The sequence below is a fragment of the Heptranchias perlo genome, chromosome 39, assembly GCF_035084215.1.
Source record: "Heptranchias perlo isolate sHepPer1 chromosome 39, sHepPer1.hap1, whole genome shotgun sequence".
NCBI classification, from domain to species: Eukaryota; Metazoa; Chordata; class Chondrichthyes; order Hexanchiformes; family Hexanchidae; genus Heptranchias; species Heptranchias perlo.
This window is the reverse complement of record NC_090363.1, coordinates 4442245-4707350: the sequence shown is the minus strand read 5'-3', so window position 1 is coordinate 4707350 and position 265106 is coordinate 4442245. Positions and strand designations below refer to the sequence as shown.

At 46.2% G+C, this 265106-nt stretch overlaps 8 protein-coding genes and 1 pseudogene across 11 annotated transcripts; 6 read left to right on the top strand and 3 right to left on the bottom strand.

The window, feature by feature from the left end:
* Window positions 1–18942: 18942 nt before the first annotated feature.
* Window positions 18943–24810, top strand: LOC137305124 (claudin-4-like). The gene has a single exon (XM_067973911.1). It carries the CDS (start codon window positions 20138–20140, stop codon window positions 20771–20773), a length of 636 nt encoding a protein of 211 aa, XP_067830012.1. The 5' UTR covers window positions 18943–20137; the 3' UTR covers window positions 20774–24810.
* A 22791-nt stretch (window positions 24811–47601) lies between these two features.
* On the bottom strand, window positions 47602–53074 carry LOC137304883 (zinc-binding protein A33-like). Its single transcript, XM_067973676.1, has 6 exons — window positions 52548–53074; window positions 52363–52458; window positions 52044–52277; window positions 50126–50148; window positions 49913–50028; window positions 47602–48658 (listed from the first exon to the last, which is right to left on the bottom strand). Exons 1-6 carry the CDS (start codon window positions 52956–52958, stop codon window positions 48111–48113), a joined length of 1428 nt encoding a protein of 475 aa, XP_067829777.1. The 5' UTR covers window positions 52959–53074; the 3' UTR covers window positions 47602–48110.
* A 6821-nt stretch (window positions 53075–59895) lies between these two features.
* LOC137305123 (zinc-binding protein A33-like) lies at window positions 59896–68179 on the bottom strand. The gene is made up of 6 exons (XM_067973910.1): window positions 67501–68179; window positions 67316–67411; window positions 66991–67224; window positions 64581–64603; window positions 64368–64483; window positions 59896–62048 (listed from the first exon to the last, which is right to left on the bottom strand). The coding sequence occupies exons 1-6, from the start codon at window positions 67909–67911 to the stop codon at window positions 61504–61506; spliced, it is 1425 nt and encodes a 474-aa protein (XP_067830011.1). The 5' UTR covers window positions 67912–68179; the 3' UTR covers window positions 59896–61503.
* A 17282-nt stretch (window positions 68180–85461) lies between these two features.
* LOC137305122 (zinc-binding protein A33-like) lies at window positions 85462–99515 on the bottom strand (annotated as a pseudogene).
* Window positions 99516–103461: 3946 nt separating this feature from the next.
* On the top strand, window positions 103462–120501 carry LOC137305121 (guanylate-binding protein 1-like). The gene is made up of 10 exons (XM_067973909.1): window positions 103462–103677; window positions 106906–107114; window positions 108145–108272; window positions 108937–109046; window positions 111981–112174; window positions 113015–113257; window positions 113509–113786; window positions 116149–116361; window positions 117480–117582; window positions 118391–120501. The coding sequence occupies exons 2-10, from the start codon at window positions 106922–106924 to the stop codon at window positions 118795–118797; spliced, it is 1869 nt and encodes a 622-aa protein (XP_067830010.1). The 5' UTR covers window positions 103462–103677; window positions 106906–106921; the 3' UTR covers window positions 118798–120501.
* A 546-nt stretch (window positions 120502–121047) lies between these two features.
* LOC137305119 (guanylate-binding protein 1-like) lies at window positions 121048–150909 on the top strand. Of its 4 annotated transcripts, none has more exons than XM_067973905.1 (11): window positions 121048–121145; window positions 126852–126986; window positions 128323–128531; window positions 131174–131301; window positions 131920–132029; window positions 136140–136333; window positions 137950–138192; window positions 140293–140570; window positions 142576–142788; window positions 142995–143097; window positions 146922–150909. In XM_067973905.1, exons 3-11 carry the CDS (start codon window positions 128339–128341, stop codon window positions 147317–147319), a joined length of 1860 nt encoding a protein of 619 aa, XP_067830006.1. In that variant the 5' UTR covers window positions 121048–121145; window positions 126852–126986; window positions 128323–128338; the 3' UTR covers window positions 147320–150909. The 4 variants fall into 4 exon arrangements, with proteins under 4 accessions (XP_067830006.1, XP_067830007.1, XP_067830009.1 ...); XM_067973906.1 differs by having other exon boundaries at window positions 126852–126990; XM_067973908.1 differs by lacking the exons at window positions 121048–121145; window positions 126852–126986 and adding an exon at window positions 127080–127166.
* A 3136-nt stretch (window positions 150910–154045) lies between these two features.
* LOC137304881 (zinc-binding protein A33-like) lies at window positions 154046–167401 on the top strand. The gene is made up of 6 exons (XM_067973675.1): window positions 154046–154481; window positions 159407–159502; window positions 160730–160963; window positions 161830–161858; window positions 161952–162085; window positions 164807–167401. The coding sequence occupies exons 1-6, from the start codon at window positions 154119–154121 to the stop codon at window positions 165403–165405; spliced, it is 1455 nt and encodes a 484-aa protein (XP_067829776.1). The 5' UTR covers window positions 154046–154118; the 3' UTR covers window positions 165406–167401.
* Window positions 167402–170972: 3571 nt separating this feature from the next.
* On the top strand, window positions 170973–179068 carry LOC137305118 (nuclear factor 7, brain-like). The gene is made up of 6 exons (XM_067973904.1): window positions 170973–171745; window positions 171835–171930; window positions 172022–172255; window positions 172627–172649; window positions 172747–172862; window positions 174573–179068. The coding sequence occupies exons 1-6, from the start codon at window positions 171239–171241 to the stop codon at window positions 175118–175120; spliced, it is 1524 nt and encodes a 507-aa protein (XP_067830005.1). The 5' UTR covers window positions 170973–171238; the 3' UTR covers window positions 175121–179068.
* A 6250-nt stretch (window positions 179069–185318) lies between these two features.
* LOC137304974 (uncharacterized) lies at window positions 185319–230726 on the top strand. The gene is made up of 14 exons (XM_067973749.1): window positions 185319–186095; window positions 186185–186280; window positions 188147–188380; window positions 190229–190251; window positions 190348–190463; window positions 192860–193401; window positions 201589–201727; window positions 204816–205307; window positions 211329–211783; window positions 214685–214780; window positions 215116–215349; window positions 218385–218407; window positions 218508–218623; window positions 227475–230726. The coding sequence occupies exons 1-14, from the start codon at window positions 185685–185687 to the stop codon at window positions 228050–228052; spliced, it is 3555 nt and encodes a 1184-aa protein (XP_067829850.1). The 5' UTR covers window positions 185319–185684; the 3' UTR covers window positions 228053–230726.
* Window positions 230727–265106: the final 34380 nt, after the last annotated feature.

The window sequence follows — 265106 nt, the reverse complement described above, 5'->3', positions numbered from 1 at the left end:
AGTGCAACGTAGATTTACTAGAATGATACCTGGACTCCAAGGGTTAAATTACGAGGAGCGATTACACAAACTCGGGTTGTATTCCCTGGAATTTAGAATATTAAGGGGTGATTTGATCCAAGTTTTCAAGATATTAAGGGGAACTGATAGGGTAGATAGAACAAAACTATTTCCGTTAGTTGGGGAGTCTAAAAATTAGAGCCAGGACTTTCAGGAGTGAAGTTAGGAAACACTTCTACACGCAAAGGGTGGTAGAAGTTTGGAACTCTCTTCCGCAAATGGCAGTCGATGCTAGTTCAATTGTTAATTTTAAATCTGAGATTGATAGATTTTTGATAACCAATGGTATTAAGGGATATGGGGCTAAGGCGTGTTTCTGGAGTTAGGTCACAGATCAGCCATGATCTTATTGAATGGCGGAACAGGCTCGATGGGCTAAATGTCCTACTCCTGTTCCTATGTTCCTTTGTTCCTATGAAAGAATAAGGAGGGGAAGACTGTGTAGGGTTGGTTAATGGTAACCATTTGTGGTTAGTTTTTCTGGCTTAGCTTTTCTGCTCAATGTTTGAAAGTTCCAGAATTGGCCAATATTCCGGGAAATAAGATTCCAGCTTCTGATTGCCACATAGTGGGCCCTCTGGGAAAGAATGCGTATGTGAATATTGGACGAGGACTGCATCAAGCACATTTGTGATGCCTCCCACGGTTGATAATTGCAGAGTCTCACAAATCTAGGCTTCCATGTTTAAGAATGACTGTTTAAGGGAGGTACCAGAGGACAGCTGGCACTCAGGAAACAATGGCCCCAGCGAGAATCGTTCTGTTCAGAAGAGAAGGTGTAGATTCAGTTAGTGGAGAATAGAACTGAAAACCACAGATCCAGATTCATAAATGTGCAGGTTTGTGTGACACAAAAGTCAGGTCTGGGCGGGTTGTCTGCTGTTCTGGAAAACCCCAGCTCTGTAGCCTTAAGAAAATAAAAAGCTTCAAACTACAACAACAACTTGCATTTCTATAGCACCATTAACTTAGTTAAATGTTCCAACCCAAAATTTGACACCGAGCACATAAGGAGATACTAGGACAGGTGACCAAAAGCTTGGTCAAAGAGGTAGGTTTTAAGGAGCGTCTTAAAGGAGGAGAGAGAGGTAGAGAGGTTTAGGGAGGGAATTCCAGAGCTTAGGGCCTAGGCAGCTGAAGGCACGGCCACCAATGATGGAGCGATGAAAATCGGGGATGCGCAAGAGGCAAGAGTTGGAGGAGCGCAGAGATCTCGGAGGGTTGTAGGGCTGAAGGAGGTTACAGAGATAACCGAGGCCACAGAGGGATTTGAACAGGAGGATGGAGAATTTTAAAATCGAGGTGTTGCCGGACCAGGAGCCAATGTAGGTCAGCGAGCACATTAACAATCATCCCTGTATAACGTCATTCAGATTTCCACTAACCATTAATTCTTGATTTGTCACACCTAGTATTCCATTCACCCTGTGGTGCGGGGGGTGGGGGGGGGAAGTGGATTACTAAACTGGCCTTAGGCCTTTGTCTGGGTTTTCTGAATGTGGAAATAGCACCAGTACTTATAAGGTTAAATAAGTGATATCCATCTACTTCTGTCCGTCAGGGAGTCAGAACATCCATCACATGATATCCTTGGAAACAGCCGCAACAGTACTTGAGGTGACCCAATCTCTGGGGTAAAAGCATTGGCTCATCAATCTCTGCTATCGCCAAAACGTCAAGGTGTGGTTCAGTGCCAGCTACTACCCTCTGTCGCTTAGCAATTGCAAACGAGCAGTAACTGTTTGTGTCCACCTGGTTGATTTGGTTCACATCCAGTTGCCGCTTCTGCTTAAAACGGATTTGTTTAATTGATATCATTAAAAAAGGAGGGAGCCAGGAAATCCGTGGTGGCCCTGACCCCGGCTCCTTGGCTACGATCGAGCCTGCAGTTTAATTCTGCCACTGTGGTGCCCACGCACCCCACTAAAGACCCCAGAAACTCTGGCAGAAGCTAGCCACAGGGGGAATGTTGGGAACCGCCCCTACCTACCCACCCACCCTTCCCCCGGAAGAACAAGCTGGTTGCCCCCCAGGCCTCCCCTTTCCAAGGGGTCCGCTTTGCAAAGATTTTTTTTAAAATTCCCATCCGTACCTTCAGGGGTCCAAGTTCCAAATTTCTGCTGCTTTTAGCACAGTTACATCTGACATTCTATCCCACCCAGTCCCAGAGGGGGAAAGGACAGTGTCTGATCCACTGTACCACCCAGTCCCAGAGGGGGAAAGGACAGTGTCCGATCCACTGTACCACCCAGTCCCAGAGGGGGAAAGGACAGTGTCCGATCCACTGTACCACCCAGTCCCAGAGGGGGAAAGGACAGTGTCCGATCCACTGTACCACCCAGTCCCAGAGGGGGAAAGGACAGTGTCTGACCCACTGTACCACCCAGTCCCAGAGGGGGAAAGGACAGTGTCTGACCCACTGTACTACCCAGTCCCAGAGGGGTAAAGGACAGTGTATAACCCATTGTACCACCCAGTCCCAGAGGGGGAAAGGACAGTGTCTGACCCATTGTACCACCCAGTCCCAGAGGGGGAAAGGACAGTGTCTGACCCACTGTACTACCCAGTCCCAGAGGGGTAAAGGTCAATGTCTGTTCCACAGCACAGCAAGATCCCCAAAACAGCAATAAGGTAGACAGTGAATCCTTTCTGAGGGCGCATGTTGGCCGGAACCTGGGGAGACTGCCCTGCTCTTTATCAATTAGTGCCATGCGATCTTTAGCATTCAACAGAAAAGGCAGATGGGCTTGGCTGCACCTCTCACCTGAAGGACGGCACTTCCAACAAAGCAGCACTCCCTTGGTGCTGCACTGAAGTGCCAGCCTAGACTGTGTACCCAAGTCCTGAAGTGGGACTTGAACCCACAACCTTCTGACTCAGACATGAAGGGACTGTCACTAACTGAACCAAGCTGCTGCATCTTCACTTGTTCACACCTTCCCACAATCTTAATGGGAAGGGAGGGTGGTGATAGCAAAACAAAAGAAAGGGACAGCTTCAACCACAGACTATTAACCCAGCTGAAAAGAAATGTTTCAGAATTCAAAATTCTGTGGGATTTTGATAATGTAAAGGAGGGGAGTAGTAGTGGTGGTGGTGGGAGTGGGGAGGTCTATTTTCCACTGTTTGGTGAGTTGGTAACTACAGGTATCAATTCAAGATCATCGCCAGAAAAACAAAGGGAGAGGTGGGGAGAATTCTTTTAAGTAGAGGGTTGTTAGGACGTGGAATAGTGGGGGACAGCAAAATCCATAACCACTTTTAAAAGGGAAGGGGATAAATATTTGACAAAGAAGCATTTTAAAGGTTACGGGTCAAGAGCAGGGGCATGGGATTAGGTGGAGAGCTCTTTCAAAGAGCTGGCATAGGCACAAGCCGAAGGGCAGAATGGCCTCCTTCTGTGCTGTATGATTCTCTGAAATTTGAGGAGGAAACACAGGCACCACAGCAAGAAGAGAAGGTAAAATGGAAACCCTGTGGGGAGGGGTGCTACTGGTATCAGATTGGGTGAAGGACACATTAATGTCTTTGGGTGTAAATCATAGAATGGAATCATAAAAAGTTATGGCACAGAAGGAGGCCATTCGGCCCATTGTGTCTGTGCCAGCCGATAAAGAGCTATCCAGCTTAATCCCACTTTCCAGCACTTGGTCTGTAGCTCTGTAGGGTGCTCATCCAAGTACGTTTTAAATGAGTTGAGGGTTTCTGCCTCTACCACCCTTTCAGGCAGTGAGTTCCAGACCCCCACCACCCTCTGGGTGAAAAAATTCATCTCAGCTCCCCTCTAATCCTTCTACCAATTACTATAAATCTATGCCCCCTGGTCACTGACCCCTCTGCTAAAGGAAATAGGTCCTCTCTATCTAGTCCCATCATAATTTTATATACCTCAATTAAATCTCCCCTCAGCCTCCTTTGTTCCAAAGAAAACAGCCCCAGCCTATCCAATCTTTCTTCATAGCTAAAATTCTCCAGCCCTGGCAACATCCTCGTAAATCTCCTCTGTACCATCTCTAGTGCAATCACATCTTTCCTGTAATGTGGTGACCAGAACTGTATGCAGTACTCAAGCTGTGGCCTAACCAATGTTTTATACAGTTCTAGCATAACCTCACTGCCCTTATAGTCTATGCCTCGGCTAATAAAGGAAAGTATCCCGTATGCTTTTTTAACCACCTTGTCTACCTGTCCTGCTACCTTCAGGGATCTTTGGACATGCACTCCAAGGTCCCTTTGTTCCTCTACACCTCTCAGTATCCTCCCATTTATTGTGTACTCCCTAGCCTTGTTTGCCGTCCACAAATGCATTACCTCAGACTTCTCCTTGATTGAATTCTATTTGCCACTTTTCTGCCCACCTGACCAGTCCATTGATATCTTCCTGCAGTCTACAGTTTTCCTCCTCACTATCAACCACACAACCAATTTTTGTATCATCTGAAAACTTCTTGATCAAGCTCCCCACATTCAAGTCCAAATCATTTATATATACCACAAAAAGCAAGGGACCTAGTACTGAGCCTTGCGGGACTCCACCAGAAACAGCCTTCCAGTCGCAAAAATACCCATCAAACCCTTTGCTTCCTGCCACTGAGCTAATTTTGGATCCAACTAGCCACTTTCCATTGGATCCCATGAGCTTTTACTTTTTTGACCAGTCTGCCATGTGGTTCCTTGTCAAAAGCCTTGCTAAAATCCATGTACACTATATCAAACGCGTTACCCTCATCGACCCTCCTTGTTACCTGCTTAAAAAATTCAATCAAGTTAGTCAGACACGACCTTCCTTTAACTCATCCATGCTGAATGTCCTTGATTAACCCGTGCCTTTCTAAATGACGATTTATGCTGTCCCTCAGAATCGATTCCAATAATTTGCCCACCACCAAGGTTAGACTGACTGGCCTATAATTATTCGGTCTATCCCTTTCTCCCTTTTTAAGCAACGGTACAATGTTAGCAGTCCTCCAATCCTCCAGCACCATACCTGTGCCAGGGAGGATTGGAAAATGATGGTCAGAGTCTCTGCTATTTCCTCCTTTGCTTCTCTTAACAGCCTGGGATACATTTCATCCGGGCCTAGCAATTTATCTACTTTCAAAGATGCTAATGCCTTTAATACTTCCTCTCTCGCTATATTTATCCCATCCAATATTTCACCCTCCTCCTCCTCCTTAACGACAATCTCTGCATCGTCCCCCTCTTTTGTGAAGACAGACGCAAAGTATTCATTAAGAACCATACCTGCATCTTCCGCCTCCACACATGGGTTACCTTTTTGGTCTATAATAGGCCCTACTCTTTCCTTAATTATCCTCTTGCTCTTTATGTATTTATAAAACATTTTTGGATTTTCCTTAATTTTACTTGCCAGTACCTTTTCATGCTCTCTCTTTGCTTTCCTAATTTCCTCTTTAATTTCACCCCTGCACTTTCTATACTCCTCTAGGCTTTCTGCAGTATTGAGCTCTTGGTGTCTGACATAAGCTTCCCTTTTTTGCCTTATCTTACCCTGTATGCTCCTTGTCATCCAGGGGGCTCTAGATTTGGCAGTCCCACCCTTTTTTATTGTAGGAACATGTTTACTCTGAACCCCTTGAATCTCCCCCTTGAATGCCTCCCACTGCTCTGACACTGATTTACCTTCAAGTAGCTGTTTCCACAATCAGGAAAAAAAAACACTTCGATGTTCCTGGGAAATATTTCATCAGCCCGTACCAGTCCCAATGGGAGATAAAGTAAAAACTGAGCACATAGGAGAAATACCCACACATTGTTACATCACAAGGCCCTGCAGCCTTCAATTGACCCAACAGCCAATGCCAGTTGGCACGAAAATCCAATTTCTTCCACAGCTTGCCTGAAGGTACTGACTCTTACTGCTGGTTAGTTCCACAGGCACTCGTCACTCCCCATATATTTTTTAATTCATTCTTGGGATGTGGGTGTCGCTGGCGAGGCCGGCATTCTTTGTAACGGTTTGATACTTCAGAGGGCACTTAAATGTCAACCACATTGGTGTGAAACTAGAGTCACATGTAGGCCAGAACAAATGAGGAAAGCAGGTTTCCTTTCCTAAAGGGCATTAATGAACTAGTTAAGGTTTTACAACAATCCAACAGCTTTAGTGGTCACTTTTGTTACCAGCTTTTTATTTCCTGATTTTTTTAAACTGAATTCAAACTGCTATGGTGGTGGGATTTGAACACACATTCTACTGGATTATTAATCCAGACCTCTAAGTTACTAATCCAGTAACATAACCACTACGCTACCATACAATTCATATTGCCTAACTCTCCACTCTTCATCTGAGGCCAGACAGTGAATGCTGGCAACCAATTCAAATTGAATCCTCACCCGCATCGCACTTTCTGGCAAGGATCACTGTTTAGCAATGAGCAGTCGGAACTTCATCCGATTTCCATCTCCCTCAAGGGGTGCTGAGGCCAACTGCAGTGTTTCTATTACTGAGATCAACAAACTCAATACAGACCAAGAATGAGGCTTGTGACTTTCCTGGTGTACATGGCTCTGCGTCAAAATAGGTATTGGTCAATGGGATTATATTAGACTTTGAATATGTATATTGTACAAAACTGTAGTCTGATGTACATACTTGGAGAGGGAGGGGAGGTAAAGGGCCTTTCTGATATCACATTTAGAACTAAATTCTTTACAACTAATTTAAAGGGGCGCCTTTAAATATCACTAAAACAGATTATCTGGTCATTATCACATTGCTGTTTGTGGGTTCTTGCTGTGCTGCCACGTTTCCTACAATACAACAGTGACTACACTTCAAAAGTGCTTCATTGGCTGTCAAGCACTTTGGGACATTTGGAGCTTGTGAAAGGGGCTATATAAATGCGAGTTCTTTCTTTCTTTCTTGCTCCAAAAGGTGATTAAAGTGCCCGTACACTATGGAGCTGGGTGAGACTGTTAATCACACAGGATGAAAAGGAGGGAATTAAGCGGATTAAATCTGAGACAGAAGAACTGATTGATGAGTGAAGAGGCAAACCCTCCTCCCACCTCCAAACCCAGCATTCATTTTAACAGCTGTTAGTTAAATTGTGAGGATACAGTTATTCTGTAGCTACTTACCTCTAGACATTAGCTACAGCATCCATTTGCAGCTGGCAATACCTTGCTTATATAGTCTGGCTGCGATTGATAAGGTCAGGTCCAGGATCGACTTAAAATTTAACTGGTGCACTGTGCATAGAGTTTAGGAATGTAGGGCGGGGGATTAGGCCATTCAGCCCCTCGTGCCTGTCCTGCCATTCAATTAATTCATGACTGACCTGTACCTCAACTCCATTTATCCGCCTTTGATCCATATCCCTTGATACCTTCACCTAACAAATATCTGTCGATCTGTCATGAAAATTTCAATTGACCCCCCAGCATCCACAACCTTTTGGAGGACAGAGCTCCAGATTTCCACTTCCCTTTGTGTGAAAAAATGCTTCCTGATTTCACTCCTGAATGTTTAGAGGATAAAATCTTACATCACAGAGGGAGGCCATTCCTCCTGTGCCAGCTCTTTGAAAGAGCTATCCAATTAGTACCACACCTCGCTCTTTCCCCGTAGCCCGACATTGTTTTCCTTTTAAGGTACTTATCCAATTCCCTTTTGAAAGTTATTATTGAATCTGCTTCCACCACCCATTCAGGCAATGCATTCCAAATCATAACAACTCGCTGCATAAAAATATTTCTCCTCATCCCCCCTCTGGTTCTTCTGCCAATTAATTCAGTACCTCAACCATTCCCTGTGCCTCCACAAGAAGATTTCCTTTTTGGTCCCTAATCAGCCCCACCCTGTAACGGGCTTAGCTCCCCCCCCCACCCACCCCATTAAATTTTGAATCGATTGAGAGGACAGGCAGAAGTGTCCACACTCACAAAATGTTTAAATAAATTTTGGCCGGCTTTAGAAAGTGTCCAGGAGGTCCAAAGAACTTTGTAGACCTGATCTGACACTACAGAGGGATTGTAACTTACTTGGGTGTCAAACACAGGTGGGATAAGACTTCTTTCTCGGGGGGTGGGAGGGGAGATGATGGGGGGAGGGGAGTATCAGACTGCTCCTCTCCGGAGCAATTTTAACTATCACTGCGACGAGGGAATGGATTTGACACTAAGGTTGCACCAACACTCCCAATGTTTGTAGATCTTTGCTCAACTGGTCCCATGGCAATGTACAGAGATCTATAAACGTTTCAAGTCTGAGTAAGAGAGCAGGAGGTCCATTCTATGCTGTGATGTTATAGGAATCAAAGTGGTAGAAGCTAACCCAGATGGCTTGGTGGGTGACTGATCCACCTCTTGAGGTGCTGCAATATGCAGAGCAGGAAGGTTCTCTGGTCTTTGTGAAGTTGGCTGATCTCCGCAGAATTGGAAAAGGGGGCGCTATGATTGGTGCCATCACTTCTGGGCGAGGGTGTGGACAAGCAACCGGGGGTCCCACTCCTGATTGCTGACCAGTGACGCCTGCTGGAAAGTTTAAATTGGTGAATATCAGGAGAGGGGGCAGGGTCAGGCTCAGCTGTGCTGCCCTCCATGGCTGAACTTCCTGCCACCATTCACTGTCTAGGCTCCCATAACGAGGATGGTCATTCAGGTGATGTCAAATTTTGTACCCTTTATTTCATCCTCCCCCACCCCCTCCCCACCCCATCTCTGTTGGTGTACTGACTCATGGTGGGTTACTGTTCCACAAGTGCCACCAAGACTCTACCCAAGTGGCTATTCCTTAGATGTGAGTCCAGACAGTCAGCGTCAGTGGGCTATTTGACTGTGGGGATGTCACAGCCAAGATTTCCTTTTATGTCCCTAATTGGCCCCCACTCCTGTTAAATTTTAAATAAATTGAGAGGACAAGCAGAAGTGTCCACACTCACAAAATGTTTAAATAAGTTTTGGCCAGTTATAATACTGTTCACCTGCCAGCAGGAGTTACTGGAATTATGAACAGTGGTAGGGAACTCCAGCTGTAGCACTCTTTACTGCCACCCTGGCTGAGATCAGCTAACTTAGCACAGAATGGGGATCAAACCTGGGCTTTACCAGTCCCATGGCACGGTATCACATTTGTATTTTCCCACTCAGTCATTCATTGGAGTTCTATAGAAGGAGAATGCATGGGAAGTGGGTTGGTCCTTTGTAATTTTATGTGAGAGTGAGAAGGCTTGAACCCCACCTTCTTATTGATTGGGGTAGAACTTGATGCCCAATTTTTTCATGTACCATTGTCAGCGTTACACATTGAGCAGTTTGCAGTATTGAACTGGGCTACAAAGGCAACTTAGTTCGAATGTCCAATCAAACTTTATAAAGTGAAGGATGAATAACCCTCACAAGACTTTTGTTCCTCTGGCACACCCTCAGCAATAAATATATTCCTTGTTTGATTCAATTGCCTAGGTTTTAATCGGCAAAGGAGCCATTTATTATCTTCAACACTCCTTTCAGAGAGGAAGTTATCGCTTAGGTAGGCTCACTGGCTGGAAAATATGACTCCAAACTCCCACCTGACTTTCATTTGTTAATGATTCATCAATAACTGTCAATGTTTACATGCATGCAGGACTTAGATTTTCTTGTATATTTTCTGCTTTCTCTCTTGTTTTATTTTCTTTCTCCATGTATTTCCCTTTCCTAAAACTAACTGTGCCCGTTTCTCACTGTCAAATTCTGCCACTGGCAATTAGTTTTCTCCTTCCGTATCTTTGTCCTTCAATGTCTACTTACCACTTCCCTTCCTTTTTGATCTCCGTCCTTTTAACATCTCCCTGTTTTTTTTTTATTTCTCCCAGTCTTTGGGCGCAATTTTAACGTAACCCGTCTGTCAGGAAACTGACGGGATTGGGTGCAACTCTGGTTTTACACCGCCCAATTTTACTCTTCCTTTGGACAATATGAATCAGCCGTGGCTTAATGTGTTCGTATGATATTCCTTTCCTATTTTATTGAAGGTGTCAAGCCATTTAAAATAAATGAGTTAAAGCCTGAATCAAAATAGCAGAGAAATATCATGTGAATGTATTAAACCTTTGTCCACTCATATCAAAGAGTATGGTACTGTAGTTTTTCTGGTACTGGACTAGGAACCCAGAGGTCAAGAATTTAAATCCCACCATGGTAGGTTGTGAAATTGGAATTCAACAAATCAACTCAATGCCCATGATAGCTGCCGGATTGTCATAAAAACCCAACTGGTTGACTAATGTTCTTAAAGGATGGGAACCTACCACTCCTACTCATTCTGGCCTACATATGACTCTTAGTCCCACACTACATGGTAGACTCTTAGCATGCGCTAAAGTGGTTAGAAAACCCCCAGTTGAATTCAAAAGTATTGAATTGTGTGAAGCATTTTGAAATGTTTTGATGTGATAAGGGTGCTATCAGAATGTGTAAGTATTTATATTATTTTTACTTATGTTATGCTTGCAGGTTATTTAACTGTGAGCACAGGACTAGAACATATAAGTATAAAATTAACCAGCCACTGATAGGGCTTAACAAAGTGATGGATATGTGAAATAAATTCCCAGCTCAAGCAGTTATCGTTCTTTAAAGAACAAGAGCCGGATGAACACCATAACATAGGAATGTACAGACCAGAAAAGACCAGTGATCGGGAACAGGCCCGAGGGTTATGAGGATTAATATAGTTAGAGATGAACAAATGCTGTGTGGAACAAGATGGTTCCTGACTGTATAGAAATGTCAAGGCAAAGAGGACGTCTGGACCTGGATGGAAGATTCAGAGGTGTTCTGGAGTTTTGCTTGATTTACCGTCGGGTCAAAGTAGGGAGAAACATTGTGGGACAATCCGGCAGCTATCATGGGCATTGAATTGATTTGTTGAATTCCAATTTCACAACCTACCATGGTGGGATTTAAACTCTTGACCTCTGGGTTCCTAGTCCAGTACCAGAAACACTGCACTACCATACTCTTTGATATGAGTGGACAGAGGCTTAACATATCCACATGATATTTCTGTCTGCTATTTTAATTCAGGCTTTAACTCATTTATTTTAAACGGCTTGACACCTTCACTAAAATAGGAAAGGACTATCATACGAGCACATCAAGCTACGGCTACAATGATTGTTATAAAGGCAAAAAGAGCAGTCAATCGGAATCAGTGACATTCTACAAGCAGAAATGAGATGAGCAATTAGTTCATTTGTTTTTTCTGGTGTTGGCTGATGGAAGAATGTTACCCAGGGCACTGGGAGAACTCCCATCTCTTCTTCCATTAGTGCCATGGGATCTTTAACATCTACCCGAATGGATAGTCAGGATCTTGATGTAATGAAGGACAGTACCTCTAACAATGCAGCACTCCCTCAGTACTGCACTGAAGTATCGGCTTAGATTATATACTCAGGACACGGTGTGGTGTTTGAACCCATGACCTTCTGACCTAGAGTTGTAAGTGCTACCAACCGAGCTGAACTGACACGTTAAATTAAATATCGATACACTTTGGAAATAAATGAAGCTAATTAGATAGAAGACATCAACCTTCTACTTCAATAATGATCTAACTGCTTTATCATGAGCTGCGAAATGAATGTTCAGAGGGTTGGTTCCTTTTTGCTTTTAGATAGTTAAATCGTATGTTCTGTGTCTGGCACCGATGGCAAAAAAAACCCAGCGATGAACCTTGCAAACCACCCACAGAGCGGAAAAAAAGATAAACGATGTCATCTAATGAATATCTTTTGTATGTCTTATGATTAAGTATGTTTTCAAAACTTGAGAAAAAAAGTGTATAGAAAGCTGCCTAGTAGGCTAGGACCCAAAGATATTCACTGAATTAACTCAATTGTTAATGGTCAGTGCTTCTAGGAATAGTATATGATTCGATATTTTATGCAGTATTGTTGTAAGTCGTTTTCTGTTTACTTGGTGATTGAAGCTTAATTCCTTGAGTTCTGTGCTGGGTGCAGGCCTCCTACAGCCTAGAAATGACTGTTGCTGAAATTAACGGATCAGTGTCTGGCATTTTAATGCAGGTCAGTGACTGCACGGAGGCCGAGGAGGGTGAGAAGGAATAATGCACCATGGTCACAGCCACAAAGGATATCACTTGTAAATTTGGTTAGGGGCAATCCAGTGGAAAAGGAAACATACTGGTTATCCAGAGAACGAGAGAAGTGAAAGGCATGAGTATGTTACAATATTGGTCATAGTGGAAAAGTGTATTACATCTGTGATATGGCAAGCAGACAGAATAAGAAATTAACTTTAATATTGACCATAACACCTTTAATCCTTAACGATCACTCCCATTTTCTCTCTGACAGCAGCTGCTGGCAATTTAGGATGAATCCCTCTGTCCTTGCAAACTACCGCCCCATTTCCAATCTCCCTTTCCTCTCCAAAGTCCTTGAACATGTTGTTACCTCCCAAATCCATGCCCATCTTTCCCACAACTCCATGTTTGAACCCCTCCAATCAGGTTTCCACCCCTGCCACAGTACTGATTCGGCCCTTATCAAAGTCAGAAATGACAGCCTATGTGATTGTGACCGTGGTAAACTATCCATCCTCATCCTTTTTGACCTATCTGCAGCCTTTGACACGGTTGATCACACCATCCTCCTCCAACGCCTCTCCTCCGTCGTCCAGCTGGGTGGGACTGCCCCTCGCCTGATTCCATGCCTATCTATCCATTCGTAGTCAGAGAATCACCTGCAATGGCTTCTCTTCCCACTCCTGCACCGATTTTCAGGATCTGCAGTAATTTGCATTTTTGTTCAGAATAAGAAACTGGCCGACTCAACTAACTCCTTCTACCTGTGCAGATTATTCGGTCATAGACTCTTCCTCCTGCTAATTTCTACATTGGTCAACAGTAGACAGCAAGAACCTGGTAGCAGTGAGATAGAATGGAGTGAAATGGAGAATCAAATTAGCCCTGCTTGGTTATATTGCCCCTGACTATCACTGAAGTGGGGGTGGAATCACCATCATAGTATTTCTGTAATTACTTCTTCACCTCTGAAATTTGCAGCTTTTGCTTTTTTTTGTGTGTGTGTTGATGAAATGAGGGATGTCAATGTTGGCACTTCTCTATTCTAGGCACTCGCGTCAGCATCAGCCGCCCCCACATCAGGTATACTCTCCACTGCAAACATCAGAATACCCTCTACTGTAGAAAAGAGCTAAGAGCCTGATCCCTACCATCATTGAAGGACAACTGGAGGAAATTGGCCTCATCGACCTTGAAAAGAGACAACTAAGAGGGCACCTCATTGAGGTCTGTAAGACATCATGTAGTGTGTATAAAATGTAAACCCATAGTACAAGGACACAGGGTTGAGTAACAAGGGGCAAATTTAGGACTCATGTCAGGACGTTCTTCTTCAAACAAAGAGTGATTAACACAAGGAATCAACTTCTGGATAGGGTAATGGAGGCGAAAACCCTGGAATCATTTAAGAAACAATTGGATGCCATGACAGGACTGTGGAGTGTTTCAGGAGGGATGAGCTGCATCAGGCTAAATGCCCTTCTTCATCAGTATCTACTTTGTGATCTTCTGGAACATGAACGTTTACATTTTCCAAACTAGCCATCCTTCCAACCTCTCTCGAGGAGGGGTTAATTTTCCTTATTAACTGCAGTGAAATCATAGATGCGGGTGTAAAGAACATGTTTACAATTTCACTACAAATAGTGAATACAGGAATCCTCTCTGATTCAGATAGCCAACTATATGCTAATTGATGATGAATTTTGGACAGTTGTTTTGCTGTGGAACTGAAAGGAGACTGCCCAGCCTCATTTTGTGCACAGCTCTTCCAGCCAACAGACAGAGAAAACATTCATCTCATCACTCTGGGCTGGATTTGAATCTAAATCCCACCAAGACTTATGTCTTCTTCACTCTTAATGGCTGATTGAATTCAATTTGTTCATCTGGGTACAGGTTGTCCAGTAACCAGCTATAAATTAGAAGAGGTGGATGAAAGATTAATTGTGTCTGTTAGGAACAGGCTGTTCAATGACTAACTACAAATTGGAACAGATAGGTGAATAGCTTAACACTCTTTGCTTGGGTTTGTTACCTTGGCAACAAGGGCCGTGTTAATTTTCACCTTTATTGCACTGCTTTCCTCTCTCCTTGGACCTTATAATCAACCATGGCCTCTGCAAGTTGTACACTACAGGCTCCCTGAACCAAGCCTTTGGAGACAACTTTTTGACAATTGTCACACCATGAAAAAAAGTAGTCAAGTAAATATATAACATCCCAGACTCTTCCATCACCATCCCTGGGTATGTCCTGTCCCACCGGCAGGACAGACCCACCAGAGGTGGCGGTACAGTGATATACAGTCAGGAGGGAGTGGCCCTGGGAGTCCTCAACATTGACTCTGGACCCCATGAAATCTCATGGCATCAGGTCAAACATGGGCAAGGAAACCTCCTGCTGATTACCACCTACCGTCCTCCCTCAGCTGATGAATCAGTCCTCCTCCATGTTGAGCACCACTTGGAGGAAGCACTGAGGGTAGCAAGGGCACAAAATGTACTCTGGGTGGGGGACTTCAATGTCCATCACCAAGAGTGGCTCGGTAGCACCACTACTGACCGAGCTGGCCGAGTCCTGAAGGACATAGCTGCCAGACTGGGCCTGCGGCAGGTGGTGAGCGAACCAACACGAGGGAAAAACTTACTTGACCTCGTCCTCACCAATCTACCTGTCGCAAATGCATCTGTCCATGACAGTATTGGTAGGAGTGACCACCGCACAGTCCTCGTGGAGATGAAGTCCCGTCTTCGCACTGAGGACACCATCCAACGTGTTGTGTGGCACTACCACCGTGCTAAATGGGATAGATTCAAAACAGATCCAGCAGCTCAAAACTGGGCATCCATGAGGCGCTGTGGGCCATCAGCAGCAGCAGAATTGTATTCCAGCACAATCTGTAACCTCATGGCCCGGCATATTCCTCACTCTACCATTACCAACAAGCCAGGGGATCAACCCTGGTTCAATGAGGAGTGTAGAAGAGCATGCCAGGAGCAGCACCAGGCGTACCTAAAAATGAGGTGCCAACCTGGTGAAGCTACAACTCAGGACTACATGCGTGCTAAACAGCGGAAGCAACATGCTATAGACAGAGCTAAGCGATTCCACAACCAATGGATCAGATCAAAGCTCTGCAGTCCTGCCACATCCAGTCGTGAATGGTGGTGGACAATTAAACAACTAACGGGAGGAGGAGGCTCTGCAAACATCCCCATCCTCAATGACGGCAGAGCCCAGCACGTGAGTGCAAAAGACAAGGTTGAAGCGTTTGCAACCATCTTCAGCCAGAAGTGCCGAGTGGATGATCCATCTCGGCCTCCTCCCGATATCCCCACCATCACGGAAGCCAGTCTTCGGCCAATTCAATTCACTCCACGTGATATCAAGAAACGGCTGAATGCACTGGATATAGCAAAGGCTATGGGCCCCGACAACATCCCAGCTGTAGTGCTGAAGACTTGTGCTCCAGAACTAGCTGCGCCTCTAGCCAAGCTATTCCAGTACAGCTACAACACTGGCATCTACCCGACAATGTGGAAAATTGCCCCGGTATGTCCTGTCCACAAAAAGCAGGACAAATCCAATCCGGCCAATTACCGCCCCATCAGTCTACTCTCAATCATCAGCAAACTGATGGAAGGTGTCGTCGACAGTGCTATCAAGCGGCACTTACTCACCAATAACCTGCTCGCCGATGCTCAGTTTGGGTTCCGCCAGGACCACTCGGCTCCAGACCTCATTACAGCCTTGGTCCAAACATGGACAAAAGAGCTGAATTCCAGAGATGAGGTGAGAGTGACTGCCCTCAACATCAAGGCAGCATTTGACCGAGTGTGGCACCAAGGAGCCCTAGTAAAATTGAAGTCAATGGGAATCAGGGGGAAAACTCTCCAGTGGCTGGAGTCATACCTAGCACAAAGGAAGATGGTAGTGGTTGTTGGAGGCCAATCATCTCAGCCCCAGGACATTGCTGCAGGAGTTCCTCAGGGCAGTGTCCTAGGCCCGACAATCTTCAGCTGCTTCATCAATGACCTTCCCTCCATCATAAGGTCAGAAATGGGGATGTTCGCTGATGACTGCACGTTGTTCAGTTCCATTTGCAACCCCTCAAATAATGAAGCAGTCCGAGCCCGCATGCAGCAAGACCTGCACAACATCCAGGCTTGGGCTCATAAGTGGCAAGTAACATTCGCGCCAGATAAGTGCCAGGCAATGACCATCTCCAACAAGAGACAGTCTAACCACCTCCCCTTGACATTCAACGGCATTACCATCGCCGAATCCCCCACCATCAACATCCTGGGGGTCACCATTGACCAGAAACTTAACTGGACCAGCTATATAAATACTGTGGCTACGAGAGCAGGTCAGAGGCTGGGTATTCTGCGGCGAGTGACTCACCTCCTGACTCCCCAAAGCCTTTCCACCATCTACAAGGCACAAGTCAGGAGTGTGATGGAATACTCTCCACTTGCTTGGATGAGTGCAGCTCCAACACTCAAGAAGCTCGACACCATCCAAGATAAAGCAGCCCGCTTGATTGGCACCCCATCCAGCACCCTAAACATTCACTCCCTTCACCACCGGCGCACTGTGGCTGCAGTGTGCACCATCCACAGGATGCACTGCAGCAACTCGCCAAGGCTTCTTCGACAGCACCTCCCAAACCCGCGACCTCTACCATCTAGAAGGACAAGAGCAGCAGGCACATGGGAACAACACCACCTGCACGTTCCCCTCCAAGTCACACACCATCCCGACTTGGAAATATATCGCCGTTCCTTCATTGTCGCTGGGTCAAAATCCTGGAACTCCCTTCCTAACAGCACTGTGGGAGAACCGTCACCACACGGACTGCAGCGGTTCAAGAAGGTGGCTCACCACCACCTTCTCGAGGGCAATTAGGGATGGGCAATAAATGCTGGCCTCGCCAGCGACGCCCACATCCCATGAACGAATAAAAAAATATATAAGGAAGCTGTTGGTTTTTGACACAAAAATAATGGATCTACAGAACACTTCAATAATTTAAAACTAAAATAAAGAAAGACTTGCATTTATATAATTTATCGCATCTCTCATATATATCACAGAGCATTTGATATATAATGAATTGGATTGAAATGCATTGACTCTATTTTATGTAGGCAAACATGACTGCTGCTTTGGCCACATCAAGATCCCACAAACAATGAGATAAATAACCAATTATTGGTTGAGGGAGCAAAATTGGCCAGGAAATTGGGAGAACCCCTATTTTTTTTCAAATAACCCTTAACCTCCACCTGAACAGACAGACAGGCCCTCAATTGATATTTCATCTGAAGGATGGCACTTTCAGCAAAGCAGTGGGGCTCGAGTCCATAACCCTCTGACTCAGAGCTATGATGCACAACCTCAGTAGCCTAATGGGTAAAAGCACTGTCAGGTATACAACCAAATCATAGATACCAAAAAATCCCTCATTTAATCCTTGGTCTATGCTGCATTAGTTGATTGCAGCTGGGCACTGTTGGTTTTTGCCAAAGTCAATAACAAACATGGTAAAGACTTGTGGGTTGCCAGTTTATAACCATGTCCATTGCTTCTCCCATCTTAGTTTTGCACAAGCTACCTTATTGTAGCTGCCTTGTCTAGCCTGTGCATTACTATATTTAAAAAAACCTCAAATCTGAAGTGCCCTAGTGCGGTAGTGAGTCACACTGGCATGGAAAGCCCCGTGTTTGATTACTGCTCTATTGCTGAGTTAGATAATCTCAGCCAAGATGGTGGTAGGGATTCTGTAATTGGCTTTGATGTCACTAAGCGAGGGAATATGAAATCAGCTTGGGTTCCCACTGCAGATCATTACGCTGTGTGGAAAGAGCATATGTGTGGATGCCCATTGAGGGCATGATTGCTAAGGTATGATGCTCTCATGATTGAAAGGCCTAGTGACATTTACTAGGCTCATGTTGATGAGTAACTTCTAAAGGGCAATGTAGCAGAAGATAGTTTACATCCATAAAACCTCTATTCACATGAGAGAGAACATTAAAAAAAACATTTTTAAGCTTAATCTTATTTTTCTAAAAAAATGGGTTAACTTCCTAACTCAATTGTTTATAGTGTGAGGTTATGCTTGTTACCATCCTCTGCTATGTTTGTACCTATTTCTTAAGTGTGGTGACTACACCGGGACACAATGCTCCACCTTTGATCTTATTATTGACAGTACAAGCATAGGAGTCATAGTCAGTGGTGTTTGAGGCAGGGGCATCTTAGGCTTATGATCATAGCTATGGTCAGATGCATGGTACCTCCATTGCTGCTTATTTGTCAATGGTTGCTGATTAACCTTTGTGTAACAAAGCTTTTCATCTGTTCACACTCTGTTGGCTTTGAACCACGTGACACTGTGCTTTATGGCAGATGTCCAGCCTGTGGGATCTTTGGCTAAACTTTCCAACATTCCATAGCCTTGGTTTCAGACACTGAAACCTTTCCTCTCACCCTTCACTGTCCTTCTTCAGGTGGCTATAGAAATGCGGATTTGGGAAGCAGACAACGTGCCTCATCCATCAGAACCATGCCCACATCAGCGTGGCATCGATGCTGGTCATATTGACACACTTCTGCGCTTCAGTGTTGGTCACTTGATCGTGGCACTTAAATTTCATGAGAGATGGTAGGTGCCAATGGTGGAATCTGATTATTGACAAAGGCTTGAGAACATGCACACTTGGATGGGTAGAAATGGGAGCTGTCGGACCTTGCCTAGCAATGGGCTCTCACTTAGTGAGAAGGAGAACAGAAACCAAGGCACAATGATTTGTGATGCACCAATCCCTTTTTTTTTAATTAAAGAGGTTATTCCTCCCACACGGGGTGGAAATGCGGTTTATTGAGATGTCACATTTTCTTTGAAGTACACAACTGACGTAAATGTGTGAGGGAGCGCTTACAGGAATCACTCACTATTTTGGCTTTTATAAAAGATTAGAGCTGGAGGAGTCTGGAAACACCGGGGTTGTGGACGTTGTTCATTAATTTCTTAACATTCTCTTATCCTCAAACAAAAAGCAAGGCAATGAGGCGAATCGCTCGGAAATGTCGCGGCACCAAGGTGCAATGAGTTATGCCAAAGTTTGAGAAAAAGGGACTTGCAAATCTGAGGATCGAAAAGATTTAGTGGAAAGGAGACAAATAAACTATAAGTGGGACCTCTCTAAAAATACCACACGGTCACGGGATTCAGAGGAACGCGTTGAAAATACACCAAAGTCCTTCCCAAGGCACCTGAAGACCATAGTGGATGGAAAACAAATTAGAATATCTGCAGGATCATAGATGAGGAATGAGAGATTAAAAAACAAATTTTGATCTAAAAACACGGCATGAAGACTTCATAATGAGAAGAAGATTCTGTTTCCCCCATCCCCCCAAGACATCAGGATACGGAAGATTCAGAGATTGTTGGATTAAAGTTGGGGAAACCGTGAGTAAAAAAAAATCACATTTCACTCGTTGTTGCTGAAATTTCTTCCCAATTAGATGAAACAATCGCCTAATGACCGAGGAGACAGTCAATGAATTGTTATCCTGAGTTACATGGACTACAGTGAAGACTGGACTTGGTGTGTAACATAGTATCGATGGAAGAAAGTGTCCCGGGCACTAACCCTTATTGACCGATCCTGGGTAAAAACATCGCCTGAAATTAAATTTCTTGATTTAAAAAAGACTGAATAAGAATGGGCTTTTTGGGGAAGTCTTGGACGAAATTATTACATCCCATCTCTGCGGGAATGCTAATTCGGAGCTAGCTGACACGTTTCTGGAGGGTTTGATCAACATGCATTTTGTTTTAAAGAATCAGTGAAGATTTACCCATTAAAAAAAGTGTTGAGAATCGGGATTTTGCTTTTCAGTAGCTGAGTTGGGTGGTAAGTGCATGCAAAAGGGCATTTTAAGGCGAGGTTGGTTTTTTATCGTTGCACACAAACATACACAGCCAAAGAGAAGGGGGAAATGGGATCTGCTATGCTGGAGATCACTGGCCTCTTCCTCTCTGTAAATGGGTTTATCTGTGTTATCCTGGCTTGCTCACTGCCCCTGTGGAAGGTGCCAGCTTTCCAAGGTGCCAACATCGTGACGGCTGTACAGACCTGGGAGGGTCTGTGGATGAACTGTGTATCGCAGAGCACCGGCGAGCTGGTCTGCAACACCTTCGACTCCGTGCTGATCTTGAGCGAGGACCTCCAAGTGGCCCGAGCTCTGACCACCACAGCAGGCGTGCTGGCGACCATCGGCATCTTGGTGACCATCGCCGGAGCCAGCTGGACCAAGCTGATCAACGACGTGTCCCGCAAGGCCCGGGTCATCTCGGCTGGGGGGTTCATCTTCATGGTAACGGGCATTCTGCAGCTCATCCCAGTGTCGTGGACGGCCAACAGGATCATCAAAGATTTCTACAACAAGTCAATTCCCGATAACATCAAGAGAGAATTGGGGCCGTCTTTATATATCGGCATGACAGCTGGCGTCCTCTTCATTGCTGGCAGTGGGCTTTTATGGAGCTCCTGTTGCACGTCGAAAGCACAGAGAACTCATCCAGCACATTACGTCCGTGGTCAAGCAAACTATAGTCAAAGTCATTATGTCTAGAGAAATGGCACACACTTGGGTTGCCCTCCACCTGAAGAGTATTGGAGATTAGAAGTGAAGAGTGTGGAAAGTTGAGGAAATCTCAATTGTAAAACGATTATAATTGTATGCTATTCTCTTATCCTTTCAGTCACCTACTGTTTAAAAAGACCAACCTTGTAATTTGGGGTAAGCTACATAATATCCCCACAAAATTAAACATTCCTATTAATGCCCCTCAGTGATTTGATACAAATCAACCAACGTGGTGAAAAAACATACTTCACTGAAAGTAAAGGCCAACGTTGCTCGTGTTTGCCCCTCTGCAGCAGGATCTCTCCGTCAAGCAATTGAGTTAGCAGGCTACGTCTATCTGAGTCTGAGTGGTAGAGTGGCAGTTCTGCCTGTGGGATCTAAATGTGAATGGGCGGGACAGCACAGGAGGTTCCCGGTGTTTCACTGAGGATGCTTCGGACCAAAGCTAAGCTCGCAGTGTAAATCCAGAGCCCGAGTCTGGGGCGAGACTCCCTAGAGAGGGCAGTCTTACACAGGTTGCGCTTGATAAGATACAGAGTGTGAATCCAGTGCTGTGTCAAGCCTGATTTACAAAGTGCTCAGGGAGGTCTGTTGGATACCCATAACATTTTTTTTAGATGTACCTGACATTAACTTAAATGTTTCGAGAACAGAAACTCTCCCCTTCAGTCTGTAAACATTTTCCTCTTCACTCCCTGGGCGTTAAGCAGCGCCTGGGCAGAGCACAGAAAGGAAAATCAAGAAGGAGGATCGCACATTGGTAAAAGAACCTGCCATCCTTCCATTTATTTCCGGCGGGTTCTGTTATCAGCCTGCGATCCTGCCCATCAGATTTTCCGTTCTGCACTCCGCCCACCTAGACAATACTCAACGCTCAGGTGGTAACGACAAAAACTTGCTCCTACATTTTTTAACTGTTGGGAGAGAACTTCATGCATGTGTGTATCCAGGCATGCGCAGAGCTCTCTAGTGGGCAGAACAAGTAGGCCAGGCTGGAACCAAGCAAAGAGAACACTGAAGTCGCAACAGGCCAATTGGCCCAACCAGTCCACGTCAGCATTTACCCTCCACACGAGCAAATAGTTAATAGTACCATAGTAGGTACAGCACAGGACGAGGCTATTTGGCCCATCGTGCCTGTGCCGGCTCTTTGAAAGCGCCATCCAATTAAACCCATTCCCCTGCTCTTTCCCCATAGCCCTGTAAATTTTCCCCTTCAAGTATTTATCCAATTTCCTTTTGAAAGTTATTATTGATATGCTTCCATCACCCTTTCAGGTAATGCATTCCAGATCATTACAGCTCCCTGCGTAAAAAATGTTTCCTCATCACATTTCCCCATGCTGTTCTATCCCTTTATCCCCTTTTCCTGCACCCACCTATTCAATCTAATCTGAATGTTGACATAGTTTCTGCCTCAACAACTAACCCTGGAAGTGAATTCTGCAGCCTCACAACTCTCTGTGTAAAGAAGTTTCTCCTGCCCTCTGTTCTAAATCTGTTACATTTAATCTTGTATCTATGGCCCCTTGTTCTATCTATGCTATTCCATCCTTCCATAATTTTAAACATCAAAGGCAGATTAACTGGCCATTTATCTCAGTGCTGTTTGTGGGATCTTGCTGTGTGCAAAATGACTGCTCTTTGTATATGAAGCACTTTGAAATGTTTCTGAGACATGATAAAGTGCCATACAAATGGCGGTTTGTCTGTAAAAATGAGCCAGTAAGGACATTGTGCTATATCAAGTCCTCCACTAATCTGTGTTGAAGCACTGTTTTTTAAGGATCTCATCCACTGCTACAGTTCGTCCTTTTACAATCGAGGGGAGGGAGGGGTAACAGCCAAGAAAGCTTCCTAGACTGCAGTGAACCAGTCAACGGTGCAAATTCACCCTCAGAGTGCATAGGAATCTGTACTTGTGCTGCATTCTCTGAAGCCATATTTAATTAATGAAAGAACTCATAGATACACACATTCACAGTTAGTTGTGGAAATACATATTTACAAAAAGAGTGACAATGCGAACAGTAACCCTCTGCAAACATGAACCAAGAAGCATCACTGGCATCTCATTTTTGTCCTCTTTTTGACCTGCAATGCGCAAGGAAGGTTTGAATTCCCTTAAAATTCATCACAAATCAAAGGAAATTGTAAACGCATTTGAAATTAACATTACTTGATGGAATTATATAACGTTACACAAGGAACAGTTTAGAAATACACTCGTAGAAGCATACAGTAAAACTTTCAAGCTGACCTAAATGAGAACCGGGAATTAAGTTTTCCCACTTTACAATGCCTACTTCTGGACCCAACATAGCGGAGCTCACAGGGATGTTTGCTCTGTCAATACTCTGAAAGCATTGGGAGTCCATGTTTGTTGACATCAATGGAAATAAAAATGGGGAGAGATCTAAAACGGGCTGAAGATTCGCTATAACCCGTTATACACTACTGCACAAAGTCAAAATTACCACCATTGTCTTACACTAATGTAAAGATCCTGTCGACTAGAAATGTCTGTTGGGATATGAAGAGACCAATGCTCTGCTATTTTTACCCAGGAGTTAATGTTAAATAGGTTAATGTCAGCACTAAAATAGCTGACAGAGGAATGTCATATGAAAACATTAATGCATCTCCACTAATATTATGATAGGGATTTCTAGGCATTTGTGTGATATTTTAACAAAGCATAAAAATAGCACACATAAGAATTTTATATAAACAAGTTAACCAGTTATTGGGGCACGTTTTCCTGTTCCTGCACCTGGGACTATTGGATCGCCTGGGCACTGTGAATACAGGAAAACCAGGCGCGGAGGTGTTCACATCCATAAGGGAGCCTGCCCTACAATCCATCCACTTAAATGAACTACCTGGAACAGTGGTCAGGGCAGGTTATTCTCAATAACCCTGAGACACATTACTACCAGAAATAACCCGAGAGTGGGCTATTCTCAATAAACCTGAGACATGTTATGACCTGGAACAGCCTCAGGGTGGGTTATTCTTGGCAAATACGTAGAATTATTAATCTAGAAATGATTGCTGGTGATATTAGTGGAGGAACACGTAACACATTTGTATGGATTCCTCTGTACCCTACTTACCTGGAGGGTGTTAACCCATCTAAAACAAATGGGTTCCAACAGTTGGCAGAGGAATGTCAAATGGATTCATCCACTAATACTGCCAACAATCATTCCCAGACTATTGCTGATTTGTTATTTGTTCCATTTCCCATTTAATGTTATAGTTTATTCAAAATAAAAAGAGGCACAAATGCTGGAAATCTGAAATACAACCGTACCTCCAACAACCACCTGGCGATGAAGTAAATCAGCAGGTAATGAAGTGCAGAGATTCCCCAACGGCTGTGATTGCTCACGGATGTCCAGTGATCACCAGTCAAAGCAACAACTGGAGCGTGCTTAATTAGCACTGACCTCGTAGTCCTTTCGCTGTTATATGGATCATCTATTAGTGATACAATGGTTCCTCTGGAAGGCAAGGTACGCGACTGACTGGGAGATGCTATTTGAATAACATCTCTTAGCCCTGTATCACTTCCAATGTTAACAGGCCTGCAGTCGGTAGTTATCCACTTTGCATTAGTCATCGGTTATATTACCATAGTTAGCTTGATCCAAGGGCTTGCAGTGATGCTGAGTTTCGAAAAGAGAGCTCTGTCAAAACGGACAGGTTTCATTTGTTGCTACCTGTAGCAGAAGGACTGCTAGGAAGTTTATTTTGAGAAGTGAAGACCGCCTGTTATACACCTCTGCTGATTTTCCTTTCCATTCACATTAGGACAGGTGACCAAAAGCTTGGTCAAAGAGGAAGGTTTTAAGGAGCATCTTAAAGGAGGAGAGAGGGGTGGGGAGGAAGAGATGTTTAGGGAAGGAATTCTAGAGCTGGTGAACTAATCCTATCGGTGATTACTGTATGTAAACCTTTCATGATGTGGAACTGAGTGGTTGTTTGGTTCTGATTTATAATAAAATATTCCAATTAAATTGCTGTACGTGTCATCATTAAAGTGCCTTTTAAAAAAAACACAGTATTTTCTCCAGTTGTCCCTCCTCCTCTCCAGAAGGTACTCACTCGTACAGGAGTACAGTTCCACAGGCACCACCAGCACCTCTAGCACAGATCAGGAAGGTTCCATCTCCTGGTCTGCATTGAGTTAATTGATCTCAGCTACAATTCGACTCAATGCCCCTTTTGAAGAATAATCGACCGGGGCTCCTGCAGCTGATTGTCATCCAGTGACCCCTGCTGGAAAATGGACCTCAAGTGAACTTGGCTTAGATTGGGCTTGGCTAGTTTTGTTTTTGGTTAGCTCGGTGTCCAACAGGCACAGACCGAGCTACTGAGAAATCTACACAGGTGGAGTACCTGTTTGCCTGGTACAGAGTGGACACTGCCTGTCCACTGAACCATGCCCCTTTAATCTAACTATAGAGAGCTTGGCCAGGAGTGGGGGTGGGGGTGTGTGTTGTGGGGTGGTAACCACCAAGGCTTAGGGTCCCCAGTGTGCGCAGGGGTACTGTTGGAATTTAATCAGCTAAAACCATGCAGTTTAGCAGCACATAACACTGGTAAGTTTCCTGCTGCTAGGTTCACCCTACTATTTAAAGCAATGCAAGTTCCTGCCAAATGGGAAGAATTCTGGTCATCTGAACAGGTCTATTCTTCCCTGTCCCATCAATGAGCCAGGCTGACTGGTCAATTGTCAATAATGCTCTGGAATACCAAGGACTGGTCTGGTTCAGGTAACAGATTACTGAATCATCCATGAAGGGTTGACGATTTCAATCTTCCATTGCTAGGTGTGTCACAAAGCCACACGACCCAAAAGAGATTTAGCTTATCTTACCCCCGCCCCCCAATAAGAAAGATAGTCACTAATCTGTCACGACTGACAAGTGTGGGTTTGAGACCTTGCTTAGCAGTCTCCAGATATCAGCAACATCTCAAGAGCAGCACGGTGAGCAATGGAGGAATTTAGGGTTGGAATTCCAGCATGTGGAATCTTGACAGCTGAAGGCATGGTCACCACTAGTGGGGTGAAGGGTGGGGGGGATGCACAAGAGAAAGACAACCCATCCCACTATGGCATCCTGACCTCACCACTGAGCTACAGCTAACAACTTGCCTGACCTTCTCGTCAACAATGCCGCACTAGCACATACAGCCAACCAACGCACTCTGTGCACACCGGGAAGATATCAACCTTCCATCTTATCCTCCTTGGGGGCTGAGGAAAGGAAGGGGTTGAGATGGCTACAAGATGGAATGTCATGCAATGGGAGATTGGAACCATGTCGATCCTCTGTGTTCAACTTGACAATCCAAAATCCAAAGGAGGCAGTCCGCAGACCCTTAGTCTGACTCGTTAAAATGGACCTGGAGTGGCTGATTTTATACTGGGGCTGGGATTCTTCCCACCCACTCAATCCTAGATAATCTTGCAATGGGTAAAGCGATCCTGGTTGGACAAACAATGACCAGCACAGCGGTGCTCTGTGCTGTTAAGTATGCTGGCAAGAAGTGCAGTTTTAGCTTTAATTCACGAGTGAACACAATGTACACTTATTAAACCGATGCGCAAATACCTGTTGAAACTCCAAAAAATAGACTCTTCCCTCAATAAAAGAAGTGACCCTTTATGGGATCCACCATAATACAAATTGAGGAGGTGTAGGACAGATAAAGAATTCTGTTTGCATGTTAAGTATTACCACTGTATTTAGAAATGGCACATTCCCTTAATCACCTTCCAAAGTTCTTTGTTTCACAAGGGATTTCTTTAATACTTACCATCAATTTTCACCCCTCCTCTCCTGAAGGCACGAATCTTGCTTGGATTAGGGTTGCCAACTCTGGTTGGAGTTATTCCTGGAGGTTTGGTCACGAGTGCTGAAACCAGAGGTGGGAGGAACTTTGATTCCACCAGTAACTAATATTAACTCACTGAAATTGCAGATAACTAATTGTAACACTGGTAACACTTAGATTCCCTTCATAACCAACAATAATACAATAGCTCACTAATAGCCTACATATAACTGGTAGTAATAGGTAATATGCCCGATATCTTACCTGTAACTAGTAGTAATCCGATAACCTGCTGATATTCATCCTGTACCTACAGCCAGAATCCCCCTGCACCGAACAAGGTTCGCTCAGGCTCTCCAGACGATGTCATTTTTAACAGAACCCATCTCTCTCTTCCTCTTTCTTTGGACTCCAGTTCTGTGTGAAGGGGACAACTCTGAACTGGGAGCCTCAGTCAGAGCCAATCTGCACTTGGACTGCACATGTCAAAACAGTCTGGCAGTCTGACCTAAACCAAACAGAGAGATCGCACAAAGGGCAGCGGGTTCGGTTTTTGGGACACTTCTCACAGGGCACATCACTCTAAACTCAGTTCAGCACCAACATTTCTAAACCACACTATAAAATTTTTTCATAGAAAGATAGAAATGATAGCACAGGAGGAGGCCATTAGGCACCCGGTGCCGGTTCTGGCGCTCTCTCCTGTGACTCCATTCTCGTGAAAGGGCACTGCTGCGGCAGGAAATTTAATACGCGAGGATCTCCCAGGCTGCTAGCTGTAGGGCCAGGGAGATCCATGCCCCATTCCGGAAGACTCTCAGGCAATCCAGAAGGTTTGGCAACCCAAGCTGGGATACAGTTCTACAGGTACAGATAGCCTCTCTGATGCTTCACCCAAGTGCCCACTCTTCACCGATGAGGGTCTGCAGTCTTATTCTACCAGGGAAGTCATCACAGCTGAACCCAATCCAGTTTTCACCTGACACTCCCACACACTTTCCAGCAGGCGTTGCTGGGTAGTGATCAAGGACAGGTCCCGTGGCTAGTTTCTTTTTACCCTCCCTACCCCAGGGGTGCAGACAGTCGTACTGCTGAGATTCAGCACAGGTGGGAGATTTTATTTAAAGGGAGAACCTGTAGCCAGGTCCCACTAGTCGCTATCTGATTCCACCGGGATATCTTCACCTACTACCTGCCTTTCGCCTTCACTGGCGCTGGTTTCGCCACCATGGCCATTCCCCATACTGAGGCACTCTGATTCCAATTTTAGTCTCAGTGTAGGTGGTCCTGGGATTTGGTCTCTTGGTATAAGTGGTCCCTGGATTTGGTCTCTTGATGTAAGTGGTCCCTGGATTTGGTCCCTCGATGTAAGTGGTCTCTGGATTTGATCTCTTGGTATCAGTGGTCCCTGGATTTAGTCTCTCGATATAACTGGTCTGTGGACTTGGTCCCTCGGTGTAAGTGGTCTTTGGATTTGATCTCCTGGTATAAGTGGTCCCCGGATTTGGTCCCTCGGTGTAAGTGGTCCCTGGATTTGGTCCCTCGGTGTAAGTGGTCTTTGGATTTGGTCTCTCAGTGTAAGCGGTCCCTGGATTTGGTCCCTCGGTGTACGTGCTCCATAGATTTGGTCTCAAAGAGGAAGCTCACTGTCACCACCTCCTCATCCCACTCCGCTTCACTCAACCAGTTTTTCATCTTTTCTCTCAACTCTTCCCTTTTTTCAGCCTTCGTGTTTTGCTCCTTTAACGTGGGGCGAAGCTGAACCTCTCCCCGTTGACCCCCCCCCCCCCGCCCTCCTCTCTCTGCTTTTCCATTTCCCTGCTCCACCTTTTCTGATCAAATATATCTAATTATAAACGGTATTTAACAGCAGAGCGGAGAAGCGCGACACCCCTCTGCAGAGAGAGTGTGAAGGCGGCTGATGGAGGGGCGCGAGCAGAGCTTCAAAATCCAACGGTCAAAGCGCGAGCGGCCGGGGAGAGGAAGCTGTGATTGGAGGATGAGCGAGCGGGGGAGGGCGGGGCCGAGCGCTCAAACCCCAACGGTCAAAGCGCGAGAGGCCGGAGAGGGCGGGAAAAAGGTGAGCCTGTGATTGGAGAATCGGCGAGCACGAGGTGTGTGGGGGGGGACTGAGCAGCGCGCGGCGGGAAACGCCTCCGAGCCCCGGGAAAGAGCGGCTTTAGAAAGTTCCAGGGCTCCGGATTCATCGGGCGAGTTTTCGGGGAAATTTCCCCCGAGTCAGTCCGCCTCTGAGGGGGAGTCGGTGGGCGGGCCGGATGGAACTGTTTTAGGGGCGGGGATCGGGCCCCATGGACAGTATATTGGGCACCCCCTCATATAAGGGTGGTTGAAGGTGGCGGCCCATTGGGGAAGCCTGGGGAATGGCCATGGTGGAGAAACCAGCTTCAGTGAGGGGGGAAAGGCGGGGAATGGGTGAAGATTCACGGTGGAATCAGATGGCCATGAAACTGGATCTTGGACACCCCCTGCTCTAAGAGCCGGTGAAGCCCGCGGTCCCCAACACCTGGGAGGAAGAAACTAAAAGTTGTTTTTGTTAAAGCGCCTGATGAGGCGAAGGATGAAACGGAAGGGAAGACCTGGACATCTCAAACAAGGCGATGGAGGGTCACCATCCACCTGAGGAGCAACATTACAGGCAGGAAGGTCACCAGGTCCCTGTCCTGCGCCTCATTCTACCGGGTAACTTCCTCTCTACAATTGACCATTTTTTTAACATAATTTTACATTGAATTTACAGAACAGAAACAGGCCATTCAGTCTAACGGGTCTATACCGGTGTTTATGCTCCACACGAGCCTCCTCCCACCCTACTTCATCTAACTCTATCCGCATATCCTGCTCTAGGTCTACTCTATCAAACGCCTTCATAATTTTAAAGACCTCTATCAGGTCCCTTGGTCTTCTATTTTCTAGAGAAAAGAGCCCCAGCCTGTTCAATCTTTCCTGTTAGGTATAACCCCTCAGTTCTGGTATCATCCTAGTAAATCTTTTTTTTCACCTTCTCCAATGCCTTTTGTAAAATGGAGACCAGAACTGTTCACAGTACTCCAAGTGTGGTCCAACCAAGGTTCGATAAAAGTTTAACATAACTTCCCTACTTTTCAATTGTATTCCTCTAGAAATGAACCCTAGTGTTTTGTTTGCATGTTTTATGGCCTTGTTAACTTGCGTTGCTACTTTTAATGATTTGTGAATCTGTACCCCTAGATTCCTTTGCTCCTCTACCCCATTTAGACTCTTACTTTTTGAGGAGTATGTGGCTTCTTTATTCCTCCTACCATTTGTTTTTTCTCTCCCCCTCCTTCGTTACCCCCAGCCCTACAGAGGCCCTTGCTGATCTTTCAGTTCCCAGTTCCGACGCAGGGTGTATTCCCAAAATGTTAGCCTGTCTTCTCTCTGCACAGTTGATGACCGACCTGTGTATTTCCAGCATTTGCCTATCAAATTTCCACCTGTGTTTTTATTTCTTTATCGCTCCAGTCATGGAAATGGTTATTAATTTCATGTTACTGGCCTCTAATTCACCAAAAATAACAATTTTATCCAAAAAGAACATGAAAGCATTTTTTAGTGAATCAAATAAAGTGAGGAAATTGACTTACCAAGAGGCTGCTTTTCACAGTTGGAACTGTCCTCAGAATTTATCCCAGATCACTTCTTACTCTGTTTTATTTTTATTTTCCTCTGTGTAGATGTTCCATGTACTTTTATGTTTGCTCAGGTACATACTTTACTGGAAATTCAGGATGTCACCAGAGGTATAAAGAGCCAGGGTGGAATTTTACGAGGCCATGTGTAACTGGCAGAGCCTCACATGGTCCGGGCAGCTTATCAGAAAATTGCACTTTCATTGCCTGCTGTTTCTCATCAAGTGATGAGTGGGAGGGAAATCGTAGGCAGTCCGCCCGCAATGCTGTGATCAACCGGGCGCTGCATGTGAAGCCCCGCTGGTGAGAGGGACCTCCGGAAATTTCACCTCAAGCTGATATCGCTCCCGGGAAACCAGACTGAACGGGGGTGATATTGGTCTTGGACAGCAGCGTACAACAGGCGATTGTGAATCAGCCGCCCGTTTTACACCCGCCCGATTTCCTTTTCCATTGAAGCCGATTTTACACTACAGCCCAAGACCAATTTCACCCCCAGAATTCCTTCATTGATTTTTTTTGTTCTTAATGAATTTGCATCCAATGAGGGTCCATGTGGTTTTAGAGCAGTCTCACCACATTTATTCTTTCCATTAATCTAACAATTCAAATGAAGCAAATGAAAGAAAAAACAGTCTTGTCAGACAAAAACTCCATAGCAGGAAGTCCAAGCGCTGGTTACTAGTCTATCAATAACTTCACTACTATTCACTGCAATATCACAGTGAACATTTAGAAGCACAAGCCCAACTAATAGGTTTCCTCTGGTCAAATTGCAGAACTGACTCGCATTGGATGCTTGTTTCTTGGTTCTATCAAGTGATCGAAGGCACGTTCTTTCCAAAGAAGGAGCGGTCCGATATACTTAAAAAAAAAATAGAAATTCCAGGTGTGTTTGAACAGCCTGAACCCTCCCTGCTTACGCCCCTGCAATGCACTGAACATTACAATATATAGGACGTTAAAGCATTACAATATAATGACTTTGCAGTGCACCAGACGTTACTTCACTGGTGGTGTTCAGGTAGCTTCAAAAAGCTAAACTGGTGGCCCTTGTGGAGAAATGTAGACATATTTTTGAATATTTTGGATTTAAAGTTTTATTTCCCAAGCTCTTACAAAGGGTAGACTAATGACAACATATAGTCATGGTCATTCATTTTAATAATATCACATAATTGGCATAATAAAATGGGAAAATAAATGTTTCAGTAAATTATTAAGTTACAGAAAACTTATGCAAAGAACATGTATTACCTCCTGTTCTGATGAGCTGCCTTTTGATCTAATAATCACAAACCTTCATTCACACTGAGAGTGTTCTTTCTTTAATAGATTGTCAGGCTAGTGGTAGCAAGATCAATCATATCAAAGTGATTGCAAAAGTATCACATCCTCGATATTCCATCTGGGACAATGACAGAAACTAAATCCATCTGGAAAGTTAAATTTCTGTGTAGTTATGGACATTGACATGAAATGAATCTCACTAACATTTGGAAGCACACACGGGAACCAAAACAAGATTCCAAGATAATTGCATATGAGGAGGGCCATTCTGCCCATCTTAATCCATCCGGAGAGATCGTAACATCCTCCCATTGTAGCATCGAATTGTTTCTTAAATTATTCCAGGGTTTTTGTCTCCATTACACTATCTGGAATGGCACTCCACATGTTGATGACACTTTAGGGTGAATTTTCAGACCTCCTGTTGGTGGAAACAAGGCGGCAGTGTCCCTAAAAATGGTGGGCAGTGACGTACCGCCTTGTTGCTGTGGCCATGGTAATATTCCCCGGACCGACCGTTGGGTGGACGGTGCAGCTCCGAGTCAGGTGGTAGGCCCATTTAAAATGCAAATCATAGAGAATCATAGAATCATACAATACAGGCCATTCAGCCCTTCGTGCCTGTGTCAGCTCTTAAAAAGAGCTATCCAATTAGTCCCATTCCCCTGTTTTTGCAAATTTTCCCCCTTCAAATATTTATCCAGTTCCCTTTCAGGCAGTGCATTCCAGATTATAACAACCAACTGCGTAAAAAAAAAATTCTCCTCATGTCAGCTCTGGATCTTTTGTGTAGGGGGTGGTGGTGTGTGTCAGCTTCACCTCTGACTACTGAGCGGTCCGAATCGCTCCCACTCCCTGGGTTCTAGACCTTGGACTTATTTGGGGGTTGTGACAAAAAGTGCAGCAGACAACTGGTTTTGGTGCAAGAAACTTTGACCTTTATTCAAGAGAGGAAATACAACACAAGAATCTTAACACTCTAATAAAATGGGGAACACTTCGGTACACACGAGAGAAATTACAGTGGAAGGATACCTCACCCCTCCCAATCCCACTGTATTAGCTAGGTTGGACTCTAAAGGACCAGGGATAATGCTCACCAAATGAAACCTTGACAGTAATTCACCCAGAGTTAAGTCAGAAATAGAGTGGTAACTTTGCGGGTCTTCGGTTTTCTCCCGAGTTGGTTCTCTTTGGTCGCGGTGGCTCAATATTACCCGGTTGGTTGGTGGTAATATTCGGTTGGTTGTTTCGTAAGGCCCTTGTTGCTGCGAGGTGTCTGACGGTCACTGGGACTGTTGCTCTGGTTTCTTCTTGTGTGTCGGCCTGCTTCTCGAGCTGCTGACCTTCCCTGTCGAACTGCTTTCCTTGTTGTCTGCTGGAAACTGCTTTCCTTTCAGAGAGGCAGAACCAACACAAGCAGCCCAGCAGAGCCAGCAAGCCAGAGAGAAAGAGAGAGAGAGAGAGAGAGAGCCTTTGCCTTGTGGCTGTCTCTCCTACAATGGTCTGTTTTAAAACATGATGTGGAGATGCCGGTGATGGACTGGGGTTGACAATTGTAAACAATTTTACAACACCAAGTTATAGTCCAGCAATTTTATTTTAAATTCACAAGCTTTCGGAGATTTTCTCCTTCCTCTCCGAAATCTCCGAAAGCTTGTGAATTTAAAATAAAATTGCTGGACTATAACTTGGTGTTGTAAAATTGTTTACAATTGTTTTAAAACAGTTCTTACAAAGTTCTTTGATGGCCTTTTGATGGTCCCAATCATATTGCAGATTGCTTCTCCCAATGTGTCATTGTTTTAATTCTGATTTAGAGCTTGTCACATAAGGCTTCCTTTTGTATCCAACATCCTAGGTGTTGATACGTTTTGCATTAAAACAAAAGCATGGCATCCAGTCTGGAAAGTTGCCTCTTTCAATGGCTGACTGCCTTTTGAATTTGTGCTGAGTGTCGACCACCTGCTGTGGGCTTTGCATTAAAACAGAGACATGTCTTAAGCTCCACGGTGTGTGTTGTTGATTTCGTCTGGTGACCTCTCAACTATCCTTCCATTTTAGGATTACAGTCAAGTTTTCCCATACTCAGGGTAAAGGTGAATTTCTTTAGGGTTTTTCTCTGGGGGATCTGTGAATTTTGAGAATCTTACACTCCCCCCTGTGATACTTTAACATTGCTTCAAGTATCATACTGGTAAAAGGTGAGCAAAATTCTCGATCCTCGAGAGCCAACCTTCCCCTGTAGTTTACCTATCTAAGACCCAAAACATACATTCTGTTCAGATGCAGACACAGGTAAGAATTCAGTTACATTCATATCCAAGCACGGAGGGGGTCCAACACCCCTGCACCACTTGGAAAATACAGTACATACATCGAAAAATAATACACGGTAGACAATAATACTTCAACTACCAACCACCTTGTTTAAAATTTAACTAAAACATCCAAACTTAACAATCTCAAAATTAAATAACAGAAGCTATGTACATCCGCCGCCCGTCCCCGGGCGGCCCGGCTAATCCCTGTTCGGGTTACAACACACTACTCCCTTCGGTGTGGCCGCCCTGTCCTGTACCTTTGGTCCCTCGCAGCCTGCGGCTGCTGGCTGGGGACCTCTGTCCTCAGATCGATCCCTGACTTGAGGGGCTGCCCTTTTAAACTGGGGAGCCGGGGACCATGGTTTCTTTGGCCGTGGCGTTCGTGGGGACCTTCTAGGGACTCTGGCTGGTGGGGGTTTTCTGGCTGGTGAGTCTTTAACTCGAGCCACTGTCCCCTCTTGTGCGGTCTGTGGAATCTCCACTGCCGCTGGCTGGGGATTTCTATCCTCAGGCTGTACCCCTTCTATACCTATGTCATGGGCAGGTAACTCTCTGCCCTCAGGTCCCACCTCGTCTGAGTCCCAGATGAGCGGGGGAGTATCCCAAACGGTGGGTGGGATGGCCCTTCCCTTAAAACAAGCCACTGCACCCGCTTGTGCAGTCTGTGAGTTTGCTCCTGCTGCAGGCTGAGGATTTTTATCCTCAGACCTTGCCCCAACTGGCTGTTCCCTTCTCTCGGATTTAAACAACTTACATTGGTTAATGTGGAACCATTTGGTGCGCCTAGGCAGCTTTATGGCGTATACCATGGGGCTTGCCTTATCTACAATGCTGTAGGGCCCCATGTATAATGGTTCTAGACTGCCTACCCGAGCAAAATTCCTAACCATAACCTGATCCCCTATCTCCCACTCGTGGTGCGTACGGGGTTCTAACAGCAGTCGGTTACTCCGATGCTGTTTTCCCATGTTGCTAGCAGCCTGCCAGTGAACCTGTTTAAGGTGTTCAAACAGATTCCTGACAAAGCTGTCCCGGTTCACCTCACTGAGCTGACCCTCCGTGAGCACCGGGGCTAGCACATGGGTGGGGGTCCGCATAACCCTACCAGTCATGAGCTCGTGTGGGGAATACCCCGTGCTTTTTGACTGGCTGGCTCGGATCCCCATTAGGACCGACGGTAAGACTTCTACCCACTTTCTAGGTGAGTCTACCGTCTCTTTCCTCAGCCTTTCTTTCAAGGTTCTGTTCATCCTCTCTACAATCCCTGAGGACTGTGGGTTGTGTGCAATGTGCCATTTCTCCTCTATGCCAAGTACCATAAGGGTATTCTGCATGACCTGCCCGGTAAAGTGGCTCCCTTGGTCGGACTCCACGTACTGCGGTAGCCCCCATCGTGAGAACACCTCCCTGACCAAGATCCTGGCTGTACTCATAGCCGTGGCTGTTCGACAGGGGAAGGCTTCTACCCACTTTGTGAACACATCCACCAGGACTAGGCAGTACTTATAGCCTCCCTGGGCGGTGGGTAAGGGCCCGATGTAGTCGACCTGGATCGACTGCCATGGTCCCTCTACCCTCCTGATGTGTCCCATAGGTACTTTCCTTTTGTGGGGGTCAGGGTTGTTAGCAGCACACACCAGACAGCTGGCACAGAACTCGCGGACATCTTCCCTGCGTCCTGGCCACCATCCTGCCTGTTCCACCCGCTGCCAGGTGGTCTCAGGCCCGGGATGCCCCGCTCCTGGACCCTCATGGGCCAGTTGAAGGAATTCCCTCCTGTGCTGCTGCGGTACTACCCATTGCTCTCCCTTAAACAGCATGCCCTCCTTTACAGAGAGGGCTGCTGTGCTGTAAGGGCCCTTTTCCCTTCTGCCTCTGCACTGAGGACTGCCTTGAGGACGGGGTCTTGGGTTTGGACCGTCCTAAGGTCCGGGGTTAAAGCTACCCCTGCACTCCCCTGTGTCCCATTCCTACCCGTGACTGCTGCTATAGGACGGGACCCAAATGGGTCCCAGAAAGTGCCTGTGCGGGCACCCTCCTAAGCTAGCACGTTGGCCTGCCGGTTGCCCTCACTCCGGGGTTCTGCGGAGGAATGGGCTTTCACCTTATGGATGAAAACCTCCCTTCCTCCCCCACTGCTGCTAAGATTTTCTCCAGCAAGGGTTTCACTGTGAGGGGTCTCCCGTCAGCGGAGGTGTATCCGCGGCAGGACCAGATGGCCAGGTACTCCATACACGAATTGCATGTGAACATGCTGTCTGAGCAAATCGTGTATGGGGTGGGGAAGATCTCGGGGTGTGTAACCACGTACACTACTGCGGACAGTTCAGCCCGCTGGGCGCTCATGGTGCTGGGGAGCTTAATTGCCAGGGCAAGGTTTGCCGTTGGGTCATAAACTCCACACCCCGTGAGTCGCTCACCAGCAGATACTGTGCTGGAGCCATCCACATAGATTTCATGGCCTGTGGGGTGTATCCCGGCCCGTAAACCTATGTTTACTTCCCAAACCCCTTCTATGGAACACCGGTGGGCTGTTCCAGGATATACCAGGTTAGCTGCGAGCTTTGGCTCGCAGAGCCCTTTTACTTTCAGGTCTATCTGTGAGAGAAGCAGGGTCCAGCGAGCAATGCGGGCACTGCTCACTGTCCCATCCTTGATTCTCCCGTCCAGGAGCATCTGGGTGGGCGTGTGATGGGTGAGGAGGGTGATGGGAGAGGTGCCTGTAAAGATCAGCGATCTTTTCACAGCCCAATAGCTCTTCTCCACATCTGTGAGTATCCTGGAGGAGTAGACCACCGGTCTCAGCTTGCCATGCCGCTCTTGGAGCAGCACAGCACTCAGGTTGTCCCCGCTGGCTGCTACCTCCAGGAAGAACTCTTTCCCTCCATCTATGGCCCCTAGAGCTGGTGCAGTCTGCAGATCTTTCTTGAACCTGACAAATGCTGCCTGGCAACCCTCATCCCAAACCCACTCCACTCCCTTATGCAGGAGTCGGAGCAGAGGGGCTGCTATGGCCGCATAGTCCTCAATGAAGTCTCTGCAGTACCCGGTTAGCCCTAGAAACGATCTCACTCCCATGACTGTGTTGGGGACTGGTAACTCCTGTACTGCTTCCCTTCTAGCTTTATCTATGGCCCTTTCCCCAGCGCGTATTGTCAGGCCCAGGAATTTCACCTCCTGCTGGCCAATCTGTGCTTTCTTTGGGTTCACTTTAAAACCTTCCTGCCCGAGCAGTGCCAGCAGTTCGGCCAGAAGTGGGCCATGCTCCCCTCTCGAATCGGTGAATAGGAGCAGGTCATCCACGTATTGTACCAGCTGCCTGGGCTGGCTGAAGCCCTTTAAACTGTTTGCCATGCATTGGTGGAAAATGCTGGGGCTATTGTGGAAGCCCTGAGGCAGACAGTTCCAGGTGTACTGTTGCCCTTTGAAGGTAAAGGCAAACTTGTACTGATCCTCTCTCCTTAAAGGGATGGACCAAAACCCGTTGGAGATATCCAGCACCGTGAAAGTGGTCGCGGATGCTGGGATACTTCCTATCAGGTCGGCAACTGCTGCTACCGTAGGTGCACAGGCTCGGATAGTCCACTGTGGCCCTCCAGGAGTTGTCCGGTTTTCTAACCGGCCACAGTGGAGAGTTCACGTGGGTGGCTATCGGTCTCAGGATGCCCTGTTGCACTAAAGAGGACATGGCTGCTTCCATGTCTGGCTCCGCTTCCCTGGGGAAGTTATATTGCTTTTGTGGTCGGGCCATAGGGTCCCCATCTACACTGACCTCGAACCCGTTGACCCTCCCACAGTCGTGTTTGTGTGTGGCAAATGTGGCTAGGTGGGCTCGCACAAATGCCTGGAACTCCCTTGGGGTATTGCTGACCATGAGTTCGAGGTTATAACCTTCTTTAGGCTTCATGGTGCACAGGGTCCCCTTCCCCTGTTTCCCTGGGATGACTACTACTCCGCCTTCCTTTCCTGTATTTGCCCCCCACAGGCAGTGATTCCTCAAATCCACTAGGATCCCGTGGCCTACAATAAAGTCTGCTCCCAGGATCCCTTTTCCACTCTCCACTTTCCACTTCATTAGGATACAGGTCCACTTAGAGCGGAGTGTTCCTAAACGAATGTTCAGCGGGATGGAAAATGAGCCAGCCTGTTCTTTACCTGTGAATCCCGACAGACTGTATGGGACCCCATTAGATAGAGGTGAGGTGGTGGGGTTAGCTGAATGGATCACGGTACATGATGCTCCCATGTCCAACAGATAGGTCCCCTTTACCTCTTCTACCTCCATCTCAACGAGGGGTCTCTTCCATAAGTCGTAGGTTAGGGAACACAGGTAAACAGGCTGCGCTGGCTCTAGTCAGGGTTGTGGGTTAGATGGGGCTGATGGGGTCAGAGCGCCGGTGGTGGCTGCTACCTTCCCTGGGCCAGTCAATAGGGTTCTCATGGCATCCAAAAATGACTCGACCGTGGCGGGAGGGATTCCTGTCTCTGCCTTTTGGGCTGGGGTTGAGGAATTCTTTCCCTTGTTATCTTTCCAAGGATTCTTACACTCCTTCCTCCAGTGTCCATCCTTCCCACACCCATAACAGTTGATCTTTGTGCTGGAAGGGTTATTCCCTTCCTGATGCCACTCCTTCCTACCCTGGCCGGGTTTCATTTCATGCACTTTCCCTTTTGGTGGGTGTGCATCGGTTCCTTTACTATTACGGTAAGCTATGGTCAATTGTCTGACCACTGTGAGTTCGGTAGTCAGGGGATTCTTTGGGTCAAACCACATTCCTGCCGCGGCCCTGACCTGTGGCAAGCTGTTTGCCACTAGGCAACGGAGCCAGTGGGCCCGCTGATCCTGGTCCAGGTTAGCTCGGTTAGGCGTCCCACTGCATGCGCTCCTATACACCGGCCACAACCTGTCTGCAAAAGCCTGCGGGGTTTCTCCTACGAGCTGCACTGTTTTTTCCACCCGGGAGAAAGGACTTCCCTCATTCATCCCCATGGCCTCAAGAACTTCCTCCTTGAGCTCCTCATAATTACACTGTCCCCTCTTACATTGGTCAGAGAGGGACTGGAAGAGCTTACTCTCCAGGGAGAATAGCAGCATTTTGGCCTGTTCAGCATCATTGCACTCGTTGATGCTTGCTGCTTGTTCCACTTCCCTGAAGTGGACCGAGGGGTCCCCATTTGCAGCAAGATTAGTTAAATGGCTTACCATGGCCCTAAGCTGTTGGGTGCCGTGGGGAACTACAAACTGGTTTTGGAGGGGTCCCTCATCCCCGTTATCAGCGGGTGGGCCGAACCTTTGCTGGCGGGCAGGGCACATCGGCCCCGGTCCCAGCCTCTCTTGCTGGGGGTTTTCCTCCTCAGCTTCTGCCCTTAATTCCAACCCCCTCTCCTGCCAGATTTCGCTAAAGCTTGGCGCTACGGGTGGTGGTCGTGGGCCCTCCTGCTCCTCAACCGGATCGTCCCTTGGCACTACCTGTGGTGTCTGAACCGTTCTCCCCAGGTCCCCTGTGAAGTCGACCTGGGCTGCACTAGGGCTTATGAGGCATACCATGTTTTTTGCCGTCCTTAGAGCAAGGTTCAGACTCTCTATCTGCTTCTGGCAGGGGCCATGGTCTGCATCCTCAAACCTCTGTGCGCTCACTATCTTATAGGCTGCCTGTAAGCCTTTTACTTTCTCCTCCTGCTCTATTACTTGACTTGCCAGGCGGGCATTCTTCTCCCGCAACCTCAGCTCGTTGTTCTTGGCCTCAGTGACCTGACACTGTAAATATTCCTGCTGCATCTTATGCTCCCCCACTAACTGCACCCTTTCCTGGTTCATAGTCTGCAATGCTAACAGTAACTTCTCCCCTGCTAGGGCCTTTGTTTGGATTTCAACGGCTGACTGCCGAATATCAGCTGCCTATGCTTCAACGAGCCTGTCCAAAAGCTGGATCTGTTTCTTGAAGCACACCAGCCAGACTGCCTTTTCTATGGATTTTTTATGATCCTTCCCTTCTGTCCATTTAGCTGCAGCATCTACCGGGCGCCCAGCCTTTAACAGATTAGTGACCCACTTTTTTCCCATATTCACCTTACTGAACACATAATCTGAAATCCTCTCTTCAATTACAGTTCTCTCTTCCAAATCAGTGTCCACTGTGTCACATCCCTTTTGCCAAGGTCCCATCTGGGTCGCCATTTGTAGGGGGTGGTGGCGTGTGTCAGCTTCACCTCTGACTACTGAGCGGTCCGAATCGCTCCCACTGCCTGGGTTCTAGACCTTGGACTTATTTGGGGGTTGTGACAAAAAGTGCAGCAGACAACTGGTTTTGGTGCAAGAAACTTTGACCTTTATTCAAGAGAGGAAATACAACACAAGAATCTTAACACTCTAATAAAATGGGGAACACTTCGGTACACACGAGAGAAATTACAGTGGAAGGATACCTCACCCCTCCCAATCCCACTGTATTAGCTAGGTTGGACTCTAAAGGACCAGGGATAATGCTCACCAAATGAAACCTTGACAGTAATTCACCCAGAGGTAAGTCAGAAATAGATTGTAGAGTGGTAACTTTGCGGGTCTTCGGTTTTCTCCCGAGTTGGTTCTCTTTGGTCGCAGTGGCTCAATATTACCCGGTTGGTTGGTGGTAATATTCGGTTGGTTGTTTCGTAAGGCCCTTGTTGCTGTGAGGTGTCTGACGGTCACTGGGACTGTTGCTCTGGTTTCTTCTTGTGTGTCGGCCTGCTTCTCGAGCTGCTGACCTTCCCTGTCGAACTGCTTTCCTTGTTGTCTGCTGGAAACTGCTTTCCTTTCAGAGACAGACAGAACCAACACAAGCAGCCCAGCAAGCCAGAGAGAGAGCCTTCGCCTTGTGGCTGTCTCTCCTACAATGGTCTGTTTTAAAACAATTGTAAACAATTTTACAACACCAAGTTATAGTCCAACGATTTTTATTTGAAATCTACAAGCTTTCGGAGGTTTCCTCCTTCCTCAGGTAAATGAAGGAGGAAACCTCCGAAAGCTTGTAGATTTCAAATAAAAATCGTTGGACTATAACTTGGTGTTGTAAAATTGTTTACAATTGTCAACCCCAGTCCATCACCGGCATCTCCACATCATGTTTTAAAACAGTTCTTACAAAGTTCTTTGATGGCCTTTTGATGGTCCCAATCATATTGCAGATTGCTTCTCCCAATGTGTCATTGTTTTAATTCTGATTTAGAGCTTGTCACATAAGGCTTCCTTTTGTATCCAACGTCCTAGGTGTTGATAGGTTTTGCATTAAAACAAAAGCATGGCATCCAGTCTGGAAAGTTGCCTCTTTCAATGGCTGACTGCCTTTTGAATTCGTGCTGAGTGTCGACCACCTGCTGTGGGCTTTGCATTAAAACAGAGACATGTCTTAAGCTCCACAGTGTGTGTTGTTGATTTTGTCTGGTGACCTCTCAACTATCCTTCCATTTTAGGATTATAGTCAAGTTTTCCCATACTCAGGGTAAAGGTGAATTTCTTTAGGGTTTTTCTCTGGGGGATCTGTGAATTTTGAGAATCTTACATTTGTCAATCACCTTAAATCTGTGTCCTCTGGTTACCGACCCTTCTGCCACTGGAAACAGTTTCTCCTTATTTACTCTATCAAAACTGTTCATGATTTTGAACACCTCGATCAAATCTCCCCTAAATCTTCTCTGCTCTAAGGAGCACAACCCTAGCTTTTCCCAATTAACATTTTTTGACTGATCTGGGCAGAGCGTGCACAATGCAAACTCCAAGCACTATCAGCTATCAGGTTCCTCCCAAAGGAAATCCTCCCTTTCCTTTGGGAGGATCCCAAAGGAAAGTTCCCCTTCATTACTGTGGGACTGGGAGGAGCAGGAGCGCTCCTCCAGACTCCCCAAAACCAGCATTTGCTACAGCCGCTCTGTTTGCACCATTTAGACATCGGGTACTTCATCATCGGTTATGCATAACAACCTCTAATGTGGCACCTTATTGAATGCCTTTTGGAAATCCAAATATACTACACCAACTGGTTCCCCTTTATCTGCGTTTCTGCGGCCGCAACCGAGACTCCAGGATGGTGTGTTGCCTCCCTGGTGCAAGGATCAAGGATGTCTCGGAGCGGCTACAGAACATTTTGGAGGGGGAGGGCGAACAGCCAGCTGTCGTGGTGCACATAGGCACCAACGATATAGGTAAAAAAGGGGATGAGGTCCTAAAAGCAGAATATAGGGAGTTAGGAGGTAAATTAAAAAATAGGACCTCAAAGGTAGTAATCTCAGGATTGCTGCCAGTGCCACGTGCTAGTCAGAGTAGAAATAGGAGGATATTTCAAATGAATACGTGGCTAGAGGAATGGTGCAAGGGGGAGGGATTCAAATTCCTGGGACACTGGAAACTGTTCTGGGGGAGGTGGGACCAGTACAAACCGGACGGTCTGCACCTGGGCAGGGCCGGGACCGCTGTCCTAGGAGGAGTGTTTGCTAGTGCTGTTGGGGAGGGTTTAAACTAAAGTGGCAGGGGGTTGGGAACCTGAGCAGGGAGAGAGAGGAAAGCGTAACAGGAAGGGACAGAAGGTATGGAGTAATAGGTAAAGTGTTAAAAAAGGAAAAAGCAGGAACTAAGCGTCACAAAACAGATTTGAAAGTTCTTTATCTGAATGCACGTAGCATTCGTAATAAAATGGACGAGTTAACGGCACAAATAACTACGTATGGGTATGATCTTGTGGCCATTACAGAAACATGGCTGCAGGGTGACAACGACTGGGAATTAAATATGCCAGGGTATTTAACAATCAGGAAGGACAGGCAGGAAGGAAGGGGAGGTGGGGTGGCTATGTTAATAAAGGAAGGAATCACTGTAATACAGAGAAATGATATTGGGACAAAGCATCAAGATAATGAAACAGTTTGGGTGGAGATAAGGAATAATAAGGGAAAAAAAACATTAGTGGGCGTAGTATATAGGCCTCCTAATAGTTGCAACTCTGCTGGAAGAAGTATTAATCAGGAGATAGTCGGGGCATGTAATAAGGGAACAGCCATAATTATGGGGGATTTTAATTATCATATTAACTGGACAAATCAAATTGGGCAGAGCAGCCTTGAGGACGAGTTCATTGAGTGCATCAGGGATGGATTTCTTGAGCAGTATGTAACTGATCCTACAAGGGGGCAGGCAACCTTGGACCTGGTCCTGTGTAATGAGTCAGGATTAATTAATAATGTCCTAGTTAAGGATCCCCTTGGAACGAGCGACCACAACATGGTTGAATTCCATATCCAATTAGAGGGTGAGAAGGTTGATTCTCAAACAAGCGTACTGAGCTTGAATAAAGGAGACTATGATGGTATGAGAGCGGAATTGATTAAAGTGGACTGGGAAAATAGATTAAAGGGTAAGACGGTACATGAGCAGTGGTGTTCATTTAGGGAGTTATTTTACAACTTTCAAAATAAATATATTCCACTGAGGAAAAAAGGGTGTAAAAGAAATGACAGCCACCCGTGGCTAAGTAAAGAAATCAAGGATAGTATCCGACTAAAAACAAGGACATATAAGGTAGCCAAACTTAGTGGGAGGATAGAAGATTGGGAATTCTTCAAAAGACAGCAAAAAGTAACTAAAGGATTGATTAAGAAAGGGAAGTTAGATTATGAAAAGAAATTAGCAAAAAATATAAAAACAGATAGCAAGAGTTTCTATAGTTATATAAAAAGAAAAAGGGTGGCTAAGGCAAACATAGGTCCCTTAGAGGATGAGACCGGGAAATTAATGGTGGGAAACATGGAGATGGCAAAAATGCTGAACAAATATTTTGTTTCAGTCTTTACAGTAGAGGACACTAAGAATATCCCAACACTGGACAAACAGGGGACTCTCGGGGGGGAGGAGCTAAATACGATTAAAATCACTCAAGAGATGGTACTCAGTAAAATAATGGGACTCAAGGCGGATAAATCCCCTGGACCTGATGGCTTCCATCCTAGGGTCTTGAGGGAAGTGGCAGTAGGGATTGTGGATGCTTTGGTGATAGTTTTCCAAAATTCCCTGGACTCAGGAGAGGTCCCGGCAGATTGGAAAACTGCTAATGTAACACCGTTATTTAAAAAGGGTAGTAGGCAGAAGGCTGGAAATTATAGGCCAGTTAGCTTAACATCTGTGGTGGGTAAAATTTTGGAGTCTATTATTAAGGAGACAGTAACGGAACATTTAGATAAGCATAATTTAATAGGACAAAGTCAGCATGGCTTTATGAAGGGGAAGTCATGTCTGACAAATTTGCTTGAGTTCTTCGAGGATATAACGTATAGGGTGGATAAAGGGGAACCAGTGGACGTAGTGTATTTAGACTTCCAGAAGGCATTCGACAAGGTGCCACATAAAAGATTATTACTTAAGATAAAAAATCACGGGATTGGGGGTAATATTCTGGCATGGGTGGAGGATTGGTTATCAAACAGGAAGCAGAGAGTTGGGATAAATGGTTCATTTTCGGACTGGCAACCAGTAACCAGTGGTGTTCCACAGGGGTCGGTGCTGGGTCCCCAACTCTTTACAATCTATATTAACGATTTGGAGGAGGGGACCGAGTGCAACATATCAAAATTTGCAGATGATACAAAGATGGGAGGGAAAGTAGAGAGTGAGGAGGACATAAAAAACCTGCAAGGGGATATAGACAGGCTGGGTGAGTGGGCGGAGATTTGGCAGATGCAATATAATATTGGAAAATGTGAGGTTATGCACTTTGGCAGGAAAAATCAGAGAGCAAGTTATTTTCTTAATGGCGAGAGACTGGAAAGTAGTGCAGTACAAAGGGATCTGGGGGTCCTAGTGCAAGAAAATCAAAAAGTTGGTATGCAGGTGCAGCAGGTGATCAAGAAAGCCAACGGAATGTTGGCTTTTATTGCTAGGGGGATAGAATATAAAAACAAGGAGGTATTGCTGCAGTTATATAAGGTATTGGTGAGACCGCACCTGGAATACTGCATACAGTTTTGGTCTCCATACTTAAGAAAAGACATACTTGCTCTCGAGGCAGTACAAAGAAGGTTCACTCGGTTAATCCCGGGGATGAGGGGGCGGACATATGAGGAGAGGTTGAGTAGATTGGGACTCTACTCATTGGAGTTCAGAAGAATGAGAGGCGATCTTATTGAAACATATAAGATTGTGAAGGGTCTTGATCGGGTGGATGCAGTAAGGATGTTCCCAAAGATGGGTGAAACTAGAACTAGGGGGCATAATCTTAGAATAAGGGGCTGCTCTTTCAAAACTGAGATGAGGAGAAACTTCTTCACTCAGAGGGTGGTAGGTCTATGGAATTTGCTGCCCCAGGAAGCTGTGGAAGCTACATCATTAGATAAATTTAAAACAGAAATAGACAGTTTCCTAGAAGTAAAGGGAATTAGGGGTTATGGGGAGCGGGCAGGAAATTGGACATGAAGCTGAGTTCAGATCGGTCAATGCCCTGTGGGTGGCGGAGAGGGCCCAGGGGCTATGTGGCCGGGTCCTGCTCCGACTTCTTGTCTTCTTTAGATTTGTGGTTGGGATCAGATCAGCCATGATCTTATTGAATGGCGGAGCAGGCTCGAGGGGCCGATTGGCCTACTCCTGCTCCAATTTCTTATGTTCTTATGTTCTTATCTACCCTGCTAGTTACATCCTCAAAGAACTCTAATAAATTTGTTAAACACGATTTCCCTTTCATAAAACCATGTTGACTCTGCCTAATCATATTATGATTTACTAAGTGCCCTGTTACCATTTCCTTAATAATGGATTCCAGCATTTTGCCAATGACTGATATCAGGCTAACTGGCCTGTAGTTCTCTGTTTTCTCTTTCCCTCCTTTCTTGAATAGCGGGGTTACATTTGCTACCTTCCGATCCACTGGGACCGTTCTAGAATCTAGGGAACTTTGGAAGATCACAACCAATGCATCCACTTTCTCTGTAGCCTCTTCCTTTAGAACCCTAGGCTGTAGGCCATCAGATCCAGGGGATTTGTCGGCTTTTAGTCCCATTAGTTTTTCTAGTACTTTTTCTCTACTGATATTAATTGCTTTAAGTTCCTCACTCTCGTTATCCCCTTCGTTCCCCACTCTTTTCTGGTATGTTTTTTGTGTCTTCTACTGTGAGGACAGATACAAAATATTTGTTGAATGTCTCTGCCATTTCCTTATTCCCCATTATAATTTCTCCTGTCTCAGCCTCTAAGGGACCAATGTTTACTTTTGCTGCTCTCTTCCTTTTTACATATTCGTAGAAACTCTTACAATCTTTTTATATTTCTTGCTAGTTTACTTTCATATTCTATTTTCTCCCTTTTTATCAATTTTTTGATTGTACTTTGCTGTTTCTAAAACTCTCCCAATCCCCAGGCTTACTACTCTTCTTGGCAACATTAAAAGCTTCTTCTTTTAATCTAATACTATCCTTGACTTCTTTAGTTAGCCACGGATGGATCACTTTTCCCGTGGAGGTTTTTATTTCTCAATGGAATGTATGTTCGTTGAGAATTTTGAAATATTTCTTTAAATGTCTGCCACTGCTTATCTAACCTTCTACCTTTTAATCTAATTTCCCAATCTACCTTAACCAACTCGCGCCGCTCCCCCCCCCCCCCCCCCCTGCATACGTATGTAATTGGCTTTATTTAAGTTTAAGACTCTAGTTTCAGACTCAAGTATGTCACTCTCAAACTCAATGTGAAATTCTATCATATTATGATCACTTTTCCCCGGAGGATCCTTTGCTATGAGATTACTAATTAACCCTGTCTCATTACACAATACAAGATCTAAAAATGCCTGCTCCCTGGTTGGTTCCATGACATATTGTTCTAGGAAACTGTCTCGAATGCATCCCATGAACTCATCCTCCAGACTACCTTTGCCAATTTGATTTGTCCAGTCTATATGAAGATTAAAATCCCCCACGATTATTGCATTACCTTTGTTACAAGCTCCTAATGTTTCTTAAATACTCTGTCCAACGGTTTAACTACTGTTGGGCCTATAAAATACTCCCACCAGTGATTTCTGCCCCTTGTTATTTCTTATGTCCATACTGATGCTACTTCCTGATCCTCTGAGCCAAGGTCGTTTCTCACTACTGTTCTTATGTCATCCTTTATTATCAGGGCAACCCCCCCCCTGCCACCACCTTTTCCATTCTGTCTGTCTTTCCGAAGTACCCTGGAATACTTAGTTCCCAATCTTGGTCACCTTGCAATCATGTCTCTGTAATTAGATCAAACCCTTTTATCTCTAGTTGTGCCACTAATTCGTCAATCTTGTTACGAATACTTTGTGAATTCAGATAAAAAGCCTCTAATTTTAACTTTTTACCATTATTCCCTGCTTTGACCTTATTTGTTAATGCACTGTTTCCCTTAAACTCTCTGTCCCTTCCTGTCACACTCTGCTTTTCATTACCTAAGTCGCTACACTACTCTATTGCTTTGTCTTTTCTCCTTAGATTTCTAAATTTCCCTTCATCTGACACCCCCCCCCACCCCTTTTTAGTTTAAAACCCTGTCTACAGCCCTAGTTATTCCATTCGCCAGGCCACTGGTCCCAGCCCGGTTTAAGTGGAGCCCGTCCCAACGGAACAGCTCCCTCTTTCCCGAGTACTGGTGCCAGTGCCCCATGAATCGAAACCCCCCTCTCCCACACCACTCTTTGAGCCACACATTTAATTCTCTGATCTGCTTGACCCTATGCCAATTTGCGCTGGCTCAGGTAGTAATCCACAGATTATTACCTTTAAGGTTCTGCTTATTAATTTAGATCCTAGCTCCTCAAACTCCCTCAGCAGAACTTCATTCTTAGTTCTATCTATGTCGTTGGTTCCTACGTGGACCACAACAATTGGATCCTCCCCCTCATGCTCCAAGTTCTTTGCCAACCAGCACTGGCCATATTTTAATTCTCCTCTGTCTCTGCATCTCGATGGTTCTAGATGATCTTGAGGTTTTATAATTTAATTTTACAGAAATCTCTGGAGCAGTTGCCACGAATTTGTCCCATTGCCTCGATTAAACAAACAAATATCACCAACAAGACATTGTCACTCGGTTGTACCCGCCCTGACCTCAGGTGACATTTGGACCATCCGCACCATCTGTGACTGAGACTGACGCTCAGCAGTTTCCAGCTGGCAAGAGGCAGGTAGGCAGTGTGGAATTATGGGATAGACCTGTTAGTGACATTCAACCCTGCAGATTGTCAGCGGTGCTGAATTTTTCCCGCCGTCATTCAGTCCCGGATTGAAGATTGGAAAGATTCTCTCGGTGAAAGTGTGGGTAAAAGTGTAGAGGTGGGACATGTTGTCCGCATTGTAAAATGACACCTGTCCGCCCTCGTAGTCCAGGTACACCCCGATCTTCCGGGGCTTCACACTTGGGGTGAGGGGGGTCGATGTAGAATTGCCGGCAAAATAGCCTCTTCTGGGGAACAGCCGCACAGTCCAGTATCCGGTCTCAGGTCTCAAGTCGATTTCCCCTTTCCTCTTGGCAGACTCTCGGGCCACTCCCACACGCCACTCAGTCTTGTTCCCCACCTCCACCTCCCAGTAGCATCTCCCTGATGTGAATCCCTCCGATCCCAGGACACAAGCCCTGCGATCAAACCTCTCCGGGGTGTCAGGGAGCCGTTGCCCTTTGTCTCCAAGTCTCACACTGGTCCGGTCCTCAGACACGATGAGCCAGAGATGGGCTTTGTTCGGATCCAGAGTCAGAGAGGCTGGAGCTGGGGAAAAGTTAAAATAACACAGTCAGTGATTTAGTTTGTTGCTGTGATTCATTCAAACACTTTCCTATTTAAAGTGCCCACTCAAGGGATTCCTGGGACCTCCAGTGTTTTTAAAGGGCTCCAGGTTCTGTTATTGGAATCTGCTCCCACCCAGGGAGCGCTCTGACTTCCCAACCCGGTAAGAGCTGAGTGGGGACTGGGCACACATTGTGTTTTATTTTTGCCTTTCTTCAGCCCCTGGTGTCCTGCTTCAACCCCGACCCACTGCAAGGAACCCTGCGGCCCCTCAGTCCCCTGCGGTTCTCAGCCCCTGCAGAGTGACCCACGGGCCTGTAGACATACACAAGGAATCGGCACCAAGAGGCTCCGATGTGGCTTGGAGACACAGTCTTGGCCCGGAGATGTCACCCCTGCAACCATCACATCACCAATCAATGCGATCGAAGAGGGGCGAGGGGAAGATACAGATACCAAAGGGAAAGAAAGAAGGGAAGGAAGAGTAAAAGAAGAGAGAGCGGAGGGAAACTAAGTTTTTAAAAAAACTCAGCAGAGGGAATGGAAATAAGAACAGCTAGCACAGAAGCATAACAGCAGCGGCTATTCAGTGTGATGCCCCACTGTCATACCTCTATCCTGATACCCTCCCTGGAAGAATAAAAGACATTTGTCTTGGGCAAGTGGAATGTTTTCTCAAAACTATTGAAAGAATAAGCCTTTGTGACACTTTCAGGAACTGGATTGCAATCCAGTGCTTGCTCCCCATGTCCACAGTGAGCACCAGCTGACTCCATACCCCTCGCCACTCCTCCTCCCTCAAAGGGTAGACAAAGCCTCGTTCCCATGCTTCCACAGGCTTCCTGTTCCAACCTTGGCCATGGACATGAGTCTGGCAAACAAGGTGGAGATACGTCAGGAGGATGTCGTATTGTAGAGGAGGAAAGGTTCCGCTGGGAGGGGGGGTGGGGAGTTGGCTCTTGCTGAAGTTTGCAAAGTATTGCAGGTTTCTGGAGGCAGTGATTTATCTGAGGGTCCCTGTGTTGGTCATATTGGGAGAGCTAAAATTTTCAGCTGACTAGTTGAAGGAGATGCTTTATAGAAAGTGGATTTGGAGCATGAATAACGCTTTAATTCTATGCAGGGCCTGTTTTAACCACGATCCTTTGCAATACTTAGTACTTTCTTTGATATAATTTGATGATATACATAAAAATGAATTATAAATCAGGACAAAGGAACCTATATCAGTTTTACCAGAGTTAATGACATCAATCATTTCTCTCCACACCATGTACTGTAAAGGGCCGTTGAATTTTTCGATAGACAGGGCGGCATCTGCTAATGACAGTGTATGACCATCCTCGCTAATCCTGTAAATATCAAACAGTTCATTATAAATTGACCATGAAAACTTTTCTGAGTTATTTTACGAAACTGTGCAGAGTTTCAGTAAAGAGCATTTCCTACCTCATCTTCTGACAAGTTTCCTCCTGAAATAAATAAAACACAAATCTGAGTGGACAGAGACTGACCATCTATATTCGAACAACAGAAATTAAACCCAAATTGTTAGAAGCTGCTGATAATTCCGAATTCTTACTGCTGATGACACGCAGATAGAAAGATGATGTTACAAAAAGGATATAGAAGCACTGGAGAAAGTGCAAAAAATTTCAAGAGTTATACCAGAACTGACAGGAACTATCAGGAAATACTGAACAAGCTGGGGCTCTTTTCTCTAGAAATAAGAAGACAGAGAGGTGACCTGATAGAGCTCTTTAAAGTTATGAAAGTGTTCGATAATGTAGATGTAGAGAAGATGTTTCCACTTGTGGGGGAGTCCAAAGCCAGGCGCTATAAATATAAGATAGTCACTAATAAATCCAATAAGGAATTCAGGAGAAACTTCTTTACTCAGAGAGTGGTTAGAATGTGGAACTCACCACCGCATGGAGTGGTTGAGGTGAATGACATAGATGCATTTAAGGGGAAGCTAGATAAGTATATGAGGGAGACAGGAATAGAAGGATAAGAGATAGTGTTAGATGAAGTAAGGTGGGAGGAGGCTCGTGTGGAGCATAAACGGTGGCAAAAGCCAGTTGGGCCGAATGGCCTGCTTCTGGGCTGTAAAAATCTATGCAATTCTATGTAGGATATGTTTAAAAACCAGAGAACAGAAATTACACCAAAATTATTAAGAGCAGCTGATAGAAATAGTTGATAAATCTTCTTTGTGTGTCAGGTTCCAGGAATCAATGTCAGTCACACTCAGACACAGTGTGCATGATTTTAACATGGAGGCAGGAAGGGAGTGGGGGGAAGATAATCTGATGCAAAACCCAGAAGATAAATTGGCGGGTAGCAATCTGCGATCGCAACCTTAATGAGAGCAATAAATTTTACTTCCGGGTTTTGCACCTGGCAACCAGCCAGCCTAGGAATTGGAGAGGAAGGAGGGAGAGATCGTGGGCTGTGGAGGACATCGCAAGCTGGAAGGTGACTAGGTCACCAGAAGATCAGAGGTCGGGAGGAGTCAGAGCTATGGAGGCGTCTCGGCCATCAGGAGGGGGTGGTCGACTGATCGCGGGGGTCCGATCGTGCCAGGCGAACTTGTTGGGCCTGGATGAAGCACTCCTGCTCCTGACCCACAAGCAGTGCAGTAAAAGCACTCACCTCATGGATCCAGCCCTTCCCGTCTGCTTTCACCTGACGTGAATCAGAAGCGATGGGAAACTCGAACAGGTAAGGTTAAATTTGTTTCACATTTTAATACACCAAAAATTAAGTACCTCAACTATCGCAATGAGGTACATTGTCCCTTTAAATATCGGCCCGCCGACTTTAAGTGGGGACGGGACTTCCGGACTTCTGTTGCGCGCGTGCATCCAAACGTGCCTGGGTTAAACCCGGAAGTGGGCGCGTTGGAGCCAGGATGTGGTCCTGCTCCAAAAATCAACTATTTTTACTACCCACCTGCCCTCCACCCACCCATTCTTGGGGGTTAAAATTACCCCCAGTAATTTCCAGACCCACTGTACCAGACACACACAGACTTTCCAAATGTAACTGTAACTGGAATGTAATGTGAGTTTCAGGAGAATATTAAATTTGGGAAACACAGAAATAATAAAAACCTAAGTGTCAAGATCACAGCAACTCATTCCCGGGGGGGTGGGGTTACAGATATTCCCGGGATTCTGTAGATATTGTGGGAGGCCAATTAGTTCGGTGACAATAGCAGATCCGCCCCGGGATACACAAAACAATCGATTGGTTTAAATCAGTTTTGAATTATTGGGAAATGCTGCATTTATTTCAAAATTCTCGCCCATCATTTTGTGACTGTGTGGACTTTCACTGAACTAAACTGAAATATAATCCTCACCTTCAGAAATATCAGTCCGTCTTTTTGGTCCATCTGTTTTTGCAACTTTGAGAGCTTCTCCTGAATTGAATTTAAATTCTCTTGAATTTCTCGAAGATTTTCCTCCATTGTTTCTAGAATCTTCCCCTCTTGTTCCCTGAGATCTCTGATTAAACGCTGCTCTTTCTCAGTGAGAATCTGGTGCATTTTAGCGAACTCGGATGTGATGCGGGTCTGCAGACAGTTCGACTGTTCCTACAAAATGAAATGTGAAAAATAATAATGTATAAAGGGACAAAACTAACCAAAATCCCACAAAATCAGCACTGGGAGTCCTTACCCTAACTTCGGAAATCTTCTGTTTTTGCTTCTGTTCTATTTTTAGAATCGCTGTTTTCTTCCCTGTGAGAGAATCTAAGGAAGATTTCAGCTGATCCTGGGATTGGGATAGAAAATCACAGAATAAAGTGTTAGACCATGAAAATGTGATAAAATAATCAGGTGATCAAATCTGTTCCATTTTACCTTGTACATTTCAACAGCTTCTTTAATCGGCATGAAGCGGTGATCTCTGTGATCTCGGGCATCTCGACAAATAAGACAGATCAATTTCTGGTCAGTTTCACAAAACAGCTTCAGTTCTTCCTGATGTTCCTCACAGTGAAGTTTATTTTCCTTCTCTTTCGGATTCAGGTTTAATTTTCGAGCTTTCTCGGCCAGACTCGCTAAGGCCCGATTAACCCTGAGGTTTCTTTCCGGAAACTCCTCTCTACATTCCGGGCAGGAGTTTATCTCCTTCTTTCCCCAACACTGTGTGATACAGGAGCGGCAGAAGTTGTGTCCACACTCCAGTATAACTGGATCGGTGAAGAAATCAAGACAGATGGGACAATTTAAATCCTCGGTGAAACTCTCGCCATGCTGTCCAGAAGCCATGTTCACACTCAACACTTCCTGATTCAAACCCCTTTCAGTTTCATTGTTACTGAGCTGCCGAACATCTTCAGATCAGCGATTTCCTGATGAAGTTCACTGCAATACTCAGGAAATTATTAAAAATGAGTCCATGTCCCGTCGACTTTTACATGGGGCGACAAAACCTGGAGCAGTATAAAGGACAAACAGTGTTAGAGGATGGAGGGGGAAATAATTGAAACAGGCGGGAAGGGTGCAGGTCCACGGAGGGTGGGCAGTGGGAGGAGAAGGGGAGAAGAGAGAGGGATTGGAGAGAGGGAGGGAGGAAGCGGGGATGAGCGGAGATCGTGATTTCATTGCACTTCGCTCCGGACCAAACGCGCTGCCGTCTGCAAACCCTCTGGAAAAACAAGGTGTAAGACATAGATACATAAACTGAATGGTGTTAATGATTGTAGCTGCTCACTCTAAAACACAAAGTGCCCTAAATGTCAAGGAGCTGTCGGGAAGCTGCGATCAGTTTCAGTACTTCCTGATTCAAACTGCTGGTGTTATGTTTCTGTGGGTGGATCCAGCCCCGGTTCGCAGTCTGAGATCATTCTTGAGTCTCTGGAAGTGCTGTTCACATCTGGATGAAATAGTTTCGCATTTACAAAGAGAAAAGACAGTCTGTGACTTTTCGGGGATCTCCCATCAGACTGAGAGACAAACAGGCATTTTAATCAGGCTGGGAAAACGGAGAGAAAAAGGAGGGGAGAGGAGAGATCAATGCTGATTTGAAAGAAATTTTTCCGTTGCTTAGATTGTGTGTGCAATGGTATCGTGCAAAATATCCCATTTCTGTCATCATATCCAACATTGGGTAGATTTTCACCTTCACCATCCGGCATTAGGCATCACCTGGGCAGGGAGCAGAAAGGAAAATCTGGTTGGACGGATCAGATGCCGGTAACAGAACCCAAAATAAATTTCTATTGAAATGAATGGAAGGGAAGTCAGGAAGTTTCTGTTATCTTCGTACAATCTTCTGCCCCACATTTTCCTTTCAGTACTCTGCCCAAGTAACTTAACACCCAGGCAATAAAGACTAAAATCTACTTCACTGTATTCAGGAATATACTTTCATCAATTGTATATACTTATGGGAAGTGTCGCAGAACATCTGGCAAACATGTGGGCCCAGAAATTTGATGGGGCCGTGCCCGTAGGGCGGTTGCTCATTACACATTGGAAATGTGCCACCCGCCATATTGGTAAAGGCAGTAAATGAGGTGTCCAGAACCCAGGCCTGAAACAGGCGTTGGACCCCTTTGCATATGGAAATAGCGGGTCTCATACCTGTTTGAGGCCCCCTTTGTAAAATTGGGCTGCCTCGAATGCAGCCAGTGCCAGGACAGCTGAGTTCAGGTGATATCAAGAAACGCGATATCAAAAACGGCTCAGTACACTGGATACAGCAAAGGCTATGGGTCCCGACAACATCCCACCTGTAGTGCTGAAGACTTGTGCTCCAGAACTAGCTGCGCCTCTAGCCAAGCTGTTCCAATACAGCTACAACACTGACATCCACCCGACAATGTGGAAAATTGCCCAGGTATGTCCTGTCCACAAAAAGCAGGACAAATCCAATCCGGCCAATTACCGCCCCATCAGTCCACTCTCAATCATCAGCAAAGTGATGGAAGGTGTCATCGACATTGCTATCAAGCGGCACTTACTCACCAATAACCTGCTCACCGATGCTCAAATTGGGTTCTGCCAGGACCACTTGGCTCCAGACCTCATTACAGCCTTGGTCCAAACATGGACAAATGAGCTGAATTCCAGAGGTGAGGTGAGAGTGACTGCCCTTGACATCAAGGCAGCATTTGACCGAATGTGGCGCCAAGGAGCCCGAGTAAAATTGAAGTCAATGGGAATCAGGGAGAAAACTCTCCAGTGGCTGGAGTCATACCTAGTACAAAGGAAGATGGTAGCGGTTGTTGGAGGCCAATCATCTCAATCCCAGAACATTGCTGCAGGAGTTCCTCAGGGCAGTGTCCTAGGCCCAACCAACTTCAGCTGCTCCATCAAAGATCTTCCCTCCATCATAAGGTCAGAAATGGGGATGTTCGCTGATGATTGCACAGTGTTCAGTTCCATTCGCAACCCCTCAGATAATGAAGCAGCCCGTGCCCGCATGCAGCAAGATCTGGACAGCATCCAGGCTTGGGCTGATAAGTGGCAAGTAACATTGGTGCCAGACAAATGCCAGGCAATGACCATCTCCAACAAGAGAGGGTCTAACCACCTCCCCTTGACATTCTACATTTTACATTACCATCGCCGAAACAACATCCTGGGGGCTACCATTGACCAGAAACTTAACTTCTGTGGCTACAACAGCAGGTTAGAGGCTGGGTATTGTGTGGCGAGTGACTCACCTCCTGACTCCCCAAAGCCTTTCCACCATCTACAAGGCACAAGTCAGGAGTGTGATGGAATACTCTCCACTTGCCAGCTCCAACAACACTCAAGAAGCTCAACACCATCCAGGACAAAGCAGCCTGCTTGATTGGCACCCCATCCATCACCCTAAACATTCACTCCCTTCACCACCGGCGCACTGTGGCTGCAGTGTGTACCATCCACAGGATGCACTGCAGCAACCAGCCAAGGCTTCTTCAACAGCACCTCCCAAACCTGGGAACTCTCCCACCTAGAAGGACAAGAGCAGCAGGTATATGGGAACAACACTACCTGCACGTTCCCCTACAAGTCTCATACCATCCCGACTTGGAAATATATCGCCGTTCCTTCATCGTCGCTGGGTCAAAATCCTGGAACTCCCGAACAGCACTGCGAGAACCTTCACCACACGGACTGCAGCGGTTCAAGAAGGCGGCTCACCACCATCTTCTCAAAGGCAATGAGGAATGGGCAATAAATGCTGGCCTCACCACATCCCATGAATGAATTAAAAAAAAGGTAAACGTGGTCCATAAGCAGCTTAACCAGAGACCTTAAAAATAACTAGCCGGGAAGTGCAAACCACTCCACTGCAGAGACCGTGTCAGCCTCACTCACCATCCTCCTGATCACCAGTCCCTCTCCCCATCACTTCCCCCTCCCTCTCCCTCTCCCCATTACTGCCCCCTCCCTCTCCCCATCACTGCTCCCTCTCTCCCCATCGGTGCCCCCCCATCTACGCACCCCTCCTCCCCATCGCTGCCCTCTTCCATCCCCCCATCACAGCCCCTCCCTCTCCCCATCACCGCTCCTCCTTCTCCCCGTCACTGCCCCCTCCCCATCACCAGCTCCGTCCCTCTCCCTATCATTGCCCCCTCTCACTCCCCATCAATGCCCCCTCCTTCTCCCCAACACTTACCCCTCCCTCTCCCCATCACGGCACCCCCCTCTGCCTATCACTGCCCCCTCCCTCTCCCCATCACCGCCCCCACCCTCTCCCCATCACTGCTCCTCTCTCTCTCCCCATCACTGCCCCCTCCCTCTCACCACCACGGCACCCTCTCTCTCCCCATCACTGCCCGCTTCCGATCGCCATCCCCTCCCTCACCCCATGACCGCGAACTCCCTCTCCCCATCACTGTCCCCTCCCACTCCCCATCACGGCCTCCTTTCTCTCACTGCCCCCTCCCTCTTCCCATCACTGCTCCCTCCCTGCATTGCCGCCCCTCCCATCGCTGACCCCTGTCTCTCGCCATTGCCGCACCCTCTCACTCACTGTTCCCCCTCCCCATCACTACATCCTCCCTCTCCCCATCTCTGCACCCCTCCTCTCCCCATCGCTGCCCCTTCCATCCCCCCATCATCGCCCCTCCGACTCCCCATCACCGCCCCTCCCTCTCCCCATCTCTGCCCCTGCCCTCTCCCCGTCACTGCCCCCGCCCCATCCCCGTCACTGCCCCCTCCCCATCCCCATCACTGCCCCCTCCCTCTCCCCGTCACATCCGCCTCCCTCTCCCCATCACAGCCGCCTCCCTCTCCCCATCACAGCCGTCTCCCTCTCCCCAGCACCGCACCCCTCCCACTCCCCATCACTGCCCCACCCCCTCCCCCACTGCTCCCTGTTTAGATTCCGGTCGAAGACAGGCACCTCCCACAAGGACGCATGGATTTCCAGCATCTTATCAAACAGGAGCTGTGAGTCATAATTCAGGCAATGCATCTGGAGGAAGAAATGCCATCTGGGATGGTCCTCTACGTACAGGTATCTCTGCAGGGTCTGAAGGGGGAAAGTCGCAACCTGGGTGTGAAGGCAAACCAGCGCCTTTCCGCCCTCCCTAAGTGGGAGTCTCAGGACCGCAGCAGCAACCCAATGCTTCCTTTAGTCCCAGAAGAAGTCGACAAGCTTCCCCTTAACCTTGGCAAGAAACTTAGGGGGGAGGGATCAAAGTGACCAGTAGGTACCATAACATTGCGGCAACCAGTTGGTTTATGACAAGCACTCAACGCCTGTCGGACAGCATTCGGAGCAGTCCTGTCCAGCGCCCTAGTCCAGCGGTGACTTTGGCGTCTAGCTCTTGTCAGTTCGCCGGCCAGGCTTCCTCGGCAGGGCTCAGGGAGACTTCCAGGTACAAGAAGTGGGTGGTGCTCCAGGCAAAGGGCCGGAGCTCCTCCAGCAGGGAGTCGACCCGCCACTGACCCACCAGGAGCTCAGAACATTTATCCCAGTTGATCCTTGCGGAGGACGGGGCAGAGTACACTCGCTGGCACTCGGGCATCCTCCGCAAATCAACGGGAATTGTGACCGTGAGGATCATGTCATCGGCATAAGCTGAAAGGATGACTTCCACACTCAGCTAACGCAGAGACGGTCCCAACAACCCCTCCCACAAGAGGAACAGGAAAGGCTCCATGCAGATGGTATATAATTGACCGGACATGGAACATCCATGATGTACTCCTCTCCCAAAATGAGGGGGCATCAAAGATCCGTTTACCTGAATCAGACACCCAGCGGCAGAGTCCGGAAGTCGTATCCGGGTGACCCAATGCGACCTGAATCCGAACGCGAGCAGAGCCCCGACTAAGTATTCGTGATCCACCCTGTCGAACGTCTTCTCCTGATCCAGGGAAAGGAAGACGACCGACAGACCAGCCCTCTGGGAATGGTGGATCAGGTCCCGGACCAGGGGGATGTTATCGTGGATTCTCCAGCCTGAGATGATGCAGGACTGGTCGGGGTGGATCATGTAGGCCAGCATGGTACCAAAGCGAGCAGACAAGGCCCAGGCAAAGATCTTGTAATCTGTGCTGAGGGGGGAGACCGGGCACCAACTTTTAAGATGGCAGCGATTCCCCTTCTTCGGCAGCAGAGGGACGACTGCACTGTGCCAAGAAAGGTGCATTTCCCTGGTCCTCAGATTTTCACCCAGGACCTGTGTGTAGTCGACCCCCAGGATATTCCAGAACTCCCTGTGGAACTCAACGGTCACCCGTGCAGTCCCGGGATTTTGCCCCTAGATAACTGGCGGAGGGCACCGGTCAACTCTGCAAGGCTTAGTGAAGCATCGAGCCATCCAGTGCCATCCGGGATGACCTTCGGCAGGTCCTCCAACAAACCTCTGCGAACATCATCGCCGGATGGCTTCAGAGAGAACAGAGCCCTGTAACAGGCCCTGGCACTGACCCCCTCCGGATCTAAGAGGAGGGATCTGTCATCGACCAGCAGTGTAAGGAATTGCTTACAGATTCCCCGCCTTTTTTCCAACGAGGAGAAGGGGGAGCCGCAGTTCAGGTCCTGAAGGAGCCGGACCGTGACCTCACGAATGCTCCTCAGGACCCGACGATATTCTCGCTGGGACAATGACAGAAACAAAATACATCTGGAAAGTTACATTTATGTTTAATTATCGACATTGACATGAAATGAGTCCCACTGACATATGGAAACACACACGGGAACCAAAACAGGTCCTTCAGCGCGCCCTTTGTCTCTCCGTACACCTGCCGCAGGGCCGGGTCCTCAAGGGCTTGACCTAAATGGGACTCCAGGTCAAGCACCGACTTCTCCAACTGCCTGACCTTGGACTCCCGCCTCTTAGTAGACCTCTTCACAGAAGAGATGGACGTGAGCTTTGCTCAATGAGGAGAAGCCCCCCTGCTTCCTTCTCCAATCGGTCAATAATCGACAGAATGACTCCCAGATCCAGGAGATGGTCCGGGCTCCATCCACAGCGGGTGATGGCCCGAGCTCCATCCACACCGGGTGTTGGCCTGAGCTCCATCCACACCGGGTGATGGCCTGAGGTCTATCCACACCGGGTGGTCTGAGCTCAGCACCGGCCACATGGAGGATGACGGGATGCAGAAGACGTGCACCTGGGTAATGTACAGCTGGTCAATTCTGGAACTCCCCCCTGCCGTCCCCACAAAGTTGAAGTAACTGGAGTCAGGATGGAGATTCCACCAGACGTCCAACAAGTCGAAGGACCCAACCATGTCCCTGAACTTCTCCCTCAACAACTGGTTGTGAGGGAGACCAGAGCAGTCCCTCACCTTTGTAATGCACCAGAGGTTACTTCACAGGTTGTGTTCATGCAGCTTCAATAAGCCAAACTGGTGGCCCTTGTGCAGAAATGTAGACATATTTTTGAATATATTGGAATTAAAGATGTATTTCGTGAGCTCTTACAAAGGACAGACTAATGACAACATATAGTCATGGCCACTAACGTCATTAATATGACATAGCTGGCATAATAAAATGGGAAAATAAACGTTTCAGTAAATTATTGAGTTACAGAAAACTTATGCAAAGAGCATGCGTTACCTTCTGTTCTGATAAGCTGCTTTCTAATCTAATAAACACAGACCTTTGCTCATACTGAGAGTGTTCTGTGCTTAATAGATGGTCAGGCTAATGGTAGCAAGATCAATCATATCAAGGTGATTGCAAAAGTATCAACTCTGCGATATTCTCGCTCGGACAATGTTAGAAACAAAATACATCTGGAAAGTTACATTTCTGTTTAATTATCGACATTGACATGAAATGAGTCCCACTGACACATGGAAGCACACACGGGAACCAAAACAAGATTCCAAAATAATTACAGATGCGGAAGGCCATTCTGCCCATCTTGAACCATCCATCCAGAGAGATCTTAACATCCTCACATTGTGTATTGAATTGTTTCTTAAATTATTCCAGGGTTTTTGTCTCCATTACTCTATCTGGAATTTCACTCCATATGTTGCAGTCCATGTGGTGAAGATTCCCCCACAGTGCTGTTAGGAAGGGAGTTCCAGGATTTTGACCCAGCGACGATGGAGGAACGGTGATATATTTCCAAGTCGGGATGGTATGTGACTTGTAGGGGAACATGCAAGTGGTGTTGTTCCCATGTCCCTGCTGCCCTTATCCTTCTGGGTGGTAGAGGTTGTGGGTTTGGGAGGTGCTGTTGAAGAAGCCTTGGTGAGTTGCTGCAGTGCATCCTGTGGATGGTACACACTGCAGCCACTGTGCGCCAGTGGTGGAAGGTGTGAATGTTTAGGGTGGTGGAGGCCAAGCAAGCAGGCTGCTTTGTCCTGGATGGTGTCGAGCTTCTTGAGTGTTGTTGGAGCTGCACTCATCCAGGCAAGTGGAGAGTATTCCATCACACTCCTGACTTGTGCCTTGTAGATGGTGGAAAGGCTTTGGGGAGTCAGGAGGTGAGTCACTCGCCGCAGAATACCTAGCCTCTAACCTGCTGTTGTATCCACAGTATTTATGTGGCTGGTCCAGTTAAGTTTCTGGTCAATGGTGACCCCCAGGATGTTAATGGTGGGGGATTCGGTGATGGTAAAGCAGGAACTGTCTTGAGGTGCGGTCCAGACCCCAGCTTCTCTAGATGTACACAAGACCCTGATTGCTATTTTTTAACTGAACTGAGCAGAGCATGCACTGTGCACAATCCGAGCACTATCAGCTGCCACCCCATCCAAAGAGGATCCCAAAGGAAAGTGTCCCTTCATTACTGTGGGACTGGGAGGAGCAGGAACACTCCTCCAGACTCCACAAAACCAGCCTTTGTTACAGCCGCTCTGGTTGCCCCCTCTAGACATCGGGTAGTTCAACATCCTATTAGCTTGTTGATTGATGCTCTGCATTGTTTGGCCATAATGACATTATGTTTACCCTCCTCGGTCTCTTCCAGCTTTCTCCTCAGTTATTTCAGCACCATTTACAGAGTGTGCCTTGACTCACTGACAGCCTTCACTCAGTGGGAACACTCTTGCCTCTCTTCCACTCCATAGACTTGAGCACATAATCCAGGCTGACACTTCAGGGCAGGACTGAGGGAGCACTGCCCATGTTTAAATTCTCCTCTGTCTCTGCGCCCCGATGATTCTCGATGTTCTTGAAGTTTTTTTCATTTAATTTTTACAGGAGTCTCTGGACCAGTTGCCATGAGTTTGATCCACTGCATCGATTAAACAAACAAATATCACCAACAAGACATTGTCACTCAGTTGTACCCGTCCTGACCTCAGGTGACATTTGCACCATCCGCACCACTGGGGCCGACGCCCAGCAGTTTGCAGCTGGCAGGAGGCGGTGTGGAATTATGGGATGGACCGGTCAGTGACCTTTAACCCCGCAGATTGTCAGCGGTGCTGAATTTTTCCCGTTATTCGGTCCCGGATTGAAGATCGGAAAGAGTCTCTCAGTGAAAGTGTGGGTGAAAGTGTGGAGATGGGACATGTTGTCCGCATTGTAAAATGACACCTGTCCGCCCTCATAGTCCAGGTACACCCCGATCTTCCGGGGATCCACACTCGGGGTGAGGGGGGTCGATGGGGAGGTGCCGGCAAGATAGCGTCTTCCAGGGAACAGCCACAAAACCCAGTATCCGGTCTCAGGACTCAAGCCCATTTCCCCTTCCCACTCGGCAGACTCTCGGGCCACTCCCACACCCCACACAGTCTTGTCCCCCACCTCCACCTCCCAGTAATATCTCCCTGATGTGAATCCCTCCGATCCCAGGACACAGGCCCTGCGATCAAACCTCTCCGGAGTGTAAGAGAGCCGCTGCTGTTTGTCTCCGAGTCTCACACTGGTCCGGTCCTCAGACACGATGAGCTTGGGATGGACTTTGTTCGGACCCAGAGTCAGAGAGGCTGGAGCTGGGGCAAATTTAAAATAACACAGTCAGTGATTTAATTTGTTGCTGTGATTTATTCAAACACTTCCCTGTTTAAAGTGCCCACTCGGGGGATACCCGGGACCTCCGGTGTGTTTAAAGGGCTCCAGGTTCTGTTCTTGGAAACTGCTCCCATCCGGGGGTTTACGCTCCTGGGACCGCTCTGCCTTCCCAACCTGGTAAGAGCTGAGCGGGGTCCGGGCGCAAATTGTGTTTTGTTTTTGCCTTTCTTCAGCCCTCAGTGACCTGCTTCGATCCCGACCCGCTGCAATGAACCCTGCGGCCTCCCAGTCCCCTGCGGCTCTCAGCCCCTGCAGAGAGACCGAGAGGCCTTCAGAGATATATATAAGGAACCAGCGCCAAAAGGCTCCGACATGAATTGGAGGCACAATCTCGGCCCGGAGGCGTCACCCCTGGTACCCCCACATCACCAATCAACGCGATCAATGAGGGGAGAGGGGGAAGATACAGATACCAAAGGGATAGAAAGAAGGGAAGGAAAAGAGTAAACGAAGAAAAAAAGTAGGGGAACTGCTGCAGAAGGGAAGAGAGAAACAAGAGAGAACGGAGGGAAACTAAACTCATCAGAGGAAATGGGAACAAGAACAGATCCCGCAGAGGAAGGGAGGGAAAGAGCTAACGTGGGGCAAACAGTAAGGAAGGGAGAGAATAAAGAATTCAAGGGGGAAAAGAAGCTGCTGCCCACAACTCGATCTGTCCAACAGTCTGACCAGGAACGCAAGCAAAACTGGAACAACCGGGCAGCGCCCAGATTCAGAGACCCCACTCCCCAACAGAAAAAAACACCCTGGACACAGCAAACCGACATCACCCTGAATACAGCCCAGCAACAAAATTATATCCATGAATCTCAACAGACTCCATCACATAATCAGGCAAAACAAAACTGATCTACATAAAAGGACAGATGGAAGTGACATTTCTACAGGAGACCCTCCTCACCACCCTCAGAACACACCAAGTTTATGAGCGAGTGGGTGGGACAAATGCTGGCCGCCTTCTCCTCAGCCAGGAGCTGGAGGTAGTCACACTAATCAACAGGAACCTCCCCATTACTCTGGAGGTACACATTCCTGGAGAAGGAGGCCGCTCCATCCTAATGAAATTCGAATAACAGGAGAACCCAAAGTGATGCTTCAGTTCTGTGCCCCGAGTGAGGAGACCCCGCGTTCCCCACATCAGCATTCCTCACACTCGCCCCACGTATGGACAACACAGTAACCATGAGTGGAGACCTGAACTGTGATCTTCCCTCCCAACGGGAGAAGCTCCCAGTGGACACGGGGCACGAGGACAAGCAGCCGGAGTAATTTGGGGGCAAAGTAATGACCCGGTCACACACCAGCTAATAGCTCCCCTAATGAATTTTACAAGGCCCTAATTGCGGAGTTTACTGTCCTCCCACTGAAACTCCTACACCATGTGCTGGAGACAAAGACACAGACACACTTAACTTAATCACAATCCTGTCAATACATATCAACAGAAAGGTCGCCTCCCAGTGCTCATGGTAGAAAACGAAATCCCTCCTCAATATTGACTAAAAATATTGGCCAAGATCTGAACCTCCTGACATCTCCGGCCTGGTCCATGGAAACAAGCAGGCTTCATACGGGGCCACATGTGGAGGTATAACACCAGTGGCTACTCAATGTGATGCCCCACTGTCATACCTCTCCCCTGATAATTCTCCCTGGATACATAAAAGACATTCGTCTCGGGTGAGTGGAATGTTTCCTCAAGACGGTTGGGAGAATAAGCCTTGGTGACACTTTCAGGAAGTGGGTTGCAATCTGGTGCTTGCTCCCCACGTCCACAGTGATCACCAGTTAACTTCATACCCCTCGCCACTCCTCCTCCCACAACGGGCAGGCAAAGCCTCGTTCCCAGGCTTCCTGTCCCGACCTTGCCTAGCACACAAGTGGAGATACATCAGGAGGATGTCGAATTGTAGAGGAGGAAAGTTCTGCTGGGAGGGGGGTGGCGTGTTGCCTCTTGCTGAAGTTTGCAAAGTATCGCAGCTTTCTGGAGGCAGTGGTTCATCTGAGGGTCCCTGTGTTGGTCATATTGGGAGAGCTAAAATTTTCAGCTGACGAGTTGAAGGCGATGTTTTTTAGAAGGTGGATTTATGACATGAATAACACTTTAATTCCATTGAGGGCCTGTTTTAACCGCGATATTTTGCAACTACTTAGTCCTTAAAGTTACTCTGTAATAATTTGATTCGTTATACATAAAATTGAGTTATAAATCAGGACAAAGGAATCTATATGAGTTTTACCGGGGTTAATGACATCAATCATTTCTCTCCACACTGTGTACTGTAAAGGGCCGTTTATTTTTTCAGTAGACAGGGCGGCATCTGCTAATGACAGTGTATGGCCGTCCTCGCTATCCCTGCAAATATTAAACAGTTGATTATAAATTGCCTATAAACACTTTTCTGAATTATTTTTCGAAATTGTGCAGAGTTTTAGTAAAGAGCATGTCCTACCTCCTCTTCTGACAAGTTTTCTCCTGAAATAAATAAAACACGAATCTGAGTTCACAGAGACTGACCGTCTATATCCGGACAGCATAAATTACACCCAAATTGTTAGAAGCTGCAATAATCCTGAATTCTCACTGCTGCTGACACACAGATAGAAAGGTGATATTACAAAAAGGATGTAGAAGCACTGGAGAAAGTGCAAAAAGATTTATAAGCATGATACCAGAACTGAGAGGTGATAGCTATCAGGAACGACTGAACAGGCTGGGGCTCTTTTCTCTAGAAAAGAGAAGGCTGAGGGGTGAACTGATAGAGGTTTTTAAAATTATGAAAGAGTTTGATAGGGTAGATGTAGAGAAGATGTTTCTACTTGTGGGGGAGTCCAAAGCTAGGGTCCATAAATATAAATGTAAGGACTTGCACAACACCAGGTTATAGTCCAACAGTTTTATTTTAAATCACAAGCTTTCGGAGCTTACCTCCTTCGTCAGGTGACGAAGGAGTTAAGCTCCGAAAGCTTGTGATTTAAAATAAAGCTGTTGGACTATAACCTGGTGTTGTGCAAGTCCTTACATTTGTCCACCCCAGTCCATCACCGGCATCTCCACATCATGGCTACTATCGACACCACAAACTACCGGCACTCACCTGACAAAGGAGGTAAGCTCCGAAAGCTTGTGATTTAAAATAAAACTGTTGGACTATAACCTGGTGTTGTGCAAGTCCTTACATTTGTCCACCCCAGTCCATCACCGGCATCTCCACACCATAAATATAAGATAGTCATTAATAAATCTAATAAAGGAATTCAGGAGAAACTTCTTTACTCAGAGAGTGGTGAGAATGTGAAACTTGCTACCACATTGGGTGGTTTAGGCGAATAGCACATATGCATTTAAGGGAAGCTAGATAAGTACATGAGGGAGAAAGGAACAGAAGGCTATGTTGATAGGGTGAGATGAAGTAGGGTGGGAGGAGGCTCGTGGTGAGCATAAACACTGGAATAGACCAATTGGCCAGAAGGGCCTGACTCTGTGCTGCAGAAATTACACCAAAAATTATTAAATGCATCTGATAGAAACAGAACATAGTTGAAAAATCTGATTTGTGTGTCAGGTCTGGAAATCAACATCAGTCCCACTCACAGACACAATGGGCTCAATTTTAAAACCGAGCTGGGAAGGAGGTGGGGTGTCAAATTGAGGTCAGGAAACCCATAGTACGGGTTTCCTGGACATCCTTGTGATTTTGACGTAAGGATGTCTTTTATTTTTTTTTATCAGTCTCCCATCCGACTTACCGGCCTGAGTGACAGACTGGTCTCAGTCAGACGGGAGACCAGCCAGGGAGAGGAGGTCTTCAGGTGAGTCTGCAGGTAAGTCTTGGTTCGTATGGATGGGGGTGCATGAGTGGATGCGTGGGCATAGGGGCATGGGTATGGATAGATGGGCATGGGTGGGCATAGGTTGGCACAGGGACCGTGATTCATGGGGGATGGGATCGGGGGTCATTGTGGGGTTCCGTGATCGTTGAGGGGGAGGATCGGGGGTCAGAGTGGGGAGGGAGGATTGGAGTGGGGTAGGATCGGGGTTGGGGGTCCACGATAGGGTGAGGGTCCGCGATCGGGTGGGTCCACGATTGGGGGTGGGGTCCACGATCAATGGTCGGCTGTCCGTGATCCGGGGCCAGGTGTCCACGATCATTGTGGGGTCGGTGCAGGTTGGCTGGTTGGGCATGGGGGGAGCACTCCTGCTCCTCTGGGCCCACAAGCTGTGCCTTTCTAGGCACCTGCCTGTTGGGCTTGTGCTTTCTCACCTCCTTTCATGAGGTGTAAAACAGAAGGCCCAGGAATCCCGGACCCCCAGGGTTGAAATTGGGAAGTCCAGAGAAATGGAAGCCCGAAGCCTCCTTGAAAGGTTTTAAGGCCCGACCCGCCTCCTGGGAGCGGGTTGGCCGCATGCCTCTCTTCCCGCCCTGGTGAAAACCGGAAATGGGCAGGTTGGAGGCGGTCTGAAATGGTGGCAATTTTCAATGCCCCCCAGACCCAACCCACCTGTTTTTCAACGTTAAAATTGAGCCCAGTGACTCTCACACCCACCATCCCAGACACACCCTCACACTCACAACATGTAACTGGATTGTAATATGAGTTTCAGGAGAATATTAAACTTGGGCAACACAGAAATAATTACAAGCTAAGTGTCAAGATCAGGGCAACTCATTCCCAGGGAGGTTGTAGATATTGTGGGAGTCCGATTAGTTCTGTGACAATAGCAGATCCACCGCAGAATAGAAAAAACAATCGATCGGTTAAAATCAGTTTAGAATTATTTGGGAAATTATTCAAAATTCTCGCCCATCATTTTGTGACTGTGTGGACTTTCACTGAACTAAACTGAAATATAATCCTCACCTTCAGAAATATCAGTCCATCTTTTTGCTCCATCTGTTTTTGCAACCTTGAGAGCTTCTCCTGAATAAAATTTAAATTCTCTTGAATTTCTCGAAGATTTTCCTCCATTGTTTCTAGAATCTTCCCCTCTTGTTTCCTGAGATCTCTGATTAAACGCTGCTCTTTCTCAGTGAGAATCTGGTGCATTTTAGCGAACTCGGATGTGATGCGGGTCTGCAGACAGTTCGACTGTTCCTACAAAATGAAATGTGAAAAATAATAATGTACCACGATAAAGGAACAAAACTAACCGAGATCGCAGAAAATCAGCACTGGGAGACCTTACCCTAACTTCGGAAATCTTCTGTTTTTGTTTCAGTTCCATTTCTAGAACCGCTGTTTTCTTCTCTGTGAGAGAATCTAAGGAAGATTTCAGCTGATCCTGGGATTGGGATAGAAAATCACAGAATAAAGTGTTAGACCATGAAAATGTGATAAAATAATCAGGTGATCAAATCTGTTCCATTTTACCTTGTACATTTCAACAGCTTCTTTAATCGGCATGAAGTTGTGAGATTTGTGTTCTTGTGAATCTCTACAAATGGAACAGATCAATTTCTGGTCAGTTTCACAAAACAGCTTCAGTTCTTCCTGATGTTCCTCACAGTGAAGTTTACTTTCCTTCTCTTTCCGATTCAGGATTAATTTTCGAGCTTTCTCGGCCAGACTCGCTAAGACCCGATTAACCTTGAGATTTCTTTCCGGAAACTCCTCTCTACATTCCGGGCAAGACTTTGTCTCCTTCTTTCCCCAACACTGTGTGATACAGGAGCGGCAGAAGTTGTGCCCACACTCCAGTGAAACCGGATCGGTGAAGAAATTAAGACAGATGGGACAATTTAAATCCTCGGTGAAACTCTCGGCTTGCTGTCTCGAAGCCATGTTCACACTCAGCACTTCCTGATTCAAATCGTTTTTAATTTCAATGTAACTGAGCTGCCGAACTCCTTCTATTCAGCAATTTCACGACGAAGTTCACTGCAATTCTCATGGAACTATTATTATAAACTACTCCATGTCCCGTCGACTTTTACATGGGGAGACAAAACCTAGAGCAGTATAAAGGACAAACAGTATTAGAGGACAGAGGGGGAAATGACTGAACCCAGGCGGGGAGGGTGAAGGTCCATGGAGGGTGGGCAGTGGGGGTGAGAGGTGGGGGGGGCGGCTGGGAGGGAGAGAGAGAGAGTGATTGGAGAGAGGGAGGGAGGAGGCAGAAATGGGCGGAGATCGAGATTGCACTGCCCTTTGCTCCTGATGGAACTTGCTGACGACTAGAAATCCTCTGGAAAAACACGGTGTAAGATATAGACCCATAAATTGAATTGTGTTAATGATTGTAGCCGCTCAGCCTAAAACATAAAGTGCCATAAATGGTAAGGAGCTGTCTGTAAGCCAAGGTCAGTTTCAGTACTTCCTGATTGAAACTGCTGGTATCATGTTTCTGTGGGTGGATCCAGACCCGATTCCCAGTCACTGAGTTACATCGAGTCTACAGCACGGTCCATGCCAGCGTTCATGCTCCACACATGCCTCCTCCCTCCTTACTTTATCTCAGCCTATCAGCATATCCTATTCCTTTCTCCTTCGTGTGCTTCCCCAGCTTCCCCTTAAATGTATCTATGCTATTTGCCTCAACTACACCTTGTGATAGCGAGTTCCACATTCTAACCACTCATTGGGTAAAGATTCTCCTGAGTTCCCTATTGGATTTATTAGTAACTATCTTATATTTGTGACCTCAAGTTTTGGACTCCTCCACAAGTGGTTACATTTTCTCTACGTCTCCACTATCTAACCCTTTCATTATCTTAATGACCTTTATCAGGCCACCCCTCAGCCTTCTCTTTTCCAGAGAAAAGAGCCCCAATCTGATTAGTCTTTCCTGATAAGCTTATCCTCTCAGTTCTGGTATCATCCTCATGAAGGTTTTTCCCGCCTTTTCCAGTGCCTCTATAACATAAGAACATAAGAAATAGGAGCAGGAGTAGGCCAATCGGCCCCTCGAGCCTGCTCCACCATTCAAAAAGATCATGGCTGATCTGATCCTAATCTCAAATCTAAATTCATGTCCAATTTCCTGCCCGCTCCCCGTAACCCCTAATTCCCTTTACTTCTAGGAAACTGTCGATTTCTGTTTTAAATTTATTTAATGATGTAGCTTCCACAGCTTCCTGGGGCAGCAAATTCCACAGACCTACTACCCTCTGAGTGAAGAAGTTTCTCCTCATCTCAGTTTTGAAAGAGCAGCCCCTTATTCTAAGATTATGCCCCCTAGTTCTAGTTTCACCCATCCTTGGGAACATCCTTACCGCATCCACCCGATCAAGCCCCTTCACAATCTTATATGTTTCAATAAGATCGCCTCTCATTCTTCTGAACTCCAATGAGTAGAGTCCCAATCTACTCAACCTCTCCTCATATGTCCGCCCCCTCATCCCCGGGATTAACCGAGTGAACCTTCTTTGTACTGCCTCAAGAGCAAGTATGTCTTTTCTTAAGTATGGACACCAAAACTGTATGCAGTATTCCAGGTGCGGTCTCACCAATACCTCCCTGTTTTTATATTCTATCCCCCTAGCAATAAAAGCCAACATTCTGTTGGCCTTCTTGATCACCTGCTGCACCTGCATACTAACTTTTTGATCTTCTTGCACTAGGACCCCCAGATCCTTTGTACTGCAGTACTTTCCAGTTTCTTGCCTTTAAGATAATAACTTGCTCTCTGATTTTTCCTGCCAAGGTGCATAACCTCACATTTTCCAATATTGTATTGCATCTGCCAAATCTCCGCCCACTCACCCAGCCTGTCTATATCCCCCTGTCGGCTTTTTATGTCCTCCTCACTCTCCACTTTCCCTCCCATCTTTGTATCATCTGCAAACTTTGATACATTACACTCGGTCCCCTCCTCTAAATCGTTAATATAGATTGTAAAGAGTTGGGGACCCAGCACCAACCCCTGCGGAACACCACTGGCTACTGGTTGCCAGTCTGAGAATGAACCATTTATCCCAACTCTCTGCTTCCTGTTAGATAACCAATCCTCCACCCATGCCAGAATATTACCCCCAATCCAGTGATTCTTTATCTTGAGCAATAATCTTTTATGTGGCACCTTGTCGAATGCCTTCTGGAAGTCTAAATACACTACGTGCACTGGTTCCCCTTTATCCACCCTGTACGTTATGTCCTCAAAGAACTCAAGCAAATTTGTCAGACATGACTTCCCCTTCATAAAGCCATGCTGACTTTGTCCTATTAAATTATGTTTATCCAAATGTTCCGCTACTGTCTCCTTAATAATAGACTCCAAAATTTTACCCACCACAGATGTTAGGCTAACTGGTCTGTAATTTCCAGCCTTCTGCCTACTACCCTTTTTAAATAAGGGTGTTACATTAGCAGTTTTCCTATCTGCCAGGACCTTTCCCGAGTCCAGAGAATTTTGGAAAATTATTACCAATGCATCCACAATCCCTACTGCCACTTCCCTCAAGACCCTCGGATGTAAGCCATCAGGTCCAGGGGATTTATCCGCCTTGAGTCCCATTATTTTACTGAGTACCAATTCCTTAGTGATTTTAATCATATTTAGCTCCTTCCCCCCTAGAGCCCCCTGTTTGTCCAGTGTTGGGATATTCTTAGTGTCCTCTACCGTAAAGACTGAAACAAAATATTTGTTCAGCATTTTTGCCATCTCCATGTTTCCCACCATTAATTTCCCGGTCTCATCCTCTAAGGGACTTACGTTTGCCTTAGCCACCCTTTTTCTTTTTATATAACTGTAGAAACTCTTGCTATCTGTTTTTATATTTTTTGCTAATTTATTTTCATAATCTATCTTCCCTTTCTTAATCAATCCTTTCGTTACTTTTTGCTGTCTTTTGAAGAATTCCCAATCTTCTATCCTCCCACTAAAGTTTGGAAGAATGAGGTTGATATTTGGACATGGGTTACTACTCTACCAAAGAGAAAACAGGGCATGGCCTTGGTGTTGTCGCTTCCTGAACAAAGTAAAATCAGAAGTAAGGTCTTTTCTGAGATGGATGCAGATCTTTTGAATAATGATGGAGGTTTTACCTTTCTAATAGAATTTCTGGATCAAATCTACAAGAAACATGACCTGTCAAGTGCCTATGAGGCCTGGTCAGAATTTGATAGATTTCAGAAAACGGACGGTCATTCAATGGAAGAGTATATCATGGACTTTAACAAATTGTACGAAACGTTGACAAAGTTCCAATTGGGAATCCCTGGATCAGTACTAACGTTTAAATTACTAGACTGTGCTAAGGTGTCTCATATCGACAGGCAACTGGTCCTAACTGGCATCCAGTTCTCAGAAAAAGAGAACCTGTTTTATCAAATGCCTGCTGCCTTAAAAAAATCCTGGAGAAACCGTCATTCCCTTCAGCCTTCATGAAACAAATGAGGCCTTCCGCTGTGACACAAAGAATAGAAGATTCGATGGTTACCAGGTTTTGAAATGTTCCAGATACTAAACACAGGCACCAGACCAGGTTTCAAAATCTTCAAGAGACCGTACGCAGGCGTCAGTATGACGGAAGGATTAAAAGCAGCCAGATTGGTGATGAAAGCAGGTGCAGCAAATCCAGTTATATCAACTGAAGACAAAATTGGGACAGTAATAATGTGCAAATGAATTCCAGGAATGCCCAAGGAAAAATCAGTAGGTGCTTTAGATGTGACTCTAAGTATCATTATGAGACACATTGCTCAGAGTGAAGACACAGGATCTTTGAAATGACACATGAAGAAAGTAGTTCTGAGGAAGAGCTGAAGATAGTGCTGAATGTGAACAGGTTATACTGGTCACAGGGAGTTTTAATCCTGTGATGAATTTATTAGTCGCGGATTCCTTTAATTGTGCGGTGTTAGATAGTGCATGTCCTTCAACTGTATGCAGGGTCGATTTGTTAAAATGTTATCTTGATTCACTAAACAGTGAGGATTGATGCAAGGTTAAGGAATATAAAAGATCCACGTGTCTTAGGATTAGAGATGACAACAACTTTAAGGTCAATCAAGAGAATGGTAATTCCATGTAAGATAGCTGGAGTAACCCATTTTATAAGTACGGATTTGGTCTCTAGTGCGATACCTATGCCTTTGGGTAAACCTTCCATGAAAAAGGCAAAAATGAAACTTGACATGGAACACGATGAGGCAATCATTTTTGGCAAATCGCATGATTTGCTGTTTAGCCAGTCAGGGCATTATTGTATCCCCTTAATAAAACCTGATGTTTCTCATCAGTGTGTTAGGCAAGTGTTAATGGCATCAGGTGATAAGGATAAGAGAGAAGAAAAACAAATTGTCTTAAAGTTACATAGATGATTTGCCCAACCTACTTGTTATCGTTTAAAGATCATACTAAAAGATGCAGGTGTAGTTGATGAGGAATATACGAGGCTCATAGAAGAGATTAGTAAGAACTGTGAAATTCTTAAGAAGTATAAACAGGCACCCCCACATCCTATTGTAAGTGTTCCATTACTGTGTGACTTTAATGAGGTAGTTGCCATTAATCTAAAGGTGTGGGGCAAAGGCAAAGGCAAAGACAAAGAAATGTTTTCATCTTACATTTTGTTGAACTGGCTATGAGATTTAGTATTTCTATACTAATATATAGTAAGGAGAAGAAGGTTATTCTCGATAAAATTATGGAAAAATCGAAAGGGACTGGACATGGGGCACCAGCAAAGATTTTGAAAGATTGTTCAAGTGAATTCGCTAACACGGAGTTCAGAGATATGTGTGAGAATATGAATATAATTGTCATGAATACAGCAGCTGAGAGACCTTTGAGCAATGGTCTTTGTGAAAGGAATTATGCTGTGATTGATAACATGGCGCATAAAATTTTGGCTGATGGAACAGAGTGTAAATTGTCAACTGCACTAGCATGGGCAGTTCATGGAAAGAATTCTCTTCAGATTGTTGGAGGATATAATCCTTACCAACTAGTCTATGGGAGCAATCCCAAATTACCTTCTGTTCTTTGTGATAATCCTCCTGCTGTAGAAGGTACTACAATTAGTGCCATTTTTTTCTGAGCATTTAAATGCTATGCATGCAGGGAGACAGGCTTTTATCAAACCTGAGGTATCAGAGAAAATTTGGGAAAAGATTTTGACTATCTACCTTATCTATGCCCCTCATTATTTTATAGACTTCTATAAGATCACCCCTAAACCTCCTACTCTCCAGGGAAAAAAGTCTCAGTCTATCCAACCTCTCCCTATAAGTCAAACCATCAAGTCCCGGTTGCATCCTAGTAAATCTTTTCTGCACTCTTTCTAGTTTAATAATATCCTTTCTATAATAGGGTGACCAGAACTGTACACAGTATTCCAAGTGTGGCCTTACTAATGTCTTGTACTACTTCAACAAGACATCCCAACTCCTGTATTCGATGTTCTGACCAATGAAACCAAGCATGCTGAATGCCTTCTTCACCACCCTATCCACCTGTGACTCCACTTTCAAGGAGCTATGAACCTGTACTCCTAGATCTCTTTGGTCACATATGTTCCAGAACGGACAATATTGATCACATATGTTCCAGAACGGACAAACGAATGGAGGGATGCAACAATTTTGGGACATGCAGGCAAAGCCACTGGTAAGTTTAAATTTTGGTTGAATGTTCAGGATGATGACCATGAAGCAAAGTCCATCGACTGGCAGAATGGGGTAAAAGAGTGGAGAGCACGAATGCAGACTACAAGTAGTGAGAAGGAGTCCGGAAGTAAATCTCATGTCAGCAAACGATCCAGAACTAGAGATGAAAGAAGGTGATCTCGCAGCAGTAGTCCCTACAGACATAGAAGTGGAAGTAAAAGATGTAGCTTGACCAGATCGGACAATAAAACAAAGACCGCAGAACAGTCACGTAACAGAACTAGAAGCAGAAGTCCTCATGATCGTGAAGGGTTGGTGGCTGCCAATAAACTTGAGGATAAATGAGTAAGAGAGGCAAAACAAAGGAAGTTAGATAGTTGGAAAGGATTTTTAGTGTATTCTGAGGATACAGATAAGGGGCAACCATCTTTGTCGCATAGATAGGTTTGTACTGTAAAAGTCCTTGCTGATGGGAATTATAAGGCTAAAACGAGATTGGTAGCTGGGGATTTTGAAGAGAATCTGGGTGATCCAGATGTTTGAGTGCATTCTCCCACTGCTGGAAAGGTAATCTTAAAAATCTTTTTGGCTCTTTTGGCAACATATTCCTGGGAGTGTAGATCAATTGACATAAAAGCCGCATTTCTGCAGGATGATACTTTTCAGAGAGAAGTGTTTCTGAAACCACCTAAAGAGGCAGCAGATGCAAAAGGAAAACGATGGAAACTAAACAAACGCGTCAATGGCCTGAATAATGCTTCCAGCATATGGTATTTTTTGGTGAGATATGTTTTACTGAAAATAGGTTGCGTTTGACTTAAAGCAGATCCCGCAATGTTTTAAAACAGAAAACTTTCAGGCATCTTCATAATGCATGTTGGTGATTTCTTATGGGGAGGTACTGCGGAATTTGAGAGATTCGCTATTAATAAGATTAGAGTAGAATTTAAAATTGGGAATCAGACCTGTGGGGCTTTTAAATGTATTGGTTTAGATATTAAGCAGAGAGGGTCTGATATAACTTTAAATCAACAGTCCTATTTAGAGAATGTCACTCCCATCCCAGTGAATCGTACGAGGTCATCACAGAAAGGTGATGTTATATCTGAAGAAGAGACAAAGCAATTACGAGGCTTCATTGGTCAGTTGAACTGGTTGTGCACTCAGACTAGACCAGATGCTAGTTTTGATGTGTTGGAGTTAAGTACTTCAATGAAACACCCCATAGTAGAGAATGTTTTAAGGGCAAATAAAACATTATGAAAATTAAATATAGATAAATGTGTACTTAACTTTTCATCCTTGGATGACCCAAAGAAAATGAAGCTAGTTATCTTTAGCAATGCTTCACATGCTAATCTTCCTGATGGGTATTCTAGTGCAGCTGGTTTCAAAGTGTTTCTTATGGGTGAGAATGGGAAATGTTGTCCTTTAGCTTGGGAAGCTAAGAAAATAAAAAGGGCTGTTAAAAGTACTCTGGCTGCTGAAACACTGGCTCTTGTCAACGCAGTGAATAGGTTGGGTGCTAAATTGGGCTGTGTAGCACTCGTTGTTTCGGCGTTACATGGCCTCTCGAACATCCAAGATGGCGTCTTTGCTGCGCAAGCACTTTTCCAGCATGACGTGCGCCGGACGCCATCTTGGTATAAGTAGTAGCGCACGTGCAAATATCGAGCGCCAGCTGCATGTAAAGTAAGGTGAAAATGGATGCAATTAGTGTGCAATGCCGATTTAAAGTGATAGATGCCTTTTTGGCGCTTAACGCTCAACTCAACGCACAGTCTTAACCACGACCATCTGAATGTGTCTTAGAGTGCCTGAAGGACCCCCCCATCAGTGCTATTTAAAGGGACCGTACAGGATTTACAGTGGCTGGATTATTGCTTCTGGCTGCTGAGACATTTGTAATTGTTTTTGGAGCTCTAGTATCCTTGAATACTAGGACGCGGGGACATAGCCCAACATTTAGAGCCAGGACATGCAGTGGTGAAGTTAGGAAACGCTTCTGTACGCAAAGGGTGGGAGAAGTTTGGAATGCTCTTCTGCAAACAGCAGTCGATGCTAGCTCAATTGTGAATTCTCGAGGGTTGGAATGCCACTGCCACTTGCTGCCTCCTGTTATGCGCCACCTTCTCCTGCATGAAAGTGGGATGTGTGTCTGGGTGATGTGCCTGTCTTGGTTGAATAGCTGCCATTGCGTGTGACCTGTAAGTTGTGGGTGGGCGGCTTGCAACAGTGGTAATGTGCGAGGATAAGAGGAAGCATCTAATTGGAAGAGTTGAGTACTGATAGAAAGAGTTTGTTGGTATGTGGGTGATGGGGAGTGTAGTGCGTGGAGCAGTGGGTGCAGCTAGTGGTGCAGTTGGTAGGAGATGCCATTTGACAGTTGACCTCACTCACCTTGACCACTTGTGTCAAAGCATTGAACTTCTTCCTGCACTGCATCCATGTTCGTGGTGCTATGTGCCTGAAATTGACTTCATCCCCTGCTGTCTCCCAGTGCCTCGGTAGCATATGTCTGGAGGGCCCCTTGCCCCCCCACCTCCCCACCGCACCATGGATATAGGATGTCCCTCCTTCTGTCCATCTCTTGCACTAAGGCCTCTAGTGCATCATCAGAGAACCTTGGTGTACGCACACTCGCAGGCCTGGTACAAACTTAGATCGGCAGATTGGTGAGGTCTGGCATGCAGATTGGAGGATGTGGGATTTAGTGGTGCGCAACCTTTATTCAACGTTTTACCATAACTCACCAGTGTGTAAACATAGGGATGGGACTTGCATCTGTGTTTTACGTGTGCAATGTCTGATCTCTGTTCAGATGCTGTGCAGATAGAAGACTGTTATTTTTAGCAAATAACAGGTACCGGCTACCTTTAAGAGATTTTAAGAGACGTCCTCCCTTTAAGAGATTGGAGCTCCCCCTACTGGTGGAAGGTGCAGATTGCATTGAATCCTCATGTCAATGCTGATGTCCAACGCTGCTTGAAGGTAAATACTGAGGCTGGACAAAAGTCTGCTCCTGCCTGCGCAGGAAGCACCTGGTGTGGGTTAATAGCGGATCATGCTACCCACGCCCAATAGTAGGCCCTATTGAATTTTTTCCCCCTGTTGATTCTATTTGGCAAATATTTTGAGTGACATCCTGTTCACTACTGAAGATAGTATACCCATTGGATGTTATGTAGACAATCGTTCATTGTGGGATAACGTACACTTAACGAAAAATATGAGTGAGAACAGATTACGGATTGATCTTGCTGGCTTGAAACAAATGCTGGAGAGGCAGGAAATTTCTAAAATTAAATGGGTGGATTCAAGCCATCAACTGTCGGATTGTTTTACTAAAAGAAATACATGCACAAAGAAATTATTAGGGGTCCTGGCGAAGGGTCGCCTCACAATGGAATGCTTTGATTAGTATCAGTTGTACAGAGTATGGAAATTTTTGATTTTTGAAATTTTGTTTGTATTGTATATATAAAGTTTAACTTATTGTATTTAAAGAGAGAGAAGGGAATCTGTTAATTGTAGCCATATGATTTATATGAATTAGTGTTAATTATATTCAGGTGGTGCATATCAATTGGGAACTCTCGTGTATCCATTTATATGAGAATATATCTAGGGTGTGGAGTGGATAATGTGGATCTCTGAATAAAGGCTTGGAAGCAACTGAAGACCAGGCTCTAGTATTCTATCCTTCACAACCTGGCTATCCAGTTATTACACAAATTGTTAATATAAATTGTGAACAATAATGGTCCCAGCACCGATTCCTGTGGAACACCACTTCCCACCTTTTGCCAGTCAGAGTAGCTATCCTTAATCCCTACTCCAGGTTTTCTGTTTTGTGGCCAGCTTGCTATCCACTCTGCTACCTGTCCCCTGACTCCATCTGCTCTGACCTTAGTCATGAGTCTAAAATGTGGTAGCTTCTCCAAAGTCTTTTGAAAATCCAAATATATTACATCTGCTACTTTAGTAGACTATGGGGAAAGGGCGGGGGAGTGGGACTAGCTGGATTGCTCTTGCATAGAGCCAGCGCGGACTCGATGGGATGAATGGTCTCCTTCCGTGCTGTAAGCTTTCTTTCTTTCTACCCTTGTCAACTCTTTCTGTTGCTTCTTCAAAGTATTCAATAAGGTCAAGTATGACTTTCCCTTCTGAAATCCGAGCTAACTACTCTTTATTATATTTTTGGTTTCTAGATGTTTTTCTATTACATATTTGAGTAAAGATTCCATTATCTTTCCTACCACCGACATTAAGCTAGTTGGTCTATAGTTCCCTGGACTTGTTCTACCTCCCTTTTTAAATATAGGAATCACATTAACTGTCCGCCAGTCCTCTGACGAATTTTTATATGTAAGTAATAGTGCCCCTGCTATCTCTTCCCTAACTTCCCTTAATACGCCTGGATGCAGTCAGAGATCACTTGAGTCCCTGGAAGTGATGCTCACATCTGGATGGAATAGTATCACATTTACAAAGACAGTCTGTGATGTTTTGGGGTTCTCCCATCATCAGACTGAGAGACAAATGTGTATTTTACTCAGGCTGGGAAATGGAGAGGAAAAAAGGAGGAGGGGAGAGGAGAGGAGAGATCAACGCTGATTTTCAAGAAATTGTTCTATTGCTTAGATTGTGTGTGCAATGCTATCGTACAAAATGTCCCATTTCTGTCACCATATCCAACATTGGGTAGATTTTTATCTTCACCATCCGGCATTAGGCATCACCTGGGCGGGGAGCAGAAAGGAAAATCTGGTCGGACAGATCAGATGCCGCTAACAGAACCCAAAATAAATTTCTATTGAAATGAATGGAAGGGAAATCAGGCGGTTTCTGTTATCATCGTACGATTCTCTGCCCCACATTTTCCTTTCAGTGCTTTGCCCAAGTAACACTTAACACCCAGGCTATAACGACTAAAATCTACTTCATTGTATTCAGGAACATACTTTCACCAATTGTATACACCTATGGGGAGTGTCGGAGAACATCAGGGAAACATGTGGGCCTAGAAATTCGATGGTGCCGTGCCCGTAGTGCGTGGATAGAGCGGGTGCTCATTACACACCGGAAGTGTGCCGCCCGCCACATTGGTAAAGGCAGTAAAAGAAGTGTCCAGGACCCAGGCCTGAAACAGGCATTAGACCCTCTGCATGTGGAAATAGGGGGTCTAATGCCTGTTTGAAACCTCCTTTGTAAAATTGGGTTGCCCCGAACGCAGCCAGTGCCGGGACAGCTGAGTTCAGGTAAACGTGGTCCATAAGCAGCTTAACCAGAGATCTTAAAAATAACTACCTGAATGTGCAGCCGGGAAGGGCAGGAGTGATCCACCCAACTCCACTGCAGAGAAAATGTCAGCCTCACTCACCCTCCTCCTGATCACCACTCCCTCTCCCCATCATTGCCTCCTCCCTCTCCCGATCACCGCCCCCTCCCTCTCCCCATCACCGCCCCCTCCCTCTCCCCATCACCGCCCCCTCCCTCTCCCCATCACCGCCCCCTCCCTCTCCCCATCACCGGCCCCCTCCCTCTCCCCATCACCGGCCCCCTCCCTCTCCCCATCACCGGCCCCCTCCCTCTCCCCATCACCGCCCCCTCCCTCTCCCCATCACCGCCCCCTCCCTCTCCCCATCACCGGCCCCCTCCCTCTCCCCATCACCGGCCCCCTCCCTCTCCCCATCACCGGCCCCCTCCCTCTCCCCATCACCGCCCCCTCCCTCTCCCCATCACCGGCCCCCTCCCTCTCCCCATCACCGGCCCCCTCCCTCTCCCCATCACCGGCCCCCTCCCTCTCCCCCATCACCGGCCCCCTCCCTCTCCCCCATCACCGGCCCCCTCCCTCTCCCCCATCACCGGCCCCCTCCCTCTCCCCCATCACCGGCCCCCTCCCTCTCCCCCATCACCGGCCCCCTCCCTCTCCCCCATCACCGGCCCCCTCCCTCTCCCCCATCACCGGCCCCCTCCCTCTCCCCCATCACCGGCCCCCTCCCTCTCCCCCATCACCGGCCCCCTCCCTCTCCCCCATCACCGGCCCCCTCCCTCTCCCCCATCACCGGCCCCCTCCCTCTCCCCCATCACCGGCCCCCTCCCTCTCCCCCATCACCGGCCCCCTCCCTCTCCCCCATCACCGGCCCCCTCCCTCTCCCCCATCACCGGCCCCCTCCCTCTCCCCCATCACCGGCCCCCTCCCTCTCCCCATCGCCCGACCTCTCCCTCTCCCTGATTAGATCCTGGTCAAAGACAGGCAGCTCCCACAGGGACGCATGGATTTCCAGCTTCTTATCAAACAGGAGCTGTGAGTCCTAATTCAGGCCATGCATCTGGAGGAAGAAATACGTCACCAGAGCAAACCATCTCGGAGGGTCCTCTATGTACAGGTAACTCTGCAGATTCTTAAGAAGGAAAGTCGCAACCTGGATGTGAAGGCAAACCAGTGGCTGTCTGTCCTCCCTAAGTGGGAGTCTCAGTACGCAGCAGCGACCCAATGCTTCCTTTTGTCCCAGAAGAAGTCGATGAGCTTCCCCTTAATCTTGGCAAGAAACTCAGGGGGAGGGATCAAAGTGACCAATAGGTACCATAACATTGCGGCGACCAGTTGGTTTATGACTAGTGCTCGACCCCTGTAGGACAGCACTCGGAGCAGTCTTGTCCAGCGCCCTAGGCCAGTGGTGACTTTGGCCTCCAGCTCTGTTAACCAGGGTTCAGGGTAAGCACATTCCTTATAAAGTGAAGGGCAAGGCTGGTAGAAGTAGGGAACCTTGGATGACTCGGGAGATTGAGGCCCTAGTCAAAAAGAAGAAGGAGGCATATGACATGCATAGGCAGCTGGGATCAAGTGGATCCCTTGAAGAGTATAGAGATTGCCGGAGTAGAGTTAAGAGAGAAATCAGGAGGGCAAAAAGGGGACATGAGATTGCTTTGGCAGATAAGGCAAAGGAGAATCCAAAGAGCTTCTACAAATACATAAAGGGCAAAAGAGTAACTAGGGAGAGAATAGGGCCTCTTAAGGATCAACAAGGTCATCTATGTGCGGAACCACAAGAGATGGGTGAGATCCTAAATGAATATTTCGCATCGGTATTTACGGTTGAGAAAGGCATGGATGTTAGGGAACTTGGGGAAATAAATAGTGATGTCTTGAGGAGTGTACATATTACAGAGAGGGAGGTGCTGGAAGTCTTAACGTGCATCAAGGTAGATAAATCTCCGGGACCTGATGAAATGTATCCCAGGATGTTATGGGAGGTTAGGGAGGAAATTGCGGGTCCCCTAACAGAGATATTTGAATCATCGACAGCTACAGGTGAGGTGCCTGAAGATTGGAGGGTAGCAAATGTTGTGCCTTTGTTTGAGAAGGGCGGCAGAGAAAAGCCTGGGAACTACAGACCGGTGAGCCTGACATCTGTAGTAGGTAAGTTGTTCGAGGGTATTCTGAGAGACAGGATCTACAGGCATTTGGAGAGGCAGGGACTGATTAGGAACAGTCAGCATGGTTTTGTGAGAGGAAAATCATGTCTCACGAATTTGATTGAGTTTTTTGAAGGGGTAACCAAGAAGATAGATGAGGGCATGGATTTCCAGCTTCTTTATCAAACAGGAGCTGTGAGTCATAATTCAGGCCATGCATCTGGAGGAAGAAATACGTCACCAGAGCAAACCAAGGTACCGCATGGTAGGTTGTTACATAAGGTTAAATCTCACGGGATCCAAGGTGAGGTAGCCAATTGGATACAAAATTGGATTGACGACAGAAGACAGAGGGTGGTTGTAGAGGGTTGTTTTCAAACTGGAGGCCTGTGACCAGCAGTGTGCCTCAGGGATCGGTGCTGGGTCCGCTGTTATTTGTTATTTATATTAATGATTTGGATGAGAATTTAGGAGGCATGGTTAGTAAGTTTGCAGATGACACCAAGATTGGTGGCATTGTGGACAGTGAAGAAGGTTATCTAGGATTGCAACGGGATCTTGATAAATTGGGCCAGTGGGCCGATGAATGGCAGATGGAGTTTAATTTAGATAAATGTGAGGTGATGCATTTTGGTAGATCGAATCGGGCCAGGACCTACTCCGTTAATAGTAGGGCGTTGGGGAGAGTTGTAGAACAAAGAGATCTAGGAGTACAGGTTCATAGCTCCTTGAAAGTGGAGTCACAGGTGGATAGGGTGGTGAAGAAAGCATTCAGCATGCTTGGTTGCATTGGTCAGAACATTGAATAGAGGAGTTGGGATGTCTTGTTGAAGTTGTACAAGACATTAGTAAGGCCACACTTGGAATACTGTGTACAGTTCTGGTCACCCTATTATAGAAAGGATATTATTAAACTGGAAAGAGTGCAGAAAAGATTGACTCGGATGCTACCGGGACTTGATGGTTTGACTTATAGGGAGAGGTTGGATAGACTGAGACTTTTTTCGCTGGAGAGTAGGAGGTTTAGGGGTGATCTTATAGAAGTCTATAAAATAATGAGGGGCATAGATAAGGTAGATAGTCAAAATCTTTTCCCAAAGGTAGGGGAGTCTATAACAAGGGGGCATAGATTTAAGGTGAGAGGGGAGAGATACAAAAGGGTCCAGAGGGGCAATTTTTTCACTCAAAGGGTGGTGAGTGTCTGGAACGAGCTGCCAGAGGCAGTAGTAGAGGCGGGTACAATTTTGTCTTTTAAAAAGCATTTGGACAGTTACATGGGTAAGATGGGTATAGAGGGATATGGGCCAAGTGCAGGCAATTGGGACTAGCTTAGTGGTATAAACTGGGCGACATGGACATGTTGGGCCGAAGGGCCTGTTTCCATGTTATAACTTCTATGATTCTATGATTCTTTCCAGTTCGCCAGCCAGGCTTCCTCGGCAAGGCTCAGGTAGACTTCCAGGTACAAAAGGTGGGTGTTGCTCCAGGCAAATGGCCGGAGCTCCTCCAGCAGGGAGTCCGCCACCACTGACCCACCAGGAGTTCAGAACATTTATCCCAGTTGATCCTTGCGGAGGACGGGGCAGAGTACACTCGCTGGCACTCGGGCATCCTCCGCAAATCAACAGGATCCGTGACCATGAGAATTGCGTCATCGGCATAAGCCAATAGGACGACCTCCACACTCGTCTCATGTAGAACCAGTCCCGACAACCCCTTCCGCACGAGGCGCAGGAAAGGCTCCGTGCACATGGCGTATAATTGACCGGACGTGGGGCATTCCTGAGGCACTCCTCTCCCAAAATGAGGGGGTGTCAAAGATCCGTTAACCTGAATCAGAAACCCTGCGGCAGCATATGGAAGCCGGATCAGGGTGACCCAATGCGACCTGAATCTGAATGCGTGCAGAGCCCCGACTAAGTATTCGTGATCCACCCTCTCGAACACCTTCTCCTGATCCAGGGAAAGGAAGGTGACCGACAGACCAGTCCTCTGGGAATGGTGGATCAGGTCCCGGACCAGGGGGATGTTATCGTGGATTCTCCGGCCTGAGACGATGTAGGGCTGGTCGGGGTGGATCATGTGGGCTAGCACAGTACCAAAACGAGCAGACAAGGCCCGGGCAAAGATCTTGTAATCTGTGCTGAGGAGGGAGACCGGGCACCAGCTTTTAAGATGGCAGAAATCCCCCTTCTTCGGCAGCAAAGCGACAACTGCCCTGCGCCAAGAAATTAACATCGCCCCAGCCCCCTGATACTCCCCCAGGGCCAGTGTGTAGTCACCCCTCAGGATGTCCCAGAACACCCTGTGGAACTCCACGGTTAGTCCGTCCAGTCCCAGGGTTTTGCCCCAGACAACTGGCGGAGGGCACCGGTCAGTCCGTCCAGTCCCGGGGCTTTGCCCCTAGAGAGCTGGTGGAGGGCATCGGTCAGCTCTGCCTGCCTTAGTGGAGCATTGAGCCATCCGGCGCCCTCTGGGCTGAGCTTTGGCACGTCCTCCAACAAAACTTTGTGATCATTCTCACTGGACAGATGCGGAGAGAACAGAACCCTATAGTAGGCACAGGCCCTGGCACTCACCCAATCCGGATCTGAGACGAGGGATCTATAATTGACCAGCAGCGTAAGGAGCTGCTTAGAGATTCCCCACCTTTTTTCCAGTCTGTAGAAGGGGGAGCCACGGTTCAGGTCCTGAAGGAGCCGGACAGTGACCTCACGAACGCTCCTTAGGACCCGACGGGTTGCAGGTCCTTCAGCGGGCCCTTTGTCTCTCTGTACACCTGCAGCAGAGCCGGGTCCTCGAAGGCTTGACCAAAATGGGACTCCAGTTCAAACACCACCTCCTCCAACCACCTGACCTCAGACTCCCGCTTCTTCGTAGACCCCTTCATGTATTCTTCACAGAAGAGACGGAGGTGAGCTTTGCCCACGTCCCACTATATCATCAAGGAGGAGAAGCCCCCCTTCTTCCTTCTCCAATCAGCCTATAATCAACAGAATGACCCCCAGAACCAGGAGACGGTCCGAGCTCCGTCCACACCGGGCGACGGTCCGAGCTCCGTCCACACCGGGCGACGGTCCGAGCTCCGTCCACACCGGGCGACGGTCCGAGCTCCGTCCACACCAGGCGACGGTCCGAGCTCCATCCACACCGGGCCACGGTCCGAGCTCCGCCCACACCGGGTGGTCTGAGCTCGGCACCGGCCACACAGCGGACGACGGGATGCAGGAGATGTGTACCCGGGAAATGTAAAACCGGTCAATTCTGGACCTCCTCCCTGCCGACCCCACAAAGGTGAAATAACTGGAGTCGGGATGGAGATACCGCCCGACGTCTACCAAGTCGAAGGACCCAACCAGGTCCCTGAACTTCTCCCTCGATGACAGGCACCTCGGGAGGCCGGTGCGGTTCCTCGCCTCGAGGATGCAGTTAAAATCCCCACCGAGGATAATGCAATCACAGCATCAATGGATTCGAGGTAAGTGGACACTTCTTCACAGAAGCTCACTTGGGGGGAGAACACGTTCACCGGGGGAAGCGACTGAGTAGCAGCCTGAGGTGGGGATGAGAATGCCTACGTGGTGCCCCCTCTAATGAAAATACCTATGTGGTAAGCTTTCGGTAGAATAGTGAAGCTTTCACTACGGAATAGTGAAATAATACCATAGCAAAAGTAACAGGGCAGTTAAGTTAAGAAAGGGTTAATTAGAAGCCTGTTTGCTCACACAATTAACAAAAGGCCTTTCTTATATTCATCAAGGAGTAACCTTGATAAGGTATGATAGTCTGGGGTGAGAATCTTTAGATGAATAGTGACTTTATGCTCGACAAAGCTGAGAACCATACCAAGCTAAGATAAAATGCTGTATTGAAACATCGGAATACGCATGTACTTGTATCACCCGTGAGCGGTCGGTCATTCTGTCACTTAGCATGGAATTCCCAGGCTTCGCTTATGATTGGTTTTAACCCTTTGTTAATCATGTCCCTCCCTTCTCTGAAAGGGTATATCTGTCTGAACTCTTGGATGTAATTTGGCTTTGTTCTGGGTATTGATCAAACTCTGTGAGGAGTGGAGATCGAAATTGCAGAATAAGTCCCGCTGCAGCTAAATAAAATTGTGTTGAACTTTAAAGGTGTATTCGACTCAGTGTTTGCTGAACCAGACTGAGGGAAAAGAATCCAGTTCATCAGGGGGACAGGACTTTGTAATGCACCAGACGTTACTTCACTGGTGGTATTCAGGCAGCTTCAATAAGCCAAACTGGTGGCCCTTGTACAGAAATGTAGATGTATTTTTGAATATTTGGGACTTAAAGATTTATTTCCTGGGCTCTAACAAAGGGCAGACTAATGACAACATTTCGTCCTGGTCATTAACTTTATTAATATGACATAATTGGCATAATAAAATGGGAAAATTTACATTTCAGTAAATTATTGAGTTACAGAAAATTTATGCAAAGAGCAAGCATTACCTCCTTTTCTGATAAGCTGCCTTCTAATCTAATAATCACAAACCTTCGTTCACACTGAGAGTGTTCTGTGCTTAACAGATTGTCAGGCTAGTGGTAGCAAGATCAATCATATCAAAGTGATTGCAAAAGTATCAACTCCTCGATATTCTGTCTGGGACACTGACAGAAACAAAATACATCTGGAAAGTTACATTTCTGTGTAATTATGGACATTGACATGAAATGAGTCCCACTGACACATGGAAGCACAGATGGGAACCAAAACAAGATTCCAAGATAATTACAGATACAGAAGGTCATTCTGCCCCTCTTGAACCATCCATCCAGAGAGATCTTAACATCCTCCCATTGTAGCATTGAATTGTTTCTGAAATTATTCCAGGGTTTTTGTCTCCATTACTTTATCTGGAAAGTCACTTCACATGTTGATGACACCTTGGGATGAAATTCCAGGCATCCCACTGGTGGAAACAAGGCATTAGTGTCCCCAAAAATGGTGGGCAGTGATATACCACCTCGTTGCTGTGGTCACAGCAATATTTCACCGGACCGATCACTGGGTGGCCGGTGCAGCCCCGAGTCAGGTGGTAGGCCCATTTAAAATGCAAATCAGGGTCATATAGAATCAGAGAATCATACAGCACAGGAGGCCATTCGGCCCATCGTACCTGTGCCGGCTCTTTGAAAGAGCCATCCAATTAGTCCCACCCCCTGTTCTTTCCCCATAGACCTGAAAAATTTTCCCCTTCAAGTATTTATCCAATTCCCTTTCAGACAGTGCATTCCAGATCATAACAACTCTGCCTAAAAAAAATTCTACTCATCTCGACTCTGGTTCTTTTGCCAATTATCTTAAATCTGTGTCCTCTGGTTACCGACCCTTCTGCCACTGGAAACAGTTTCTCCTCATTTACTCTATCAAAACCCTTCATGATTTTGAACACCTCTATTAAATCTCCCACTATTTTTTGACTGAACTGAGCAGAGCGTGCACTGTGTACACTCCGAGCACTATCAGCTGCCACCCCGGCCAAAGAGGATACCAAAGGAAAGTGTCCCTTCATTACTGTGGGACTGGGAGGAGCAGGAACACTCCTCCAGACTCCACAAAACCAGCCTTTGTTACAGCCGCTCTGGTTGCCCCCTCTTGACATCGGGTAGTTCAACTTCCTATTAGCTTGTTGATTGATGCTCTGCATTGTTTGGCCATAATTACATTGCGTTTACTCTCCTCGGTCTCTTCCAGCTTTCTCCTCAGCTATTTCAGCACCATTCACAGAGTGTGCCTTGACTCACTGACAGCCTTCACTCAGTGGGAACACTCTTGCCTCTCTTCCACTCCAGAGACTTGAGCACATAATCCAGGCTGACACTTCAGGGCAGGACTGAGGGAGCACTGCCCATGTTGAAATTCTCCTCTGTCTCTGCGCCCCGATGATTCTCGATGTTCTTGAGGTTTTTTATTTAATTTTACTGGAATCTCTGGACCAGTTGCCATGAGTTTGTTCCACTGCACCGATTAAACAAACAAATATCACCAACAAGACATTGTCACTCGGTTGTACCCACCCTGACCTCAGGTGACATTTGCACCATCCGCACCACTGGGGCCGACGCCCAGCAGTTTGCAGCTGGCAGGAGGCGGTGTGGAATTATGGGATGGACCGGTCAGTGACCTTTAACACCGCAGATTGTCAGCGGTGCTGAGTTTTTACCGTCATTATTCAGTCCCGGATTGAAGATCGGAAAGAGTCTCTCGGTGAAAGTGTGGGTGAAAGTGTGGAGATGGGACATGTTGTCCGCATTGTAAAATGACACCTGTCCGCCCTCATAGTCCAGGTACACCCCGATCCTCCGGGGCTTCACACTCGGGGTGAGGGGGGTCCGTGAGGGGGAGGTGCCGGCACGATAGCGTCTTCCAGGTAACAGCCACACAGCCCAGTATCCGGTCTCAGGACTCAGGCCGACTCCCCCTTTCCTCTCGGCAGACTCTCGGGCCACTCCCATCTCCCACCAAGTCTTGTCCCCCACCTCCACCTCCCAGTAATGTCTCCCTGATGTGAATCCCTCCGATCCCAGGACACAGGGCCAGAGATCAAACCTCTCCGGAGTGTCAGGGAGCCGCTGCTGTTTGTCTCCGTCTCTCACACTGGTCCGGTCCTCAGACACGATGAGCCCGGGATGGTTTGTCTTCGGATCCAGAGTCAGAGAGGCTGGAGCTGGGGGAGAGTGAAAATAACACAGTCTGTTTGTTGCTGTGATTTATTCAAACACTTTCCTGTTTAAAGTGCCCACTCGGGGGATTCCCGGGACCTCCGGTGTGTTTAAAGGGCTCCAGGTTCTGTTATTGGAATCTGCTCCCACCCGGGGGTTTACGCTCCTGGGACCGCTCTGACCTAAGAACATAAGAACATAAGAAATTGGAGCAGGAGTAGGCCAATCGGCCCCTCGAGCCTGCTCCGCCATTCAATAAGATCATGGCTGATCTGATCCCAACCACAAATCTAAAGAACACAAGAAGTCGGAGCAGGACCCGGCCACATAGCCCCTGGGCCCTCTCCGCCACCCACAGGGCATTGACCGATCCGAACTCAGCTTCATGTCCAATTTCCTGCCCGCTCCCCATAACCCCTAATTCCCTTTACTTCTAGGAAACTGTCTATTTCTGTTTTAAATTTATCTAATGATGTAGCTTCCACAGCTTCCTGGGGCAGCAAATTCCACAGACCTACCACCCTCTGAGTGAAGAAGTTTCTCCTCATCTCAGTTTTGAAAGAGCAGCCCCTTATTCTAAGATTATGCCCCCTAGTTCTAGTTTCACCCATCTTTGGGAACATCCTTACTGCATCCACCCGATCAAGACCCTTCACAATCTTATATGTTTCAATAAGATCGCCTCTCATTCTTCTGAACTCCAATGAGTAGAGTCCCAATCTACTCAACCTCTCCTCATATGTCCGCCCCCTCATCCCCGGGATTAACCGAGTGAACCTTCTTTGTACTGCCTCGAGAGCATGTATGTCTTTTCTTAAGTATGGAGACCAAAACTGTATGCAGTATTCCAGGTGCGGTCTCACCAATACCTTATATAACTGCAGCAATACCTCCTTGTTTTTATATTCTATCCCCCTAGCAATAAAAGCCAACATTCCGTTGGCTTTCTTGATCACCTGCTGCACCTGCATACCAACTTTTTGATTTTCTTGCACTAGGACCCCCAGATCCCTTTGTACTGCAGTACTTTCCAGTCTCTCGCCATTAAGAAAATAACTTGCTCTCTGATTTTTCCTGCCAAAGTGCATAACCTCACATTTTCCAATATTATATTGCATCTGCCAAATCTCCGCCCACTCACCCAGCCTGTCTATATCCCCTTGCAGGTTTTTTATGTCCTCCTCACTCTCTACTTTCCCTCCCATCTTTGTATCATCTGCAAATTTTGATATGTTGCACTCGGTCCCCTCCTCCAAATCGTTAATATAGATTGTAAAGAGTTGGGGACCCAGCACCGACCCCTGTGGAACACCACTGGTTACTGGTTGCCAGTCCGAAAATGAACCATTTATCCCAACTCTCTGCTTCCTGTTCGATAACCAATCCTCCACCCATGCCAGAATATTACCCCCAATCCCGTGATTTTTTATCTTAAGTAATAATCTTTTATGTGGCACCTTGTCGAATGCCTTCTGGAAGTCTAAATACACTACGTCCACTGGTTCCCCTTTATCCACCCTATACGTTATATCCTCGAAGAACTCAAGCAAATTTGTCAGACATGACTTCCTCTTCATAAAGCCATGCTGACTTTGTCCTATTAAATTATGCTTATCTAAATGTTCCGTTACTGTCTCCTTAATGATAGACTCCAAAATTTTACCCACCACAGATGTTAAGCTAACTGGCCTATAATTTCCAGCCTTCTGCCTACTACCCTTTTTAAATAACGGTGTTACATTAGCAGTTTTCCAATCTGCCGGGACCTCTCCTGAGTCCAGGGAATTTTGGAAAACTATCACCAAAGCATCCACAATCCCTACTGCCACTTCCCTCAAGACCCTAGGATGGAAGCCATCAGGTCCAGGGGATTTATCCGCCTTGAGTCCCATTATTTTACTGAGTACCATCTCCTGAGTGATTTTAATCGTATTTAGCTCCTCCCCCCCGAGAGTCCCCTGTTTGTCCAGTGTTGGGATATTCTTAGTGTCCTCTACTGTAAAGACTGAAACAAAATATTTGTTCAGCATTTTTGCCATCTCCATGTTTCCCACCATTAATTTCCCGGTCTCATCCTCTAAGGGACCTATGTTTGCCTTAGCCACCCTTTTTCTTTTTATATAACTATAGAAACTCTTGCTATCTGTTTTTATATTTTTTGCTAATTTCTTTTCATAATCTAACTTCGATCCTGACCCGCTGCAATGAACCCTGCGGCCCCCCAGTCCCCTGCGGCTCTCAGCCCCTGCAGAGTGACCCAGGGGCCTTTAGAGATTCACAAGGAACCGGCGCCAAGAGGCTCCGACGTGGTTTGGAGGCACAATCTCGGCCCGGAGGCGTCACCCCTGATACCCCCACATCACCAATCAACGGGATCGATGAGGGGAGAGGGGGAAGATACAGACACCAAAGGGAAAGAAAGAAGGGAAGGAAAAGAGTAAACGAAGAAAAAAGTAGGGGAACTGCTGCAGAAGGGAATGAGAATCAAGAGAGAACGGAGGGAAACTAAACTCATCAGAGGGAATGGGAAGAAGAACAGATCCCGCAGAGGGATGGAGGGAAAGAGCTAACGCGGGGCAAACAGTAAGGAAGGGAGAGAATAAAGAATTCAAGGGGGGAAAGTAGAGAAGCAAGGGGATAAAGAAGCTGCTGCCCACAACTCGATCTGTCCAACAGTCTGACCAGGAACGCAAGCAAAACTGGAACAACCGGGCAGCGCCCAGATTCAGAGACCCCACTCCCCAACAGAAAAAAACACCCTGGACACAGCAAACCGACATTACCCTGAATACAGCCCATCAACAAAATTATATCCATGAATCTCAACAGACTCCAACACATAATCAAATAAAACAAAACTGATCTACATAAAAGGACAGATGGAAGTGGCATTTCTACAGGAGACCCTCCTCACCGCCCTCAGAACACACCAAGTTTATGAGCGAGTGGGTGGGACAAATGCTGGCCGCCTTCTCCTCAGCCAGGAGCAGGGGGTAGTCACACTAATCAACAGGAACCTCCCCATTACTCTGGAGATACACATTCCTGGAGAAGGAGGCCGCTCCGTCCTAATGAAATTCGAATAACAGGAGAACCCAAAGTGATGCTTCAGTTCTGTGCCCCGAGTGAGGAGACCCCGCGTTCCCCACACTCGCCCCACGTATGGACAACACAGTAACCATGAGTGAAGACCTGAACTGTGATCTTCACTCCTAACGGGTCAAGCTCCCAGCGGACACGGGGCACGAGGACAACCAGCCGGAGTAATTTGGGGGCAAAGTAATGACCCGGTCCCACACCAGCTAATAGCTCCCCTAATGAATTTTACAAGGCCCTAATTGCGGAGTTTACTGTCCTCCCACTGAAACTCCTACACCATGTGGTGGAGACAAAGACACAGACACACTTAACTTAATCACAATCCTGTCAATACATATCAACAGAAAGGTCGCCTCCCAGTGCTCATGGTAGAAAACGAAATCCCTCCTCAATATTGACTAAAAAATATTGGCCAAGATCTGAACCTCCCGACATCTCCGGCCTGGTCCATGGAAACAAGCAGGCTTCATACGGGGCCACATGTGGAGGTATAACACCAGTGGCTACTCAATGTGATGCCCCACTGTCATACCTCTCCCCTGATAACTCTCCCTGGATACATAAAAGACATTTGTCTCGGGTGAGTGGAATGTTTCCTCAAGACGGTTGAGAGAATAAGCCTTGGTGACACTTTCAGGAAGTGGGTTGCAATCTGGTGCTTGCTCCCCACGTCCACAGTGATCACCGGTTAACTTCATACCCCTCGCCACTCCTCCCACAACGGGCAGGCAAAGCCTCGTTCCCAGGCTTCCTGTCCCGAACTTGGTCATGGACCTGTGCCTGGCACACAAGTGGAGATACATCAGGAGGATGTCGAATTGTAGAGGAGGAAAGTTCCGCTGAGAGGGAGGTTGGGAGTTGTTTCTTTATGAAATTTGCAAAGTTTTGCAGCTTTCTGGAGGCAGTGGTTTATCTGAGGGTCCCTGTATTGGTCATATTGGGAGAGCTCAAATTTTCAGCTGACGAGTTGAAGGCGATGTTTTTTAGAAGGTGGATTTGGTGCATGAATAACACTTTAATTCCACTCAGGGCCGGTTTAAACGCGATCATTTGCAACTACTTAGTCCTTAAAGTTACTCTGTTATAATTTGATTCGTTTTACATAAAATAAGTTATGAATCAGGACAAAGGAACCTATATGACTTTTACCGGGGTTAATGGCATCAATCATTTCTCTCCACACCGTGTACTGTAAAGGGCCGTTGAATTTTTCGTTGGACAGGGCGTCATCTGCTAATGACAGTGTATGACCATCCTCGCTAATCCTTAAATAAATACAAATTAAACAGTTGGTTATCAATTGTTTACAAACACTTTTCTGAGTTATTTTACGAAATTGTGCAGAGTTTCAGTAAAGAGCATTTCCTACCTCCTCTTCTGACAAGTTTTCTCCTGAAATAAATGAACACAAATCTGAGTTGACAGAGACTGACCGTTTATATCCGGACAGCAGAAATTGCACCCAAATTGTTAGAAGCTGCTGATAATTCCGAATTCTCACTGCTGCTGGCACACAGATAGAAAGGTGATATTACAAATAGGCACTGGAGAGACTGCATAAAGATTTACAAGCATGATACCAGAACTGGGAGTGGTACCTATCAGGAAGGATTGAACAGACTGGAGCTTTTTTCTCGAGAAAAGAGAAGGCTGGGGGGTGACCTGATAGAGGTCTTTTAAATTATGAAAGGATTCGATAGATGGAGAGAAGATGGGGGGGGGGGGATGCATTGAGGAGTCCAAAGCTCGGCACCATAGATATAATATAGTCACTAATAAATCCATAAGAACATAAGAAATAGGAGCAGGAGTAGGCCAATCGGCCCCTCCAGCCTGCTCCGCCATTCAATAAGATCATAGAGTCATAGAGTCATTGAGTTATACAGCATGGATAGAGGCCCTTCGGCCCATCATGTCCGCGCCGTCCATCAGCCCTGTCTAATCTAATCCCATATTCCAGCATTTGGTCCGTAGCCTTGTATGCTATGGCATTTCAAGTGCTCATCCAAATGCTTCTTGAATGTTGTGAGGGTTCCTGCCTCCACAACCCTTTCAGACAGTGAGTTCCGGACTCCAACCACCCTCTGGGTGAAAAAGTTCTTTCTCAAATCCCCTCTAAACCTCCCGCCTTTTACCTTGAATCTATGTCCCCTTGTTATAGAACCCTCAACGAAGGGAAAAAGCTCCTTAGTATCCATCCTATCTGTGCCCCTCATAATTTTGTACACCTCAATCATGTCCCCCCTCAGCCTCCTCTGCTCCAAGGAAAACAAACCCAATCTTCCCAGTCTCTCTTCATAGCTGAAGCGCTCCAGCCCTGGTAACATCCTGGTGAATCTCCTCTGCACCCTCTCCAAAGCGATCACATCCTTCCTGTAGTGTGGCGACCAGAACTGCACACAGTACTCCAGCTGTGGCCTAACCAGTGTTCTATACAGCTCCATCATAACCTCCTTGCTCTTATAGTCTATGCCTCGGCTAATAAAGGCAAGTATCCCATATGCCTTCTTTACCACCTTATCTACCTGTTCCGCCGCCTTCAGGGATCTGTGAACTTGCACACCAAGATCCCTCTGACCCTCTGTCTTGCCTAGGGTCCTCCCATTCATTGTGTATTCCCTTGCCTTGTTAGTCCCTCCAAAGTGCATCACCTCGCACTTTTCCAGGTTAAATTCCATTTGCCACTGTTCCGCCCATCTGACCAACCCATCTATATCGTCCTGCAGACTGAGGCTATCCTCCTCGCTATTTACCACCCTACCAATTTTTGTATCATCAGCGAACTTACTGATCATACCTTTTACATTCATATCCAAGTCAATAATGTAGACCACAAACAGCAAGGGACCCAGCACCGATCCCTGTGGTACCCCACTGGCCACAGGCTTCCAGTCACAAAAACAACCTTCGACCATCACCCTCTGCCTTCTGCCACTAAGCCAGTTTTGTATCCAAAGTGCCAAGGCACCCTGGATTCCATGGGCTCGTACCTTCTTGACCAGTCTCCTGTGGGGGACTTTATCGAAGGCCTTACTGAAATCCATGTATACCACATCCACTGCGTTACCCTCATCCACACGCCTAGTCACCCCCTCAAAAAATTCAATCAAATTAGTCAGACATGATCTTCCCTTGACAAAGCCATGTTGACTATCCCTGATTAATCCTTGCTTCTCCAAGTGGAGACTAATTTTGTCCTTCAGAATTTTTTCCAATAATTTTCCTACCACTGATGTTAGGCTCACTGACCTGTAGTTCCCCGGTTTTTCCCTACTCCCCTTCTTGAATAATGGTATTACATTAGCGGTTCTCCAGTCCTCTGGCACATCCCCTGTGGCCAGAGAGGTTCTGAATATATGTGTCAGAGCCCCCGCAATCTCCTCCTTTGCCTCACACAGTAGCCTGGGATACATTTCGTCCGGGCCTGGGGATTTATCCATTTTTAGGCCTGCAAAAACCGCCAATACCTCCTCCCGCTCGATGTTAATATGTTCGAGTATATCACAGTCCCCCTGCCGTATTTCTATGTCTACATTGTCCTTCTCCATAGTGAAAACAGATGCAAAAAATTCATTTAGAACCCCTCCTACATCTGCCGGCTCCACACACACATTGCCATTTTTGTCCCTAATGGGCCCTATTTTTTCCCTAGTCATCCTCTTACCCTTAATATACTTATAAAACATCTTAGGATTTTCCTTTATTTTGCTCGCCAGTGTTATTTCATGGCCCCTCCTTGATCTCCTAATTTCTTTTTTAAGTATCCCCCTGCACTTTTTGTACTCCTCTAGGGCTTCCTCCGTCTTTAGCCTTTTGTATCTGCCAAAAGCCCTCCTTTTTTTCCTAATCATGGCTGATCTGATCCTAACCTCAAATCTAAATTCATGTCCAATTTCCTGCCCGCTCCCCGTAACCCCTAATTCTCTTTACTTCTAGGAAACTGTCGATTTCTGTTTTAAATTTATTTAATGATGTAGCTTCCACAGCTTCCTGGGGCAGCAAATTCCACAGACCTACTACCCTCTGAGTGAAGAAGTTTCTCCTCATCTCAGTTTTGAAAGAGCAGCCACTTATTCTAAGATTATGCCCCCGAGTTCTAGTTTCACCCATCCTTGGGAACATCCTTACCGCATCTACCCGATCAAGCCCCTTCACAATCTTATATGTTTCAATAAGATCGCTTCTCATTCTTCTGAACTCCAATGAGTAGAGTCCCAATCTACTCAACCTCTCCTCATATGTCCGCCCCCTCATCCCCAGGATTAACCGAGTGAACCTTCTTTGTACTGCCTCGAGAGCAAGTATGTCTTTTCTTAAGTATGGACACCAAAACTGTATGCAGTATTCCAGGTGCGGTCTCACCAATACCTTATATAACTGCAGCAATACCTCCCTCTTTTTATATTCGATCCCCCTAGCAATAAAAGCCAACATTCTGTTGGCCTTCTTGATCACCTGCTGCACCTGCATACTAACTTTTTGATTTTCTTGCACTGGGACCCCCAGATCCCGTTGTACTGCAGTACTTTCCAGTTTCTCTCCATTAAGATAATAACTTGCTCTCTGATTTTTCCTGCCAAAGTGCATAACCTCACATTTTCCAATATTGTATTGCATCTGCCAAATCTCCGCCCACTCACCCAGCCTGTCTATATCCCCCTGTAGGTTTTTTATGTCCTCCTCACTCTCCACTTTCCCTCCCATCTTTGTATCATCTGCAAACTTTGATATGTTACACTCGGTCCCCTCCTCCAAATCGTTAATATAGATTGTAAAGAGTTGGGGACCCAGCACCGACCCCTGCGGAACACCACTGGCTACTGGTTGCCAGTCCGAGACTGAACCATTTATCCCAGCTCTCTGCTTCCTGTTAGATAACCAATCCTCCACCCATGCCAGAATATTACCCCCAATCCAGTGATTCTTTATCTTGAGCAATAATCTTTTATGTGGCACCTTGTCGAATGCCTTCTGGAAGTCTAAATACACTACGTCCACTGGTTCCCCTTTATCCACCCTGTACATTATGTCCTCAAAGAACTCAAGCAAATTTGTCAGACATGACTTCCCCTTCATAAAGCCATGCTGACTTTGTCCTATTAAATTATGTTTATCCAAATGTTCTGCTACTGTCTCCTTAATAATAGACTCCAAAATTTTACCCACCACAGATGTTAGGCTAACTGGTCTATAATTTCCAGCCTTCTGCCTACTACCCTTTTTAAATATGGTGTTACATTAGCAGTTTTCCAATCTGCCAGGACCTTTGTCGAGTCCAGAGAATTTTGGAAAATTATTACCAAAGCATCCACAATCCCTACTGCCATTTCCCTCAAGACCCTAGGATGTACGCCATCAGGTCCAGGGGATTTATCCGCCTTGAGTCCTATTAATTTACTGAGTACCAATTCCTTAGTGATTTTAATCGTATTTAGCTCCTCCCCCCCAGAACCCCCTGTTTGTCCAGCGTTGGGATATTCTTAGTGTCCTCTACCGTAAAGACTGAAACAAAATATTTGTTCAGCATTTTTGCCATCTCCATGTTTCCCACCATTAATTTCCCGGTCTCATCCTCTAAGGGACCTACGTTTGCCTTAGCCACCCTTTTTCTTTTTATATAACTATAGAAACTCTTGCTATCTGTTTTTATATTTTTTGCTAATTTATTTTCATAATCTATCTTCCCTTTCTTAATCAATCCTTTAGTTTCTTTTTGCTGTCTTTTGAAGACTTCCCAATCTTCTATCCTGCCACTAAGTTTGGCCACCCTATATGTCCTTGTTTTTAGTCGGATACTATACTTAATTTCTTTACTTAGCCACGGATGGCTGTCATTTCTTTTACACCCTTTTTTCCTCAGTGGAATATATATTTTTTGAAAGTTGTAAAATAACTCGTTGAATGAACACCACTGCTCATGTACCGTCTTACCCTTTAATCTATTTTCCCAGTCCACTTTAATCAATTCCGCTCTCATACCATCATAGTCTCCTTTATTCAAGCTCAGTACGCTTGTTTGAGAACCAACCTTCTCACCCTCTAATTGGATATGGAATGTAACCATGTTATGGTCACTCATTCCAAGGGGATCCTTAACTAAGACATTATTAATTAATCCTGGCTCATTACACAGGACCAGGTCCAAGGTTGCTTGCCCACTTGTACGATCAGTTACATACTGCTCAAGAAATCCATCCCTAATCCACTCAATAAACTCTTCCTCAAGGCTGCCCTGCCCAATTTGATTTGTCCAGTTAATATGATAGTTAAAATCCCCTATAATTATAGCTGTTCCCTTATTACATGCCCCGACTATTTCCTGATTAATACTTCTTCCAGCAGAGTTGCAACTATTAGCAGGCCTATATACTACGCCCACGAGTGTTTTCTTCCCCTTATTATTCCTTATCGCTACCCAAACTGTTTCATTATCCTGATCCTTTGTCCCAATATCATTTCTCTGTATTACAGTGATTCCTTCCTTTATTAACATAGCCACCCCACCTCCCCTTCCTTCCTGCCTGTCCTTCCTGATTGTTAAATTGCCTGGTATATTTAATTCCCAGTCGTTGTCACTCTGCAGCCATGTTTCCGTAATGGCCACAAGATCATACCCATACGTAGTTATTTGTGCCGTTAACTCATCCATTTTGTTACGAACGCTACGTGCAATTAGGAATTCAGGAGCAACTTCTTTACTCAGAGAGTGGTTGGAATGTGGAACTTGCTACCACATCGTGTGGTTTAGGCGAATAGCACATATGCATTTAAGGGGAAGCTTAATAAGTACATGAGAGAGAAAGGAATAGAAGGATATGCTGATAGGGTGAGATGAAGTAGGGAGGGAGGAGGCTTGTGTGGAGCATAAACACCGGCATAGACTTGTTGGGCCGTATGGCCTATTTCTGTGCTGTAAATATCTATGTAATTCTATGTGGGATATATTTGAAAACCAAACAGCAGAAATTACACCAAAAAATATTAATTGCATCTGATAGAAACAGAATATAGTTGAATAATCTGATTTGTGTGTCAGGTTCTGGAAATCAACATCAGTCTCACTCAGAGAGACAGTGACTCACACCCACCGTACCAGACCACCCTCACACTCACAACATGTTACTGTAACTGGATTACAATGTGAGTTTCAGGACAATATTAAACTTGGGCAACACAGAAACAATTACAAGCTAAGTGTCAAGATCAGGGCAACACATTCCGGGGGGGGGGGGGGGTGTAGGTATTCCCGGGATTCTGTAGATATCGTGGGAGGCCGATTAGTTCGCTGACAAGAGCAGATCCGCCCCGGGATAGACAAAACAATCGATCGGTTTCAATTAATTTTGAAAGATTGGAGAAATGCTGCATTTATTTCAAAATTCTCGCCCATCATTTTGTGACTGTGTGGACTTTCACTGAACTAAAACTGAAATATAATCCTCACCTTCAGAAATATCAGTCCGTCTTTTTGGTCCATCTGTTTTTGCAACTTTGAGAGCTTCTCCTGAATTGAATTTAAATTCTCTTGAATTTCTCGCAGATTTTTCTTCATTGTTTCTAGAATCTTCCCCTCTTGTTTCCTGAGATCTCTGATTAAACGCTGCTCTTTCTCAGTGAGAATCTGGTGCATTTTAGCGAACTCGGATGTGATGCGGGTCTGCAGACAGTTCGACTGTTCCTACAAAATGAAATGTGAAAAATAATAATGTATAAAGGGACAAAACTAACCGAAATCCAAGAAAATCAGCACTGGGAGACCTTACCCTAACTTCGGAAATCTTCTGTTTTTGCTTCTGTTCTATTTTTAGAATCGCTGTTTTCTTCCCTGTGAGAGAATCGAAGGAAGATTTCAGCTGATCCTGGGATTGGGATAGAAAATCACAGAATAAAGTGTTAGACCATGAAAATGTGATAAAATAATCAGGTGATCAAATCTGTTCCATTTTACCTTGTACATTTCAACAGCTTCTTTAATCGGCATGAAGCGGTGATCTCTGTGATCTCGGGCATCTCGACAAATAAGACAGATCAATTTCTGGTCAGTTTCACAAAACAGCTTCACTTCTTCCTGATGTTCCTCACAGTGAAGTTTATTTTCCTTCTCTTTCGGATCCAGGTCTAATTTTCGAGCTTTCTCAGCCAGACTCGCTAAGACCCGATTAACCCTGAGGTTTCTTTCCGGAAACTCCTCTCTACATTCCGGGCAGGAGTTTATCTCCTTCTTTCCCCAACACTGTGTGATACAGGAGCGGCAGAAGTTGTGCCCACACTCCAGTATAACTGGATCGGTGAAGAAATCAAGACAAATGGGACAATTTAAATCCTCTGCAAAACTGCCTGTCTGCTGCCTGGAAGCCATGTTCACACTCAGCACTTCCTGATTCAATGTCAATTTTCAGTTTCGATGTCACTGAGCTACCGAACACCTTCAGATCAGCGATTTCCTGATGAAGTTCATTGCAATACTCGGGAACTTATTATTATAAACTTGTCTATGTCCCGTCGACTTTTACACGGGGAGACGAAATCTTGAACAGTATAAAGGACAAACAGTGTTAGAGGACAGAGGGGGAAATAACTGAACCCAGGCGGGGAGGGTCAAGGTCCATCGAGGGTTGTGGCGGAGCAGGTGGGGGAGGGGGGGCAGGGAGGGGGTGAGAGAGACCGATTGGAGAGAGGAAGAGAGGAGGCGGAGATGGGCGGGGATCGAGATTCCACTGCACTTTGCTCCAGACCAAAATCGCTGACGACTAGAAACCCTCTGGTGAAGATGTAGATCAATAAACTGAATTGAGTTAATGATTGTAGCCGCTCACCCTAAAACACAAAGTGCCATAAATGGTTAGGAGCTGTCTGGAAGCCAAGATCAGTTTCTGTACTTCCTGATTCAAACTGCTGGTGTCATGTTTCTGTGGATAGATCCAGACCCGGTTCCCAGTCACTGAGTTACATCGAATCTACAGCACGGTCCATGCCAGCGTTCATGCTCCACATATGCCTCGTCCCTCCTCACTTTATCTCAGCCTATCAGCATATCCTTCTATTCCTTTCTCCCTCATGAGCTTATCTAGCTCCCCCTTAAATTTGCCTCAACTACACCTTGTGACAGCGAGTTCCACATTCTTATCACTCTTTGGGTAAAGAAGTTTCTCCTGAGTTCCCTATTGGATTTATTAGTGACTATCTTATATGTATGACCTCAAGTTTTGGACTCCCCCATAAGTGGTTACATTTTCTCTATATTTCCACTATCAAACTCTTTCATTATCTTAATGACCTCTATCAGGTCACCCCTCAGCCTTCTCTTTTCCAGGGAAAAGAGCCCCAACCTGTTTAATCTTTCCTGATAAGTATATCCTTTCAGTTCTGGTACTATCTTTGTGAATCTTTTTCCACCTTTTCCAGTATTCCTATATCCTTTTTATAATAGGGAGATCAGAACTGTTGACAGTACTCCAAGTATTGTCTAACCAAGGTTCTCTACAAATTTAACATAAGTTCTCTGCTCTTCAACTCTATCCCACCAGAAATGAACCCCAGTGCTTGGTTTGCCTTTTTTCTGGCCTTATTAACCTGTGTCACTACTTTTAGTGATTTGTGTATCTGTACCCCCAGATCCCTTTACTCCTCTATCCCATTTAGACTCTTATTGTCCGAGCAATATGTGGCCTCCTTATTCTTCCTATCAAAATGTACAACCTCACACTTATCTACATTGAAATTAATTTGCCAATTACACGCCTATTCTGCATAATGCATGTTGGTGATTTCTTATGGGGAGGTACTGCGGAGTTTGAGAGATTCGGTATTAATAAGATTAGAGTAGAATTTAAAATTGGGAGTCAAGCCTGTGGGGCTTTTAAATATATTGGTTTAGATATTAAGCAGAATGGGTCTGATATAACTTTAAATCAACAGTCCTATTTAGAGAATGTCACTCCCATCCCGGTGAATCGTACGAGGTCATCACAGAAAGGTGATGTTATATCTGAAGAAGAGACAAAGCAATTACGAGGCTTCATTGGTCAGTTGAACTGGTTGTGCACTCAGACTAGACCAGATGCTAGTTTTGATGTGTTGGAGTTAAGTTCTTGAAACACCCCATAGTAGAGAATGTTTTAAGGGCAAATAAAACATTATGAAAATTAAATATAGATAAATGTGTACTTAACTTTTCATCCTTAGGTGACCTAAAGAAAATGAAGCTAGTTATCTTTAGCAATGCTTCACATGCTAATCTTCCTGATGGGTATTCTAGTGCAGCTGGTTTCAAAGTGTTTCTTATGGGTGAGAATGGGAAATGTTGTCCTTTTGCTTGGGAAGCTAAGAAAATAAAAAGGGCTGTTAAAAGTACTCTGGCTGCTGAAACACTGGCTCGTGTCAACGCAGTGAATAGGTTGGGTGCTAAATTGGGCTGTGTAGCACTCGTTGTTTCGGCGTTACATGGCCTCTCGAACATCCAAGATGGCGTCTTTGCTGCGCAAGCACTTTTCCAGCATGACGTGCGCCGGACGCCATCTTGGTATAAGTAGTAGCGCACGTGCAAATATCGAGCGCCAGCTGCATGTAAAGTAAGGTGAAAATGGATACAATTAGTGTGCAATGCTGATTTAAAGTGATAGATGCCATTTTGGCACTTAGCGCTCAACTCAACGCACAGTCTTAACCACGACCATCTGAATGTGTCTTAGAGTGCCTGAAGGACCCCCCACCAGTGCTATTTAAAGGGACCTTGCAAGATTTACAGTGGCTGGATTATTGCTTCTGGCTGCTGAGACATTTGTAATTGTTTTTGGTGCTCTAGTATCCTTGAATACTAGGACGCGGGGACATAGCCCAACATTTAGAGCCAGGACATGCAGGCGTGAAGTTAGAAAATGCTTCTATACGCAAAGGGTGGGAAAAGTTTAGAATGCTCTTCTGCAAACAGCAGTTGATGCTAGCTCAATTGTGAATTCTAAATCTGAGATTGATAGATTTCTGTGAACCAAGGGTATTAAGGGATATGGGGTCAAGGCAGGTATATGGAGTTAGGCCACAGGTCCACCATAGTCTCATTGAATGGTGGAACAGGCTCGAGGGGTTAAATGCCACTGCGACTTGCTGCTTCCTGTTATGTGCCATCTTCTCCTGCAAGAAAGTGGGATGTGTGTCTGGGTGATGTGCCTGTCATGGTTGAATAGCTGCCAGTGTGTGTGACCTGTGAGTTGTGAGTGGCGGCTTGCAACAGTGGTAATATGTGAAGGTGAGAGGAAGCATCTGATTGGAAGCGTTGAGTACAGATGGAAAGAGTTTGTTGGTATGTGAGTGATGATGCGTGGAGCAGTGGGTGCGGCTAGTGGCGCAGTTGGTAGGAGATGCCACTTGACAGTTGCTGCAGGAATTCGTCAGGACAGTACCCTAGGCCCAAACATCTTCAGCTGCTTCATCAATGACTTTCCCTCCATCATAACGTCAGAAATGGGGATGTTCGCTGATGATTGCACAATGTTCAGTTTCATTCGCAACCCCTCATATAATGAAGCAGTCCGAGCCCACATGCAGCAAGAACTGGACAACATCCAGGCTTGGGCTTATAAGTGGCAAGTAACATTCGTGCCAGACAAGTGCCAGGCAATGACCATCTCCAACAAGAGAGTCTAACCACCTCCCCTTGACATTCAACGTCATTACCATCGCTGAATCCCCCACCATCAAAATCCTGGGGGTCATCATTGACCAGAAACATAACTGGACCAGCCATATAAATACTGTGGCTATAAGAGCAGGTCAGAGGCTGGGTATTGTGTGGCGAGTGACTCGCCTCCTGACTCCCCAAAGCCTTTCCACCATCTACAAGGCACAAGTCAGGAGAGTGATGGAATACTCTCCACTTGCCTGGATGAGTGCAGCTCCAACAACACTCAAGAAGCTCAACACCATCCAGGACAAAGCAGCCCGCTTGATTGGCACCCCATCCACCACCCTAAACATTTTGCCCACGTCCCACCATAGCCTCAAGGAGGAGAAGCCCCCCTGCTTCCTTCTCCAATCAGTCCATAATTGACAGAATCACTCCGGGAACCAGGAGATGGTCCGAGCTCCGTCCACACCGGGCGACGGCCCGAGCTCCGTCCGCGCCGGGCGACGGCCCGAGCTCCGTCCGCACCGGGCGACGGCCCGAGCTCCATTAACACTGGGTGATGGTCCCCACCCTCTCCACATCACTGGTCCTCACTCTCCCCATCACTGCCCCCACCCTCTCCCCATCACTGCCCCCACCCTCTCCCCATCACTGCCCCCACCCTCTCCCCATCACTGCCCCCACCCTCTCCCCATCACTGCCCCCACCCTCTCCCCATCACTACCCCTCACTCTCCCCGTCACTGCCCCCACCCTCTCCCCGTCACTGCCCCTCACTCTCCCCATCACTGCCCCCACCCTCTCCCCAACACTGCTCCTCGCTCTCCCCTCCCTCTCCCTTTGCTTTTAGGCACTGACCAAATGTGCTGGTGCGTTCAAGGCTGGAGCCTGAGAACATGAAGAAGGCGCCGCCTGCCGGGAGCGATCAGCCTCAAACTATTTGCTCGGTCCCATTGGGGCGGAAAATTTCTTTTCAGTCTCCTTCAGTAAAGCTGAGCGGGCCGGCTTCCGGGTTCTTATAAAACCAGTCGGTTCGCAACATCCAGCGGATGAAATAGCCGCTGGGAAGTCGGGCTCTCCTTTAACTGACTGCAGGGAGACGGGTGGAGTTAAAAAGTTTACCGGGATTTAACATCACAGCCGCCGGATTTTTCACCCGCTGCAGGTGAGGTCGTGTGTTTAAAATCCTGAGCAACATGAGTGACAGAGAGAGACGGAGCCCAGGGGCGTTTGGCTTCTGCAGCCGAACAACAACGCGGGGCGTTGGGGTTTGTACTTCCATGTACCATTTCATTGAGAGTGACCTACTGAGCGGTATGAAGTGCAGCTCCTTCCAGATCAGATCCTGGAGTCTCCAGGAATTAAAGGTTGATCTCCTGGACACTGCTGCGAGCAAACCCGGGAGAAAAATCACATGGGCATAAAAACAAAATTGTGTGTTTTTTTTCCCCCGCCAGTTTCTTTGAAGACTTCTGATTTATTAGTTGCACAAAACGTTGCTGATGGGAATAAAGGTTGTTTCACTGGGTGGGGCCGTGCGGTGCAGTTAGGTGAAACCTCCAGGAATATGTCCAACCAGAGTTGGCAACCCTAATTTCAGACCAGCTGAAAGAGAGAAGTTAATTTTAGAGGCTGTGTGGAGTCTCTGTCTGATATTTCCTCCTGCTTTCTACCGTGATGTCCACTTAACACAAACCTGGTCAATGTGGTCTCAGGGACTGGTTCCCATCGCCTGTGGGGGTCGGAAAGGAATTTTCCACATTTCCCCTTTTGGCCCTGCTTTTTTTGCCCCTCCCAGGAGATGACTGCTGGGGGTGAGTGAGTGTCTAGTCATGGTGCATCATGGGGGTAATTTTAACCTGACCCACCGGGTGGGAACCCACGGGATCGGGAGGAACGCCAGTTTTACACCCTGTCCAATATTACTCTCCATCGGCCACCACACCAGGCAGTTCACTTATCCACTGCACAATGGTGGACATCCTTTGCACTGCTATTTCCTCTGAGTGCTGGCTGTACTGAGCTCTGGGTTGAGTGCAGAGGGAGTGTAGCAGTTTGGGGAACAGCTGACGTGGACCCGAATGTGCATGAAGGGATGTAACTTTGCTGTGGCTGTTTTATGTACCAGCAAAAGGGCAAAATGATATTGCCTCCCAATTAATGGCAGTTGTGGGAATTAGGAAAATTCAACCCTGTAGGGGGTACTCTTCTAAGATACAATGTTGGTGCAGAATGGACGGTTGCTTTTGCTTGTGTCGAATCCATCATGTCTGATCTGACAGCTCTCGATATGGATTTTGGATGCCAAGAGTGGAAGTTGGATTACTGCTGGTCCTCCAGTCCTTTTGTTCAACCTTCTATGCTCATCATTAATCCACCATGCCACGCTCTGGGGAGCAGTCTCCAAAAATCACACCTCCTTCCTACCTCCTCCCTTCCTTCGAAACCATCTTAAAAACCTTGCCTCACCTGCATTTTCAGTTCCTCCCTCTCAATCCTTCCCGATCTACGGCTCGACATCTTTCTCCCCCTCTTGTGAGGTGCTCTGAGCTGTAAAAGGTGCCATATAAACGCAAGATACGCTGCAAGACCTGGCGTCCCTTGATTAGCACAAAATTGCCCTCCTTAATGAGTAGTAGGGGAAAGAGTTCCTCTGTGTAGCAGAATTGTAAATGTGTTTACAAAGAACAAGCACTGGCATTACTAGTGGTTTGTGCTCCCAACTATAGAATTCAAATACATTGGTAAGTCCATAAAAATCAAATCTAGTTGGCGCAGTACCTGACCTTGATGGGTGAGTGTAGAGGGGTGATTTACTTTGCCTCCAAATCATGCTACACCTGACCATTTGACGTTTACCTCAAGGGCAAAAACTGTTCCATCACCAGCGCTGCCATTCCCCGCCTTGGTGATTCACATCGACCAATCAAAGAGTGACTTAAGATAATTGGTCCTTTTCTGAAAAAACTTTTTTTTAAAACTGATTGGCTCCTAAGTTTGTTGAACAGTGTCAAATGATTTTTACAATTCATTATCGCAGGTTACCGGGTAGATTTTCAACTTACCGCCCGGGAGTAGAACTGATGTTGCCGATCAGCCGTCCGTTATAGAAATCACCTGATTTTCATTTCCGTTAAGGTCAATGGGGATAAAAATCACGGCGGTTTCTATAATGGGCGGCTGATCTGCAACACTAGTTCTATTCCCGGGCGGCCAGTTGAAAATCTACTCCTCTGGGTTTTTAGAATGGCTTCCTTCTCCAGCCCAGGGGCTGTGTGGCCCTGCAGTACACAATTGCTTGGGATAAATAAACACAGCACAGACCAGGAATGAGGCCTAGGAGTTTCTTGGTCTGCATGGCCCCTTACCACACTAGAGAGTGTAGTTACCATTTGAGACACTACAGCAGTTTTTTTGGGTGGAGGGGAAACTCGCATTTTTATCATTGGTACGTCCAATGTACAGCGTTAAACAATTGCTGTGTTTTTATTATTTCAACCCTTGGATGTTGCTATTTAGAGACAACACTATGTTTAAATATAATCTGTAAATAAGCCAGGCCTCTATCGCTGCTTTGGCTGAGATCAGCTGACTCAGCACTGACTGGGGATGGAACCTGGGAGCTTCCTGCTCTGTTTGGCTCAGCGTTACACTGGCTTGTGCATCTGAACCACTAGCGGAGCCTCTTGGAAAATTCTTTATCAGTAGGTACTGTAAATTCTTAATTTACGGTTCAGTCTTTAATCAAAAAGGTTGCGAGTGAGACTTGTGTCGAGCATAAGGTTTTATTAATAGTTACAATACAAGTAGTAAAGATGTTAAAATACAATGTAAAGTTATAAGTACACTAAGTAGGACATTGCAATTAAGAGTTACAGTATAGTACAAGATAAGTAGTGACGATGTTAACATACAATCTAAAGTTATAAGTACCATTATTAAGACGTTGCAATACAACTTGGCAAAAGAACAAGGCTCCAAGGTGATCAAACCTGACTGACCCTGCGATAAGATATATCAAGCTGTCCAGTCGTTCCGAGAATATTCCAACTATGTGTTATGCTCCTACCTATACACACAGTAAAATCTACTGTATCCCCAACAACCTTTGCGTTCACATGCCAATCAATTACTCTGTAGGCCAAACACCATCTGCTGATGCTTTATATTCCCTAACAAGATAGTAACGCATCCCATGCCACCACCGAAAGTACTCGGCGACATGGCGTCGCATAACGTCATCAACCAAGGAGATTTTTGGTCAACAAGTTTGAAACGATCTCAAATACATTCAAAACCAGTCCCTAACGAAGACCTTCATGGAAAAATACCGGTACTAACAGGTACGTTCAATGAACAGCGTCAAATAACTGCTGCATTTTTATTATTTCAGGTTATCGGTTGTTAAAATGGCTTCTCGCACCTACATGCAGAATCCCGTGTGTCTGATTGAAAACACCAAGGACGGGAAACTGATGATCAATAAGGAAGCGATGAAACTTCTCTACGATATTAATGAGATCGTGGTGGTCGTATCTATCGTGGGATTCTACAGGACTGGGAAGTCCTACTTGATGAACCGATTGGCGGGAAAAACTCACGGTAAGATTCATGACCTCCTTTACTTAATGAGCTTTGGGTGACAATCTGAGGGGCGACTGTTATTAGGGAGACTGTGCAGTAAGTTACTGGATGGCCCAATGGAAACTGGATAAATGATGGACATCCCTCTTTCGTCTTGATGGGCAAAATCATCCCATGGGATGAGGAAGGGCAGAAACTTCTCTCCGACATTAACGAGATCTTGGGCTCGTCTCTATCGTGGGATTCTACAGGACATGATGAACTGATTGGTGAGAAAACCCTATTGTAAGAACCGTGACTGTTCATAAACAAAGTGTAGTCACACGTGGAATAACAATGTCCAATGGCTGACCCATGGCATAAAGTAGTTTATTAATCTATCCAATGGTTGGGTGTGATTATTTATCATATGTGGAGCAGGCAGTGCTGCTGGTAAGTGTGAGTGTCTGATTGGGTACGTCTGTGGGGAAAGGATACATTATGGAAGACAATAACCCAGTAATTATTGTTGGTGATACTAGCCTACGAGTGCCTGTATGATATCTCTTTGGCCACTATTTTAGTGGAGACTGTGTTCCTCCAACTCTGGCCTCTTGCACATCCCCCACTCCCTTTGTCCACCATTGGGTGACTATGCCTTCAGCGGCCGAGGCCCTGAGCTCTCAAATTCCCTCCCTAAACCTCTCCACCTCCTTTTCTTTGACCAAGCTTTTAGTCACCCCTCCTAATAGCTCCTTCTTCGGCTTGGTGTCAATTTTTGTCTGTTATGCCCCTGTGAAGCGCCTTGGGATGTTTTCCTACATTAAAGGCGCTATATCAATGCATGTTGTTGTTGTTGTTGACATTGAGCCATTTAAAAGGAACAAGAATGCACCTCAGTTAAAATAGCAGACAGAGGAACGTCGTACGAATGTTTTTGTCTGCCAGTATCACCAACAGTAATATCTGGGCTACTATGTTGTACAGAGAGTAGTTCACCATCCTAAACAGTAGAGAATTTACTAACCTTTCCATGAATCTTTGTGATTTTAACCCCATGGTTCTCCAGGTTTCTCTCTTGGATCGACTGTCCAATCCCACACTAAGGGGATCTGGATGTGGTGCGTGCCTCACCCTACGAAACACAATCACTGCTTGGTGCTCCTGGATACAGAAGGCCTGGGTGACGTCGAGAAGGTAAGATTTGGATTCCAATTAATCCCTTTAACTGGTTAGCTAAATAATGTGACCAGGTAACTATCTTAAGCTAACTTTTGTTGCCTGGTTCTATCATTGAATTTTAAAGACTCATCACTGTTGAATCTCTGATGGGAGATCCATTCTCCTCTTTTTGTTGTACAGTTCTAAAAATTACATTGAATTGAGCAAGTAGCAAAGCTTCGATTTAACAGCATTCTTTGAGCGATGTGTTTGCTCAGTGAGGTTAAAATTGCCCCCAAAATCTAACACCGATTTGGCATTGATTTTTTTTTCCCTCTACAGCGTTCGAGCATAAGGGCTTCGTGGAGCGGAAGCACTCAGCAGATATTTGGGCGCTCAGCCCACGATCTGCCACGTGTTAAAATTATTTCCAAGAAGTGCTTCTGCCTGACGAAGCTCTCCAGTTAAAATTGCAGCCGGGCCCTGATGACGTCATGGGACCCTGAGTGCCCCTCTCGCCTGCTTAGAAGAACAGGTTCAGATCACAACTCGTGCGGGAAGGCAGTGGGATCGGTGCAGATCGGTCGCACGGGCCATTCTAACTGCGCGCCAGGTTTCTGCCAGGCGGGCAGGGTTTAAATCGGCCCTATTGTGTAATGGAAATTGCTTTTGAATGCATGTGTGTGGTTATTCGCACTAGGGTGATAAGAACAACGACTGCTGGATCTTTGCACTGGCTGTGCTGCTGAGCAGCACCTTCATTTACAACAGCGTGGGAACCATTGACCAGAGCACAGTGGATAAGCTCCAGTATCTTTTAATGAACCATAACCTCCTGTTTCACTTTGAGTCTTCCGATTCTCGAACGTGATTTAGTAATTACAGCTTCGTTGAAGGGAGAACAGTTTTGCATAAGATACAATGGGACCGATCCGATCATATGATGGTGGGTCACTGATGCACTGAAATGGTGTCATTAGTGATGCAGCTGGAGCGGCAGAATGTGATGGCCTCGCGCTGTCTGGTGGGGTCAGCTGCTCGGTGGTACTGCTGCACGAAGGACGTGTTACTGACCCTGGCTTTTATGGGCTCCCACCACCCATACGATGGTGGAGAGGGGTTACTCACATCAACCCCCATTTGTCGCAAGTATTTCACTAGATGCCAACCCATAATTCAGAGCAGGCGCGACTGTCTGGAGCTCCGGTCTCCGCTCCCCGCGACTGTCTGGAGCTCCGGTCTCCGCTCCCCGCGACTGTCTGGAGCTCCGGTCTCCGCTCCCCGCGACTGTCTGGAGCTCCGGTCTCCGCTCCCCGCGACTGTCTGGAGCTCCGGTCTCCGCTCCCCGCGACTGTCTGGAGCTCCGGTCTCCGCTCCCCGCGACTGTCTGGAGCTCCGGTCTCCGCTCCCCGCGACTGTCTGGAGCTCCGGTCTCCGCTCCCCGCGACTGTCTGGAGCTCCGGTCTCCGCTCCCCGCGACTGTCTGGAGCTCCGGTCTCCGCTCCCCGCGACTGTCTGGAGCTCCGGTCTCCGCTCCCCGCGACTGTCTGGAGCTCCGGTCTCCGCTCCCCGCGACTGTCTGGAGCTCCGGTCTCCGCTCCCCGCGACTGTCTGGAGCTCCGGTCTCCGCTCCCCGCGACTGTCTGGAGCTCCGGTCTCCGCTCCCCGCGACTGTCTGGAGCTCCGGTCTCCGCTCCCCGCGACTGTCTGGAGCTCCGGTCTCCGCTCCCCGCGACTGTCTGGAGCTCCGGTCTCCGCTCCCCGCGACTGTCTGGAGCTCCGGTCTCCGCTCCCCGCGACTGTCTGGAGCTCCGGTCTCCGCTCCCCGCGACTGTCTGGAGCTCCGGTCTCCGCTCCCCGCGACTGTCTGGAGCTCCGGTCTCCGCTCCCCGCGACTGTCTGGAGCTCCGGTCTCCGCTCCCGTCTGGAGCTCCGGTCTCCGCTCCCCGCGACTGTCTGGAGCTCCGGTCTCCGCTCCCCGCGACTGTCTGGAGCTCCGGTCTCCGCTCCCCGCGACTGTCTGGAGCTCCGGTCTCCGCTCCCCGCGACTGTCTGGAGCTCCGGTCTCCGCTCCCCGCGACTGTCTGGAGCTCCGGTCTCCGCTCCCCGCGACTGTCTGGAGCTCCGGTCTCCGCTCCCCGCGACTGTCTGGAGCTCCGGTCTCCGCTCCCCGCGACTGTCTGGAGCTCCGGTCTCCGCTCCCCGCGACTGTCTGGAGCTCCGGTCTCCGCTCCCCGCGACTGTCTGGAGCTCCGGTCTCCGCTCCCCGCGACTGTCTGGAGCTCCGGTCTCCGCTCCCCGCGACTGTCTGGAGCTCCGGTCTCCGCTCCCCGCGACTGTCTGGAGCTCCGGTCTCCGCTCCCCGCGACTGTCTGGAGCTCCGGTCTCCGCTCCCCGCGACTGTCTGGAGCTCCGGTCTCCGCTCCCCGCGACTGTCTGGAGCTCCGGTCTCCGCTCCCCGCGACTGTCTGGAGCTCCGGTCTCCGCTCCCCGCGACTGTCTGGAGCTCCGGTCTCCGCTCCCCGCGACTGTCTGGAGTGGGGTTCGAACCCAGCACCTTCTGACTCAGAGGCAGGAATGCTACCACTAAGTCAAAGGCTCCACTGTCTCTGGGTGCGATCAACAGAGATCAGGGATGAGTCATTGGATCTTCTTGACCAGTACACCAAAGAAATGGTGCAATTAAAGACAGCCATCTGATGAGCTCCCTCAATAATCAAATGTATTAGTTTACCCTCATCCTACCCTCACTGTTCCACATTATTCTACCAGGAGCTTGGTCCCATTGACCTCACAGGAGTTTCTGGAATGCTTTCTGAGCGCGTTGGACAGTCCTATTTTGCATATCGTCAGTGCAGTACTAAGGGAGTGCTGTATTGTCATAGGTGCTGTGTTCGGATGGGATGTTTAATCGAGTAAAGAGTTTAAAAGTAATGAGCTTTGGGATGTCCTGGGGTTATAAATGCAAGTTTTTGTCTTTCTTTCTCATAAAATGGATTGAAGAGTCCATTGATTCTCCAGTTCAAACCAAATTCACTCCCGCTTCCATCAGTACCAGAGAAACAAGACAAAATATGGACTCCTAAATATAGATACATTTAAATCCTACAAATGAGCACATGGCTTGAAATCAAGATTCATTGCACAGTTTCCCATTCCAACTCATTCTTTCAAAGGGACTTCTTTTTCCATTTTCCCTGCCTCTTATAATCTTGATTTATTTTGTCTTCTCACTATTTCCTGAGGGTAGTGCAAATCTGGAACTCTCTTCCCCCAAAGGGCTGTGGATGCTGTGTCAATAGAACTTTTCAAGACTGAGATTGATAGATTTTTATTAGGTAAGGGGTAGCAAGGGATATCGAGAAAAGGCATGTAAATGGTGTTGATTGAATAGAATGGTGGAACAGGCTCGAGGAGCTGAATGGCCTACTCCTATTCTTGTGCTCCCATTTTGTCTTCTCTCCTCTTCCCAAGCTTGGTGATGTCCTGTAGTGTGGGCCTGGATTTCTCAATAATCAAAACATCAATATGGTGGAGGTGAAGAAAGACAAAGCTGAATCTCACTGTCAGCGTGTTTGATGTTTCTAGTCTGATATTCCACAGATTATTAAGAAAAGGTACCACCCATCTCAACGACCTGAGGATGGATCCACTGTATGTAAATATAGATGCACGTGTACAGAAATAGTCGATAAAATAATTGGTGCAAATAAGTGTAGACAGTCTGTTCCTTAACAATTCCAGTTATGTCTCTGAATTGACAGAGCTAATCAAAGTGAAGGACAGTGATGAAGATGACAGTGATGAAGAAATAGAATTACTAAAGGTCTCTCCGGCCTTTGTTTGGGTAGTTCGTGATTTCACCCTGCAACTGAAAATTGGGAGTAGCACTGTTACAGAGGATCAGTATTTAAACCATGCCCTCCAAATCAAATCAGGTAATTGCACTTTGTATTTCGCTTCGTTCATTTCATTGACGGGTAGAAGGGTGGTGAGTGATTAGCTGTGACTGGGAAGTCAGGTTTGTTGTAACTGGAAAGAGGTGTGTGTCCTGTGTCAGTGACACCTGTTTGGATATTATTGTTCACAATGACACGTATCTGGGACAAGGAGGCATGGCAGCTGTGAAGACATCAGAAAGCTTGGAATAAGAAAAGGCTATTTGGCCCATCAAGCCCACTCCATACAGCCCTCAAATATGGGCCTGACCGCCAAAGATTTCTGTACTGCATTCTCTCAAAATTACCCCCAAAGTGCCAACTTAGATTATGTGCTCACATCCACAATGCAGTACTAACGGAGTGCTGCATTGTCAAGAGGTGCCGTCTTTTGGATCAGATGCTAGACTGAAGCCCCATCTGCCTGTTTAGGTGGACATGGAAGATCCCATGGTATTATTTGAAGAAGAGCATGGAGTTCTCCTGATCTCCTGGCCAATGTTGCTCCTTGAAACAACACAACCAGAAACAGATTACCTGGTCATCCATTTATTTGCTGTTTGTGGGATCATGTGTACAAAATGGCTGCTGTGTTTTCCTACATAACAACAGTGACTGCACTTCAAAAGTAACCTATTGGGTGTGAAGTGCTTTGGTACAGCCCTATGGGTGTAATAAAGAATGCAAGTTCTTTAATCTCTAATTACTGTCATTTATAATTCGTATAATTGATTAGTTGCGTAATTGAAATACTGCAGTTGAAAGGTGCCTCCATATGTGGTTAATTTGTACGTGTTTCTCACTAAATTAAGAAATTCACTCAAATCCCTCTGAATCCAGGAAATGGGAGAAAAGTGATGGAGTACAACATGCCCCGTCAGTGCATCAGAAATTTCTTCAGATCCCGAAAATTATTTACTTTTGTCCGGCCTACTACTGACCAGAATTTGCACCAAGTTGAGACACTCCCGGAAAGCCAGCTGGAAGCCCTGTTTGTTGACAAGTGTCGTGAGTTCTGTCAGTACGTTTTTACAGAATCGGAGCCCAAGACCATTAAAGGAGGTCATAGGATCACTGGTAGAAGTAAGTGCAGCAGGAAACTCCGTCAGTACTATAGCACAAATAAGTGTGTGAATTAAATAAAACCCTGTTCTCGGGAATTGGGTGTTGCAGTGAGTTAGAAGTTTACAGAAGTAATGTGTTTTCCTGTGATGACATTTACTTATATTTGTTCTTGGGATGTTTAATAGGCTTTAACCTACACACAGTACAATTCAACCTGCAGCCCACTAACATCCCAACTCCAATTTGTTCTATGTCATCGTTTATTTCAGAGTTGGCAATCCTGGTTAAAACCTACGTCGACACAATAGCCAGTGGGGCAGTGCCCTGCCTAGAAAATGCTGTTACTAGCTTGGCCAAGATTGAGAACACAGCAGCTATCACAGATGCCCTGACTCACTACAAGAAACAGATGGAAAAGATGGTGGAGTTGCCGGTTGTAAATGAAAAGCTGACAGAGATACACACGCAGTGCCAGAAGGAGGCCTTTGACCTCTTCATGAGGCGCTCCTTCGGTGACCAAGATCAGGAGTATTACAAGCAGCTTGTGGTGAGGGGCTACTTTATGTTTCTCTTTATTTTACTTGAGTCGTTTCCTTCTAAGCTGCTCAGCCCTCACGCTCCCAGAGGTCACAGGATGATCACTGCTGCAGAGTAGGTCCACCTTCAGTCCATGCAACAGAATTATTTTTCTCAAGTAATATTTTAAACAAGAACATAAGGGCCTTCAAATTCCTGCAGACCCACTTTACTGCCTGAAATTCAGTGGGGCGGAACTTCCGACCACTAGTCTCGACTCCGACCCAAATCCTAGGGGAGGAGTTATTTGCATAAAAGGGGGCTCTGCATTTGATTTTCCCCTGGGAACCGGGCATTAAGCTCCCACCGCCACATTGGTGCAATAGTAGACATACTCTTTTCCGGCCCCGGTAAAGGCAGAGCTGGTGGGATATCTGGCGGGAGGAATTTCATCCTCTCATCAGAATTTTAGAGCTTCAAAAAGAAAAGAGGGAGGAGACCCAGCAGAACTGGGTCCCACTCTAAATTCCAGCCCCTTTCCCAACTTACGCCCCGATACCTCCCTCCCAAGCCCAGGAATTCCAGAGCCCAGATTTTTTGGAACAGGAAGGAAAAGGCTGACTCATTGCCGCAGACCTCACCCACACCGACCCACCTTCTCCCTGTATCTCTCAATCTCTCCTTTCTCCAGGACCACAACTAGTTGTCCCTTGAACCCATTTATACTGTCCCCTTCAATATCATTCCCTGGTAACTAATCCCATAACTCTATTCCCCTTTTTGTTAGAAAGCTCCTCTTAACTTCCCTTTTTATTTCTAACCTCCTCATTTTAACTTGATATTTGAACCCTTCAGAACAACTTTGTCAAAGCCCTTTCATAATCTGCAAAACTTCAATCAGGAGACTTTGAAATCCCTTTTTTCAATAAAATGATTCAATAGAAGGTTCTTGAACCTTTGAAACAACCTTAATTGCTGCGCTGGCCGTCCGACTGAGCTGGGTGAGGCCACTTCACCCTTGATAACTGATGACTCACTGTCTAGTTTCAGTTTCATATTCCCAGAAAGTCCAGTTGTTTGTATAATCGTTCCAATCCACACGCTGATTCTAAAGGAGATTGTTCAATCTGCATGTGAGTGTTTGGATGGAAGGTTAATTCTGTGTTTGTGTCTCTGCAAGTATTCATACACAAGGTGCCTCCCTACAGTTGGTTGTTATACACCAGGATTTTCCGATTCAATGCTCTGAGTGCAGATCAGGAAATTCTGGACCCCCAATAATTTTAACGGTCGGAAAATCAAGGGCAAGGGATGTGGAATTTCCCAATATCTAATCAATGTGTGTGAGAAAGGTCTTGAAGTAGAAATTGAAACCCGTTGCTCCATATTATATGAAGATTTGTTTCTCTTGCTATCCCAATAGTCAGTGATTGATGCTGGAGTACGCTCCAACAGCGGTGGGGGCAGCGACTGTCTGTTATCTCGCCCAAGTGGCAATTCTTTTTGTAACGTGGACACTGAGGCGTAGGCGGTACAGGACACCACCGCGACCCCTCCATCACCCAACTGATTGTGGGCGGGACTCCTGCCCACCATAGCGATGCCCCACTAACCCCGGCCGACTTTCCTGCCTTAGGGTAATTATCAAATCTACCAGGATTCTTGTCACAAATAGGGTGGAGTTTCAATTTGGCAAGACGTGAGATAAAGGCTGCCTGCAATTTTTTTAATGTAAAATATTTTGTCCCTGCTTTTTGGGTCTGTGCAATGCAAACCTCCCTGGTTTACACTTCTCACAGATTTCTGGCCCCTTAACACCTATCATTAAATTTATATAAAATAATAATTCTCAGGATCTGGATGTTGCTGGCCAGGCCGGCATTTATTGCCCATCCCTAGTTACCCTGAGAAAGTGGTGGTGAGCAGCCTTCTTGAACTGCTGTAGAGGTTTGATGCACCTGAGGGGCTTGCTAGGCCACTTCAGAGGGCAGTGAAGAGTCAACCACGTTGGTGTAGGATTGGAGTCACACATAGGCCAGACCAGGTAAGGATGGCAGCTTTTGTTCCCTAAAGGACATTGGTGAATCAGTTGGGTTTTTACAACAATCCGACAATTTTACAACAGCTTCATGGTCACTTTTACTGATATCAGCTTTTATTTTATTTCCACATTTTTTTAAACCGAATTCAAATCGAGTCGTGCAATGGCTTAGATTCCCTTGTGATCAGTTCCTCTGCTGAGCCCATCCTGATCCTGCTCCAAAGATCAAAGTCTGTTGCTTTAGGCTTTCCAATATTTTTGGTTAAATTGAGCTGCCAGTGTTTCAGGGTAACTTGACGCACCCAATCAAATACCTGCTCAGGGTCATCTTTGTCTTTTCTGTTGTTGCCAGGCTGAGGTGCAAAAGCATTACTTCGAGCTTTGTCACAAGAATGAAGCCGCCTCCATGGAGAAGTGTGGAAACCTGCTGGGGTCCCTGTCCGCTGAGATGGAGAAGAAACTGCGAGAGGGGTTTTACGCTCGCCCCGGTGGGTACAAGCTGTACCAAGAGGATCGCCAAAAGATGATTTCCGAATTCCACTCCACCACTGGAAATGGGATTAAGGTAAATGTTATTCACCAATTCAGCACAGTTATCCGGTCTGTTTTTTGATCAGGGAACATATTACAATGATTTTTTTTGATTGTTATTGAGAAACTCAAGGGAACGTTGTGATGGACCAAAGTTGAATCGAGTGGGAGAAGAGATGAGAGAAATCAAGAGGTAGTGGTTAGATGATTTTGAATTTGGGTTTTAAAAGCCTGTAGAAGGAAGAGAAGACAGAGGGAAGGAATTCCACAATTTTGAGGTTTTAGAAAAGGATGAGCCAGAGTAGGAGGCGATGTGACGTATCTTGATTTCAATACAATATGTACAGTGGTGTTTGGAGTTTAGAATGTTAATAAAAATCCAACTCCACTGGAGGCCCTATCAAACTGAAAAATTTTCAATGATGCTGCCATGAACAGAGTTCCACCAACAGGTAGACTAAATGTACCCCATAAGTCTTAATATCTAAACACGCAGAGACCAATAAATGGAAGGGCGTTCCATTTCCATGTTGGTTCCTACAAGGAAACATTTCAGGACACTCGAAAGATTAGATGTGCCTTTAACCTCCCATAAATCGCACCTTGGAGAGGTTCACAATCGAGCCTGGCACAGCGCTCAGTTGCTGTACTGTGCGGAACAAATGGGGGCAGGACACTTTTTTGGGGAGGTGGGCATGTCATAGGGTGCAGTTCTCACTGGGTTGCCCAAACTCATACTAAGGGCCAGTTCAAGACTGGTATTGGTGGAACCATGGGAGTGTGTTGTCAGCCACAGGTAATGTGTGGTCCAAGGAAATATTAATAACAGCAAAGGGGGAGAAATATCCTGTGGAACCAAACTTCAGTGTGAGTCACCGCCTTCAGGATAGGATGGTTGAAAATTGGGGAGGGGAGGGGGTGGAATCAGTAACCACACTGAGATTTTGGAAGACAGTTAAGACAAACTCCAGCATTGTTTTTACATAAGAGTGGAGGTGAGAACCAGAGAATAATTTAAGAAACTATTGGACACTGCAATGGGTGGACTTTAGGACCATTCTGGATGAAGGAATTAAGATGGGCCGAATGGCCATCTTCAGCCATAAGTGTGACTTTCCTCTAACGTTACACCAAACTCCACACCGCCCACAGGCCGAAGATGCCCTGAACGAGTTCCTGAAACAGAAAGCTCTGGAAGGTGACTCCGTGCTACAGGCTGACAAGATGCTGACAGACAAGGATAAACAACTGGCTGGTAAGGAAATTACTGTAACTTTTATCGCTGTGAAACTAGACAGTCTGCTGGGAAACGGTCAGTAGCTTTTTGAATCACAGCACGTCGATCATTCAATGGAAATCTTATTTCTTTCAGCTCCGCAGACACAGGGCCTGAAATTCCTGGGACCCCACTCCACCGCCAGAAGTGTGATGGGGCAGGACCTCCGCCGCTCAATCTGCAAAGGTCCTGGGATTGGGGTCACTTTCGTTCAGGAGGCGGGCGCTCGTGCTGTTCCCGGTGCTCCCCGGCTGCCCACTTTGTTTCCTTTCTCCTGCCAGACATTTATTTCTTTTTCAACAAATCTTAACTCTCTATAAAGCTCCAAGCCAATCCAAGATGCTCCCACATCTGGGATCTCTCCGAAGTTCCTGGACAGGATACAAGACAAAATGTGGTGCCAGGTCCTTCCCTCGCTTCTAGTCTCCAAGCTCTCTTTCTCCTTCCATCGCAACCTATCTTGTCTCTTTTTTTCAGTATTACTGGGCAGTTCTCCTCTGGACTCTGCCATTTCTTTTGGTTCCCCCTAAGCTCCAAATGTGCCATCCTCTGTGCAGTTCCTCCTCTCCGCACTCTCACCGCATTGAAGTCAATACTTTCTCATGCTGTCCAAACTCCTGGTGTTGTCCTGCCTCAGCCCTTTGCCTGGACCTCTCTACAGTAAGAAAAGTGATCACCTTGACGAGAGCCAAAGTTAACCAATGGTGTGAAATAAGATTATGCAGTGATCTACCATCTACGTGAATCAATATGATATTTTGGTGATGTATATTTTTCTGTTTTGAAGTTGAGAAGGAGAGAGCTGCACAAGTGAGACAAGAGAGAAACGCTCAGGAAGAGAAACTGAGGTCACTGGAGGAGTTGAGGAAGAATGAAAAAATAACCCACGAGGAGAACGTGCAGCAGCTGACGAAGAAATTGGAGGAAGAAAAGGAAAATATGAAGAGAGAGCAGGAGACAGCTCTGGAGAGCCTGAAGAGAGAACAGAAGGAGTTGCTGGAGAAAGGATTCACAGAGCGATCTAACGAGATGCAAAAGCAGATCCAGACATTAGAGGAACAGCTGAAGACAACCAAAACTCACGATATTATGAAAACGATTGGGACTCTAATTTTTGGAGTAGCAGAGAGAGGGATTGATGCATACGCATCATATAAAACCGTGAAGTTACATAGCGGTAGCACCAGAAAATAATGTTATTGATGGGAATGGAGGCTGTGCAATGGAAAGACCCCCTCATTATCATAATCGGGAACTTTAATCATTAAAACTTGATGGGTTGAACTAATAACTGTATTTAACAAAACAATTATAATCTTCACTAACACTGGATTCACCCCTGCTGATCATTGATGGGCTTTTTAGCCTTGGAGAATTAGAGTTTTTACCCACTTTTCTGCTCCTTTCTCTCCCGCAGACGCTGACTCGTACTGGTCTGTACTTCTACAGGTGCTAGCAGGTATCTAGGGCCTCACCCAAGTTCCGTTCTTCATTTGTGAACCATGTTCATCAGCAGGCTAGTCAACAGCTTACGGCACCACAGTTCAGCCCAATCCTATACTCAACCTAACCTCCACACATGAGCAGTTTCTAGTTGGGGTCAATGGATAGTGATCAGGAGCGGGGACCCTGGTTCACTTTACCCATCCCTAACCCAGGAACTTTGAGCCCTGAGTGCTGCGATCAGCTAACTCAATACAGACTAGGGACAGAATCTGGTACCTCTGGTTTGCACTTCAATGATGGTGCCCAGTGGCGGAAACGCTGGGGTGATCATTGGGTCATGACCCCCCTCTTCCCCCCCCCCCCCCACCCCATACATTTTGCGGTTGGCTAACCCGGCTTTGGAGGACTGCCTCCACTTCGCTCCCAGGAACCTCTGTCATCCGTCTTCGGCCTCCAGGTTTGGCCTGGAAATCTGCGTTTCCCGGTACGAAGTGGGTTAACACCCGGGGTAAAGATGAAAATCCACCTTGTGACTCCTCCAACAAAGTGTGTGGGTGAGGACAAGTTAACCTGCGTGTGATGTCCCCACCATTGTCACGTAATGTTACGACACTCTCTGGGTTTACATGTGCAGAATATCTGCTCTGTGAGATACCAGTAGCAGGGGCCTACACCAACAGTGTAAAATATTCTGTTTGCCCACTCCCAGCACACACTGGAAATGCACATCACCAAATTGCACACGTGAGCCCGTGATTTATTTTGTCCATTTTAACAGGTGAAAAAATCACGGGCTGGAGTTTGCGATATGTGCTTCTGGCATGAGCCTGGAGCACAGCAGAGAATATTTACCCGTGTATCCCAGCAAGAGTCAACACCTGCAGGAGAGGAGAGGAGAAAATTGGAGGGTGGAGGGAAAAACTGTCCATGTGGCTGTTTTCCAGATTATTTCTTTGCCTGCCCAGTATATAGGTGGAATTAGGCTGCTGTTACAGAATGTGTCACATGATTGAGGCAGGAGAATTGTTTGTGCATGGTCAGTTGCAAAGAAGCAAATAATTTGCACTGTCAAAATGATGAGTTGAAGCATAAAATACAGACAAATCACAGGATTATCAAACCTAGAAATGACTGCGATATGAAAGGATGAATGGTGAACATGCTTGTTTGACGTTCTCTGGTATTTTAACAGAAGGTTTAACTCATTTAACATAAACAGGGTAGCATCACTGTTTAAACAGTTGCGAGTTAATATCATAATGTTATTTCTGGTCTTAAATATGTAAAGATCACTTTGTACACTTCACTTACAGCCCTGTTTTTAACTTTTGATCTTTTCTGCAAAGTTGGTTGGAATCAATTACAAACCAAGCAATCACTGATATTCAAGCAAAGTTGTATTCTCAGTAACAATAAGTATATCTTTGGCGCAATAAAACTTGGAGAAATATATTTTGTCATGACTGTTTGTAATCATTCCTATTGTGAGCTCTACACCTCACCTCACTTTCGCTGTCAGACTACTCTGAAGTTTCCCTGAAAACTCTTTAAGGTGCATTTTACCCGTCCGCCATTGCTCTCACTTTCCAGCCCACTCCATTAGAATTATCGCAGGATAATTACGGATAAGGAAGGTGAAGGATCTTTGGATTTACGTGGATTAATTGCCTGCTAAAGGAAGGGAGTTTGGTTAAAAGAACTTTTGAACTGACTGTTCAAGAGGGCATGCTGAGAAGCTTAACCAAACTCGAAAAGTGTTCTGCAGACGGCCTGAAAGGCTACAGATAAAGAAGGCTTTGAGAGACTGTGGAAATCATCGTCAACACCAGTTGTTGTTTGGTAGAATCCGCCTGTGTAACCGTGGGAAAGAGACAATGGAAAATTACTGAGCGGTTATGATTGTCAGCAAGAATGATATAAGAGACAGTCCACGAGACCGCCCAGTGCAGGAGTCAGATCAGAAGAACACGAAGAAGGAAGTTGGTGGATTATTAACCTCTTACCACACAGGATGTCGGCGGAGAATTAGCCTTTCAGTGCTCACGATGCAGAGGAATCGGCCATACTGAGTTTTGAATTGTATTGCTGATTTAAAGGTTGTATGCATCTCTCTCTCTAAACCTGTACTGTTTTAATATTAGTAAAACCAATGGTTAGAGAAGTTTAAAGTCTTGATTGATCTCACCTCTTGATTACCCTAAAGAGGGTAAGACAGAGTATAAACAAATACCCTACAAAGGCCATTCAGCCCATCTTGGGTTCTATCTGGATGGGTGAACAAGACCGTTCCTCCCACATCCTTTCCTCCCACATCCTATCCCCACCCCCAACCACCATTGTAACATTGCCTCGATTACTTTATCTGGAACGTTGATCCGTGTGATGATCACTCTTTGTGCAAAGACAAACTTCCTGATCTCCGTCCTAAAATTACTGTTTACTGGGTCGCACCTGTGTTCTCTAGTTCTACTCCCACAGTTTAATCTTTTTGTAATATTCTGGATAACTTTTCCTGTACCCTTAACAATCATTTTCCTCTCTAACATCACCTTTCTGACACCTTCTTTCTACACTGAAAAGTCCCAGTCTCTCCAGCCTTTCCTCATAACTCAGACCCCTGATGCTGGGGATCAGCCTCATGGCTCCTCTCTGCACTACCTCCAACACTTGAATGTCTCCCTTACTACTTGGTGACCAGAACTGGACACAGTGCTCATGGTGGAGTCTGACCAGAGAATTATAAAGGTCGATTATCTTCTCTGACGTTTTTTTACTGTTTTGGAAAGTAGTTCAACATCCTATTGGTCTTGTTTGGACATGTTGAGCGTCGAATCTGAAGATCCCTAGGTCTCTTTCAGCTTCATCCTTAGCCATTACCTCCTCTCACTTATATTCTATTGTCTTGTCTATGTAGTTCAACACCCTATTGGCTTTGTTGATTGCAGCTCTGCATTGTTTGGATATGTTGAGCAATGAGTTTGTTAAGACTCCTTGATCTCTTTCAGCTTCATCTTCAGCGATTACAGCACCCATCGTGGAAAACACGTGTTATCTATTTTTCCTTCCTACATGCAGTACTTTACACTTTTCTGTATTAAATTTGATGTCATATTGTCCTGCCCACTTACATATTTTGTCCAACTCAATTTGACATCGGAGCCTGATCTACATATTTAAAGAAAGTCTCCGCTGGTTTCTGGTGTTTGTCCTTCCTGCCTGCTCAGAAGAGCAACAAAAACTTACATTTATATCACGCCTTTAACATAGTAAAACGTCCCAAGGCGCTTCACGGGAGCGTAATCAAACAAAATTTGACACCGAGCCACATAGGGAGATAGTAGGACATGTGACCAAAAGCTTGGTCAAAGAGGTAGGTTTTAAGGAGGGTCTTAAAGAGGGAGAGAGAGGTGGAGAGGTTTAGGAGGGAATTCCAGAGCTTAGGGTCTAGACAGCTGAAGGCACAGCTGCCAATGGTGGAGCGATGGAAATCAGGGATGCGATGGGCTGAGGCAGGGACAGAGACGCCGATGTTACGGAGGTGGAAGTTGGTTAAAATGGAAGACTATGGGAAGGGAAGGGAATGGGATGGGCTGAGGCAAGGGCAGTGACAGGCGATGTCATGGGGGTGGAAGTAGTCGGTTAAAATGGAAGACTACGGGAAGGGAACGGGATGTCAGCAGGTAACTTGCACCGAAAGGTTCTGAATGAGAAATTAAACTTTGTACACGCCCTGTAAACATAACACAAACTATGAGAACTGGAAAATAGCTGCTAGAAATAACTTGCATGTATATAGCACTTTCACCTGCTCAGGATGTCCACAGCCAATGAATTACTTTTGAAGTGTAGTCCTTGTTATGTAGGCAAAAGTGGCAGCTAATTTACATTCAGCAAGTTCCCACAAGCAACAGATAAATATTAGTCTGTTTTTGGTGATGCTGGTTGAGGGAACAGGACACTGGGACAACTCCCTGCTCTTCTAGTGCCATAGAATCATAGAAAGGTTACAGCACGGAAGGAGGCCATTCGGCCCATCGAGTCCACGCCAGCTCTATGCAAGAGCAATCCAGCTAGTCCCACTCCCCCACCCTATCCCCGTAGCCCTGCAATTTTTTTCCTTTCAAGTACTTATCCAGTTCCCTTTTGAAGGCCATGATTGAATTTGCCTCCATCACCCCCTCAGGCAGTGCATTCCAGATCCTAACCACTCGCTGTGTAAAAAAGTTTTTCCTCATGTCACCTTTGGTTCTTTTGCCAATCACCTGAAATCTATGCCCTCTGGTTCTTGACCCTCCCGCCAATGGGAACAGTTTTTCTCTCTATCTACCATGTCTAGACCCTCCATGATTTTGAATACCTCTATCAAACCTCCTCACAACCTCCTCTGTTCCAAGGAAAGCAACCCCAGCTTCTCCAGTCTATCCACCTAACTAAAGTCCTTCATCCCTGGAATCATTCTAGTAAATCTCTCCTGCACTCTCTCTAAGGCCTTCACATCTTTCCTAAAGTGCGGTGTTCAGAACTGGACACAATACTCCAGTTGTGGTCAAACCAGTGTTTTATAAAGGTTCATCATGACTTCCTTACTTTTATAGTCTATGCCTTATTTATAAAGCCCAGATTCCCATGTGCTTTTCTAACTGCTTTCTCAACCTACCTTGCCATCTTTGCACATATACCCCCAGATCTCTCTGTTCCTGTACCCCTTTTAGAACTGTGCCTTCTAGTTTTTTTTTATTCGTTCATGGGATGTGGGCGTCACTGGCAAGGCCAGCATTTATTGCCCATCCCTAATTGCCCTTGAGAAGGTGGTGGTGAGCTGCCTTCTTGAACCGCTGCAGTCCGTGTGGTGAAGGTTCTCCCACAGTGCTGTTAGGAAGGGAGTTCCAGGATTTTGACCCAACAACGATGAAGGAACAGCGATATATTTCCAAGTCGGGATGGTGTGTGACTTGGAGGGGAACGTGCAGATGGTGTTGTTCCCATGAACCTGCTGCTCTTGTTCTTCTAGGTGGTATAGGTCGCGGGTTTGGGAGGTGCTGTCGAAGAAGCCTTGGTGAGTTGCTGCAGTGCATCCTGTGGATGGTACACACTGCAGCCGCGGTGCGCCGGTGGTGAAGGGAGTGAATGTTAAGGGTGGTGGATGGGGTTCCAATCAAGCGGTCTGCTTTGTCCTGGATGGTGTCGAGCTTCTTGAGTGTTGTTGGAGCTGCACTCATCCAGGCAAGTGGAGAGTGTTCCATCACACTCCTGACTTGTGCCTTGTAGATGGTGGAAAGGCTTTGGGGAGTCAGGAGTTGAGTCACTCGCCACAGAATACCCAGCCTCTGACCTGCTCTTGTAGCCACAGTATTTATGTGGCTGGTCCAGTTAAGTTTCTGGTCAGTGGTGACCCCCAGGATGTTGATGGTAATGCCATTGAATGTCAAGGGGAGGTGGTTAGACTGTCTCTTGTTGGAGATGATCCTTGTCTGGCGTGAATGTTACTTGCCACTTATCAGCCCAAGCCTGAATGTTGTCCAGGTCTTGCTGCATGCGGGCACGGACTGCTTCATTATCTGAGGGGTTGCGAATGGAACTGAACACTGTGCAGTCATCAGCGAACATCCCCATTTCTGACCTTATGATGGAGGGAAGGTCATTGATGAAGCAGCTGAAGATGGTTGGGCCTAGGACACTGCCCTGAGGAACTCCTACAGCAATGTCCTGGTGCTGAGATGATTGGCCTCCAACAACCACTACCATCTTCCTTTGTGCTAGGTATAACTCCAGCCACTGGAGAGATTTCCCCCGATTCTCATTGACTTCAATTTTACCAGTGCTCCTTATATTGCCTCTCCTCGTTCTTCCTACCGAAATGTATCACTTTGCATTTTCTGCGTTGAATTTCATCTGTCACGTGTCCGCTGTTGCCACCAGCTTGTCTATATTGCCTTGAAGTCTATCACTATCCTCCTCACTGTTCACTACACTTCCAAGTTCCATGAGATCTAAAAATACCTGCTGTGTGAAATGTAGCTGCCTCACTTGATGCTATACTACTTATCATCCCTGTCCATTAGCTCCGGGTCTACCAACGCCGCAAATTTAAAATTATCATCCTCCTGTTTAAATTCCTCATGACAGCGCCCCTCCCTGTCTCTATAACTCCTGCAATGTTACAACTCCCACACCCCCAATGCTCTGTTCCTCTGACTCTGGCCTCTTGGGCATTCCCCATCTATTTACCCCGCCATTGTTGGCCGTGCCTTCAGCTGGCTAGACCCTATACTCTGGAATTCCCTCTCTAAACCTCTCCACTTCCCCCTGCACCTTTAAGGTCCTTCTTAAATCCCACCTCTCCATCCTGTTATTTCCTTCTTCGTCTCGGTGTCCATTTTTGTCTGATTACACCTCCGTGAAGCACCTTGGGACATTTTTCTACGTTAAAGGCGCTATATAATGCAAGTTGTTGTTGCCGTTCCTAGCCCTCCCTCCACTAGTCTAATGAGGCATTAGCCCCCTTAAGATAAATGGGCTAACTCTTATGTTAAAATAGTGCACAAGTGAATGTTCTACACCCGGCTCTCTACTTCTCTCTCGTCTTTGAAAAGTCTTATAAAGTCCATCTGTCCTACCCGGATCTTGGATCTCTCTCCAAATTGGTTTGCCACCCTCCCAGACTATCCAGGAATTAAAGATTGATCTCTTGCTCACTGCTGCGAGCAACCCAGGTGAAAGGTCATAGGGTGATTTGGCAGTTGAGGTGGTAACCTTAGCTCTTGCCCGCTCACTTGGCCCCCCCCCCCTTCTCCCAGTAATGCTCCTTGAGTGGAAGTGATGTCATGGAAACCGCGAGCGGAGTGAGAAACACGCTGTGTGTGCCGACCGCGCACCAGAGTCCATGACGTCTATTTGGCTGGAGGTCAATTTTGGAATGAAGCCGCGAGTAGTTTGTTGCAAGGATTGTTCGTCCAAAGGTGTTCTACTCAATGACAGGGTCTCCAACAAAAAGACGAGTGAGAAGTCACTCTTGAGTTATTCATTCCAGGGATGTTGTAGCAGTGCTCGTTTATATTTTGTTAATCAGAGTGTTGTGTTAAGTGCGGTGGGTCATTTTGTTAAATGAATGGACCTGCATTGACACAGCACCTTTCACAACCTCAAGACATCCCAAAGCACTTTACAGCTAATTAAGTGCTTTTTGAAGTGTAGTCACTGTTGTAATGTAGGAAAGGCTGATTTGCAAACAGGAAGATCCCACAAACAGCAATGTGATGTTGACCAGATCATCTGTTTTTTCGTGATGTTGTTTGAGGGATAAATATTGAAAGGTAAGACTATTTTTATAGAATCTTACAGCACAGAAGGAGGCCATTCGGCCCATCGTGTCTGTGTCAGCTCTTTGAAAGAGCTATCCAATTAGTCCCATTCCCTCCTGCTCTTTCCCCAATATTCCTGCAATCTTTTCCTTTTCATGTATATATCCCATTCCCTTTTGAAAGGTCTGCTTCCATCACCCTTTCAGGCAGCACATTCCAGTATTTTATACTCTGTATTTCAATTATTAATTTTAAAAGCACAATCTTTCTGTGATATAATTGCTTGAAATGCCGGAAGCCTCCTGGAATAGGTCCAACCTGAGTTGACAATCCTGCTCGCCCATCATCGATTTTTCTTTTTGTAAAGTGCAGTGAGGAGTGTTTCTTTCCACCTTAAAAAGTACAATATGAACGCCTGTTATTGTTGCTTAAGTGTTGAACCGCAAATATCCAAAATCTATTTTGAGGCTCAAATCACTGTGCTCCTCCCCTTCCTTCCAGACTCGCTTAAGTTAAACTACTGGTGGGACCCGCAACTTATTAGTTTCTGCAGACGGTGTGATCGGATTAAACATTGAATACTCAGGAGAGGGGGAACTTGGTCGGAGAGAGAAAGAAGTCTGCGAGCCGCCGCCGGTGGGTGAGATTATTTTGTTGCCTTTTTGGGGATGAAGGCTGTTTAGCAACGTTCACTTTCGTTTTTAGCTGTCTGTCCTCTCACGGTTCCCGGAATAGGTGAGGCGGGAAATACTTAGCTCACGCCTTCATAATAACTAGAGAGACTTCAAAACACTCCATCTGGTTTGCAGCAGGACGGTAATGTACTAGCTGACTAAAGTGATTTTAAACCCCATGAACGGCTGGGATGGGAGTTGAAAATAATTGTTTTTTTGGGTCGCAATTGCAAAATTTTCGGACTATTCATTCCCAGTGGCCACTTCATGCGCTGATGACACCCAAAATTGGACTTTGCTTTGCACCACTGCAGTATCACTAGGATGCTTGGTGAGCTATTCATAGCTGGTTAATAAAAACTCCTTTTCAGTTTCATTCTGATTGCAGCTTGAAACTTCTTCCTTTCCCAGACTGTTGGAAACAGCAGACAGAGATTGCTGGGTGGCAGTCGGTTTGAAAAGCTCTTCTCTTTTCAGCTCTGGCTGTAGCAGGAAGGTAGGGTATGAATTTACTAACAGGGATGATCTACATTGTTCCAATCCAGTACTGTTTTTCCTGGTGCAACAAGGCTGGGTGTTAGCTGGAACAATGAGAAATCAAATCTATATCGAGGGAGATGGGATTAGTTTTAGTAACTGTAGAATGTAGTTATACCGTCGCTTGTAAGTTGTTTCCACTTTGCAGTAAAAGAACTTGCATTTAGATAGCGCCTTTTACAACCTCAGGACATCCCAAAGTGCTTTTACAGCCAATTAAGTACTTTTGAAGTGTAGTCACTGTTGTAATGTAGGAAACGCAGCAGCCAATTTGCACGCAGCAAGATCCCACAAACAGCAATGTGATAATGACCAGATAAACTGTTTTAGTGATGTTGGTTGAGGGATAAATATTGGCCAGGACAGGAGTAATTGAATCTGGCGGCAACAAAGGTGATGCAAAGAATTTCGGTGACAGTGGGCAATGTTGTGGAGATGGAAATAAGCAGCCTTAGTTGGTGCTGGCCAGCATTTAGGCTTCGAAGCTGAGTGCAGAGGTGCCCTTGGACTTTGTTATTGAGAGACTACACTACTTCAGTATAACCTGGGAAACAAGACAGACCTCTATCACGACCATGGCTGAGATCAGCTGACTCAGCACCGACTCGGGATTGAACCTGGGAGCTTCCTGCTCTGTTTGGCTCGGCATTACACCGGTTTGTGCATCTGAGCCAACAGGGCAGCTTTTTGGAAAAAATCTTTTATCCGTAGGTACGTTCAACGAACAGCATCAAGTAACTGCTGCATTTTTATTATTTCAGGTTATCGGTTGTTAAAATGGCTTCTCGCACCTACATGCAGAATCCCGTGTGTCTGATTGAGAACACCCAGGACGGGAATCTGGTGATCAATAAGGAAGCGATGAAACTTCTCTACGATATTAATGAGATTGTGGTGGTCGTATCTATCGTGGGATTCTACAGGACTGGGAAGTCCTACTTGATGAACCGATTGGTGGGAAAAACTCACGGTAAGATTCATGACCTCCTGTTACTTAATGAGATTTGGGTGACAATCTGAGGGGCGACTGTTATTAGGGAGACTGTGCAGTTAGTAAGTGGACGATCCAATGGATACTGGATAAACAATGGACATCCCTCTTTAGTCTTGATGGGCAATATCACCTCATGGGTACGTGGTAAAACCGACTGCAATAAGGTATATCTACAGCACCCAAAATTCCTCAGTCCCCGTTCTCTTGCCGGAAGTGCAACAGTAGAGGGCTTCCAGTTTGCTGTGACCCCGACTCTGTCTGAAATTGTGGGGTGGGGGGCGTTTGCAGCATTACTGGAGAATCTGGTCCGCTGGTGGTGGTGGTGGGGGAGGGCTGGGAATTTTGGAGTGGCACCTTGTCACAACATAAAGGGGCCGGCTGTTTCGGCCAAAGATGGGAAACATTTTGAGGGATTCAAAGTTGCCGCTTTCCCGAAGGCAATTGATTGCCATTGGGAAGCAGGTATTCGAGCAGTTGTGGGCTCCACTCCACCAGGATGTGCTGCAGGCCTACAAGTACACCTGTATCTTGCATTGTACTTAGCATTCAGGGCAATGGAAGTGGAGCCGTTGGGATTTATTTGCATTGATCTCGGTGATTCACTATTCAGCTTGCCCTGGTTTCCTGGAGGTCACTGTTCTTGGTTCTCAGGACTCAGTCCCACTGCTCCCCACTCCTCTTGTGGATTGTGCTGGTGCACAATATTAACCCCTGAGGCACCTCCGCTGGATCAACCTCTGCTGGCTCTGGCTCTCCATTCCTCCTTAGACCTCTGATTTCACAGGACAACCTCCAGCTGTCGGATTGTCGTAAAAACCCAACTGGTTCACCAATGTCCTTCAGGGAAGGGAACCTGCTGCCCTTACCCAGTCTGATATATATGTGACTCCAGTCCCACACCAATGTGGTTGACTTTTAACTGCCCTCTGAGGTGGTCTAGCAAGTCACTGAGTTGCAATAAATGCCGGCCTTGCCAGTGATGCCCACATCCCCGGAATGAATTGTCACCTTGGTGTTTCCCCCTACTCCTCTGGCACCTTCTCCTCTTTTGAGCACATCACCTTATTCCACCCCTCTCGCCTCTCCTTCAAAATCGTTGTTCTCTACTGCCCACCCAAGTACCACGCCACGATTCTCACTGAGATATCCTCACTGCTTTCCTCCCTCAGCCTTTGCACCAAGTGACTTATAATCCTCGGCGATTTCAACCTCCATCTCAACTCATCTTGCCCTCTCTCATAGTATCAGTGCAGAAGGAGGCCATTCAGCCCATCGTGCCTGTGCCGGCTCTTTGTAAGAGCTATCTAATTAGTCCCACTCCCCCTGCTCTTTCCCCACACCCCTGCAAATGTTTTCCCTTTAAGTATTTATCCAATTCCATTTTGAAAGTTATTGTTGAATCTGCTTCCACCGCCCTTTCAGGCAGCGCATTCCAGATCATCACAACTCGCTGCGTAAAAAAATGTTTCCTCATGTCGCCTCTGGCACTTTTGCCGATCACCTTAAATCTGTGCCTTCTGGTTACCGACCCTTCACCACTGGAAACAGTTTCTCCTTATTTACTCTGTCAAAACCCTTCATGATTTTGAACACCTCTATCAAATCTCCTCTTAACCTTCTCTGCTCTAAGGAGAACAACCCCAGTTTCTCAGTCTCTCCATATAACTGAAGTCCCTCATCCCTGGTACCATTCTAGTAAATCTCTTCTGCACCCTTTCTAAGGCCCTGACATCCTTCCTCTGAGTTCACTGCCCTCACTTAGGCACTTACTCCACATAAACTGCTACCCATATTCATGGCCACCCCCTCGACCTTGCCATCTCACATGGCCTCTCTATTTGTAATTTAAGCGCCATAGGGTGTTTTACTATGTTAAAGGCGCTATATAAATGCAAGTTGTTGTTGAACTAAATAAAAAAAACATTCTGGTTAAATTCTTCTTTCTGTTGTCAACGTCTTTAAAATAAACACATTCATTATAACAGGAACAGAGGAATTCACCAAAACAAATTAACCCACAGTGCAAAGAGGAATTTCACCGTAATACGTTAACCGATTCATTACCCACAGTGCACCAAGGGACTACATCCTAACACGTTGGCTGTTTAATTCCCATAGTGCACCGAGGAGCTTCACCCAAATATGTTAACCAATTCATCACTAATGATGCATCTATGAATAAGTTGTTTGCTAAGCTTTCCCTTTCAAGCAGACAATCCCTTTCTCATTATTGTCACATTGGTATCACAATGCAACTGATGGAACAATTCACCTCACCCCCACAGTGTGTTTGCAAATCTGTTTTGCTGATATCTCTTTTTCATGAACACCGTGGCCCCTTGAACAATTTCCCCCCTCTTCTGTTGTGCGCGGATGGTGAATAAGCACAGGATGAGTGAGGTGGCTGAATGTAGTGTAGCAACTTTGTATTCATATAAATGTACAGATGTGGCGAACAGGAAATGCTGCTAGCAAGTGTGGTGTGAATCGGTGGATGTCTTTTGTAGATGGTGTGTTGTATAGGCCCGAGTTAATGACACTGCAGAGGACCGTTTTAAATGGTTGAGAATTTACTAACCTTTCCACGAATCTTTGTGATTTTAACTGTGGTTCTCCAGGTTTCTCTCTTGGATCGACTGTCCAATCCCACACTAAGGGGATCTGGATGTGGTGCGTGCCTCACCCTACGAAACGCAATCACTGCTTGGTGCTGCTGGATACAGAAGGCCTGGGTGACATTGAGAAGGTAAGGGGACTTCATAGTTTCCAATCATACCCGTATAACTGGTTAACTAAATGATGAGATCGGGTAACTATATATGTACACCTTCCACAGGTGGCTTAATGGGTAGCGCTCTTGCCTCAGAGTCAGAAGGTTGTGTGTTTGAGTCCCACTCCAGAGACTTGAGCACAAAGTCCAGGCTGACGCTCTAGTGTAGTACTGTAGGAGTGCTGCACTGTCGGAGATGCCTTATTTTGGATGAGATGTTAAACCAAAGATGAGATGTCTGCCCTCTTAGGTGGATGTAAAAGATCCCTTGATACTATTTCAAAGAAGAGCAGGAGAGTTCTCACTGGCCAATATTTATCCCTCAACCAACATCACTTTAAAAAATAAACTGGTCATTATCAAATTGCCATTTGTGGGATCTTGCTGTGTGCATGTTGGCTGCCACACTTCCTACATTATAACAGTGACTACACTTCAAAAAGTACTTAATTGGCTGTAAAGCACTTTGGGATGTCCTGAGGTCATGAAAGGCGCTATATAAATGCAAGTTCTTTCCTTCCTGTTTGTACAGTTCTTTGAATTAACAACAGAGAGACCAGTGGTGTGTTTCTCATTATGTCCGTGTTCTGATAGGGTGACCAGAAGAACGATTGCTGGATCTTCTCTCTCGCTGTGCTCCTGAGCAGTACGTTTGTATACAACAGCGTGGGAACCATTGACCAATATGCAGTGGAAAAACTCCAGTATCTTTTTATTCCGTTCTAAATTTCAGGAGAAACGTCTTCACTCAGAGAGTGGTGAGAATGTGGAATGCGCTACCACGTGGAGTAGTTGAGGTGAATCGGGTAGATGCATTTAAGGGGAAACTAGATAAGTAGATGAGGGAGAAGAGAATAGAAAGATATACTGATAGGGCGAGATGAAGTAAGTGAGGAGGCTCATGTGGAGCATAAACACCATCTGTTTCTGTGCTGTAAAACTCTACGTAATGTAATTTCATTTCACGTTTCTTGAGGGAGATTGAGTGAAACGGCTTCATTGAAAGCAGAAATGTTCTGTGAAAAGCAGAATGTAGAAATACATTGTACTGAAAAGCTTCTAAGTTGATCTATTACTGCGCTGCTGAAGTGTAATTCTGTTCCACACTTGTTGCTTACAAACATTCTCCACAAACTTTATTCCCCCTTCCTTAGGGCACTGAGTCCTGCTGGGACACCATGTCTGAGATAGGCACAACTACTAGGTAGGAATCAGGGGCAATATTCCCCCTATATGGCATGGATTATGTCTCCATCTGCCTTGTATAAATCCTGGATTTGCTCTCTCACTTTTTATATATGGTTGCCTCTCTGCTCCCACCCTCCCCCACAAAGTGGCCATTCTTCAATCGTGCACCTAGATGGTGAATGCTGGTGGGACGTTTGACTGTGGGTGGAGGGTTATCACATCTGAGCCCGCTCTTGTCCAGCGTGCAGATGCGTGCACTTTCCAGCAGGTGTCACTAGCCAGTGATCAGCACCAATAGCTCTGTTCAGTTTCCTCTTTCCTAACCCGGGAACACTTGAGACCAGCTGTAGTGCCCCCACCAGGCTGAGATCAGCTAATTTGGCACGGACTAGAAAAGAGACCTATGACTTACTGGCCTGTGTGGTTAAGGTGTTGACTGGGCAGCGCACTTTACAAACTGAACTATTCAGGGACTAAGTATTTACCACCGTTCACCCCTTAATTGACAAGCCTGTTCAGATGACTCATTAATTAATGAGACGGGTCAAAAAGTCCATTGGCGTTTCCGGTCAAACCGAATGAATTCATGATTCTGATGTAACTCTCACCAGTACTGGAGGAGCAGGATGAGGCAAAGGGGGGAAACTTTCCGCTGATGTGCTCCCGCCACGGAGCTTTGCCGCTGGGATCACATACTGTGAAATCGCGCAGTGGGCAACCCCACGATTTTAGGTCCATTAACTTTAATGGATGGGAATCATGGGGTGCCTACATGTGACTTCTTGATGTGTGATCCCAGCGAGTGAGTCCCCATGCAGGGAGCTCAGGAGCAGGAAATATCCATTAGGATTCCTGACTATAGCTAAATGGATAAGCACCAAAATCTGATAACCTATTCCAAAGAAATATAAAACGTCCATCGTTAGCATGTTTTATATTTCTGTTCTAATAATATATTCCTATCAATTACACTTTTTAGCTCACTGAGTAATCATTTTTCGTACATGTATATACACAAACATATTACAGACAGTCATCTCCACTTTTATACTGGAGCCAATACAAGGGACAAGCTGGTTACTTGGACAAAATCACTAATCCCAAGCCAATGCATTAGAGTTCAACGGTAAATCATTGGCTAAATCTGGACACAATCCCGGAAACTTCCTTGGGGATTCTTGGCCGCTGTAATTTTAGTGGAAGATCGGCAGAGACACCATTTACTTCCGAGGTTTCTGGAAGTTATGGAGGGAGTTCGGGGAATCCCTGTGGAAATGACTGGTAATAGTGTTTGAATGGAGCTGTGGCTCAGTCGTAGCATTCTTGCCTCTGATTCAGACGGTCATAAGTTCAAGCCCCACTTCAGAGACTTGAGCATGTAATCTAGGCTGACACTTCAGTATAGTACCAAGGGAGGTACTGTCTTTCGGCTGAGACATTAAACTAGAGACCTTGTCTGCCCTCTCGGGTGAATGTAAATGATCCCATTGCACTGTTTGAGAGAAGAGCAGGAGAGTTCTCCCGGTGTCCTGGCCGAATCATTTATCTCTCAACTAACATCAATAAAACAGAATGATCTGGTAATTTATCTCATTGCTGTTTGTGGGATCTTGCTGTGCACAAATTTGCTGTCGTATTTCCCTACATTACAGCAGTGAATACACTTCAAAAAGTACCTCATTGGCTGTGAAGCTTCTTGAGGTTGTGAAAGGCACTATATAAATGCAAGTTCTTAATCATTTCCAAATTACTTACAGCACAATCTATTAATATTAATTATACTTAATAATTAATTAGTAATTTACCCATGGCCATCCCAGTAGCAAGCTGTACCAGCCCAATCCTTTTGCCTGGAGGAGGACGCGGGTAAGGGAGAGGGAAGATATCATTCTGCTTTACACACAGCAGTTTTCCACCCCCTGCAATGGTCCACAGACTCTTGGGTCTATGTACTGCTACACTGTAAAAGTTGTGTAAGAACCCTGTGCCCTTGATAGCAGCAGATAATGCATTAATACAAACCCCGACTAATGGCGTGAAATCCTCCAAGTGACCAAATCTAGGACAACAAAGGGCCAATTAAATTGTCCACTGCTGTTTAATTTTTTTTTCGAACTCATGAACAATGCTGGCTGGAAAAGATTCACTGGTCCATCCAGCCTGTCTCCCACAACTGCGATGCCTTGTGCATCAAAACATATACATTCCCACCCCACCTGAAAACCTGGGAATGCGAAAAAACAGATTAAACAAAACCCAGGCCAATTGTGTGGGAGAGCGGGGAGGGGGAGAGGAATCTGGAAAATTCCTCTCTGAACCCCTTAGGCGATCGGAGCTAGCCCAGGAGACCACTCCGGCCTTGATTAATGTTATGCAGCACCTACCTCTTGTATGAGGAGATCTCCGCCCCAGCCAGAAACAGATCTAGCTCTCGCTTGAAGGAATTCAATGAATCAGTGTTCACCGCACGAGCCGGCAGCCTGTTCCAGAGGCCCACTATTCTCTGGGGAAAGAACCACCTCCTAACATCTAACCTAGTTCTGGCCTTACATAACTTGAAATTGTGACCCCTGGTCCTCCCTAACCTATTTAGTTAAAACAAACTGTCTACAGAAACACAATCTATGTTTGGTTCTGTTGTGTTTGCTTTATTAATATATATTAAGTCTTGTTTTGGTAATACTAGACCTACCGGTGACATAACTAAGATGCCCTTTCCCTGGAGTCCATTAGTCTGACCAAGAAATAAAAACCAAGAATAATATGAGTAAAGGTGGTTGAATGGAGTTGACATACAGATCAGACATGGTCTAATCGAGTGGCTCGAGGGGCTGAATGACTGTTCCTATAAGGTTTTATTTATATATACATAAGATAGTGATGGAGTTGGGAGAGAGACCTTGTAAAGTTGGTCCACCTAGTGGCCTGTTCCTGCAACTACATGATAACTTTTGCTGTCAATTGTCAACTGGAAATGTTGACCTGGCAATTTACAATAGATGGAAAAGAGTGGCTAAAACTTGTGACAACAGGAAGTAAGATTTGTGGACAGGATGTGTGTGTCTTGTGCCAGAATTTTAATAATACAATAGAGGATGTAGTTTGTGGTTACAATCACCTACTCGTTCTATCTCTTTTGATCATCTGGAATTTTCTTTTTATTTCCTCCTTGTCTGCTTAATTTTTGGCGTTTATATTTTTATTTTTCCGAATTGCCAGTCACAAAGGTTCCTTTTTTTTTCCAGTTGAATCGTTGTACCTTGCAGCGTTCGGATTCTTTGACTGTTCTTGACTCTTCTTTCTATTAGCTCCACCCTTCTCCCCAACAAAACATTTAGGCATTGTCTCTCAGCTGCTCTGCTGGTTCCACCTCCTCTTCAGTCAGTTCACCTCAATCATCCCTTTCCCATCTGGAGCCCTTCCACTCCCTGAAACGTCACCGGGTCACTCTTCATCATATTCGTTCCACGTTCTGGAACTTGCTCGCTTCAAATGCCAGGTGACCGATCTTCTAGCTGACTTGTCGTTTAAGCAACAACTGTTTGTAGACAACCTCCTCCTACGATGTTTTAAAGTAATTGTATGGCGCAAAGAACTGTAGACAATCGCTTCCTTAACTAATCCAGTTATATATCCGATCTGACGGAGCTAATCAAAGTGAAGGCCAGGGAAGAAGATGACGATGATGAAGAATTAGACTTACTGAAGATCTCTCCGGCCTTTGTTTGGGCAGTGCGGGATTTCACCCTAGAACTGAAAATCAATGGCCAGGATGTCACAGAGGACGAATATTTAAACCATGGTCTACAACTCAAGACAGGTAGTTGCACACTATATAAAATATCTTTCATCCATTTGAGATTGTGTTATACTTTGCACCAGCTTCCATTCTGGGCCAGTACACACAGGTGGCCATTCGGCCCATCGTGCCTGTGCCAGCTCTTTGATTAGTCCCACTCCCTCTGCTCTTTCCCCGTAGCCCTGCAAATTTTTCCCCTTCAAGTACTTATCCAATTCCCTTTTGAAAATTACTATTGAATCTGCCTCCACCACCCTTTCAGGCAGTGCATTCCAGATCATAACAACTCGCCACGTAAAAAATTCTCCCCATCTTGGCTCTGGTTCTTTTACCAATCACCTTAAATCTGTGTCGTCTGATTACCGACCCTCCTCCCAGTGGAAACAGTTTCTCCTTATTTACTCTATCATTCCTGATTTTGAGCACCTCTATCAAATCTCCCCTTTCTGCTCTAAGCAGAACAATCCCAGCTTCTCTAGTCTCTCCACGTAACTGAAGTCCTGCATCCCTGGTACCATTCTAGAAAATCTCCTCTCTTACAGTGCAAATTCTACACCCGCCCCAAATCAGCACATCCTTTCATAAAAAATCATTTAGACTGCAGGACAATACCATTAATTGTGCTGAGCAGGATTACTATTGGGCTTGGAGGGGGTACAACGCAGATTCACCAGAATGATAGCGGGGCTAAAAGGGTTAAATTATGAGGACAGGTTGCATAAACTTGGCTTGTATTCCCTTGAGTTTAGAAGATTGAGGGGTGATCTAACCGAGGTCTTCAGAATGATAAAGGCATTCAATAGGGCAGATACAGAGAAACTATTTCCTCTGGTGGGACAATCCAGAACAAAGGGGCATAATCTTAAAATTAGAGCCAGGCCATTTAGGAGTGAAATCAGGGATCACTTTTTCACACAAAGGGTAGTGGAAATCTGGAATTCTATCCCCTAAAAGGCTGTGGATGCTGGGGGTCAATTGGAAATTTTCAAGATTGAGATTGATAGATTTTTGTTGGGTAAGGGTATCGAGGGATATGGATCAAAGGCGGGTAAATGGATTTGAGGTACAGATCAGCCGTGATCTAATTGAATGGGCCCGATGGGCAGACTGGTCTTCTGTTGTTCCTATGTAACAAGGTCGACATACTTCAGCACTGGAAGTAAGTGCATATCAGAACATTCCACACCCCCCGATCTGTGATGTTCTGATGGTTAAAGGGAATGGACTGAAAATCATTGGCTGGGGGCATAAAATTTCCTGATAAGTGCTCCTGGTGGGTGTCGGAATTGTTGAGCCAGGAAATCCTGGATATAATTTTTAAAATTTATTTATACATACATACATACACACACACACACACATACACACACATTCGGATTGACCAGGCTGTTCAGCTTTAGTAGTTAGTGTAGCTGAAATCTTTGGTGACCTCTACAAAGGAACTTCTCCAGCCTGACCTTACCACTTCTGATCCAGTGTCCTACCTCAAGCATTAATCTATTTTTCTTTTTCAAATTGACGAGTATTGCTAACATTTCGGTCATGATTCCAGTTCAATGTATGCTTCATGCCACGGTAAAACTGTCGAACTTGCACCCAAGTTGATGTCTTGTTTTTTTTCTCTCTACTGAATGCAGGCGTTGCGAGAAAAGTGATGGAGTACAACCAGCCCCGTGAGTGCATCAGGAATTACTTCAGATCTCGCAAATGTTTTGTTTTCGTTCAGCCAACTGCCAGTAAGAATCTAAACCAGGTGGAAACACTCCCAGAAAATGAGCTCGATCCACAGTTTGTTGATAAGTGCCGTGAGTTCTGTCAGTACATCTTTGCAGAATCGGATCCCAAGACGATCAAAGGAGGCCACCGCATCAATGGTAGAAGTAAGTGCACCACAATAGCACAACTAAGTGTGTCGGCTCACTGAAGTGTTGATTGCCATTGCTATATCCACCAAACTGGCTTTGGCGGTGAAGTGTTGGGTCCACTGAGGTCCCTCTTTTTTTTCCCCCCCTCTATTTTGGCGCTCTTCAAGGTGAGGAATGCTCGTGGTGAGCAAGGGAATATTTTCCAATTCAGGCGCCCAGTGTTCACATCAAGCACTTCCAGGTCAACAATAGATGGACTAAAGCTCTCTCACCAATGTGTTTCAGCCCAAACCTCAGGACACCATCTCTTGTTGCAGCACTGTGGCAATTTCCAGTTTTTGCACACTGTGTCAGGCTTTGGTTTCTGAATGACATTAACAATTCAGCGCCACTTGGTGCTGGATTTGAGGCAGTATTGTTGAGTGTGCCGTGCTCACTAAGTGGCCCCCTCTTTAAACCTCTATCATTACAAATGTTCTGTAATGAACTGTTCGTTCCAAGATCATTTTACAATAAACCATTGAGCATAACAGGTGCTCTTGGGTATCAATTTGGCACAGACCAACAGATGTTGGGTTTGGGCACAGGGCCCAATGCCAAGGGGCAATCAACAAATGTATCAGTTCTCAAAGTGAGCACCACAGATGGTTAGTAAAATGGGCATCTGCCCACACAAACTACAGATTAAAAAATAATAATACCAATTATGGGAAGCTTCCACTGAGCTGATAAAGCTCCCCGATTCATCCAGAGACATCCTCCGCATTGTTCTTGCTCGGTGATTTTTATCTGGAGGCTCAGGTGAAAGACCAAGGTCCATAGTGCGGGACACGTCGGGGGGTAATTTTAACCTATCTTGCTGGGCGGGAATCCCACGGGATCGGGTGGAATGCTGGTTTTACACCCTGTTTAATATTACTCTCCGTTGACTTCAGTGGAGAGTAAAATCGGGCGGGATATAAAACCAGCATCGCATCCGATCCCATCAGTTTCCCGACAGGTGGGTTAGGTTAAAACTGTCCCCTTAAAGTTACAAGAATAGGAACAATTATGAGGTAAATTGAAAAAGTAGTGGCTTGGGTTTTAGAAAGCTGCACATTGTAGGAAGAAGACTGAGTGAGGTAAGATGTTCCAAAGAATGAGTTTCAATGTCTTGCTTTCAACAAACTGAGAATACAGAGAGGAGGGAGAGAATGCAGCATTGGATACCTGAAGGCTAGAAGGAACAATGGAGAAAAACCTCAGAGAAAAATGGCAACAGTAGTACGAACAAAATCGAAAGAGGCAAGTAAGTTGCATCAGAGCGAGAGAGTTTGGAGGCTAGAGGTAATTAGACTGTGAATCAATCTATCCTTGCATCTTGTTTGGGAGTGTGGAAGGGGCATCAGAAGAACATCCCTTAATATTGGAGCATTGGTCAAATCTTGGGTAGACTTGAGTTTTAGGGAATTAAGAGATGTTGAGGTGGAGAAGAGTGTTTGGCAGTAAAGAGAAAATCGTTGGAGGTAACATGGAGAATATGTAAAGAGTTTCACTTAAGATTAGAGGAGATGATGAGGCCAAGAATATCGACAGATGTAGAAGGACTAAGACTGGAGCTATCAAAGGTAAGAGGCAGCAGTTGGTTAGACTTGCAAGACGCATGAAGAAACTGTCTTTGAAGAATTGAAAGGAACATGATTTCCATTACCCCACTAAAGGGCATGGAGGTGATCAAGTTTAGTGATTCAGTCATTGTACTGCAAAAGGAATGGAGATTATACATGGGCGATCTGAAGCTGGGGGCTTGAGTGGAATCATCGGCAAAAGAATGGATAAGGTTGGATGATGAGTGGAGGAGGCCAATCACATGGAGAAGGAACAGAGCAAGAAAGGGAAGAGCCTGGGAGGGGCCCAAGTTTATGGAGAAAGAGACAGCAAATGAGCCATCAACTGTAGCACAGTTAGTGATTTGAGGATAATTGCATAGAATTTACAGCACGGAAACAGGCCATTCGACCTGCTTGGTCTATGCCGGTGTTTTTGCTCCACACGAGTCACTAGTTACCAGTTACCCATGAAAATAAAATGTTACCCTTGTTTCAATTAAGGTATGTTCTATGTCTTTTGTTGCAGAGTTGGCAATATTAGTTAACACCTACGTCGACACTATTGCCAGTGGGTCAGTACCTTGCATAGACGACGCCGTCACCTGTATGGCTAAGATTGAAAATACAGCGGCCCTCACCGATGCTCTGACCCATTACCAGCAACGGATGGATCTGATGGCAAAGTTACCGACCGAAACTGAAGATTTGGCAGAGATGCACACGCTGTGTCGGAAAGAGGCCATCGAACTCTTCATGAAACACTCCTTCAATGACCGAGATCAGGCATACTACAAACAGCTGGTGGTGAGAATCTACTTCACGTTGAGAAAATAAAATGAGAACATTAAAAAAAAAACGGAATTGCAATGGCCATTCAGCCTATCAAAGGACTGCTTCTCCCACAGACCCTGTATGAACGACCTTAACATGGCCTCTGGCCCTGCCCTTTTCATCTCCCGAGAAATTGCCCTGCCAAAGCACTCCCTGATCCCCGAAGGTCATCAAATATTCATCCATCCTCACACTTGGCACTATTCGGGCCTGACCTATTGCCTTTCTAGATAACTCCACCCACACCCCCACAGCACAGGATTGGATCCCAATGCAGTATGGTAGCATAGTGGTTATGTGTTACTGGACTAGTAATCCAGAGGCCTGAACTAATAATTCAGAGTCATGAGTTCATAATCCCACTATGGCAGCTAGGGAATTTAAATTCAATTAATTAAATAAAATCTGAATAAAAAAAATACTAGTATCAGTAATGGTGGCCATGAAACCACGGGATTGTTGTAAAAACCCATCTGGTTCACTAATGTCCTTTAGGGAAGGAAACCTACTGTCCTTACCCGGTCTAGCCTATATGTGACTCCAGACCCACAGCACTGTGGTTGATTCTGAAATGGCCTAGCAAGCCACACAGTTGTACAAGAAGGCGGCTCACCACCACCTTCTCAAGGGCAATTAGGGATGGGCAATAAATGCTGGCCTTGCCAGCGACGCCGACATCCAATGAATAAAATTTTTTTTTAAGTATTGGATTACTTCATCCTGCAGCAAATCATGGAAACAACCAACACAAAAGCAAAATGCTGCAGATGTTGGAAATTTGAAATAAAAACAGAAAATGCTGGAAACACTCAGCAGATCAGGCAGCATCCATGGAGAGAGAAACAGGGTTAACATTTCCGGTCAATGACCTTTCATCAGAACTGGAAAATAGTTAGAGATTTACCAGTTTTTAAGCAAGTACAGAGCCAGGGAAAAAGGAAAGGAAGGGGGAAGAACAAAGGGAAGGTCTGTGAGAGGGTGGAGGGCAGGAGTGATTTAATGACAAAAGGGATGATGGTGCAAGGCAAAAGGGGGGTGGTAATGGGACATGTAAATAAACAAAAGATGGGTCTAGAGGAGTTGTTCTTTCCTCCCGGTTGGGGGGGGTGGCTTTTTCCCTGACCGTTTCATTGACCTGAAACGTTAAAGCCATAAAACCAGTCATCCTATTCCTAACCCAATATTTATCCACCTTAACAGCTTTTGCTGGGAATCTATTCCATCTAATTTAATTCTAGGCCTGCATTTGCAACTTTCCAGCATTTTCTCTTCTTTTTCCAAGAGTGGGTCTCTCACTAACTTGGCTGTTTGCATGTTTCATTTTGTTAACCAGTGTGCCCAATGTCTGAGAGGATTCCTGAGATCGTCTAACAATCTCCTACTTCCCTTTCAAGCAGACTGCAGAATATTCACCTTTCCCTTTTGTGATTGCTAGATTAGTCGTTTGCACATATCTCTCTTCCCCCCCCCCCCACTTTTTCCTGATTGTAATTCGATGTTGACAATGCTTGTTACATCGTTCACCTGACGAAGGAGGAAGCCTCCGAAAGCTTGTGAATTTAAAATAAAATTGCTGGACTATAACTTGGTGTTGTAAAATTGTTTACAATTGTTACATAGAATGTACGGCAGATACAGGCCATTCGGCCCATATCGGTGTTTATGCTCCACACGAGCCTCCTCCCACCCGACTTCATCTAACCCTATCAGCATATCCTTCTATTCCTTTCTCCTTCATCTGTTTATCTACCATCCCCTTTGGGGGCAAAGTTCATCTTTAATATTAATGATGGGTACTGTCTGAAGCATTAAGCTATATTTTTCTCTCTACAGATGTTTACTGACCTGTGTATTTCCCAGCATACTGTTTTTTTTTAAGTATTAGTGTTCCAGTGTAATTTGACACAACCGATCAAATATTTGCTCCGATGTTGTCTTTAGAACTGATTACAATATCTGGCTTTTCTGTTGTTGCCAGGCTGAGGTGCAAAATCATTTCTTCGAGCTTTGTCGCAAGAATGAAGCCGCCTCCATGGAGAAGTGCAGAGACCTGCTGGGGTCCCTGTCCACTGAGATGGAGAAGAAACTGCGAGAGGGGTTTTACGCTCACCCCGATGGGTACCGGCTGTACCAAGAGGATCGCCAGAAGATCATTTTGGAATTCCACTCCACCGCTGGAAAGGGAATTAAGGTAAATGCTATTCACCAATTTGGCTCTGTTTTCCAATTTTATACCAACTCAATCCCTCTCCAAATTCTACCTTCATCAGTGGCACCATAAACCTGAAAAAGAAACAGTGCCTCTTCTCAATAATAAATCTGTGAGCACTCCTGCCCCAATTAATTTGCCCCCAGCCGACATTTCTCTAATTGTATATTAAATCCCCCACCCCACAGGCTGAAGATGCCTTGAACGAGTTCCTGAAACAGAAAGCTCCGGAAGCTGATTTTGTGCTACAGGCTGACAAGATGCTGACAGACAAGGATAAACAACTGGCTGGTAAGGAAATTGCTGTCTCTTTGTTAGTGGAAGGAATCAAAGGGTTAAATACGAAACGATTTAATGTATAGGAGCTGTGGCTTTGCAAGAGTGAGATGGAAACGCAGGGTAGTGATAACAAAGGGAAAGACCTGCAAACCGCAGATTAACAACCAAAAATGCTTGAATTACACAACGAGCTCATCAGAATCTGAAAAGGGAAAAATTGGGTTAACAATTCATGTGTGGCCCCTTCGTAAGAGTCCACTTAACCATAGAGAGCATCAGAGCTGAACCCAGTCCTGATCTCCTTCAAAATCTACGTACGTGCAGCAGGGATGAGGAGGATGTCTCCTCCTTTGGCTCAGTGTCCAGATTTTTTATTCTTGAAAGCGCCCTGGGACGTTTTTCTATGTTAAAGGCGCCGAATAAATACAGATAGTATTAGTAGCATGTGTAGTACTAGTAGCAGTAGTAACCACTGCCAGTAGTACCAGTAATAGTAGAATAGTACCCGTAGCAGTAGTACCAGCATTTGCATTGGTAGTAATAGCAGTAGTAGTAGCAACGGTAGTAGTTGCAGTAACAACAGTGGTGGCAGTAACAAAGCAGTAGTATCCTGACTGATCTTTTCCCCTCCCTATGCCTGACCTCACCTGCTTGAGATGAACTAACTCGGCACAGACTGGGAATCAAACCAGCAGAGCTTGGTGACAATAGGGAGACTAAGTGCTGATGCTACCTTTACATTTGAGGTTTTTCTCTGGAATAGGGCAACACCAAGCCTGGCTGGCTGGTGTGGAAAGTGGAGAAACGTCATACTGAGGCAGTGAATGATGCTTTCTGAGGTTGGCACTGAGGCACGTTACTACAACAGCAGAGTGAGCTTTCCTCTGTGTCTGGCTCATGATGTACTCTGATTTGGGACTGCTCAATGCAGAGGGACCTTTCCTCAGCAAAGGACCCTTTCCATATCTGATCTGGGAATGCTTCATGTAACAAGAAAGGAAGAAAATCTTGCTTTCATATCGCATCTTTGATGTCCTCATGATGTCACAAAGCATTTCACTGTCAATTAATTACTTTTGAAGTGTAGACACTGCTATGCAGGCAAATGTACCAGTTAATTTGCACACAGCCAAGTTCACACAAATAACAGTAAAATCAATCAGTTAATCTGTTTTTGGTGGTGTTAGTTGAGGGAGGAATGTTGGCCCCGACATTCCCTGCTCTTCTTCGTCAAAAAAAAGTGCCATGAGGTCTCTTACACGCACAGGGCCTCTAATTAACGTCTCAACCAAAGGGCAGCACTTGTGACAATGCAGCACTCCCTCAGTACTGCATCGAAGTGTCAACCTAGATGACGCGATCAAGCCTGGAACAGGGGTTGAACAACCAACGGGAGGAGGAGGCTCTGCAAACATCCCCATCCTCAATGATGGCGGAGTCCAGCACGTGAGTGCAAAAGAGAAGGCTGAAGCGTTTGCAACCATCTTCAGCCAGAAGTGCTGAGTGGATGATCCATCTCGGCCTCCTCCCGATATCCCCACCATCACAGAAGCCAGTCTTCAGCCAATTCGATTCACTCCACGTGATACCAAGAAACGGCTGAGTGCACTGGATACAGCAAAGGCTATGGGCCCCGACAACATCCCGGCTATAATGCTAAGAACTTGTGCTCCAGAACTAGCTGCGCCTCTAGCCAAGCTGTTCCAGTACAGCTACAACACTGGCATCTACCCGACAATGCGGAAAATTGCCCAGGTATGTCCTGTCCACAAAAAGCAGGACAAATCCAATCCGGCCAATTACCGCCCCATCAGTCGACTCTCAATTATCAGCAAAGTGATGGAAGGTGTCGTCGACAGTGCTATCAAGCGGCACTTACTCACCAATAACCTACTCACTGATGCTCAATTTGGGTTCCGCCAGGACCACTCGGCTCCAGACCTCATTACAGCCTTGGTCCAAACATGGACAAAAGAGCTGAATTCCAGAGGTGAGGTGAGAGTGACTGCCCTTGACATCAAGGCAGCATTTGACCGAGTGTGGCACCAAGGAGCCCTAGTAAAATTGAAGTCAATGGGAGTCAGGGGGAAAACTCTCCAGTGGTTGGAGTCATACCTAGCACAAAGAAAGATGGTAGTGGTTGTTGGAGGACAATCATCTCAGCCCCAGGCCGTTGCTGCAGGAGTTCCTCAGGGCCGTGTCCTAGGCCCAGCCATCTTCAGCTGCTTCATCAATGACCATCATAAAGTCAGAAATGGGGATGTTCGCTGATGATTGCACAGTGTTCAGTTCCATTCACAACCCCTCAAATAATGAAGCAGTCCAAGCCCGCCTGCAGCAAGACCTGGACAACATCCAGGCTTGGGCTCATAAGTGGCAAGTAACATTCGCACCAGACAAGTGCCAGGCAATGACCATCTCCAACAAGAGAGAGTCTAACCACCTCCCCTTGACATTCAACGGCATTACCATCGCCGAATCCCCCACCATCAACATCCTGGGGGTCACCATTGACCAGAAACTTAACTGGACAAGCCATATAAATACTGTGACTACAAGAGCAGGTCAGAGGCTGGGTATTCTGCGGCGAGTGATTCACCTCCTGACTCCCCAAAGCCTTTCCACCATCTACAAGGCACAAGACAGGAGTGTGATGGAATACTCTTCACTTGCCTGGATGAGTGCAGCTCCAACAACACTCGAAGCTCGACACCATCCAGGACAAAGCAGCCCGCTTGATTGGCACCCCATCCACCACCCTAAACATTTACTCCCTTCACCATCGGCGCACAGTGGCTGCAGTGTGTACCATCCACAGGATGCACTGCAGTAACTCGCCAAGGCTTCTTCAACAGCACCTCCCAAACCCGCGACCTCTACCATCTAGAAGGACAAGAGCAGCAGGCACATAGGAACAACACCACCTGCACGTTCCCCTCCAAGTCACACACCATCCCGACTTGGAAATATATCACCGTTCCTTCATCATCGCTGGGTCAAAATCCTGGAACTCCCTTCCTAACAGCACTGTGGGAGAACCTTCACCACACGGACTGCAGCGGTTCAAGAAGGAGGCTCACCACCACCTTCTCAAGGGCAATTAGGGATGGGCAATAAATGCCAGCCTCACCAGCGACGCCCACATCCCATGAACGAATAAAAAAAAAAGAACCCACAACCTCATGACTCCAAGTTAATAATGCACTGAGCCAAGCTGGCAAAAGTGCAGAGAGCTTTACCGTGCACTTGTATTAAACGGGAAGTGTGCGTTGAGGACACTGAGTTCCTAAAGTGGAAAAGTGTCTCACTTGCTCAGCACACGCGCCTTATCCTGATAAGAACAAGATTAAAAATCAGCAACAGTTGAGCATGTGAGTGTGTATACTGTTTGTTCAAGCTAATAAGCTGGACACAACAGGATACACGCACAATTGCTCAATGTCACCAGAACATCTATGATCGTGCCCTTAGAAAGAAGGTATTATTAATAAAAAAAGATGGTGCATCAAAATTAATATGTGCCAGTAAATTTAGAGAATTTTGAAATTATCTATGAAGCAATGTGCGCACTTGTATGTGGTGTGTGTGAGTGCACTTTGTGTGTGTGTGTGTGTGTGTGTGTGTGCACTGTGTGTGTGTGTGTGTGTATGTGGTGTGTGTGTGCACGCGTGCGTGTGTGTGTGTGTGCACTGTGTGTGTGTGTGTGCAGTGTGTGTGTGTATGTGGTGTGTGTGAGTGCACTTTGTGTGTGTGTGTGTGCACGCGTGCGTGTGTGTGTGTGTGTGCTGTGTGTGTGTGAATGTAATTTCTGACGCCTTTTTTTTCTACTTTTGAAGCTGAGCAGCAGAGAGCTGCCGAAGCCGAACAAGAGGCACAGGCTCAGGAAGAGAAAGTGATGGCCATAGATAAGATGAGGAACAACGATAAAATGTTTTATGAAGAAAGTGTCAAACATCTGAAGCTTAAGATGGAGGAAGAAAAAGAGAACTTGCAGAGAGAGCAGAAGATGGCGCTGGACAGCAAATTGAAAGAACAGAAGGAATTAATGGAGAAGAAGTTTGACCTGAAAGCTCAGACGATGGAGGGACAGATCGAGTCACTAAAGCAGCAACAGCAGTCAGCTAACACGTCACACATCTGGGAAACGGTCGCTCAAGTAGTTCAAGAAGTACTAGCTACAGGGCTTGATGCTTATATATCACATAAAAACCTGAAACTGCTCACCAGGAGATAATCCTCACGCACATAACACCGCGTGTCAGAATATGTACAGTTCTGCTACATGATTTATTGGGGTAGATTTTAGTCTTCGCTGCCTGGATAGTAATCAAGGGGGGGTGGGGGGGAGGGAACCAGTCGCGCCCCCAGATTTTATTCTGTTGAAACCAATGGGATGAAAATCAGGCGGGTTCTATAGTGGGCGGGCAACCTGTCTCATCAGATTACCACCCAGGGGGAGTGAAGACTAAAATTTACCCCCAACGTATCAACAGCTGCTCTTGTGAGCAAAAAACGAGAATAACTGCCTCAGTGTGTAAAACCCCGATGTGAAATCCTGAAAGATTTCTTTGTAAGGAAATAGAATGATGTGCAATGCCTTCTCGCTGCGGCAGGATTAAATTTTTCTTTTAGTTCAAATGACCGTCTGCGGCCGGGAAATCAATGTGGCCGGTTAATGGCAGCTGAATGCTCAACGTGGAGGGGGGGGGGGTCGTTTTAACTTTTGCGATATCGGATCAGCCGCCCATGAGACTCCACCTCTTCCACCACTTTCCTTTCCACTGATTTCAATGGAATGACGATCAGGTGGGTTCTATAAAGGGGTGTGCGATTCCCACTCTTCCCCCCACCCGCCCGCCCCCCGCCGACCCCCTCCAGATCACCGCCCAGCCAGTGAAGACTAAAATCTACCCCGATAAACCATGTGCTGATCAGGCATTTGACTCATTCATTCTCAGTGGCTTTTACTGTAAAAATAGGGGACCGAGAAATGTCATATGAACATGTCAACATCCATCCACTAGCATCACCAAATGCACTAACCTCTAGGTTACTTATTAATGGCAGACTTAGCCCTGGTGTCTCTGTGAGCTCCAAGGTTGAGACTAGTCGGGAAAATAGCATGTTGACTGGCCTCAGAATCTTGTGCGTTATAAAGGGAGGACTCTGTATACTTGTTGGTGTCTCTCGGTCAGCCCTTGTTCTGTTTTATACTTGAACATTTGGCTAGTGCAACCTGCGAACGGCCATTTTTTGCACAGGCTCTGCTCCTCCTTTGCTATTGTAAAATTCTGCTCTGATTACACCGTTAAGTGCATGCAGTGCATTGGAAGTGGTGCTCAAAGTGTCTCCTCCAATTCAGCCTCTAGCCAGGAATTTTTAAGTGCATTAAAGGGGGCAACAGATAAGTATACAGATACAGTCCCCACCACTTAAAGCGGGTGTATTGGTGTTACTGTGATTTGCCCATTATACACGATGGGCGGTAAAACCAAATAGGTTGTGAATCATAGAATCATAGAAAGGTTACAGCATGGAAGGAGGCCATTTGGCCCATCGAGTCCACGCCGGCTCTAAGCAAGAGCAATCCAGCTAGTCCCACTCCCCCACCCTATCCCCGTAGCCCTGCAATTTTTTTCCTTTCAAGTACTTACCCAGCTCCCTTTTGAAGGCCATGATTGAATCTGCCTCCATCACCCCCTCTGGCAGTGCGTTCCAGATCCTAACCACTCGCTGTGTAAAAAAGTTTTTCCTCATGTCACCTTTGGTTCTTTTGCTAATCACCTTAAATCTATGTCCTCAGGTTATTGACCCTTCCACCAATGGGAACAGTTTCTCTCTATTTACTCTGTCTAGACCCTTCATGATTTTGAACACCTCTAACAAATCTCCTCTCAACCGTCCCTGTTCCAAGGAGAACAATCCCAGCTTCTCCAGTCTATCCACGTAACTAAAGTCCCTCATCCCTGGAATCATTCTAGTAAATCTCTTCTGCACCCTCTCTAAGGCCTTCACATCTTTCCTAAACTGTTCCAGAACTGGACACAATACTCCAGTTGTGGCTGAACCAGTGTTTTATAAAGGTTCATCATGATTTCCATACTTTGTACACCATGGGCCCGATATTACCAGGACGGCGGGTTCGCGGCGGGGAGTAGATTGGGCGCGTGGGTAACGCGCCCGGTGAAATCAGTGGGCTCCGCACGCAATCACTGGCTGATTGGATCCACTTACCTGTTCTTCCGGGTTCCCCACTGATAAGCTGTGTGGCAGGTGGACTGCGCATGCGCAGTAAGGTCTGTCAGCTGGAGGAGCTCTATTTAAAGGGGCAGTCCTCCACTGACAGATGCTGCAAGAAATAGGAAAAATTACAGCACGGAGCAGCCCAGGGGGAAGGCTGCTCCCAGGTTTAATGATGCGTCACTCCAGCTCCTATTGGATGGGGTGAGGAGGAGGGGGAGGACAGAGATCTTCCCCCCCGGCGGGCGGGAGGAAGCGGCCTGCCTCTGCCACCAAGAAGGCCTGGCTCAAGGTGGCAGAGGAGGTCACCTGCACCACCAACATATCGCCCACCTGCATACAGTGCAGGAGGCGCTGCAATGTAGGTCAGCCAAAGTGAGTACACTTACTCATTCCCCTACACTCCGTCTGCCACATCCCACATTGTGGGAATGACACAGCATGTCTTGAACCTAACCAACATATCTTTTTAAAAAAAACAGGCTTGATGCAGAACGCTTGAAGTCTGCCCTTAGCAACTGCCTCTCGTAATTGTTAGCAGTTGCATCCGAATCAATACCAATGTGAAGAATCTTATGACTAAGCCAATCTCACATTAAAGCGGTGCAAACAGCTGATTGTAGCTGCTTGAAGACCCGAATTTGACTGAATACAGCAGAGCTTTTTAAATCGGTAATGGCAAAGGAAAAAGACTTGCATTTCTATAGCGCCTTTCACGACCTCAGGACGTCCCAAAGTGCTTTACAGCTAATTAAGTTCATTTTTTTTGAAGCGTAGTCACTATTGTAATGTAGGAAATGTGGCAGCCAATTTGCGCACAGCAAGATCCCACAAAGAGCGATGAGATAATGATCAGATAATCTGTTTTATTTTAGTGATGTTGGTTGAGGGATAAAAATTGGCCAGGACACTGGGGAGAACTCCCCTGCCCTTCTTTGAAATAGTGGCCATGGGATCTTCTACATCCACCTGAGAGGGCAGACAGGGCCTCGGTTTAACGCCTCATCCGAAAGACAGCACTTTGGACAGCACAGCACTCCCTCGGGATTAATGAGGTGCAAAGAACTTACTGCACAGCTTGAAATAGTCGGCGCACTTAATACGTTATAAGCAGCGCCTTTGTAATAACCCCTATGGCAATGGTGAATGATTATGCCCAATATAGGCAGCTGTCCGGGATACGTGTGGGCAGTATAAACGGTGAGGACTGTACCTCAAAACATCTCGGCATCATGCAGGAATCAACAGCCCATAGATTCCTTTTAAAGTGTGCATGCTTGGCTATTAATTGTAGTGAGAGGCTGTCTTGTCAATGTGTGTAGTTTTCCTTAAATTGTGTGAAATTTTAACTGCAGATTTTCTATGAATCTAAATTTATCGTAGTTTAACCCTTCTGTGGTTTCACTGGATGCCCTTTACCTTGGTGGCCTTGTCATGCTCTATATAAATTACAGAGTCCAGAGGTGGGGCAGCTGGAATTGTTGTGCTGCACTGAACTGCAATGGAACTATTTAATCTTGATTCCTACATCCTGAGCTCAGTTAGGGCTATGAAATAAAACATTAAAAATGACATAAAACTCAAGAGGTTATTTGTATGTTTTATTTCTTACATTTTAAAATTACCCCCAGCGTGCCTTCTCCTATCTGATCATATTTCCCACTTAGCAGTCCAGTTGCTTGGGGGTAATTTTAACCTAACTCTCCAGGCAGGAATCCTGCGGGATCGGACGGAATGCCGGTTTTGCATCCCGCTCAATATCGCTCTCCGTTGACTTCAATGGAGAGTAAAATCGGACGGGGTGTAAAACCAGTGTTGTACCTGATCCCGTCAGTTTCCCGATGGGCGGATTTGGTTAAACTTGTCCCAGTGAGTCTGCCTGTCAGAGTGAGTGGGGGGATGGTGGGGGGAAGGTTACAAACTGAGCCCTTCCTGTTTTAAAACCTAAGTGTGGTTTGTGCTGAATCAGTGTGGTCATCGTGCAGGAGCCTGGCGGGCAAGCTGAGCACTGGTGGGGTGGGGTCTGAGGGCACAGTACCCGGGCCTGTCTGCTGTATGGGTGTTGGTGAGATTGGCTGGAGTGAGCACACTCACCTCTCTATCTCGTGGGCCTAAACGGGAGGCTTCAGCGGTAAGTGCGACCTGATGGGATGGCGTCAGGTGATATGGTCGGAGGTCGACTTTGGTTCAGGACTGGCTGGGTGAGGAGCGGCGAGATCCTGGGATTTGGTTTTTGGGTGATCCAGGAGAATGGCGAATGCTGACAGTGACTTGCTGACGGACAGGTGAGATCTGTTTCTCCAAGTGTAGGTTCTTCAAGGTGATTTTTGAGCCATACTGTGAATGAAAGTCGCCACAACATTGGCTTTACAGTCATTTCTGCTGTAGACCTCCCTCCCCTCCCCTCGGGCCAAATGCAGTTTTCAAATAGCAAGACATTAAAAAAAGAACCGCAAATGTTGGAAATCTGAAACAGAAACAGCAAATTCTGGAAATACTCAACAGGCCAAGTGGCATCTGTGAGAGAAAAGACAAGTTAAACTTTCAGATTTGGATCCTTCTTCAGACTCCACAGATGCTTGTTTACAAATAAGAACATAAGAAATAGGAGCAGGAGTAGGCCATACGGCCCCTCGAGCCTGCTCCGCCATTCAATCAGATCATGGCTGATCTTTGACCTTATCTCTACTTTCCTGCCCGATCCCCATATCCCTTGAATCCCCTAGAGTCCAAAAATCTATCGATCTCAGCCTTGAATATATTCAATGACTCAGCATCCACAGCCCTCAGGTAGAGAATTCCAAAGATTCACAAACCTCTGCAGGAAGAAATTCCTCCTTATCTCAGTCTTGAATGGTCAACCCCTTATCCTGCGACTATGCCCCTTGTTCTTGACTCTCTAGACAGGGGAAACAATCTCCCAGCATCTACCCTGTCAAGCCCCCTCAGAATCTTGTATGTTTCAATGAGATCACCTCTCATTCTTCTAAACTCCAGAGAGAATAGGCCCATTCTATTCAACCTCTCCTCGTAGGATAACCCTCTCATCCCAGGAATTAAACCTCCATTGCACCGCCTCCAAGGCAAGTATATCCTTCCTTAGATAAGGAGACCAAAACTGTACACAGTACTCCAGGTGAGGTCTCACTAAAGCCTTCTACAACTGTAGTAGGACTTCATTACTCTTGTACTCCAACCCCTTTGCAATAAAGGCCAACATGCCATTTGCTTTCCTAATTGCATGCTGTACCTGCATGCTAACTTTATGTGTTTCTTGTACGAGCACACCCAAATCTTTCTGAACACCAACATTTAATTGTTTCTCACCATTTTAAAAAATATTCTGTTTTTCTATCCTTCCAACCAAATTGAATAACCTCACATTTCCCCACATTATACTCTATCTGCCACCTTCTTGTCTACTCACTTAATCTGTCTAAACCCCTTTGCAGACTCTTTGTGTCCTCCTCACAGTTTACATTCCCACCTAGCTTTTAACATCAGCAAACTTGGATACATTACACTCGGTCCCTTCATCTAAGTCATTAATATAGATTGTAAATAGCTGAGGCCCCAGCACCGACCCTTGCAGCACCCCACTAGTTACAGCCTGCCAACCCGAAAATGACCCGTTTATCCCTACTCTCTGTTTTCTGTCCGTTAACCAATCCTCTATCCATGCTAATATATTACCTCCAACCCCATGAGCCCTTACCTTGTGTAACAACCTTTAATGTGGCACCTTATCAAATGTCTTTTGAAAATCCAAATATACAACATCCACTGGTTCCCCTTTATCTACCCTGCTAGTTACAGCCTCAAAAAACGAATAAATTTGTCAAACACGATTTCCTTTTCATAAAACCATGTTGACTCTGCCTAATCATATTATGATTTTCTAAGTGCCCTATTACCACTTATAATGGATTTCAGCATTTTCCTGACGACTAGTGTAAATCTAGTGATTGAAGGGTATAGTGGAGATTTCAGGAAATTCTCTAATTCATACATCTGTGGGAGGGATTGTATGTTTAGGGATTATTTTCAATTATATTAGGAACAGGAGAAGGCCATTCAGCCCCAAGGGCCTGCTCCGCCTTTCAATTAGACCGTGCCAGATCTGCACATCAACTCCATCTCCCCGCCTTTGCTCCATATCCCTTGATATCCTCATCCAACAAAAATCTAGTGATCTCAGTCAGCCTTTTGGGGGGAGAGAATTCTAGATTTCTACTACCCTTTGTGTGGAAAAAGTGCTTCCTGATTTCACTCTTGAATGGCCTAGCTCTCATTTTAAGATCGTGTCCCCTCATTGTTGATTTCCCCCCATCAGAGGAAATAGTTTCTCTCCATCTACCCTCCAATCTTTTTATTATTTTAAACGCCTCGATCGGATCACCCCCTCGATCTTCTAAACTCAAGGGAACACAAGCCGAGTTTATGCAACCTGTCCTCCTAATTTAACCCTCTAAGCCCTGGTATCATATATCATAACATATCGTAGATTTATGCATCATATTATTTGAATCATATATCAATACCAGATTATAATAAACCATGCATTATCTTATATATTTGGTACTCTTTCAAGGTTTGATTCGCCTGTGTGTTTCTGCGAGTCACATCACTCCACCCCTTATATGGGCGTTTCCTGCACCTATTCTATTCGTGCAGCTGGGAATTGAAACTGAAAATGTTTACGATATCCCGAACAGGGAGTGAGTTTCATTTGTGCTCAGTGTTATTTTACCCGGATTAGGTGTTGGGTAGCGGCAGGAGATTCGGCCTCACAGATGGATACAGAACTATCCTGTGCTGCCTGTCACAAACTGTGTAAAGGTCCCGTCTCACCGGCCTCTGCTCACAGATTCGGCCGGTCTTGTACGACCCGGCGCGGGAAGAGAGGAGAGAAGCAATCTCTGCCCGGGACCCTGAAACCACCGAGCTGCGCTCTCCCCGGGGGGCCAGCGCGGTCCCTGGATGGACGGGCGAGCGGGGCCGAAGGCAGCTCTCAGCAGCAATGCCAGGAGCACCAGGAGGCGCTGAAACTTTACTGCTTGACCGACAAGCAGCTGCTCTGCGTCGTTTGCCAGAGTTCAAAAAGGCATAAAAACCACCAGATGGTTCCGGTTGGAGAAGCTGCCGAAGAGTTTAAGGTAAGTGGGGGGGGGGGGGGGGGGGGGGATGGGAGCTAACCCTGACACATCTGGCAACTGACCGCATGGGCTCAATCTTGGAATGGTGGCGGGTTGGCAGCGGGGTGGGTGGGTGGGTGAGGATGGTGCGCCTGGCGAACCCGAATAAAAACAACTTAGCTTTTCCGACGCGATCGCGATGTGATTGATGGTGTTTAAAGTTGTTTCTGGGTCTCGCGCCCGGCAACCAGTCCGATTGACAGGCCGACTGGAACTGCAACGCCGAGGCGCCGGGGGGGGGGGGGGGGGGAGAGGGGAAGATTGGTTGGGGGGGGAGAGGGGGAGATCGGGGGGGAAGAGGTCTTCTATACGCCGGGGATTCGGCGCTGGGCTCTCCCCTCTTCACTCGCCGTTACTAGGGGAATCCTTGTTAGTTTCTTTTCCTCCGCTTAGTAATATTCTTAAATTCAGCGGGTTGCCACGTCTGATCTGAAGTCGGGGGGAGAGGGACACGGGTGGGAGGGGAGAGGGAGAGGGACATTGAGAGGGAGACAGCGGGGGGCTGAGAGGGACATCGGAGAGGGAGACATCGGAGCAGGGTGGAAAGCTAGGTTTATTTTGCTTTTTTAACTTTGTGCAATGGTTTTTTATTTCATTTATTTTTGCCTGATCCGGCCCTGGTTTCACCAGGTGTGAATCAGAAGCCGTGGGAAAGCTGCCCAGGTAAGTTTAAAATCGTTTCAACTATCTACTACGTCAGAAATAAAGTACCTTAAGTACCTCAATGAAGTACATTTGGTTCTTTAACTATCAGCCTGGTGGGACGTCCGAATTTGTGAAGTGCGCACGCACACAGGCGCGTCTGTGGGGAACTCGGAAGTCGGCGGGTTGGTTCCGAACCCGCTTGGTATTTTCGCCACTTTCGCAGCCCCCAACGCACCCGCAATTTGATTTTAAAATTGAGGCCCATATTTCCGTCTGTAGATATTTGTACCATGTGGTTTTTTAGTCCAGTTCAGGTCATTAGGATCCTCTTGAGGGCCAGAGGTATTGAAGCAACACTCACAGAGGTGAGTGAGAAGACAGAGGGTGGTGAACGCGATCCAGACTTTAAAAAAGGGGGCAATTTTAAGCTAACCCGTCCGTCGGGAAACCCGTGGGATCGAGTACAACACTGATTTTACTCCTCGCCTGACGGAGAGTAATATTTTGCGGGGTGTAAAACCGGCGTTCCACTTGATCCCGTGGGTTTCCCGCCCGGCAAGGGAGAGTAAAATTGCCCCCAAAGCTTTCTCCCCTCTTCTGAAGGCATCAGTCTCCTGCTGAGCCAGAGGTCGACAGGACCTCTCTAGTACTCCCTCAAATAGCCAAAGATGTGGGTCTTGACAAGGCTGGTAGCCTACTGGACTACAAGGCGGGGAGCGTAGCAGAGCCCAGCCCGATCCTGTCCTCTCACCAATCAGTCTCATAAACCAACAGAGGCAGCAGCCAGGAGCAGGAACTCTGCCTTACATTCCCCTTGCTATATATAGTGTCATATGGCCATTGTAGCACCTCCACCGCAGTGTCTTTACCTCAATGCTCTGGAATCACACTCAGTTGCCTTCGGAGGGGCCGAGAGAAATTATAAATTGTTTGAGGAAGGGTGGGCAGGACGGGCTGAATGCCTTTTATTGTTACGTTCGGAGACAACTGGCTCACATAGTACCCGTATCCCACCAGCAGAAGATGCTGCAGCCCATTGGTGACCTGACCTTGAGTCTTACGGATGAGATGTTAAACCGAGGCCCCGTCTGCCCTCAGGTGGACGTAAAAGATCCCATGGCACTGTTTGGAAGAAGAGCAGTGATGTTCTGGCCAATATTTATCTCTCAACCAACATCAGTAAGACAGATTATCTGTACATTATCTCATTGCTGTTGTGAGATCTTGCTGCGGGCAAATTGGCTGCCGTGTTTCCTACATTACAACAGTGACTGCACTACAAAAGGAATTCATTGGCTGTAAAGCACTTTGGGACATCCTGAGGTCGTGAAAGGCACTATATAAATGCAAGTTCTTTCTGTTCTGAGACACTTGGCCCCTGTAGTACCTGTATTCCGTCAGTAGAGGGCACTGCAGCCCGTTGGTGAGGTGAGCCCGAGGGGGAGGCCAACATTTTGGGCAAACCAGTGCCAGGCACTGACCAGCCCAGTGTGTGCTGAATTAAACCTCTTACAGCATAAGCAAGGAGCCCTAACTTCCCTACGGTAAACCATTTCAGGATGTACTCGGTGATTACATTTATTAGAATACAGTCCATGATAATAATAGAAAACTATTATATTACATGATGTGGAGATGCCGGTGATGGACTGGGGTTGACAATTGTAAACAATTTTACAACACCAAGTTATAGTCCAGCAATTTTATTTTAAATTCACAAGCTTTCGGAGGCTACCTCCTTCCTCAGGTTACCTCCTTTCCACATCGTTCACCTGAGGAAGGAGGTAGCCTCCGAAAGCTTGTGAATTTAAAATAAAATTGCTGGACTATAACTTGGTGTTGTAAAATTGTTTACAATTATTATATTACACTGTGTGGCATTAAGCTCCTGCTTCGAGGTTTTAATTTATTCCTATTAAATAACTGAGATGACAACATCCCCATTGGTCAGCACCAGGAAAGTAAATCTGGACCGTTTGCAGATCCTTTACACAACTTGCATTTTTATATAGCGCCATTAACATAGTAAAACGTTCCAAGGTGCTTTATTGGGTGAAATGTAAACCAAAGCTCAGCGGGAAATGCAACAGGAAATTCCTGTTCACAATTTCTTCGACACGACAAGAGAAAATCTCAATGTATGTACCTGAGCACAACCTGAGAGTAGGTTCCGGAACCCGCATGAAAACAAACGGAAGCTCTTCAGTGTGAAAAGCAGGGAGAAGATTTCCTCTGATTGCTCTGTATTGGTGACATCCAGAATACAATTGGGAATATTTTAATGGGACCAACAGAGGTGGCACTAGGAACCCCAGTGTCACTGGACCACAAGTTTCCACCCTTAGGAGGGCACCACTAATAAACATAAGAATATAAGAAATAGGAGCAGGAGTAGGCCATACAGCCCCTCGAGCCTGTTCCGCCGTTCGATAAGATCATGGCTGATCTTCGACCTCAAATCCACTTTCCCACCCGATCCCCATATCCCTTGATTCCCTTCGAGTCCAAAAATCTATCGATCTCATAAAACAATCTAACCCAAGGTCCAATCAAACTGAAAGAAGCGTAACAAAACTAAATCAGTATTCCGTCATTGTGGTCAATTATGGTGTTATCGTCCTGGAGATGTCCTCTGATCTCTTTGTATTAGATTTCCCGAGTAGTTTATTTGTAGCAAGGGTCATTTTCTAAATAAATAGCAACCAAAGACCAACTTCCCATTATGCCGACAAGATGACTTTCACGTAGCAAACAGTGCAAATCTGCTCCAGAGAGAGTGGCGACAATTATAATGGCTGCTTGTGAACTTGGAGTACAAACACCCAACACACTCACGACATTCCTCTAGTATCCCTGTAGAATAGTATATTGTACTCGCTGCTCACAATGCGGTCTCCTCTATATTGGGGAGACCAAACGCAGATTGGGTGATCGCTTTGCTGAACACTTACGCTGAGTCCGCAAGTGTGACCCTGACCCGCCGGTCGCTTGCCATTTTAATTCCCCGTCCCACTGCCGCTCTGACCCCTTCATTGGAAGCGCAACGGAAATTCGAGGAACAGCACCAGCAATTTAGAACTGAAATGAGGAGGAATTTCTTCACTCAGAGGGTTGTGAATCTTTGGAATTCTCTACCCGAGGGCTGTGGATGCTCATTGAGTACATTCAAGACTGAGATCGATAGATTGTTGGACACTAAGGAAATCAAGGGATATGGGGGATTGGGTGGGAAAGTGGAGTTGAGGTCGAAGAACAGCCATGATCTTATTAAATGGCGGAGCAGGCTCGAGGGGCCGTATGGCCTACTCCTGCTCCTATTTCTTATGTTCTTATAGCACCTCATCTTTCGATTAGGCTCTTTACAATCTTCTGGACTCAACACTGATTTTAATAACTTCAGATCATAACCACTGCTCCCATTTTTTTGATGTGGAGATGCCGGTGATGGACTGGGGTGGACAAATGTAACGGGTCTTACAACACCAGGTTATAGTCCCACAGCTTTATTTAAAATCACAAGCTTTCGGAGGCTTCCTCCTTCCTCACCTGACGAAGGAGGAAGCCTCCGAAAGCTTGTGATTTTAAATAAAGCTGTTGGACTATAACCTGGTGTTGTAAGATCCCTTACATTTGCCCATTTTTTTGGACAGCAGGTGCTGGTAATGGTTCTGATGTTGCCATTTAGAGCTCCTCTAGACGAATCTTTTGTTTCTTTACTTGTCCCATTACCACCCCCTTTTGTCTTGCACCATCATCCCTTTTGTCATTTAATCATTCCTGCCCTCTAACCTCTCAGAAACCTTCCCTTTTGTTCTTCCCTCCCCTTCCTCCTCCCCCCGCCACCTCCTTTCCCTGGCTCTGTACTTGCTTAAAAAACGTTTAATCTGCAACTTCTTCCAGTTCTGATGAAAGGTCATTGACCTAAAACGTTAACTCTCTTTCTCCACAGAAGCTGCCCTGACTCGCTGAGTATTTCCAGCATTTTCTGTTTTTATTTCAGATTTCCAGCATCCTCAGTATTTTGCTTTTGATTCCTCTGTCTGCTGTTTTAACAGCTGGATTAACCTAAACACATCAACACCTTTGTTAAAACAGCAAACAGATGAATATCATATGAAGGTGTTAAGCCTGGTGTATTCGTATTGCTAACAGCAATTTTCAAAGTTACATTCAATTGATGAATGACATGATAGTTGACCACAAATGCCCAATAAGTAACGGACATGTCACATTCTCTTCAGGAACTACTGCAGACTTTATTGAAACCCCTCCAGAGCAAGAACAAGGAATGCAATACCTCAAAAAGTAACTGTGAGAGGACATTAGCCTGCATTGAGGTAACTTTAATATAATTTATTTAATATTCTTTAATCTCACTAAAATATCCAAGCCCCTTTAACAAAGCCAAACCTTAGCATAACCAAACTTAGTCCAAGCTGTTCATTTAGAAGTACATTTTTCTTTTGTTTTAAACGCAAAAGCAGCTCAGTTATCAGTTTGCTTCAACTCCCCTTTGAGGTAACTAATTCTGCATTTATCCTGCGGCTGCTGGTCAGAGGCAATAGCTGCATCATGGGCTCCACAGAGGAAGCAGCTGCTTGGTGCATGTGTGGTTCAAGTACGCGGAGACCGCCTTTCTCAGCACTTAAGAGTTAAATTGATGAGAGAGTACAGGGCAGAGTCTGCACTCTCTATACATTTACCATGGCTCAGTGGGTAGCACTCTCATCTCTCAGTTAGAAGGTCATGGATTCAAGTTCCACTCCAGAGCACAAAATCCAGGCTGAAACTCCAATGCAGTACTGAGGGAGTGCTGCACTGTCGGAGGTGATGTCTTTTGGATGAGACGTTAAACCGAGGCCCTGTCTAAACCTCTCAGATGGATGTAAAAGATCCCACAGCACTATTTCGAAGAAGAGCGGGGGAGTTCTCCCCAGTGTCCTGGCCAATATTTATCCCTCAACCAACATCAGTAAAACAGATTACCTGCTCATTATCTCATTACTGTTTGTGTGACCTGGCTGTGGCCTGAATTGGCTGCAGCGTTTCCAATATTGCAACAGTGACTACACTAAAAAGTACTTCATTGGCTGTAAAGCGCTTTGGGATATCCTGAGGTCGTGAAAGGCCGCTATATAAATACAAGTTCTTTCGTTCTTTAAATGAACTGCAGTTAGGTTTAAAAAGAGATCGCCTCCCTTACTGGGAACTTATAAACCCTGGTTTGAGGCTCCACTGGAGATACGTTTATCGCAAAGTCAAACCTAATGACTTGGGATTAGTCCCTTTCTAGGAGTCTCACTGCACGTCTCTCTGGAGTTAGGTCATGTTCTGATTCTAGATCATTCTGCAGCTTCAGATTTAGAATCAGCTTGACAGCGATGCTAAAGATGCAGTATGAATGTACCTTTATTTTCTGTTCTCATAATTTACTCTGAATTTAGGGAAGTTATCCTCAAACGTACATACATGCATAAAGAATCGGGGCTCGAAATACACGTGACAATTCTCTTAGAACCTTACAAATTATTAATCTTGCCACTTTAATGTTTCTCCCCCCACAGGAGCAAACTAATAAGGCAGAGAAGCAAATTAAGGAAAAATTTGAGAAACTTCACCAGTTTCTTCGCAAGGAAGAGAAGAGTGCTTTGCAAAAACTGAAACAAGAAAAGAAGAAAAAGATTCAGACGATGAAAGGGAAAATCAAGAAGATAACTGAGGAAATCTCATCACTTTCAGCCACCATTCAGGAAATTCAGCAAGAGCTGAGTGAACAGGACAATATCATATTTTTAATGGTAGCTACTTCAATGGTTTTCTTTCCTGCATTTTTCCAATTCTTGCTGGGTATCCCTTGAATTATTGCATACAACAGAACCTGACATGTGGCAGCTTTGACTCAGTGTAGCGTTCTTGCCTGTGGGTCAGAAGGTCGTGGGTTCAAGTCCCAACTCCAGAGACTTGAGCACATAATCCAGGCCAACACTCCCAGTGCAGTACTGAGGGAGAGCTGCACTGTCAGAGGCCCCGTCTGCTCTCTCAGGTGGACGTAAAAGATCCTATGGCACTATTTCAGAGGTTCTTCAGTCTAGCAGGGATTGCTACAAGTCTCCATGTGCGCACACCAGGATTGGTCGCACTATGATTGTGACACCCTCACAGTTGAATAGCCAGCTGATGTTCATTCTCTAAGCTCACACATGATGAATGACCACGAGGCTCAGGTATGAGAGGGTTCCTACTGCCCATGTAACTGTATCCCAGTGAGGAATCAATGCCTTCAGGGGAGGGAGGGAAGTGGAGATAATAAATAAGAAAAGCTCTATTACTATTTTCATGGAAATATGAAACACACACTGTCCATCTTAAATAGGTTATTTTACAGGGAATATCAAAGTAAAAAGGAATTACAATGCATTTTTACTTCTGGATATTTTATGCTGGATTGTGAATCAGTGAGCTGTATTATAAAATAACATAATCTTTTTCAGTAGTATTGAATCACAAGAAATTCACACTCTCGGGATAAAGGGGTGGTTTTGCTGTCTAAAATCAGAAAATATTGGTCTGAATATCTGAAATCTACTCTAGATCAATTTAATTTTGTTTGATACTGTTCTGAAAAGCAAGGAGAGTAATTACTGTGTTTTCCTTTTTCTTCCAGAAATTTCCAGAAACTGAGAAAAAGTACAGGTTAAACTCTTACGTTGAATCTTTTTCTCTTTTTAATTCGTTCACAATTCGAACAAAAAACTGGTCTAATTCACCACTGATCTCTTAATACAGAGCTAAAGGAACCATCCCAGCCCCAGCCCGAGCCCCAGCCCCAGCAAAGGCTTATCCTGTGGTCAATGTAGGGAAGTGCATTGGATCACTCCAGTACACAGTCTGGAAGAAGATGCTGACGGTGATTAACACAGGTGGGTGACACGGATCCATGTTAGCTTCCCATCATCGTCCATTGGACTTCAGGAGCAGGAGAGAATATTCCGATTGCTCAATTCACCAGTTCTCTTCTGAAAGTCTAACTGTGATTGTGTATCTTTAAGTTCCCTGGAAGAATAGATCAGCCTAGATTAAGCTGTGATCTGGAATGCACTGCCTGAAAGGGCGGTAGAAGCAGATTCATTAGTAACTTTCAAAAGGGAATTGGATGTATTCTTAAAAAGGAAAGATTTGCAGGGCTAAGGGGAAAGAGCAGGGGAGTGGGACTAATTGATAGCCCTTTCAAAGAGCCGGCACAGGCACGATGGGCCGAATGGTCTCCTTTTGTGCTGTATGATTCTATGATTCTAGAAATGCTTGTTGGCCACAGCAGGTAAATGGTTAAATTGTTTTATGACGTTCCCCTTTTTTTTAGTGGAGGTGTTAACCGTTTATAATAAATTAAAACAATAGCCAGAGGAATGTCATATGAACATGAATTTTGGCCACTAATATGGACAACACTCATTTTAGGGTTTTCTTGAGGATAGCTTCCATTTCGGATCACTGGAATTGCTAGACAAAAAAAGACTAAGGTCCATCTAGTTCGCCCTCTACCATCTTGGTCGACACATGATACAATGATAATGGAGTTGTTGACTAATCATAGCAATCAATCTCTATCAGTTAGTCTACAACAGACCCAGACATGAGGTGACAAAAACCCCCAGTGGGGGAGAGCTTTGGGAACCATAGATCCAAAGTCACCTCTTTCCTCCCAAGCATATTACGCTAGCCATATGTCATGTCTCAAATTACTCATATACTGTATCCCAAAATGTTATTTTCTAAAAGAAATCTATCAAATTTGCATTTGAATGAATCACTACTAACTGCTTCCGCTGTCTCCCTATGGAGCCTGTTTTGTAGATTGACCACTCGCTCACTGAAATAATCCGCAGATTAGTTTTGAATTTACTCCCCTTCAAGCGCAGGCCGTGTCCCCTGGTTCTACTGTTCTGGACAAGGAGAAATAGCTTGTCGCAGTCTACATTATCTATTTTAAACTTCATTCTTATAAAATTAATAAATAATGTCCCCTTGGACCAGATTCATTAAGGCAGCAGGAGATTTCCTCCAGTTTACCAGCAATATTGTAATTATAGCAGGAATATTTCTGGACAAATCATAGAATCATACAGCACAAAAGGAGGTCATTTGGCCCATTGTGACTCTGCCAGCTCTTTGAAAGAGTTGTCCAATTAGTCCCATTTGCCTGCTTTCTGCCCATAGCCCTGCAAAATTTCTATTTCAAGCATTTATCCAATTCCCTTTAGAAAGTTACTATTGAATCTGCTTCCACCGCCCTTTCAGGCAGTGAATTACAGATCATAACAACTCGCTGTATAAAAAAAAAATCTCCTCGTCTCCCTCTGGTTCTTCTTTCCCCTAAGTTTTCTGTGTCATTAACACACACGGTAACCGAAGGAAATTTCCCCTGAAGATGTTTAATTTCAGTGATCCTGAAATTAGCCTGTAGGATAAAGTATGAACTCAATGCATTCATCTGAAATATTTAATAGATAAGTTCTTCGTGAATGCATTTAAGATGCAGGTGGCGACTAGAAAAATTCTTACCTCTTGTATGCTTTTGGGGAAAAGAATTCAATGTAAAATCGATAGTTTGTGGGAGGGTGCTTGATGTCACTCAGTGGTCTATGTTTCAGTGAATAAGTGAATTCCAGCATGCACCCTGTCCATAGATCAGATCAGAGGCCAAACCACAGGGGAGGGGTGGGTGAAAGGGCCTATTCCCTCCAAAATCTTTTAACATTGGTTATGCCCCCACCCCCCCCCCCCCAAAAAATGGAAATGCCCTGATATCCCTCTCCCTCACAACTCCTTATTCATATTTGCACCTTTGCATTAGCATGAAGTACAGTAGATTAAAAAGTTTAAATATTATACTTTTCATCCAATATGTCAAACATTTGGTCATCACAGGTGGCGGGAAGGGTCAAAAGGACAACTATCATTAATGAATAATGATAATTCTACCCAATTAAAAAAAAAAATTCACTCTCAGGATGTGGGCATCGCTGGCAATGCCTCATTTATCGCCCATCCCTAGTTGCCCTTACTTTTGATACAACTGTAGGGCTTGCCAGCCCACTTCAAAGGGAAGTTTAGTGTCAACCACATTGGTGTGGGACTGGAGTCACATATAGGCCAGACCGGGTAAGGACGGCAGGTTTCCTTCCAAATGAACCAATTGGGTTTTTTACGACAATCCGACAGCTTCATGGTCACTTGTACTGATACCAGCTTTTTCAAACTGATTCAAATTCTCAAAACTGTCACGGAGGGACTTGAACTGGATTATTAGTCCAGGCCTCTGGATTACTTGTCCAGTAACATAACCACTATACCGCCGTACCCGTTGAATTTAAATATGTGAATTGATTTACCACTAATCCTTTCAGGCCTATCTTTGCACACCTTAAAAAATATAAAGCTGCCACTGAAACAATGTCGGGGAATCACAAGCTAATCACAGGTCAGTGAATCCAATGTAACTGAAGGTGATGGTAACATTGCCTTTCTGACCCATCACATCGCTGTTCATATTACTACTCATTTTTTCAATAATTTAGCCAAGTTGCCACAGGAAGTGACGATGGATTGTTTACATTCATTCTGTTTAATCTATTTCCCAGCTCCTGTGACCTTGGATCCTTGTACAGCTCACCCTTACCTTCTCCTATCCGAGGAACTCACCAGCGTGAGTCACACCATGAAAAGGCAACGGCAGCTCTTCAACTGCCCGGAAAGATTCGATCCTTGTCTCTGTGTCCTGGGGTGCGAGGGATTCACATCAGGGAAACACTACTGGGAGGTGACGGTGGGGAAAAAGACTGAGTGGGATGTGGGTCTGGCCCGAGAGTCCATCAACAGGAAAGGGGTCAGTGACCTGAATCCAGATAATGGATTCTGGTTAGTAGCACTGAGAGTTGGAAATCAGTACAGAGCTGCTACCAAGACTTGGAAACACTTAGATCTGAGAGAGAAACCAAGAAAGATTAGAGTCTGCCTGGACTATGAAGGAGGGAAGGTGTCCTTTTATAACTCAGATAACATGTCCCATATCTTCACTTTCACTGATAGATTCCATGAGAAGCTGTATCCTTACTTCAGTCCAGGTCACAATGACGGAGGTAAAAATGCAGAACCGCTGAAAATCTGTTCTCTGAAGGTAACAATTCAGGAAGAACAGGATTTTATCAAAAGGAAAACACCGCCGATGCTGGAAATCTGAACTCAAAGCAGAAAATGCTGGAAACACTCAGCAGGTCAGGCAGTATCTATGGAGAGAGAAACAGAGTTAACGTTTGGCACTTTACAGCCATTAAACATTGAGTTTAACAACTTTAGGCCTTAACCACCGCTCCCAATTTCTCTTGGACAGCAGGCACTAGTAATGGAGGATGGCAGCACCAGAGCCGCTGGGAGTGGAGGAGGTGTGGGCTGGTGCTTGAGGTGGAGATCTCCTATCGGGACGCGGCCGACGGGGTAGTCCGCACCCCTGGGGTCTTCCCACCTTTCTGCCGCCACATTCCCGGGCCACGGGAACCTACTCCTCTCTGCCAGATTTTTCATGCTTCCCTCCCCCTCTGCTATTCTGCTGGAACCATTTACACTTCCTCTGCACCCATCTTTTGTTTCTATACTTGCCCCGTTATCAACTCCTTTTGCCATGCACCATCATCCCTTTTGATCTCTTCTGCCCTCCACCCTATCACAGACTTCTTCCTTTTTGTTCTTTTCCTGCCCCCCTTTTCCCAGGCTCTGCATTTGCTTAAATGCTGTTCATCTCTCACATCTTCCAGTTCTGGTGAAAGGCCATTGACCTGAAACATTAACTCTGATTCTCTCTCCACAGATGCTACCTGACCTGCTGAGTGTTTCCAGCATTTAATGTTTTTATTCCAGGATTATTATTTTTTTTGATCTTCATGTGAAATATGGGGTGCACTATTCATAAAATGCATAGAAATAAACTGGGCAAAGGGCCAGCTATGGGCACTGTTTGGTAATTTTAGTATTGATTACATTCCACCTCTTCTAAATTTCCATTTTGCCTTTCTGCAAATATCCGAGCAAAGGTTCTTACCACTGTATGCTTTTGGGCAAAAGAATTCAATGCAAAAATCAATATTTTTTTCAATATTACTGTTCTATAAAAGAATGTTTTTAAGAATATTGTGTAAAATAGTGGGGATGGTTAACATAGCTCTATCTGGGTTATGTTAATACTTGGCAGTTATTGGCTATCATAGAATGATACAGCACAGAAGGCCAATCGGCCCATTGAAAGAGCTATCCAATTAGTCCCACTCCACCCTGCTCTTTCTCCATAGCCCTGCAAATTTTTCCCCTCAAGTATTTATGCAATTCCCTTTTGAAAGTTATGTATTATGCATTGTAGTGTGTGGCTCTCACCAGCGTTAACTTTCTATGCTGCCAGGTGAATATCACCACTGTGCAGGTTCGACACATTTAAAGAGCTTCTTCCTTGTCCGTCATTCCAATGTGAGATATTGATAACGTGCAACGTCTCCAACTGACCTGAATACGATCCTAAAATGGGACAAAAGGAAGATTTGCCCACAGTCCGTGTCAGTGCAGACTGAGGCTGCGCAGAATCTGACTCACCGATTGAGATTATAGCCAAGCAGAAACCATCAGTCGCCTGCAGGTCTCCGCTATTGAACTTTCCCATTAGAGTGCCCCCTTGCTCCTAATCTGGAAACGGCAACAATGAAAAGTCACAAGCAATCGAGAAATGTAGGGGGTAATTTTAACCTAACTCGCCAGACGGGAAACCCAGGGGATTGGGTGCAACGTTGATTTTACACCCTGCCCAATATTGATCTCCTTTGACTTCAGTAGCGAGTAACATCGAGCAGTGTAGAACCAGAGTAAGACTCTAAATCCCATCAGTTTCCCGACGGGCGGGTTAGGTTAAAATTGACCCCAGTAGAGACTACAAAGTCCTAATTAGAGGAAAAAATATCTTTAGTCAATGTTTTTGAAGAAAAATATTTATCAGTTCTTTCTTGTACCTTAAATATAGGCACGAGTTTTCTTACCATTTTGCACAAACTATAGACAATCCTTCAATCGGTTCAGAAGGGTGAAATAAAGGAGTTGGCAAATAATGAATGAGTGAAAGTAACTGTTATCCTGTCATTGGGAAGCTGAGTGCTTATTGTGTCTTTTACTGTTATCCACATGAAATAAAGGAAAACACCAGAAGAGACGTAATGTCTGTTTCAATCGCTTCTCAATGTCAACCACGGGTTGCAATTCAGTCTGCAAACGTATTAAGATATTTCTGTATCCTCAGAGTTAACTGATTCATAGAATCATAGAAAGTTACAGCACAGAAGGAGGCCAATCAGGCTATCGTGTCTGTGCCGGCCGAAAAAGAGCTATCCAGTTTAATCCCACTTTCCAGCTCTTGGTCCGTAGCCCTGTAGGTTACAGCACTTCAAGTACACATCCAGGTACTTTTTAAATGAGTTGAGGGTTTCTGCCTCTACCACCCTTTCACCCTCTGGGTGAAAAAAATTCTCCTTAGCTCCCCTCTAATCCTTCTACCAAATACTTTAAATCTATGCCCCCCTGGTCACTGACCCCTCTGCAAAGGGAAATAGGTCCTCCCTGTACACTCCATCTAGTCCCATCATAATTTTATATACCTCAATTAAATCTCTCCTCACCCTCCTTTGTTCCAAAGAAAACAGCCCGAGCCTATCCAATCTTTTATCATAATTAAAATTCTCCAGCCCTGGCAACATCCTCATAATCTCTGTACCCTCTCTAGTGCAATCACATCTTTCCTGTAATGTAGTGACCAGACTGTACTCAGTACTCAAATTGTGGCCTAACCAGTGTTTTATACAGTTCCAGCATAACCTCCCTGCTCTTATATTCTTTGCCTCAGCTAATAAAGGAAAGTATTCCATATGCCTTCTTAACCACCTTATCTACCTGTCCTGCCACCTTCAGGGATCTGTGGACATGCACTCCAAGGTCCCTCACTTTCTCTACACCTTTCAGTATCCTCCCATTTATTGTGTATTCCCTTGTCTTGTTTGCCCTCCCCAAATGCATTACCTCACACTTCACCGGATTGAATTCCATTTGCCACTTTTATGCCCACCTGACCAGTCCATTGATATCTTCCTGCAGTCTACATCTTTCCTCCTCACTATCAACCACACAGCCAATTTTTGTATCATCTTCAAACTTCTTGATCAAGCCCCTCACATTCAAGTCCAAATCATTTATATATACCACAAAAAGCAAGAGACCAAATACTGAGCCTTGTGGAACCCCAATTAAAAACACTCATCAACCATTACCCTTTGCTTCCTGCCACTGAGGCAATTTTGGATCCAACTAGCCACTTTCCCTTGGATCCCATGGGCTTTTATTGTTTTGACCAGTCTGCCATGTGGGACCATGTCAAAAGCCTTGCTAAAATCCATGTACACTACATTAAACATGTTACCCTCATTGACCCTTCTTGTTACCGCCTCAAAAAATTCAATCTAGTCAGACACGACCATTCCTTAACAAATCAATGTTGATTATCCTTGACTAATCCGTGCCTTTCTAAAAGATGGTTTATATTGTCTCTCAGAAGTGATTCCAATAATTTGCCCATCACCGAGGTTAGACTGACTGGCCTGTAATTACAAGGTCTATCCTTTTCTCCCTTTTTAAACAACTGATTAAGCTTCGTGGCAAATATTTTGTTAAAAGTTCATTTTCGTGAATTATTCCCTCAAGTTGAGTATCACCAGCATTTCTCATAGCAAGCTGCCTCTTTAGGGGAGGGCTGTCTTCACCATGGAACTCTTCATGGTGTTTCCTGTTCAACACAGCTGACAGGACTGTTTACTTGAGGTGGGTCTCCAACTATCAACCTCTCCCAGGTTTGGTGCAACAGCCCAGTTGCATTAAATTCTTCGCTGTGAATAGGGCCACCGCAATAATCGATATGTAGCAGCGCATGCACACACGCTGCAGGGCTCGCAAACCGAAACTCCGGTTTGCGCATGCGCAGTTGACCTTAGTTTTAGACCCCAGCCACTGGAAGTGAGGTAACCACCATTAGGAAGCCAGCCATGCCTGGAGGGAGCTACTGAGACCAAACCTGCTTACAGCCACGTTCTCAAAAATTGGTTGTGTTAGCACTGTGCGTTCTCTGAACTCTGTAATGTCAGCACCCACTCTAAGGCCTTGACATCCTTCCTAAAGTGGACAGAATTGGGCACAATACTCCAGCTGGGAACTAACCAGTGTTTTATAAAGGTTTACCTTAACTTCCTTGCTTTTGCACTCTATGTTTATAAAGCCGAGGATTTCATATGCCTTTTTAACAGCCTTCTCAACTTGTCCTGCCACATTCAAAAACTTGTATACGTACACCCCCAGGTCTCTCTATTCCTGCACCCCCTTTAAAATTGTACCATTTAGTTAATATTGTCTCTCCTCATTCTTCCTGCCAAAATGAATCATTTCACACTTCTCGGCCTTAAATTTCATCTGCCCATTTCACCAGACCATCTATGGCCTCCTGAAGTCTGTTACTACTCTGTTTGCTACATTTTCCAGTTTGGTGTCATCTGCAAACTGTGAAATTATGCCCTGCGTACCCAAGTCCAGGTCATGAATAGATATCAAAAAGAGCAGAGGTCCCAACACCGATCCCAGGGAACACCACAGTAAATTTCCCTCCAATCTAAATAAAAACAGTTCACCACCACACTCTGCTTTCTGTCCCTTAGTCAATTTTGTATCCATGCAGCCACTGCCCCTTTAATCCCATGGGCTTCAATTTTGCTAACAAGCCTATTATGTGGTACTTTATCAAACACCTTTTGAAAGTCCATATACACATCAACCGCACTACCCTCATCAACCCTATTCCTTACTTAATCAAAGAACTCAATCAGGTTAGTCAAACACGATTTGCCTTTAACAAATCCGTGCTGGCTTTCATTTATTAGCCCATATTTTTCCAAGTGCCTTTTTCCCGAGGTTTGGGGGAATTTTCCCGGCTCCTCGGAAGGAAGCAGAAGAGGTTTCCTTGAATGAAGAATTCATGAGCCGGTTCTGTGCCTCGTTGGCATAACAATGAAAGAAAAGAACATGAAATAAAAAATGAGGCGTGTAGCGACAATGAAGTTTTCCACAGCGAGTTGTAACCCGAACCTTATCAGATATATCTTATTATAAACGGTATTTAACCGCTGAGCTGAGGAGCGTGAGAGAGGGAAGGCACCTGATTAACGGGCGCGAGCGGAGCTTCAAAACCCAACGGTCAAAGCGCGAGCGGCTCGAGAGAGAGGAGGCTGTGATTGGAGGATGAGCGAACGGCTGGGGAGAGGAGGCTGTGATTGGAGGATGTGTGGCCGGAGAGAGGAAGCTGTGATTGGAGGATGAGCGAGCGGGCGGAGAGAGGAAGCTGTGATTGGAGGATGAGCGAGCGGCAGGGAAGAGGAAGCTGTGATTGGAGGATGAGCGAGCAGGGGGCGGGACCGAGCACTCAAACCCCAACGGTCAAAGCGCGAGCGGCCGGAGAGGGCGGGGAATAAGGTGAGCCTGTGATTGGAGGATTGGCGAGCACGAGGTGTGTGGTTGGGGGGGACGACGACTCAGCAGCGCGCGCGCGGCGGGAAACGCCTCCGAGCCCCGGGAAAGTTCTAGGGCTCCGGATTCATCGGGCGAGGTTTCGGGGAAACGTCCCCAGAGTCAGTCCGCCTCTGAGGGGGAGTCGGCCGGCCGGCCGGATGGAACTGTTCCAGGGGCGGGTTCCAGTTCCGACATCACAGCTGTAAACAGATGTTTCTTAGTGTCCAGAAGCTGTCAGTTTGCGCCCCTGCAGCGTGTGCGCATGCGCAGTCACGCATGGACTGCGCGTACCCAACTCAGGCGCATGCGCAGCGTGTGGTTACCGTGGTGACCCTGCTCACAGCTGGTTATAATGCTCTCGGTTTCGTCTCCACGTGTAAAAGTCGACGGGACATAGACTAGTTTATAATAATAATAATAATAATAATAATAATAATAATTCCATGAGTATTTCAGTGAACTTCGTCGTGAAATTGCTGAACAGAAGGCAGCTCAGTTACATCGATACGAAAAGCAGTTTGAATGAGGAAGTGCTGAGTGTGAACATGGCTTCCAGGCAGCAGGCCGAGAGTTGGACCGAGGAGACAATTTGCCCCATTTGTCTTGATTTCTTCACCGATCCGGTTATACTGGAGTGTGGACACAACTTCTGCCGCTCCTGTATCACACCGTGTTGGGGAAAGGAGAGAAAATCCTGCCCGGAATGTAGAGAGGAGTTTCCGGAAAGAAACCTCAAGGTTAATCGGGCCTTAGCGAGTCTGGCCGAGAAAGCTCGAAAATTAAACCTGGATCCGAAAAAGGAAAGTAAACTTCACTGTGAGGAACATCAGGAAGAACTGAAGCTGTTTTGTGAAACTGACCAGAAATTGATCTGTCTTATTTGTAGAGATTCGCGGGAACACAAATCTCACAACTTCATGCCGATTAAAGAAGCTGTTGAAATGTACAAGGTAAAATGGAACAGATTTGATCACCTGATTATTTTATCACATTTTCATGGTCTAACACTTTATTCTGTGATTTTCTATCCCAATCCCAGGATCAGCTGAAATCTTCCTTAGATTCTCTCACAGAGAAGAAAACAGCGGTTCTCGAAACGGAACTGAAACAAAAACAGAAGATTTCCGAAGTTAGGGTAAGGTCTCCCAGTGCTGATTTTCTGCGATCTCGGTTAGTTTTGTTCCTTTATCGTGGTACATTATTATTTTTCACATTTCATTTTGTAGGAACAGTCGAACTGTCTGCAGACCCGCATCACATCCGAGTTCGCTAAAATGCACCAGATTCTCACTGAGAAAGAGCAGCGTTTAATCAGAGATCTCAGGGAACAAGAGGGGAAGATTCTAGAAACAATGGAGGAAAATCTTCGAGAAATTCAAGAGAATTTAAATCTTATTCAGGAGAAGCTCTCAAAGTTGCAAAAACAGATGGAGCAAAAAGACGGACTGATATTTCTGAAGGTGAGGATTATATTTCCGTTTAGTGCAGTGAAAGTGCACACAGTAACAAAATAAGGATAAATCCTTATTGGATTTAAAGACCTCTATCAGGTCACCTCTCAGTCTTTTTTCCCAAGAAAAACAGCCTCAGCCTGTTCAATCTTTCCTGATAACTATCACCTCTCCGTTCTGGTATCATTCTTGTAAACCTTTTTCATGCTTTCTCCAGTGCTTCTATACCCTTTTTGTAATATCACCTTTCTATCTGTATGTCCGCAGCAGCGAGAATTCAGAATCATCAGCAGCTTGTAACAATTTGGGTGCAATTTCTGTTGTCCGGATGTAGACGGTCAGTCTCTTGTCAACTCAGATTTGTGATTTATTTATTTCAGGAGAAAACTTGTCAGAAGAGGAGGTAGGAAATGCTTTTTACTGAAACTCTGCACAGTTTGGTAAAATAACTCAGAAAAGTGTTAATGGTCAATTTATAACCAACTATTTAATATTTGCAGGATTATCGACGATGGTCAAACCCTGACATTAGCAGATGTTGCCCTACCTATCAAAAAATTCAACGGCCCTTTACAGTACACAGTGTGGAGAGAAATGATTGATGCCATTATCCTCGGTAAAACTTACAGGTTCTTTGTCCTGTTTTATAACTTAATTTTATGTATAACAAATCAAATGAGATCAAAGGGAGTATCTTTAAGTACCAAGTAGTTGCAAAGGATCGGGGTTAAAACTGGCCCTGAATGGAATTAGTGTTATTCATGCACCAAATCCACCTTCCAAACAGCATCGTCTTCATCTAGTCAGCTGAAAATTTCAGCTCTCCCAACATGACCAATACAGGGACCCTCAGATCAACCACTGACTCCAGAAACCTGCAATATTTTACAAACTTCAGCAACAGGTAACCCACCCTCCTCACCCACAACTCCCCACCCCCATTCTCAGCTTAACCTTTCCTCCTAGTACAATATGACATCCTTCTGATGTATCGCCACCTTGTGTGCCTGACCAAGGTGGAGAAAGGAAGCCTGGGAATAAGGCTTTGCCTGCCCATTGTGGGAGGAGGAGTGGCGAGGGGTATGAAGTTAACTGGTGCTCACTGTGGACGTAGGGAGCAAGCACCGGATTGCAATCCACTTCCTGAAAGTGTCACCCAGACTTATTCTCTCAATTGTCTTGAGGAAACATTCCATTCGCCCGAGACGAATGTCTTTTATACATCTATCAGGGTAGAGGTATGACAATAGTGTGAAGGTTCCTATTGATTAGTGTGACTACCCACTGCTCTTGCCTGAGTAGAAGGCGGCCAGCATTTGTCCCACCCACTTATTGACTTCTGAGGGCGGTGAGGAGCATCATCTGTAGAAATGCCACTTCCACCTGTCCTTTTATGAAGATCAATTTTGTTTTGCCTGATTGTTTTAGGGTCTATTGAGATTCATGGATTTGATTTTGTTGATAGAGCGGTATTCAGGGTGATGTTGGTTTGTTGTGTCCAGGGTGTTTTTTTCTGTTGGGGGAGGGGTCGCTGAATCTGGGCGCTGCCCGGTTGTTCCAGTTTTGCTTGCGTTCCTGGTCAGACTGTTGGACAGATCGAGTTGTGGGCAGCAGCTTCTTTATCCCCTTGCTGCTCTACTTTTTCCCCCTTGAATTCTTTATTCACTCCCTTCCTTACTGTTTACCCTGCGTTAGCTCCTTCCCTCCCTCCCTCTGTGGATCTATTCTTGTTCCCATTCCCTCTGAGTTTAGTTTCCCTCCGTTCTCTCTTGTTTCTCTCTTCCCTTCTGCAGTTGTCACCTCCTTACTTTTTCTCTATTTCTTCCCTTCTTTCTTTCCCTCTGGTGTCTGTATCCTCTGCCAATCAGTGCGATTGATGAGGCGAATGTAGGGGTATGAGGGGCGACGCCTCCGGGCCGAGATTGTGCCCCCAATCCATGTCAGAGCCTCTTGGCGCCGGTTCCTTGTGTATCTCTAAAGGCCCCTGAGTCACTCTGCAGGGGCTGAGAGCCGCAGGGGCCTGGGAGGGCTGCAGGGTTCCTTGTAGTGGGTCGGAATTAAAGCAGGACGCCGGGGCTGAAGAAAGGCAAAAATAAAACACAATGTGCGCCCAGTCCCCGCTCAGCTTTTACCAGGTTGGGAAGGCAGAGCGGTCCCAGGAGTGTAAACCCTGGGGTCGGAGCAGGTTCCAATAACAGAACCTGGAGCCCTTTAAACACACCGGAGGTCCCGGGAATCCCCCGAGTGGGCACTTTAAACAGAAAAGTGTTTGAATAAATCACAGCAACAAACTAAATCACTGACTGTTATTTTCACTTTTCCCCAGCTCCAGCCTCTCTGACTCTGGATCTGAACACAGCGAATCCCTGGCTCATCGTGTCTGAGGACCGAACCAGTGTGAGACATGGAAACAAGCGGCAGCTGCTCCCTAACACCCCGGAGAGGTTTGATCCTTGGGCCTATGTCCTGGGATCGGAGGGATTCACATCAGGGAGACATTACTGGGAGGTGGAGGTGGGGGAAAAGTCTGTGTGGGGTGTGGGAGTGGCCCGAGAGTCTGCCGACCGGAAAGGGGGAGTTGAACTGAGACCTGACACTGGCTACTGGGTTGTGTGGCTGTTCCCCGAAAGTGATTATTTTGCTGGCACCTCCCCATCGACCCTCCTCACCCTGAGTGTGGATCCCCGGAGGATCGGGGTGTACCTGGACTATGAGGGTGGTCAGGTGTCATTTTACAATGCGGACAACATGTCCCATCTCCACACTTTCACCCACACTTTCACTGAGAGAATCTTTCCGATCTTCAATCCGGGACCGAATGACGGCGGGAAAAACTCAGCACCGCTGACAATCTGTGGGGTTAAAGGTCACTAACAGGCCCATCCCATAATTCCACACCGCCTCCTGCCAGCTGCAAACTGCTGGGCGTCGGTCTCAATCACAGATGGTGCGGATGGTGCAAATGTCACCTGAGGTCAGGACGGGTACAACCGAGTGACAATGTCTTGTTGGTGATATTTGTTTGTTTAATCGGTGCAGTGGAACAAACTCATGGCAACTGGTCCAGAGATTCCTGTAAAATTAAATAAAAAACCTCAAGAATATCATCGGGGCGCAGAGACAGAGGAGAATTAAAACATGGGCAGTGCTTCCTCAGTCCTGCCCTGAAGTGTCAGCCTGGATTATGTGCTCAAGTCTGTGGAGTGGAAGAGAGGCAAGAGTGTTCCCACTGAGTGAAGGCTGTCAGTGAGTCAAGGCACACTCTGTGAATGGTGCTGAAATAGCTGAGGAGAAAGCTGGAAGAGACCCAGGAGAGTAAACGCAATGTAATTATGGCCAAACAATGTGGACCATCAATCAACACCAACAAGCTAATAGGATGTTGAACTACCCGATGTCTAGACAGGGCAACCAGAGTGGCTGTAACAAAGGCTGGTTTTGGGGAGTCTGGAGGAGCGTTCCTGCTCCTTCCGGTCCCCAGTAATGAAGGGGAACTTTCCTTCGGGATCCTCTTTGGCTGGACTGCCAGCTGATAGTGCTCGGAGTGTACACAGTGTACGGTCTGCCCAGATCAGTCAAAAAATGTTAATCGGGGTCGTGTGTACATCTAGAGAAGCTGGAGTTGCTCTCCTTAGAGCAAAGAAGGTTTAGAGGAGATCTAATGGAATCATAGAAAATTTACGGCACAGAAGGCCATTCGGCCCATCGGGTCTGCTCCGGCCGAAAATGAGCCACCCGGCCGAATCCCACTTTCCAGTACTTGGTCCGTAGCCTTGTAGGTTCCGGCACTTCAGGTGCACATCCAGGTACTTTTTAAATAAGTTGAGGGTTTCTGCCCCTACGACCCTTACAGGCAGTGACTTCCAGGCCGCCACCACCCTCTGGGCGAAAACATTTTTGCTCAGCTCCCCATTAATCCTTCTACCAACCACTTTAAATCTATGCCCTCTGGTTATTGACCTCTCTGCTAAGGGAAATAGGTCCTTCCTATCCACTCTATCTAGGCCCCTCATAATTTTTTTACACCTCAATTAAATTACACCTCAGCTTCCTCTGTTCCATTGAGAACAATCCCAGCCTATCCAATCTTTCCTCATAGCTAAAATCCTCCAGTCCTGGCACTATCCTCGTAAATCCCCTCTGTACCCTCTCTCGTGCAATTACGTCCTTCTAATGTGGTGACCAGAACTGTACCCAGTACTCAACTTGTGGCCTAACCAGTGTTTTATACAGTTTCAGCATAACCTCCCTGCTCTTATATTCTATGCCTCAGCTAATAAAGGAAAGTATTCCATATGCCTTCTTGACCACCTTATCTACCTGTCCTGCTACCTCCAGGGATCTGTGGACATGCACTCCAAGGTCCCTCACTTCCTCTACACTTTTCAGTATCCTCCCATTTTATTGTGTACTCCCTTGCCTTGTTTGCCCTCCCCAAATGCATTACCTCGCACTTCTGGATTGAATTCCATTTGCCACTTTTCTCCTCACCTGACCAGTCCATTGATATCTTCCTGCAGTCTACAGCTTTCCTCCTCACTAGCAACTGCACGGCCAATTTTTGTATCATCTGCAAACTTCTTAATCATGCCCCCTACCTACATTTAAGTCCAAATCATTAATATATATATATATCACAAAAAGCAAGGGACCTAGTACTGAGCCCTGCGAAACCTCACTGGAAACAGCCTTCCAGTCATAAAAACACCCGTCGACCATTACCCTTTGGTTCCTGCCACTGAGCCAATTTTGGATCCAACTTGCCACTCTTCCCTTGGATCTCATGGGCTTGTACTTTTTTGACCAGACTGCCATGTGGGACCTTGTCAAAAGCCTTGCCAAAGTCCATGTAGACTACATCAAATGCACTACCCTCATCAACCCTCCTTGTTACCACCTCAAAAAATTCAATCAAGTTAGTCAGACACGACCTGCCCTTAACAAATTCACACTGACTGTCCTTGACTAATCCGTGCCTTTCTAAGTGATGGTTTATCCTGTCCCTCAGAATTGATTCCAATAATTTGCCCACCACAGAGGTTAGACTGACTGACCTGTAATTACTCGGTCTATTCCTCGCTCCTTTTTTAAACAATGGTACAATAAAGGTGTTCAAAATCATGAAGGGTTTTGACAGAGTAAATAAGGAGAAACTGTTTCTAGCGGCAGGAGGGTCGGTAACCAGAGGACACAGATTTTAAGGTAATTGGCAAAAGATCGAGAGGATAAGCATTTTTTTAATGCAGCGAGTTGTTATGATCTGGAATGCACTGCATGAAAGGGAGTTGAATGAATACTTGAAGCCGAAAAATTTGTCGGGCTATGGGGAAAGAACAGGGGAGTGGGAATATTTGGATAGCTCTTTCAAAGAGACAGTACAGGCCGGGGCCACAGCAACGAGGCGGTACGTCACTGCCCACCATTTTTGCGGCACTACCACCTTTTTTTCACCAGCGGGAGGCCTGGAAATTCATCCTGAAGTGCCATCAACACGTGGAGAGACGTTCCAGATAGAATAATGGAGTCAACATCCCTGGAATAATTTAAGAAACAATTCGATACTACAATGGGAGGATGTTAAGATCTCTCTGCATGGATGAATGGATAGATTTAGATGGGCAGAATGGCCTTCCTCATCTCTAATTATCTTGGAATCTTTTGCAATCACTTTAATGTGAGTGTCAGGATGGTGGCAGCAAGATCAATCTATTAAGCACAAAACACTCAGTGTGAGCGAAGGTCTGTGTTTATTTGATTAGAAGGCAGCTGATCAGAACAGGAGGTAATGCATGCTCTTTATATAAGCTTTATGTAACTCAATAATTTACTGAAATGTTTATTTTCCCATTTTATTATGCCAACTGTGTCATATTTATAAAGTTAATGACCATGACTATATGTTGTCATTAGTCTGCCCTTTGTAAGAGCTCAGGAAATAAATCTTTAAATCCCAAATATTCAAAAATATGTCTAACATTTCTTCTCAAGGGCCACCAGTTTGGCATTTTTTTTTTGTTCAGGCCTCCTTTGATAAGAAGGGGGGGTTTAGGGTGTAACTTTATTTGGTTTTGATTTTCTTTTAAAATAATTTCCAGAGTAAAATAATGTTATTGTTCTGGTCAAGGATGCACTCCAGTCCCTACGGCAGCCACTGGTCGCCGAAAGCCTCAAGTGTACCAGCAGACACCGCGTGCTCCTCCAGGGCCACCCGGGCGTGGAAAATGCCGCAGAAGAGAGGCAGACAGCCGGAGCGACCACCCCCACGGGTCGCGTCTAGCCTCCACCTGTAGATGGCCACTTTGGACAAGCCCAGGAGCAGACCCACGAAGATGTCCTCCGACCTGCCCGCCCCCCCCTCCTCACCGGTGGCCAAAGACCAGGAGCGTGGGACTGAAGTGCAGCCAGAACTTGAGGAGCAGCTACAGTTTGGCTTATTGAAGCTACCTGAACACCACCAGTGAAGTAACGTCTGATGCATTACAAAGGCCTGTATGTTGTAATTCTTTAATGTCCTGCATATTGTAATGTCCAGTGCACTGCAGGTGCGTTAGCAGGGAGGGGGCGTGTTCAGGCTGTTCAAACACACCTGAAATTTCTATTTTTTTTAAGTATATCGGACCGCTCCTTCTTTGGAAAGAACGTGCCCTCGATCACTTGATAGAACCAAGAAACAAGCATCCATTGCGAGTCAGTTCTGCAATTTGACCAGAGGAAACCCATTAGTTGGGCTTGTGCTTCTAAATGTTCACTGTGATATTGCAGTGAATAGTAGTGAAGTTATTGATAGACTAGTAACCAGCGCTTGGACTTCCTGCTTTGGTGTTTTTGTCTGACGAGACTTTTTTCTTTTCATTTGCTTAATTTGAATTGTTAAATTAATGGAAGTAATAAAGGTGGTGAGACTGCTCTAAAACCACATGGACCCTCATTGGATGCAAATTCATTAAGAACAAAATAAAAATCAATGAAGGAATTCTGGAGGTGAAATTGGTCTTGGGTTGTAGTGTAAAATCGACTTCAATGGAAAAGGAAATCGGGCGGGTGTAAAACGGGCGGCTGATTCACGATCGCCTGTTTTACGCTCCTGTCCAAGACCAATATCACCCTCGTTCAGTCTGGTTTCCTGGGAGCGATATCAACCAGTGGGGCCTCACACGCTGCGCCCGGCTGATCACAGCATTGCGGGCGGACTGCCCACGATTTCTCTCCCACTCACATCACTTGATGAAAAACCGCGGGCAATGAAAGAGCAATTTTCTGATAAGCTGCCCAGACCATGTGAGGCTCTGCCAGTTACACATGGCCTCGTAAAATTCCACCCTGGCTCTTTACAGCTCCGGTGATATCCTCAATTTCCAGTAAAATATGTAACTGGCCAAACATGGGACATCTACACAGAGGGAAATGTGTAACAAATGATCTGGGATAAATTCTGAGGACAGTTCCACCTGTGAAAAGCAGCCTCTTGGTAAGTCAATTTCCTCACTTTTATTTTCTTCACTAAAATCGCTTTCATGCTCTTTTTGGATAAAATTGTGATTGTCGGTGATCTAAAGGCCAGTAAACATGAAATTAATAACCATTTCCACAACTGGAACGATTAAGAAAAATAAAAACAAACAGCTGGAAATCTGAAAGACAAATGCTGGACATACACCTGTGGAGAGAGAAGACAGGTTAACATTTTGGGTATACACCCTGCATTGGAACTGGGAACTGAAAAATCAGCAAGGGCCTCTGTGGGGCTGGGGGTAACAAAGGAGGGGGAGAGAAAAAATAAAGGGTAGGAGGAATAAGGAGACCACGTATTCCTTAGTAAATAAGAGTCTAAATGGGGTAGAGGAGCAAAGGGATCCAGGGGTACAGATTCACTAATCATTAAAAGTAGCAACGCAAGTTAACAAGGCCATAAAAAACACCAACAATGCACTGGGGTTCATTTCTTGAGGAATACAATTGAAAAGCAGGGAAGTTGTGTTAAACTTGTATAAAACCTTGCTTAGACCACACTTAGAGAACTGAGAGGTTATACCCATCAGGAAAGATTGAACAGGCTGTGGCTCTTTTCTCTAGAAAAAAGACTGAGAGGTGACCTGTCTTTAAAATTATGAAGGCGTTTGATAGAGTAGACCTAGAGCAGGATATGCGGATAGAGTTAGATGAAGTAGGGTGGGAGGAGGCTCGTGTGGAGCATAAACACCGGTATAGACTCGTTAGACTGAATGGCCTGTTTCTGTTCTGTAAGTTCAATGTAAAATTATGTTTAAAAAAAAATGGTCAATTGTAGAGAGGAAGTTACCCGGTAGAATGAGGTGCGGGGCAGGGACCTGATGATCTTCCTGCCTGTAATGTTGCTCCTCAGGTGGATGGTGACCCTCCATCACCTTGTTTGAGATGTCCAGGTCTTTCCTTCCGTTTCATCCTTCGCCTCATCCGGCGCTTTAACAAGAACAACTTTTAGTTTCCTCCTCCCAGGTGTTGGGGACCGCGGGCTTCACCGGCTCTTAGACCAGGGGATGTCCAAGATCCAGTTTCATGGCCATCTGATTCCACCGTGAATCTTCACCCATTCCCCGCCTTTCCCCCCTCACTGAAGCTGGTTTCTCCACCATGGCCATTGCCCAGACTTCCCCAATGGGCCGCCACCTTCAACCACCCTTAGATCAGGGGGTGTCCAACATACGGTCCGCGGGCCCGATCCCCGCCCCTAAAACAGTTCCATCCGGCCCGCCCTCAGAGGCGGACTGACTCTGGGGAAATTTCCCCGAAACCTCGCCCGATGAATCCGGAGCCCTGGAACTTTCTAAAGCCGCTCTTTCCCGGGGCTCGGAGGCGTTTCCCGCCGCGCGCTGCTGAGTCCCCCACACACCTCGTGCTCGCTGATCCTCCAATCACAGGCTCACTTTTTTTCCGGCCTCGCGCTTTGACTGTTGGGGTTTGAGCCCGTGCCCCCCCCCCCCCCCCCCACTCGCTCATCCTCCAATCACAGCTTCCTCTCCCCGGCCGCTCGCTCATCCTCCAATCACAGCTTCCTCTCCCCGGCCGCTCGCTCATCCTCCAATCACAGCTTCCCCTCTCCGGCCGCTCGCCCATCCTCCAATCACAGCTTCCTCTCCCCGGCCGCTCGCTCATCCTCCAATCACAGCTTCCTCTCCCCGGCCGCTCGCTCATCCTCCAATCACAGCTTCCTCTCCCCGGCCGCTCGCTCATCCTCCAATCACAGCTTCCTCTCCCCGGCCGCTCGCTCATCCTCCAATCACAGCTTCCTCTCCCCGGCCGCTCGCTCATCCTCCAATCACAGCTTCCTCTCCCCGGCCGCTCGCTCATCCTCCAATCACAGCTTCCTCTCCCCGGCCGCTCGCTCATCCTCCAATCACAGCTTCCTCTCCCCGGCCGCTCGCTCATCCTCCAATCACAGCTTCCTCTCCCCGGCCGCTCGCTCATCCTCCAATCACAGCTTCCTCTCCCCGGCCGCTCGCTCATCCTCCAATCACAGCTTCCCCTCCCCGGCCGCTCGCTCATCCTCCAATCACAGCTTCCCCTCCCCGGCCGCTCGCTCATCCTCCAATCACAGCTTCCTCTCCCCGGCCGCTCGCTCATCCTCCAATCACAGCTTCCCCTCTCCGGCCGCTCGCTCATCCTCCAATCACAGCTTCCCCTCCCCGGCCGCTCGCTCATCCTCCAATCATAGCTTCCCCTCCCCGGCCGCTCGCTCATCCTCCAATCACAGCTCCCCCTCCCCGGCCGCTCGCTCATCCTCCAATCACAGCTTCCCCTCTCCGGCCGCTCGCTCATCCTCCAATCATAGCTTCCTCTCCCCGGCCGCTCGCTCATCCTCCAATCACAGCTTCCCCTCTCCGGCCGCTCGCTCATCCTCCAATCACAGCTTCCCCTCCCCGGCCGCTCGCTCATCCTCCAATCACAGCTTCCCCTCCCCGGCCGCTCGCTCATCCTCCAATCACAGCTTCCCCTCCCCGGCCGCTCGCTCATCCTCCAATCACAGCTTCCCCTCTCGGGCCGCTCATCCTCCAATCACAGCTTCCCCTCCCCGGCCGCTCGCTCATCCTCCAATCACAGCTTCCTCTCTCGGGCCGCTCATCCTCCAATCACAGCTTCCCCTCCCCGGCCGCTCGCTCATCCTCCAATCACAGCCTCCTCTCCCCGGCCGCTCGCGCTTTGACCGTTGGATTTTGAAGCTCTGCTCGCGCCCCTCCATCAGCCGCCTTCACACTCTCTCTGCAGAGGGGTGTCCCACTCCTCCGCTCTGCTGTTAAATACCGTTTATAATGAGATATATCTGATCAAAAAAGGTGGGGCAGGGAAATGGAAAAGCAGAGGGGGGTTCGACCGGGAGAGGTTCAGCTTTGCCCTACGTTAAAGGAGCAAAACACAAAGGCTGAGAAAAGGGAAGAGTTGAGAGAAAAGATGAAAAACTGGTTGAGTGAAGCGGAGTGGGATGAGGAGGTGGTGACAGTGAGCTTCCTCTTTGAGACCAAATCTATGGAGCACGTACACCGAGGGACCAAATCCAGGGACCGCTTACACTGAGAGACCAAATCCAGGGACCACTTATACCGAGACCATTAAATGGGAATCAGAGTGCCTCAGTATGGGGAATGGCCATGGTGGCAAAACCAACTCTAGTGAGGGCGAAAGGCGGGAAATAGGTGAAGATATCCCAGTGGAATCAGATGGAACTTGATGACAGTTTATTGTTAAAAGCCCTTTGCAGGCAGTCCGATGGTTGGATATAACCAGCGCAATGCCTGGACCCGCCTGTTCTTGTGCCAAAATCCCAAAGTCTAATGTGCCTGATGTCTTTTCCTGTGAGAAATCTAGAGATATGAAATAAGATTGGTGTCGGACCAGAAGAAGGTTCCTTAAATGAACAATTCATGAGCGTGCTCTGTGACTTGTCTGCGTCAGCTAAAACATTAGTTGAAAATGGATGGGTCTGGTGACCATGGTGTTGTCAATAGTGGATTCTACCCCTAACTCCCTAACCACTAGCCCCAACACCTAACCAATAACCACTAACCCTAAATCGTGTGGTGTCAATAGCGCGATGCAGGGCTATGCTGTGGTGTCAATAGCCACTGCAATGTCACCAATAACGCAGGTTGGCCACGTTGTCAATAGTCCGTCCGAGTGGGGAGAAAAGGTCATCGAAAGGAACCTTGAAAAAAGCCAGAAGGGAGAATTGAACAGTAAAGGTTACAGAGTAAAGCACGTAGATTGCCATGGGAAGGAAGGACTCCTATTTACCCCTCTTGAAGTTTTCCGCCCGCCCTACTGTGGAGGACCGAGAGATACTGCTTATAAGGTGTGTGCAGCAGAGAGTGTTATGTGCTTGTGGCTTGGAGTTAATAATCACTGAGGCAGCCAATTGCGCAGTCATTTGCTCCAAATATTGATGCAATGGTTCAACCTAAGAGGTGCCAGGTATCGGGGAGCAGCAGCGGCAGTAAATAAAATCTAAATGTAAATAAGTATCAATATTGCTCATTTATTTCTATTTTAATAACTTGCTGAATGTGGCCCACGTCAAGTGCCAGGGTATCGGACCAGGCCCACCATAGAAAATTAACTTGACACCCCTGCTCTGAGGCAAATCAGAAGAGAACCATCCTTTCCCTTGCAGTAATACAGAGTAATGTGCAGACTCGCCCCTGCCATTTTGCAACTGGCTACAGGTTCCTTCTTTAAAGAAAATCTCCCGCCTGTGCTGAATCTCAGCGCTATGACTGGCCGGAGTCAGCACCCCTGGGTTAGGGAGGTAAAAAAAGAAACTAGCCCCGGGTTCTGTCCTTGATCACTACCCAGCAACACCTGCCGGAGAGTGCACTTGTGTGGGCGCAGGTAAAAACTGGATTGGGATCAGCTGTGATGACTTCACTAGTAGAATAGGAATGCAAAAGGGACAGCGATGGGGAGAGGGAGTGGTGATCAGGAGGAGGGTGAGTGAGGCTGACACGATCTCTGCAGTGGAGTTGGGTGGATCACTCCTGCCCTTCCCGGCTGCACATTCAGGTAGTTATTTTTAAGATCTCTGGTTAAGCTGCTTATGGACCACGTTTACCTGAACTCAGCTGTCCCGGCACTGGCTGCGTTCGGGGCAACCCAATTTTACAAAGGGGGCCTCAAGCAGGCTTAGGTCCCCTATTTCCATATGCATAGGGTCCAGCGCCTGTTTCAGGCCTGGGTCCTGGACACCTCTTTTACTGCCTTTACCAATGTGGCGGGCGGCACATTTCTGGCATGTAATGAGTGCCCACTGTACGGGCACGGTGCCATCGAATTTCTAGGCCCACATGTTTCTCCGACACTCCCCATAACTATATAAAATTGGTGAAAGTATGTTCCTGAGTATAATGCAGTAGATTTTATTTGTTATCGCCTGGGTGTTACTTGGGCAGAGTACTGAAAGGAAAATTGGGGCAGAGGATCGTACGATGATAACAGAAACTGCCTGATTTCCCTTCCACTCATTTCAGTAGAAATTTATTTTTGGTTCTGTTCCCAGCGTCTGATCCGTCCGACCAGATTTTCCTTTCTGTTCCCCGCCCAGGTGATGCCTAATGCCGGATGGTGAAGACGAAAATCTACCCAATGTTGGATATGGTGACAGAAATGGGACATCTTGCACGATAGCATTGCACACACAATCTAAGCAACAGAACAATTTCTATCAAATCAGCGTTGATCTCTCCTCTCCTCTCCTTCTTTCCTCTCCATTTCCCAGCCTGAGTAAAATGCCCGTTTGTCAATCAGTCTGATGATGGGAGCACCCCAAAACATCACAGACTGTCTTTTCTCTTTGTAAATTCGATACTGTTTCATCCAGGTGTGAACAGCACTTCCAGGGACTCGAGAGTGATCCCTGACTGCGAACCGGGGCTGGATCCACCCACAGAAGCATGACATCAGCAGTTTAAATCAGGAAGTACTGAAACTGATAACAGCTTCCTGACAGCTCCTTGACATTTATGGTGCTTTGCATTTTAGGGTGAGCGGCTACAATCATGAACACAATTCAGTTTATTGATCTATACATTACACCGTGGTTTGTGGTCGTCAGTGAGTTCGGTCTGGAGAAAAGTGCAGTGGAATCTTGATCCCCGCCCATCTCCGCCTCCTCCTTCCCTCTCCCCAATCCCCTTCTCTCCTCCCCACCCCCAATGCCCACCCTCCATGGACCTGCACCCTCCCCGCCTGTTTCAATTATTTCCCCCTCCGTCCTCTAACACTGTTTGTCCTTTATACTGTTCTAGATTTTGTCTCCCTGTGTAAAAGTTGACAGGACATAGACTAGTTTATAATAATAATTTCCTGAGTATTGCAGTGAACTTCATCAGGAAATCGCTGATCTGAAGGTGTTCGGCAGCTCAGTGACATCGAAAATGAATGTGGTTTGAATGAGGAAGTGCTGAGACTGAACATGGCTTCCAGGCAGCAGGCCGAGAGTTGGACCGAGGAGGCAATTTGCCCCATTTGTCTTGATTTCTTCACCGATCCGGTTATACTGGAGTGTGGGCACAACTTCTGCCGCTCCTGTATCACACCGTGTTGGGGAAAGAAGGAGATAAACTCCTGCCCGGAATGTAGAGAGGAGTTTCCGGAAAGAAACCTCAGGGTTAATCGGGCCTTAGCGAATCTGGCTGAGAAAGCTCGAAAATTAAACCTGAATCGGAAAGAGAAGGAAAATAAACTTCACTGTGAGGAACATCAGGAAGAACTGAAGCTGTTTTGTGAAACTGACCAGAAATTGATCTGTTCCATTTGTAGAGATTCGCGGGAACACAAATCTCACAACTTCATGCCGATTAAAGAAGCTGTTGAAATGTACAAGGTAAAATGGAACAGATTTGATCAGCTGATTATTTTATCACATTTTCATGGTCTAACACTTTATTCTGTGATTTTCTATCCCAATCCCAGGATCAGCTGAAATCTTCCTTAGATTCTCTCATGGAGAAGAAAACGGCGGTTCTAGAAACGGAACAGAAACAAAAACAGCAGATTTCCGAAGTTAGGGTAAGGTCTCCTTGTGCTGATTTTCTGCGATCTCGGTTAGTTTTGTTCCATTTATACATAGAATCATAGAAGTTTACAACATGGAAACAGGCCCTTCGGCCCAACATGTCCATGTCGCCCAGTTTATACCACTAAGCTAGTCCCAGTTGCCTGCACTTGGCCCATATCCCTCTATACCCATCTTACCCATGTAACTGTCCAAATGCTTTTTAAAAGACAAAATTGTACCTGCCTCTACTACTGCCTCTGGCAGCTCATTCCAGACACTCACCACCTTTTGAGTGAAAAAATTGCTCCTCTGGACCCTTTTGTATCTCTCCCCTCTCACCTTAAATCTATGACTCCTCGTTATAGACTCCCCTACCTTTGGGAAAAGATTTTGACTATCTACCATATCTATGCCCCTCATAATTTTATAGACTTCTATAAGATCACCCCTTAACCTCCTACTCTCCAGGGAAAAAAGTCCCAGTCTATCTAACCTCTCCCTATAAGTCAAACCATCAAGTCCCGGTAACATCCTAGTAAATCTTTTCTGCACTCTTTCTAGTTTAATAATATCCTTTCTATAGTAGGGTGACCAGAACTGTACACAGTATTCCAAGTGTGGCCTTACTAATGTCTTGTACAACTTCAACAAGACATCCCAACTCCTGTATTCAATGTTCTGACCAATGAAACCAAGCATGCCGAATGCCTTCTTCACCACCCTATCCACCTGTGACTCCACTTTCAAGGAGCTATGAACCTGTACTCCTAGATCTCTTTGTTCTATAACTCTCCCCAACGCCCTACCATTAACGGAGTAGGTCCTGGTCCGATTCGATCTACCAAAATGCATCACCTCACATTTATCTAAATTAAACTCCATCTGCCATTCATCGGCCCACTGGCCCAATTTATCAAGATCCCGTTGCAATCCTAGATAACCTTCTTCACTGTCCACAATGCCACCAATCTTGGTGTCATCTGCAAACTTACTAACCATTCCTCCTAAATTCTCATCCAAATCATTAATATAAATAACAAATAACAGCGGACCCAGCACCGATCCCTGAGGCACACCGCTGGTCACAGGCCTCCAGTCTGAAAAACAACCCTCTACAACCACTCTCTGTCTTCTGTCGTCAAGAATAATTTTGTATCCAATTGGCTACCTCACCTTGGATCCCGTGAGTTTTAACCTTATGTAACAACCTACCATGCGGTACCTTGTCAAAGGCTTTGCTAAAGTCCATGTAGACCACGTCTACTGCACAGCCCTCATCTATCTTCTTGGTTACCCCTTCAAAAAACTCAATCAAATTCGTGAGACATGATTTTCCTCTCACAAAACCATGCTGACTGTTCCTAATCAGTCCCTGCCTCTCCAAATGCTTGTAGATCCTGTCTCTCAGAATACCCTCTAACAACTTACCCACTATAGAAGACAGGCTCACCGGTCTGTAGTTCCCAGGCTTTTCCCTGCCGCCCTTCTTAAACAAAGGCACAACATTTGCTACCCTCCAATCTTCAGGCACCTCACCTGTAGCTGTCGATGATTCAAATATCTCTGCTAGGGGACCCGCAATTTCCTCCCTAACCTCCCATAGCGTCCTGGGATACGTTTCATCAGGTCCCGGAGATTTATCTACCTTGATGCGCGTTAAGACTTCCAGCACCTCCCTCTCTGTAATATGTACAGTCCTCAAGACATCACTATTTATTTCCCCAAGTTCATTCATTCAGGATCTCACCCATCTCTTGTGGTTCCGCACATAGATGACCTTGTTGATCCTTAAGAGGCCCTACTCTCTCCCTAGTTACTCTTTTGCCCTTTATGTACTTGTAGAAGCTTATTATTATTTTTCACATTTCAATTTGTAGGAACAGTCAAACTGTCTGCAGACCCGCATCACATCCGAGTTCGCTAAAATGCACCAGATTCTCACTGAGAAAGAGCAGCGTTTAATCAGCAATCTCAGGAAACAAGAGGGGAAGATTCTAGAAACAATGGAGGAAAATCTTCGAGAAATTCAAGAGAATTTAAATTCTATTCAGGAGAAGCTCTCAAAGTTGCAAAAACAGATGGAGCGAAAAGACGGACTGATGTTTCTGAAGGTGAGGATTATATTTCAGTTTAGTTCAGTGAAAGTCCACACAGTCACAAAATGATGGGCGAGAATTTGTAAATAAATGCAGCATTTCCCCAATAAGTCAAAATTGATTTAAACTGATCGACTGTTTTGTCTGTTTCTGAGTGGATCTGCTATTGTCACCGAACTAATCGGCCTCCCACAATATCTACTGAATCCCGGGAATACCTGCAACCTCCCCAGGAATGAGTTGCCGTGATCTTGACACTTAGCTTGTAATTATTTCTGTGTTGCCCAAGTTTAATATTCTCCTGAAACTCACATTGTAATCCAGTTACACTTCCGTGTTGTGAGCGTGGGTGTGTCTGGTAGGGTGGGTGTGAGAGTCAATTTGTGAGCCAGAAATTGCTCCCGAAATAATGGAGGAGCTCAACAGCGCTCTCCGTTTTTAATGGTGAATCGAAGGAGCAAGTTGCAGATGCGCACTAAAACGCAGAAATTGTGACCTATTGGTTCGCCAGCGATTTGACAGCTTCGAATTAAAGGGCTGCATGCTGCAATCATTGAAATCACTGAAAAATCGCAAACTTGCTCATCTGCCCAGCTGGAAAGTAACTAATTACACCACCAAACAGGTACGCTTAAAAATACCAGGTCTAAACTATGTTTTAAAAGCGCAGTTAGCCTTAATGACTGCAAAACAACTAAAAATTAAATTTTAAAAATGTGGAGTCTCATATTACTTTTTATTTTAATAGATTTCGGTCATTAAAAGAAAAATTTTTTAAATGTAAACATTAATTTTTTTTACTTTTCCCTTCTGTCTCTTTAATTTAATTCCATTATTTCTTTGGCTCCTTGTAAATAAAAGTTTAATTTTTTTTTATAATGACAGAATTTGTGGGCATGTCTTCTATTCTCACAGACTGTTCCATGCACATCAATTTAGCCTGCTCAGAGGCTGGGTTGATAGCGCACAATTCTTTAAAAGTTCAAAATCAAGCAAGCCGTGCCACAAAGCCCGCAGCAAGTACTTTCGTTCATTTAATTGGCAGGAGCTGCAGCCATCGTTACCTCGCCGCTCTGCGTTCTGGTCCACTGTGTCTGTGAGTGGGACTGATGTTAATTTCCAGAACCTGGCTCACAAATCAGATTTTTCAACTATATTCTGTTTCTATCAGATGGATTTAATACTTTTGGTGTAATTTCTGCTGTCTGGTTTCCAAATATATCCTACATAGAATTTTACAGTACACAAACAGGCCATTCGGCCCAACAGGTCTATGCTGGTGTTTATGCTCCACACGAGCCTCCTCCCACCCTACTTCATCTCACCCTATCACCATATCCTTCTATTCCTTCCTCTCTCGTGTACTTATCTAGCTACCCCTTAAATGCGCATGTGCTATTCGCCTCAACCACTCCATCTGGTAGCGAGTTCCACATTCTAACCACTCTCTGAATAAAGAAGTTTCTACTGAATTCCTTATTGGATTTATTAGTGACTATCTTATGGCGCCTAGCTTTGGACTCCCCAACAAGTGAAAACACCTTCTCTACATCTACCCCATCGAACCCTTTCATAATTTTAAAGACCTCTATAAGACGTCTTCTCATTTCTAAAGAAAAGAGCCCCAGCCTGTTCAGTCTTTTCTGAAAGTTGTATCTTGTCAGTTCTGGTATCATCCTTGTAAATCTTTTTTGCACTTTCTCCAGTGCTTGTATATCCTTTTTGGAATATCGTCTTTCTATCTGTGTGTCCACAGCAGTGAGAATTCTGAATTATCAGCAGCTTGTAACAATTTGGATGTAATTTCTGCTGTCCTGATATAGTCAGTCTCTGTCAACTTAGTTTTGTGTTTATTTATTTCAGGAGAAAACTTGTCAAAAGAGGAGGTAGGAAATGCTCTTTACTGAAACTCTGCACATTTTGGTAAAATAACTCAGAAAATGTTTATGGTCAATTTATAATCAATTGTTTAATATTTACAGGATTAGTGAGGACTATCATCAGCTGTCATTAGCAGATGCCGCCCTGTCTATCGAAAAATTCAACGGCCCTTTACAGTACACAGTGTGGAGAGAAATGATTGATGCCATTAACCCCGGTAAAACTGATATAGGTTCCTTTGTCCTGATTTATGACTCATTTCTTTGTATAACGAATAAGATTATATCAAAGAGAGTATCTTTAAGTACTAAGTAGTTGCAAAGGATCGCGGTTAAAACCAGCCCTGAGTGGAATTAAAGTGTTATTCATGCACCAAATCCACCTTCTAAAAAGCATCACCTTCAACTCGTCAGCTGAAAATTTGAGCTCTCCCAATAAGACCAATACAGGGACCCTCAGATGAACCACTGCCTCCAGAAAGCTGCAATACTTTGCAAACCTCAGCAAGAGACAACCCACCCAGTGGAACCTTTCCTCCTTTACAACACGTCATCCTCCTGATGTATCTCCACCTTGTGTGCGAGGCTCATGTCCACGACCAAAGTCGGCACAGGAAGCCTGAGGAAGCTTGGGAATGAGGCTTTGTCTGCCCTTTGAGGGGGGAGGAGTATGGAGACAAGGACACAGACACACTTAGTCACAATCATGTTAATACATATCAACAGAAAGGTTGCCATCCAGTGCTCATTGTAGAAAACTAAATCCCTCCTCAATATTGAGCTGGGTCTCACTGTGGACGTGGGGAGCAAGCACCAGATTGCAACCCACTTCCTGAAAGTATCACCGAGGCTTATTCTCTCAATTGTCTTGAGGATACATTCCACTCACCCGAGATGAATGTTTTTTATTTACCCAGGGAGAGTATAAGGGGAGAGGTATGTCAGTGGGGCATCACATTGAATAGCCTCTGGTGTTATACCTCCACATGTGGCCCCGTATGAAGCCTGTTTGTTTGCATGGACCAGGCCAGATGGTTAAGATCTTGGTCAATATTTTCTAGTCAATATTGAGGAGGGATTTAGTTTTCTGGATGGCAGTCTTTCTGTTGATATGTATTAACATGATTGTGACTAAGTCTGTCTGCATCCTTGTCTCCAGCACATGGTGTAGGAGTTTCAGTAGGAGGAGAATTTACTCCGCGGTTAGGGCCTTGTAAAACTCGGTCGGGGAGCTATTAGCTGGTGTGGGACCAGGTCATTACTTTGCCCCTAAATTACTCCGGCTGCTTGTCCTTGTGCCCCGTGTCCGCTGGGAGCTTGACCCGTTCGGAGGGAAGAGCACAGTTCGGGTCTCCACTCATGGTTACTGTGTTGTCCATACGTGGGGCGAGTGTGAGGAATGCTGATGTGGGGAACGCGGGGTCTCCTCACTCGGGGCACAGAACTGAAGCATCACTTTGGGTTCTCCTGTTATTTGAATTTCATTAGGATGGAGCGGCTTCCTTCTCCAGGAATGTGTATCGCCAGAGTAATGAGGAGGTTCCTGTTGATTAGTGTGACTACCTCCAGCTCCTGGCTGAGTAGAAGGCGGCCAGCATTTGTCCCACCCACTCGCTCATAAACTTGGTGTGTTCTGAGGGTGGTGAGGAGGGTCTCCTGTAGAAATGCCACTTCCATCTGTCCTTTTATGTAGATCAGGTTTGTTTTATTTGATTATGTATTGGAGTCTGTTGAGATTCATGGATATAATTTTGTTAATGGGCTGTATTCAGGGTGATGTCGGTTTTCTGTGTCCAGGGTATTTTTTTCTGTTGTGGGGGGGTGGTTGTTCCAGTTTATTTTGTGTTCCTGGTCAGACTGTTGGACAGATCGCATTGTGGGCAGCAGCTTCTTTATCCCCTTGCTTTTCTGCTTCTCTCCCTTGAATTCTTCATTCTCTCCCTTCCTTACTGTTTGCCCCTCGTTAGCTCCTTCCCTCCATCCCTCTGTGGGATCTGCTCTTGTTCCCATTCCCTTTGCTGAGTTTAGTTTCCCTCCATTCTTGCTTCTCCCTACCCTTTTGCTGCAGTTTCCCGCCTTACTTTTTCTCTTCTTTTGCTCTTTTCCTTCCCTTCTTTCTTTCCCTTTGGTGTCTGTATCTTCCCCCCTCTCCCCTCTTCGATTGCGTTGATTGGTGATGTGGGGGTATCGGGTATTTCGGGCCGAGATTGTGCCTCCAATCCACATCGGAGCCTCTTGGCACCGGTTCCTTGTGTATCTCTAAAGGCCCGTGGGTCACTCTGCAGGGGCTGAGAGCCGCAGGGGACTGGGGGGCCGCAGGGTTCCTTGTAGCGGGTCGGGATCGAAGCAGGACACTGGGGGGCTGAAGAAAGGCAAAAATAAAGCACAATGTGCGCCCGGTCCCCGCTCAGCTCTTACCAGGTTGGGAAGTCCGAGCGGTCCCAGGAGCGTAAACCCCCGGGTGGGAGCAGATTCCAATAACAGAATCTGGAGCCCTTTAAACACACCGGAGGTCCCGGGAATCCCCCGAGTGGGCACTTTAAACAGAAAAGTGTTTGAATAAATCACAGCAAGAAACTAAATCACTGACTGTGTTATTTTAACTTTCTCCCAGCTCCAGCCTCTCTGACTCTGGATCCGAACACAAACCATCCCTGGCTCATCGTGTCTGAGGACCGGACCAGTGTGAGAGACGGAGACAAACGACAGCCATTCCCTGACACTCCGGAGAGATTTGATTATTGGGCCTGTGTCCTGGCATCGGAGGGATTCACATCAGGGAGACACTACTGGGAGGTGGAGGTGGGGAACAAGACTTGGTGGCGTGTGGGACTGGCCCGAAAGTCTGCCAAGAGGAAAGGGGGAGTCGAAATGAGACCTGAGACGGGATACTGGACTGTGTGGCTGTTACCTGGAAGTGGCTATTTTGCTTACACCTCCCCCTCACGGACCCCCCTCACCCTGAGTGTGGATCCCCGGAAGATCGGGGTATACCTGGACTATGAGGGTGCTCAGGTGTCATTTTACAATGCGGACAACATGTCCCATCTCCACACTTTCACCCACACTTTCACTGAGAGACTCTTTCCGATCTTCAGTCCGGGTCTGAATGACGGAAAAAAACACAGCGCCACTGACAATTTGCGGGGTGAAAGTCACTAACAGGTCCATCCCATAATTCCACACCGCCTACCTGCCTCCTGCCAGCTGCAAACTGCTGGGGGTCGGCCTGAGTCAATAGGTGGAGTGGTGCGGATGGTCCAAATATCACCTGAGGTCATGGTGGGTACAACCAGGTGAAAATGTCTTCTTGGTGATATTTGTTGTTTAATCGGTGCAAAGAAAGAAAGAACCTGCATTTATATAGTACCTTTAGTGACCTCAGGATGTCGCCAATCTCTACACAGCCAATGAAGTAATTAGGAAGTGTCTTCACTGTTGTAATGTAGGAAACGCGGAAGCCAATTTGCACATAGCAATATCCCACAAACAGCACTCAGATAATGAACGGATTATTTATTTTAGTGATGTTGGTTGAGGGATATATATTGACCGGGACACCAGGGAGAACTCCCCTGCTCTTTTTCGAAATAGTGCCGTGGGATCTTTTACGTCCATCTGAGAGGGCAGACCTCGGTTTAATGTCTCATCCGAGAGACGCCACCTCCAATAGTGCAGCACTCCCTCAGTCCTGCACTGGAGTGTCAGCCTAGATTTTGTGCTCAAGACTCTGGAGTGGGACTTGAACGCACAACCTTCTGACTCAGCCATGGCTCAGTGGTAACATTCCAACACTGTGGAGTGGTGCAGTGGGACAAAATCTTGGCAATTGCTCCAGAGACTTCTGTAAAATTAAATAAGAGAACCTCAATAATATCGAGAATCATTGGGGCGCAGAGCCAGAGGAGAATTAAAACATGGGGAGTGCTTCCTCAGTACTGCACTGAAGTGTCAACCTGGATTATGTGCTCAAGTCTATGGAGTGGAAGAGAGGCAAGAATATTCCCACTGAGTGAAGGCTGTCAGTGAGTCAAGGCACACTCTGTGAATGGTGCTGAAATAACTAAGGAGAAAGCTTAAAGAGACCTAGGAGAGTAAACGCAATGTAATTATGGCCAAACAATGCAGAGCATCAATCAACAATCTAATAGGATGTTAAACTAACCGATGTCTAGAGGGGGCAACCAGAGTGGCTGTAGCAAAGGCTGGATTTGGGGAGTCTGGAGGAGCGTTCCTGCTCCTCCCAGTCCCACAGTAATGAAGGGGAACTTTCCTTTGGGATCCCCTTTGGCTGACTGCCAGCTGATAGTGCTCGAAATGTGCACAGTACATGCTCTGCCCAGTTCAGTCAAAATTTGTTAATCGGGGGCACGTGTACATCTAGAGAAGCTGGGATTCTGGGGAGATTTAAGGGGAGTGTTTAAAATCGTGACGAGTACTTGATAGAGTAAATAAGGAGAAACAGTTTCCAGTGGCAGAAGGGATGGTAACCAGAGGACACAGATTTAAGCCAATTGGCAAAAGATCCAGAGGCAACGTGAGAATTTTTTTCACGCAGCGAATTGTTATGATCTGGAATGCATTGCCTGAAACAGAATTGGAAACATACTTGAAGGGGAAAAATTTGCAGGGCTATGGGGAAAGAACAGGGGAATGGGACTAATTGGATGGCTCTTCCAAAGAGCCGGCACAGGCACAATGGACCGAATGGCCTCCTGTGCTGTATGATTCTGTGATTCTATATGACCCTAATTTGCATTTTAAATGGGCCTACCACCTGACTTGGGGCTGCAACGGCCACCCAGCAGTCGGTCCGGGGAAATATTGCCTTGGCCACAGTAACGAGGCGATATATCACTGCCCACCATTTTTGGGGGCACTAACGCCTCGTTTCCACCAGCGGGAGGCCTGAAAATTCACCCCAAAGTGTCATCAACATGTGGAGTGACATTCCAGATAGAGTAATGGAGACAAAAACCCTGGAATAATTTCAGAAACAATTCAGTACTACAATGGGAGGATGTTAAGATCTCTCTGGATGGATTAAGTTGGGCGCAATAGCCTTCCTCGTCTGTAATCATCTTGGAATCTTGTTTTGGTTCCCATGTGTGTTTCCAAATGTCAGTGGAACTCATTTCATGTCAATGTCCATAAGTCCACAGAAATGTAACTTTCCAGATGTATTTTGTTTCTGTCACTGTTCCAGCCAGAATATCGCAGAGTTGATACTTTTGCAATTGCCTTGATATGATTGATCTTGCTCCCACTAGCCTGACAATCTATTAAGCACAGAACACTCTCAGTGTGAGCAAAGGTTTGTATTTATTAGATTAGAAGGCAGCTTATCAGTGGAGGAGGTAACGCCTGCTCTTTACATAAGTTTTATGTAGCTCAATAATTTACCGAAATGTTTATTTTCCCATATTATTATGCCAACTACATCATATTAATAAAGTTAATGACTGTGACTATATGTAGTCATTAGTCTGCCTTTTGTAAGAGCTCAGGAAATAAATCTTTAAATACCAAATATTCTAAAATGTGCCTACATTTCTCCACGAGGGCCACAAGTTTAGCTTTTTGAAGCTGCCTGAACCAGTGAAGTAATGTCTGATGCATTGCAAAGTCCTGTACGTTGTAATGCTTTAATGTCCTGCATGTTGTAATGTCCAGTGCACTGCAGGGGCATGCGCCGGGAGGGGGCGTGTTCAGGCTGTTCAAACACCCCTGAAATTTCTATTTTTTTAAGTATATCGGACCGCTCCTTCTTTGGAAAGAACGTGCCTTCGATCACTTGATAGAACAAAGAAACAAGCATCCATTGCGAGTCAGTTCTGCAATATGACCGATATTGCAGTGAATAGTAGTGAAGTTATTGATTAGACTGGTAACCAGCGCTTGGACTTCCTGCTTTAGAGTTTTTGTCTGACAAGACTGTTTGTTCTTTTCATTTGCTTTATTTGAATTGTTAGATTAATGGAAGTAATAAAGGTGGTGAGACTGCTCTAAAGCCACATGGACCCTCATTGGATGAAAATTAATAAAGAACAAAAAAAATCAATTAAGGATCTGGGGGTGAAATTGGTCTTGGGCTGTAGTGTAAAATCGACTTCAATGGAAAAGGAAATCGGGCGGGTGTAAAACGGGCGGCTGATTCACGATCGCCTGTTTTACGCTCCTGTCCAAGACCAATATCGCCCCCGTTCAGTCTGGTTTCCCGGGAGCGATATCAACTTGAGGTGAAATTTGCGGAGGTCCCTCACACGCTGCGCCCGGCTGATCACAACATTGCGGGCGGACTGCCCACGATTTCCCTCCCACTCACATCACTTGATGAAAGTGCTATTTTCAGATAAGCTGCCCGGACCATGTGAGGCTCTGCCAGTTACACATGGCCTCGTAAAATTCCACCCTGGCTCTTTACACCTCCGGTGACATCCTGAATTTCCAGTAAAGTATGAAACTGGCCAAACATAAATATACTTGGGACATCTACACAGAGGGAAATAAAAATAAAACAGAGTAAGAAGTGATCTGGGATAAATTCTGAGGACAGTTCCACCTGTGAAAAGCAGCCTCTTGGTAAGTCAATTTCCTCACATGGGGCTCGAATTTAGCAGGCCTGCGGGTTCCCAGCGGGTGGTCCTCCGGGAGCGTCGAAAACGCGGACGGCGAAATTAGTGGGTTTCCCGCGCGATCGTAGCAGGCAATCCACTAATCGGATCCAATTACCTGCTCCTCCGGGGTCCACGGCGCTGGCCTGCGCGTGCGCAGTACGATCTGTCAGCTGGAGGCTCTCTAGTTAAAGGGGCAGTCCTCCACTGACAGATGCTGCAACCAATGGGACAAATTGCAGCATGGAGCAGCCCAGGGGGAAGGCTGCTCCCAGTTTAATGATGCCTCACCCCAGGTATCATCAGATGGGGTGAGGAGGAGGGGGAGGACACAGATCTTCCCCCCGGCGGGCGGGAGGAAGCGGCCTGCCTCTGCCACCAAGAAGGCCTGGCTCGAGGTGGCAGAGGGGGTCACCTGCGCCACCAACATATGGCCCACCTGCATACAGTGCAGGAGGCGCTGCAATGACCGCAGTAGGTCAGCCACAGTGAGAACACGAAGTCTTTCCCCTACACTCCGTCTGCCACAACACTGCCCCCACCCCAAATCTCCTTCGGCACCGCCAACACTATTCTGTCACATCACCCTTCATGCCCACTCACACCCCATCCTCATCTTACCTCCACCTACTCACCTCGCCAGTACTCATCCTGCCACTAACACGCGACCCAATCCTCATACAATCTCATGGCTCCATCCCATACTCACCCTCTCGTGCATCTCCCTCACGGCCAGCCTCACTCAACCTGCCACCACCTGTGCTGCAGCCACAGGGCATGCATCACCTATGTGCAGTAGGCAGGGTAAGGCAAACGTCTCGTCAGCATGAAGGGGGTGCACAAGGGTGTCTGAGGGTTTGTCATGGGTGTTACCCATATTGAATTTCAGAGCCACAAACAGCACACATTATATTGGCACCACCACTGCCATGTCTCCGCGAATCCTGTCCATTGTGTCCAATAATGCCCGCTCCTGGGTATCACTATGAGGACCCACCACTGATGCCACCCATCGTGTTACTGCAGAGTAGGTGCAGGTGTATTTGCAGGGCTCGTCCACGCAGACGACTGAGAGACATCGGCGGTGTAGCCGGCTGCACCCTGGAAGGATGCGGAGGAGAAGGTGTGGAGGACAGTGGTGACTTTGCCAGCGACAGGTAAGCAGTTGGTGCTGGGGCCAGCCAGGAGTAGCTCGGCATGAAAGAGGCTGCAGATCTCCACGACTACATGTCGAGCGAATCTGCGCCTCCCTGTGCACTGCTGCTCGGAGAGGTCCGGGGAGCTGCGCCTCAGTCTGTGGACCCTGTGGCGAGGGTAGTGCCCTCTGCGACGCGTCTCTCTCTGCGGTAGCCCTCCCTCCTGCTGTGCAGGTGGGCGTGCAACCACACCGTGTTGGGGGGATCCACGTCTCTGCGGCGGACGGCGTGGACTGCGAGGCTGCTGGTGCTGGTCATGCTCTTCGTCCTCCGAGGGTGTCCACACACCACCCAACTGGCAGGTGTTGGTCTGAGGGGTTGTGCAGGGTAGGTGTGTGGGTCCTCGGACTGGGGCTGCGGTTTCGTGTCGGTCTGTCCTCTGGCTTGGCCGGGGGGTGGTGGGGGGCAGGGGTTGCCCTATGTGACGCGGTGGCCTCCTGCGTGGGTGAGGGCTCTCCCCCGTGGAGCGCACCTTGGCACCTGCCACAGGCTGCTGGCTGCAACACGCCTGGTTTGAAGGGTCCTGTTTCCCCCAGTGTGGGAAACTGACTGCTTTGAACCTAAAATCCCACACTTCCTCTTTTGACAGCTGCTTCAGCTCATTAACTGACCACAACGAGCAAGTTAAGTACTCTCAAGTGGAACCCCGCTGGCTTTAATTGCCTGCGGGATTCCCACCAGCGGGGCTTTCGCGCGCAGCCCCGCACATCAGCGCGGTACCCGGAAGTGGCCGGGATTTCGTCCGAATCCGGTCACGTGATCGGAGATCGGGATTTTCGGGGCCCCCCCGCTGGAAACCCGCAGGTAACCCGACCCTAAAATCGAGCCCTTTATTTGCTTCACTAAAAAGATTCTCATATTCTTTTTGGATAAAATTGTTATTGTTGGTGAACTAGAGGCCAGTAAACATGAAATTAATAACCATTTCCATGACTGGAGCAATAAAGAAATTAAAACAAACAGCTGGAAATCTGATAGATAGATGGTGGAAATACACAGGTCGGTCATCACCTGTGGAGAGAGAAGACAGGTTAACATTTTGGGTATGCACCCTGCATCGGAACTGGGAACTGAAAGATCAGCAAGGGCCTCTGTAGGGCTGGGGAAAAGAAGGGGGAGAGAAGAAACAAATGGTAGGAGGAATAAGGAGGCCACATACTCCTTGGTAAATAAGAGTCTAAATGGGCTAGAGGAGCAGAGGGATCTAGGGGTACAGATTCACAAATCATTAAAAGTAGCAACGCAAGTGAACAAGGCCATAAAACAGGCAAAGAAAGCACTGGGGTTCATTTCTAGTGGAATAGAATTGAAACTCAGGGAAGTTATGTTAAACGTGTATAGAACCTTGGTTCGACCACACTTAGAGATTTGAGAGGTTATACCCATCAGGAAAGATTGAACAGGCTGTGGCTCTTTTCTCTAGAGAAGAGAAGACTGAGAGGTGACCTGCCTTTAAAATTATGAAGGGGTTTGATAGGGTAGATGTAGAAAAGGATATGCAGATAAGGTTAGATGAAGTAGGGTGGGAGGAGGCTCGTGTGGAGCAGACACCAGTATAGACCCGTTAGACTGAATGGCTTGTTTCTGTGCTATAAATTCTATTTAGGAAGGATGTGAAGGTCCTAGAGAGGGTGCAGAAAAGATTTACTAGAATGGTTCCAGGGATGAAGGACTTCAGTTATGTGAATAGACTGGAGAAACTGGGGTTGTTTTCCTTGGAACAGAGAAGGTTAACAGGAGATTTGATAGAGGTGTTCACAATCATGAGGGGTCTAGACAGAGTAGATAGAGAGAAACTGTTCCTATTGGCAGAAGGGTCGAGAACTAGAGAACACAGATTTAAGGTAATTGGCAAAAGAATCAAAGGCGACATAAGGAAACACTTTATTATGCAGCAAGTGGTTATGATTTGGAATGCACTGCCTGAAAGGTTGGTGGAGGCGGATTCAATTGTGGTTTTCAAAAGGGAATTGGATAAGTACTTGAAGGAAAAAATTTGCAGGGCTACGGAGAAAGGGCGGGGGAGTGGGACTAGCTGGATTGTTCTCACAGAGAGCCGGAATGGGCTCGACGGGCTGTAACCATTCTATGATTCTATGTAAAATGATGTGAAAACAGCAATAGATGATCAGTTGTGGAGAGGAAGTTACCGGGTAGAATGGGGTGTGCAGTGCAGGGACCTGGTGACCTTCCTGCCTGTAATGTTGCTCCCCAGGTGGACGGTGAACCTCCATCGCCGTGTTTGAGATGGATTCCAGCTGTCCGGTTCTTCACTTCCGTTTCATCCTTCGCCTCATCCGGCGCTTTAACAAAAACAACTTTTAGTTTCTTCCTTCCAGGTGTCGGCTTCACCGGCTCTTAGACCAGGAGGTGTCCAAGATCCAGTTTCATGGCCATCTGATTCCACTGTGAATCTTCACCCATTCCCCGCCTTTCCCCTTCACTGGAGCTGGTTTCTCCACTATGGCCATTCTGCTCGTGCTCGCACATCCTCCAATCTCAGGCTCACCTTTTCCCGTTCTCTCCGGCCGCTCGTGCTTTGACCGTTGGGGTTTGATGCTCCGCTCGCGCCCGTCCATCAGCCGCCTTCACTCTTTCTCTCTCTGTGTCGTGCCCCTCTATTCGTCAGTTAAATATCATTTATAATGAGATATATTGGAGCAGGGAAATGGAAAAGCAGAGGGAAGTTCAACCGGGAGAGGTTCAGCTTCGCCCCACGTTGGAAGGAGCAAAACACGAAGGCTGAGAAAAGGGAAGAGTTGAGAGAAAAGATGAAAAGCTGGTTGAGTGAAGCGGACTGGGATGAGGAGGTGGTGACAGTGAGCTTCCTCTCTGAGACCAAATCTATGGAGCACGTACACCGAGTGACCAAATCCAGGGACGACTTATACTAAGAGACTAAATCCAGGGGCCACTTACACCGAGAGACCAAATCCAGTGACCAATTACACCGAGAGACCAAATCCAGTGACCAATTACGTCGAGAGACCAAATCCAATGACCACTTACAGTGATGATGTGGAGATGCCGGTGATGGACTGGGGTTGACAATTGTAAACAATTTTACAACACCAAGTTATAGTCCAGCAATTTTATTTTAAATTCACAAGCTTTCGGAGGCTTCCTCCTTCGTCAGGTGAACGATGTGAAAATGAAAAATTTTTCATTTCACATCGTTCACCTGAGGAAGGAGGAAGCCTCCGAAAGCTTGTGAATTTAAAATAAAATTGCTGGACTATAACTTGGTGTTGTAAAATTGTTTACACTTACAGTGAGACATCAAATCCAGTGACCACTTACACCGAGAGATCAAATCCAGGGACTATTTACATCGTATGGCCAAATCCAGTGACCACTTATACTGAGACTAGAAAATGGGAATCAGAGTGCCAAAATCTCAAAGTCTAATTTGCTTGATGTCTTTTTCTGTGAGAAATGTAGAGATGTGGAATAAGCCCAAATATACAAAGGGAGCCTCAGTCAGGTGTAAGGTCCCTCATTTCCGTATTCAAAGGTTCTAACGCCTGTTTCAGGCCTGGGTCCTGGACACCGCTTTTACTGCCTTTACCAATATGGCGGGCAGTGCATTTCTGGCGTGTAATGAGCGCCCGCTGTACACCCACATTACGGGCTCTGTGCCGTTGAATTTCACGGCCCACAAGTTTCCCAGATGTACTCCAACACTCCCCATAAGTATATACAATTGGTGAAAGTATGTTCCAGAATATAATGAAGTAGATTTTAGTCTTTATCGCCTGGGTGTTAAGTGTTACTTGGGCAGAGTACTGAAAGGAAAATGTGGGGCAGAGGATCGTACGATGATAACAGAAACAGCCTGATTTCCCTTTCATTCATTTCAATAGACATTTATTTTGGGTTCTGTTCCCAGCTGTCCGACCAGATTTTCCTTTCTGCTCCCCGCCCAGGTGATGCCTAATGCAGCGGTTCTAGAAACGGAACTGAAACAGAAACAGCAGATTTCCGAAGTTCGGGTACGGCCTCCCTGTGCTGATTTTCTTGGCCTGCTAATGTCACCGAACTAATCAGCCTCCCACAATATCTACAGAATCCCGGGAATATCTGCAACCTCCCGGGGATGAGTTGCCGTGATCTTGACAATTAGGGGGTGATTTTAAACCCCAAGAACGGGTGGGTTGGGGGCAGGTGGGAGCTGAAAATAGTTGGTTTTTTGGGTCGCAACTGCAAAATTTTCGGACTGTGCATTCCCAGTGGGAAGCCTGGACTTTTACACGCCCACGTTAAACCTGGAAATAAAGCTGGGTTGCAGTTGCAACCCAAAAAACAACTATTTTCAACTCCCACCCGTCCCCAACCCACCTGTTCTTGGGGGTTAAAATCATCCCCTTAGTTTGTTATTATTTCTGTGATGCCCAAGCTTAATATTCTCCTGAAACTCACATTGTAATCCAGTTACAGTTATGTGTTGTGGGTGTGTCTTGTTGTACCCTGTCAATTCTGGTATCATTCTTGTAATTTTTTCTGCACTTTCTCCAGTACTTCTATATCCTTTTTTGTAATACCCTCTTTCTATCTGTGTGTCGGCTGCAATGAGAATTTGGAATTATCAGCAGCTTGTAACAATATGGGTGTAATTTCTGCTGTCCGGATATAGACGGTCAGTCTCTGATTTGTGTTTTATATATTTCAGGGGAAAACTTGTCAGAAGAGGAGGTAGGAAATGCTCTTTACTGAAACTCTGCATAGTTTGGTAAAATAATTCAGAGAAGTGTTTATGGTCAATTTATAACCAACTGTTTGATATTTACAGGATTAGCGAGGATGGTCATTAGCAGATGCCGCCCTGTCTATCGAAAAAATCAACGGCCCTTTACAGTACACAGTGTGGAGAGAAATGATTGATGCCATTAACCCCGGTAAAACTCATTTAGGTTCCTTTGTCCTGATTTATAACTTTTTTATGTATAACTAATCAAATTATAACAAAGAAAATATCTTTAAGTACTAAGTAGTTGCAAAGGATCACGTTAAAACCAACCCTGAGTGGAATTAAAGTGTTATTCATGCACCAAATCCACCTTCTAAGCAGCATCGCCTTCAACTCGTCAGCTGAAAATTTCAGCTCTCCCAATATGACCAACACAGGGATCCTCCGATAAACCACTGCCTCCAGAAACTTGCAATAGTTTGCAAACTTCAGCAAGGGGCAACTCCCAAACCCCCTGCCAGCGGAACCTTTCCTCCTCTACAATAGGACATCCACATGATGTATCTCCACTTTGGTTGGTTAGTGTGTTGTCCATGGGTGGGGCGAGTGTGAGGAATGCTGATGTGGGGAACGCGGGGTCTCCTCACTCGGGGGCACAGAACTGAAGCATCACTTTGGGTTCTCCTGTTATTCGAATTTCATTAGGACGGAGCGGCCTCCTTCTCCAGGAATGTGTATCGCCAGAGTAATGAGGAGGTTCCTGTTGATTAGTGTGACTACCTCCAGCTCCTGGCTGAGGAGAAGGCGGCCAGCATTTGTCCCACCCACTCGCTCATAAACTTGGTGTGTTCTGAGGGCGGTGAGGAGGGTCTCCTGTAGAAATGTCACTTCCATCTGTCCTTTTATGTAGATCGGGTTTGTTTTATTTGATTATGTGTTGGAGTCTGTTGAGATTCATGGATATAATTTTGTTGCTGGGCTGTATTCAGGGTGATGTCGGTTTGCTGTGTCCAGAGTGTTTTTTTCTGCTGGGGGCGGCAGGGGTGGGGGGAGGGGGGTCTCGGAATCTGGGCGCTGCCCGGTTGTTCCAGTTTTGCTTGCGTTCCTGGTCAGACTGTTGGACAGATCGAGTTGTGGGCAGCAGCTTCTTTATCCCCTTGCTTCTCTACTTTTCCCCCTTGAATTCTTTATTCTCTCCCTTCCTTAATGTTTGCCCGCGTTAGCTCTTCCCCACCCCCTCTGCGGGATCTGTTCTTATTCCCATTCCCTCTGATGAGTTTAGTTTCTTTCCGCTCTCTCTTGTTTCTCATTCCCTTCTTCAGCAGTTCCCCTCCTTACTTTTTTTTCTTTCTTTCCCTTTGGTGTCTGTATCTTCCCCCTCTCCCCTCAGCGATCCCGTTGATTGGTGATGTGGGGGTATCAGGGGTGATGCCTCCGGGCCGAGATTGTGCCTCCAAACCACGTCGGAGCCTCTTGGCGCCGGTTCCTTGTGAATCTCTAAAGGCCCCTGGGTCACTGTGCAGGGGCTGAGAGCCGCAGGGGACTGGGGGGCCGCAGGGTTCATTGCAGCGGGTCAGGATCGACGCAGGACGCCGGGGGCTGAAGAAAGGCAAAAATAAAACACAATGTGGGTGATCTTAACCCCCAAGAACTGGTGGGTTGGGGGCGGGTGGGAGTTGAAAATAGTTGTTTTTTTGGGTCGCAACTGCAACATTTTCGGACTTTGCATTCCCAGTGGGAAGCCTGGACTTTTACACACCCACGTTAAACCCGGAAATAAAGCCGACAACTATGTTCAACTCCCACCCGCCCCCAACCCACCTGTTCTTGGGGGTTAAAATCACTCCCAGTGTGCGCCCGGTCCCCGCTCAGCTCTTACCAGGTTGGGAAGGCAGAGCGGTCCCAGGAGCGTAAACCCCCGGGTGGGAGCAGATTCCAATAACAGAACCTGGAGCCCTTTAAACACACCGGAGGTCCCGGGAATCCCCCGAGTGGGCACTTTAAACAGGAAAGTGTTTGAATAAATCACAGCAACAAACTGAATCACTGACTGTTATTTTCACTCTCCCCCAGCTCCAGCCTCTCTGACTCTGGATCCGAAGACAAACCATCCCGGGCTCATCGTGTCTGAGGACCGGACCAGTGTGAGAGACGGAGACAAACAGCAGCGGCTCCCTGACACCCCGGAGAGGTTTGATCTCTGGCCCTGTGTCCTGGGATCGGAGGGATTCACATCAGGGAGACATTACTGGGAGGTGGAGGTGGGGGACAAGACTGTGTGGTGTGTGGGAGTGGCCCGAGAGTCTGCCGAGAGGAAAGGGGGAGTCGGCCTGAGTCCTGAGACCGGATACTGGACTGTGGGGCTGTTCCCTGGAAGACGCTATCGTGCCGGCACCTCCCCCTCACGGACCCCCCTCACCCCGAGTGTGGATCCCCGGAAGATCGGGGTGTACCTGGACTATGAGGGCGGACAGGTGTCATTTTACAATGCGGACAACATGTCCCATCTCCACACTTTCACCGAGAGACTCTTTCTCATCTTCAATCCGGGATGGAATAAAGACGGTAAAAACTCAGCACCGCTGACAATCTGCGGGGTTAAAGGTCACTGACCGGTCCATCCCATAATTTCACACTGCCAGCTGTAAACTGCTGGGTGTCGGTCTCACTCACAGGTGGTGCGGATGATCCAAATGTCACCTGAGGTCAGGGCGGGTACAACTGAGTGACTGTGTCCTCTGGTTACCAACCCTCCTGCCTGTGGAAACATTTTCTGGTTATTTACTCCTTCAGAACTCCTCTTTTGAACACTTCTATTAAATCTCCCCTTAACCTCCCCTGCTCTGAGGAGAACAATCCCAGCTTCTCCAGTCTCTCCACGTAACTGAAGTCCCACATCCCTGGTACCATTCTAGTAAATCTCTGCACCCTCTCCAAGGCCTTGACATCCTTCCTAAAGTGCGGTGCCCAGAAATGGAACACAACAGGACAGCTCAGGCCTAACCTGTGATTTATAAAGGTTGACATTAACTTCCTTGCTTTTGTGCTCTATGCTTCTATTTGTAATCTCTAAAAAAAAAATTGTTAGTATTGGACAAAAATGATGCAGTGGTTATTTAATATTCAGATAATTATTTTTATAATTACAGATTGCTATGATCCCATATGCTTTTCTTAACAGCCTTCTCGACTTGTCCTGCCACCCTCAAAGATTTGTATACGTGATCCCCCAGAAGAAATTTGACATGATGACCTTCCCTGTTGAATTGCCTCCCATGGGGGCGGAGGGGGGTCATTTGAAAGTTAAGGAACATTCACATTATTCAAATAATCATTAAGGTCGCACAAGACAATTTCTGGGCTTTTGATCTTTAATAATGACCCCGTGACCCCGGACTTGTGACCATGGGATGAGGACTGAGGGTCAGTACTGGCGGTGATGCCTTTGAGAGGTGAAGATCCTGCCACGCATGTAGCCACAGTATTTATATGGCTGGTCCAGTTAAGTTTCTGGTCAGTGGTGACCCCCAGGATGTTGATGGTGGGGGATTCGGCGATGGTAATAATGCCGTTGAATGTCAAGGGGAGGTGGTTAGACTCTCTCTTGTTGGAGATGGTCATTGCCTGGCACTTGTCTGGCGCGAATGTTACTTGCCACTCATGAGCCCAAGCCTGGATGTTGTCCAGGTCTTGCTGCATGCGTGCTTGGACTGTTTCATTATTTGAGGGGTTGCAAATGGAACTGAACACCGTGCAATCATCAGCGAACATCCCCATTTCTGACCTTATGATGGAGGGAAGGTCATTGATGAAGCAGCTGAAGATGGTTGGGCCTAGGACACTGCCCTGAGGAGCTCCTGCAGCAATATCCTGGGGCTGAGATGATTGGCCTCCAACAACCACTACCATTTCCTTTGTGCCAGGTATGACTCCAGCCACTGGAGAGTTTTCTCCCTGATTCCCATTGACTTCAATTTTACTAGGGCTCCTTGGTGCCACACTCGGTCAAATGCTGCCTTGATGTCAAGGGCAGTCATACTCACCTCACCTCTGGAATTCAGCTCTTTTGTCCATGTTTGGACCAAGGCTGTAATAAGATCTGGAGCGGAACTCAAACTGAGCATCGGTGAGCAGGTTATTGGTGAGTAAGTGCCGCCTGATAGCATTGTCGACGACACCTTCCAACACTTTGCTGATGATTGAGAGTAGACTGATGGGGTGGTAATTGGCTGGATTGGATTTGTCCTGCTTATTGTGGACAGGACATACCTGGGCAATTTTCCACATTGTCGGGTAGATGCCAATGTTGTAGCTGTACTGGAACAGCTTGGCCAGAGGTGCAGCTAGTTCTGGAGCACAAGTCTTCAGCACTACAGCCGGGATGTTGTCGGGGCCCATAGCCTTTACCGTATCCAGTGCACTCAGCCGTTTCTTGATATCACGTGGAGTGAATCGAATTGGCTGAAGACTGGCTTCTGTGATGGTGGGGATATCGGGAGGAGGCTGAGATGGATCATCCACTTGGCACTTCTGGCTGAAGATGGTTGCAAACGCTTCAGCCTTGTCTTTTGCACTCATGTGCTACAAGAGCGGGTCAGAGGCTTGGTATTCTGTGGCGAATGACTCACCTGACTCCCCAAAGCCTTTTCACCATCTACAAGGCACATGTCAGGAGTGTGATGGAATACTCTCTACTTTCCTGGATGAGTGCAGCTCCAACAACACTCAAGAAGCTTGACACCATCCAGGAAAAAGCAGCCCGCTTGATTGGCACCCCATCCACCATCTTAAACATTCACTCCCTTCACCACCGGCGCACTGTGGCTGCAGTGTGTACCATCTACAAGCAACTCGCCAAGGCTTCTTCGACAGCATCTCCCAAACCCGTGACTTCTACCACCTAGAAGAACAAGGGCAGCAGGCACATGGGAACAACACCACCTACACATCCCCCTCCAAGTCACACACCATCCCGACTTGGAAATATATCGTCGTTCCTTCATCGTTGCTGGGTCAAAATCCTGGAACTCCCTACCTAACAGCACTGTGGGAGAACCTTCACCGCACGAACTGCTGTGGTTCAAGGCAGCGGCTCACCACCACCTTCTCAAGGGCAATTAGGGATGGGCAATAAATGCCGGCCTCGCCAGCGACGCCCACATCCCATGAACGAATAAAAAAAAAGCCACAGTATTTATATGGCTGGTCCAGTTAAGTTTCTGGTCAACGTCATTTAATATGTTTTTATTCCAGTTGTGGATTTAAACAGGGAGCTTCCCTGATACTACAGAAAAGTACAAACTGGCTGGAGAGAGAGAGAGACACTTAGAAAAAGTCTTGGATTGTTTTAATCTCTGACAGAGAGGTTTGTAGTTACTCCACACACACACACACACACACACACACAGGTTTGGGTGTGTTGAAGCGCTGTGAATAGTGCCACCGTGCTAGCCACATACTGTTATCGGAAATCGATTGTGTTAGCGCAGTGCGTTCTCTGAACTTGGTAGTGTCAGCGCAGTGCGTTCTCTGAAATCAGTAGTGTTAGCTGTGAGCATACTCTGAACTTGGTAGTGTCAACGCAGTGCGTCCTCGGAAATCAGTAGTGTTAGCTGTGAGCATGCTCTGAACTTTGTAGTGTTAGCGCCGTGTGTTCTCTGAAATTGGTTTTGTTAGTGCAGTGCATCCTCTGAACTTGGTAGTGTCAGTGCTGTGCATTCTCTGAAATCAGTACTGTTAGCATTGTGTCTTGTCTGAACTCTGTAACCTGCCTGGCAATGACTGGATCAAATTACACATTCCAGAGAACTTGGTTGAGTAGTCTCCTCCCACATCTTGTTGGTGGCAAAACAAGAATGTCCTACTGCCATTACCAGTGACACTAGATTGAGCCACTACAGACAATACCGATGGCCCTAAATGCAGCCAAAAAAAAGCCACAACAGGGTGAGAAAAGGGTCCAACCGTTCACGCATGCAGTCAACGTCGCCGAGGGTTTGAAAAAGCGCAAGGTGATGGGTGCGGCCCAACGGTTTGACCAAAGGCCTGGGCCTGGTATCAGGCTGACATGATGCGCGGCGGATATTGTAAAGACCCCCCGTCTTACTCGGCGGCGATCACTGCCTTTACCGACCCTGGATCACCCGGTGCTAGGAGAGTGTTGGCATCCCCTGTCATGTCACCCCTCGGGCCCCTGAGACCGAACCACAGCCTCGCCCAACAGGACGCAGACATTTTTCAAAAAGGGCCCCTACCCTGAATGTTGTCCAGGTCCTGCTGGAGACTGGCATGGACTGTTTTAGCATGGGAGGAATTTTGAACATTAATGAATCATCAGCAAACAGCCCACCCCTGACCTTATGATAGAAGAAAAACTATTGATGAAGCAGCTAAAGATGGCTGGGCTGGAGACACTGCCCTGGCAGTGATGTCCTGGGGCTACAATCATTGGACTCCAACGACCATAACCATCTTCCTTTGTGTCAAGAATGATTGCAATCACTGGAAGGTTTTTCCATTGACCTCAGTTTTGCTGGGGCTTCTTGATGCCATATACAGTCGAATGCTGCCTTGATTTCAGGAGCAGTTACCCTGACTTCGCCTCTTACATTTACGTGTTGATAAGGGCTGTGATGACATCATGCAGAATGGTTATAGCAGAATCTGAACTCTGCATTGATGAGCAGGTTATTCGTGTTCGGTGTTGCTTGCTGGCACCTTTGATGATTTCTCCCATCACATTGTTGATGAGAGGGAGGTAACCAGTTGGGTGGTGATTGGCCAAGTTAGATGTGTCCTGCTTTTTGTGATTAGTACATACTTTAGCAATTTTCCACATTCTCGGGTGGAAACCAGTATCATATCTGCACTGGGAGAGCTTGGCTGGTTGGATGGCTGGTTCTGATCTACAGGGCTTCAACTGGGATGTTGTCAAGGCCCATATCTTTCACTGTGCCCGGCGCACGCAGCAATTCCTTAATGTCTTGTGCAGTGAATCAAATTGGCTGGATATTTGTATCTATGATACTGTGTACCTTGACAGGAGGCCAAGTAGGATCATTTGCTTGGCAATTTTGGTTGAAGATGCTTGCAAACATTTCAGTCCTGTGTGTTGCACTCACATGCTGGGGTCCACCACTGTTGAGGATGGGGGTGTTCATGTAGCCTTTTCCTCCTGTTAGTGCCTTATTGTCCATCACCATTCTTAACTGTGATGTGGAGATGCCGGTGATGGACTGGGGTGGACAAATGTAAGGAATCTTACAACACCAGGTTATAGTCCAACAGCTTTATTTGAAAATCACAAGCTTTCGGAGGCTTTCTCCTTCGTCAGGTGAGTCCTGACGAAGGAGAAAGCCTCCGAAAGCTTGTGATTTTCAAATAAAACTGTTGGACTATAACCTGGTGTTGTAAGATTCCTTACACTCTTCACTGGATGTGGTAGGACTAGAGAACTGTGGTAAGACTAGACCTCTGACCATGGGATGCAGGTATCCCTGTGTTGTAGTTTCACTAGGTTGGTGCATCATTTAGACGTATGCCTAATGCTGTTCTCGGCCTGTCCTTCTACACTCCCTATTGGACCAGGGTTGGTCTTTGGTTTGATGGAGCTGAAGGATGTGGTGGACCATGAGCTGATCTACAATTCTGTTGCTGCTGGGGGCCTCATGGATAACCAGTTTTGGGCTCCTAGATTTGTCCTTAACCTGTTCCACTTAGCATGAGGTAGTGCCTCATTACACAGGAAGGGTATGCTCACTGTGAAGATGAGACTTTGCCTTCACAAAGACTGCGGTCATTATTCCTACGAATGTGATCATGAACAGATGTGTCTGCAACAGGTAGGTTTTTCAGGATGAGGTCAAGTAGATTATTCCCTCCTGTTAGTTTTCTAACCACCTGACATAGGCCCAGTCTGGCAGCTATGTCCTTCAGGACTCTGTTAGCTCGGACAGTGGTGTTACATTAAAGTCCCCAGCCCAGAGTACATTCTGTGTCCTTGCTTCCCTCAGTGCTTCTTCCAACATGGAGTCCTGATTCATTAGTTGAGGGGGGCTGTAGGTGGTCATCAGTTGGAGGTTTCCATGGCCTTTTCTGACCTGAAGCTATGAGACTTCAAGGGGTCTGGAGTCAACATTCAGGAGCCACATCCAGCTGATCTAACACCGTTCTGCCTCCACCTCAGTGGCGCAGGACATGCCCAGGGATTGTGATGGAGGAGTCTGGGGATCTGGCTAATGGGACTCCGTGTCAGGCTATTGCTTAACTAGTCTGTGGAACAGCTATTCTGATTTGGACACTCATCCCCCGCTGTTGATGATAACTTTGCAGGGTTGACTGGGCTAGAATTGCCTGAGTCTTATCTTAGCCGTTGCTGCTGGGGCGATCTGATATTTCTTTTATTGGTCTGTTTCGAAGCGATCGTATTACATGTTGGACGGGAGACACATTCAGGCCAGACTGGGGTAGAGGTGGCACATTCCCTGAAGGGAATCAGTGAACCAGTCTGTTTTTTTCCAACAATCTATTGATATTTATCACTTTTCTTGCTCTTTTCTGGGCTGTAATGTTTGCTGCTGGAATCAGGAAGCGAAACTGAAAGAGTTTCACTCTATACTGGTCACCATTTTACTCGGAGCACAGTGCAGGGCGACCAATCCTTCGAGATGGAAGGTGAACTTTCCTGTGCTGTGTGCCATGATCTGTACAAAGATCCTGTCTTACTCGATTGTGATCACAGCTTCTGCCGATCCTGTATAACCCGGTACTGGGAGAGCGCGGTCACCGCCGCCTGTCCCGTCTGTAGAAAGGAGTTTCCCTCCAGGACCCTGAGACCCAACCGCATCCTCTCCAACATCGTGGAGACATTTGTAAAAAGTGATAAAAGTGATAAAAATCGGCAGAAATGCAACCGCCACAAGGAGAAGATGAAATTATTTTGCAAAACTGACAAACGGTTCATCTGTCTTGTGTGTCAGTGTTCAAAAAATCATCAAAACCACGAGGTGCTGCCATCGGAAGAAGCTGCTGAAGAGTTTAAGGTGAGGAGATACCGTGTCAAATAAAATACAGAAACACATAATGGAATCCTTAACAGGGAGCACTCATAGACTTGGGGTTGATAGTGTCCCAATACTTTAAGGCACTTTAGGTAACGTGTTTGTATTTATTTAATTACTCAGTCCTTATATAGACTGGCATTTTTGTCGCTGCTGAAAGAACCCGGAACAAAAGTAAAAGTTTCACTTTATTCTAAACACCATTTTAATAGATCAGTGTAAGTTGATCAGACCTTCGAATGCAAAGCGAAATCCCGTGTGCAGTAAGTTATCAGATCGATACAGATCCTGTCTCAGTGGCCAGTGATGATCTGTGGAACGTGTCTCCTATTTATATTCCAGATGTGAAGCGTTTAATGTCGGCATAAACTTGATAAACTTTCTCCAAAGCCTCCCAAACAACGCAAAGTTTCAGCAATCGGGTAAAATAACAGGGAGCAGGAATCAGAAGCAGACCAATTACTCGAGGTATTTTCTTAAAGAACAGAACAGGCAGAGGCACTTGTAACGGGAAAACACTTGAGAAATTCAGGGGAAAGGGATACAGCGGAGGAGAATTAAGGTGAAGGAAAACATTTGTGTGAATTAGGTGACAAAGGACATCACCAGAGACCAGATAAAGCAAAGAAAACTCGAGAGAAGTAAAGAGTAAAATTTAAAAAGGGAGAGACTTTAAAAGGAGTAAAATTAAAAGAGAATGCTTGGTATTTTTAAAAAGTATAATCAAAAACAACAGGAGAAATAGATCAAGGAAAACAGCTGAGAAAATCATAACTAAGTTGAAGTCCATGAAGTGTGTTTATCGTGTAATATTCCGAAAGGAGAAAGACGGAAACAATTTAAAGGTGGAGAGAGATGAGTAGCTTAAAAAGGATTTCTGACCTTAGAGATGCAGGAACTTACTGGGAAGATCACTGCAAATTGATCGGAGCATTGTGGTGTACGTCATGAATTTCTTCCAACTAAATACTGGGAAGACCGAAGGCATTATCTTCAGTCCTTGCCACAAACTCTGTTCCCGAGCCATCGACTCCGTCCCGCTCCCTGGCCACTGTCCAAGACTGAACCAGACCATTCACAACCTTGACGTGCTATTTGACCCTGAGATGAGGTTCTGGCCACATATCCGCTCCATCAACAAGACCACCTACTTCCATCTTCGTAATTCCGCCCCTGCCTCAGTTGATCTGCTGCTCAAACCCTCATCCATGCCTTTGTTGCCTCTAGACTCGACTATTCCAATGCTCTCTTGGCCGGCCTCCCATCTTCCACCCTCCGTAAACTTGAGCTCATCCAAAACTCTGCTGCCTGCATCCTAACTGGCACCAAGTCCCGTTCAGCCATCATCCCTGTGCTTGCTGACCTACATCAGCTCCCCGTCCGCGAACACATCAATTTTAAAATTCTCATCCTCATGTTCAAATCCCTCCATGCCCACCCCCCATCTTTGTAACCTTCTCCAGCCCTACAACCCTCCAAGATCTCTGTGCTCCTCCAATTCTTGCTTCTTACGCATCCCTGATTTTAAATCGCTCCACCACTGGCAGCTGTGCCTTCAGCACCTTAGGACCTAAATTCTGGAATTCTCTCCCCAGACCCCTCCGCCTCTCTACCTCATTCTCCTCCTTTAAGACGCTCCATTAAAAACTACCGCTTTGACCAAATTTTTGGCTGCCAGTCGTAATATCTCCTTATGTAGCTCCTGTGACGCACCTTGGGATGTTCTACTACATTAAAGGCGCTATATAAATCCAAGTTGTTGATGTTGTTGAGATCTGTAAAGATTCTGACGTAGGTTGTTCACATGGTGTAACAGGATATATTGTACACTGGGGCAGTGGGATCATAGGACTTGGCAGCGCTCGGTGAATAATTTGAGGTTTGACAGTGCTGGGTTTAGAGAGCCGTTCATGGGGAATGCAATATAGGCCCAGGAGTCCAGCCCGTGAGAAAACAATGTTGGTGCAACAGGTGAGGACAAACGGCAAAGAAAACTGCCACGGTCACAATCGGGGCATCAATTGTAGATGTAGTTCCACCAGATAACCAGAAAATGGGACAGCGGCAGCATCAGGGCACATAGTTGTGGCTACAAAAGGAGCACCAATAGTAGCAGAAGCCACACCAGAGGGGAAACAGTAACTACAACTGCATCAAGAGTACAGATGAGTAAAGCAAAATTCAAACCCTGGCCCCTGAGAGGTTAAATGGACAAAACTTACTGGACCAACATCCAGCAGGAGTTGGGCCAATTTATGGATAAGTTTAGCTATTGTTTGCAAATTGTTTCAGTTTCTATATGACGGACTCTCTAGATTAACATTTTATTATAAAATAGTGTAACTCCTCTTGCATTGCTCATGGGTGTAATGGTGTCACCAGCATGGTTGTTTATTGGGAAGAAGCAAACACAGAAGAGAAATGAGAATCTACCTCAGATTCTGTTGAATGTGAAGAAAAAGAGGCCCCATAAAAGTCTGAGAGGTCCACATAGGAACAGGAGGAGGCCATTCAGCCACTTGAGCCTGTTCCACCATTCAGTTAGATTATGGCTGATCTGTATCTGAACTCCATCTATCCACCTTGGTTAAATATCCCTTAATACCCTTGCTTAAAAAAAAATCTATCGATCTCGGTTTTGAAATTTTCAGCCTCAACATCTTTTTGGGGGAGATGGTTCCAGATTTCCACTACTCTTTGTGTGAAGAAATGCTTCCTGACATCATCATTTAATCATCTTAAACACCTCAATTTGATCACCTCTTAATCTTCAATACTCAAGGGAATGAGAGCTCTGAGTATTTTCATTGATTAAACTAAATGGTATTTAATTTTCGGATGTTTATGGCACAAAACTGTTCAAATTATTTGATCTTTATTCAGGAGGAACTGCGAACCTTACTGAAGCCGGTCCAGGATAAGAAGGAGGACTGTGATGCTGTAAAAAGTGATTATAAGAAAACATTAACCCACATTCAGGTACATTTGATGTCACTTTGTTCAATATTTTCCAATCACATTTTGTTTTTCTTTGAACTGTTGAATGTCCATTAACAAAGTAAAACCTCACTTTAGCAAATCATTGAAATATCACGGACATTTCCCTCGTGTTGCTGAAACCTGAGTTAAAGAAAATATAGCAGCTCGATCCTCAGTTCGAGCTCCCTCTTCTGAATAAATTATCATCTGGTCCCCATTAACTCGATTTCACTGCATCAGGGAATGTTTTTCTCTAAAATATTCTTATATGACGAGAACTGCACGACCTTTTGAAATGCTCATTTAATTTTTCAATCTCACTATTATTTACCGAGGATCAAAGTGTGAAGACGGAGAAACAGATTAAAGCACAATTTGAAGAACTTCATCAGTTTCTCCGTGAGGAAGAGAGGATCGTGTTGGAAGATCTGAAACTGGAGAAAGAGAAAAACAGCCAGGAGATGAAGGAGAGGATTGAGAAGATAACGGAGGAAATCTCATCACTTTCAGTCACTGTTCAGGATATTGAACAAGAGCTGAGTGAACAGGACAACATCAAGTTTTTAACGGTAGCTGTTTATTTATTTATTTTTCTTTCCTTTGTCCCTTCTTCATTAACACAGTCTTTGAGATCGTGCAGGGTGTACCATCAAAATCTAGAATATAAAACTCACTAACCAAAATTATATCAATCTCCTGTGACATTTCTGTCTCACACTCAAGAGCACTAATGCCTGTCTTTAACATGGAATCAACTCTATCCAGAATATAAAACCCCTGAGAACAGTCAGACCATTCGCCTGAGTGTGCATTTACACTGCAGCTTCTGGCCTGAGACCAGTAACTACAGTCTGGGTTCCAGTCAGGCAGAACCATGTTCACATTGCTTGGCTCCTCACTGGCTGGAACTGTAATCATTCTGTCCAGGAAGAGAACTCTGCACAGGGTCAGATACACAGGTTGGAAGGGTGGGAGAGACAAACCAGGAAATTCTAGACCTATCAGTCCAATATCTGTTGTGGGGAAGTTACAAGGATCTGTTATTATGGACAGAGTGACTGAGTTCATTTGACAATAATGAATTGATCAGAGGGAGCCAGCATGGATTTGTAATGGGTATGTCATGTCAAACTAACCTAGTTGAATTTTTTGAAGAGGTCACTGACCTGGTCGATGAGGGAGAGTCTATGGTTGTTATTTATCTGGACTTCCAGAAGGCATTCGATAAAATTCCACACAAGAGACTGTTAGCAAAAATGGAAGTGCATGGAATTGGAGGCAACATTTTGACATGGGTCGGGAATTGGTTAGGAGACAGAGTAGGGATAGTGGGCATTTACTCCAATTGGCAGCATGCGACTAGTGGTGTCCCCCAGGGATCTGTACTCGGGCCTCAGCTTTTCACTATATTTATGAATGACTTGGATGAAGGAATAGAGAGCCGTATTTCCAAGTTTGCTGATAACGCTAAGTTGGGTGGCACAGGTGAGTGGGCAAAACTGTGTCAGATGGAGCTCAAGGTGGGGAAGTGTGAGGTCATCCACTTTGGACCTAAGATAGATCAGAGTATTTTCTAAATGGTGAGAAGCTAGGAACTGTGGAGGAGCAGAGATTTAGGGATCCATGTACAGAAATCACTAAAAGCTAGTGGGCAGGCACAAAAAATAATTCAAAAGGCGAATGGAATGTTAGCCTTCATCTCAAGGGGACTGAAATACAAAGGGGTGGAAGTTATGTTACAGTTATATAAAGCTCTGGTTAGACCCCATCTGGAGAGACTGCATTCAGTTCTGGGCACCGCATCTCAGGAAGGATATATTGGCCTTGGAGGGGGTGCAGCGCAGATTCACCAGAATGATACCGGGGCTAAAAGCATTAGTTTATGAGGACAGATCACATAGACTAGGCTTGTTTTCCCTTGAGTATAGAAGATAAATGGTGATAAAATTGAGGTGTTTAAGGTGATTAAAGGATTTGATAGGGTAGATAAAGAGAAACTATTTCCTCTGCTGTGGGAATCCAGAACAAGGAGGCTTAATAAAATTAGAGCTGGGTTTTCAGGGTTCACACATCTTAGCTGAAGCCCGGTACCTCTGACAATGCAGCACTCACTCAGTACTGCAATGAAGTGTCAGCCCAGATTACATGCTCCACTTCTGGAGTGGGTCTTGATCCCAGGACTCAAGAGGCCAGAGTCACTGAGCCAAGCTGGCAGAAGGCAGACAGTACAGCTCACTCAAGTAGTAGAAAAATCTCCCCCACTGGAGTGGAGCTTCACATGTGCCTCAAGCTCATTTCTAGTACTGGTTGGTCACTGAGCTCAGTGTGACTCGCAACAAGTGTGCTTGACATTATAACTCAAGTCTGTATGACTCAGGTTTTCATGGTACTTACAGTGATCTGAGACTCTATTTGTAGTGTAACTGTAAGCCAAAGATTCAAACACAACTTTGCAAAGTCCCCAGGCTGTCCAATCTTTTTAAACTGGCGTTGTACACACCTAGGGGCAGATTTTCAGCATTGCTGCTTGGGCGTAAAATTAACACTGCGGATCGCCCGCCCGTTACAGAAACTGCCCGATTTTAATTTCCATTGAAATCGATGGAATTGAAACCAATGCAGTTTCTATAAGGAGGGACCAATCCACAACATCAGTCTGATGTCCAGGCGACAAGATGAACAGCTAACCCCTGGAGTTACAGTGCAACTGGTGAGAAACTCAGTGCTAAATTACCGGCTACAGGTAGTGATTCAGATTCTCTACCCTTTCAGATCTACGTGTACCTGATACTGCTTCCCACTCACACTGTTAGACTGACGTTATGGTAACCTGTCGTATGTATAGATCAGTGGTGTTCAATATATTAGTCACATGTGGAGAATTGGGCATCCAGATGTGGTGAATTGTGTTTCTCATTAGTAAATAAAAAAAGATTAATAGACACCATTGTTGGGCACGTGATCTCAATACTCGTATTCGCACGGTGAATGTAAGTGTACTTTAACCTCTTTGTGAACCTGTTGGTAAAATGGTAAGATGAAAAGCAGAGTGTGCAAGTGTATTGTGATAGTTCTGAGTGCTTTACTTCCTTGGTTACTGAATGGTGGTAGATGTTTGTTAACTAAATGTACACGTGAAGTAGCGATATTGTGTGAGTGTGTGTAAGGTGCTTTCTACTAAAATTACAGCATGTGGTTAAAACAGTGTCGCTGTAGACACACCTGTGGCTAGTCAGCGATTTCTATTGGACAACACTGGTATAGATTCACTGATACATTTATCTCCTTTTGGGCAATGGACACACGCAAATTACAACATGAAAACATTAAAGTGACTGTCCTTAAACAATAAATTAATTCTAATAACTTGACATTCTTCAGTATTTTACAATTGGATTGTCGCTCTGTGAGTTGTGTTGTGCAGTAAGATGGAGTCATTTGTAATGTTGTGGAGTAACTCACAGTACAGTGAGAACAGGAAGAGAAGGTCCAATAACTTTCTATATTTAGAATGTACTTTTCTGTGGAATCCATTCTGTTACTTTTCATTTTGTGATGAAATGTTCTCTGAACACAAACAGTAATAATTGTTCTTGTTCCACAGAAATTTTCAGAAACACAGAAAAGGTACAATTTACACTCTTGATTTGAGCCGATTTTTCTATTTCTAACATATTTCTGGCCCACCCTGGAATGATCCAACACTGACCCTTATCTCCTGTTTCAGAGCGCAGCGAACTCTCCCAGAGCCGCAGAAGGTTTACCCTTTAATAAATGTGGGGAAGTACATTGGGTCTCTGCAATACAGAGTGTGGAAAAAGATGCTGACGGTGATTAAGACAGGTTAGTGTTAGCTTCCTGACACCAGCTATTAAACAGCTCTCTCTGTTAGTAGAAGGAAAGTAATTTAATAAAAATATACTTGTACTCATAACTAACTACATTTTACATTGTCATTTTTCTGTTAAAATACATAATTGTCTGATCTGCTTCCATTTGACATTTTTGATGAATAAGTACCCAGGCCCAGAAGTTCTGGTGGAGGAGTTTTAGGTGCAGATGTGGTTTGTACTGAACTCCTGCCTGCCCTGTGGATGTGCCCCTGGCCCTGTCCCAAATCCTGGGGTCTTGGGCAATTCCATATTGTGAGTTGGCACCAACACTAATTCCCGCACCAATAGGATGCTCACCTGTGTGCACAAGTGAGAATACTCGCTTCACCCACATACAAATAGTGTACCGAGTAGCCTGGAGGATTATTGGACTGTGTAATAAATGTTCCAAAAAAGGTATTTTTAAAGTCTTAAAGACTGATCTAAAGATAGATCAATCTAAAGATAAAGATAGGGTTAGATGAAGCATGGTGGGAGGAGGCTCGTGTGGAGCATAAACACCAGTATAGACCAGTTGGGCCAAATGGCCTGTTTCTGCACTGTAAATTCCATGTAGTTCTCTGTAAATATTCATTCTGATGGTTACATTTGAACTGCTAATTTCTTACAACTGTCTTTTGCTTCTGTTACCACCGACCGAAGACAAGCCGGTGTGAGTTGGGTGGGTGCGTATTGGGGCCATGAATCCCCATTAGCATCAACAGTAGCTGTGACCCGGGCTGGTCGTTTCCCTGAGTTTCATCACATTTCCCTAAATTAAATCAGCTCATATTTTTAGCCTGAATGGTACAGTCCGAGTGTCACATTTTTCTATGTATGAGAGGAAAGCATGAACGTCTGGTGCAAAATATCTCAGTGAATAGGATAGTTGTTAATACGGTCGCACACTACTCCCAATCACACCAAGTAACAGGTTTCAAGTTACGCTACATTATAGAATAGGCTTATGGAAATTGCAATTTGTTGTTAACACCAATAAAGAGGGTGGTGAAAAGCCCAAACTATAACAAGCACTAGAACATTCACAAAAGAATGTTTTAAAAATAAACATGATTACTGCAGTTAGCTGTAAGCATGATGAAACACCCCTGACAACATCAATAAATAATGGCACAAATAAAAGAAAAAAAATTATGAATGTTCGAATTCTGAAATAAAAGCAGAAAATTCTATAAATCCACAGATCAGTCTGCATTCGGTAAAAGACCGACTCGTGTTTTGGGTGCATCCTACTTCAGAACGGAACACTGGAATAAGAGAACTAGACAAACAAACCACAGATAGTTTAATCACACAGAGAAAGTTAATGCATTCACTGTATCGGTTCTGCACAAGTATCTGCTTGAAGCTGCTCGTTATATTTCCTCGTTCACAGACCTGTTCCTTTACTTCCTCTGTCTCAGTTTCTTTCACTCCTCCTGACTGTTTAGCTCTTTTCCATTTGTCTATCTGATAACTACCCATATGTACTTTGTCTCCTGTTGTGTAAAGGGGATAATTTGTTTAGAATCATAGAATCTTTCAGCACAGGAGGAGGCCATTCGGCCTGTTGTGCCTGTGCTGGCTCTTTGAACGAGCTGCCCAATTTAGTCCCACACCCCAGCTCTTTCCCCATAACCCTGCAAATGAGTCCTCTTCAAGTACATGTCCAATTGCCTTTTGAAATTTCCTATGGAAACTGCTTCCACCGCCCTTTCAGCTAATACGTTCCAGATCTTAATAAGCCACTGTGTGAAAAATACTCTCTTCAATTCCCCTCTACTTCTTTTGCCAATTATTTTAATCTATAACCGCTGGTTACCCATTTACCAGAGGAAACAGTTTCTCCCTATTTGATCTATCAAAACCCCTCAGAATTTTGAATATCTCTATTAGGTTTCCACTTAATCTTCTCTGCTCGAAGGAAAACAATCCCAGCTTCTCCAATCTCTCCACATAAATTAAGTCCCTCATCCCTGGTCTCATCCTGATAAATCTCCTATGTACCCTCACCAAGGCCTTGCCATCCTTCCTAAAGTGTGGTGCCCAGAATTAAACACAATACTCCAGCTGAGGCCTAACCAGTGATTTATAAAGGTTTCTGTGCGTTAAATGTGTCTGCCCATTTCATCAGTCTGTCTATGTCCTCCTGAAATGTTACTAGCCTTCACATTGTTTACTACATTTCCGAGTTTCGTGTCATCTGCAAAGTTTGAAATTATACCCTGTATACCCACGTCCAGGTCATTTATATCAAAAATAGCGGTGGTCCTAATACCGACCCCTGGGGAACACCACAGTATACTTCCCTCCAGTCTAAAAAACAACCGTTCACCACTACTCTCTGCTTTCTGTCCCGTAGCCAATTTTGTATCCACACTGCCACTGTCTCTTTAATCCCAAGTGCTTCTATTTTCCAAATAAGTCTGTTATGTGCTACTTTATCAAATGCCTTTTGAAAGTCCGTACATACAATATCTACTGCACTACCTTCATCAACCCGCTCGGTTACTACATCAAAGAACTCAATCAAGTTAGTCAGAAACGATTTACCTTTAACAAATCTGTGCTGGCTGTCCCTTATTAACCCATGCTTCTCCAAAAGAGAATTAATTTTGTCCTTGACAATATTCTCTAATAGTTTTCCCACCACTGACGTTAGACTGACTGGCCTGTAGTTACCAGGTTTATGTCTCTCCCCTTGCTCGAATAGGGGTGTAACATTTGCAATCCTCCAGTCCTCTGGCACCACTCCAATATCCAAGGAGGATTGAAAGATTGTGGTCAGAGCTTCTGCTATCTCCACCCTTGCTTCCCTCAGCAACCTAGGATACAACCCAACTGGACCAGGTGACTTGTTAACTTTGAGTGATACCAACCTATTTAGCACCTCCTTTCTATCTATTTTTATCCTATCCAATATTTCTACTCCCTCCTCCTGAACTGCGACATTAACTTCATCCTCTTCTCTTGTGAAGACAAATGCAAAGTCCTCATTCAGTATCTTAGTCAGTATCTTTGCCTCCACAAAAAGATTTCCTTCTTTGTCCCTAATCGGCCCCATCGTTCCTTAACTATCCTTTTACTTTTTATATGTTTATAAAAGACTTTTGAGCTCCCTTTATGTTACCCGCTAATCTTTTCTCATATTCTCTCTTTGCCCTTCTTATATCCTTTTTCAATTTGCCCCTGCACTCTCGGTATTCTGTCTGGTTTTCTACTGTATTTTGTACCTGACATGTAAACACCCAGCAATGTAACAGCTCCTTTTCTGCCTCTTAACTCTAACCAAATAGATTCAGTCTTTGAACACTCTGGTATATAGTCCCTCTGTCGAACTGTAATATATTCCTTCATCAATACAGCCACCGAATCCCCCCCTCCACATTATTTTCTCCTTCCCTATCCCAACTGAATACATCGTAGCCAGGAACGTTTAGTTCCCATTCCTGCCCATGTTTAAGCCAGGGCTCCATTACAGCCACTATATCATAACTCCATGTGGCAACTTGTGCCTGCAGCTCATCAACCTTATTTGTAACACTCCTCGCATTAACACACGTGTTAGTCTGCTTTGCTGTTTTCCTCCATCTAATTCCTGCTCTTTCTACACAATTCTTTATTCTTTTGCTGTTTGTACCTCCTACTTTTCTATGCACCTTGTCTCTCCCCTCTGCTGCTACGTCCTGGTTCCCTTCCCCCTGGCAACTTAGTTCAAACCCATCGCCAACAGCACTAATTAACTTCCCCGCGAGGATATTGGTCCCAGCCCTGTTCAGGTGCAACCTCTCCGGCTTGTAAAGGTGCCTCCTGCCCCAGAACTGGTCCCTATGCCCCAGGAATCTGAAGCCTTCCCTCCTGCACCACTTCTCCAGCCACGTATTCACCTGCACTATCTTCCTGTTTCTGTACTCACTAGCACTTGGCACTGAGAGCAATCCAGAAATTACCACTTTTGAGGTCCAGTTCTTTAATCTTTTTCCCAGTTCCTGAAACTCTGCCTGTAGGGCCACAACCCTTTTCCTACCTATGTCATTGGTTCCAACATGGACCATGACTTCTGGCTGCTCCCCTTCCCCTCGCAGAATGTCCTGCACCCATTCAGTGATGCCCTTTACCCTGGCACCAGGGAGGCAACACACCATTCGGGACTCATGTCTGCGGTTCAGAGACGCCCGTCTATCCCCCCATCGAATCCCCTATAACAGCTGCATTTCTAACTTTGTGGTGCCCCCGTGCAGCCGATTCTCCCACGGTGCCGTGGATTTGCTTCTGACTCCACTCCCCGACGTGTCATCACCCTCACTGGTATTGAACACTGAATACTGGTTTGTGAGTGCCACACTCCCAGGGGGTTTCTGCACTGCCCCAGTTTAGCTAACACTAAAACGCTAACCATTAAAAACATGAACCAATAAACTAACTTAGCTCCACCCCTTCTCCTTGTCTTGTGATGTCATTTTAAAATGATTTTTTCTGTCCATTTCAGACTCACCGCTTCTTATGGAGTCGCTCCTCGGGCCTCATTAAACCTTACTTTGTCTTACACAAGTGTGCATGTTTTATATTATTCTCTGATTGTAGTTTAACTGATATCCTCTGCCATTTCTCTTATTTTATGATCCTCAGACTGTATCTGGCCAGATGCTGTAACAATGTCATTTTACCCACAGTGACTCTTCTCTCGTGGGGAGCTGTCCCCCTTTTTCTCACCTCCTCCCTGTAGCTTGTCTCTATTTCGCGACTTACAGTTTATGTTGCAGACCGCTGATTCAGTGTTGGCCTGGGGTCCAGTCTTGCTCACTCTGTCTACTTTCTCTCTCTTGTTTTCTTTCTCTCTCTCTGTATCTCTTTGTCTCTCTCTATTTCTATTTCAATCTTTCTGTTTCAGTCTCTCTCTGGCTATCTCCTTCTCTCTCTATCTCCTTCTCTTTGTCTCTCTCTCATTCTCTCTAGTTCTCTATCTCCCTCTGTCTCTCTCATTCTCTCTAGTTCTCTATCTCCCTCTGTCTCTCTCATTCTCTCTAGTTCTCTATCTCCCTCTGTCTCTCTCTCTCTCTTTCTCTCTCTCATTCTCTCTAGTTCTCTATCTCCCTCTGTCTCTCTCTCTCGTTCTTTCTCTCTCTCATTCTCTCTAGTTCTCTATCTCCCTCTGTCTCTCTCTCTCTCTCTCGTTCTTTCTCTCTCTCATTCTCTCTAGTTCTCTATCTCCCTCTGTCTCTCTCTCTCTCGTTCTTTCTCTCTCTCATTCTCTCTAGTTCTCTATCTCCCTCTGTCTCTCTCATTCTCTCTAGTTCTCTATCTCCCTCTGTCTCTCTCATTCTCTCTAGTTCTCTATCTCCCTCTGTCTCTCTCATTCTCTCTAGTTCTCTATCTCCCTCTGTCTCTCTCATTCTCTCTAGTTCTCTATCTCCCTCTGTCTCTCTCATTCTCTCTAGTTCTCTATCTCCCTCTGTCTCTCTCATTCTTTCTAGTTCTCTATCTCCCTCTGTCTCTCTCTCTCTCTCTCGTTCTTTCTCTCTCTCATTCTCTCTAGTTCTCTATCTCCCTCTGTCTCTCTCTCTCGTTCTTTCTCTCTCTCATTCTCTCTAGTTCTCTATCTCCCTCTGTCTCTCTCTCTTGTCTCTCTCTCTCTCGTTCTTTCTCTCTCTCATTCTCTCTAGTTCTCTATCTCCCTCTGTCTCTCTCATTCTCTCTAGTTCTCTATCTCCCTCTGTCTCTCTCTCTCGTTCTTTCTCTCTCTCATTCTCTCTAGTTCTCTATCTCCCTCTGTCTCTCTCTCTCTCGTTCTTTCTCTCTCTCATTCTCTCTAGTTCTCTATCTCCCTCTGTCTCTCTCATTCTCTCTAGTTCTCTATCTCCCTCTGTCTCTCTCATTCTCTCTAGTTCTCTATCTCCCTCTGTCTCTCTCATTCTCTCTAGTTCTCTATCTCCCTCTGTCTCTCTCATTCTCTCTAGTTCTCTATCTCCCTCTGTCTCTCTCATTCTCTCTAGTTCTCTATCTCCCTCTGTCTCTCTCATTCTTTCTAGTTCTCTATCTCCCTCTGTCTCTCTCTCTCTCTCTCGTTCTTTCTCTCTCTCATTCTCTCTAGTTCTCTATCTCCCTCTGTCTCTCTCTCTCGTTCTTTCTCTCTCTCATTCTCTCTAGTTCTCTATCTCCCTCTGTCTCTCTCTCTTGTCTCTCTCTCTCTCGTTCTTTCTCTCTCTCATTCTCTCTAGTTCTCTATCTCCCTCTGTCTCTCTCATTCTCTCTAGTTCTCTATCTCCCTCTGTCTCTCTCTCTCATTCTTTCTCTCTCTCATTCTCTCTAGTTCTCTATCTCCCTCTGTCTCTCTCTCTCTCGTTCTTTCTCTCTCTCATTCTCTCTAGTTCTCTATCTCCCTCTGTCTCTCTCATTCTCTCTAGTTCTCTATCTCGCTCTGTCTCTCTCATTCTCTCTAGTTCTCTATCTCCCTCTGTCTCTCTCATTCTCTCTAGTTCTCTATCTCCCTCTGTCTCTCTCATTCTCTCTAGTTCTCTATCTCCCTCTGTCTCTCTCATTCTCTCTAGTTCTCTATCTCCCTCTGTCTCTCTCATTCTTTCTAGTTCTCTATCTCCCTCTGTCTCTCTCTCTCTCTCTCGTTCTTTCTCTCTCTCATTCTCTCTAGTTCTCTATCTCCCTCTGTCTCTCTCATTCTCTCTAGTTCTCTATCTCCCTCTGTCTCTCTCATTCTCTCTAGTTCTCTATCTCCCTCTGTCTCTCTCATTCTCTCTAGTTCTCTATCTCCCTCTGTCTCTCTCATTCTCTCTAGTTCTCTATCTCCCTCTGTCTCTCTCATTCTCTCTAGTTCTCTATCTCCCTCTGTCTCTCTCATTCTCTCTAAGAACATAAGAACATAAGAACATAAGAAATTGGAGCAGGAGTAGGCCAATCGGCCCCTCGAGCCTGCTCCGCCATTCAATAAGATCATGGCTGATCTGATCCCAACCACAAATCTAAAGAACACAAGAAGTCGGAGCAGGACCCGGCCACATAGCCCCTGGGCCCTCTCCGCCACCCACAGGGCATTGACCGATCCGAACTCAGCTTCATGTCCAATTTCCTGCCCGCTCCCCATAACCCCTAATTCCCTTTACTTCTAGGAAACTGTCTATTTCTGTTTTAAATTTATCTAATGATGTAGCTTCCACAGCTTCCTGGGGCAGCAAATTCCACAGACCTACCACCCTCTGAGTGAAGAAGTTTCTCCTCATCTCAGTTTTGAAAGAGCAGCCCCTTATTCTAAGATTATGTCCCCTAGTTCTAGTTTCACCCATCTTTGGGAACATCCTTACTGCATCCACCCGATCAAGACCCTTCACAATCTTATATGTTTCAATAAGATCGCCTCTCATTCTTCTGAACTCCAATGAGTAGAGTCCCAATCTACTCAACCTCTCCTCATATGTCCGCCCCCTCATCCCCGGGATTAACCGAGTGAACCTTCTTTGTACTGCCTCGAGAGCAAGTATGTCTTTTCTTAAGTATGGAGACCAAAACTGTATGCAGTATTCCAGGTGCGGTCTCACCAATACCTTATATAACTGCAGCAATACCTCCTTGTTTTTATATTCTATCCCCCTAGCAATAAAAGCCAACATTCCGTTGGCTTTCTTGATCACCTGCTGCACCTGCATACCAACTTTTTGATTTTCTTGCACTAGGACCCCCAGATCCCTTTGTACTGCAGTACTTTCCAGTCTCTCGCCATTAAGAAAATAACTTGCTCTCTGATTTTTCCTGCCAAAGTGCATAACCTCACATTTTCCAATATTATATTGCATCTGCCAAATCTCCGCCCACTCACCCAGCCTGTCTATATCCCCTTGCAGGTTTTTTATGTCCTCCTCACTCTCTACTTTCCCTCCCATCTTTGTATCATCTGCAAATTTTGATATGTTGCACTCGGTCCCCTCCTCCAAATCGTTAATATAGATTGTAAAGAGTTGGGGACCCAGCACCGACCCCTGTGGAACACCACTGGTTACTGGTTGCCAGTCCGAAAATGAACCATTTATCCCAACTCTCTGCTTCCTGTTTGATAACCAATCCTCCACCCATGCCAGAATATTACCCCCAATCCCGTGATTTTTTATCTTAAGTAATAATCTTTTATGTGGCACCTTGTCGAATGCCTTCTGGAAGTCTAAATACACTACGTCCACTGGTTCCCCTTTATCCACCCTATACGTTATATCCTCGAAGAACTCAAGCAAATTTGTCAGACATGACTTCCCCTTCATAAAGCCATGCTCTATCTCCCTCTGTCTCTCTCATTCTTTCTAGTTCTTTATCTCCCTCTGTCTGTCTCTCTAACGGGGTTTCCACAGCCTCACCGCAGGGTGTGTCCGTCAGGTAAAACCTTCCCCCGGCAGCGGATTCCCGTTTCCCCTGTGCGCTGCTTAAAGACTTCCCCGAATCACTCCCCGGCTGTGATTGTGATTATGTGGAGATGCCGGTGATGGACTGGGGTTGACAATTGTAAACAATTTTACAACACCAAGTTATAGTCCAGCAATTTTATTTTAAATTCACAAGCTTTCGGAGACTTCCTCCTTCCTCAGGTAAATGTTTCAGGAGCTCCTCGAAGCCTACGCATTTATACATATAGAACAATACATGGTGTTTACAGACTGCCCCTGCAACTGCCCGTTGCCAAGGCAATCACCGTGTTCAGACAGAGAGGTGTCACCTGCAGAACCCCCGAATACACATTCAACAAAAAAACAAACAGGGAAAAAAAAACAGAGAAATTGTGATTGTGATTAACATTGTATCTGTGATCTGTGTCCATCTGTTCCCAGCTCCAGTGACCTTCGACCCTAATACAGCTCATCCTTTCCTTCTCCTGTCTGAGGACCTGAGCACTGTGAGAAACACCGGGAAACGGCAGCAGCTCCCTGATAATCCGGAGAGATTTGATCGCTTTCTCTGTGTCCTGGGATCGGAGGGGTTCACATCAGGGAAACATTCCTGGGAGGTGGAAGTGGGGAACAAGACTGGGTGGGATGTGGGTGTGGCCAAGGAGTCCATCATCAGGAAGAGTAAAACGGCCCTCACACCAGGTAACGGATACTGGATGGTGAGGCTGGGAGACGGGAATAAATACTGGGCTTTTAACGAATCATGGAAACGCTTCGAGCTGAGTGTGAACCCGAGAAAGATTAAAGTCCACCTGGATTATGAGGGAGGGGAGGTGTCCTTTTATAATGCAGATAACATGTCCCAAATTTACACTTTCACTGCTACATTCACTGAGAAGCTCTATCCTTACTTCAGTCCATTTTTCACTGATGGGGGTAAAAACACAGAACCGCTGAGAATCTGTCCCCGGACAGTAACAATCCAGGAGGACGAGGGATTTATCCCTTCATCAAAATAAAACGGGTTTTCACCCCAGGCAGAATATTCCCAGACTCGGCATCTCCGGTGAGCCCTCGCGGGCAGCAGGAATATTATTGGAAATGTGCGGTGCACCAGCCCGATACTCCATCCATTGACTCACCCGGTGAGTGCGAGGTGCTGGCAGTGGCACAGGGTCTGGGAAAATCCCACCGATATCGCCAATAATCACCGATAAATACCCGCAGGGTCTGGGAAAATCCCACCGATATCACCAATAATCACCGTTAAATACCCGCAGGGTCTGGGAAAATCCCACCGATATCACCAATAATCACCGTTAAATACCCGCAGGGTCTGGGAAAATCCCACCGATAACACCAATAATCACCGATAAATACCCGCAGGGTCTGGGAAAATCCCACCGATAACACCAATAATCACCGATAAATACCCGCAGGGTCTGGGAAAATCCCACCGATAACACCAATAATCACCGATAAATACCCGCAGGGTCTGGGAAAATCCCACCGATAACACCAATAATCACCGATAAATACCCGCAGGGTCTGGGAAAATCCCACCGATAACACCAATAATCACCGATAAATACCCGCAGGGTCTGGGAAAATCCCACCGATAACACCAATAATCACCGATAAATACCCGCAGGGTCTGGGAAAATCCCACCGATAATCACCGATAAATACCCGCAGGGTCTGGGAAAATCCCACCGATATCACCAATAATCACCGATAAATACCCGCAGGGTCTGGGAAAATCCCACCGATAATCACCGATAAATACCCGCAGGGTCTGGGAAAATCCCACCGATAACACCAATAATCACCGATAAATACCCGCAGGGTCTGGGAAAATCCCACCGATATCACCAATAATCACCGATAAATACCCGCAGGGTCTGGGAAAATCCCACCGATATCGCCAATAATCACCGATAAATACCCGCAGGGTCTGGGAAAATCCCACCGATATCGCCAATAATCACCGATAAATACCCGCAGGGTCTGGGAAAATCCCGCTCATTAATAACTGAAAAATCTGCATATCTTATCTTTGCCAAACCCCCAGTTCTTCACTGATTCTGAGAAAGTGATTTGATTTTAGGATCCCAGCTTCTGTTTATAAATAGTAAATTATATGACTATCAGTAAACAATGAACTGAACCAGTGATCGAACAGGGTCACACACGGTAACACATTGCTTTATGAATAATGTCCTGTGTAAGATGTTGGAAACTGCTGAATTGATGGCGTATCAGGACTGTATAATTATTCCATTTCCCTGTGCTGCTGAATTTATTTCTCTGCGTGTATTTAGTGCTCTGCTCTATATTTCTCTGGGGGTGATTTTTATGTGGGGGCCCCTCAGCTTCAGTGACTTGTGCTTGACATGTGATTTAAGGTCACTACAATATAGATCCGATACTTTGTAGAAATACTTGTGATACAATCTGATAACAGGTTTACTTGTTGGTCATTTAAAGCGTCTCTCTATTTACATGTGTGTGTGATTCCTGTGATGAGTGTATAATGTAATAGGTTGGGATCGATAACAAAGCTCCTTACAACCATTCCCGTCTGACAGCAGTGCTGAGTGACCGCACCGGTCTTATAGGTGACCAGGCTCCAGTTAACGTCGGATGACTGTATCAGACCGGGGATGGAAAGGGTCAATCAGGATTCCAGCAGCTAAGCTGAAGTGAATTCATGAAATTTGCGAGTGTAGTAATGAATCAGAGGGGAGATGAGGAGACATTTTTTGACGCAGTGACTTGTTATAACCTGGAATGCACTTCCTGAAAGGGTGGAGGGAACAGATGCAATAGTAACTTTCCCAAAAGAGGAATTGGAAATATACTTACTGGAAAAGGAAACATTTGCAGGGTTATGGGGAAAGAGCAGGGGAGTGGGACTAATTGGATAGCTCAAAGAACTGGGACAGGCACGTTGGGCCAAATGGCCATGTTCTGTGCTGCATGATTCTATGAATGTCAATGAGCAGTGTTAATTCTCAGCTTTTGTCTGCTAAGTATGATTATATAATCTCCAAACCATAGTGTCTTAGAACAACTAATCAATGTTATGATCATGTATCCAGGGGAAACACTTGCCATTTATTGTCTTGACCCAGGATGGGCACATGAATGTTAGTTGGTCAAGGTAACGCCAGCTTGGGAATGTAGACAAACTGGCACCAAAAGAGACACACAATTCAGAATCAAGTTTGGGACGGGGGTGGGGGCAGATTCACCGTGAGGATGGACTGATCAGCTACACGAAAGAATGTGAGAAGCTGCTGTTCCCCATTGTCAGGAGCTACAAGGACTGAAGTGTTAAGTCCTGCAGGAAGACAAACATCTGTTTTGACACTTTCTCATAATCATCGAGTGTGGGAATGAACAGGGAACACAGCTGCTGAGACATGCTGACAATCACATAATAATGATAAGAGAGGGTATAAAAATAGAGAGTCTGAACCTAGGAGGAGAGCTATAGTGAATCCTCCACAGAAGAAGCCTTGGTTGGTGTAGTTCCCCGGACAGAGACAATCATTGTGATCACTCTGCCCTGTTAGGTAAGGCTGGCTCACGGCAGGAATGTACAATGTCTTCTTACTGCTACGAAATGTTGCTGCTTTGCTGGTACATTTCAAGTCTGTCACAAATAAAGCTTACATTGATTTTAATCTACATATATATATATAGTCGTGTCTGATTCAACAGGCCTGAAACCAAATTATATTTCGGGACACATTAGGTCATTTAGCTGACAGATGTTATCAGTTCCTGTTATATTTATTATATTTACATGGCAGGCTTTTCAAATATTAAAATTCACACATTCTATTGACCAATTTTGAGCAGAGATAGGAACATAGGAACAGGAGTAGACCATTCAGCCCTTCGAGCCTGTTCTGCCACTATGATATTGCTCAGCTGATCTGTACCTCAACTCCATTTACCTGCCTTTGCTCCATATCCCTTGATACCGTTAACCAACAAAAATCTATCAATCTCAGTCTTGTAAATTTCAATTGACCCAGTATCTTGGGGGAGAGAGTTTCAGATTTCTACTACCCTTTGTGTGAAAAAGTGCTTCCTGATTCCCCTCCGACATGGCCTGACTCTAATTTAAGACTATGCCCCATTGCTCTTGCTTCCCCCACCAGAGGAAATAGTTTCTCTGTATCTACCTTATCGAATCCTTTTAACATTTTAAGCACCTCGATCAGATCACCCCTCGATCTTCTACACTCAAGGGAATACAAGCCAAGTTTACGCAACCTGGCCTCATAATTTAACCCTTTACACCCCGGTATCATTCTGGTGAATCTACGCTGCACCCCCTCCTTCCTGAGGTGCAGTGCCCAAAACTGAACGCAGTATTCCAGCTGGGATCTGACTAACACTCCATACAACTGAAACATAACTTCCGCCCCTTTATAATCCAATCCCTTTGAGATAAAGGCCAACACTCCACCAAATGGACTGCAGCGGTTCAAGAAAGCGGCTCACCACCACCTTCTCAAGGGCAATTAGGGATGGGCAATAAATGCCGGCCTTGCCAGCAACGCCCACATCCCATGAACGAATTTAAAAAAACTCCATTAGCCTTTTTGACTGATTTTTGTGCCTGTCTACTTGCCTGAAATGGTTTGTGTATTTGGACTCCCAAATCTCTTTGCTCCTCTACAGCCCCTCGTTTCTCACCATTTAGATTATCTTTTCTTGTGTCCAAAGTGGATGATCTCACGCGGTCACATTAAACTCAATCTGCCATAGTTTTGCCCACTCACTTAATCTATATCCCTTTGCAACTTCCTGCTTCCATCTGCTCTACTTACTTTCCAACCTAATTTAGTGTTATCCACAAACTTGGATATACAACTCTCTGTTCTTTCATCCAAGTCATTAATACATATGGTGAAAAGTTAATGCCCCAGCACAGATCCCTGGGGATCATCACTTGTCACATCCCATCAATCAGAGGACCTACCCTTTATCCCCACTCTCTGCCTCCTACCTCCCAACCAATTTCCAACCCAACTCAAAAGGCTACCTCCAATTCTGTGCACTCTTATTTTTTGCCAATAATCTTTTGTGTGGAACTTTATCGAATTGCTCGGGGAAGTCCATATGGATAACATCCAGAGACACTCCTTGGTCTATCATAGCAACCTCAAAAAATTCAACTAGATTAGTCAAACATCACTTACCTTTAACAAGGCGATGCTCTCCCTGATCAGCTCATATTTGTTCAAGTGTTCAGTCACTGTCCTTAATGACAGATTCTTGTAGCTTCCCCACAACTGACGTTAAATTAACAGGCCTTTAGTTACGTATTTTTTTCTACGAGGCACTTTACAGCCCCATGCCAAATATTGACTTTAACAACTTCAGACCTAAACTATATCTCCCACTTTCTCTTTGGTAGGAGGTGTTAGCAATGTGGGATGGATGTGCCAGTGTTTCTGGAGACGGGGGAAGGGAGTGGTACTTGGGGCTGGGACCCTCCCAGTCGGAACACTGTGCTGGTGAGGTGGTCTGCACCCACAGTGCCCACCTGGTTTTTGCACCTTACCCAAAATGTCAACTTGTCTGTTGTCTCCACGGATGCTGCATTTCCTGTTGAACATTTCCAGCATTTTCTATCTTTGTCTCAGGTTTCCAGCTTCTGCAGTATTTTGCTTTTTTTGGTTGAAGAAATGTTCTATGTCGTATCAATGATTCACCAACAGGTGGAGCAGTTGCTCTTCCTAATTGGTCAGTTCACCTTGGGCCACTTCACCAGATATTTAAGGATTAGGCTGGCCATTCGGCCCATCTTACTTGATCCATCCAGGAAGACTCGATCCATCGAGTTGCCCCCTCCACTGCAGTATTTTATTTTCTATTGGATAATTTGAGTGTTTCTGCTTCCACTACTCTAGGCATCCATTCCAAGTGTTCATCACTCTTTATACGGAGACTAACTTCCTATTTTCAGTCTCAAACTTGCATTTTACTATAATGATCCTGTGTCCCCTTGTCCTTTTTTAAATTCATTCTTGGGATATGGGGATATGGGCATCGCTGGCAAAGGACAGCAATTTTTGGCCCTAGGTTGGATAGCTGTTTCAAAGAGCCAGCACAGGCACAATGGGCCGAATGGCCTCCTTCTGTGCTGTATGATTCCATCAATCAATCAATCAAAGTTTATTCAAAATGAGAATCACATTTGACGAACCCATCATTAACGATGTAGAATAAATGAACCACTTCTCAGTGCTACCAGCAGGTGGCAGAATTGTTCCAGTTATTTGCTCTAAGGTTTTGCTTTCAGTGTCGAGAGTCGGTGCCCAGCAGATACTGAACACACGCTGAGACTTCACTCCTGTCCAGCAGGAACTGCGAGTAAATATTTTAGTTCTCAATCTCTCGAGATACGTATCCGTATTCCTACTAGACAGGTGGCATCGGCAGACAATGCAACAACAGATCACAAAGAAAAAGCAGGAAATGCTGGAAACACACAGCAGGTCAGGCAGCAACTGTGGAGAGAGCAGACAGCTCGACGTTTGAGCGGTGGAGCCCGTGTCAGAACATCGTCAGATTTTGCTGTTTGTTCGTATTGTTTAATTCACTGCCACTTCTCCTCCAGGAATTCCCACCTCCAGCAAGTTCTGCTCCTCTCTTTGACATGACGTCCGTTAACCCGCTCACCTTCCGTTCCTATCCCTGCGCCTTCCTGTGTTTGAGTGGGTATGTGCCCACAATTCTCAGATTGGAACATAGGAACAGGAGTAGGCCATTCAGCCCCTCGTGCCTGCTCCGCCATTTGATAAGATCATGGCTGATCTGTGATCGAGCTCCATATACCTGCCTTTGGCCCATATCCCTTAATACCTTCGGTTGCCAAAAAGCTATCCATCTCAGATTTAAATTTAGCAATTGAGCTAGTATCAATTGCCGTTTGCGGAAGAGAGTTCCAAACTTCTACCACCCTTTGTGTGTAGAAATGTTTTCTAATCTCGCTCCTGAAAGGTCTGGCTCTAATTTTTAGACTGTGCCCCCTACTCCTGAAACCCAAGCAGATTCAATAGTAACTTTCAAAAGGGAATTGGATAAATACTTGAAAAGGAAAAATTTGCAGGGCTACGGGGATAGAGTAGGGGGAGTGGTAATTGGACAGCTCTTTCAAAGAGCCGGCACAGGCACAATGGGCCGAATGGCCTCCTTTTGTGCTGTAAGATTCTATAATTCTATAAATGGTACAGGGGAGGCCTGGGGAATCATTAAATAATTGGACAGTGGAGGGCTGAGTGAGATTTCCAATTTCATAGCAGATCAGCGTCTGTTTTGAGCTGCAGATCCGTGCTTTCAAAACACTGGTGACTTTACTTTCACTCTTGGCACCCAGTGGAGTCGCAGCTGGAGTACTGTGTGCAGTTCTGGTCGCCACACTACAGGAAGGATGTGATCGCTTTGGAGAGGGTGCAGAGGAGATTCACCAGGATGTTACCAGGGCTGGAGCGCTTCAGCTATGAAGAGAGACTGGGAAGATTGGGTTTGTTTTCCTTGGAGCAGAGGAGGCTGAGGGGGGACATGATTGAGGTGTACAAAATTATGAGGGGCACAGATAGGATGGATACTAAGGAGCTTTTTCCCTTCGTTGAGGATTCTATAACAAGGGGACATAGATTCAAGGTAAAAGGCGGGAGGTTTAGAGGGGATTTGAGAAAGAACTTTTTCACCCAGAGGGTGGTTGGAGTCTGGAACTCACTGTCTGAAAGGGTTGTGGAGGCAGGAACCCTCACAACATTCAAGAAGCATTTGGATGAGCACTTGAAATGCCATAGCATACAAGGCTACGGACCAAATGCTGGAATATGGGATTAGAGTAGACAGGGCTTGATGGCCGGCGCGGACACGATGGGCCGAAGGGCCTCTTTCCGTGCTGTATAACTCTATGACTCTATGACTCTAACATGTCTGTGCAGGGGTGGAGGTGGGAGTAGGAGCAGGTTGGGACAAGGGGTTTTCTTTTCCCACAGTTAGCGGGCAACACTTCCATGAAGTGAAGCTTATGTGTGCAATGGACAAGACGATATCAATGTTCGGAGGCACCGTACAGTGTTACACTGACCCATGCAGACCAAGCAGATTCCAGCTGTCAGATCAGGCAGCGGTAGGGGAGTCCCAAGTTGTGTCAGTGTCCTCAGCTAAGGAAGGGGAAAATCAGACAAGGTTCTCCTGATCACTATCCAGTGACTCCGACTGGAAAGCAGCATGTGTGTCGACATTGTAGTGTCAGCCATGGCTGAGTGGGTAACACTCTTGAGTCGGAAGGTCATGGGTTAAAATCCCACTCCAGAGATTTGAGCGCAAAATCTATGCTGATACTCCCAGTGCAGAACTGAGGGAGCGCTGCACTGTCGGAGGGTCAGTACTGAGGGAGCGCTGCACTGTCGGAGGGTCAGTACTGAGGGAGCGCTGCACTGTCGGAGGGTCAGTACTGAGAGAGGGCTGCACTGTCGGAGGATCAGTACTGAGGGAGCGCTGCACTGTCGGAGGGTCAGTACTGAGGGAGCGCTGCACTGTCGGAGGGTCAGTACTGAGGGAGCGCTGCACTGTCGGAGGGTCAGTACTGAGGGAGCGCTGCACTGTCGGAGGGTCAGTACTGAGGGAGAGCTGCACTGTCGGAGGGTCAGTACTGAGGGAGCGCTGCACTGTCGGAGGGTCAGTACTGAGGGAGCGCCGCACTGTCGGAGGGTCAGTACTGAGGGAGAGCTGCACTGTCGGAGGGGCAGTACTGAGGGAGCGCTGCACTGTCGGAGGGTCAATACTGAGGGAGCGCTGCACTGTCGGAGGGGCAGTACTGAGGGAGCGCTGCACTGTCGGAGGGTCAGTACTGAGGGAGCGCTGCACTGTCGGAGGGGCAGTACTGAGAGAGGGCTGCACTGTTGGAGGATCAGTACTGAGGGGGCGCTGCACTGTCGGAGGGTCAGTACTGAGGGAGTGCTGCACTGTCGGAGGGTCAGTACTGAGGGGGCGCTGCACTGTCGGAGGGTCAGTACTGAGGGGGCGCTGCACTGTCGGAGGGTCAGTACTGAGGGGGCGCTGCACTGTCGGAGGGTCAGTACTGAGGGAGCGCTGCACTGTCGGAGGGTCAGTACTGAGGGAGCGCTGCACTGTCGGAGGGGCAGTACTGAGGGAGTGCTGCACTGTCAGGGGGTCAGAACTGAGGGAGCGCTGCACTGTCGGAGGGTCAGTACTGAGAGAGTGCTGCACTGTCAGGGGGTCAGTACTGAGAGAGGGCTGCACTGTCGGAGGATCAGTACTGAGGGAGCGCTGCACTGTCGGAGGGTCAGTACTGAGAGAGGGCTGCACTGTTGGAGGATCAGTACTGAGGGAGCGCTGCACTGTCGGAGGGTCAGTACTGAGGGAGTGCCATACTGTCGGAGGGTCAGTACTGAGGGAGCGCTGCACTGTCGGAGGGTCAGTACTGAGGGAGTGCCGCACTGTTGGAGGGTCAGTACTGAGGGAGCGCTGCACTGTCGGAGGGTCGGTACTGAGGGAACGCTGCAGTGTCGGAGGGTCAACACTGAGGGAGCGTTGCACTGTCGGAGAATCAGCACTGAGGGGGCGCTGCACTGTCGGAGGGTCAGTACTGAGGGAGCGCTGCACTGTCGGAGGGTCAGTACTGAGGGAGGGCTGCACCGTCGGAGGGTCAGTACTGAGGGAGCGCTGCACTGTCAGGGGGTCAGAACTGAGGGAGCGCTGCACTGTCGGAGGGTCAGTACTGAGAGAGTGCTGCACTGTCAGGGGGTCAGTACTGAGAGAGGGCTGCACTGTCAGAGGATCAGTACTGAGGGAGCGCTGCACTGTCGGAGGGTCAGTACTGAGAGAGGGCTGCACTGTCGGAGGATCAGTACTGAGGGAGCGCTGCCCTGTCGGAGGGTCAGTACTGAGGGTGTGCCACACTGTCGGAGGGTCAGTACTGAGGGAGCGCTGCACTGTCAGAGGGTCAGTACTGAGGGAGTGCCGCACTGTTGGAGGGTCAGTACTGAGGGAGCGCTGCACTGTCGGAGGGTCGGTACTGAGGGAACGCTGCAGTGTCGGAGGGTCAACACTGAGGGAGCGTTGCACTGTCGGAGAGTCAGTACTGAGGGAGTGCCGCACTGTGGGAGGGTCAGTACTGAGGGAGCGCTGCACTGTCGGAGGGTCAGTACTGAGGGAGCGCTGCACTGTCGGAGGGTCAGTACTCAGGGAGCGCTGCACTGTCAGAGGGTACCCGGTACTCAGGGAGCGCTGCACTGTCAGAGGGTCGGTACTGAGGGAATGCTGCAGTGTCGGAGGGTCAGTACTGAGGGAGCACTGCACTGTCGGAGGGTCAACACTGAGGGAGCGCTGCACTGTCGGAGGGTCAGTACTGAGGGAGAGCTGCACTGTCGGAGGGTCAGTACTGAGGGAGCGCTGCACTGTCGGAGGGGCAGTACTGAGGGAGTGCTGCACTGTCGGAGGGGCCGTTCTGATGGAGCGCTGCACTGTCGGAGGTGCTGTCTTTCGGATGAGATGTTAAACCAAAGCCCCATCTGCCCCCGCAGGTGGATGTAAACGATCCCACGGGATTATTTGGAAGAAGCGCAGGGAAGCTCTCCCTGGTGTCCTGGGGCCGATATTTATCCCTCGACCGACATCACTAAATAACGTGATCTGGTCATTATCAAGTTGCTGTTTGTGGGATCTTGCTGTGCGCAAATTGGCTGCCGTGTTTCCTACATTACAACGGCGAGCATACTTCCAAAGTATTTCATTGGCTGTGAAGCGATTTGGGGTGTTTTGAGGTTGTGAGAGGCGCTATCTTTTATTAGGGATGGGCTGTGCTCTGTTGCAACCCCTCCCCCACCACCTATGATCAAACAGCCTGCCGCCACTCACTATCTAGGCTTACACACGAGGAATGGTCACTCTGAAAAGGCGTTGGCTCCGTTGGACCAATGGAGAGGAGCAAAGAAAAATCGTCTCGCGGGAAAAGAGTCTTCAAAATTATCATTATCAGATTTCCCATTGCCATCACACTCACCGTGTAAACGGAAGAGGTAAAATGAGACATCAGCCTATCATCCCCTGATGCCAATTGAAAGCTGTTTTTCACAGCATTCCCCCTCCAAGGTTCTCACTGACAGAGACTCTTGCAGTCTTTTTAATTTTCTCACCCTTCCTATTTAGAAGTTTTAAAATGTAATCAAAGAATCTTACAGCACAGGAGGAGGCTATTCGGCCCATCGTGCCTGTGCCAGCTCTTTGAAAGAGCTATCCAATTATTCCCGCTGCCTTTTTCCTTTTCAAGTCTTTATCCAGTTCCCTTTGGGAAAGTTACTATTGAACCTGCTTCCAGCACCTTGTCAGGCAGTGCGTTCCAGATCGTTACAACACGCTGAGTAAAAAATCATTCTGCTCATCTCCCCCTGCTTCTTTTGCCAGCTATCTTAAATCTGAGTCCTCTGGTTACAGACCCTCCTGACACTGGAAACAGTTTCTCCCTATCTACTCTGTTAAAACCCTTCATAATTTTGAACATCTCTATTAAACCTCCCCTTCACCTTCTCTGCTGTAAGGAGAACAATCCAATAAGGAATTCAGGAGAAACTTCTTTACCCAGAGTGGTGAGAATGTGGAACTCGCTCCCACAAGAGAGTAGTTGAGGCGAATAGTGTAGACGCATTTAAGGGGAAGCTCGATAAACACATGAGGGAGAAAGGAATAGAAGGATATGGTGATAGGGTGAGAGGAAGTAGGGAGGGAGGAGGCTCGTGTGGAGCATAAACATCAGCATGGACCTGTTGGGCCGAATGGCCTGTTTCTGTGCTGTAAATTCTATATAATTCTCTCGTCTCTCCATTCTTATATTGTTATTGCAGTTGGAAGGAAAGTCCCCGTCATTGAAGAGGGGAGGAGTTGAACACGAAACAGACTTTCAGTTGTATGAAGAGTGGTGCCCCTTAAACAGTCTGTAAACTCAGGCTAACCAAACAGCAGAATGCTTTACATATATATATTACACAGGGTTATATAGTCAACAGCACAGAAACAGGCCATTCAGCCCATCTGGTCGATGCTGGTGTTTATGCTCCACACGAGCCTCCTCCCTCCCTATTTCATCTCACCCTATCAGCATATCCTATTCCTTTCTCCCTCATGTGTTTATCGAGCTTCCCCTTAAATGTATCTACACTATTCGCCTCAACTACTCCCTGTGATAGCGAGTTCCACATTCTCACCACTCTCTGGGTGAAGAAGTTTCTCCTGATTTCCCGATTGGATTTATCAGTGACTATCTTATATTTATGGCCCCTCGTTCTGGTCTCCCCCACAAGTGGAAACACCTTCTCTGCATTTACCCTGTCAAACCCTTTCATAATCTTAAAGACCTCCATCGAGTCACCTCTCAGCTTTCTCTTTTCTAGAGAAAAGAGCCCCTGCCTTATGATTACGATTATGGCCGATGATTCTTCGTAAAGTAATGCAGAGCAGGATGTGGTTTAACCAGTAGGAAGGCAAAGTACAATTGTGAGGGGAAGGCAGCCCCAGCCGATGAACGAAACTGTGTAGGCGGGTGCAGGTGAAGAAGAGGAAACCACAGACTTGGGACCAGACTCCCACTGCTAGACCTGCTGCAATACAAGGTGGATTCCCAAAAACCTGCCACAGAAATTACATAATCAAAATTAATATTCATGTGTTGCAGTTGGTCCCAAGCTCAGGTGTTGGATGTGTGAGGATACGGCATATTGAGTTACTGTACAGTAACACACTGAGTAAATAGCGACACTTCATCCACACGTGGTTCTTTATTAACCTGTGCCTTTCTCTTGTTGATTCCTGCTTGTGTACCGTATGCACTGGATGTAGTAAATGCTGGGTGTTGTGCGCAATGAATACAGTACACACGGTGTACAGTAAACCCTGGATATAGGATAAAACTGGGTATAGTCCACACTGTGTACAGTAAACACTGTACAGTACATGCTGTACAGTACACACTGGGTGCAGATCTCTGGACATGGAGTACACATTGAGCACACTATGCACTAGATACAGTATACACTGGATACAGTGCACCTTGGATGCAGTACACACTGAGTACAGTACAGTACACTGAGTACAGTACACACTGAGTACCGCACATACCGAGTACAGTACAGTACACACTAAATACAGTATAGTTCACAATAAGTACAGCACACACTGTACAGTACACACCGAGTACAGTACACCGAGTACAGTACAGTACACGGTACAGTACATTACACACTGAGTACAGTACACACTGAGTACAGTGCACAGCGAGTGCAATATATACTGAGTACAGTACACACTGAGTACAGTACACTGAGTACAGTACAGTACACACCGAATACAGTATAGTTCACAATGAGTACAGCACACACCGAGTACAGTGCACAGCGAGTGCAATATATACTGAGTACAGTACACAGTACACACTGAGTACAGTACACTGAGTACAGTATAGTACACACCGAATACAGTATAGTTCACAATGAGTACAGCACACACCGAGTACAGTGCACAGCGAGTGCAATATATACTGAGTACAGTACACAGTACAGTACACACTGAGTACAGTACACAGTACAGTACACTGAGTACAGTACACACTGAGTACAGTACACAGCGAGTGCAATATATACTGAGTACAGTACACAGTACAGTACACACTGAGTACAGTACACTGAGTACAGTACAGTACACACCGAGTACAAGTACACACCAAGTACAGCACAGTGCACACAGGATAGATGCTAAGAGATTGTTTCCCCTGGCTAGAGAGTCTAGATCTAGGGGGTTTAGTCGCAGAATAAGTTTTTGGCCATTCAAGACTGAGATGAGGAGGAATTTCTTCACTCAGAGGGTTGTGAATCTTTGGAATTCTCTACCTCAGAGGGCTGTGGATGCAGAGTCATTGAATATATTCAAGGCTGAAATGGATAGATTTTTGGACTCTAAGGGAATCAAGGGATATGCGGATTGGGCAGGAAAGTGGAGTTGAGGTCGAAGATCAGCCATGATCTGATTGAATGGCGGAGCAGGCTCGAGGGGCCGTATGGCCTACTCCTGCTCCTATTCCTTATGTTCTTATGAGTACAGTACAGTACACACTGAGTATAGTACAGTACACTGAGTACAGTACACACTGAGTACAGTACAGACCGAGTACAGTACAGTACACACCGAGTACAGTACACACAGAGTACTGTACAGTACACACTGAGTACAGTATAGTACACACCGAGTACAGTACACCGAGTACAGTACAGTACACACCGAGTACAGTACACACAGAGTACAGTACACACCGAGTACAGTACAGTACACACCGAGTACAGTATAGTACACACTGAGTACAGTACACAGAGTACAGTACAGTACAAACTGAGTACAGTATAGTACACACCGAGTACAGTACAGTACACCGAGTACAGTACAGTACACACCGAGTACAGTACAGTACACACCGAGTACAGTACACATCGATGTAAAGTGAATCAGCTCATTCATTTCTTTCAATGTTGTCAATTTTCTCTCTTCCTACTTCTCTCCTGAAGATGTTGAGGTTTCAGGGATTCTGGCAACCCTGTGGTATCCACCTAAATGGACCTTCTTCATGTGTGCTCAGGCTATTTGACTCTGGAAGGCATCGTAGCCGAGGCTGAACCTGCCCTCGTCCAGTGCTTTCCAGCGGCGATCACTGGAATACCAGGATCGGAAGGAAATGTCTATCTGGCCACAATTCCAACGCTGGACAAGGACAGGATGGGGGTTTGGCTATGATGCCCCTCACAGTCAAGCATCCTGTCAATGCTCACCCTGAAGGATCACCCACGAGCAGTGGCCACTTGGACAGCAGGGCTGGAGGTATCTACGCAACCAGCAGGAGATAGTTGGAGAAAAGGTGCAAAGGATTCCTATATCTTCACACACTCTCAGTTCCCATCAGAGCACAAGACATACTCAAAATACTCAGTGTAGCCATATAAGGGCAACCTTTCTTAGACCAAGAAGTCATTTCAGTTCCTCTCAGTCTTTCTTGTTTGTCTTAGTCTTTCCTTCCAGTTTTTCACATATTGATCGTATTCCAGTAATCTGTCTCTCTGTTATGACTAGTGGTCCTCCTCCTTCAACTGTCAACATTCTCAATATGACTTTGGTCCTTCTCACTTCAGACAACTAGCTACATCCTGCAACATCCAATTATTCCAGCAGTGTAGGGTGACTGGGCGGGTGGGGGGGCGATGTGGAGTAGAGAATGTCAGGCCTTGCATGTTTTCCCTTTTCCAATTTTCTCCCCTCCTGATTCTTGCCAGGACATAAAAGGACATTTCATAGTATCATAGTACGGTACAGCACAGAATGAGGCCATTTGGTCCATCTTGCCTATGCCGGCTCTTTGAAAGAGTTAACCAATTAGTCCCATTCCTCTGCTCTTTCCCCATAGCCCTGTAATTGTTTTCCCTTCAAGTATTTATCTAATTCCCTTTTGAAAGTTACTATTGAATCTGCTTCCACCGCCCTTTCAGGCAGCGCATTCCAGATCATAACAACTCGCTGCGTAAAAAATGTTTCCTCATCTCCCCTCTGGCTCTTTTGCCGATCACCTTAAATCTGTGTCCTCTGGTTACCGACACTTCTGCCACTGGAAACAGTTTCACCTTATTTACTCTATCAAAACCCTTCGCGATCTTGAAAACCTCGATCAAATCTCCTCTTAACCTTCTCTGTTCTAAGGAGAACAGCCCCAGCTTCTCCAGTCTCTCCCCATAACTGAAGTCCCTCATCCCTGGTACCATTCTAGTAAATCTCCTCTGCACCCTCTCTAAGGTCTTGACATCCTTCCTAAAGTGTGGTGCCCAGAATTGGACACAGTACTCCAGCTGAGGCCTAACCAGTGTTTTATAAAGGTTTACCATAACTTCCTTGCTTTTGTACTCTATGCCTCTATTTATAAAGCCCAGGATCCTGTATGATTTTTAACCGCCTTCTCAACTTGTCCTGACACTTTCAAAGATTTGTGTACATTCACCCCCATGTCTCTCTATTCCTGCACCCCCTTTAAAATTGTACCATTTAGTTTATATTGCCTCTCCTCATTCTTCCTACCAAAATGTATCACTTCACACTTCTCTGCGTTAAATTTCATCCCCCATGTGTCTGCCCATTTCACCAGTCTGTCTATGTCCTCCTGAAGTCTGTTACTATCCTCCACATTGTTTACTACATTTCTGAGTTTCATGTCATCTGCAAACTTTGAAATTATGCCCTCTGTACCCAAGTCCAGGTCATTAATATATATCAAAAAGAGCAGTGGTCCTAATACTGACCCCTGGGGAACACCACTGTATACTTCCCTCCAGTCTGAAAAACAACCGTTCACCACTACTCTCTGCTTTCTGTCCCTTAGACAGTTTTGTATCCATGCTGCCACTCGCCCTTTAATCCCAGCGGCTTTAATTACACTAACAAGTCTATTATGTGCTACTTTATCAAACACCTTTTGAAAGTCCATATACACAACATCAACCGCACTACCCTCATCAACCCTCTCTGTTATTTCATCAAAGAACTCAATCAAGTTTGTCAAACATGATTTTCCTTTAACAAATCCATGCTGACTTTCATTTATTAGCCTGTACTTTTCCAAGTGCCAATTAATTCTGTCCTGGATTATTGTCTCTAAAAGTTTCTCGATCATCGACGTTGGGCTGACTGGCCTGTAACTGTCGGGTTTACCCCTCTCCCCTTTTTTGAACAGGGGTATAACATTTGTAATCCTCCAGTCCTCCGGCACCATCCCCGTATCTAAGGAGGATTGGAAGATTGTGGTCAGAGCCTCCGCAATTTCCACCCTTACTTCCCTCAGTGACCCAGGATGCGTCCCATCTGGACCAGGTGACTTTTCTACTGCCAATCTTTTAAATACCTCCTCTTTCTCTATTTTTATCCTTTCCAATATTGCTACCACCTCCTCCTTTACTGCTACAGTGGCTGCATCCTCTTCACTGGTGAAGACGGAGGCGAAGTATTCATTTAGAACCTCAGCCATGCCCTCTGCCTCCACAAGAAGATCTCATTTTTTGTCACCAATCAATCCCACCCTTCCTTTGACTACCCTTTTACTGTTTATATGTTTAGAAAAGACTTTTGGGTTCCCTTTCATCTTAGCCGTTAGTCTAATCTCAGACTCTCTCTTTGCTCCTGTTATTTCCTTTTTTAGATCTCCTCTGTACTTTCTGTGTTTAGCTTGGTTCCCCACTATATAATGAATCTTACACTTATCCTAAGCCTCTTTTTTCTTTTTCGTTTTAATCTCTAGATCTTTAGTCATCCAGGGAGCTCTAGCTTTGGATACCCTTCCAGCACTGTTTCCTCACTCGTTGGGCTGGAAACACACTGATCAAGAAAGTTCTCTTCAACGCATTTCAGGAATTCCTCCCCCTCTTTGCCCTTTACACTGTTACTATCCCAGTCTATATTGGGATAATTGAAGTCCCCCATTATCACTACTCTATAGTTCTTGCATCTTTCTGTAATTTGCCTGCAAATTTGCACCTCTATCTCCTGCCCACTATTTGGTAGCCTATAGTACACACCCAGTAGTGTAATAGCTCCTCTATTGTTCCTTAATTCTAACCAAATCGATTCTGCCTTTGACCCCCCAATTACATCATCCCTTTCCAGTGCCATTATAGCTTCTTTGATCAATATTGCCATCCCCCGCTTTTCTTTCCTTCCCTATCTTTTCTGAATACCTTGTAGCCAGGAATATTAAGTTCCTAATGCCACCTCCCCCTTCTTTGAGCCAGGTCTCTGTTATTGCCCCTATATCACAGTCCCATGTGGTGACTTGAACATGCAGCTATCAGGAGGGTGGGCGGGTGGGTGGGGTGGGTGGGTGGGTGGGGTGGGTGCCGGGGGGAATGTTTCCCTATCCCTGACACCCTGGATCTTGCAGCCAATTGTAGTTGTCCGTAAGTGAGATTGGCTTTCCCAGCACAGACTGGGATCGAACCTGGGACCTTCCTGCTCTGGATAGCTCTGAGACAGAAACTCAGGGGGCAATTTCAACCGAGCTCACCGGGCGGAAATCCCACGGTATCGGGTGAAACGCTTAGACACTGAAGTCAACGGTGAGTAATATTGGGCGGGGTCAGGTTAAATTAACCCCTTTTATCTCTGGGGTGTTGGGTCAGCTTCAGGGCAGCAATTTTGAGAAGTCAATCGTTTAAGGCAGAGTTTGGGGTAACTTGCCTAACCCAGGAACGAATGTAGCCCATCGAGCCGGCCATTATAGAAACCGCCCGTTAAAATCTACGGAAATTAAAACCAACCGGGGCAGCTTAGATAACAGACGGTCGACCCTCAAAGCCAGTTCTAGGCCTAGGGGGCAGCAAGTTCAAACAATAACCTCTCAGATTCCTCTAACTCAGAGGTACCCAAACTTTTTTCGCTGAGCACCTCTCCCCCCGCCCCACCATCGGAAATTCATGTCCCACGCGAGACCCCCCCCACTGTTCACCTGTCCCGCTCGCATCAAGCCAGCAATTTGGGGGCAGGGGTGTTGTGAGCATTTTAATTAGGAGTAGCAGATCAGTGCAGACATCAATTCAGGCAAAAGACCTGTCTGCCCCTCTCGCAAATTGCTGTAATATTGTCAAAAGACTTTGTTTACCTGGAGGGTGACTGCAGCTGCCTAAACCAACAAGTACATCGAATTTTACAGCACGGAAACAGGCCATTCGGCCCAACTGGTCTGTGCTAGTGTTTATGCTCCACATGAGCCTCCTCCCACCTTATTTCCCATCTCACCCTATCAACATATCCTTCTATTCCTTTCTCCCTCGTGTGTTTATCCAACTTCCCTTTAAATGTATCTACACTATTCGCCTCAACCACTTCTTGTGGTAGCGAGTTCCACATTCTCACCACTCTCTGGGTGAAGAAGCTTCTCCTGAGTTCCCTATTGGATTTATTAGTGACTATCTTATATTTATGGTCCCTCGTTCCGGTCCCCCACAACTGGAAACATATTCTCCACGTCTACCCTATCGAACCCCTTCATAATTTTAAGATGTGGAGATGCCGGTGATTGACAATGAATCACGGCAAGGAATCACTAAAGAGGTTGACAATGAATCACGGCAAGGAATCACTAAAGAGACTACACGATAACATCAACAAGTTCCATCCCACCATCAAGCTCACCATGGACTACTCCTCAGAATCAGTTTCTTTCTTGGACACACGAATCTCCATCAAAGACGGGCACCTCAGCACCTCACTCTACCGCAAGCCCACGGACAACCTCACGATGCTCCACTTTTCCAGCTTCCACCCTAACCACGTCAAAGAGGCCATCCCCTATGGACAGGCCCTGCGAATACACAGGGTCTGCTCAGACGAGGAGGAACGCGATGGACACCTACAGACGCTGAAAGACGCCCTAGTAAGAACGGGATATGACGCTCGACTCATCGATCGACAGTTCCGACGGGCCACAGCAAAAAATCGCATAGACCTCCTCAGGAGACTAACACGGGACGCAACCAACAGAGTACCCTTTGTCGTCCAGTACTTCCCCGGAGCGGAGAAACTACGCCATGTTCTCCGCAGCCTTCAACATGTCATCAATGAGGACAAACACCTCGCTATGGCCATCCCCACACCTCCACTACTCGCCTTTAAACAGCCACCCAACCTCAAACAGACCATCGTTCGCAGCAAATTACCTAGCTTTCAAGAGAACAGCGTCCACGACACCACACAACCCTGCCACGGTAACCTCTGCAAGACATGCCAGATCATCGACACAGATACCACCATCACACGAGAGGACACCACCCACCAGGTGCATGGTTCATACTCCTGTGACTCGGCCAACGTTGTCTACCTCATACGTTGCAGGAAAGGATGCCCCAGAGCATGGTACATTGGCGAGACCATGCAGACGCTGCGACAACGGATGAACGGACACCGCGCAACAATCGCCAAACAGGAGGGTTCCCTCCCAGTCGGGGAACACTTCAGCAGTCATGGACATTCATCCACCGACCTTCGGGTAAGCGTACTCCAAGGCGGCCTTCGAGACACACGACAACGCAAAATCGTCGAGCAGAAATTGATAGCCAAGTTCCGCACCCATGAGGACGGCCTCAACCGTGATCTTGGGTTCATGTCACGCTACACGTTACCCCACCAGCGAACAAATGTTATCTGTTTTTAATACAACGGGTCAGTTGCTGTCTTTTCTATGTTTCTACCTCTCTATCTCTGTTTTTTTTTGTTTGTTGTTTTTTTTGGTAATTTGTATATTCTGTGAGACCTGGCAGGTAACACCTGTCTGTCTGCACACCGATTGCCTTGGCAACAGGCAGTTGAAAAAACTGTCTGTACTCACCAAGCATTGTTCTGTGAATTATAAATGCGACTTCATTTCGAGGATTTCATTTTCACATCGTTCACCTGACGAAGGAGGTAGCCTCCGAAAGCTTGTGAATTTAAAATAAAATTGCTGGACTATAACTTGGTGTTGTAAAATTGTTTACAATTCATAATTTTAGGGGGCAATGGGTGCAAGGACTCCCTGGCCCGTTCCATCGGAGTCTCCCAGGGTCTGGTGGAGAATGGAGACCTGGCAGAACCCGGTTTCTGCCCTAAATTGTATTCCCCACCCCTCTACCCAACTTACTAACCAAGAAACATCCTCCCAAGCCCGGGAATTCTCAGGCCCGGAGGAGTACGGTAATGCAGTGGTCACGTTCCTAAACTAGTAATCCAGATTCCCGGAGTAATCATACGGAGAAGGTGAGTTCAAACCCCACTGTGGCATTTTGAAACTTTGAATTCAGTTTTTAAAAAAATCTGGGGGGAAGTAACAGCCGGCATCGATAAATGTGACCACGAAGGTGTCGGATTGTCCGTAAAAAATCCAACTGATTCACTCATGTCCTTTAGGGACGGGAAACCTGCCGTCCTTACCCAGTCTGGGCCAATGTGTGACTCCAATCCTACACCAATGAGGTCGACTCTTAACCAAAGTGGCCAACCGTTCAGCCGCACAAATTGCTTCAGAGAATCACACGGACTGCAGCAGTTCAAGAAGAAGGCCCACCACCACCTTCCGAAGGTTGCAGCAAGGTAATGGGCAATAAATGGCAGCCTTGCCAGCCCGAGAATGAATAAAAAACAAAACTAGCGCCTTCCTTGTCTTTACCATATCACACGTCCAACTTACCCAGTTGCGAGGCGAGGGGAAAGTTCTAATTATCAAAAAAAAATGCTACATGAAAAGTTAATAAACTAATTTAAACAAGAAAATATCTTTATAGTCATGCTCTAGACAGAGTGCGAATTGGTTGCCAGGGAAACACAACTTTAAAAGGTGATAGAATTTCCCTGCTTTCTGCCTTCAGTTTCAGCATTTAAGGTGAGACATTTTCCAGTAAAACCTTCCAATAACCTTCTTTCTCTCACCTCAATCACTTCTATATATTCCATGCTGAATCATTCAGAGAAAGCCCCCAGCTACCTTTATATTTATGGCTGCCTTTGCTTTTCTCTCCCGTCTCGCCTCAGATGACCTCTGTATTATCTCTCTCTTTTAGTCATTTTACTTTCACACCTTTCTGTTACATACTGTTACCATAAACCGCTGCAGAAGGAAAGGAACCAAATGTCTTGTGTGTTGTTCTACCTGGTATCGTGGTATCGGTATTGAGTGCTAAGCAACAGGCTTTGCGTAGGCCCGTCTTACTACGAAACACCTACTGGCAACGTTTCCCAGACATGTTTAATCTCAGCACCAGCCCCTGGAGTGAAGCCAAAGTCGAAAGGAGAAATAACCAACAAGTTATTTTCAGAGGCAGTGTTAATCTAAGAAATCAAACATTTCTCTCTGGTTTTCTCTCTCGGCCTCAACCGGGATCTTGGCTACACGTAACCCCACCAGCGAAAAAAAGTTATCTGTTTTTAATACAACGGGTCATTCTCTGTCTTTCTCTTCCTTTTGGATGTTTCTCTCTCTCTCTCTGTCTTTTGTTCTGGCCGTTTGTATATTCGGTGGTCCTGTATGTAACATCTCTCTGTCTGAACACTTTGATTGCCTTGACAACGGGCAGTTGGAAAGATTATCAGTAATCACCAGGTATTGTTCTCTGACTATAAATGCGGTAACATTCAAGGAATCCCACATTTCACCTGACGAAGGAGAAAGCCTCCGAAAGCTTGTGATTTTCAAATAAAACTGTTGGACTATAACCTGGTGTTGTAAGATTCTTTACATTTGTCAACCCCAGTCCATCACCGGCATCTCCACATCTTTCCCCCCATCCCCAGTTCTCTGTTCATCTTCTGAATGGACACAGGCCATCTCTGGTACCTCCCCGTTGTTCTGGAATTCTCCCTGTGCGAGACGAGACTTTTTCAGTGTCAGTGAGCTATTTTTTTTCCCATGAAAGGCATCACATCGTGCCCTCAGATGATGTCACCAGACATGCACATTCTGTCAAGCCTCAGTGGCCAGGTGCAGGAACAACAACAACAACTTGCATTTATATAGCGCCTTTAACATAGTGAAACATCCCAAGGCGCTTCACGGGAGCGATTATCAGACAAACATTTGACACCGAGCCACATAAGGTGATATTGGGACAGTTAAGTGATGGGTTTTAAGGAGCGTCTTAAAGGGGGAGAGAGAGGCAGAGAGGTTTAGGGAGGGAATTCCAGAGCTTAGGGCCCAGGCAGCTGAAGGCACGGCCGCCAATGTTGGAGCGATGAAAATCGGGGATGCGCAAGAGGCCAGAATTGGAGGAGCGCAGAGAGCTCGGAGGGCTGTAGGGGCTGGAGGAGGTTACAGAGATAGAGGAGGGGGCGAGGACATGGAGGGATTTAAAAACGAGGGTGAGAACTTTAAAATCGAAGTGTTCCCAGGCCAGGAATTCTGTCTGCTTTTTTGCCTTCCATATCCTGGAGACATTGAGGTAGATTTTCGATCTTCTCCTGGGTAGTAATCTGGCGGGCCCACTCATTATAGAACAAGCACGATTTTCATTCTATTGAAATGAACTGAATAAAAATCAGGTGGATTCTTAAAATTAGAGCTCGGCCGTTCAGGGGTGATGTCAGGAAGCGTTTCTTCACACAAAGGGAAGTGGAAATCTGGAACTCTCTCCCCCGAAAAGCTGCTGAGGCTGGGAGTCAATTGAAAATTTCAAAACTGAGATTGATAGATTTTTGTTAGGTAAGGGTATTAAGGGTTATGGAACAGAGGGGTAAATGGAGATGAGGTACAGATCAGCCATGATCTAATTGAATAGCAGAACAGGCTCGAGGGGCTGAATGGCCTACTCCTGTTCCTGTGTTCCCAATTTGCCTCGCTGTCTTCCAGCAAGAAAGTGGGCGGGGGGGGGGGGGGGAAATCAGGCACGGGTTCTTGCTCCTGATCAGCATCCAGTGAACTCCTGCTGGGAAGTGTGTGAGAGGGGGAAGGTGTGGGGTAGGATCAGGGTCAGGCTCCTTATTATGGAATAGCTGACTGACAATTGCTGTCTGAGCTAATATATCAAGAATGGATAGGAGGTGAGGTACGGAAGGGCAGCTAGCATCTGTAATTGTATCCCAACATCAGTAACCATGTTCAGTAAAGGAATGGGGCAATGTACATTAAATGGAATGTATGAAAAGACATTACGAGGGGATGATGGCCCAGAAATTGGCCATCTTAGTGACAACCAAGGAGAGGTTCCAAAAAACTAATGAGCTTTTAATCCCAAAGAACCATCTGGATTTGTTTCAATGCAAAAATATTTACTTAATGTCTCCAATGTGGTAATAGAAAGCACTTGTAACTCATTGGATCTATCAGCTCAATAAGCCCCATGACTGCTGGATGGGTTGGTTTGTTAATGTTTACGTTTAATAATCCTATTTCCCCAGACTCGGAAATGGAAGAGGGAATAGCAGTGAAGTTGATTCACAATAGTCAACGGCAAAATCTTGCAAGTGATTCTCCTTGAACACAATGCAAGTCAGGGGAACATCAGAACTCTTTCCAGTTCTGGGCCAAGAGGTCGAAGGCCTACGACGGTTTGCAGGGCCGCTGGGATCACGGAAACATCAATGGAAATCAGCCACTCAGAGAAGAATATCACATGTTATATTCGTGGGTTTCCTTGGGTGTAAGAAGATGGGGAAGGAGAGAACTTGCAGCGTCTTCTCTCAAATGGGACCGGCAAACCGTGACAGAGAGAATCGAATGTGAAATGGCTTGATGGCCAAAATGATCTTTCCTCATTCCATGATTTTCTTTGCTCCAATTGGCCTGAAATTCCGCCCATTCCTATTGGCCATATTCTCATCTCCATCACTGAAGGACAGTCCAGATGAATTCCCTGGTTACAACTCAACTATTCTTCAATGACCAGGCAGATCTTGCACAAAACAAAAAAAAAAAGTGACCATGAAGCTGTCGGATTGTCGTAAAAACCCAACTGGTTCAATAATGTCCTTTAGGGAAGGGAACCTGCCGTCCTTACCAGGTCTGGCCTATACGTGACTCCAGTCCCACACCCCGACGTGGTTGACTCTTAACTGCCCTGTGAAGTAGCCTGGCGAGCCACTCAGCTGCATCAAACCGCTACAAAGAGGAATAAAACCGGATGCACTCGGCTGCATCGAATTCGGCCCTTCCTGGTCACACACCATCTCGACTTGGACACATATCGCCTGCCGTTCCTTCGTCGTCGCTGGGTCAAAATCCTGGGATTCCCCCACCTAACAGCACTGTGGGAGCAACTTCACCACACGGACTGCAGCAACTTAAGAAGAAGAAGGCCCACCACCACCTTCTCAAGGGCACCTAGAGATGGGCAATAAATATCGGCCTTGCCAGCGACGCCTGTATCTCAAGAATGAATAAAACCAAAAGGCCAAGGACCTCACCCGGTTTTTGGTAATAGCTAATCAGACAATGACCAGGGCTAGAGATTTGCTAATGTCTTGTGCTAGAAAACACATGGAACATTTAAAATGTACAGAAGACTTAAGGAATGGGTGGGGCAGTGAGTAAGCATAGTCTGTGATCTTTTACCTGTGGAGAGTGAGTTGGAATCCAGCCCAGACTGTCGAGACAAAAGCCTTCTCACTCTTTGATTAGGAACATAGGAACAGGAGTAGGCCATTCAGCCCCTCGTGCCTGCTCCACCATTTGATAAGATCATGGCTGATCTGTGATCTAACTCCATACACCTGCCTTTGGCCCATATCCCTTAATACCTTTGGTTGCCAAAAAGCTATCTATCTCGGATTTAAATTTAGCAATTGAGCTCGTATCAATTGCCGTTTGCGGAAGAGAGTTCCAAACTTCTACAACCCTTTGTGTGTAGAAATGTTTTCTAATCTCGCTCCTGAAAGGTCTGGCTCTAATTTTTAGACTGTGCCCCCTACTCCTAGAATCCCCAACCAGCGGAAATAGTTTCTCTCTATCCACCCTATCTGTTCCCCTTAATATCTTATAAACTTCGACCAGATCACCCCTTAACCTTCGAAACTCCAGAGAATACAACCCCAATTTGTGTAATCTCTCCTCGTAACTTAACCCTTGAAGTCCGGGTATCATTCTAGTAAACCTTCCGAAGGTGCGGTGCCCAGAACTGCTCACAGTACTCCAGGTGCGGTCTAACCAGGGTTTTGTATAGCTGCAGCATAACTTCTGCCCCCTTGTACTCTAGTCCTCTAGATATAAAGGCCAACATTCCATTTGCCTTCTTGATTATTTTCTGCACCTGTTCATGACACTTCAATGATCTATGTACCTGAACCCCTAAGTCCCTTTGGACATCCGCTGTTTTTAACTTTTTACCATTTAGAAAGTACCCTGTTCTATCCTTTTTTCCTTGTTCGATTCCTTGTGAGACTGAGGGCTCAGCACAAAGTTGCCAATAATACAGAAAAAAAAGTGGGAACCAATTGACATCAGAGATGTGGGCTGGTGCAGGAGGAAATGTTATTTTTGGATTAGGGTTAAAGCACATTGTTGGGCAGAGTAGAAGAGGCTTCTCCCTGGATCTAATCCATGTTATACCGAACCTGTAATCGCTCCATGCTGAGACCATACAGCAAAACAATACTGGGAAAGTGTCCTGTTCCCCTGCATTGACATTACTCAACCTTAATTAGTAAAGGAATTAGAAGAGCAATGGGTTCAAATGACATCTGATAGTGTTTGTTATTTCAAATTCTAATAAAAAAACAATCCTGGATCTTTTGCAGTGATCCACATCGGCGCTACTGGAAAAAGCAATAGGAAAATATCAGGTCTTCCGAGTCCTTGTTGGAATTATTCCATTAAAATGAACGTACAAGGAATACTGATTTTAAGGGCTTGCCCTTCTCATCGTTCCTACTACCAGTACTCTGGCCCTATACATTTCTGAACAGGTTACCGTGATTCAGATTTGCACCTACGCTGTTTATCTAGTTATCTCTCAGATCACTCCATCTGTAGCTGTTGTTACTGGGGGTGAAATCGGACATTGGGCGGGGATGTAAATCGGGGATATCCCATGTCCCATGTGGCCTGTTACACCACACGCTCCATATTCAGTTCCGCTGCCATCAATAGAACATAATATCGGGTGTGAGGTGTAACGGGCAGTAAAAGCCATACCACCTGATTTGCGTCCCCGCCCAATGTCCAGTTTCATCCCCCAATGGCTCGTCCTCTGACTCTCTGTCCCATGGATTCCCCGGGCTCCAAGCTTTGTCCTCTCTTCTACTCTGTTTCTTTTCCCCACATCAGTGACCTTTTCCACATCATCATCCAAACGTGTTCACTCTTTTGCAAATGACTCCGCTCTGTACCCATCAGTTTCCTTCACTTCTCCGTGCACACAATCTTCATTCCTCTCATAGCGAAACGGCTAAATCGCTAACCCTTAATCTCCAAACCATTTGATCAGAGCAATGAAAATCCTGTTTCAGTTCATTAAAGAACGCGGTAGCTTCACCCATCTCACAAGTCCAACCAACAGTGGCCACTCATGCTCCTGGTCCATTCACTCTTAACCCTTCATCTATCAACATGCCATGGTCTCACTATCTCCTCAGGTGCCAACTGGAACCTTCACATCCTCTCCATTACTAAAGCTTTCCCAAGAAACTCACCTTTCTCTTTCCTACCCAACACTTTATTTTCCCTCTTAACTCTCTATGAATTCCACGTCAGTCCAGAAATTGAACACTGCTCCATATCTGGGGAGGCTCTTCCATGTTCTCAGTCCTGGGCAAAACTAGATGACCTTTTTCCTCACTTCTAGTCTTCAACCCCTATCTCACTTCTGCAACCATCATCATTTCTTTATCAATACCACTCTGGTTATCGTTCCCCTAAAGTTTTCTACCTTGTCCCTTCTACGTTCCCAATATGCCCTCCTACAAACCCCTCCTCTTCTTGGCAACCTCATTACGTTGAAGTAAAGTGGCAGGCTGGTCGATAACCAGAGGACACAGATTTAAGATAATTGGCGAAAGAACCAGAGGGAGCGATGAGAAGTTTTTTTTTCACACAGCGAGCCGTTATCTGGAATGCGCTGCCTGAAAGGGCGGTGGAAGCAGATTCAATAGTAACTTTCAAAAGGGAATTGGATAAATACTTGTAAAGGAACAATTTGCGGGGCTATGGCGAAAGGGCAGGGGGGAGTGGGATTAAATGGATAGTTCTTTCATAGAGGCACGATGGGCTGAATGGCCTCTTTCTGTGCTGTAAGATTCTAAAGAATCATCATCCTGCTCCAACTCTACTCATTCTTCCCCAAGACCACAAAATGGGAGCTCTTCACCTCCCTCAATGTTCCCTTCATCCTCCAAACTACAGGCTTTTAAAATCCAAGCTCGGCAGCACCTCCTTATTGATTTAGCGAGTCTTCCGTTCTTTCCCTGCCTAATGGGTTTCCTGCTGCAGCCCCATCATTAAACAAAGAGGAAGATGAAATGTGTTTAGCAAATTGCAGAACGTGGCAACTTGGTTAAATTGTTTAACCTTTCCCTTAAGACTAGGACATTGGAGCGTTTCCACGTCTGCCCACCTTCCATCTTGGCCAACAGCACACTCAAGGGCCTCTGTGGTTCAAACACACCCAGGAGTGATTTGAGGTCCTGAAAACTCATCCGAGACCATTTTACCGGTAAGTAAAAGTACATAAATAGACCCTGGGAGTCCGAGGAGTGGGTTTCACAGCTCGCCACCCCCCCCCTCGCTTGAGTAAGCCAGCTTGCCTTCGCTGTCGGGGTGACCCGTTATAGTTTATAGAGAACAAAACAGAAAGCATCCAGCTCGCCTAACCACACCGCCGACTTTGAATAAAACTGAACCAATGGTAGGAGGAAGGTGGGGGGATCGATCGTTCTCGCAGGAAGACATTTTAGAAGGGCACGACACCACAGGAAAGCACCTTAGAAGGAGCTTCATCAGCATGTTTGGTCACTGGCGGGGGGAGGGGAGGGGTAGTGATGATCACACTGAACTGTTAATCGTATCCGCTGCCCACAGATGTATTATTTTTAGTGCCGTTTTGATACACAGTTCAGACTTTTTAAAAATGCGATAAACCACAAGGCAAAAGTTGACCGAAGCTCCAATGCATGCAGTGTTCGCTCGGGCGGGGAGTTGACCGAAGCGTCAATGCATGCAGTGTCCGCTCGGGCGGGGGGATGACCAAAGAGCCAATGCATGCAGTGTCTGCTCGGGCGGGGAGATGACTGAAGCTCCAATGCATGCAGTGTCTGCTCGGGCGGGGAGATGACTGAAGTTCCAATGCATGCAGTGTTTGCTCGGGTGGGGAGTTGATTGAAGCTCCAATGCATGCAGTGTCTGCTCGGGCGGGGAGTTGACTGAAGCTCCAATGCATGCAGTGTCTGCTCAGGCGGGGAGTTGACTGAAGCTCCAATGCATGCAGTGTTCGCTCAGGCGGGGAGCTGACCGAAGCTCCAATGCATGCAGTGTCCGCTCGGGTGGGGGTTGACTGAAGCTCCAACGCATGCAGTGTCCGCTCAGGTGGGGAGCTGACCGAAGCTCCAATGCATGCAGTGTCCGCTCGGGCGGGGGTTGACCGAAGCTCCAATGCATGCAGTGTCCGCTCGGGTGGGGGTTGACTGAAGCTCCAATGCATGCAGTGTCCGCTCAGGCGGGGAGCTGACCGAAGCTCCAATGCATGCAGTGCCTGCTCGGGCGGGGAATTGACCGAAGCTCCAATGCATGCAGTGTCCACTCGGGCGGGGAGATGGCTGAATCTCCAATGCATGGAATGTCCGCTCGGGCGGGGAGTTGCCTGAAGCTCCAATGCATGCAGTGTCCGCTCGGGCAGGGAGATGACTGAAGCTCCAATGCATGGAATGTCCGCTCGGGCGGGGAGTTGCCTGAAGCTCAAATGCATGCAGTGTCCGCTCGGGCGTGAGTTGCCTGAAGCTCCAATGCATGCAGTGTCCGCTCGGGCGGGGAGTTGACCGAAGCTCCAAAGCATGCAGTGTCCGCTCGGTGGGAAGTTGCAACAACGGCCAATGTGGAAATCACAGAAACGTACAGCACAGAAGGAGTCCATTCAGCCCATCCTGCCCTGTGCTAGCTGTTTGAAAGCGCTGCCCAATTAGTCCCACTCCCCCTCCCCCCCAACCCTGCTCTTTCCCTGTCAAGTATTTATCCAATTCAAGTCTGAGCCACGACTAACACCGTGTTCCTGATAGTAGTGGCCACCTGATGCACAACTCCTGTCGTCTCCCTTATGTTTGTAATATGTTAAATTTGCGATGGAGGTTGCGCACTCCTTATTTGGGCATCACCAATTCTGTGACATCCAGTCACGCCTGCAATTACGCACTTTTACCACTAGGTGAAGCTTCAGAAGCTGCAGATCTGCACATCAATATCACAACCTATGTGTTCCCTACATTACAACAGTGACTACACTTCAAAAGTACTTCATTGGCTGTAAAGCACTTTGGGACGTCCTGAGGCCGTGAAAGGCGATGTATAAATGCAAGTTCTTTCTTTCTATACCTACAGCATCATTGATGCGACTAAAGCTGACTAAAAGAAACCCAGCAGCCCTCAGAGGACTGTGAGAGCATTGTGATCGCACTTAATGCTTATTTAATAGGAAAGTCCCAGCAACAATTGCCCTTTGTGTGGTAAGCACTCATCAAGATTGTAATTCACCTGGATTTGAATATTGGCAAATGTCCAGTTGCAGTGACCTCAACACCAGAAGCATGAGGAAGTGAATCTTATTAATAGTAAGTGTGGTCATTCTTAAAATGTTTTGTGAGTCGCACAGAGTTTGATCTTTGTCCGTCTGGGTGAGGTGTTTCCTTCCGATTTTCTTACAGTGTGAATCGATGCTGATGCATCCCTCCATAACAACAGCGTGTATTGATATAGTGCCTTTAACATGGTAAACCGTCCCAAGGTGCTTCACAGGAGCAATTATCAAACACAATTTGACAAAGAGCCCCATAAGGAGATATTAGGACAGGTCAAAGTGATAGGTTTTAAGCAGCGTCATAAATGTCATAGACTGGATAGCCAGGTGGTGAAGCATAGAACACTAGAGCCTGATCTTCAGTTGCTTCCAAGCCTTTATTCACAGAGACCCACATTATCCACACCCCATAAACTCTCATATAAATGGATACAAGGGAGTCCCCAAATGATACGCACCACCTGAATACAGTTAACACTAATTAATATAAATCGCAGGGATACAATTAACATTAAAGGAGACGAGAGAGGCAGCGAGGCTAGGGTGGAAGTTCCAGAGCTTAGGGTCTAGACAGCTGAAGGCCTGGCCACCAATGGTGGGGTGAAGGAAATCGGGGATGCACAAGAGGCCAGAATTGGAATAGTGCCGTGGGATCTTTTACATCCACCTGAGACGGCAGACTTGGTTTAACATCTCACCTGAAAGACGGCACCTCCGACAGTGCAGCGCTCCCTCAGTACTGCGCTGGGAGTGTCAGCCTGGATTATGTGCTCAAGTCTCTGGAGTGGGGCTTGAACCCACCACCTTCTGACTCAGACTATTGCCCTGTTCGTGTTTGTGAGAGGATAATTCAGTAAGGGTTCCTGTGCCGTGATCATTATCCCGTGGCTCCTGCAGGAATGTGTGCATGTGCAGACTTCGGGGGAGGGCAGGATTAGGCTTGATTGCGATACCCCATGCGGTCGAATAGCCACCCGACGCCTACTGTCGCTCCCCGAAAGCAGAGGTGGACGAAAGGGACTTGTAAAAAAAAGTCTCAAATTTGGGTCACCGTCAAATTATTTTTTAACGTCGGATGGTGAGAGAGTGGGTCTTTAACCGTCTGTGCTAATTCTGTTCCTCGGTTTGGACCACAAATTAAAACCCGTTAAGCGTGAATCTCATCAACTTCACTTTTAACGATTAAAACATCCATCCTGATCTTTGACTAAATGAGTCATTCCCTTCTCACCCTTTGACATCGGACTGTTTGAAATGAGTAATAACAGGAGGGCCCCGCCTGCGACAGAAATAACATTCCACATCCTGAATAAAATTGATCGTTTCCCAAACATTGAAGTCTTAGTTGAAATGCAGCAAATGAAGATAAAAGATGAATCCTTCCCCCCCTCCACCCTTGCTTAGCGATAAAGATCTCTTGTCGTGACAAAATCTGTCTAACCTACGATTCAAGTTAAACATCAATTCAACTCAAGAGAACACAGTCAGAGCTTGTTAATGAACAGGGTAATGAATATTTGTCTCATGCACTTCCCTTAATGAGGAATCCGCAAGGAAATGATTTAATAGCATTGACTTGCAGTCTGGAATCAAGCCCAGGATTTGTTTTTTGGATAGTTTATGGTGGATACAGCAATGCTGTATTGACAGGTGAGGCCACTTTTTTTTTATTCGTTCACGGGATGTGGGCGTCGCTGGCAAGGCCGGCATTTATTGCCCATCCCTAATTGCCATGCAACAGGTGACTTATTGGAAAATCCACTGACATTATCTGATTAGAAAAGTGTGAATTGTAAACAATTTTACAACACCAAGTTATAGTCCAACAAATTTATTTTAAATTCCACAAGCTTTCGGAGGCTTCCTCCTTCGTCAGGTGAACGGTGTGGAAATGAAATTTTCGAATCCTTCGCATTTGAAAATCACAGAACAATGCCTGGTGATTACTGCCCGTTGCCAAGGCAATCACAGTGAGCAGACAGAGAGGTGTCACCTAAAAGGCCACCGAATATACAAACCCCCCAAAAAAAAGAGAGAGAGAGAGAGAAGGAAGACAGTCAATGACCCGTTATATTAAAAACAGATAACATTTGTTCGCTGGTGGGGTTACGTGTAGTGTGACATGAACCCAAGATCCCGGTTGAGGAAAGTGTGGGCAGTGCACCTGTGATTTTCTGATAAGCTGCTTGATGTATTTGAGGCCCCGCAGGCTTGCTGGATGTTAGGAAATTTACCCGGGAATGAGCTAGAGGATGGAATCTAATCGAGGGATTCAGATGATTGATCTATAGAATAACGGATACTTGGGAGTTAGTTACAGGCTGGAATCTAATCGAGGGGTTCAGGTAGTTTATATATAGAATATCGATACTTGGAGTGAGTTACAGGCTGGAATCTAATCGAGAGGTTCAGGTGGTTTATATATAGAATAATGGATACCTGGGAGTGAGTTACAGGCTGGAATCTAATCGAGGGGTTCAGGTGGTTTATATATAGAATAACGATACTTGGAGTGAGTTACAGGCTGGAATCTAATCGAGAGGTTCAGGTGGTTTATATATAGAATAATGGATACCTGGGAGTGAGTTACAGGCTGGAATCTAATCGAGGGGTTCAGGTGGTTTATATATAGAATAATGGATACCTGGGAGTGAGTTACAGGCTGGAATCTAATCGAGGGGTTCAGGTGGTTTATATATAGAATAATGGATACCTGGGAGTTAGTTACAGGCTGGAATCTAATCGAGGGGTTCAGGTGGTTTATATGTAGAATAATGTTAAAGGGGTCTGTCACTCCAGGGGTATACTGTGTCTGTCGAAGGAGAATGTTACTCCACGTTGCTCCGAGGGTAAGGGCTAAGATTTTGCCTGCCCCCAATTTCCTCCCCTCTCTATCTCTCTCCTAGGTACAATTCCACAAAGTCTGGCAGCTGTCTGGTAGACCGTCCAATTGGCTACACTTCATGTGTGAGCCTATTAAAGCACGGGACAAATCGCAGCTAACCCCAGTGCTATCCTCACCCAATGCCTACTCTCCAGCAGGGGTCATGAGACAGCAACCCGTAACTCCTCCTGGGCAGGACCGACTGTATTAATAATGATTTCTTTTAAAACAAAAGGTGGTGGTGGGATGGCGGGGGGAGGGGGGCGTGATTTTAACCTAACCTAGCCCGGTGGGAAATTAACACGATGGGACGGGCCGCCAATCTTTGTGACAACCAGGTCGATGGAAAGTAAGATCATTGGCCCGTTCTGATCGTCTCTGTTCTCTCCCCCGCCCCCACCCCCCCGGCTAGGTCAGGTTAAAAGCTGCCCCCTCTTCAAAGAGGCTTTACATCAGAAGTACAAAGCAGCCCCTGTTAAGATTGGAACTGCGAGTGCCTCCAATGCCTCAGCCGATGGGTGGGTGCACTGTCTGGTGTGGTCCTGAACAGAAGGCCTCAGGCTCAAACCCTGGTCTCTCTGCTGACTGACCATTCTCGACCAGGGTGGAAGTATTCCTGCCACAGATGGAGGCTCGAGTGTAGGAAAAGTGTTCATTCTTAATATTAACCTTTAGCTTTTGCTCGTTCAGTGAGTTTCTGTTCGAAAGGCAGTTTAAATTTAAAAGGCATTCCAGTCAGAGAGCTTTAGCTGATGACAAGTCACTGCACAGACAACAGAGCTCGCAGGGACAGTCTTTGCTGATGAGAGACGTTTCCACTTGTGGGGGAGGCCGGAATTAGGGGCCATAAATATAAGATAGTCACTATAAGAATGTGGAACTCGCTACCACAAGGAGTAGTTGAGGCGATTAGCATAGATGCATTGATGGGGAAACTAGATAAACACATGAGGGAGAAAGGAATAGAAGGATATGCTGATCGAGTTAGATAAGGTCCCACATAAGAGACTGTTAGCTAAGATAGAAGCCCATGGAATCGAGGGAAAAGTACGGACTTGGTTAGGAAGTTGGCTGAGCGAAAGGCGACAGAGAGTAGGGATAATGGGTAGGTACTCACATTGGCAGGATGTGACTAGTGGATTCCCGCAGGGATCTGTCTTGGGGCCTCAGTTATTCACAATATTCATTAACGACTTAGATGGAGGCATAGAAAGTCTCATATCTAAGTTTGCCGATGACACAAAGATTGGTGGCATTGTAAGCAGTGAAGATGAAAACATAAAATTACAAAGGGATATTGATAGATTAGGTGAATGGGCAAAACTGTGGCAAATGGAATTCAATGTAGGCAAATGTGAGGTCATCCACTTTGTATCAAAAAAGGATAGAACAGGGTACTTTCTAAATGGTTAAAAAGTTAAAAACAGTGGATGTCCAAAGGGACTTAGGGGTTCAGGTACATAGATCATTGAAGTGTCATGAACAGGTGCAGAAAATAATCAATAAGGCGAATGGAATGTTGGCCTTTATATCTAGAGGACTAGAGTACAAGGGGGCAGAAGTTATGCTGCAGCTATACAAAACCCTGGTTAGACCGCACCTGGAGTACTGTGAGCAGTTCTGGGCACCGCACCTTCGGAAGGACATATTGGCCTTGGAGGGAGTGCAGCGTAGGTTTACTAGAATGATACCCAGACTTCAAGGGTTAAGTTATGAGGAGAGATTACACAAATTGGGGTTGTATTCTCTGGAGTTTCGAAGGTTAAGGGGTGATCTGATCGAAGTTTATAAGATATTAAGGGGAACAGATAGGGTGGATAGAGAGAAACTATTTCCGCTGGTTGGGGATTTTAGGAGTAGGGGGCACAGTCTAAAAATTAGAGCCAGACCTTTCAGGAGTGAGATTAGAAAACATTTCTACACACAAAGGGTTGTAGAAGTTTGGAATTCTCTTCCGCAAATGGCAATTGATACTAGCTCAATTGCTAAATTTAAATGTGGGATAGATAGCTTTTTGGCAACCAAAGGTATTAAGGGATATGGGCCAAAGGCAGGCATATGGAGTTAGATCACAGATCAGCCATGATCTTATCAAATGGCGGAGCAGGCACGAGGGGCTGAATGGCCTACTCCTGTTCCTATGTTCCTAGAGATTCAGCAGAGGCAATAAGCTGTCTCTGTTAGACCTGGCCTTGAAAAGACACCAACATAGAATTACATAGAATTTACAGCACAGAAACAGGCCATTCGGCCCAACTGGTCTATGCCTGTGTTTATGCTCCACACAAGCCTCCTCCCACCCTTCATCTCACTCTATCTGCATATCCTTCTATTCCTTTCTCCCTCATGTGTTTATCTAGTTTCCCCATCAATGCATCTATGCTAATCGCCTCAACTACTCCTTGTGGTAGCGAGTTCCACATTCTAATAGTGACTATCTTATATTTATGGCCCCTCATTCCGGCCTCCCCCACAAATGGAAACATCTCCTCTACATCTACCCTACCAAACCCTTTCATAATCTTAAAGACCTCCATCAGGTCACCCCTCAGTCTTCCCCTTCCCTGCGCTCTTGCCATTGGTCGCCCAACTTTAGCAAAGATGTTAAGGCCTAAGAGAGGGTGCAGAAGAGATTTACTGGAATGATTCCAGGGATGAAGGGCTTTAGTTACGCGGATAAGCTGGAGAAGCTGGGGTTATTCTTGGAACAGAGAAGGTTGCGAGGAGATCTGATAGAGGTATTCAAAAATTTGAAGGGTCTAGGCAGAGTAGATAGAGAGAAACTGTTCCCATTGGTGGAAGGGTCAAGAACCAGAGGACACAGATTTAAGGTGATTGGCAAAAGAACCAAAGGTGACATGAGGAAAAACTTTTTTACACAGCGAGTGGTTAGGATCTGGAATGCACTGCCCGAGGGGGTGGTGGAGGCAGATTCAATCATGGCCTTCAAAAGGGAACTGGATAAGTACTTGAAAGGAAAAAAATTTGCAGGGCTACGGGGATAGGGCGGGGGAGTGGGACTAGCATGATTGCTCTTCCGTAGAGCCGGCGTGAACTCGATGGGCCGAATGGCCTCTTTCCATGCTGTAACCTTTCTATGATTCCATGATTCTATGACACAACCGTCCTCGCGAGGCCCCACCTTCCCGCGGCAAATCGGAATGCGAACAGACTCTCCATTACCCGATTGGATGATTCCTGACTGTCAGTCAAATTGACTTTTCTGGCCCCCTCTCACCGCCCCCCCCAACCATTGCTAATATTTTTATAACGAAGAAACAAAAGTGTTCAAAGAAAATGAAAAAAAAAACATCCTTTTTTGTATAGTTTTTCTCCTGGGTTTGCTTTAATTTCTGGACATTCCAGGACAATCCTGGAGGGTTGGCAACCCGAATTCCCCTCCCCTTTCTCCCGGATTCTCCGGGGAATTGATGCCAATTGAACCCGTGAAACTGCTTAAGGCTCCCTACTCTGCTCCAGTTCACCATCTAATCACCACTGCTGCAAAGTGCATTGGGTACAGTAGTGAAGGGGTAGTTATGGTACTAGGCCGAGCCAATCCCAAAGGTTACCGGTTCAAATCTCACCAGGGCAAATTATGAAATAGAATCCAATAATCTGGTAGCCAAGAAAAATAACGTCGCAAACCAACACCATTAATGCAGATTATCTGGTCATTATCACATTGCTGTTTGTGGGATCTTGCTGTGCGCAAATTGGCTGCTGCGTTTCCTACATTACAACAGTGACTGCACTTCAAAAAAGTACTCCATTGGCTGTGAAACACTTTGGGATGTCCTGAGGTGGTGAAAGTTGCTATATAAATGCAACTTTAACTAGTTCACTCATGTCTTTCTGGAAAGGGGAACCTACCGGGGTCTGGCCTACATCTGACTCCAGTCCTACACTAAGTGGTTGACTCTTAACGCCCTTAGGGTGACTAATGACGGGCAATAAATGCGGCCTTGCCAGCGTCACCCACATCCCAAGAACAAACATTGACTGCCAGGCTTGTCTGTGATGCCCCTTCCATCTTTTAAAACAAAAGGCATCTGCGGGGCAAGCTGTCTGCAAACGGGCAGAGGTGGATGTGAAGGCTTCGCGCCTGGAGTGGAAAAAAGGACTGCACAGTCGTTGACTGAAGAGAAGAAAGAGGCGGGTTGGGTTAAACTGCTCCACAGCACCCGCACTGTGCAGGTTATCTTAACCCCCTCGGTAGAAGACAAATAATGGAAAATGTGTTGATACACCAGCCCGAGAAAACTCCATGCATGAAAGGTTATTGCCCCCGATTGAGCCTCCCCTGGCTCGAAGGTGTTAGATGGGGGGAGGCCCAGGGCGTCCAGGTAGGAGAGTGAAAGTGAGATTATAAACTTAACCTCCTCTCAACTGAATGAAGAGATGGAAAAAAAAAGATATATTTGTGCCGCGAGGGGAAGAAAGTTCAGTTCTGCTGAATTCTGTTCTAAGAGATCCAAACTTGGATAATGTGGCCAGTCTGCACTGAATGTTTACCGTTTAACTACATTACATTACAATTCCAGAGACTTGAGCTCATAATCCAGGCTGACACTCCCAGCGCCAGTACTGAGGGAGTGCTGCACTGTCGGAGGTGCCGTCTTTCGGAGGAGACGTTAAACCCAGGCCCCGCCTGCCCTCTCGGGTGGACGTAAAAGATCCCGCTGCCACTATTTCGAAGAAGAGTTGGGGGCTTTCTCCCCCGGTGTCCTGGACGAAATATTTATCCCTCGACCAACACCACCAAAAGTCTTGCACACAGCAAGATCCCAAACACAACAATGAGACGGATGACCAGTTAATCCGGTGTTTTTTCGGGTGGTGCTGGCTAAGGGTGGAATGTTAACCGGGATGCCTCCC

Excerpts from the sequence above, each read along its gene's own strand:
- LOC137305123 (XM_067973910.1), bottom strand. The coding sequence starts at position 67,911 with ATGGCTTCGAGACAGCAAGCCGAGAGTTTCACCGAGGATTTAAATTGT. Across the intron at positions 64,484-64,580 it reads AAAACTTGTCAGAAGAGGAG|GGATAGCGAGGACGGCCATA; the intron begins GTAGGACATGCT and ends TAATATTTGCAG. Across the intron at positions 62,049-64,367 it reads GATTGATGTCATTAACCCCG|CTCCAGCCTCTCTGACTCTG; the intron begins GTAAAACTCATA and ends AATTTGCCCCAG.
- LOC137305124 (XM_067973911.1), top strand. The coding sequence starts at position 20,138 with ATGGGATCTGCTATGCTGGAGATCACTGGCCTCTTCCTCTCTGTAAAT.
- LOC137304974 (XM_067973749.1), top strand. The coding sequence starts at position 185,685 with ATGGCTTCCAGGCAGCAGGCCGAGAGTTGGACCGAGGAGGCAATTTGC. Across the intron at positions 201,728-204,815 it reads GGCCCACAAGTTTCCCAGAT|CTCCAGCCTCTCTGACTCTG; the intron begins GTACTCCAACAC and ends ACTCTCCCCCAG. Across the intron at positions 211,784-214,684 it reads AAGCTGCTGAAGAGTTTAAG|GAGGAACTGCGAACCTTACT; the intron begins GTGAGGAGATAC and ends ATCTTTATTCAG.
- LOC137305121 (XM_067973909.1), top strand. The coding sequence starts at position 106,922 with ATGGCTTCTCGCACCTACATGCAGAATCCCGTGTGTCTGATTGAAAAC. Across the intron at positions 109,047-111,980 it reads AGCACAGTGGATAAGCTCCA|TTATGTCTCTGAATTGACAG; the intron begins GTATCTTTTAAT and ends TAACAATTCCAG. Across the intron at positions 112,175-113,014 it reads TGCCCTCCAAATCAAATCAG|GAAATGGGAGAAAAGTGATG; the intron begins GTAATTGCACTT and ends CTCTGAATCCAG.
- LOC137305118 (XM_067973904.1), top strand. The coding sequence starts at position 171,239 with ATGAGTATTTCAGTGAACTTCGTCGTGAAATTGCTGAACAGAAGGCAG. Across the intron at positions 172,650-172,746 it reads AAAACTTGTCAGAAGAGGAG|GATTATCGACGATGGTCAAA; the intron begins GTAGGAAATGCT and ends TAATATTTGCAG. Across the intron at positions 172,863-174,572 it reads GATTGATGCCATTATCCTCG|CTCCAGCCTCTCTGACTCTG; the intron begins GTAAAACTTACA and ends ACTTTTCCCCAG.
- LOC137304881 (XM_067973675.1), top strand. The coding sequence starts at position 154,119 with ATGGATACAGAACTATCCTGTGCTGCCTGTCACAAACTGTGTAAAGGT. Across the intron at positions 159,503-160,729 it reads GGACATTAGCCTGCATTGAG|GAGCAAACTAATAAGGCAGA; the intron begins GTAACTTTAATA and ends CTCCCCCCACAG. Across the intron at positions 162,086-164,806 it reads GCTGACGGTGATTAACACAG|CTCCTGTGACCTTGGATCCT; the intron begins GTGGGTGACACG and ends TCTATTTCCCAG.
- LOC137305119 (XM_067973905.1), top strand. The coding sequence starts at position 128,339 with ATGGCTTCTCGCACCTACATGCAGAATCCCGTGTGTCTGATTGAGAAC. Across the intron at positions 131,302-131,919 it reads GCCTGGGTGACATTGAGAAG|GGTGACCAGAAGAACGATTG; the intron begins GTAAGGGGACTT and ends GTGTTCTGATAG. Across the intron at positions 136,334-137,949 it reads TGGTCTACAACTCAAGACAG|GCGTTGCGAGAAAAGTGATG; the intron begins GTAGTTGCACAC and ends TACTGAATGCAG.
- LOC137304883 (XM_067973676.1), bottom strand. The coding sequence starts at position 52,958 with ATGGCTTCTGGACAGCATGGCGAGAGTTTCACCGAGGATTTAAATTGT. Across the intron at positions 52,459-52,547 it reads AAGCTGTTGAAATGTACAAG|GATCAGCTGAAATCTTCCTT; the intron begins GTAAAATGGAAC and ends TCCCAATCCCAG. Across the intron at positions 50,149-52,043 it reads ACGGACTGATATTTCTGAAG|GAGGAAACTTGTCAGAAGAT; the intron begins GTGAGGATTATA and ends TATTTATTTCAG.